Source organism: Schistocerca nitens, chromosome 2, assembly GCF_023898315.1.
Source record: "Schistocerca nitens isolate TAMUIC-IGC-003100 chromosome 2, iqSchNite1.1, whole genome shotgun sequence".
Lineage (NCBI taxonomy): Eukaryota > Metazoa > Arthropoda > Insecta > Orthoptera > Acrididae > Schistocerca > Schistocerca nitens.
The window spans coordinates 664,147,861-664,436,218 of record NC_064615.1 but is presented as its reverse complement, the minus strand read 5'-3'; the positions used below and the strand labels follow the sequence as shown (position 1 = coordinate 664,436,218).

The 288,358-nt window shown below is 42.5% G+C and overlaps 1 protein-coding gene and 1 pseudogene across 2 annotated transcripts; both read left to right on the top strand.

Annotated features, from left to right (window-relative positions):
- Positions 1-80,232: 80,232 nt before the first annotated feature.
- LOC126234544 (uncharacterized) lies at positions 80,233-267,714 on the top strand. Of its 2 annotated transcripts, XM_049943240.1 has the most exons (6): positions 80,233-80,349; positions 144,656-144,814; positions 180,488-180,646; positions 205,918-206,086; positions 248,137-248,228; positions 267,572-267,714. In XM_049943240.1, the coding sequence occupies exons 1-5, from the start codon at positions 80,272-80,274 to the stop codon at positions 248,163-248,165; spliced, it is 594 nt and encodes a 197-aa protein (XP_049799197.1). In that variant the 5' UTR covers positions 80,233-80,271; the 3' UTR covers positions 248,166-248,228; positions 267,572-267,714. The 2 variants fall into 2 exon arrangements, with proteins under 2 accessions (XP_049799197.1, XP_049799198.1); XM_049943241.1 differs by lacking the exon at positions 248,137-248,228.
- Positions 181,420-181,537, top strand: LOC126238610 (5S ribosomal RNA; annotated as a pseudogene).
- Positions 267,715-288,358: the final 20,644 nt, after the last annotated feature.

The following is a 288,358-nucleotide window of genomic DNA, read 5'->3' as shown; positions in this document are numbered from 1 at the left end:
GTCCTGTAATGGCAAGAGGTGCACAAAAAGAGAAAGCCAAGCAACTGATATACCACACAGGACTGTGCATTATGTTGACTAAATATTACATGCCAAAAGGGAAACGAAGAAGTTTGTTATATGGTGCCAAGGGCTTTATTAAGTGATCGAAATGACATCTCCAGTTAATCCGTTTAACATGAAGCTGCAACTCCCAACTCAAACCATGGTTGTACATGCAGCGCCACTTTGTCCATTTAAGGGCATGCCTGAAACAATTCCATCGTTGCCAGCTGCTCTTTTTTGAAGGGGGGAGGGAAGTGGTCAAGACGAAATCTACAATCAGGTGAGAAGAACAAGATTCTTTGTGTTAATATGACATACCTTTATGCCCTAAGATCACAAAGTGGCTTTATGAGCTAACTGTGGATTACATTTATTTTTAGATTCAACAGATATCTGAATTTAATGTGTTTTCTTTCTTTTTATTTACTAGGAATGGGTATATTTGAAAATTGGTGTAATTTATTTAGTCTGTTAGGGAAACATCGATGTTATGTAGTAAACTGTACTGAGTGTGTATGGGAAGTGTGTTGTTTATTTAGAAGTACTGATCCGTTCATTACAGACTGATAATAGAATATCATTGAGTACATGTGTCTGTATAGTCTTGGGTATTAAGATTCAGCTTTAGAGTCGTTTTCTGAAGTGTGTTGTTTGTTGAGTCAATCTGCTCATTTAAGATAATGGGGAACATCTGAGGAACTTCGTGCGACTGAGAATTCACAATATCCTACTGGTAGTACCAACCAGGAAGCCCCAAGTACTGCCTACTACCTCAGAGTTGCTGCAGCGTTGAGTCGAGAGAATTATCGTCTGCCCCATATGACTAATTCATGTGATACCGGGATCACGTGAGCTCAACCAGTTCCACACTGAGAAATCTGAGTTTGTGTGTTCTACGGAAGTAATTGCAGATAAAAATCAGTTCTTCCAAAAAGTTGGTTCACATTGGCTCCTTTCAGTAGCAGATCCTGGAAGTATCATCTGTACCTGCTACAACCGAGTACTCCTGAGTAGCACAAAATACTTAGAACTACAAGGGCAAGGTTGCCGATTAATGGCAATTATCTTGTTTCTGGCCTCACCTTCCAGTTACCCACCATCATCAATGGAACCAAAACACTGAACACCTCTTACTCACTACTATACTTGCTGGACTTTCCATTTCAATTTTGGTCTAAGTAAAACCTAACCTATCTGAATGTCACCATACGCCAGATACTTATAGCTTTCCTGGAGCCAAGAGACGAATATAGTAAGCAGGTGCAAAGGATATAGGATGCAGTAGTTATTCAGAGATGAAGATGGGTGGGTGGGTTTAAAGTTTAAAGGGACCAAACTGCATGGTCATCGGTCCCTTGTTCCATTGCACCAAGTCCATGGGTTAAAATGGAAAACATACAAGAGACACCACAGGAGTAACACACAAAGCTGAGCACACCAGGGAGAACAGAAGACAAGAAGAGCACAGACATACAAGAAGCAGGCAGAAGAGCTTAAAACAATAGAGCAGATGACCCGGGCTGGCTGATCACGAGGATGAAAAAGGATGAGGCAGCCACACATTAAAATCTCTAACCTAAAAGGACTACGATAGAAAGCACGGGGAGACAAAAGCAGGAAATAAAACTCAAACCGAAGAATAAAAATCAGCGTCACATATAAAATGTAAAACCAAGTTAGCTGTGGAGGCATCGTCTCCTAAAATAGAAGGAAGGGAGTCAGGGATATTAAAATTCCGTCTTAGAGCGGCGAGATGTGGACAGTCTACGAAAAGGAGGGCCACTGTCGAATGTAGGCCGCAGCGACAACATGGTGGGGCGTCACTCCAGAGAAGATAGCCATGCGTCACCCAAGTGTGGCCGCTGCGAAAGCGGCAGAGGGCAACAGAGTCCCTGCGAGAAGCCCGCAGAGAAGACTTCCACTCATTTGTGCTCTCCTTGATGGCGCGGAGTTTATTGGGCGTAACTAAGCTGCGCCATTCAGCATGCCAAATCCCGAGAACTTTGCGGTGTAACACCGATCGTAGGTCAGGTACGGGTATGCCAATCTCCAGAAGCGGCTTACCAGTGGCCTGTTTGACCAGGCTGTCAACAAGCTCATTTCCTGGGATTCCAATATGCACCAGGGTCCATACAAAGACTACTGATCGACCAGATTGTTCGAGGGCATAAATTGAATCCTGGATGGAAACTACCAAAGGATGGCGTGGGTATCACTGATCGATGGTCTGTAAAACACTCAGAGAATCACTGCATACCATGAAGGACACACCGGGGCAGGAACGAATAGGCTCAAGGGCATGAGAGATGGCCACCAGCACAGCAGTGAAGACACTGCAGCCATCCAGCAAGGAGCGCTGTTCGACATGGGCCGAGTGAGCATACGCAAAGCCAATGCGACCATCAACCAGTGAGCTGTCAGTATAGAAGACTTCAGAACCCTGGATAAGAAGTGACTGCGGAGTGCCTCAGGAGGAACAGAGTCCTTACGAAAGCGCCATAGGTCCAGCCGTAGTTTCAGCCGAGGCATACACCATGGAGGCATTTGTGTATGGACCCGCCCGAGACGCTGGAAAGATAAGGACTCGAGTTCCAACAGTAGGGAACGAAGAAGTACAGCGATCGTTATCCCTGACTGGGGCCGCTGTTCCGGGAGATGAACCACAGCTCGGGAACAAAAGACGGTAATTCGGATGCTAAGGAGCGCCATGGACGTGCGCTGCATAGTGGACGAGCAGTTGGCGACGCCTGATGTGCAATGGAGGGACTCCAGCCTGAACTAGGAGACTGGCCACTGGACTCGTTCGAAAAGCGCCTGTCGCTAGACGAACCCCGCAGTGGTGCACAGGATCAAGTAGTTTTAACGCCGAGGGCGCTGACCAATCATACACTACACTCCCATAGTCGAGTCGTGACTGAACTAGGGCTTTGTAGAGCTGTAGCACTGTAGAGCGATCTGCCCCCCAAGTGGTGTTGCTCAGGCAGCAGAGGGCGTTAAGATGCCGCCAGCACTTTCGCTTAAGCTGACGAATGTGGGGGAGCCATGTTAGTCAGGCGTCGAAAACCAGTCCTAAAGCCGATACGTTTCGAGTACCCATAGTAGATGGCCATCAAGAAAAACGGCAGGGTCGCCGACAGAAGTGCAAAACGCAGGTCTTGTCGGCAGAGAAGTGAAACCCATGATCGAGAGCCCATGACTGCGCTTTCTGAATGGCTCTCTGTAGTCGGCGTTCAGTAACACCAATGGTTGAGGAACTGAAATAAAGGCAGAAATCGTCAGCGTATGAGGGCGACACTGACGGCCCTATAGCTGCTGCTAGGCCATTTATAGCGAACAAAAACAGTGGAATGCTCAATACAGAGCCCTTGGATATGGGAGCAGCTAAAGGAGCCTCCTACTTGGACACGGAAGGTACGGAGGGAGAGAAAGTTCCGTATAAAAATCGGAAGCGAGCCACGGAGGCCCCACTCATGCAGCGTGGCAAGGATGTGGTGGCGCCAAGTCGTGTCGTAGGCCTTCCGTAAATCAAAAAAGATGGCGACCAGATGTTGGCGCCGTGCAGACGGCAGACTCAAGGCACACCAAATTATCTGTCGTTGAGCGGCCTCGGCGGAAACCACTCTGGGATGGAGCCAGAAGGCCCCGAGACTCCAGGAACCAACACAACCTCTGTCTCAGCATTCGTTCAAGTAGTTTGCAGAGAACGTTGGTGAAGCTAATGGGGCGGTAACTGTCCAGCTCCAGTGGGTTTTTCTCAGGTTTCAAAACAGGTATTACGATGCTTGCCCGCCGTTGCGGCGGGAACTCACCCTCAACACGGATATGGTTGTAAAGGTCTAGGAGGCGTCGCTGGCAGTCCACTGAGAGGTGTTTGAGCATCTGACAGTGGATGCGGTCGGGCCCAGGAGCTGTATCAGGGCAAGCAGCTAGAGCACTTTGGAATTCCCAGTCACTGAACGGAACATTGTACAATTCAGGGTGGTGCGTGTGAAATGAAAGGCTCCGACGTTCCAACCGCCGTTCAGGGAGCAGAAGGCCAGTGGGTAATTCGCAGAAGCGGAACTCTGAGCAAAATACTCTGCTAAGCGGTTTGCCATTGTGTCAGAGTCAGTACAGACTGCTCCATTCAGTAAAAAAGCAGGTATGCTGACAGGGTCCGATAGCCATAGAGGCGCCTAATCTTGGCCCAAACCTACGATGGAGAGGTACGGAGGCCAATGGTGGAGACATATCTTTCCCAGCACTCCTGCTTGTGTTGCCGAATGATGCAGCGGGCCCACACACGGAGCCGTTTAAAGGTGATGAGGTGTTTCAGTGAGGGATGCCGCTTGTGACGCTGGAGCGCCCGCCTGCAATCTTTAGTCGCCTCAGCGATCTCAGGAGACCACCAAGGCATGGTCCTCCACCGAGGGGACCCTGAAGAACAGGGAATGGCAGATTCTGCGGCAGTAACGATGCTGGTGGTGACCGAGTGAACCATCGCATCAATGATGTCATTAGAAAGTTGCTCAATAGTGGCAATGGAGGATAACAAATCTCAGTCAGCCTTATTCATAGACCATCTGCAGGGGCGCCCAGAAGAGTGACACTGTGGCAGTGACAGAAAGATCAGAAAGTGGTCACTACCACACAAGTCGTCATGCACACTCCATTGGACAAACGGTAAGCGGCTAGGGCTGCAGATCTAAAGGTCGATGGCTGAGTACGTGCCATGCGCCACACTGAAATGTGTGAAGACACCATCGTTTAAAAGGGAAAGGTCGAGCTGTGCCAATACTTGCTCAACGATGTTGCCTCGGCCCATTGTCACTGATCCACCCCACAGAGGGTTATGGGCGTTGAAGTCGCCCAGTAACAGAAAAGGTGGCGGCAATTGGGCTGTCAGTGCAGCCAGGACATGCTGTGGGATATCACCATTCGGTGGACGATACAGGCTGCAGACAGTAACAGCCTGAGGTGTCCACACCCGAACAGCGACAGCCTCTAGAGGTGTTTGTAGAGGGACAGACTCGCTATGAGGGGAGTGATGGACGTAGATGCAGACACCACCAGATACCCTTTCAAAAGCAGCCAAGTTCCTATAATAACCCTGATAGCCACAGAGAGCAGGGGCTCGCATTGCTGGAAACCAAGTTTCCTGAAGAGCGATGCACAGGAAAGGGTGAAGGCTAAGAAGTTGTCGTAGCTCAGCAAGATGGTGGAAGAAACCGCGGCAGTTCCACTGGAGGATGACATTGTCCTTGGCCGAGAAAGGCATGAAGGGACCGGGGAGGCAGATTACGCCGCTGGGTCACCTGCTGCCACCGATTGAGTACCTGTGCAAGTGCTATCCATTATGTATGAGGGACTGGCGAGATCTAGGTCCTCAGCAGACGCCAGAATCTCCACCTCATCCTCAGATACATAGCTTGAAGGTTGCGGTGGGATGGGTGCCACTGCAAGTTCCTTGGCCTTCCTCTTGGACTCCTCTTGCTGCTCCTTGGGTTTCACTGAGTGGGAGGGCTTCACTGGTTCAGTCTCCGGGACAGAGGAGGATTGCGAAGCTCTAAGACCAGCTGATCGTGGACACTTATGCCACTATCAGGCGTCATCCTTCCTGCTTGTGGAAACCTGGGAAGGGAGGGACCCAAGGGACCCATTGCGAGCGAGTAGAGCCAAAGTAGTTGGACGCTTCTCTGGCTTAGAAGCGGGGACTGACGTTCGCGATGGGTGGGGGGTGTTGCTCCCGAGATAGGTGGCGCAGGAGCAACAGGGTGGATAGTGCCCCCATGGCCAAGGGGCATGTGGAGTTGTACGGCTCGGCGAACTGGCTGGAATTCGCTGAACTGGTGGGGCTAGCATGGTTGTTGTAGCGATGGCATATGAAGAAGTCATTCGCACAGGATGTAGTCGGTCATATTTCCTCTTAGCCTCAGTATAGGTCAGTCAGTCCAGGGTCTTATATTCCATGATTTTTCGCTCTTTCTGTAAGATCCTGCAGTCTTGCAAGAAAGGTGAATGATGCTCTTCGCAGTTGACACAGACAGGAGGCGGAGCACATGGAGTACTGGGATGTGATGGGCGTCCACAATCTCGACATGTGAGGCTGGAAGTACAGCAGGAAGACATATGGCCAAACTTCCAGCACTTAAAGCACCGCATCGGGGAGGGATATAGGGCTTGACATCACAGTGGTAGACTATCACCTTGATCTTCACCGGTAATGTATCACCCTCGAAGGCCAAGATGAAGTCATCGGTAGTAATCTGATTATCCTTCGGACCCCGATGAACGCGCCGGACGAAATGAACACCTCGGCGCTCTAAACTGGCGCGCACCTCGTCATCAGACTGCAAAAGAAGGTCCCTATGGAAAATAATACCCTGGACCATATTTAAACTCTTATGGGATGTGATGGTAACGGAAACATCCCCCAACTTGTCACAAGCAAGTAACCTTCCTGATTGGGCAGAGGATGCCGTTTTTATCAATACTGACCTGGAGCGCATTTTGGACAAGCCCTCCACCTCCCCAAACTTGTCCTCTAAATGCTCTATGAAGAACTGAGGCTTTGTGGACATGAAAGACTCCCCATCAGCTCTCGTACAAACTAGGAACCGGGGCGAATAACTGTCACTGCCATCCTGAGACTTACGCTCCTCCCACAGTGTGGCCAGGGAGGGGAACGTTTTGAGATAGTATTTCTGAGCGTTAAATTGGGCCCGAGAACGCTTAGAGACTGCTGGTGGCTGGCTACCAGCGAGAAATGATGTACCACACTTCATTGCGGGTCATCCGCAATGATGCCACCCACTCCAACCAAGAGCCCTCCCCACAGGCGCCACCCAGCCTCAGCAAGGGCCAACTGGCAGGATGGCCATTGCCGGGAGTCCCGATGCCCCTGGGAGATAGGCATCTACCCCTTGACATATGTGGGGAGTTAACGGCGCATGCATCACTAGAGTGATCCCTGTGTTGTCAGGGGGCTACAACCAACAGGGTACATGGAGGCCCCACCACAAGGGACTGGCTACAGTGCTCGATATTAAGTGCAAGGAAATCATGGTCGTCGTCTCTGCGAAAAGCAACACTGCACAGTGCATTGTGGAAATCGCACACAGGAAGGTATCCCCGCCCAAGAGATGGATAATGAGCGGGACAGTGATGCGACAACGAGAAAGCTGGCGAAAGGCCTCAATACACGATGGACACAATGCACCACGTAATGCGCCCTTCCCCAGTTGGCTCGCTCTTCGGAATAATTTGGATAGGGGACCGTCACATATAGGCCGAAGCGTTTGAGCGCCTTTTAGTCGCCTCTTAAGACAGGTAGGAATACCGTGGGCCTATTCTAACCACCGAACCCACAGGGGGGAGAGATGAAGTATAGAGTAGCGGAGAGAGCTGTATCACACCAGTTTTCGAACTCAAGACCACAAAAACAACAAGAAGTTAAGTTATCTAACTGATTCGCATATTGCTAAATTAGAGATTATATTATGTCGCATAGAACGTTGGCATGCAACATATAACAGCGTGCCAATAGGAATACCTACCGCTGGTAGACAACAACACACAGATTTTTACACAGACTGTATGCGGATTAAAACACTTCTCAAAATTACAGAAGTATTTCAGTTGTTCTCCTTCTCAAGAAAGCAGTTAGGCTACACCTAAAACACCAACGACCTTCTCCTCTGAAATGTATACACTATTCACTAAAATTATAAGTAACTGCATAAAAATTATGTAATTTAATCGGGGAAAGGAACAAACTGATTTTAGTAGTGAAGAAGGCACAATGCTCCATTTGAAACTCAAACTGAAATACGGAATGGAATAGTGAGTATGAATTTCCACGTTACCTGGAGCACTGTGAAGATGATATGTCAATTTATGTTACTATACTAACGGATACATATGCCAATACTTTTATAGTACTTTCATTAGCATTAATTAAAATTGTACGTAATTCAGAATTGGAAGCAGGGTCGGCAAGAAGGCTCCAGTGCTTTTGAGGTTGCTTTTAAAAAATGTAATTGAAAAGGCATATAAAGACATGGCTTAATGCAATATGTTTGAAATATCTTCGTTTATTTTTATGACATTGTATGTGTATTTCTTTTCCAATTAGGTTTCATTTGAGTTCAGTAGTTCAAGTGTTGGAAGTATATGCTTGTACCTTAAAACATTCAGTAAGTAGGGGAAAACTTTAACAGTGGAAATTTAAAAGCAATCATGAAACTCGATTATATTTAGCCTTGGACAATATATAATCAATATATTGATGGAAAGTAAGTAGGTGTACAATACTGGTCAGTTTCAAATAAGTCCCACTGCTCGTAATTATGAATATACGATCGAAACCTGGAAAGTAGCATCACTTATTGAACTGTATGCGAATAAGCAGTCGACAGAGCTAGTTACAAGTTTCGGCTTGAGTAGAATCACTTCATTTTTTGTTGCTGCTTTTGTGTGCTACGTTTTCCAGCTTCAGAGAGTGTGACTTTTTTCAAATATTAGGAGTGCGTTTTAAGTAATCTACTATGGATTTATATGCCTGGAGAGCTAGTTCATACACATTTAAAAATGTTTAATTAAATCTGTGAAATTATTAGTGGTGTGAAAGTAGTCAATAACTTAACAAGAGAAAGTGGGAGGTCTCTAATAAGGAACATGTTGGCCTTGTTTAACATACTTGTTGCAATAATAAGACTGTCTTGTTTTTATTAATGCCTTCTGCTGTAACTGATTGTGGTTTATATGAGAAAACTCTTCTGACATGGAGATTATTGAGAGCACTAGAGATGACAATTTCTGTTCATAAAACAAAGAAGCCTCAATTAATGAACACTTTACAACGCCTCAACTCTAACAGCCATCCCTCAGCGGCTGGGGGTAACAGCCATGCAGTACATTTGAGCCACATTCACAGCATCAGGCATACAGCACACAGTTCTAAAGCTCACCTGATGCTTCTAAAGTATGTCCCTCTCGCTGCAAAAGGTGAGGCTAAGTCGTGGCTCTGGTTATGAAGGGGTGCTGCAATTGTTATGATTATAGGAAAATGAGGTACAGTCTTTCAGAATAGAGTTCTTCAATTTGAATTAATACATGCCATGTTTTATTCAGTGCTGTAAATACTGCCACAGTGCCATTAATTAACACACAAATTATTAAACAACATGTCACTCATGAAAATCATTACCTGGCTCTCGTGAATAATAATGTTGATCATAGTTTATAATAACTTAATTAACACCAGTGTACAACATAACTGTTCGTGACATTTAACATGAAACCTCAGAAAGATATGCACACTATTACACTCTTACTAATCATGACTTCACGTATGTGCCACTGCGCTTGGCAACTACAGCGATCCGTCTCCTCCAGCTGAGACGAGAGAGCTTCTGCCTCAAGGGTTCCAGCCACTCACAGTCCAGAAAAATCCTTCCTATCTTGTATCGTCATGCTTAGCTTAGTGAATAAAATGTGGGGACACTGTTTTCAAACCGAGCGAGGGGGCACAGTGGTTAGCACGCTGGACTTTAATTCAGGAGGACGACAGTTTAAATCCGCCTCTGGCCATCGAGATACAGGTTTTCTGTCATTTCCCTAAATAGCTCCAGGTAACAAAGAAGTCTTATACATATTCCACATAAACACTCTTCCTTGGAAACGCATGCCCAATTTCCTTCCATATCCTCGACACAGTCCGAGCTTGTGCTCTGTCTCTAATGAGCTCCATGATGCCAGGTCGTTAAACCCAAACATCCTTCCTTCCTTATGACACTGTTTTCAAGTGACTTGCGTCCAAGATGCCATTAAAACTTTCTACCCATGCAGTAGGTCTTTTAACATGTCGCACAATATTACGGTTTATTAAGTACCATTTGCTAGAAATCTTACGATTTCTCCCCTTAATATTTTTTCAACATTTGAAATAGAAGAAAAATGAATTCAGCCATAAACTCCCTTGGCAAATCTCCTTCGTTCAAGGTTTAGCTTTATAAAATGATGTAAACTTTGACCATTAACTTGATTTAGACTATGACTGCTTAAATACTCCCTTGTACTTCTTTGAACAATTTACCTCTTCCCCAAAAATGGCCTAAAAGATTTAATACATTTTCCTTGTATTTTCCACATGATTCTGCTAGTAACATTAATCATGCAGTTCACTACTTACTGTAACACATGTTTTCTTAATTCTTAGAAGAATCACATTTACATATAATGCTAATATCTTTTTCCAGTACTGTTCCATCCAAGTTGTCACTACCTACTAAGACTTCTCTCTCTTTACTCTGCACTTTGTTGCCCTGTTAAGACAAATTTCATTGATCAATTAAATGAACAATAGGTTTATATCTGCTTCTATATTTCGGTGTTTTGGCGCCTTTAAACAAAAAAGAAGTCCTATACATATTCCACATAAACAATCTTTTCCATGGGAGTTACCTAATTTCTACTTCCAGCTGAAGTTGTCTTGCTCCTGGTATGACATACCTCATAGAGACTGGCTCATTCCAGTGGTTCAGCTTTCTGTCGCCTATCTCTCTTCTCCACCAGGTAAACCATTCAGGATTTTTACATGTAACAAAGACACATGTAATCGTACTATAATTCTGTAAAACAAATATAGATTCATCAGATGTTCACATCTCAGGTTGCTACCATTCACGAAGTTCTTAGATAGTGTTAAACGCTGGGCATTATATCACTATCCTATTTGGAAATTAGCTGTGTCCATTGACCCATATATTTTTGTGAGTCTTAGGTCAGCTTACATCCAAGCGAGTCCATTTAGCTGAGGGTTGAAACCCTGCTGGCCTCCAGTTTTCCTTTCCTTTCAACTGCTGTGTATCAACACAGCTCGTAGACATGCTAACCCCTTTAGCATCCCATCATCTCGTCTCTGATTAAAATTTAACATTCTTATTCCTTTCTGCAATCGCTGTTACGAAATGCATAAGATGTTATAATATGTAATTTTTTAGGACTTGTGTTCCTGTTGACTGCAAGCGTCCTATATCCAACCTAATGATGCAGTATAAGCATTGTTGATTCGGTAGCCAGAGGATATCCTTTTTTACTGTGAGGTATTTGACTCTTTCTTAACTTGTCTTTAAACTCAAATCGACATGCTATATGCGTCCATTTCAGTCTATTGTTTCTCAACTCAAAGGTGACAGACTGTTCTTGTGCTACGTTGGATGGTCTCTGCATATCAAGTACTTACCTTATAATGTAAATTACCATATGTTCCTCTCTTAATGCCATTGGTATTACGTTAATAGTTTATAGGTTTTTCCCACATTTTACCTTCTTGAGTTTTTGTCTGATTTTAAAGTAAAAAAATCCTTTAGTACATTCCCAACTCAAAACTTATCTATTTACTTATTGCTCAATGCATTACTTCTTCTTGTAATTCATACTGAAACCATTTGTCACCTATTCAGTACTTTCTTACTAAATGGAGGTGCGGCGTTTGTTGCCTACTGAGTAAAATCTTTGCAGTAATTTCAATACAGCACATTGCCTGATGCTTACATTACTCAATTTTCTTTTACATTCTTACATCTAAATGGCATCCTACAATAATCTGAGATGTCTGCTTCAGCTGGTTTCCTATTATATACCTTACTCTAAATGACTTCTGATATATTATACCTTCTCCACATTTTTAATGCAGGTTTCAATATCTATTCACTCATAGTGTTAGCCACTTACCTTTTGTTGTTCTTTCATAACCTTCAATTATCTGCTTTCCATATTATTTATTTGTGAGTTCATACCACTTTGGTGTATATCATATACGCAGAACACAGTAACGTAAACAATTTTTAGTTGCTGTCTTGCTGACAATATGGTATGAACATGTTTTATCATTTGTAGCATAAATATTATTTTTGAATATATTCTTTATTATCTTCATGTCTTGTTACAGCTCTGGTTTGCTTTAGAAATATAGAGAGAAAATTTAGCTTTATACTTCAAAATAATGATAAGATAGCTGGAGAATGATGGGTAACACATGAAACGACATGGAAATAACATTACCAGCAACTGAGGCCCTCTTATTCATCAAGTATATAGTTTGCTTAATAGTAAACTCCCTGGGTTCTTATTGCTGAAAACTGCAGTACCTTCTTTTAGTGTACAATATTGTACACCCACTGGTTCAGTTTGTCTTAGTGGCTGCAATTTCTCTTGAATTAGGGTGAGAAAAGTGAATTACCATGTATGTCACATAACTTTTTGATCTCTGCATCGATCTTAGAACATCTGTGTCTAGTCTTAATTAGCACTAACTCACCTACATTGAAAGTTACCTGTTTGGTCTTTTTATGTTCCCTCAGGTTTGTTTCTCCTGCCTCATTATTTATTCTTAGGCAATGGCAGATTCCTTTCCTCGTTGACAATGTGATCCTGAGTTGGGGGAAGGATAGCGATTCTGTAGTTAAGTTAGCTGGTTTCTTACCCATTAATACTTCAACAGGAGACATTTCTATAGTTGAGTGGGGTAACTTCTTGTTCACATCATCAAATTCTGTGATATAACCATACCAGCTGCAATGCTTTTTGGAGCAATAGGTCCTGAATATCCCATTCAGTTCTTTCATGTCTTTAATGGAGGGATTTTGATAGAGATGATACTTGAAAATACAAATGGATATTATCCACATTTGTGCCCAGATTTCTTTCAAAATTTTGGAATGGAACTGAGGTCCATTATCTTTATGGCATGTACATAATTTTTGTCTTATTATCTAATGATCTCCATGAGCTATTCTTAAGGGACACAGTTTCACAGCTTGAAATAAAAGTTTAAATCTATAAATAGAAACAGAAAGCCCCTTTGTGATTTCGGCAGCGAGTCATATAAGTCAACTGCTACTTTGTCCTACACTTATTACACTCCTCGAAATGGAAAAAAGAACACATTGACACCGGTGTGTCAGACCCACCATACTTGCTCCGGACACTGCGAGAGGGCTGTACAAGCAATGATCACACGCACGGCACAGCGGACACACCAGGAACCGCGGTGTTGGCCGTCGAATGGCGCTAGCTGCGCAGCATTTGTGCACCGCCGCCGTCAGTGTCAGCCAGTTTGCCGTGGCATACGGAGCTCCATCACAGTTTTTAACACTGGTAGCATGCCGCGACAGCGTGGACGTGAACCGTATGTGCAGTTGACGGACTTTGAGCGAGGGCGTATAGTGGGCATGCGGGAGGCCGGGTGGACGTACCGCCGAATTGCTCAACACGTGGGGCGTGAGGTCTCCACAGTACATCGATGTTGTCGCCAGTGGTCGGCGGAAGGTGCACGTGCCCGTCGACCTGGGACCGGACCGCAGCGCCGCGCGGATGCACGCCAAGACCGTAGGATCCTACGCAGTGCCGTAGGGGACCGCACCGCCACTTCCCAGCAAATTAGGGACACTGTTGCTCCTGGGGTATCGGCGAGGACCATTCGCAACCGTCTCCATGAAGCTGGGCTACGGTCCCGCACACCGTTAGGCCGTCTTCCGCTCACGCCCCAACATCGTGCAGCCCGCCTCCAGTGGTGTCGCGACAGGCGTGAATGGAGGGACGAATGGAGACTTGTCGTCTTCAGCGATGAGAGTCGCTTCTGCCTTGGTGCCAATGATGGTCGTATGCGTGTTTGGCGCCGTGCAGGTGAGCGCCACAATCAGGACTGCATACGACCGAGGCACTCAGGGCCAACACCCGGCATCATGGTGTGGGGAGCGATCTCCTACACTGGCCGTACACCACTGGTGATCGTCGAGGGGACACTGAATAGTGCACGGTACATCCAAACCGTCATCGAACCCATCGTTCTACCATTCCTAGACCGGCAAGGGAACTTGCTGTTCCAACAGGACAATGCACGCCCGCATGTATCCCGTGCCACCCAACGTGCTCTAGAAGGTGTAAGTCAACTACCCTGGCCAGCAAGATCTCCGGATCTGTCCCCCATTGAGCATGTTTGGGACTGGATGAAGCGTCGTCTCACGCGGTCTGCACGTCCAGCACGAACGCTGGTCCAACTGAGGCGCCAGGTGGAAATGGCATGGCAAGCCGTTCCACAGGACTACATCCAGCATCTCTACGATCGTCCATGGGAGAATAGCAGCCTGCATTGCTGCGAAAGGTGGATATACACTGTACTAGTGCCGACATTGTGCATGCTCTGTTGCCTGTGTCTATGTGCCTGTGGTTCTGTCAGTGTGATCATGTGATGTATCTGACCCCAGGAATGTGTCAATAAAGTTTCCCCTTCCTGGGACAATGAATTCACGGTGTTCTTATTTCAATTTCCAGGAGTGTATTTCTTTTCAATATAAATTTCATACCTTGTTTGTCTGACACTTATCACATGTTTCCAACCATTTTTAACATTTTCTCTCTATTGTCATAGATACAAGTTTCCCTGAGTTTCTCAGTGCATTTCTTTACTTCAAAATGTCCATATTTGAGATGTCTATGTATATTTAATTTATCTACCTTATGGTCTGCCCAGCTTACCTTTCAATCACTGCTGTGTACTAATTAATATTTCCTCAGTTTTGCCTCATTTTAGTCTTCTGGTCATCACTTATCATTTTTAACAGTCTCACAGGAAGGTTAATGTCCTGTGATCTGCATATACGTAAGTTTTTCTCTGCAAATTATAGCATCTAATTTTTGGAAAGCTAATACTATGACCAAAGCGCCTTCTTCTGTCACAGACTAATTGCGTTCCGATTTATTTAAGATTGAGCCAGTAAAATTCATTGATCTATTTTACCCCAATGATCTGAATCAATGTTGAACCAATCTCGTATCTGGATGCATCTGTCGCTACACAAAATCTCTTTGATAGATCAGGTTATTACAACATGATTCTTCTGCATAAATCTTCCTTACTTTCCTCAAATTCTTTACTGTGTTCTTTGGTTCACACTCGAACTGCATTCGTTTCAGCTAAGTATTACAACACTTTTTCATGAAGTACCTTATTTGCCCCAAATTTGCTATAAAATCTTCAGAGGACAAGAAATTCTTTTATTTGGATCCAGGAAAGCTCCTAATAGCCTCAGTTTTCTCAGAGTTCGATCTTATTCCAGAAACTGAAGTAATATATCCTAAAAATTTAATTTCCTTAAACCGAGCGAGGTGGCGCAGTGGTTAGCACACTGGACTCGCATTCGGGAGGACGACGGTTCAATCCCGTCTCCGGCCATCCTGATTTAGGTTTTCCGTGATTTCCCTAAAATCGCTTCAGGCAAATGCCGGGATGGTTCCTTTGGAAGGGCACGGCCGCTTTTCCTTCCCAATCCTTCCCTCACCCGAGCTTGCGCTCCGTCTCTAATGACCTCGTTGTCGACGGGACGTTAAACACTAATCTCCTCCTCCAATTTCCTTAAGATTCACTCTAATGCCCTTCACTGCAAATGCTGGTAAGTTTTCTTTCAGTATTTAGTTGTGTTTGTGCCAATTTTTATTGACATTAATAGACAGTCACCTTAGCTTTTAAATCTTCACCTAAGAGTGGTTCTAGCAAGTACATGGAGACTTCAAAAGATATTTTCAGCTCAAACGTTAATACTACTAATTGAAACATTGATCACCCTAGATATTTCCCGTGTATTTCCTGCACTCATCATTTAGGATCACTTCCCAAAAGCTATTTGTTAAATCTAGGTTTCGCATTACCCTAATATCATTAGTTTTCTAAACATGTTCTTCTATGGTATCTACTTGTGGCACTATGATCTTGTTAATACCCTTGAATGTGCTGTATTTCACACCGATCTGTCTTTTTTTTTTTGAACCAATTATAATTTCACTGAAATAGTTCTTTTGGCATGCTTTTACTATCATTGTCAACTGTCTCTCTTTTTGAGACTTGGTTAGGAAACAGTCACGCTCTAAATGTTTTGATAAATCGAGGTTCTGGTGAAAATACATCTGTATTTATTCAAAATGTCCTTTAACTCCTTTGTTTCTGTAACACTCAACATTTCTGTTTTTGCAACTCTTTGATGTATCTTATGGTTAGCTCAGTATATATCTCATTACCTGCATGTTGATCCTAAGTGACTGATATGAATCGTTTTTATTGTGTATTCCATAACACACATATCTGTGTAATTTTTATTTTTAACTCTGCGTTCTTTTTTCCGTAGGGATTTCATACCCTTTCAATGTATCAGTTATTTTTTTCCATTTACACAGAGTTTACCAATGACAAATTCTATCTTAACTTGACTATTTATTAAACAGTCTGTACCTAGTATTATCCTTACACATAATTCTGGCACCATAATTGCATTAACTGTGTGGTTTATTTCGTTTATCCTGGAGTTTTATAGAACCTGTCTTCTTATTAGCTTACTTTTAGATCCAAATGTGGTGACTGTTCTTACCCCTTGTGTTGGTAACTCTGGGAACTAATTACCTATTTTAATCCTATCAAACAGGTTTTCTGCTCTTGCAGTCATCTCAGATACAGAATAGACTACTGCTATCACATTTAAGTGTTACATCTGTATCTCAATTCTAAGCTGGAATACTTTAGAAAAGTCTCACTCATCCTCCTCCATCCCGATCTCTTTAATATATTCCCTGGTATTATAACCCAAAACTTGTATCTTTATTCGGCTTCTGTGATAGCAGTTTACGATCTGACCTCATAATGTCCTATGAACTCCATCAAGAGTTTTCGTTATAATGATTTTGGTAAACTCTAGATTCTCCATGAAAATTACCTTTTCCTCTCCCTCTAATACACCTGAGAAGACTGTAATAGTATTTATGTGAATCGTATTTATTCCCATTCCCATTTTGCTATTGTTTCTTGGGGTTTGATTTGTTTCTGGGCCAAACATCCAAATTCTTGTTGTCACCTGACACTTTCCTGATGTCTACTTTAGGAATTACAATTAACTTTTCTTGCAATGAAACTGGTAACTTAATCTATATGACAAATTAGATCAGACTCTTTCAGTGGACTATCCAAATACAGAATATCTGAAAGAACTCTTCATAACTTTAACACAGTTACTGGTGAGTTTTTCGGAAACAGTCTCACCACATATGCAAATCAGTAATAAAACTTCCAGTTAGTTGGAATACTTAATTTACGTTCGTAAAATTGATATACCACAGTATTAGCGATTGTCAGTAGACAACTGGTGCGGTCTTGCTGTTCTCTTACTTTCAATACATATTTGCATATGATGTAGTAGTGAAAATGTTGGAGGCACCAAGAGGTTATCAACAGGGATGTGAAATGCCCAAAGCCATAAGAGAGTCACACCCCTGGGACAAGTTCTTGGAAAGACCACGAGGTGTGGTCTGAGGGATCAGTGGCCATTGTACAGAGGTTGTTACCACACAGAGGTGCTGCAGGAAGTTGGGCCATTGTACAGAAATGCAGATAGTATCTCCTGTACAGAAACGTCTGGTGAAAACGTTGTACAACCAGGATATGGAATTAGAGCTCGTTCTCTTTAACTGGAATGCACCTTTGTTTGTGAGATGTCGAAAACTGGCCGTTTCCCCAGAAAAGCACAGGAAACTATAGGTAAACACAACAGTGACGGACAGGAGATGCTCGGTACTGGGCCTTTGAAATTGTTGGAGAGTACTGAATGCTCTAACTTTGCAGAAAAATAATCTTTATTTGATATGGAACCTGTCACTATTGGCTAACATAAACAAACTTTAAGTTAAAAGAGACATTAGATGGTGACTAGGCAGAGCACCTGATTGGCTGAAGAAAAAGACAAGAGTGAGAGTGACCTGAGTTTTTCTGGTACAGTATGGTAGGACACAAGCCAATGATTGACCAGTCAGGGGAAGGAGAAAGGTTTTTGTAATTGACAATTTGATCGGTCAGCGCTTTGAATATTCGGAGCTGAGCCAATCAAATACTGTGAAGGTCAGAAAATACAATATGGGGTTTTCTCCTACTTCACAGTCGACGGAAAATCAGATGGGAAAGTAGAGTTTTGAGTTCAAATTAAAGACCCAGAGCCTCAATCGCCCGACTTTGACACTGAGAGCCACCATGGAGCCTCCTGAGATGCATTGGGGACGAGAAACATATTGGGCTAATTTGGAGATGGGCAATAGTGAGGGTCGTTGGATCCATGAACGATCGATTATACAGCCTCTTGAACCATCACCTGCAATACTATGGTAAAATCGTGCCACAGCTACAAGATCAAGCGTAGGGAGGTTAGAGTCAATTTTTCGTAATCCGATTATTTCAAACATCACTCTCAAACCTCGCACTGTCAGTAATGCACAGTTTGCTTTCGACGTCACCTACGTGTGTGGTAGTTCTCCTTTCTGTAGTACGAGTTACTTACATTAACCTTACAACAATCACTAGTGACTCCACGATTATTAGTATATTTCTTGCGACATTATTAGCTTTTCCCTCAGATCTCTATGTCAGATAGACCAAGGATATTAAAGTTACCACAGGTTGCCATTCAACTGGTTGTTTGTCTATGAGTTTATCTTGTCAATGTTGCCATAGGTTGTCACTGCTTAATGTTCATTTTATTGTGATAAATCAGAGTCATTACAACTCTTGTTTCATTTAATACTCATCAGGTTCTCTGTGACAATTTTGGAGGGTACATTTGCATATGCTTTATCGACTGCTATCAGAATTCAGTTCATTAACCTGGAGCGTAAGACCCTCTTTGCATAGAGAGAAGCATAAAATATAAAATGACCTCGCACAGTACCCACATCTACTGAAATTTCGATCTTGAAGTAGGTCTCTCTTGACGCAATTTTGAGCTCTGGTCAACCAGTGTTAATTCAGAAACGACCTTAAAAATCGATCGTATGTCATCCATAGTGATTCTGTTCTCATTCCCCAGAATAATGCTTCCCGTTCTAGTCTACTAATTATGCAACCAACTGTCTTCTTATCGTCCCTCTGCTCAGGAAATATTCCATCAAATCGTTGTTTCAGTAACAGGATGTATACTTTCTCTGGTAGAGAAACTCTGAAACTTATACACTTACATAATTTATATTCTTATCTTCTCTTATTCTTCTGTTTTCCATTCTCATACCGAGTCTCAAGACTTACTTCTGTTTCAAGCTAAACTTCAATGGCCTACTGAGCCACAGTCTCTAATTCTACCTCGAATGTGTTGTCAATTTCTTTATGATTTCTACCAAATCTGAATGAAGTTCGCCAGAATTCTCTGCACATATCTTCTTGACTACTTCTAATCTGTTATACAAACCAATAAGAACTATTTCTATCTTTAAATTCACATTCTTATGAACTATTTCACAATTCCCTTTAGTTTATCGTTGGTCATTCACTAACATTACAACATTACATTCTATAAAGTGATTCAAGGTTCATGTGCTTCAGTCACTTCCCACTACTAAAGTACTTCTTCTGATAAAGCATCAGTTACTAAGTAGTGTCTGTCTTTCTACTCCTTAAGTAAGAATGAGGTTTCTAAAAGAAACTCATCTTCCAGTTTACTAATTTTTTATGAATTTTTTCTCTGCAAAATTTTAAGTTCTCCTAATTCAGATTAGAGTTGCTTCCTGGATTTTTTAAGATTCTGGATGACAATGGCGAGATTGTTTTGCTTGAATATTCATTTTTGATGTCTTTCCCTGAGGAACCACATTTCGCCAGAATCATAGTAATTTACTGCCAGATTTCTGCCAGATAATTACTCTTTACTGTTAACAGCAATTTTATGAATCACTGATGGAGTGTGACAACTTACATGGGGAACAGTTTCTTCATGTAGTTTTCTGAACTTTATTGTTCTTCAGTATTGATAACATCAAGTCTTATCAGCTGTAACGATTTTTTTCAAAAAAGAATTGTTGACAGAACTACTGCAGTGAAATAAGTAATTATGGTTACGAAATTTCTGGAATAAGGCAAGCTATATTTTAACATCCATAAATGATCAGAGCAGCACATTACAGTACATCGTTAAGATAAGGCTACAAAATATGCAAAACATAGTCAGAAAGGTTTATTACACTGTATGGAGCACACTTGTCGCACACACATAAACATACGAAATATGTTGTTCATAAAATATGTTCCTAAGGCTCCACTCTGAACAGATGTTTCGTATGTCACTTTGACAAGTCAAACGATCTTACGAAATTTCTCCTTGTTCAATGGTCTGGTCAGTAGATCAGCCAAATGTCTTCTGTGCCTAGTATTCTACTTCAGCACGCTCTTGCCATAAATTATCCCTTATAAACTGATGGCTTATATCAGTGTGTTTACTTCTGGCGCTAGTGATGTCATTTTTGCTTAAGTTTATAGCTCCCTTCTTGTCACTAGACTTGTTTGTGGGTTCCATACTGATATTAGGCTCTATCTCAGTTATTGAAATCGATAATTCGTCTTAAATTGTTTGTCACAGAGGCATGTACTCAGTTTCTACATTGCTCAAGCTACCGTTTTTTGTCTTGTATATGACCAGGATAAAAGTCCTTCCATCGATATGAAACAAATTTCACTAATGCAATGTCTATTCTAAAGAAGACTAACATGTTGGTCCATGGCTGTGTAAAAAATACAGATTGACTCTTACATGGGAGATAACAGCAACCAGTCACTTTTTGCAGTGCTATTTGATTGTTTAAATAGCGCCGTTACTGGTTTCCAACTGACAGCTTCCACCTTAGATGGCTAGTTCACGTCAAAATAATTTTATATAAACTTTCACTTTTTGTTTTCACAACTAATGAAATTTCCTTGGGGTGGTGGTGCCCTACAACCAAAAAAAGATGTGACACAATGTCTGTCTAACTTTAATTGTCCTCACAATGATTTCAAGTGATGTAAACAAATCATTAAGGAGAAGATATTTTGATTACTTATGACGAAATATCCACGTCATTATGTTCCGATGCTGATTGCTTGTGATCATGCAGCAGCAAAAACTGAATGATACACTTTTTATGTTTATGTATACACATAATCTGAAGCACAACTCACACACCAAGAAGTTTCACCAAATGGAAGCAAGTATACAAAAATGGCGATATTGCAACCACAACAATGCCAAAGACTTCCACTCTCAGAGACATTTATATACATAAACTTGTATGTGACAGCAGAAGTTCACAGATTACTAATGTTTCATTACTTAGTATATATATCAAAAGGACTGACTAAAATTAAGATAAACAAATAAAGTAGTCAGTTTGTTACAAAGTATTACTGCAGTGACATTACATAAATATTATGATATATATTTGGACCAATGTAAATGATAAGTGCTAGATGTAAATTAATAAATACAACAATTGTCTACATATTATATAAATATTATGCCATACACCAGAAGCAAAGTAAATGATTTGGGATGGATGTACATAAATAAATATTACAATGGTGGACATTTCATTGATTTTTCTAGATATAACTAGTTGAAGGTACTGTATGACAAAGCAAGCTGTTATATATTATTCACTATTTCGTTAGTGTCTGCATGTTGTTACTGTGAAAGGGAGTAGTGTTTAAGTTGGAAAGCAGGTGAATTAAATTTTGAAGGAAGTCTGCATTGATTAACTCGGTCTTTTCATTGAGGAGATTTTCTGTTGATTTGATTTTATGTACATATATTTCAATCTCTTCAAGCAAATTCATAAAGCTACCTTTCTTAGGATGGTGCAATATTTGTACAGGTCTTCAGTGGTCTTTATTTTATGATTGTTAGTAGTTATATGCATGGCAAATGTGGATTTTGAAATGTTGTTCAAATGAATTGCATCTATATGCTCTTTGGACCAAGTCTCAATACTTCTCTCAGTTCATCCTATACAGCAGGTGGGGCAAGTTTTACAGCTGAGTTTTTATATGCCAGATGCTGCAAAATAAAATTCCAGAGAAATCAATTCTTTAGCCTTCAAAGCCAATAAAATAATAACAAGACGTCTCAAATACAACAGTTCACACAGAAACAGTGTTCTAAACTTTCTAACTGTTATTGACTCCAAACTTTCTAACAATAATGCTTTAATAGCTAAAGCTGATAAAAGTAGTTGTGCAGTCATAATGTACGAAAGTGACCATGTTGACAAAACCATGGAATTCTTCAGTAGAAACAATATAACTGAATTAGATTTTGATCTTACACTAAAGTTTCAGGCCAAAATTAAGAAAACACTTAAGAACTGTAATTTCCTCCTAATTGGAAAGCGCATGACTACATTTCCATGAACTTCACTGCACATTGGCTCCAGTCACAGCCTAAGACCCATAATGAAAACTGTGCTATCAGACGAATTTGAACTCTAAGAACGGCCATTCATATAGGTTAAATAACAAACAGCTTGCTGTGCTTAATACCTACTATACTTTTGAAAACAAATTCTCCATCAAGAACACATAATAACTCATTGACAGAATTAAACATGTTTGCATTCCATTGACAGACAGATTTGCATCACTTGAAATAGCAAACCCTTATAGTAACATCCCTACAGAGAACTCCACAAACACAGTCAGAGACAATCTACTCAAACTAAAGTAACTAGGCATGGGAGAGTTCTGTGACTTCATTGAGTTATTCAACTTGGTACTATCATACAGCTACTTTAGTTGTAATAACAAAATATACCAACATAAAGATGGATTGGCAATGGGTAGCAGACTAGCTGGGATGTCAGCAGGTATTTACATAAATCCCTTAGAGCAGATATTTTTTGAAGCTATGAGCCCCATGAACCATGGACCTTGCCGTTGTTGAGGAGGCTTGCGTGCCTCAGCGATACAGATCGCCGTCCCATAGGTGCAACCACAACAGAGGGGTATCTGTTGGGAGGCCAGACAAACGTGTGGTTCCTGAAGAGGGACAGCAGCCTTTTCAGTAGTTGCAGGGGCAACAGTCTGGATGATTCACTGATCTGGCCTTGTAACGTTAACCAAAACGGCCTTGCTGTGCTGGTACTGCGAACGGCTGAAAGCAAGGGGAAACTACAGCCGTAATTTTCCCGAGGGCATGCAGCTTTACTGTATGATTGAATGATGATGGCGTCCTCTTGGGTAAAATATTCCGGAGGTAAAATAGTCCCCCATTCAGATCTCCGGGCGGAGCCTACTCAAGAGGACGTCGTTATCAGGAGAAAGAAAACTGGCGTTCTGCAGATCAGAGTGTGGAATGTCAGATCCCTTAATCGGGCAGGTAGGTTAGAAAACTTAAAAAGGGAAATGGATAGCTTAAAGTTAGATGTATTGGGAATTAGTGAAGTTCGGTCGCAGGAGGAACAAGACTTTTGGTCAGGTGAATACAGGGTTATAAATACAAAATAAAATAGGGGTAATGCAGGAGTAGGTTTAATAATGAATAGGAAAATCGGAGTGCGGGTAAGCTACTACAAACAGCATAGTGAACGCATTATTGTGGCCAAGAGAAGCACGAAGCCCATGCCTACTACAATAGTATAAGTTTATATGCCAACTAGCTCTGCAGATGATGAAGAAAATGATGAAATGTATGATGAGATAAAAGAAATTATTCAGGTAGTGAAGGGAGACGAAAATTTAATAGTCCTGGGTGACTGGAATTCAAGAGTAGGAAAAGGGAGAGAAGGAAACATAGTAGGTGGATATGGATTGGGCGAAAGAAATGAAAGAGGAAGCCGTCTGGTAGAATTTTGCACAGAGCATAATTTAATCATAGCTAACACTTGGTTCAAGAATCATGAAAGAAGGTTGTATACATGGAAAAATCCTGGAGATACTAGAAGGTATCAGATAGATTATATACTGGTAAAAGAGAGATTTAGGAACCAAGTTTTAAATTGTAAGACATTTCTAGGGGCAGATGTGGACTCTGACCACAATCTATTGGTTATGAGCTGTAGATTAAAACTGAAGAAACTGCAAAAGAGTGGGAATTTAAGGAGATGGGATCTGGACAAACTGATTAAACCAGAGGTTGTACAGAGTTTCACGGAGAGCATAAGGGAACAATTTTCACAAATGGGGGAAAGAAATACAGTAGAAGAAGAATGGGTAGCTCTGAGGGATGAAGTAGTGAAGGCAGCAGAGGATCAAGTAGGTAAAAAGACGAGGGCTAGTAGAAATCCTTGGGTAACAGAAGAAATATTGAATTTCATTGATGAAAGGAGAAAATATAAAAACGCAGGAAATGAAGCAGGCAAAAAGGAATACAAACGTCTCAAAAATGAGATCGACAGAAAGTGCAAAATGGCTAAGCAGGAATGGCTAGAGGACAAATGTAAGGATGTAGAGGCTTAGCCCACTACGGATAAGATAGATACTGCCTACAGGAAAATTAAAGAGACCTTTGGAGAAAAGAGAACCACTTGTATGAATATCAAGAGCTCAGATGGAAACCCAGTTCTAAGCAAAGAAGGGAAAGCAGAAAGGTGGAAGGAGTATATAGAGGGTCTATACAAGGGCGATGTACTTGAGGACAAAATTATAGAAATGGAAGAGGATGTAGATGAAGATGAAATGGGAGATACGATACTGCGTGAAGAGTTTGACAGAGCACTGAAAGACCTGAGTCGAAACAAGGCCCAGGGAGTAGACAACATTCCATTAGAACTACTGATGGCCTTGGGATAGCCAGTCCTGACAAAACTCTACCATCTGGTGAGCAACATGTATGAGACAGGCGAAATACCCTCAGACGTCAAGAAGAATATAATAATTCCAATCCCAAAGAAAGCAGGTGTTGACAGATGTGAAAATTACCGAACAATCAGTTTAATAAGTCACAGCTGCAAAATACTAACGCGAATTCTTTACAGACGAATAGATAAACTAGTAGAAGCCAACCTTGGGGAAGATCAGTTTGGATGCCGTAGAAATATTGGAACACGTGAGGGAATACTGACCTTACGACTTATCTTAGAAGAAAGATTAAGGAAAGGCAAACCTACGTTTCGAGTATTTGCAGACTTAGAGAAAGCTTTTGACAATGTTGACTGGAATACTCTCTTTCAAATTCTAATGGGCGCAGGGGTAAAATACAGGGTGTGAAAGGCTATTTACAATCTGTACAGAAAGCAGATGGCAGTTATAAGAGTCGAGGGGCATGAAAGGGAAGCAGCGGTTGTGAAGGGAGTGAGACAGGGTTGTAGCCTCTCCCGGATGTTATTGAATCTGTATATTGAGCAAGCAGTAAAGGAAACAAAAGAAAAATTCGGAGTAGGTATTAAAATCCATGGAGAAGAAATAATTGTAATTCTGTCAGAGACAGCAAAGGACTTGGAAGAGCAGTTGAATGGAATGGACAGTGTCTTGAAAGGAGGATATAAGATGAACATCAACAAAAGCAAAACGAGGATAATGGAATGTAGTCTAATTAAGTCTGGTGATGCTGAGGGAATTAGATTTGGAAATGAGACACTTGAAGTAGTAAAGGAGTTTTGCTATTTAGGGAGCAAAATAACTGATGATGGTCGAAGTAGAGAGGATATAAAATGTAGACTGGCAATGGCAAGAAAAGCGTTTCTGAAGAAGAGAAATTTCTTAACATCGAGTATAGATTTAAGTGTCAGGAAGTCGTTTCTGAAAGTATTTGCATGGAGTGTAGCCATGTATGGAAATGAAACATGGACGATAAATTGTTTGGACAAGAAGAGAATAGAAGCTTTCGAAATGTGGTGCTACAGAAGATTGCTGAAGATTAGATGGGTAGATCACATAACTAATGAGGAGGTATTGAATAGAATTGGGGAGAAGAGGAGTTTGTGGCACAACTTGAGAAGAAGAAGGGACAGGTTGGTAGGATGTGTTCTGAGGCATCGAGGGGTCACCAATTTAGTACTGGAGGGCAGCGTGGAGGGTAAAAATCATAGAGGGAGACCAAGACATGAATACACTAAGCAGATTCAGAAGGACGTAGGTTGCAGTAAGTACTGGGAGATGAAGAAGCTTGCACATGATAGAGTGGCATGGAGAGCCGTATCAAACCAGTCTCAGGACTGAAGACCACAACAACAACAACAAACAATGAGCCACATCAACTACAAAAACATCTACTACAAAAGATGTCTTGATGATATAATTATACTTATTCACGGCCCCAGTGGGGAGATAGACACATGAGCAACAAGTCTGAGCAGCATGAACAGAAACATGAACTTCACTGTTGAATCTGAGACCAACAATAGCATCTATTTCTTAGGCATAAAAATCACCAACAAAAACCTTAAACATCATTTTGAGTTTGTAGAAAACCAACATCCACTGATATATGTAACAACAGCTCATCTTGAATCGAAACCACCGTAAGAGGGCATATTTTAGATCCACATGGAATCGCCAACATAAAATTCCACTTGAAAAAAATTCAAATGCATCATTCAATATGCCCTAGAGAAGTATATTCCGAGTAAGGTTTTAAGGGATGGGAAAGATCCACCACAGTTCAGTAGCCGTGTTAGAAAAGCGCTACGTAAACAAAGAGCACTTCATCTCAGATTCAAGACAAATAAAAACCTAGCTGACAAACAAAAGCTGAAGGGAGCGAAAATGAGCGTAAGGAGAGCAATGAGGGAAGAGTTCAATGATTTTGAAAGTAAGACGTCGTCAACCGACCTGAGTAAAATCCCTACAAGATTTTGGTCGTATGTAAAATCAGTGAGTAGGTCAAAATCATATATTCGTTCTCTCAGCGGCCACATCGGCACAGAAACGGAAGATAACAGAGAGAAGGCCGAAATACTGAATTCGGTCTTCTGAAGTTGTTCACCGCGGAAGATCGTAATACTGTCCCTCCTTTCAATCGTAGTGCGAACGTCGAAATGGTAGCTATTGAGATAACCGATGGAGTAACTAAAAAGCAGCTACGATCGCTTAGTGGGGGGAAGGCTTCAGAACCAGATGAGACACCTATAAGACTCTATAAAGATTTTGCGAAAGAACTTGCTCCTCTTCTAGCAGTAATTTATTGTAGATAGTTTGAGCAACGAAAGGTACCTAACGACTGGAAAAAAGCGCAGGGCATTCCCGTTTTTAAGAAAGGCCGTAAGACAGATCCAGACAATTACAGACCTATATCGTAGACCCGAATCCGTTGTAGAATTATGGAACATGTTTTATGCTGAAGAAAAATTAACATCTCCTCTACAAAAATCAACATGGATTCCGCAAACAGAGATCCTGCGAAGCTGACTCAGCTCTCTCTGTTCCTCCATGAGATCCAGAGCGCAATGGACAACGACGTTCAGGATGACGTCGTGTTCCCTGATCTCAGTAAGGCATTTGACACAGTCCAGCATTGCCATTTAATGAAAAAATACGAGCTTAGGAATATCGGAGCAGACCTGCGATTGGATTCAAGACTTTCTTTCAGACATAACTCAGCACGTCGCTCTTAACGGAACTAAATCGACAGATGTAAAGGTAATATCCGGAGTTCCACAGGGAAATGTGATAGGACCTTTGCCGTTCAGAATTAATATAAATGATCTAGTAGAAAGCGTCGGATGCTCTTTAAGGCTATTCGGAGATGATGTAGTTGTTCGTACCATAGTAGCAACGCCAGAAGACAGTAAGAATTTGCAGAACGACCTGCAGACTCTGGCAGTTGACCGTGAACGTAAATAAATGTAATATATTACGCATACACAGGAAAAGAAATCGACTACTGTACAGCTACACTATAGATAACAAACAGCTGGAGACAGCGTCTGTCGTAAAATATTTAGACTTATCCAGAGCGACCTTAAGTGGAATGACCATTTAAAACAGGTAGTGGGAAATGCAGCCACCAGACTCAGATTCATCAGATGAATCTTAAGGAAGTGCAACTCATCCACGAAAGAAGTGGCTTATAAGGCGCTAGTTCGCTCGATTCTTGAGTATTGTTCATCTATCTGGGATCCCTATCAGGTAGGACTGATAGAGGAGGTAGAGAAGATCCAACGAAGAGCGGCGCGTTCCGTCACGGCGTCGTTTAGCTTAGGGGAGGGAGCTTTAAGGCGATGCTAAACAAACGCCATTGGCAGACGTTACAAGAGAGGCGTTGTGCATCACGGAGAGATTTACTAATGAAAATTCAGATAGTAGTACCGAAAGCATCCCCCACCACACACCATTAGGCGACTTGTGGAGTATGATGTAGATGTAGAACCATTTCAACACGAGAAAGAAATATCATGAAAACCATTGCGTCTAACATTGGATACAGCACTCTCATTATAGACGAACTATCATAAAAAATCCAAAAACCATCAGACAACAAAGCTACGCACCAGTCAACCATACAGTAGCACCAGACAGAGCAGAAAACAGCAGAAAATATGTTACACTAACTTTCCTAGGGAGCATATCCTATAAAATAATCAATCTATTTATAAACACAAGCGTTAAGTTTCACAACTTAAAGAATAATAGCTCCCCCCCCCCCCCAGTAAAAATTTGGCATACACAAACTCAGCTGTCAATTTTTTTTTTTTTTTTTTAACAAGAGGTGGAGCCCCTCCACGCCCACACCGGCATGATGGCCAACACAAAAGGTCTAGTTGCCCCCCTACTATATAGGAAAAACTGGGCGAAGCACTGAGACTTGGTTCAAAGACCATGTAGATGCCATACGTTTGAACAACATTTCAAAATCCACATTTATCACGTACATAACTTCTAACAGTCATGGAATAAAGATCCTGAAGAATAAGTACAAGTATTGCGCCATGCTGAGAAAGGAAGCTTTATGAATCTGTTGAAGAGATTAAAATGTATGAAGGTAAAAAAAATCAACACAAAATCTCCTCAATGAACAGACTGGGTTAACCAATGCAGTCTTTCTTCATAATTTAATTCATCTGCTTTCACACTTAAAGTAAACACTACCCCCTTTCATAATAACAATGTGCAGACACTAACCCCATAGTGAATTATGTATAACAGCTTGCTTTGTCATACAGTACCTCCAACTAGCTATATCTAAAAATATCAATAAAACGTCCACTGTTTTAATATTTATCTATGTACATCCATTGTAAATCATTTATTTTGCTTCCAATGGATGCCATAATATTTACTTAATATGTCCGCAATTGTTATATTTTTAATGTACATCTGGCCCTGATCATTTACTTTGGTTCCAATGTATTAAAAGATTAGTTATTTGTAAACTCCTACTGCCGGTTACCTGTATGTATATCGAAATATCTCTGAGAGTGGAAGCCTTTGGTATTGTTGTGGTTGTAATATCGCAGTCTTTGTTCACATACTTCCATGTGGTGGAGCTTCTTAGTGTGTGAGTGACGCTACAGATTATGTGTATACATATACATAAAAATGTGCATCAAATAATTTCGCTGCTGCATCGTCACAAGCTGTCAGCGTTAGAATATAATGGCGCGGATTTGTCATCGTAAGTAACCAAAATATTTTCCCTTTAATATCTTTGTTTACATCGCTTAAAATCGTTTTGGCACAAATAAAGTTAAAAAGACATTGTCCAACATGCTGCTTTGGTTGTAGGGCACTACTACCCCAAGGAAATTTCATCAGTTGGAAAAACAAAAAGTGAAAGCTAATGTAAAATGAGTTTCAACTTGAAGTAGCCGTCTGAAGATGAAGCTGTCGGTTAGAAACCGGTAAAGGCAATACTTAAATAAAAAAATAGCATCGTAAAAAGTGGTGAGTTGATGTTATCTTCTATGTAAGAATCAACCTATGTAATGGAATGTCTGTTCTCTAACCCACTTTCTCAGGCTGCAACACCACAGCCCTCAAGTTTTCTGTTACCTATTTTGCCCTTTCTTAGTTAGAATCCGTTCCTCCCTTTAGAAATCCAAAACTCTTTTAGCATATTTCCACTGTTTCTCTCTTGGGGTTATGGCGAAGGCAATATCAAGCCTTGATGTTTGTGACAAATACAACAAACGATGGCTGCTGCTTATATGTTACATTATCATTGCACTCTACATGTTATTCATTGGCGATTAACTTGGCTTCTTGTTCCATCAGTTACTCCAGATAACTAGTAAACCCTTCTCCCCTCCCCTCCCCCCTGTACCTGCTCAGACCCTGCTGAAGGAGCAGACACCTGTCCATTCACAAGGTGAATGGGCGAAGCCAGCTTCCACACTGGCTCTCCGCCTCAAGCGACGTAAACGCTTTACCACCTGCCCACTCATCCTCCTGTGAGGGCGCATCCATCACGTTGAGTAAACTGGAAGGTGCCTCGATAGCAGAGCACCTCTGCGAAACATAGAGCAGCACATTACAGTGCAACGTTAAGGTAACGCCACAGAGTATAAAAAAACACATTCGTAGAGTTTTATTACACTCTGTGGAGTACGAATACATCTTGCCATACAGATATAAACATATGAAATATATTGTTCATATATCCTTAACTAAATCAATTTGTGGCAAGTCTCCATGTAGTGATGTTTTTTTTTCGGGAGTGAAGGTATTTGGGACAAACTTGGAACTCACTTTCCTCATCTTCAAATTTTTCTGGAGAATGTTTTGAACACTTGATTTAGAGATGTTGTTCCATTGCGATTTGTGACACAACAATGTTGACACACTATTGCCGCAAGTCCACTACTTAACAATTCCTGCTCACAATTCAATGGTGAAGTCCAAGCTATCTTGCAACGAGTATTCCACAGAAGGCGGAAAGTACCACGCTCCTATAAAAAGAGCTGAAATTAACATTCTATATCCGCACATAAGGTACTTTTCAATAAACTTAATTATAGAAACAGCTAATCAGACAAATCAAAATTACTTACCAGCAGCGACGTTTACAATATCGTCAAATCAACAGCCCACTGAAACCAGAACTAAGAAAAAATCCTTGACCCAAAGGGAGCATCATCTGGAGAAACGTAAACAACGATCACCTCACGTCGGCTGCAACATCTAAATGACACGTCATGTCAGCGACAAATTTCAGACCATTTAAAAATTCCGCTAAACACACTTTAGGCCGACCGACGACTGATACACTAATCCACAGATTTATTTGTGAGTATGCAGATAATTTGTGGAAATTCCCCCATCAGAAATTGGCTGTGATCAATGAGACAACCCATGCAGATTTGGATATAATTGACTCAATTCAACTGGAAAGACGAAAATACCCGAATACAAAGAACAACGCTGTAGGCTGGACACTTACACATACTGCAACATATGTGACACACATGCATGACCAAGCAACAACATACTATGACTATTTCTCACACTCGTATATTGGAAACAAACTCTGGCAACATATTAGAAAACCAGGTTAGGCCACAAATACAACAAGAAGAAACAGAAGAAAAAGATCACGATTAAGTTGGTTGTGATGATGCTGTGAAAAAAAATCTTAAGTTTTTTAATGTTCTGAATAACGAAGACTTTTTATGTGCTACTTGATGTGAATATGTCTGCATTAAGTTACATTGTACAGTTAGCATTAGGCTACCCTCAACAACTTACGGGTCAAAATGACCCGAGAGCGACAAAACCATGCATGCCTCTGTGGCAGGTGGTGATAGAGGGTTGTGACCCTGAGCAGTTTTCCATCCAGTCTGCTTGCAGCTGTGCATGCGGCCGGGCCGATGTTAGAGTTGAGCGAGCGTTTGTTATTCATATATAGTGAAAGGAACTGTAAGCCAGGTCAGTATGACCCCACGTTGTATGATATGTTCTACTACTTTCAGTTCAGTGTGAATTTCATTTTCATAAAATTATATGAGTCAATTTGTGGTCTTCCTTTATTCTACATTTTTAGACCCATTCAATTGTTTCAGCCATGATGAACAGCTGACGTTTCCTAACAGGCGAAAAATATCGACGAGAACTCGCAAGATTGAACAACGCCGGTTTTAATGATTAGGAATATTTCTCTGAAGAAGTATTTGAAACTAACGCCGAAAGTGATGTAACATAAAAAAAGGGCAGTGAAGAAGACGTCTTTAAAGTTCTTCCTGAAGACGGCAAGAATATTCAGCCTCAGCATCAGAAGCCGACGGCAAAGCAGAAACTGCATACAGGGGAAATATGAAGAAACTGTCTGGAATGCTGACGCTCTTTTATCGTCCAGAAACGTCAGAGTCCCTTCAATAAACATCATTACTCACTTACTTAAGGCCACAGGAGACGTTCAAAAATTGGTAAACGAGGTAAAATTGTTTTCTTTATTCATAAACCAAGCCATGTTTGACACCATCGTCCAGTTGTGCGTGTGAGTGTGTGTGTGTGTTTGTGTGTGTGTGTGTGTGTTGGGGCTTAAGAGCGCTCAACGTCGAGATCATCAGCGCCCTAACATACATTAAAAGAAGTGAATGTGGATAAACTTAGTAAAATAGAAACATACACCCAAAGAAAGCGGGAAAAGAAGAAAATTGTTGTAAAAGAAAACAAAACGTAAGGAAAACGAGAAAGGAGCGTAAAGGATGCCAGAGGAAATTGCCACTGGCTGGCCACTTACATAAATTATGGGCGAGCCAGTCAACAAATCATGACCCTCTCCCTAAAATCTTGGTAAAAACATTGGACAAGTCACAGAACTTTAAAACTTTAACCACATTCGTTTGAGTATCTCCTAAAAGAGATGGCAGATCTGCCGGCAAGTCAGCCATGGCCCGCTGGTCAGAAAATAAAACGCAGTCCAATAAAACGTGGAGCACAATGACCTGGACGCCACAAGCACCACACATTGGAGGGTCCTCGCGCCAGGGCAGGAAGCCATGCGCCATAGGACTGTGGACTTTCTGAAGCCGAGTGAGGAGAACCTTGTCCCATCTACGAGGCTGGAAGGAAGTACACCACACACGCGTTGTGGGCTTGACTACATGGAGCTTATTGTCAGTCAGTTCCAGCCACTCATCCTCCCACCGACGCATGACTCGTGAGCTCCACAGCGAGGTGAGTGCGTGTGGGGGATGGCACATTGAAAGACTTGTGGATGGAAACATGCCTCCCTGGCTGCAAGATCTGCCCTTTCGTTCCCAGCAATGATGACGTGCCCCGGAACCCAGTAGAAAGCCACCACCTTCCACAGTCGTTTTAGTTGCAGGAGGGCATCCTGGATGGTCTGGACTAGTTTATCTGCGGGATACAAACGTTGCAATGAATGAAGGGCACTTAGTAAGTCGGAACAGACAAGAAATTTAGGACGGGAAGAACGTCTCATCCGCTTCAGTACCCGCAAGATCTCAGACAATTCTGCATCAAACACAGTAAACGCTTGAGGCAGTCGGACCTTGAGGACACGATCCAGAAAAACAAGAGAGCAACCAACGGCATCCCCCTGTTTCGACCCATCCATGAAAACAGCTACATAGTCGTGCTGCCCAGATAAAATGGCAGAAAATATTGCATTAAAAACGATGGCAGGAGTGCTATCTCTCTTGTACCGCACCAAATCTAAAATCACTCTGAACTTCTCCAGTAACCAGGGTGGCAGGCGATTAAAACCCTGGATTTGGGGCTGTGAGGGCTCCACACTGAGGGACTCCAGCACACGTTGCACGTTGAAACGCGTACGTATTCACTGCCAGCGATGGCGAGGCATGACAGAATCTCTGACCAGAGAGTTATTTATCGTTGCTAGTCTGCGCTTGACCGCGCGAGAGTTCAGTTGTGTGTGAAGAGTCGGAAGAGCGAGTAGTCAGTTGCGAGTTGCACTCTGTCGGCAGTAGTTGTAGCGAGTGGACGGTTGTACTGAGCGGGCGTCGGCATGCTCTCCTTCCATCTCTGGTCACGATTCAGGACGAGGTATATTGTTTTAGAAGGTAATGAAGCAGCATTGCGCTCAGCTAATGACATATGTTAATTGTAATTAATTTGTTCAAGAATTGCCCCAATAATAATTTTCTTATAAAGTAACTGTTTTTAAACAAAAAGATTCATTTCAAGTCAAGTAATACTTCCTATGCATTCCCTCCAAGAATTAAAATTAAACATGGGCCAGCATTGCACGGAGCTGTGCCATAAAATAAGAGCAGATATTGATGCAGTTTTACTGAGGTAAGAATTTTGGTTTTTGTGTTCAGGTTTAATTATTGCACAGGGCCGAAGGTCAGCGCAGCTGCCCTTATAAAATTTATCAAGTTCATCTTAACGTTAATTTTCTGGGGACTTAACATTTTTATTATCATTGAGTTTTATTACTGTGGGAAGCTAACATATGGCTCTATTTGCATTTTCATTCAATTCTTTTCATTTAAAATTTTTGCGGGGATGTTACACTTGGCGACATCCGGTCCGGGATCGTATTTCTTTGAGAATCTTCTGAGAAGTAGTTAGATATCTGCTCTTATTTACTTAATATAATTAGCATTTGGCGCAACGCTTTAACTAATTTTGTGACTTTCTTCCACAGATCATCGGCAATTTGTTGCTCTTTGTTGTATTTGTATTTGTTGCATTTTGTATTGTCTTTGTTTCATTATTGAATAATTGTGATTTGCGTAAAAATGCCGCGAAAAACTGTTAATAGTACATCGCGAGGTATAGTGAGTGAAGTAACCGAGTTAAACAACTTGACCGATGTAACTCTTCAGGCTTTCCCGGCGATCTAATGACATCTTGGGTTGTCGGGTGTTCTGCCGGATATCAGCGTCGTACTTGCACGATATTTCGGTCACGTAGCTCGTAACCTTCATCAGATGCGACCTGAGACTGCTCCTCGAGTAAAAAAAAAAAAATAGGATGGGGCCCCTCCACGCCCGCACCAACGTGGTGACCAACACAAAAGTTTTACTGTCACCTCCGTAAGCATGTTAGTTTTGAATCAGGCGTCACAGGATGCAGGCTGTGATGTTATCCATGCGTCTGGGTAAGACTACTCATTAACATGGTCCATCATGAGATAGTAGTGGTCGAAAACGATCGAAGGGTAGCGGTTTTAAGAGCAGAGGAAAAAAAGTGCCAAGGCCAGCGCCAAGGGAAAAAAACCTCTGCGACAGTAGGACGGGTGGTAAGGGCAGTAGCGGCTTGCTAGCTGCGACAGAGCATGCAAGGTGAGGGGGGTTAGCGTGAGGTATCGTGCAACGTTACCTATGTACTGCGTGGTTGTTAGCTGGGGCAGTCCGGTGCTGCGGCTGGGCTCGCTTGTAGTCTCCTGGGCCGGCTGCAGTGGCTTACTCCCTGTAACATAAAAAATTCGGCGCGGCAGGGCGGCGACGCTTCTGCGATGAAGACTGGCCTATTGGCTCCTCGACCCCTTGCGGGGCCCGGTCCCGTAGCAGTCGGCGTCGCCAGCGGCTCCTCTGCGGCGGCGGTTGTCTTCTTCTTCTTTGCGCCTCTCACCCGCACTGCTGCTGGAACAAGAGCTGGGATAGGCGCGCGAACGTCCTTCTGCGAGGTCGCAGGAGTGTTCGCAGGTACAACTGCACTGAGGCCTTGGGCGAAAACTGCTCGCAGTTGCCTCAAGGCCTCTTCCTTCTCTGCAGCCACGGCGGCTGCGAAGGCAGCCCTCTCCGCCGCCATGACGGCTTTGAGGGCTGCCGTGGCCTCCTTCACGGCGGTGCCGAGTTCGAGGTCACATCTCTTCGCAGGAAGGCGAGCTGCGTCCTGGCTGCCTGTTTCCGAGCGGCCGTCCCTGCCCCTGGCAGGTGGATCTGCTGCTGCGCCGTCCCTCAGCTGCGCCGGGCTGTTCTGCGCCCTACGCCGTTTCCGGCGTCGTCTTCTCTTCTGCTGCTGCGTCGGTGTGGCCGCGGCCGCTTCGCCGCCCCCGGCACGGCTGCGGCTTGAGAAAGCCGAACAGCCGCGCCAACTGGCGACGTGCGGGCCGCCACACCGGACACATGTCGGCAGAGCGTTGCTGCCGCGGTCGCAGGCGCGGCTGTCGTGCTCACCTGAGCACTTGACGCACCGCGCCGCGTTGCGGCAATACTTCGCAACATGGCCCTCGCCCTGGCACCTGAAGCACTGGGGCTGAGGATCCATGGCGGTCGGGAGAGCCTCTGTCGTAACCGGGAAGCCCAGCAACTTCCGCAAGTCGAAGATGTCACTCCCGCCGTCGACCGTTTGCACGGTCACGGCATAGAGCGGCGCCCTCTTCCTGTTGGTTCGGTTGTGCAACCTTGCGGCTGCACTACCAAACCCGGCTCGCAGCAGCCCTTCCCGGACCGCTGCCTCATCACAGCACCAAGGCAACCCCCTGAGGAGTGCCTTAGTCGTCTTCATCCTTCCTACGGAAGGTGCCTTCTCACGCGCCGGCGGCGCGTCGACGATGTGGTCGGCCACTGCGACCTTGATCGCCCTGTGGTCGGCCACGTTTGCGGCTCGAACGCAGATCAGCGAGTCTGTATCGACAGACACGTAGACCACCTCGTTCCGAGCGCAGCTCGTCATGGTGTCGAACAGCGCTGTCCACCCGCCTTTGCACTTGACGTACAAAGGGGGGACAGGCCGCGACTCGTCTTCTCGAGAGTTCCTTGCACGGTCGGCAGACTCGGTGAGTTGCACAACCGAAGGACCCTTCGTAGCGGCAGGTTTCCTCTGCGTACGCTTCTTTCCCATGCTGCGAGGCGCGGAACACGACAATTTGCACGCGTTGTCAAAACAACGTACGACAATTTGCTCTCCGCAGCGCCCACAGCACAGAAAAACCTCTTCACGAGCTCTCAACGGCCGAGTAAGCGAAGCGCGCAACACCAGCGATGCGCTCACCTCGCCAGCTCAGGCCGCTCTCGCGCTGCTCCTCGAGTTTAGAGAAAGGATGGGGCCCCTCCACGCCCGCACCAACGTGGTGACCAAACCAAAAGTTCTACTGTCACCTCCGTAAACATGTTAGTTTTTGAATCAGGCGTCACAGGATGCAGGCTGTGATGTTATCCATGCGTCTGGGTAAGACTACTCATTAACATGGTCCATCAGGAGATAGAAGTGGTCGAAAACGATCGAAGGGTAGCGGTTTTAAGAGCAGAGGAAAAAAAGTGCCAAGGCCAGCGCCAAGGGAAAAAAACCTCTGCGACAGTAGGATGGGTAGTAAGGGCAGTAGCGGCTTGCTAGCTGCGACAGAGCATGCAAGGTGAGGGAAGGTTAGCGTGAGGTATCGTGCATCGTTACCTATGTGCTGCGTGGTCGGTAGTGGGGTCAGTCCGGTGCTGCGGCGGGGCTCGCTTGTAGTCTCCTGGGCCGGCCGCAGTGGCTTCCTCCCTGTAACATAAAAGTTCGGCACGGCAACGCATGCGTTGCTGTTAGGCCCTCTGCTGCACCTTGTCGTTAGTGACTTGGTGCAGCTTCATCAGGCCGGTGCAGAACGACGGCGATTGGCTACCGTCCAGCGTCCTCCTCTACTGCACAGCGCAGGACTTCTGCACAGCAGCTTCGAGCAGCTCCGCTTGTTCAGTGAGCTGCGCCGCTTCAGCGTCGGAGAAACGCAGGCCGTTCGCTCTCGCTGTCGCGATGAGGGTCGTCCCCGCGGTCGACGGCGTTGCCACCGGTTCCGCTGGGGCGGCGGTTGTCTTCTTTGCGCCTCTCACCTGCGGTGCTGCTGGAACAAAAGCTGGGATAGGCGCGCGAACGTCCTTCTGCGAGGTCGCAGGAGTGTTCGCAGGTACGACTGCGCTGAGGCCTTGGGCGAAGACTGCACGCAGTTGCCTCAAGGCCTCTTCCTTCTCTGCAGCCACGGCGGCTGCGAAGGCAGCCCTCTCCGCCGCCATGACGGCTTTGAGGGCTGCTGTGGCCTCCTTCACGGCGGTGCCGAGTTCGAGGTCACATCTCTTCGCAGGAAGGCGAGCTGCGTCCTGGCTGCCCGTTTCCGAGCGGCCGTCCCCGCCCCTGGCAGGTGGATCTGCTGCTGCGCCTTCCCTCAGCTGCACCGGGCTGCTCTGCGCCCTACGCCGTTTCCGACGTCGTCTTCTCTTCTGCTGCTGCGTCGGTGCGCCCGCGGCCGCCTCGCCGCCACCGGCACGGCTGCGGCTTGAGAAAGCCGCACAGCCGCGCCAACTGGCGACGTGCGGGCCGCCACACCGGACACAAGTCGGCAGAGCGTTGCTGCCGCGGTCGCAGGCGCGGCTGTCGTGCTCACCTGAGCACTTGACGCACCGCGCCGCGTTGCGGCAATACTTCGCAACATGGCCCTCGCCCTGGCACCTGAAGCACTGGGGCTGAGGATCCATGGCGGTCGGGAGAGCCTCCGTCGTAACCGGGAAGCCCAGCAACTTCCGCAAGTCGAAGATGTCACTCCCGCCGTCGACCGTTTGCACGGTCACGGCATAGAGCGGCGCCCTCTTCTTGTTGGTTCGGTTGTGCAACCTTGCGGCTGCACTACCAAACCCGGCTCGCAGCAGCCCTTCCCGGACCGCTGCCTCGTCACAGCACCAAGGCAACCCCCTGAGGAGTGCCTTAGTCGTCTTCACCCTTCCTACGGAAGGTGCCTTCTCTCGCGCCGGCGGCGCGTCGACGATGTGGTCGGCCACTGCGACCTTGATCGCCCTGTGGTCGGCCACGTTTGCGGCTCGAACGCAGATCAGCGAGTCTGTATCGACAGACTCGTAGACCACCTCGTTCCGAGCGCAGCTCGTCATGGTGTCGAACAGCGCTGTCCACCCACCTTTGCACTTGACGTACAAAGGGGGGACAGGCCGCGACTCGTCTTCTCTGGAGTTCCTTGCACGGTCGGCAGACTCAGTGAGTTGCACAACCGAAGGACCCTTCGTAGCGGCAGCTCCTCGAGTGGACCTGGTCCAGTATTTATGCCTACGGCCTTCCCCCTCTACCAACGGCTGCAGGCGCTTCCTCTGTGGTCCGCGCCCATTCCCTGCGACCTGCTGGAGCGTTGCTGCTTCGTTTTCCGTCCGCTGCGGTTCTAGGTGTTCCCTCTGCGGTCCGCGCCCACCAACCCCGCTCCTGGGGGTTTCATCTACGGTCTGGGGTACCAAGCGTTCCCCCTGCGGTCCGCGCCCGCTCACCACGACCTGTTGGAGCGTTGCCGCTCCGTTTTTCGTCCACTGCGGCTCTGGATGTTCCCTCTGCGGTCCGCGCCCACCAGTCCCACTTCTGGGTGTTCCATCTTCGGTCTGGTGCTCCTGGCAGTCCGTCAGGGGCTCGTTTTCCATCTCCATGTCTCTGGTTCTTCTGTTTGTGCAGTGTTGCAGCTGGCCCCGTTGCTCCTTTAACAATTCCAGAGCCGGATCCCAGGCTCTGCTTAGCTGGTACCCTGTGTCACGGTTCATAAGATCGTCAGCCATTTTGATTTCTATCGATTCTCTTATAACACTGTCCCAAAATCTGGGTGTTTGTGCTAGAATCCTGGTATCCTCATACTTCATGGCATGATCTAGTTCTAGACAGTGTTCAGCAATGGCTGACTTAGTCACCTGTCTTAATCTAGTGTGCCTCTGATGTTCTTTGCACCTGATCTCCACAGTTCTTGTCGTCTGGCCAATGTAGGACCTGCCACATTGACAAGGTATATTGTAAAACCCTGGTTTTCGTAACCCCAGGTCGTCTTTGACACTCCCCAGCAGTCCCCCAATCTTGTTGGATGGACAGAAAACACACTTGATATTGTGTTTACGGAGGATCCTACTGATTCTGGCAGAAATAGAGCCAGCATAGGGCAGATATGCCACCTTCTTTGTTTCATCTTGGTCTTCTTCAGGAACCTGTGGTATGGTGGCTGGTTGGAGTGCCCTCTCAATTTGTCTGTCCATATATCCATTCTTGGAGAAAACTGTTTTGAGACGTTCTATCTCTATAGGTAGATTCTCTTGGTCTGACAGGGCATGTGCTCTGTGGACCAAAGTGTTCAGAACCCCATTCTTCTGTGCAGGGTGGTGGCAGCTGCTGGCCTGCAGCTGGACAAGCTTTGGCAGAAGAAAGGGAAGATGCTGAGTTCTCTCAGTTTTTTGCTGAGGTGTCGAGATGGATAAGTGGTACCAGTATTTGCCAGAATTAAAGATCACATCAACTCCAGAGCGGCGAACAAGATAAAACGCAGAGCCAGCATGGCACTGGTGAGAGAGAGGATTCGAGATATGCGCCACAGGTTAGATGTTGTGGGCAGGGAGCTGTTACACATTCATCTGTACATGGCAGCCTCCTTAACAAGAGAAGATTGGGATTGAGTAGACCGTGCCACCTGGTCTTTAGCTGAGTGTGCTAGAAGGAATGCCTCATCTTGCCAATCTGCAAAGTTTGACCGCATGAGTAAGAAAGCACAACAGATGGAAGAGACACGCACTGTGACGAATCTGAGTGGCATACAGTTTGATGATACAACCTTAAAGGTACTCAGCAAGGGTCTCAACTTTGCTACGACCCCTAGAAATGTACCCATTTCAGGTTTCGTCAGTGCAGTAGAGCAAGTTGCAGCCACACTTCCACCTAATGTGGCAGAGGAAGTCCGCCGAGAGACCTGCAGGGCCCTCACCAAGGCCAGGCCGCCGAAATCGAACATCACAACCGAGGAGAGGCTTGCACTCAAGAAACTCCGGGAAGACAACAGCATTGTGGTACTGCCAGCAGACAAAGGGAACTCCACTGTCATCTTGCAGCGGGTGGATTATGATGAGAAAGTACGCCAACTTCTGGAGGACCCTGCATACAGAATTCTGGAGTGTGACCCCACAGACAAGGTGGCCAAGAAGACTAGTGCTCTCTTGAAGGAAACAGGGATGCCTGATAAGATCATCAGACAACTACGGGAAAAAGCGCCAGGGCCACCTAGACTGCATGGTCTACCTAAAATACACAAGGAGGGCGTGCCTCTACGTCCAATTGTCAGTAATATTGGGGCACCTACGTACACAACAGCCAAGTACTTGAAAGGTCTCCTGTCTCCATATGTGGGCAAATGTATTCACCACATCCGCAACTCAGAAGATTTCCTGCAACGCCTCAAGCAACTGCACATCACAGATTCGGACATCATGGTCAGTTTTGATGTGGTATCGCTGTTCACCAGGGTCCCACTGAAGGACTCACTAGAACTGATTGCAGAGAAATTTGACGGTGCTCTGTTGGACCTGTTCAGTCATACACTGACATCCACGTATTTCCTGTACAGAAACCAATATTACGAGCAAACTGAAGGTGTAGCTATGGGCAGCCCACTGTCCCCTGTGGTTTCCAACATGTTTATGGAGAGTTTTGAGGAGAGGGCATTGGAGACAACCACATTTAAACCCACATGCTTCTTTAGGTATGTGGATGACACCTTCGTGATCTGGCCACATGGGATGGACAGGCTCAATGAGTTTCTTGAACATCTTAACTCATGCCACCCTAATATCAAATTCACCATGGAACTGGAGAAGAATGGCCAGTTGCCATTTCTGGATGTACTAGTCCAGAGGAAAGCAGATGGATCAATTGGCCACAGTGTGTACCGAAAACCAACACACACTGATTTATATCTGCAGGCCAGCAGCTGTCACCACCCTGCACAGAAGAATGGGGTTCTGAACACTTTGGTCCACAGAGCACATGCCCTGTCAGACCAAGAGAATCTACCTATAGAGATAGAACGTCTCAAAACAGTTTTCTCCAAGAATGGATACACGGACAGACAAATTGAGAGGGCACTCCAACCAGCCACCATACCACAGGTTCCTGAAGAAGACCAAGATGAAACAAAGAAGGTGGCATATCTGCCCTATGCTGGCTCTATTTCTACCAGAATCAGTAGGATCCTCCGTAAACACAATATCAAGTGTGTTTTCTGTCCATCCAACAAGATTGGGGGACTGCTGGGGAGTGTCAAAGACGACCTGGGGTTACGAAAACCAGGGTTTTACAATATACCTAGTCAATGTGGCAGGTCCTACATTGGCCAGACGACAAGAACTGTGGAGATCAGGTGCAAAGAACATCAGAGGCACACTAGATTAAGACAGGTGACTAAGTCAGCCATTGCTGAACACTGTCTAGAACTAGATCATGCCATGAAGTATGAGGATACCAGGATTCTAGCACAAACACCCAGATTTTGGGACAGTGTTATAAGAGAATCGATAGAAATCAAAATGGCTGACGATCTTATGAACTGTGACACAGGGTACCAGCTAAGCAGAGCCTGGGATCCGGCTCTGGAATTGTTAAAGGAGCAACGGGGCCAGCTGCAACACTGCACAAACAGAAGAACCAGAGACATGGAGATGGAAAACGAGCCCCTGACGGACTGCCAGGAGCACCAGACCGAAGATGGAACACCCAGAAGTGGGACTGGTGGGCGCGGACCGCAGAGGGAACATCCAGAGCCGCAGTGGACGAAAAACGGAGCGGCATTTTTTTTTCTTTTTTTTTTTTTTTGTGTCACGTGGTGTTATAACAGTTCCTTCGGCTTCGCCGAATCTACGTGTCTTTGTGTGTGGTTTGGTTTGTTATTCTCAGTGATTCATTTTTTATTAACAAAAATAATCGTTGGCTTTGGAGGGCATGGTCGCTAACAATAAGGCCTTGCGGCCCCCGACCATCCTCGATTTATGAGGCGTAGGTTTTGTTGTTTGGTTCTGTGCAGTGGGTGCAGCGGGTACTGCTTCCCACTGCTTTCCTTTTGTAGCGTTGCAGCAGTCGGCCGCTCGGCGAGATGTGGTCGTCGTTCCGTGGCGGACGCTGTGTTCGTTGTTTCCCGCCGCTTGCCCGCTGGGTGCGGGCGTCGTACCTTTGTTGGTCCGCAGCAGGTCTGCGTCTCAGTTTTACATCTATTCTCAAACATCTAGTCTATTGTGGTTTATCTAGATTACTCTATGTATCTAAGGGTGGTCGTGCAGCCGACAGAGAGTGAAAGGGGGGGGGGGGGGGGGAGTGGGCTTAGTCACTACTTCTTAGATTTAGTTGGGGTCCTATGTTATGTTACTTGGGTACAAAACGGTAACCCAAGGGTATCACGATTACACATTCACTAAAATTTTTAACTACTATTTAAGGCACAAACAATTTAAAACATATTTCTGTTCCCTTTTGGTTCCCAACCAGGGAGCAATGGTTTCCAAGGACATTAGCAGGGTATACTATGTTAAGGGCTACTGGACTAAGCTAGAACGAAATCTTATTACACTATTAGGTTTTTAACTATGTCTTACTAGTCTATGGGGTCTTGGATGATTTGTCGTGGCACTCTCTGCCTGTGCCACGTTCGGGGTATCACAGTACCTGTGCCCCTGAGTTGTCTACAGTTTTCTCTGATTTCCTCTAGTTTGTCAAATAGTGTGGTAACTAGTCTTTTTACTGTGTCGTGTATCCTCTCGATTTCCACTGTTTCGTGGAGCTCTCGTACGGGTGTCCACGGTGGGGCGTCCAGAATCCACCTTAGTACTTTGTTTTGCACCCTTTGCAACTTTTTGTGGTTGGTCTGGCACGTGATTCCCCACGCAGAACACCCGTACGTTAGTGCTGGGAGGACTGTTGTTTTGTACAGTGTTCGTTTTGTTTCCATCCACATCTCCCTGCTGAGGAAGAAGGGCAGGAGGGCTTTTGCGAGGTTTATACCTCTCTTCCGCTTTTCCCCGATGTGAAGGTGAAACAACATTTTTTTGTCTAGTGTTACGCCCAGGTATTTCACGGAGTCTCTCCACGGTAATTCCTGGGCGTTTAGGGACATCTGGTTTCTGAGTACCGGCCGCTTTCTTGTGAAATAGACAGCTGTAGTTTTGTCTGCGTTTAATGTCATTTTGTTTCCCCTACACCAGTCTTCTACCATGTCTAGCTGCCTTTGGAGGCGTGCTATGTTTGAATGGTGCTGCCTGCCACTCGTGTAGAAGGCTGTGTCATCCGCGAATTGGGCTATCCTGGCATGCGGTGACAGGGGGATGTCGTTTGCGTATATGTTGAAAAGTGTGGGTGATAGAACCGACCCCTGGGGATGCCGGCCCTCAGGGTCTTTCTTGAGGAGCGTTTTCCGTCTACCTCAACAAGAAACGTCCGGTCTGTCAGAAAGCTGTCTACTACTCTTGTGTACACATCAGGGATCGTCGTATTGTGGTGTATCTTAAAGATCAAGTTATCATGCCATACCTTGTCGTATGCCTTTTCCCAATCAAGGAATACTGCTGCTGTAGAGTTTGTGTAGTTGAAATTGTGTGTGATGTGCTCTGTTAGTCGAAGGACTTGTAGCTCTGCAGAGACCTTTTTCTGGAACCCAAATTGTTCCGGTCTTATGGTTTCATCGTCTATGAGACATTTGTTGATCCTGTCCAAAACTACTCTTTCAAGTGTTTTCCCCATTGTGGAGAGTAAACTGATAGGGCGGTGGTTCGCCGGTAGTTTTGGGTCTTTCCCTGCCTTTGGGATTGTAATAACTTTTGCTGCCTTCCAGGCCGCAGGGAATTTTTGTAGCAGCATGCAGCTATTTATTATGCGTGTTAGCAGGACTAGTGGTTTCCTAGATAGGTTCTTTAGATGTATGTTTGAAATTTTGTCTAGTCCTGGTGCGGATCTGCCCTTTCTGCAGGCTATTATTTTCCTTATTTGTGTCGGTGTTGTGAGTTCTGGTGCTGTTTGTGTCGGTGTGTCTCGGAGATTTTGAACTGTTTGTGTGGTAACGGAGCGGCAACGCTCCAACAGGTCGTGGTGAGCGGGCGCGGACCGCAGGGGGAACGCTTGGTACCCCAGACCGTAGATGAAACCCCCAGGAGCGGGGTTGGTGGGCGCGGACCGCAGAGGGAACACCTAGAACCGCAGCGGACGGAAAACGAAGCAGCAACGCTCCAGCAGGTCGCGGGGAATGGGCGCGGACCACAGAGGAAGCGCCTGCAGCCGTTGGTGGAGGGGGAAGGCCATAGGCATAAATACTGGACCAGGTCCGAGAGAAGACGACGCCGGAAACGGCGTAGGGCGCAGAACAGCCCGGCGCAGCTGAGGGACGGCGCAGCAGCAGATCCACCTGCCAGGGGCAGGGACGGCCGCTCGGAAACGGGCAGCCAGGACGCAGCTCGCCTTCCTGCGAAGAGATGTGGCCTCGAACTCGGCACCGCCGTGAAGGAGGCCACAGCAGCCCTCAAAGCCGTCATGGCGGCGGAGAGGGCTGCCTTCGCAGCCGCCGTGGCTGCAGAGAAGGAAGAGGCCTTGAGGCAACTGCGAGCAGTTTTCGCCCAAGGCCTCAGCGCAGTCGTGCCCGCGAACATTCCTGCGACCTCGCAGAAGGACGTTCGCGCGCCTATCCCAGCTCTTGTTCCAGCAGCAGCGCGGGTGAGAGGCGCAAAGAAGAAGAAGACAACCGCCGCCGCAGAGGAGCCGCTGGCGACGCCGACTGCTACGGGACCGGGCCCCGCAAGGGGTCGAGGAGCCAATAGGCCAGTCTTCATCGCAGAAGCGTCGCCGCCCTGCCGCGCCGAATTTTTTATGTTACAGGGAGTAAGCCACTGCAGCCGGCCCAGGAGACTACAAGCGAGCCCAGCCGCAGCACCGGACTGCCCCAGCTAACAACCACGCAGTACATAGGTAACGTTGCACGATACCTCACGCTAACCCCCCTCACCTTGCATGCTCTGTCGCAGCCAGCAAGCCGCTACTGCCCTTACCACCCGTCCTACTGTCGCAGAGGTTTTTTTCCCTTGGCGCTGGCCTTGGCACTTTTTTTCCTCTGCTCTTAAAACCGCTACCCTTCGATCGTTTTCGACCACTACTATCTCCTGATGGACCATGTTAATGAGTAGTCTTACCCAGACGCATGGATAACATCACAGCCTGCATCCTGTGACGCCTGATTCAAAACTAACATGCTTACGGAGGTGACAGTAAAACTTTTGTGTTGGTCACCACGTTGGTGCGGGCGTGGAGGGGCCCCATCCTATATAAAAAATAAAAAAAAAACTCGAGGAGCAGTCTCAGGTCGCACCTGATGAAGGTTACGAGCTACGTGACCGAAATATCGTGCAAGTACGACGCTGATATCCGGCAGAACACCCGACAACCCAAGATGTCAACTTGACCGATAGTACTTGCGACATGCAGTATAATGATGACAATACTCCGTTTACTGACAATCAGTGTGTACCGACCACTAATGTTGATTTTGATCCTAGTGATGAACAGACGAACTTAATTGCGTCCTCTGTTAATTTGACGACAATTGATGACGCTGGGCGTTCTGTTGCAATGAGCGCTGCCCAGCTTAACACACCCGGTTTGCAGAATTTACGTGACGAACGGACAGATTTTTCTAACGAAAATGAACAGTGTAATCAGAGTACGACAGATTTATTTAATTCCGAGATAGTCACCAACAGTATACATCCGATTAGCAAACATTTTCAAGAATCACAGAATGACCAAATGGTCACACAAAACGTGACAATTGCAGGTACACCAACAAACAGCACACAGAATAGAAATGCTAATTTTGGCTCGGATCAAATGATTGCATTATTGCTACAAATTCTTGAATTAAACAGACAGATTATTGAAAAACAAGACAACCTTATTGAAGATAACAAACGATTTAGGGAAAATTTCAATCAACTTAATGAAAGTTTCAAACTGACGAACGAAAAACACGAGAACCTTAACGAACAGAACAAACACGTTAGTGAACAAATTACAGGTGTTACCGTGCAACGTCACGATACGAAAGAACAGTTACGTGAGGATACTAAGGCTTGTACAATTAGCACGGATACAGCAATTTATTCTTGAATTTTCAGCGCCATTGCCTGTAACGCAAAAGCTAAAGTTTATTTGCAGCGCGTAATTGACCTCAGGGGATTCATTACGCTTTAATGAATATGTGACGTAGCGTGCATAGGGCCCCGAGCTGTAGTAGTGCTGTTTCATCTTTAGTTTTCTGCACTGCTGCCTTTTCTTCTACTATCCCTTATATCTATCAAAACAGCTCTTTAACTATTGCTCTACCTAGAATTAAGAAAAATGAGTAAAGAAAACCCGATAAGACAAGTTATACCGAAAGTGACACTTTTTCATTAGACGCTCCAGAAATGACAACTACGAGAACTTTAATATCAGAGAAAATCTTAATCATCAGTATGTACAAAATTTTCAGTAGTCGCAACCACATTTTAGTAACAATAGACGTTTATCACCGCAACAGCATGAAAGTCAGCCGGTTAGCATACCTAACCAACAATGCAGTCCACAAGGTCAACCAAACTTTAATGTTTCGCCGCGTGCACGTATAGTCCCAGCTACAACAAATAGTAACGCACGGCAGCAAGGAAATAACTACGTACAGAAAACACAATATTTCAATTCCTATGGCAATGCACCATATAGAAATGACTATCATGATAGACGTAAAATTAATGAGCACAATTTCCAGCGTACGTATAATAACAGTCGGTCTCATCAGCAGCAAGAACATCAGCAACAACATATAATCATGAATGAACCAGACAATAGGTATCATCCAGAACGTAATACATTAGGAAGAATTAACAGAACAGTACAAATAGTGGAACTGCCACAGCATCCTCCCGAAAATAATAACACGTCAGATAGAATTTGAGCAGATACAGTACAGATTCCATATTCCAGTAACGTAAGCAATACTTTTGACATGCAGAATCTTGTTCACGAGAATGTTATTTGAAACACGCCTTGTTGAATGCACCACTTTTATCGCACCCAGATCTTACTAAAAAAAATTTCCATTGCCACCGACAGTTCTAACAGCGCTTTAGGCGTACATATTTTTCAGGAAATTGAAGAAGATGGCTCAACAGTAATTAAAAACATCGCATTTGCAAGTCGCATTCTGTCACCTGCTGAACGAAATTATTTTGTTACTGAACTTGAAACATTATGTGTTGTATGGGCTTTTACGAGATTTGGGCATTTTCTTTATGGAAGACACACTATAGTTTACACAGGTCATAGAGCTATACAATTTTTACTTTCCGCTAAATTTACACACGACAGGTTAAGCAGATGGAAACTTTATCTACAGGAATTTAATTTCACAATTGTTCACATTCCCAGCACACAAAATATTGTAGCAGACGCACTATCTCGTTCTCTCGGCAAGAATCAGCAAGACATCGCAACCAACTTCTGCAAAGCAAATTTCAGCGTCATGTACATTCAACAAGTTGCATTTGAAAATTTCATTTCGTCGTCATTACAAGACATAGCACAAGAACAGAGTAAAGACAACGTGTGGAAAGAGATTAAACACCTCTGGCAAGATAGGAATAATGTTACCATTAGAAACCATTACACTGTACGCAATGACATTCTATTTCGCCGCTCTCATCCTGACAGCAACAATTGGTTATTATGCATTCCTGACGAGCTTGTTAACAAATTAATCTGGTATACTCATTTAAGTTACGCACGTTACGTAGCTAGAAAATGTTTTCTTATACTGAGACAGAACTGCTATTTTACCAACATGGAGAATCGTATACGACGAGTTTTAGCGTCATGTAAAATCTGCCAGAAAGCTAAGTCAGACACGACTTCACATATTCCTCCATTACATCCCATTGTACCTGTTAAATTAAGACATATGGCCGCTGTAGACATTTTTGGTCCGATTCCCAGAACTGATAGAGGTTTTTGCTACATCTTTGTCGCTGTTGAACTCTCTTCAAAATTTGTTACCTTCAGTCCGTTATGCAAAGCTACCGCTAAAACTGTTTCGAAAGCATTTGTAAAACATTTTCTATTTCATGTAGGGCATGTGATGAAAGTAATTTCCGACAATGGACCACAATTTCGATCTGCTATATGGACACGTATGTTACGAGCTAGAAACATTTCACCGATCTGTATCTCCAGGTACCATGCTTCTTCGAACCCTTGTGAACGATTAATGAAAGAAATTGGTAAACTGTGTAGAATATACTGCCACAAAAGACATATTGATTGGGACACACACATACTCTCATTCCAAGATGTAATTAATTCCATACCAAATGAATCTACTATGCTAACTCCGTCTGTTATACTGAAAAATGCTGAACCACCTAACAAAATTAAAGAATTAGTAATATTTCCTACATCTCGTCGACTACGACACCATGAAATAATTGACATTGCGCTGAACAACATCAAACGTGCCGCAGAGCGCCGGAGAAGACAACAAAAACAGGTTTGTATACGGCGTGACTTTCACATTGGACAGAAGATATTAGTACGTACACACCATTTATCTAATAAAGGAAAAGGTAGGTGCAGTAAATTTGAACTTCTATACGCAGGACCATATCGAATTCGCAGCATTCCTCACCCTAATTATGTACACGTCGAAACTTTGAGAACCAGAAAATCGAAAGGAAACCACCACTGGTCGAACGTCAAACCTTTTATTGAATGAAGATTCTTTATGATTTAACATGCTATAATGCCATTTGCTAATTTTATGATCACTTATGCAATTATATTCACATGAACACTTACTGATGATCATCGTATTTTTTCTTGGCAAGTGCCCGGCAAGGTAAGGTTTGCAGGTCGCTCTTCTTGTCGTTACACATCAGACCGTGCATATTTTTCCAGATGAATTTACACATTTTATGACCATTTATGCAATTATATTTATGTGATTACTTACTGATGACTGTCGTATTTTTTCTTGGCAAGTGCCCGGCAAGGTAAGGTTAGCAGGCCGCTTTTCTTGTCGTTACATATCAGACTGTGCACATTTTTACAGATAAACTTACGTATCTTATGAATAATTGTGCAATTTTATCTAGTGACATATTAATTTTATTAAATTCTCTCTCCATTAAAGTCTTTAATTACCGCCTCTACTAACTACACAACATACAAGCTGAACACAAAGAAGGTCACATTTCTTGTCATCATTTTTTATGTATGTACGATTGTTTTCATATTTTGTTTGTATGCACTATGAAATAGTTAAGATATGACACACACCAGTTGACTTTGACATTTTTGCCCTATGATATCTCAACATCGTGACTGTTTTACATTTTTTTGCTGCTGCATTGTGATATTTTGTGTACATTTTTGCATTTGAACACTGTCTACTTTTTTCACATATTACGTTTTCTGTCATGTTATACTGTTTGCTTAACTATGTTACCATAAACCAGTCATTATTTAGTGAGTATATGATGTAAATGCAAGACATTAATCTTTGTTCATCAGTTTCAGAAAGAAATTATGCGTGAAAGAAATAAATTAAACAAAAATAGGAATTTCACCTTCGGAATGGTCGAAAGAAGATGCAGACCTTATGAGTAAATGGATCAGAATTAACAAGCATTAACAAGAATATACTATATACATCGTAGAATAGCAGTCTTAACTAATTTTTTCTTTCAGAATACGAGGCGAGTGATGCAGACTGTCAGACAGAACTACACATCTTAGTTTTAGTGATGAAATATGATAGAAATAAGGAATTGTTGTGTAATGAATAATGAAGTTTTTTTTCCGGTGATAATGAATGGTGATGAATAATGATGAAGAATATGCAGCTATGAATAATGAAGTTTTTCTTTACAGGTGATGATGATAATGGAGTTATGATAATATAGATAATGATGTGATGGATAATGAAGTTTTTTCTTTACAGATGAGGATAATGTTGGAGTTATGTATTTATGCTATGTAGTTATTTAAGTATTTGCTGCAGTTCGTTTTGACAGTATGTGTTATATTGCATAGTAGGATGACTGAAAGTTTTGGAAAGGACAGTTATGGAACACATTTTTATACACATTTCACTACCTGTTAATTCGAAGTTCACTACTTTTCAGCATAATATGCGTTTCTTCTTTCAGTTTAATATTCCATTTTTGTATATTTTTTGCAGGAGAAATTATTCATGAAATTAATGTGCTATAAGCAGTTGTTCATTAAGTCTATGTCATTTATGAATGTGATCACATATACTCTATTTGTTTCATAACCTTGCTACAGCTGACTCATGACGAATGACGTTACACATCTTCATTTGCAGCAATAAGTCAAATGCAAATATTATTATGCCCCAGCAATTAGTTATCGATCCCAACGCAATGCATTGCTAGCACAAAAAAGTATTACCAGTCCCAAATAATGCTACCAATTTAAAAGAGTTATGAGTAATACTGAATGATGTTTTCCAACCACAGACTTTGAGTAATAGTTACAGTATAATAATAATGCTTTGTAACTGGGAAATGAATGCTACTGATTACTGTATTGAGATGACCAATGATTAATTATGAACATTATTCTGTAATACTATGTTATTGACTACCTCCTGTTTTATGCTTTGTAACTGGACAATAAATGCTACTGGTTACTGTATTGAGATGACCAATGATTAATTGTGAACATTATTCTGTAACACTATGTTATTGACTACCTCCTGTTTTATGCTTTGAAATGAATGCTAATGATTACTGTATTGAGATGACCAATGATAATTATGAACATTATTCTGTAATACTATGTTATTGACTACCTCCTGTTTTAAGTTATGACTTCTGATGATTTGTAATTAGAAAATGAGTGCCTATGTTCTGTGTAAATGACTTCTGATGATTGTAATTGGGCAATGAATACCAATGTTCCTTGTAAACGACTTTTGATGATTTGTAATTAGTCTATGAATGCTAATGTTCTGTGTAAATGGTTTGTAATTAGGCAATGAATGCCAATGTTCTCTGTAAATGATTTCTGATGGTAATTAGGCAAAGAGTGCCAATGTTCTGTGTAAATGACTTCTGATGATTGTAATTAGGCAATGAATGATTTGTACTCATTATGTCTATTTGTTGTGAAGACTTTGAAGAATTTTTCAGTGCATGTGCACTTATGTCATTTGTTAATATGTTTTGTGCTGGACTTCAGTGAGTGTGCACTTTTGTCATTTCTCAATATGATTTGTACTCGTTGCCTATACATTTGTGATTTCCTGATATGTTCACTACTTCAGTGAGTGTGCATTTTTGTCATTTATCAATATGATTTGTATATACATTTTTTGTGATTTGCTGATATGTTCGGTACTCATTGTATATATATTTTTTGTCATTGTCTGATATGTTGTGTACTCGGTGCATGTACACTATATTTACTTCATGTTCTACACCTATATACTTATATTCTCTGTTTGTAAAGTCAATTAGTCAAGAAAAATTTGTTGCTCATGGCAAGTCCAAATGACTCGCCATCGCTGCCAAATTTTTTGCCCCCCAGTGGAGGGTTATGAAACGCGTACGTATTCATTGCCAGCGATGTCGAGGCATGATACAATCTCTGACCAGAGAGTTATTTATCGTTGCTAGTCTGCGCTTGACCGCGCGAGAGTTCAGTTGTGTGTGAGGAGTCGGAAGAGCGAGTAGTCAGTTGCGAGTTGCACTCTGTCGGCAGTAGTTGTAGCGAGTGGACGGTTGTACTGAGCGGGCGTCGGCATGCGTCGGCGGCGTGCTCTCCTTCCATCTCTGGTCACGATTCAGGACGAGGTATATTGTTTTAGAAGGTAATGAAGCAGCATTGCGCTCAGCTAATGACATATGTTAATTGTAATTAATTTGTTCAAGAATTGCCCCAATAATAATTTTCTTATAAAGTAACTGTTTTTAAACAAAAAGATTCATTTCAAGTCAAGTAATACTTCCTATGCATTCCCTCCAAGAATTAAAATTAAACATGGGCCAGCATTGCACGGAGCTGTGCCATAAAATAAGAGCAGATATTGATGCAGTTTTACTGAGGTAAGAATTTTGGTTTTTGTGTTCAGGTTTAATTATTGCACAGGGCCGAAGGTCAGCGCAGCTGCCCTTATAAAATTTATCAGGTTCATCTTAACGTTAATTTAGTGGGGACTTAACATTTTTGCACATTTTTATTATCATTGACTTTTATTACTGTGGGAAGCTAACATTTGGCTCTATTTGCATTTTCATTCAATTCTTGTCATTATAAAATTTTTGCGGGGAGGTTACAACGTAGATCCGAAACGGCATCATGGCTCGGGGACGGTGGAAAAAAGACGATCCAGAGGCGGTAGAGCAACAATATGGTGAATGATTGAATTTGGAGCTGCGAGAAACTTACATACCTGGCGCACCAGGAGGAGATGCCGCCAGGTGGTAAGTGGTGGTTCCCTGGCCTCAGCACAGAGGCTGGGTATGGGACTGGTCCGATAAGCACCCATGGCCTGTCGAATCCCCACGTGGTGGACAGTGTCAAGGATCCGCAAATAAGAGGGCCTCACTGACCCATACACCATGCACCCATAGTCCAGCCGTGAATGCACAAAAGCCCGATAAAACTGGAGGGGACGCACCCAGTCAGCTCCCCAAGACCTTTGGTTGAGGCACTTGAGGATGTTCGGTGCCTTCAGGGTTCTGTCTTTCAAGTCTCGCAGGTGTGGCACCCACGAAAATCTGGAGTCAAAAATGAGTACCAGAAACCGCATTGTATCTCTAAAAAGTAGGATAGTGTCTCCTATATGCAAGGCAGGCAAATTAAAAGGACGGCGAGAACGATTAAAATGAACACACACACACTTACTGGCAGAGAACTGAAAACCCATCTTTGTAGCCCTTTCCTCTAGCCACCGCACTGTAAGTTGCAGGTGACGGCTCACCGTTGCAACACTGGAGGAGGAACGGAAAAAAGCAAAGTCGTCCACAAATAAGGAGCACTGTACTGGACTCCTTACTGTAGATGATATACTGTTGATGGCTATGGCAAAGAGGGTAATATTTAAAACGATGCCCTGTGGGACACCATTCTCCTGCTCAAATCGATCAGTGTGTGACCAGCTCGGGTCCCAAAAAACTGCTGAGACAGCAAAGACCGAATGAAAATGGGGAGGTGACCACGAAAGCTCCATTGATGCAGTTGTGCGAGAATACAGTGTCTCCAAGTAGTATCATATGCCTCCCAGTGAACTGAGTCGGCGAGGGCTGGAGAGCAGAAAGATAGGTCGATGGCTGAGAATGACCCAGTAGCATCGCAGAAATGAGTCAAAGCACCAGCGTTTAGGAGGCACAGCTCTTGAGATGTCAGAAGGCTTTCCAAAACTCGACCCCGAGGGCAAGCAGACGTTGAGTCCCACAGGACATGGTGGGCATTGAAGTCGCCCAGGAGGAGAAATCGTCTGGGGAGTTGTGCGATAAGATCTGTGAGAGCCTCAGAGTCTAATGCATCCAGTAGAGGTAAATAAAGAGAACCAACTGTAAACCTCTGACGTGCAGAAATTTCAACTGCAACTGCTTGCAGGTCGGTATCCAGGGGAAGAGCAGAGGAGTGGTGCCCATTATTGACAAACGCAGCAACCCCTCTTTCCTTTCACCAGTCAGGTCATCCTTGTGATACAGGGTATAGCCCCATAGTGCAGGGGCATCAGATGCTTTGAAACGTGTTTCCTGTAAACACTAGCACAGAGGGCGTTGCTGCACTAGGAGTTTCAGTTCCTCCATGTGTGTCCTGAATCCATTCATGTTCCACTGTATAATGGGAGCCACCTATCGGGGGGGGGGGGGGGGTAGTACTTTCATCCTGACTTTCTGACGGGGAGGGTAGCCCACAACAGGTGGAGACTAAGTTTTGTAGCGAGATGGTTGCTCCAATCCGACATCAAGCTCCATAGCCCATAGGCTCTAAAGAAGAACCGACAAAGACGTCAGAGAGGGCGATGTCGACATCGTCGGGTTGTTTTCTGCCCGATTCCACCGGTGGTGTACGTTTGGCTTTGGTTTTTTTCCCTGGGTAGACTTTTAAGCCACAATCGTCGTTGCAGGTGTGGCAAAATTGGACAGTGTACCAGACGAAACCTATGGAGAGGCAGGGAGCCCTGCAATGTTAGCAACTACAGCTTTCTCTGAAGGTCTCTGGGGAGGGACAGGCATAGAAACGACTGCAGCAGCACAAGGGCATGGACAAACGCAGGTATTAGAGCCGACACTAGCAGCCTCTGTTTGTGTAGCAGCGTCATCTTTCCGTGTGGGCTGTTTAACAAGTGAAGGAGGTAGCAAAAATAAGGGGCAGCATGGCTTTATAGAGCTATTTTGCCTCAGCATAGGGGATGCGTTTAATAGTTTTAGGCTCCTGTATCTTCTGTTCTTCCAGATACATGCTGCAGTCACGACTCCAGATTGGGTGAGGTCCTGAGAAATTCACACACTTCAATGGAGACAAACAATAGACACTTTCATGGGTAGCCTGACCACACATGACACAAGTAGTTTCTCAACGACACCCAAGAGTAGTATGCCCAAAGTGCTGCATTGGGTTGGGTACATAAGGCCGCACACTTAAGCGAAGGAAAACTGCCTTAATATGCTCAGGGAATTTGGTGCTGTTAAACGTCAGGACAAAGGAGTCGTACTTAACAAGAACCCAATCCACCGTCTTCATGATATTTTGCACATCAGCTATTCCTGCTGGAGCTCATTCATCTTTCAGTTCCTCCTTGGGAATGTCCATCAGATCCCTGCACGTCACAACACCTTTGCTTAATTCAAGGTGGTGCGCAGCTCAGTTTTTTGAGTACAGAAGGCGGAAACTTTCTCGAAAGTGCCCTCTTTCCTTTGAACGATTAAAAACATATTCTGACGGCCAGCATATGTTCTGTTACTAGTCATGATACTCTCTTATTTCGCTCCTGAGTCAGGAAGACTGGCTACACGTGCCCTCTTGTTGGACTGGGTGTTGGAACCTACCAGAAGACCATCCTTCCCGCTGGGAGGAGGCAAAGAAGATTTCAGAGGATCCAGCTTGGTCCCACGAGCAGCTTTGGAACTAGAATACCACCTAGACAGAGCCCTGCGTACCTAGGTAAGCCTTATACAACTGAAGTTCGGCAGGTTCCCCAGAGGTTGCCTGCTATCGACTGTTCCACCTCAACAGCCATGCATCTCATCAGCACATAGCACACCTTGAGATTGAGGGTTTTTTTATAGAGGTTTATTCCATCCTCACAATCCGGACAGTCAAGCTGAGATCCCCATTCCCATACAACGTTCCACCGCCACGCCGCACGATTGTCGCTGAAGCATGCCCAGAGCTTACAGTGACTGGGGACTGGCGGCGCTTACCAGTCCCCGCCTCAGGAAGCCCAGCATCGCCACGCCCATACCCGGAAAATTAATGCCGAGCGCCTGGGGGGCGATTGTCCAGTTCACCAATGAACAAACTGATCGCAGTAAAGCCCAGTACCAGTCTGACCAGCGGTATACTGGACCCATAGATGCCACTGAATTGAAAGCATTGTAACCCTTCTGATTTTAGTGGTCTTATGAGAAATTCAAACCTCAGTATGTCAGTTATGTTTTTCATACATTTGGACCACAGATTTTCGATCAGTAATATCAATAAACAGTTTTATCTTCATACTTGGTTGCCAAAGACCAAGCAAAAGCGACCAAAGAAGAAAGAAAAAGTAATAAATTTGCAGCTCTTTGGGAGTTCTGACAGTTATTCAACCAGAGTTGTTCTGTATATGACACAGCTTCAGAATAAGTGACAGTCAATGAAACAAATTCTCAGTTTCAGGGGTAAATGCCCCTTCGAGATTTACTCACCAGCAAAACTCGACAAATATGGGATGAAGATTGTACAACTCTGTGATGCAAGAAACTTCTTCTTCTTCTGTGGAGGTATCGCTTACACAGAGAAAGGAACATTAACTTAACAAGGTTTCCTATTACTACCCAATGCCCTCTTCTACGAACACAACCTCTCCATCTAATAAAGCGCAATGTCACAAACGATAACGAGTTTTCATCTATAGAACTTTGTGAGGAGGTCTAACGCAAGATCACCATGATTGGCATTCTGCGTAAAAACAAGCGCGAAATTCCTCCAGCTCTCATTGCAGCCAAAGGTCTACCATTAGGAACTTCACATTTCCTTTATAAGCCAGACAAGATGTTAGTTTTGTACCACTGGAAAGAAAATAAGAATGCTGTGGCCAGGACTTGAGCCACCACAGAAACTCTGAAGCACAAACGTGGCTCTCAGCAGTACTTCTGTTGTCAAGGAGTGGAACATGTGGCTCGTCACTGTTCCTTTCCTGAGGCATGCGTCAAGTGCATGGAAGACCTTTCTAGCAAGCACTGCCCACACCCTAAGATGCAGCATCCTCCTACGTGCAAGACCTGCAATGGCAAACGAGTTGTGAGCTGCTGCAGCTGTGAAATGTTTCAAGCAAAGACGACGGTTGGCCACTCTGACCAATGTCTGGTCCCAGGCAGAGAGGCTGGCCAACACTGCCGCTGCTGCACCCGTGCTGACCTCCACCAGGACTAGGGCTGGGAACTACCAACTGGTTAAAACAGATACTGGTATTTTAGTTCCGAATAACCGACATTTTTCATATTTTTGTGTTAGTTGTTATTTATTCATAACCGAACAAAATATCAGGTATATTGATTTGTCACAGCAGCATTGCTAAAATTTTTGGTTTTTAAGTAAAACTGTTTTTAAAAACGAGTGATGTTTATTGGTAAAATCTCCATTGCTTTGAAATATTGGATTTCATGGAAACCAGCACTTTTTTAACAACAACGCTACGGTTGGGAACTAGTAATGAACAGAAGAGATACGAATCAGTACAGCATTGTGGTGTGACGTGTATAGCTGCCTGGTCCAAAAACAAAGAAGCCGGATTTTACGTTATATTTAGCCAGACTTTTTGCTCTAAAGGCCAGACTACAAATTTTGAATTCAGTCATTTATTAATTATCACTTACACTCAGTTGTTTATGACACAGACTATAACGGTGCTTAAATTTTAAAAAAACTATCAATAAAAATGAAACTTCCTGGCAGATTAAAACTGTGTGCCCGACCGAGACTCGAACTCGGGACCTTTGCCTTTCGCGGGCAAGTGCTTCGGTAGCTCAGATGGTAGAGCACTTGCCCGCGAAAGGCAAAGGTCCCGAGTTCGAGTCTCGGTCGGGCACACAGTTTTAATCTGCCAAGAAGTTTCATATCAGCGCACACTCCGCTGCAGAGTGAAAATCTCATTCTGGTATCAATAAAAATCTTTATAATTTGGTAATTATGATAGCAACTAAGTGTTCAGTCTTTTTAATTGCTATCTTTCTCCTAAGATAATATTATGCCAACATAAACTAAAAGCTCTTTAGTAAGCAATGTAAAATAATTGTATGCTATTCTGGGACAGAAAGTGAAAATATATTCAAACATATCTATTTTAGTTAGACTTATAAACAAATAAAAATAATATATAGTTAAATATTAATATTTTTCATTTCAAGCCACTTTATCAAGAACATTATTTTTAATAGAAATAATTTCTTGGAACTTTTGACAGGATAATTTTAAGTTATACAACAATAACATCATTGTTAATTATGTTGGTTTGCCATTTATTGCGGTTCTTTGTCCACTGGGCGTTTATGAAACAGAACAATCGTTTGATGTTGGTATTATTGCCTGGAATTGCAAGGTCATATTCTGCCAGCTCCAGAAATTCCAAATAAAATTATTGCACTTGAGTGTCTCAACATGGGTAGGAGTGACATGCGAGCTTAGCAATGTGGGGCTGGGAGAGTGGGCGTCAGATGATCAACAGGTTCAGTTTTGTTTCAGTCACTCTGCGCCTCGCATGGCTGAGACATTGTATGTTAGGCTCATTCTACAAAGAAAAACATAGGACACAGACATAGGAATAGCACTGGTTGGTATATCTTTGTATCCTTATTGGACATCTCCCTATTCCACCTAATTCTTATTACTCACGCTTTATAATTTCCATGGAACAGGCCATAGTGTGGCGTCTTATACTTCTTCACTAAAAGGCCTAACAAAAGACGTATCTATCAGGTCGGACATGGCCATAAAAATCCGGACATATCTGGCTAAAGCCAGACTCCTGGCAACTCTAGTGGCATGTTCTGATAGTCAATACACGTGTACATGCAGTGTGCTGGACTTGCCCCGACCTGATCTCTACGGTGGTTATCCCCGTCATCCTAGGACATTAGTGGTAATCCAGAATGGTGCCATCTCGGTTTCGTGGTAGTACTTTACAAAGTATGGTAGGGAAGATGTACATCGCTCCACTAGCTTTAAATGATTACAAACGGGAGGAGGCACGACAAAGTTGCAGGATCATATAAAGAGAAAACAGCCACTATGTTCCTTGGAAAAAAGGTAAATTTAATTTCTATACCTATAATTTTATAGATGTGCTATAAAAGTCGGGGTGGTAACTGAATCCTTATTTCTGTGTTGCTTCGTGGTGAAAAATTGATACCATCCAAAAGTGATGCTGCATCGAAGTTATCAACTTGCGACATTGTACCTTCACTGTCACTGCGTCCGTCTCCTTCACCTTCGTAGTCTTTGGTAGAGGCAATGAATTCAACTTCTGCCACAGTCTCAGCGTCAGATCGATCGTGATCTACTCCTTCAACTTCATTAGAAATCCCGCCTTTGTTCGAAGTCTACATTTGTACTGACAATAATAGCAATAAAAAACCGGAAATCAATTATTTCAGGAACCCATTATTATGAAGGTTTTTAGCAGTCAGGTTAAACTGGAGACGGAAAGATTGGTGTAACCGAAAACTGATCGTTTCTGCGATAACCACCATCCCTAATCGAGACTGCAGCCATCCCTGTTCCAGGGCACAATAGAAGACAGGCGCGCACGTGCAAATGCGCCAGAACAGCCACGCCAGAGGGGCAGTTGAATGTTTCCTGCAAGAAGATGTCACCACCGCGATAGGCAACGTTAGCGATGACTCTCCCAATGATATGTTAATCCAAGCTAATGATATGTTAATCCAAGCTACACCAGCCGCTGTCACCGCCAGCCACTTTTCAATGCTGCATCACTGTCTGCACTGCTCAGGCTGTAGCCCAATTCCGTATTGTCTATACCATTCGGTTCCGCAGGTTAGCCTCGGTAGTGATGTCGCTCTCAGTTCGGTGGCCGAAGTTGCTACTCTGTACACTGCTGAGGCCTGTTAACTACTGGTCTGCCTATCAGTTGTTTGTCTACTGTACTGAGAGGTGGTGAGGTGTCAGTAAGGCCGCTCATTTAGTTCGGTGGGTTCGACTGCACAGATAATTTGTAATTTTAGAAGTATTGAGTGATTTTTGTTTTGTATTTAGTCATTAGGTTTTATTGAAGAATCACCGGAACACATCTGAGTAAAAAGTGAGTTCATAAATGTTATTATACATGCATTTCAGCAAACAATCATGGAAATGGTCATGGTGCACGAAGTACTGTTAAGAAGGCAAGAGCAACGATGGTGGACAAGATGGCTCAAGGAAATACTGTTTCATGTGATTTTCCAACATAATCTGTGGGGTCAGACAAGCGCATTTGCAATGCCTGAGAGCAGTTTTGTAGTGAGGTACAGGCTGAGCAAGGGGACAGCCCATAGTTTGGTTGACGAGTTGTTGCCATACATGAGAGCCCATAAAAGAGCTACAGCCATCCCTTTACATCTTAAGGTGCATTTATTTCGCAAGTCCTGAAATGACTAAATCAGTTGTATAATTATTATCAGTCATCAAGTGCAGTGGTTATTTTTTCCTTATATATTTTGACATCTCTTTTCCTGGGGCATTGGTCTGATCAGAGGGCAGTGACTGATGACAGTTCAGCTGCCATGAGTCACCCTGGGTCTCTCAATGTACCTGCACTTTTGAGCAGTTGTGTCTCCTTCCTTGAGACACAAGAAGGTAGGTTTCTTATTTTGTGAAGATACACTACTGGCCATTAAAATTGCTACACCACGAAGAAATGCAGATGATAAAAGGGGATTCATTGGACAAATATACTACACTAGAATTGACATGTGATTACATTTTCACGTAATTTGGATGCATAGATCCTGAGAAATCAGTACCCAGAACAAGCACCTCTGGCCGTAATAACGGCCTTGATACGCCTGGGAATTGAGCCAAACAGAGCTTGGATGGCGTGTACAGATACAGCTGCCCATGCAGCTTCAACACGATACCACAGTTCATGAAGAGTAGTGACTGGCGTATTGTGTCCAGCCAGTTGCTCGGCCACCATTGACCAGACGTTTTCAGTTGGTGAGACATCTGGAGAATGTGCTGGCCAGGGCAGCAGTCGAACATTTTCTGTATCCAGAAAGGCCCGTACAGGACCTCCAACATGCGGTCGTGCATTATCCAGCTGAAATGTAGGGTCGTAACACTTCTGAAATGTAACGTCCAATGTTCAAAGTGCCGTCAATGCGAACAAGAGGTGACCGAGACGTGTAACCAATGGCACCCCATACCAACGCGTTGGTTGATACGCCAGTACGGCGATGACGAATAAACACTTCCAATGTGCGTTCACCGCGATGTCTAAAACACGGAAGCGACCATCATGATGCTGTAAACAGAACCTGGATTCATCCGAAAAAATGACGTTTTGCCATTCTTGCACCCAGGTTCGTCGTTGAGTACACCATCGCAGGCGCTCCTGTCTGTGATGCAGCGTCAAGGGTAACCGCAGCCATGGTCTCCGAGCTGATAGTCCATACTGCTGCAAATGTCGTCGAACTGTTCGTGCAGATGGTTGTTGTCTTGCAAACGTCCCCATCTGTTGACTCAGGGATCGAGACGCCGCTGCACGATCCGTTATCGCCATGCAGATTATTTAAGATGTCTGTCATCTCGACTGCTGGTGATACGAGGCCGTTGGGATCCAGCACGACGTTCCGTATTACCCTCCTGAACCCACCGATTCCATATTCTGCTAACAGTCATTGGATCTCGACCAACGCGAGCAGCAATGTTACGATACGATAAACCGCAATCGCGATAGGCTACAATCCGACCTTTATCAAAGTCGGAAACGTGATGGTACGCATTTCTCCTCTTTACACGAGGCATCACAACAACGTTTCACCAGGCAACGCCAGTCGACTGCTATTTGTGTATGAGAAATCGGGTGGAAACTTTCCTTATATCAGCACGTTGGAGGTGTCGTCACCGGCGCCAACGTTGTGTGAATGCTCTGAAAGGCTAATCATTCGCACGTCACAGCATCTTCTTCCTGTCGGGTAAATTTCGCGTCTGTAGCACGTCATCTTCGTGGTGTCGCAATTTTAATGGCCAGTAGTGTATTATATTGATTATACCTCCTTCATATGATCAACTGTATTCACTGTAAACACACTTTTCGAAAACAATAAAGGGAATAGTGTGTCAGCTAGCCACTTTGGATATGGGCCGCTGTGCATGCTGCAGTGCACCATGTGAACATGCCTGCAGCCGTGGTCAGCTGCCTTCGATTGGCTGGCACAAGGAGAGACGGCAACATGGCATGAGTCCAACTCAGTTCTTTGGGAGCAGGTAGATTCGCTATTGAATGCACAGAGGCTCGGTTGCGGTAAGCCTATTTCTCAGTGCGGTCATTCACCGAACCGATCGCTAGAGTGACTGAACAATACAGAATAAGGCTACGGGGCTCGCGCGTCATCGAGGCGCTGTAGCATTTGGCCGAGACTGTGATGAAGGCTGCCGAAGCAACCACACCGGCTGCACTGCCGGGACGCCGACGTCCGCGCTGGGAGCAGTGAGGGTGGTGGCGGGCGGGGGGGGGGGGGGGGTTGGGGGGGGGTATCTGCCCACTGGCCTACATACGCTGACGGCTTGCTGTCGGCCCCCTGCTGACACCCTGAGTGGGAGATGGGGTAACGAGGCGACAACACGAGAAAGAGATGAGTTTGTTTTCACGTTGCAGACTTTTTTAAGGAACAGCAGCAATGTTTAACCTCCCAACGCACCATGGGAATTACGCCATCCCCTGTGAAGTCCCTGTCTGGTATGGATAATTGGAACCATTTTCCGAATCGCGTCATGTGTAAAATAAAGAATATTCGTGATTGTCAGCAACAATTACGTTTTATAACAAACAAAACCAGAGATTTAATTAATGACGCTGAAACAGGGCGTGGGTACATTTGGCGACAAAGAAAACAAATGAGTGTTTCAAGCATAGGCGCCAATGTTGTTCATATATTTTTTTTGGTAATATGATCTATCCATCTTTTACTAGGTCGTCGACTTGCACTTTTCTTATTTCTTCCTTGTTCTATTCACTATCGGGTCACCTAGTATTATTTCCCTTCCACTACCATTTCATTTTCTTTGCTTTTTGTATTCCAATTTTCCCGTCCCTAACTACTCTTTCTTTAATTGTTTTTATAAATTGTTAGTCTCTTTGGTTCATTTATTTATTTTTTAATTATTATTATTAGTGTAACAACGCATATATGGAAAGAGTGACGAGAAATTCTTTTAACAATGCTGTGCCTTTAATTTCTTTATCATCGTTACCTTCTAGTAAAATAAAATGTATCTATGGAGGTCTTATTGTTCTGGATCTGGCCTACAATTTAAAGAACGATTTTTAGTAACTGCAACTCATGCTAAGGTTCAATATATCTTTCCTACTTCATAGTTATTCAAAGTTGAAATTACTGTTTTATGATCACTGATGTTACAGTTCGTACAATCGTTCAAAAACACAAGTTTGCAGTGGATTTTATTTCTTACTAGAATGCTGTTTCATACCACGACTAGCCCAAGAACATGAGACTCTCATTAAAGAAAATTACGTTATCACTATAAAATTTAGCCAGATCAGAACGGAGCACAGCAAGATTCCTATCAGATTCGGTAAGTACATTAAATTATTTGCACTGTAATTTATATCTTATCAGCAGCCCGCGTCAACCTGCAACACATCATAAAATCTGCTGATCTTCACTGCCAGTCTGGGAGCTAAAAGAAATAATATTATTCTACTATTATTTTACCGCTTCCTTGCGGTATACTCGACGATATTGCAAGTCGTTTAAATACGCCGCGTCAGCGGCTCTTCTTTCTCCACACAGCTCAGCTCCACAGATAATAATTTTTTTTTTATATCTGAAAAATATCTTAACAGGATGGGATAATAGGCAAGCAAGCTTTAACAATTAAATAATACACGTTTTCATTTAAACAACTCTATTGAAACATTTAAATATCTCAACAATTACAGACCTGTGTAAATGCACACGTAATGGCGTACAATTCCCAATCTCGACAAAAGAATGCTACCTTCTCGCTCTCTACGACAACAACAGGAGATCTTTCTCTCACAGCTTCCAGATTAAGAAGACAAAGACTTTACTTTACATCATGCATTATATACTAATTCATTTTGTGATCTCTGTACAACATTTATCTTCTGTGTCGGTCTTATTACTCGCCGACGCAGACGTTCTCAGAAATAAATAATAAAGAAAAAATACATAATTTTACACAATGACACAATATGACACATCTAATATTCTCATTATTACACAATATATTGTCTTTGTTTATTACTAGACGTTACAATGCCCCCTGGCAGCAATTGACTAACGTTGAAAATGTTCGGCAATATGCTGCCACTAACGTCTGTTTAGTTATTGTCTGTTACTTCTGTTGGAACATTCACTTTGCACTACTCAGTTCTTTTACACTGTAGGTTTAATTACATTTTGTATACTGTTCTTACACTTTGCGAGGTGACCGTCAACCTAGTCCCAGGGTCATTACATTTATTTGGCTCCCCCATTCGGGCTACGTGCGATCAGAAAACCTGGGAAAACTGCGCCGGAGCCATGGTCATCTCACCAAAAGTTCAAACTCTATTCAATGTTCACATATAACAAAGGCTATTTGTGATAGTATGCTACACTTTTAGTCTCTTTGTTATCAACATAATACTTGTGTTCTGGATTGTAATGTAAGTCACTTGTTACACATTTTTACAATAGTATAATGAATCTTCCTTGCATTTACTCGCGACAGTTGGTTTAAAATGTCTAGCATTCTTGCGAGTATCCTTCATCAACATGACGAAAACATATTAGATCTATACATCACTAAATCCATGAATATTTTGAGTTTGTGTTGGATAAAAAAAAAATGTTTCTCACGTCTTTTCGTGTCCATTAAACACTTCTCATGTTAGTACATTAAACACATAGTTCATAGTTCATTTAAGTGACAACAATGTGGTATGGAGCTGGCGGCGCGAAGCAATTGTTGAGTAGCGTCGTCTGGAACGCCGCGTACCGACGGTCGCTGGGTTCGACGACCGGCTCTCAATAACATCGACGTCGTGCTGGCGTGGCGCCTGCGCAGTCGCAAACCGCGCTGAACCATTCGCTGGTATCGGCGAGTGGCAGTGGTTTACCGCGACCGGCTGGATGGCGGCACGGCATTCGTCTCTGCTTCTCCGCATGGCTCCCCGTCGTAGCGCATGAAACAAATATTCCACAACAGTGTACTGTCTTTAAGGACACAGATTACTAGCTGTGGAAGAAGAGGCAATTTGTTAAAAGCGTTTATTGTTCAGTAAGCCGTCGCTTCACTGGTATGCACAGGATGTTTTGGCGTGATAACAGGTTTCTTGTGGCATTGTGACACTGATATTCAGAGTTCGTCACACGCACATTGTACTACACGTTTTCATTCACTTCCACGGTTGATGCACTGCCAGAGCGTCTTTCAACACGCGAAAATGGTTCGTTACACTCATATTACATGTCTCCGCCGAGCGATGTTTGTTTAAATCGACTCTGAACGGACCAATAACTACTGTTTTTATACATTGTCTATTGTTCGTTGATCACTGCACTAGGACAGTCTATCACTCAACACTAGACTTATCGACGTATATATTGGTGCAGATACAACAGTCATTTTCTGTCCCTACTACACACAATATTCCGTCCTGTACTTAATTGTTTATGCACACAGTTTATTTTTTAACACCTTTTAACTGTTCTTTGCATAGTCACTCTCATTTACATAGCATTTATTTGTTTTTACCTTATCACAACACACTTTTCATATTGTTACTAGGCGTATACAGCCCTTTTGTAAAATTTTTTAAAGGTGTGTGGATTTTTTGTACATAGTTTTTCTTTCCTCCTTAGTGTAGCTTGCCTGGTTATCACCCATCTATCATACAGATTTTACCATGTGCATGACAGCTTGACTTGGGCATATTGCTCAATAAATACTTCATTCATCACTAACATTATTTTTAATGATTTCTCCTATATGACTACAGTGTAGGTTCTGCATTGTTTGACTTAACTCCCGTATCGCGTAATGAACATTCAGGTGCGTGTACCCAGTACACAGGCTTCAATTGAAGCATTGCTACATACAGAACGGAGTTTCCACGGAACGGGTTGTTTTTAATTAGCTTCTGCTCCAGTGTCGTTCTCAAATCACTACTGGCAGCAAACATCATATCACATAATTGTTGCATATTGCAAAGTCAATGTTTGGCTAGTAAAGACTCTCTCTCTCAGGGTTCCTTATCTTAATACAATTACAGCAATTACCTTACTCTATAAGATTGCCTCATTAATTGCACTTACACACTACACATAGAAAATGGTTCAAGACATTAATTCTTTATAAAATGATTCAAGAAATTAGTCCTCACTTTGTCAACAGGAAGATTGTTCATTGTTTAATAAGCACATAATATCTTAATGACTAATTGTCTGTAAACAAAATCTGTCCTGTGTAAGCTATTGCTCACTTTCTGCTTCCACTTCCTCCCAGCTTCATTACACCCAAATTTCTTTTTAAATACTAACATCCTTATATTCTAAAACACAATTAACATCTTCTCACAACTATTACTCTTTATATGTGATATGTCACTGAATAAATAACTTCACGTCTTTACGTGGATATAATCCTTTGATCTTCCCCGTATGGGGATGTGCTAACAAATAGCTACATTCGTGTGGCACGCTTATTACCTCAAAGGGCCCTGAATATAGCAATTGCCCCTTACTATTCTGTTTTAAGTTAGCTGAAGATTTAGGGTGGTTACGAATGAGTACTAGGTCTCCTACATTATATTTCTGTTCGTTTGTTACTCCTCGGTCGTACTTCCTTTTCCTCTTTGCTGCACAGCTGGTTAGTCTATTCCATATCCTTTTCATCTTTTCTTCCCTTGTTTCTGCCTTAACTGGTAATCTCGGTAAAGGCGTGATCCATTCATTCGGTGTCTCATTAAATCCATTCAATATCTCTACCGGTGGATAGCCTGTGCTTGAATGGGGTGTTAAATTGTGTATTTCTACAAATTTCGTTACTAGCTCTGGCCATTTTGTATGTCGGTTTCCTATATAGATTCTAAGGAACTTATTCAATTCTTTGAATATTCTTTCAACTAGACTTGCTTCTGGATGAAATCGGGATACCAGAATATGCTGTATATTTTGTTCCTGTAGGTAATTTTTCCAAGTTCGACCTGTGAAGTAAGAGGCATTATCAGTCGTTATGGCTTCGGGTTTTCCCACTTTGGGCAAGTATTCTTGACTGATCCGCCTGACCATGGTTTTGGCAGTAGCTGATTTTATGCAATAAATAGCCAAGTATTTAGAAAAAATATCGTACATGGCCAGTATGTGTTTCATACCTCCTCTGGCCATGGGATAGGGACCTGCTACATCCACCGATACTATTTGAAGCGGCCTGAGTGGAACTATTGGATGTAATTCAAACTTAGTGGATCTATTATAATGTTTTGCTTTTTGACATATCACGCTAGTTCTAACTGTTGTCTGAATCTGGTGTTTCATACGGGGAAAGTAACAGTATCTCGCCATGATCTCTGCACACTTTCCAATCCCTGCATGGCCCCATGCCAAATGCGTGTGCCATATCATAACTTTTACTGACTGACTGGGTATACATACTGCCCAGCAGTCCTCTTTCGTGCTAATCTTATGATACAAAATATGATTCACAATTTTAAAACCTTGCTCATCTTTATTGTTAACACCCTCTTCAATATTATTAATGATTTTTCTCCACGTCGGGTCTAATCTTTGTAACTCGAACATGTTTTTACATATATATAAAAAATCCTTCATGTAAGTATTGTCACGCACTAACAGCACTTTATATTCCGCGGATTGCTCTAACATTTCTGCTACTTCCGGTAATCTTGCCGGCAGTCGCGACAGAGCATCCGCTATTACGTTATCTTGGCCCTTTATGTACATGATCTTTATCCTATATTCTTGTAAGACAAGCATCCATCTCCTCAGTCTGGTATGGAACAGTTTGCATGACATTAAAAAACTTAACGCCTGGTGGTCACTATATACTCTAATCTCCTTCCCTTGTAGATAATAATTAAACTTTTTTACAGCCCAGACGACTGCAAGTGCTTCGAGTTCGGTTGCCGAGTAGGCTCTCTCGCAGCTAGTTAAAGTCCTACTGGCGAAGCCGATAATTTTTATTGTTGTTGGGTCGTTTCCTTCCTCCCACTGAAACAAGCACGCGCCCAAGCCATAGGAACATGAATCCGTAGCAAGACAAAAATCTTTGGACAGATCTGGGTGCTGCAAAATATTCGCATTCAGTAGGGCGGTTTTAATCGCTTCGAAAGCTTGTTGACATTTGTCATTCCAAACCCACTGCACATTTTTCCGTAATAGATTTAGTAGTGACGCGTCATTTAACAGCTGATTGGGCACGAACCTCCTGAAAAAAGACGTCAGCCCAAGGAACGCTTTCAATTGTCTCTTAGTGCGGGGGCTTGGAAATTGTCGGATCGCCTCTAATTTTTTGTTGTCTGGACTGATACCTAGTGGTGTAATAAGATGGCCTAAAAATTTAATTTTGTTTCTGCCAAATTTTGACTTTTCGAGGTTTGCCGTCACCCCTGCTTGCCTAAATCTCTCTAGTACTCTGTGCAACAGTTCCATATGTTCATCCCAAGTAGCAGTAGCAATTACCAGATCATCTACATATACAGTAATTTTTTCCAATAAGTCTGGACCCAGTACCGTGTCTAGTGCAGTAATAAACACTCCAGCACTCACATTTAATCCAAAGGGAAGTACCTTGAATTGGTAACTTCGCCCTCCGAATATGAAAGCTGTGTACTTCCGGGATTCCGGTGTAAGGGGAATTTGCCAATATGAACTTTTAAGATCGATCGAGGTCAAGTACTGCACTCCATGAAATTTTTGTATTTGCTCGTCTAAATTCTCTGGACGAGTCCGGACAGGTATAATAATTTTGTTAATATCCCTAGCATCTAACACTAGCCTGATTTTTCCATTGGCTTTCGCCACTGCTACAAGAGGACTACTGTACGGAGAGAAGGAGGGCTCAATGATATCCCACTCTAACATCTTTCGAATCTCTTTGGCTACTAATTCCCTCCTCGACCAAGGGATGGAGTAGGTTGCGCGACAGTATGTTTTATGGGGCATTACCTCTATGTGATAGTGGTACCCTTTGACTATTCCTGGTCGTTCGGTAAATACCGTATTATATTCCGATAGCAGCTGCGTCAACTGTTGCTTTTGTGTATCATTTAAACCTTCAGATTCGTGCACTTTGGTTTTAAATGCCTCAACATTTGTCTCAAAATTTTGGTCCTCTAAATTTGGGTAATAGAGGTCTGTTGCATGTGAAAAATCATCGAGTTGTAGTACCCAAGGGTTCCTACCTTTGATATTGATACGATTACAGCACGGCACAAGTACCTCCTTCGATTTTATCATAGATAACTCAATCCTTCTACCCCTATTAATTATGCTTAATTTCCCTACGGAGAGGTCGATCAATGCGTCCCTCTCTCGGAGAAAATCTACTCCCAGAATGCAGGCCACCTTTAATCCTTTAACCACGAGGAACGAGCTCACTATGGCTTCGCCCTCCTTATGAATCTCCACCTGCACCTGGTACTTAACTGATTGGCTCTGTGCACTAATGGCTCCAGACACCTTACAATTGTTAACCGGGAAGGTCGGAATACTATGTCCCTTTCCCAGTGCTTTAAATAACTCCATACTCATCACACTTACTGAGGCACCTGTGTCGATAATTATGTTCACTGCAACATCATTGATTCTAGCTTCAATAATAGCTTGCACATTTTCGTTATTATCTTTCTTACATTCGTGCGGCTCATTCAGTAGCTCTTTATCCATACTAACACCTTCGTTGTATCGCAGCATGCGTATCCCAGGTATATTACTATTACTCGAGTTGCTCTCACTCCATCCCTCGGCCGTCGATGGAGAGCATATCGAGGCCGATTCTAGTTTGTTGGATTAATTACTTGTGAGGTACTGGGACGGTTATTGTCCGCGACCTCCACTATATGTACATTCTGATTTGTAGGCCGCCACGGCTGCGCAATAGGCGCGTTTTGCGGTGGTGGTCTATTGTTGTCATACCGGTCACTAGCCTGTCGTTCTGGGCTTCTACGCTGATTCTGTTGCCAATTTCGATTACTATCATTATAATTGCTCTGCCACTGACCTCGCGCATTTTTCCAGCGGTTGGTCCCTGACATTCCGGATTCGTACCTGTCGTCAAATCGACGCTTTTTGTTATAAATTGGTTGTCCATACCCGTTCTGGCCTCTACCGTTACTACCATTTTGCGATTGTTCTTGTCGCTTGCTACCACCCCCACCATTTCCATGGTTGTGGTTCTGTGCACTACTATTTCTATCGTGTTTACATCCTGACCCATTATTCCGCGAGTGATCGCACGCTGATTTTGCGTCTTCCTGTATCAAGTCTATGGAATCTAGGACCGACAGGAAGTTTTCCATGTCGCTTTCTGGTACATGTATTAATTTCTCCTTGATATGAATAGGTAAATGTGATTTTAGTAGTCTTACTATGTCTCTTGGTGATATAGGTTCGTCCCAGTAGCGCGTTTTGTTTATATATTTTTCAAAATACCGCCTCAAATTCCCAAGACGGGGTGAGTACGGTTCAGGATTATATACCTCTTTTCTTAGTCGCTCTTGTATACAAGGCGACCAATATTTTGACAAAAATGCCCTTTCAAACTGTTCGTATGTCTTGCAGCTGTCTGCTACTTCTGTAGCCCATAGCGCTGCGTCACCTTGAATGTACGACATTACGTATTGTATTTTCTGTGTTTCGTTCCATACACTGGGTAAGATATTTTTAAAGCTTTTTATGAATACTACTGGGTGTACTGATTTCCTTTCAGTAGTAAATGTTTGAAATTGCCTGTTTTTAATTAAACTTTCTTCCACTAATATTTTTGAACTACATGGGTTTGCTGCTGGGACATATGCTGTGTGCTCCGAACCGGAGCTACAGCTCTTCGCATTATCGACTACAGATTCCCCATTGTTGTATCGCATATAAGTCTGTGCGTTGCCAAAACCATGGGCTTTTGGCGACAGAGGTTCCTGTTCCACATGTTTCCTGCTTTGTGCTAAACCTTTCTCCAGTTCGGATATCCGTTTGTTAACATTCACTTGCCACTGCGGAATATCCTCACTGAGTATTTGTTTAATTGTTTGCACATCATTCTGTACTTGACTATTTACTGCGGTACTGAATGATTCAGAATCTCTATTTGCTATGGCTGCTTCTACTTTAGACTTAATATTCGTGTCAATCTCACTCTCCTTCACTTCTAGCCATGAGTTAAATTCTGTTTCAATTTTATTTGCCTGTTCATTCCACTGCTGCTCTACAAGCTGTGTGGAATCTATTTCGAGCTTTTCTACTCTGTTGGCTAATACACCTATTTCGTCTACCATGTTAGTGTTTGCTACTTGCAGGTTGTTGACCTGTTCAGTCAGCTCCTGCACGGCCCTAGGTATCGACTCATAATTCTTTTTCATATCTGCTATCTCTTTTTTCATACTTTCTATCGATTGCACAAGTTGCTGGTCTCGCTCAGCTTGCTGGCGATCTCGCTCTTCTAGCCTGCGATCTCGCTCAGCTTGCTGGCGATCTCGCTCGGCTTGCTGTTGCGCAAATTCTGCCTGGTAATTTAGCACACGCTCTAATATAGCCTGAATTGAATACCCACCAGGCAGATTACCACTCTCTGGTTCCTGCTTTTCTGGTGGTGGTACAATTTCTTTATCTACCTCGACTTGATGACTAGTGGGCGGAGGCACTACTTCCTGTGCCCCTGCCCCCCCATTTTCGCCTATTATATCCTCAAAGAGAGTACTAGTACTACTTGAGGCACCCGGTTCCACATTTCCTTCACTAGCTACTTGTTGTTCCTCAGATTCCATATTGCTTGGACGTTGACTACGCAACTTAACCATATTCCTAAATTGCTTACTAAAACACAAAATCTAACAGTTTTTCCCCTTGCACACAAAATACATCACTTTATATACACTACACTGCACACTAAAAATTACTATCTACCACCACTTTGTCCTGTCAGAAATACTAACATCAAACTACGTACAATATGCACACCACTAGCGATATGAGATTACTCCACTGGAGCTCAACTTCTACCAACAGGACAACTACACTGTAGTCTTACCTTTAATTTATCTTATCTCGGGGTTCGGCTGCCCCCCGGATTACGTAGTCGTTAGAGCTTCTCAGTACTATCAGGATCGTCTTCTCAGACTCGCTTGCAGTAGTGCGTTTTGTCATGAAAGAGTGTTTGCACATTCATTAATACATAGCATAGATCATGATATACATACATACATTTAACACTAAATACATATATATCTATACATACATAACAATAGACACTGAAAGAAAAATACATAAAATTTTATAATTGTGGCCACTGCAAATTCGGGCCCCGCGTTTTTGGGCGACAGTTTCCCGTCCCTAACTACTCTTTCTTTAATTGTTTTTATAAATTGTTAGTCTCTTTGGTTCATTTATTTATTTTTTAATTATTATTATTAGTGTAACAACGCATATATGGAAAGAGTGACGAGAAATTCTTTTAACAATGCTGTGCCTTTAATTTCTTTATCATCGTTACCTTCTAGTAAAATAAAATGTATCTATGGAGGTCTTATTGTTCTGGATCTGGCCTACAATTTAAAGAACGATTTTTAGTAACTGCAACTCATGCTAAGGTTCAATATATCTTTCCTACTTCATAGTTATTCAAAGTTGAAATTACTGTTTTATGATCACTGATGTTACAGTTCGTACAATCGTTCAAAAACACAAGTTTGCAGTGGATTTTATTTCTTACTAGAATGCTGTTTCATACCACGACTAGCCCAAGAACATGAGACTCTCATTAAAGAAAATTACGTTATCACTATAAAATTTAGCCAGATCAGAACGGAGCACAGCAAGATTCCTATCAGATTCGGTAAGTACATTAAATTATTTGCACTGTAATTTATATCTTATCAGCAGCCCGCGTCAACCTGCAACACATCATAAAATCTGCTGATCTTCACTGCCAGTCTGGGAGCTAAAAGAAATAATATTATTCTACTATTATTTTACCGCTTCCTTGCGGTATACTCGACGATATTGCAAGTCGTTTAAATACGCCGCGTCAGCGGCTCTTCTTTCTCCACACAGCTCAGCTCCACAGATAATAATTTTTTTTTTATATCTGAAAAATATCTTAACAGGATGGGATAATAGGCAAGCAAGCTTTAACAATTAAATAATACACGTTTTCATTTAAACAACTCTATTGAAACATTTAAATATCTCAACAATTACAGACCTGTGTAAATGCACACGTAATGGCGTACAATTCCCAATCTCGACAAAAGAATGCTACCTTCTCGCTCTCTACGACAACAACAGGAGATCTTTCTCTCACAGCTTCCAGATTAAGAAGACAAAGACTTTACTTTACATCATGCATTATATACTAATTCATTTTGTGATCTCTGTACAACATTTATCTTCTGTGTCGGTCTTATTACTCGCCGACGCAGACGTTCTCAGAAATAAATAATAAAGAAAAAATACATAATTTTACACAATGACACAATATGACACATCTAATATTCTCATTATTACACAATATATTGTCTTTGTTTATTACTAGACGTTACACAATCTATTGGCTCTTCATTTCTTTGAGTGTGACTATTATCCCAAATTTAGGTAGGGGGTGGACACGAGATAAGGTAGTGAGCGTATTATAGAACATTATGAGGAAAAGTGTCGACAGCTTGATAAAATAGAGAACAATGCAACTAAATTTAAATTACGTCAGCAAGAAGCTTAAAACTGTAGCAATGGAAACAGTAGAATGTAGAATAAAAAGTTACGCAGAAGAAGAAACGCCACTACGAATAATGAGTCCAGAATATAGTGTTTGTAAAGATAATACTAACCAATAGTCTGCCGAAGAGCAGAGACAATGATTGTCTCTGTTCTCTAATTAATTTCTTTTCTTAAGTCTTTTTGAAGGAAGGCAGTCGAACATCTGGTGACGTGCTCACCTGGTTTGACACCACAGTGACACCTGTAGCAAATTCTTGTGTGGGGGCCACATCTAAGAAAAAAGGAAAATATTACTGGTGACATGACAATCATATCACGCTCAAAGAATAGAAAATTTTGTGGATGTTTGACTTCCAGGGCTCTGGACAAGGTAAAATGGCTTAGTCTCAATGTAACAATGTAGTCTATAGTTGTGGCGAGTAGCCATCTTTGAAGAGTTTATCAGATATCGAGTACAGTTACACTTGATCACAATACCTGTATAAACTGACATTTAGTAGTTAGAGTTAGGTGATGGTCTCTTAGGATAAATTGTTGTAATTATATTCAATAAATATAAAACACGATAATCGTCATTGCGTCATTATTAACAGAACTATAATTTTTTATTATACAATTTGATTTATGCATTGAAAGTCCAAGTTTATTTTGCAGCAGCAACAAGTAAATAAATAGATTCCCTAGCTACCTCTCCAAGAAATACCTCATGCATATCGTTCAGTCTCTAGCTTAGCAAATGTCGATGTTTGTATCGTTTGTACATTACAAGCAAAGTCATGCTTAAAAGTAATCTGAACTGGTAATACACATGATAGTAAATTTTGCGCTTCAGATACGTCTAGAGTTTGGATTAAAACATAGTTCGACATTGTATTGTATTGTGTGGAACAGGGGGCCTAGAAACGACAGAGACTTCGTTCCCGCCGTTACCCTCAGTGGTACACAACCCCACAACAGGCTACAGCAGTCCACTCACCCCACTGCCGCCTCACACCGTACCGAGGGTTACTGTGCGGTTCGGCCCCCAGTGGGCCCCCCGGGAACGTCTCACACCAGACGAGTGTAACCCCCACTGTTTGCATGGTAGAGTAATTATGGTGTACGCGTACGCGTACGTGAAGAAAGTGTTTGCGCAGCAATCGTCGACATAGCACAACTGAGACGGAATAAGGGAACCAGCCCACATTCGCTGAGGCAGATGCAAAACCGCCTTAAAAACCATCCACAGACTGGCCGGCACACCTGACCTCGACACTAATCCTGTCCAGAAACTTGGAATAGAAATAAACATAAACATCATTCCCTCCCTTTTTATTGCTCATAAAAACCAGACCTTGCATGATGTACCACCATACAGCGAGACAATCAGACGTGGTGGTCCAGATTGCTGTACACTTCTAATTCCCAGTAGCACGTCCTCTTGCATTGATGCATGCCTGTATTCATCGTGGCATACTATCGACAAGTTCATCAAGGTACTGTTGGTCCAGATTATCCCACTCCTCAACGGCGATTCTGCGTAGATACCTTAGAGCGGTTGGTGGATCACGTCGTCCATAAACAGCCCTTTTCAATCTATCCCAGGCATGTTCGACAGGATTCATGTCTGGAGAACATGCTGGCCACTCTGGTCGAGCGATGTCGTTATCCTGAAGGAAGTCATTCACAAGATGTGCACGATGGGGGCACGAATTGTCGTCCATGAAGACGAATGCCTCGCCAATATGCTGCCGATATGATTGCACTATCGGTCGGAGGATGGCATTCACGTATAGTACAGCCGTTACAGCTACTTCCATGACCACCAGCGGCGTACGTCGGCCCTACATAATGTCACCCCACAACAACAGGGAACCTTCATCTTGCTGCACTCTCTGGACAGTGTGTCTAAGGCGTTCAGCTTGACCGGGCTGCCTTCAGACACGTTTCCGACGATTGTCTGGTTGAAGGCATATCCGACACTCATCGGTGATGCCCATCCTGAGCTGTCCATTCGGCATGTTGTTGGTCCCATCTGCACCGCGTTGCATGGTGTTGTAGTTGCAAAGATGTACCTCGCCATGGACGTCGGGAGTGCAGTTGTGCATCATGCAGCCAATTGCGCACAATGTGAGTCGTAAGACAACGTCCTGTGGCTGCACCTATTCAACATGGTGGCGTTGCTGTCTGGGTTCCTCCAAGCCATAAACCGTAGGTAGCGGTCATCAACTGCAGTAGTAGCCCTCGGGCGGCCTGAGCGAGGCATGTCATCGACAGTCCCTGTCTCTCTGTATCTCCTCCATGCCCGAACAACATCGCTTTGATTCACTCCCGAGACACCTGGACACTTCCCTAGTTGAGAGCCCTTCCTAACACAGAGTAACAATAAGGACGCGATCGCACCGCGGTACTGACCGTCTAGGCATGGTTGAACTACAGACAACATGATCCGTGTACCTCCTTCCTGGTGGAATGACTGGAACTGATCGGCTGCTGGACCACCTCCGTGTAATAGACACAGCTCATGCATGGTTGTTTACATCTTTGGGCGCGTTTAATGACGTCTCTGAACAGTCAGAGGGACTGTGTCTGTGATACAATATCCACAGTAAACGTCTATCTTCAGGAGTTCTGGGAACCGGGGTGATGCAAAACTTTTTTTGATGTGTGTAATAAAAAGGTTATCAGTAAAGCGGAGGATGTTGTTGTTGTTGTGGTCTTCAGTCCTGAGACTGGTTTGATGCAGCTCTCCATGCTACACTATCCCGTGCAAGCTTCTTCATCTCCCAGTACCTACCGCAACCTACAACCTTCTGAATCTGCTTAGTGTATTCATCTCTTGGTCTCCCTCTACGATTTTTACCCTCCACGCTGCCCTCCAATACTAAATTGGTGATCCCTTGATGCCTCAGAACATGTCCTACCAACCGATCCCTTCTTCTAGTCAAGTTGTGCCACAAACCTCTCTTCTCCCCAATCCTATTCAATACTTCCTCATTAGTTATGTGATCTACCAATCTAATCTTCAGCATTCTTCTGTAGCACCACATTTCGAAAGCTTCTATTCTCTTCTTGTCTAAACTATTTATCGTCCATGTTTCACTTCCATACATGGCTACACTCCACACAAATACTTTCAAAAATGACTTCCTGACACTTAAATCTATACTCGATGTTAACAAATTTCTCTTCTTCAGAAACGCTTTCCTTGCCAGTGCCAGTCTACATTTTATACCCTCTCTACTTCGACCATCATCAGTTATTTTGCCCCCCAAATAGCAAAACTCCTTTACTACTTTAAGTGTCTCATTTCCTAATCTAATTCCCTCAGCATCACCCGACTTAATTCGACTACATTCCATTATCCTCGTTTTGCTATTGTTGATGTTCATCTTATATCCTCCTTTCAAGACACTACCCATTCCGTTCAACTGCTCTTCCAAGTCCTTTGCTGTCTCTGACAGAATTACAAAGTCATCGGCGAACCTCAAAGTTTTTATTTCTTCTCCATGGATTTTAATACCTACTCCGAATTTTTCTTTTGTTTCCTTCACTGCTTGCTCAATATACAGATTGAATAACATCGGGGAGAGACTACAACCCTGTATCACTCCCTTCCCAACCGCTGCTTCCCTTTCATGTCCCTCGACTCTTATAACTGCCATCTGGTTTCTGTACAAATTGTAAATAGCCTTTCGTTCCCTGTATTTTACCCCTTCCACCTTCAGAATTTGAAAGAGAGTATTCCAGTCAACATTGTCAAAAGCTTTCTATAAGTCTACAAATGCTAGAAACGTAGGTTTGCCCTTCCTTAATCTAGCATCTAAGATAAGTCGTAGGGTCAGTATTGCCTCACGTGTTCCAACATTTCTAAGGAACCCAAACTGATCTTCCCCGAGGTCGGCTTCTACTAGTTTTTCCATTCGTCTGTAAAGAATTCGCGTTAGTATTTTGCAGCTGTGACTTATTAAACTGATATGTCGGTAATTTTCACATCTGTCAACACCTCCTTTCTTTGGGATTGGAATTATTATATTCTTCTTGAAGTCTGAGGGTTATTCGCCTGTTTCACACATCTTGCTCACCAGATGGTAGAGTTTTGCCAGGACTGGCTCTCCCAAGGCTATCAATAGTTCTAATGGAATGTTGTCTACTCCGGGGGCCTTGTTTCGACTCAGGTCTTTCAGTGCTCTGTCAAACTCTTCACGCAGTATCGTATCTCTCATTTCATCTTCATCTACATCCTCTTCCATTTCTATAATATTGTCCTCAAGTACATCGCCCTTGTATAGACCCTCTATATACTCCTTCCACCTTTCTGCTTTCCCTTCTTTGCTTAGAACTGGGTTTCCATCTGAGCTCTTGATATTCATACAAGTGGCTCTATTCTCTCCAAAGGTCTCTTTAATTTTCCTGTAGGCAGTATCTATCTTACCCGTAGTGATGCTCGCTTCTACATCCTTACATTTGTCCTCTAGCCATTCCTGCTTAGCCATTTTGCACTTCCTGTCGATCTCATTTTTGAGACGTTTGTATTCCTTTTTGCCTGCTTCATTTACTGCATTTTTATATTTTCTCCTTTCATCAATTAAATTCAATATATCGTCTGTTACCCAAGGATTTCTACTAACCCTCGTCTTTTTACCTACTTGATCCTCTGCTGCCTTCACTACTTCATCCCTCAGAGCTACCCATTCTTCTTCTACTGTATTTCTTTCCCCCATTCCTGTCAATTGTTCCCTTATGTTCTCCCTGAAACTCTGTACAACCTCATGTTTACTCAGTTTATCCAGGTCTCATCTCCTTAAATTCCCACCTTTTTTGCAGTTTCTTCAGTTTTAATCTACAGATCATAACCAATAGATTGTGGTCAGAGTCCACATCTGCTCCTGGAAATGTCTTACAATTTAAAACCTGGTTCCTAAATCTCTGTCTTACCATTATATAATCTATCTGATACCTTTTAGTATCTCCAGGATTCTTCCATGTGTACAACCTTCTTTTATGATTCTTGAACCAAGTGTTAGCTATGATTAACTTATGCTCTGAGCAAAATTCTACCAGGCGGCTTCCTCTTTCCTTTCTTAGCCCCAATCCATATTCACCTACTACATTTCCTTCTCTCTCTTTTCCTACTCTCGAATTCCAGTCACCCATGACTATTAAATTTTCATCACCCTTCACTATCTGAATAATTTCTTTTATTTCATCACACAGTTCTTCAATTTGTTCGTCATCTGCAGAACTAGTTGGCATATAAACTTGTACTACTGTAGTAGGCGTGGGCTTCGTATCTATCTTGACCACAATAATGCGTTCACTATGCTGTTTGTAGTAGCTTACCCGCATTCCCATTTTCCTATTCATTATTAAACCTACTCCTGCATTACCCCTATTTGATTTTGTGTTTATAGCCCTGTATTCACCTGACCAGAAGTCTTGTTCCTCCTGCCACCGAACTTTACTAATTCCCACTATATGTAACTTCAACCTATCCATTTCCCTTTTTAAATTTTCTAACCTACCTGCCCGATTAAGGGAACGCCCGATCCGTAGAACGCCAGTTTTCTTTCTCCTCATAACGACATACTCTTGAGTAGTCCCCGCCCGGAGATCTGAATGGGGGACTATTTTACCTCCGGAATATTTTACCCAAGAGAACGCCATCATCATTTAACCATACAGTAAAGCTGCATGCCCTCGGGAAAAATTACGGCCGTAGTTTCCCCTAGCTTTCAGCCGTTCGCAGTACCAGCACAGCAAGGCCGTTTTGGTTAGTGTTACAAGGCCAGATCAGTCAATTATCCAGACTGTTGCCCCTGATACTACTGAAAAGGCTGCTGCCCCTCTTCAGGAACCACACGTTTGTCTGGCCTCTCAACAGATACCCCTCCGTTGTGGTTGCACCTACGGTACGGCTATCTGTATCGCTGAGGTGTGTGTTATATCCCATTAACATTCATTTCGTCTTTCTTTTCCCAGTTTATGGTTGTTCAGACTTTCTGTATCACTAAAGAGAATGGTCTGTAAAATGAGATCTCCTTCCCTGTTTTCCCTTTCCATCTGCTCTTCTCCTCTTTTATAATTTTATTTTGTCTCTATCTTCTTCGAACGATAGCCCTATGGTTCAAGCGAAGCCTCAGTAAATGTATTTGGTCATTACCTGGGTAGCTGCTTTATGTCCTAAAGCTATGTGTTGAATTAACTCGATGTACAGACCAGGGGCTCAGGACGACTTTTGCGAAACAGAGAGCAGTGTGATTTTATGAGATAGATAGCCTGGACTGTTGCGTGTACAGGAAACAATGCCACGGTTCCGCGTGCCGCTCTCATCAGATACACTGCGCAGCGGATGGGGCGACGGCTAAAAGCTGGGCCGTGGTTTGGGTGACCACACATGGTGCGTCCCTCGCTTCCAGAATGAACAATGCTCACCGCTTCGCCTTGTGGGCGCTCAGCGTGGCCGCCACTGCCATTCTAGCCGACATCGCAAACAGCGTAAGTCTTTGCTCTCCACATGGATGTGCACTAAGCTCTTCTACCCGGTGTAACAAGATGAAAGCTCATGAATAGTGGAATGATCATTTAAAGCAAACAAATCGTTTGTGTTGTTTATTTTCAGTTATTCCCCGGGGGATTTATTGTAACTGATGTTTGCCATTATGAGATGCTTTCGTTTTGTTGTTTATTCTTGCGTCTTATTTGCAACTATTTATTGTCAGTTTCACAATTATGAAATTCGTTTGAGTACATATACACTGAAGACTAAAATACAATGGTACACCTGCCTAATATCGAGTATGGCCCACGCGAGCACGCAGAAGTGCCGCAACACGACGTGGCATGGACTCGACTAATGTCTGAAGTATTGCTGGAGGGAACTGACACCATGTATCCTGCAGGGCTGTCCGCGAATCCGTAAGAGTACCAGGGGATGGAGATATCTTCTGAACAGCACGTTACAATGCATCCCAGATATGCTCAATAAGTTCGTGTCTGGGGAGTCTGGGGACAGCGGCAGTGTTTAAACTCAGAAGAGTGTTCCTGGCGCCACTCTGTAGCAATTCTGCATGTATGGGCAGTCGCATTGTCCTGCTGAAATTGCCCAAGTCCGTCGAAATATACAATCGACATGAATGCATGCAGGTTATCAGACAGGATGCTTACGTACGTGTCACTTGTCAGAGTCGTATCTAGACGTATCAGGGGTCCCATATCACTCCAACTGCACACGCATCACTCCATTACAGAGCCTCCCCCAGCTAGAACAGTCCCCTGCTGACATGTAGGGTCCATGGTTTCATGAGGTTGGCTCCATATCCGTATACTTCCATCCGCTCGATACAATTAGACACAAGACTCGTCCGACCGGGCAACATATTTCCAGCCATCAACAGCCCAATGTCAGTGTTGACGGGCCCAGTCGAGGCGTACAGCTTTGTGTCGTGCAGTTATCAAGCGTACACGAAAGTGCCTTCGGCTCCGAAAGTCCATATCCATGATGTTTCGTTGAATGGTTCGCACGCTCTTGTTGATGGCCCAGCGTTGAAATATGCAGCAATTTGCGGAAGGGATGCACTTCCGTCACGTTGAACGATTCTCTTTGGTCGTCGTTGGTCCCGTTCTTGCAGGATCTTTTTCCGGGCGCCGCGATGTCGGAGATTTGATTTTTTACCGGCTTCCTTATATTCACAATACACCTGTGAATTGGTCGTACACGAAAATCCCCACTTCATCGCTACCTCGGAGATGCTGTGTCCCATTGCTCGTGCGCCGACTATAACACCACTTTCAAACTGATTTAAATATTGATAACCTGCCATTGTAGCAGCAGTAACCAATCTAACAATTGCACGAAACACTTGTTGTCTTATATAGTCGTTGCCGGCCGCAACGCCGAATTTTGTCTGTTTACATATCTCTGTATTTGAATGCCGGCCTGAGTGGCCGTGCGGTTCTAGGCGCTACAGTCTGGAACCGCGTGACCGCTTCGGTCGCAGGTTCGAATCCTGCCTCGGGCATGGATGTGTGTGATGTCCTTAGGTTAGTTAGGTTTACGCAGTTCTAAGTTCTAGGGGACTGATGACCTCAGAAGTTAAGTCCCATAGTGCTCAGAGCCATTTGAACCATCTGTATTTGAATGTGCATGCCTATACAAGTTCCTTTCGCGCTTCAGCGTATGAATGACCCAGTGCCTGATGTCGCAAACTGAGAGCGACTTTTGACAGACGATACTGTTCCAGATACTGAAAATCAGTGGTCGTCAAATTTTTTTAAGCAAGAGCAAATACTGACATTTTGGGGCGGAATCTAGGGTGGCATATGTACTATGTTATTATTAACTTATAACCCACATAAATTTGTACGTTATGAGCTCCCAATAAACTAGCTATACACTGAACTGACAAAAGTCGTGGGATGGCGATTTGCACATATAGGAAGTTTCACAGTTCATGCTACACATTTCTAAATGCTGTAGAGGGGACTTAGCATATCAAGTTTTACTTAGGAACCTATGTCCGGAAACGGTTCGTTTCCATGTTACAAGGAAAACAAGATGTATACCTTTCATTTGCTGTGATATAACAACAGCTGTTCGATATGGCGACCATCTGTTTCGGTGCACACTGTGTATCTGCACAGTATGTTCGCATAAACTCTGTCCAATACACGTGGTGTATGATTAATCGTTTCTGCCGCTGCATGATCCGTGTGCTATCAGACCTTCCTCCGACAGGACAGGGGCCTCGTAAACAACACTTTTCACGTGGCCCCACAAGAAAAAGTCTCAAAGGGTTAAATCTGGCGATCTTGGTGGCCGAGCATGTGGTACACCTCGACCGAGCAACCTGTCCCCGTAGACTCCGTTCAGGTGGTTTCGTACGCGAACTGCAAAATGTACTGCCGCGCCATCATGCTGGAATCACAATTAGTGCCTAATGTCCAATAGCACATCTTCCAAAAGCTCCGCCAGCAGTTGTTGCAGAAATACCAAGTATCTGGCATGCCCCAGTCAACACATCCATCGCAGATGCTTGCCCAGACATTGACGGCGAAGGTATGCTGAAATCATAGTGTACACGTGCCTTTGGGGTTTTCTTGATCCCAAATGTGGTTATCTCTAGCGTTCAAAACATCTTGCCTCTTGAAACGCTCTTCGTCGGTGAACAAAATTCGCGTTGGAAACTGAGGAAAATCCACACAACTGTGTAAAAACCAAGTACAGGAATTGACACGTGGCATAAACTCTGCCGGTAACATGACGTATACCTTCTAAGGGTGCTAGGGGTGGAGTTGCTGTTCATACAGAACACGCCAGACAGACGAGTGAGACACAAGTAAGTCACGTCCAGTGGCTCGAGAACTCGTCGATAGGTTCTCTTCCACTTGATGAAGCATTTCCTTTTCTGGTACAACGGTGCGCCACCTTCTTGGATCACCACAATTTGCTCTATCGCTTGCTATGCATTTTCCTCTTCCTCGCAGCCGTTGTTCTACTCTGGAAAACATGGATGAGATTGAGTCACACGATTTTGAAAGTACTCGTGGTACAGACGTTGAGTTTCTCTTCCATTACGTCGAGCTTCACAGCAAATTAACAACAAACCGATGTACTTTGCGAAAGTGCACTCAGGCATTCTGTTACTGCAGTACTAGTCACTTTAATTTCAATTGACGCATCACCAGAAAGCATGAAAACAACGCAGTTGGAAAGAGAGGTCATCGTACCATTCATTAATATAGGTAGCCTATCATAACAGGTGAACTGCGTAAGAAAAATAGGGCGTGGGGCTGAGTCGCTCTTGTTTTCCTTGCAACAAGGAAACGAACCGTTTACGGACTTGGGGTCCCTACGTAAAACTCATCTACTAAGTCCGCTCCACAACGTGTAGAAATGTGCACCATGACTTGTGAAACACCCTGTATATAGATGGCGGTAGTATCGCGCAGACGTGTAGTGCATTGGCGGAGCTGTCACTCGTACTCAGGTGATTCATGTTAAAAGGTTTCCCACGTGACTTTGGTCACACGATGGAAATTACCAGACTTTGAACGCGGAAAAGTAGTTGAAGCTAGACGCATTGGATATTCCGTTTCGGAAATAGTTTAGGAATTCAATATTCCGAGATGCACAGCGTCAAGAGAGTGCCGAGACTACCACATTTCAGGCAGTACCTCTCACCACGGACAACGCAGTGGTCGACGGCCTTCACTTAGCGACCGAGAGCAACAGTATTTGCGTAGAGTTGTCAGTGCTAACAGACAAGCAACACTACGTGAAATAACCGCAGAAATCAATGTGTGTACGACGAACGTATCCGTTAGGACAGTGAGGTGAAATTTGGCGTTAATGGGCTGTGGCAGCAGCCGAACGACGCGAGTGCCTTTGCTAACAGCACGACATCGCCTGCAGCGCCTCTCCTGGGCTCATGACCATATCGAATGGACGCTAGACGACTGGAAAACCCTGGCCTGATTAGATGAGTTCCGATTTCAGTTGGTAACAGTTCGAGAGTGGCGCAGAAATCTCCCCCCACCCTCCCTCCTCCCAAGTTGTGCGCAAGACACTGAGTAAGCTGATGGTAGCTCCATAATGGTGTGGGCTGTGTTTACATGGAATAGACTCGGTCCTCTGGTCCGAGTGAAAATATAATTGACTGGAAAAGTTTATGTTCAGCTACTTGGAGACCATTTGCAGCTATTCACGAACTTCACGTTCTCAAACAACGCTGGAATTTTCGTAGAGGACAATGTGCCATATCACCGGGCCACAATTCTTCGAGATTGATTGGAAGAAGATTCTGAACAGTTCTAGAGAATGATTTGATCTCGCAGATAGCGCGACATAACTCCCATGGAACATTTATGGGACACAGTCGAGATGTCAGTTCGTGCAGAATATCCTGCACCGGCTACAGTTTCGCAATTATGGACGGTTATAGAGGCAGCATGGCTCAATATTTTTGCAGGGTACTTCCAACGACTTGTTGAGTCCATGCCACGTCGAGTTGCTGCACGCCGCCGGGCAAAAGGAGGTACGACACGATTTTAGGACGTATCCGGTTACCTTTTTCACCTGGCACCAAGTACTGACTATTAAAAATCGGCACCATTCCGAACACCTCATGTCGACTGCTATTTATTTCAGATTGCTGCCACCAACAGTGACCCGAAAGTTGTGACACAATAATTGTCTGGCGGAGTATTTTTGTGTTGTCATTGTGAGCGGATGGTTACCTGATCAGTAACAGTAATTGTTAATACTCGGCAGAAATCCAGCCTGCATTTGGATCGCATTTCCTTAACTCTTGTGCATAAAGGTGTGCAATCTACTGCTGCTTGCATTTTCAATAAGCTACTACAAGAATTCAAAAATATTAGCAGTAATCCACGCGCTTTCAAATCGAAAAAGCAAAGTTTCCTCATGGGTCACTCCTTGTATTCTGATGAGGAGTTCCTTGAAAAATGAAACTGATTCTTATGTTACATTTTGATTGCGTTTACTTAAACTTATGGCTTGACTTTTTGTGGGTTCATAAACATTTTATTTTATCTGTTAATACCTTTATGTTGTAATTTCATGTACTGACACGTTCCATGACCTTGGAGATTTGGCCCTACGAAACTACACGTGTAAATAAAAAATAAAATAAACTGAAATGCACTATGCACTATCAGACACCAGTGGTTTGCACTGTGGAGTCGCATTCGGGAAGACGACGTTTCAAATCCCCATCCGGCCATCCTTATTTTGCTTCCCGCGATTTCCGTAAATCGCTTAAGGCAAGTGCCAGGATGGGACCTTCGAAAGTACACGGCCTATGTCCTTCCACAATCAGAGCTACTGCTCCAACCTTTATGCCGATGGGACATTCAACACTAATCTTCTTTTTTATAATGTAAGACACGATCACAAAGCTTTACTATACGTTTTGAATGCCATTTTTCTTATACTCATTGCGTTTTATTATAAAAGCCTTAATTTAATTTCATATTCATTGGTACAATTACGTAGTACATTTGAAGATAACCGTCTGACGAATCCGTGTTGCTTCCCTGTCAAAATGTATACCATAGTAACTGATCGGTACTAGTTGCGCATGACCGCCACTTGTCAGTACTGGAAGACAAACAACTGAAAATTCCCCCACTCACGCCCTATAGACCAACAGTGGCCAAGCTACTTACCGCTCTGCCCCTAAGGTAAGCGGCCAACTTATCTCGCTTTCGAATTTACCAACGTCAATTAAAATACAGGACATATTACATTTTCACTGTTTCTGTAAGTATTTTGGTTTGTTCCTGAGCAGGAAGCTCTTAAGGTTGGTTGATGTTTCTCAATTCGGCCATTAGTTGTTAGACGCATGTTACTAAAAAAATATGACTGAGAACCGTGAGTCTCACAAATACTCGACTCGGCCTGCGTGTGATCCGCGGGCCGCAGTTTGACGACCGCTGTTGTAAATGTTGAATGAATGGAACGGAATCTAATCAGCTGCCCTGCCTGCCTGCGCTCCCTGTTAGCAGGTAAAGTTGTCCTCATCTGCCAGTCTTCTATCCGCTGATCCCGAAGACATCAGACCTGTTCATTTAACGCGAGTGTTTGATTGCCGGAGTTAATAAGATAAAGATTGAAGGGGACAAGCAGAAAACCACAGACTACAGACCAATAAAAAACAGCAATTTTCAATAAATCAAAGTATGTTGTTTATCTAAACCGATAAATGCGAGGTGTTCCTGTTACGCAATGGGAAGCAAATTTACCCGCCGTTATGGATGACTTGCCATCCAGCTGTCCTGCTGTAGGACAAGAAAATTACGTGGAGGAAAAACTGTAAGAAACAAATGATAAATCGTCCAGTCCCTAGAGAGTGGCATTTCTAGAATGGCAATCTGTTCTTGTTGGTAAATAGCGAGAAAGAAGGTGGTTAGCCATGACGAGTTCCGGATATGAACGCAAAGAAAAGAGCAGCGTGGCACAGCTTACCGTATCACCCTTAATGAAGTGGTAGTACCGGCTGCTGCGGTATGGGCTGCACAATCGCGTAATTAAAATGAACAAAGCAGCCACGAGCACTGTATCGCGAAGCGTACTAACTAAAACTAACTGACTCTGCGCAAGGCTACTTCCAAGGTGATGGATGCCAGCTCAAGTACAATAAAACAACTTCCGTAACAACTCCCGTAGCAGTAGCGAAGTGACACCTTCTAAAATCTGCAATGAACGGGGCTTGGGAAGTATCTCTCCGTGGTTTTGTTAAGCTCGGACGCAGCGCACCAGTGTGACTCTTCGAAGTGAGAAACGTTGCTGTGGCCAACTTTACTGGGGTGTGACAGCGAAGGCAGTTGCTGATGTTTCCAGCTGGTGGGCAGCCAGACCTCTTGGCGTTGGCCGGTTCCCACTAGAGCGCGGCAGCGCGGCGTGCGGCAACGGCAGCGGCAAGCGTTTTCCGCGTTGACGCGGCTGCTCGCGGAATTGGCGTTCCCACCTGGAAGCGGCAGACGCTAGCGGTAGCCAATGACGGACAGCCACTGAGGTACGGGCTGGGACCCACCGAAACGACCGGTGTGTTTGAATAACAATATCTTACACCTACATGAAGGAAAGACGAAGTTGGGTGAAGACATACCAATTTTTCATTTTCTATACAATGTACTCTTTCATATATTTCATTATTCATGTTTTCTCATTTCACCATAAACAAATTTCATGACTAACGTTCATGATTGTTCACTATCTCCTAACACATTGAAACAATGTACAACAAAAGAGATTATTCAGATGGTTAAGCGAGACAAAAATTTAAGATGTGATATGGTAGCATGTACAGGAAAACAGTAAGAACACAAAGGCTTGGGGGAAGGGATGAAAGTGGAAGCCACCTGATAGAATTTCGCACAGAGCATAATGTAATCATCGCCAGCACCTTGCTTAAGAATCATGAAAAAATAATATATTTTTGGAACAAAGTTTTCGAAACCAGATTTTAAATTCTAAGATATTTCCTGGTGCAGACGCAAACCTACAATAATTTATTGGTTACGAGCTATGGTTTACAACTAAAGAGACAGTAAACGATAGCAAATTAAGGAAATGGAACTTGAATAAGTCAAGACCCACAGTTTTTCGATAATCTTAAAGTTACCGTAATGCAACGACTGACAAAAACAGAGGAAGGAATCCGCTAGAATACGAATGGATATCTGAGAGAAGAAGTGGTGAATGCAGCAGAGTACGTGAACGGGAAGAAGGTGCAGTAGAAATCGTTAGATAAAACGTGATATATTAAATTTGACACAAGGGAAAATATAAAAATGTGGCAAAATAGAGTAGGCCATTGGAAACAGAAATGTCTAAACATGACGTTGACAGAAAGTCCAAAATTGCAACATGATTTTGCACTTGGAAAACATAAGGGAATGAAAATGAGAAAGAACAAAGAAAACTTTGCTCAAAGGAGAAGCAACTGTCAATAACTCATTTGGCAAGCCAGAACTAAGCAAATAAGAGAAGGCTAGATAGTGGAAGGAATATGTAGAGAGGAGAGGGGGAGGGGTTGTACAAACTAACATAAGTACAATGTTAGATTCCTGTGAGATGTCTGAACACGCAAGGCAATACTGATCCTACCACTTAACTAAGTAGACACACTGAAGAACAGCGAAACTGTGTTTATAGCATTTGCATGTTTAGAGAAAGGTTTTGACAAACTTAATTAAAACATTCTTTGAAGCTCTGGAGATGTCATCGATAAAACACAGGGACACAAGATTATCTACAACTTGTACAGAAACCAAACTGCATTTTTAAGGCTTCAATGACTTGAAAGGGAAGCAGTAATTGAGAAGGCAGAAGTAGAGAGGATATAACATGAAGACTGTGAATAGCAAGAAAAGGGTTCTGAAAAAGAAAATTTGTTCACATGGAATATAAATTGTAATGATTGGGTACTATTTTACGAAGGTATTTGTGTGGAGCGCGGCCTTGTAAGTGAAACGTGGGCGATGAACAGTTCTGTCGAGAAGACAATGGACGCTTTCAAAACGTGGTGATCAATAAGAATGCTGAAGATTAGACATGAGGATCGTGTAATTAAAGAAGAGGTACGGATTTAAATAGAGTAGGAAGAGGAAATTACGGCACAACTTTGACTACAAGAGGGGTAAGTTGACAGGACATATTATGAGGCGTCAAAGAGTGAGGACAAAGGGGTTGGGTGATAGTATTCTGATAATAATCATTTGTTCAAATGCTATTCTACTATTTTATCTGTTAATGTAACCAGTGAATTTAGTCTTCCATGCACTCCTCCACAAAACATTTAAACCAAAACTGAAATCAGCGGAACACCAAACCTTTCAACCACTGTCTGACAACTACTGCATTCACTTTCAACTTTCTATAACTGTCACTGGCTAGGAGAACAGAAATAAACAAACAATTTCAGCATATAATTCTTTAGGTTGGCAACATGTACATAAACAAACCAAACAGGAAGGGGCATGAGGTGAACACACTGTAGTTACGACTTCAAATCAGTGTTTTCGGTAAAATGTCTACAGCCAGTGACAGAAGAAAAAAAGAGCGAACATGAAAATTGATGTGTCGGCAGCTGGGCCAACACCTTGTAGAATGAAGTGGCTGAAAGTGCACGCTAAACTAACGCAGACGGGCGTGAAGTACTGGAACATGAGACTTATTAATGAATAAGAAGAAAAGTACGTAGCTGGAATAATATACTTAACTTTATTCTCTTGTTGGAATACATCTCTTGAATAGTAGTAAGCTATAAACACTGATACAAATGGCGCCTTGCTAGGTAGTAGCTATGGAATAAGCTGAAGGCTATTCTATCAGTCTCTCGGCAAATGAGAGGAAGACTTGGTAGGTCTGGTCGCAAGCTATGTCGTCCGTACAACTGGGGCGAGGTCTAGTCCGTGTATTGTGACCTGCCATGTGGTGGCGCTAGGATTGCGATTACACAGTGGCGACACGCGGGTCCGACATGTACTACAGGACCGCGGCCGATTTAAGTTACCACCTTGCAAGTGTGGTGTCTAGCGGTGACACCACAAAAATGTGCTTATGTTCCATAATCTAAGTTTGAGTTCAACCTCCAGCATGTGACCAGGTGAGGGGAAACGTATATGTCTGCCAAAAACTCGATTCACTGTAAGTAATCAGTTATGCATTTAAAACAAAACTGAATCATTCTAAATTCCACCGAAAATGCCTTAAAGTAAAAGGCGAAACGCGCCTTGAACCAATAAAGTACACTCGATAAAGAAAAAAAACGTTTGTTACTTACCAAAGGAAGTAATCAATAGCTGTAGATACTTAGCAAATTACATCTTATGACATACCAGCAAATTAGTTTTGGTTTAACTTCTCATTCCACATGCTATTAAATGCTGTTTAAAACAATTCATCTATCCCTTCTGAAAAACTGTAGTTTCTTTCATATCTCGGTAGATAAACAGATTTTGGATATTTATCATGCGACGAAATACATAACTTTTTACAAGTTATCGTTTGCAAAAAAACGCTTTTAGATTTCTTGAACCGTTTACGAAATTTGCAGTTGATACAACCACATGGTTTACGACGAGCAGGACGAAGTATTGGTCGCGTCGCAAGCGATCCGCGCACGGTCACCGCACAGCCCATCCGCCGACATATCATTCAATATCTCGAGAACGGTGATAGCTATCGTTCTGCTCTCAGCTTTAAAAGCAATTTCGATATGTTGACTAAATTTCATACGCAATAATGTATTACCTAAAATGAACTGTCCGCAAAGTCCACGCAATGCGTTTTTACCTCTGCACACTCATTAAAATTTCGTGTAAAGGTTTACGTAAATGCGATACAGCAAGTAACCACGACGAATATCGAAAAGAAATTCGGCCCTTTATCGAGAGAAGATATCAGGCTGTAACATGCCCAAGAATCAAATTTTTCTACCGAATAGTTTCCTTGGAATCGGATGATAAGTATTTCATAGCTGCCGCCGCGTCCGCGCCAGCGGTTCGGCGAAAGTTCTTGTGGCCCGGGGTTGCGTACCTGACGTCACGCTCAGCGCGTTCTGTGATTGGCGGCGCGCACCTGGGGCGCGTCACGCGGCAGCGGAAGCGGTTCGACATGGGCAAACCGCGACGCAGAGCCCGCCGCGCCGTGCCGCTGACGCCGTTTCCATGGCAACCACGCCGCTGACGCGCGGTTTTGACGCGCGGCAGCCCTAGTGGGAACCGGCCTTTAAGCTGGATAACATGTTGCGGTGCCAGGTCAACGAGCACGGCAGGAAGTGTTGTCGATATGCAGCTTCGTGTCTGCATTCGAAATATGAGCGTAATGGCCCCGTACTTTACTGATTTTTCGCCATCTTGTGATTTTTCTAATTTAATTGACCAGTGAATACCGAAAATGATCCGCCTCAACATTCGATGGTGTTCTATTCTGGCAACACATCGGTTGTTTCCGTTGGCTGTGAAAAACTGATGTGAATAAATTGACTGATTAATTTTATCGACTTCTTAATCAATGAAGCAATAGGCCCATGATCAATGACGTTGAAATTTTGATTGCGTATGCAGTATGAGTCAGGGACTGTGATGATTATGATTTAATTGAACTCTTTCTTTGTATGGGACTGGACTTGACAACTGCTGAGGCTTCTTCGTGTGGGTTATACGCCCCAGAAATGTCTCAAGATTAAGCAGGTATCTATAGGAAGGTTACGACGCCAGTAAAGCAGAAACACCTGCACAGGGTGGACGACTGCCACAGCGGTTGACAATTGACCATAAATGGAAATTGGTTCAAATGGCTCTGAGCACTATGGGACTCAACTGCTGTGGTCATAAGTCCCCTAGAACTTAGAACTACTTAAACCTAACTAACCTAAGGACGGCACACAACACCCAGCCATCACGAGGCAGAGAAAATCCCTGACCCCGCCGGGAATCGAACCCGGGAACCCGGGCGTGGGAAGCGAGAACGCTACCGCACGACCACGAGATGCGGGCGAATGGAAATTAATGCCACGTATTGCTAATGAATAAGCGAAGAGATCCCTTACTCTTTGGCTGCAGAACTGACGATAAACCATCAGATGCTGTAACAAGTATAAGATACACAAGGGCAACTATTCCGAGCGAACTAAAATACAGGGTATTTCACAATGTTTCGACTATTTTAAAGTGGAATAACTCACAACCTGGTAGCTAAACAAAGTTGAATACTTTACACGAGGTACAACATTTATTCAAGTTTACTTATGAAATAATACATCGGACAAATGACGACCATTCGCGGCTACACAATATCCGAGGCGTTTGACCCTGTTTTTGAACACAACTTTCGTAACTGTTGGAGTCATTCTGAAAACTCCAGCGAGAAATCGATCTTTTAACTGTAGAAAACTGGAGAAATCTTCAGCGTTGGACACGTTTTCGTAACGAATGATGAGGGCTCATTTGAAAATTGCTATTCACATATTAGATGTTCTCGGGTGTTCGGACGATTTTCCGAGGCCCAATTGACTTTCGGTTCGAAGCAAGTTTCTTACCCGGTTCAATATTGTTCCACGAGCAGGAATTGGATACTGCGGACGAATCTTGAAACGCCTGCGAAAGGGACCTCCCACGCTCACGACAGATTCGCCGTAGCGAAAACAGCTTCGCACCGTGGACGTTCGATGTTATTTTGACGGGTACAACATGACAATTGGCCCAAATTGGGAGGAGACTTGGCACTCCACACGACTAATAGCCGGCGCTGCCGACGTTGTACCTTTCTTTTTTACCGAGCGTTATTCAAATTTGAAATCATCAAAACATTTTGAAACACCTTGTTGTAGTATGACCGCATAATACTAGGCTGAAGCTCACTGAGATAATCACAACGAAATACAATTCACCAACAAAATAAGTCGTAAGTTCCGTAATGAATTTTCACTCTGCAGCGGAGTATGCGCTGATACTAAATTTCCTGTTAGATTAAAACTGTGTGGAACCATGACTCGAACGTGGGTCCGAGCCCTGGTCAAGAACACAGCTTTAATCTCCCAGTAAGTTTAAAGTTGCAGATTATTTCCCATGTTACTTAATGTTACTGCATCGGGTTCTAGAAATTATGTGAAAATTACAAAAAATGCGAGATCTCGCCGCAGTGACGACTGGTGGAGCCCCAGACACTCGCATATGTTACCCTATAAACTTACCCACGTGCTTGTTGCTGCCTGTCGGTGCATGTCAGCGAGGACGGGCCATATAAACTCACGTACCTCACCTGAACTTCGAAGCTCTGACGTTGCGCTCCTGCACTGTATACAACTTTTGAAAGGAATGACTTGTGTGGGGAGAGGTTGGTTGGCCAAAAAGTAAGTACCCAAGGCATCAGGCAAAACCAGACTGTATTGTTTAGGCTCTGTGCCCTCCGTTTAAGTTCGTGTACATCATTATTTATTTCGAATCAAAGATGAATGTGCATCACACCAGAGGTCCAGAAAACTTCACCGAAGTCACTGATTCAAAGCAATCGTCTTCCATTGAATCTCTGACGTACTATCGACCCCAGAGTAACGTCATAGCGCTGCTTATCTGTATCATCCATAGCGCAGTAGCACGATATAAGCTTTGTTCATATGCTGTAACAACGTCTAAACCAGTAGTTATTGTTACAGTTCAAAATATAACTTTTGAGCACAAATCAAAGTTACCTCCTATGCAACTGTACAATGTCTTATTATGTTGATGCAAAGTTCGTACCGTTTTTGTTTTGCAAGTTGGTATTTCAATTGCTAAGGGTTTATTTATCGTTATTAATTTTTGTTTGTAGTTCACTGACTCTATCTGATTTGTCCTTTTGTCATTTGGAGATTGTGAGTGGAGCTGTGGACGGTAGAAAATTGAGTGCCTAGTGGAGAAATCGTGACACTTCCGACTTACTTTCCTGTTTCAGTTAAACAGAGGGGTGATAGCAGCGGAGGCAACCAGAAACATTTGCACCGTGTATGGGGGCTATGCCACTGGACAGAGTACGGCAAGAAAATGGTTTTCTCGTTTTAAGGAGGACCGTTTTGATATTCTTAAGTCTCTACGAGCAGAAAGACCCTCAGGGTTTGATGATGATCGTTTCAATGCATTAATCCACAATGACTCACGTCAGTGTATTTGAGAAATGGTAGATGTGATGAACTGTGATCATTCCATCATCGGGTGACATTTTAATGCAGTGGGAAAGGTCAAAAATCGGGTGTAGGGGTACCACATGCTCTAAGCGAAAATCACAAAAATCTGTGGTCGCATGTGCATGTCTGCTTGCTCATCATCAATTAGCTCGTGAACAACACCGGACTTTCCTCTTCTGTATCATTACTGACGATGAGAAACTGTGTCTTTATGCTAACATAAGGAAAAGAAAAGAATGGTTGAGCCCAAACAAAGCAGCCACTTCCAATACAAAGACCTGCGCGCATCCATAAAATATGATGGTATGCGTCTGGTGGAATAGCGACGGTGTGCTGTACTACGAATTACTTCCCCAAGGTGTAACCATCACTGCTATCATTTATTGTTAACAACTGAGACGTCTTGCAGACGCAAAACGACCAGGAAGACTGCGTGAAGTGATAATGCCCGCCAGCATTCTGCTAGACTGTCAAAAAACGTTATACAGGTGTCGGGTTGGGAAGTCACTCCGCACCCACCTAATTCACTTGATTTTGCACCCTCAGGTTTTTCAATTTTTCCACTCTCTTTCGAACGTCCTTTCTGGATGAAAATGCACTCCGTACATGGCTCAACGAGTTCTTCGCCTCAAAACTACGTGCTTTCTATAGTCATGCAATCGCAAAGTTACCCCAGAATTAGCAGACTGTTGTAAATAGTGTAGGAGAATATTTTATTGATGACTAAAGTTTCTATTATGTGTATCTGTTGTGTTTAAACTTATGGAGAAACACTATGAACTTAAGCACCAACCTAATACTTCGCCGGCCGGAGTGGCCGTGCGGTTCTAGGCGCTACAGTCTGGAGCCGAGCGACCGCTACGGTCGAAGGTTCGAATCCTGCCTCGGGCATGTGAGTGGGATGTCCTTAGGTTAGTTAGGTTTAAGTAGTTCTAAGCCTAGGGGACCGATGACCTCAGATGTTAAGTCCCTTAGTGCTTAGAGGCATTTGATTTAGATGACCCAACGATAGACCGACAGCCGTCGAGTAAAACAGAAGTAATTTCTGGCGTTCCCCAAACTAGCGTTATAGATCCTCTGCTGTTCCTGATGTATATAAACGTTTTAGGAGACAATCTGAGCAGCAGTCTTAGGTTGTTTGCAGATGATGCTGTGGTTTAGCGTCTCGTAAAACTGTGAATGGATCAAACCAAATTGCAAAATGATTTAGAACAGGTATTTGTATGGTGCGAAAATTGCCGATTGACCTCAAATAATGAAAAGTGTGAGATCATCCACATGAATGCTAAAAGAAATCCGTTAAACTTCGGTTTCACGATAAAACAGTCAAATCTAAAGGCCGTAAATTCCACTAAATTCCCAGGGATTAGAATTACGAACAACTTAAACTGAATAGAACACATAAAAATACTGTGGGGAAGGCAAACCAAAAACTGTGTCTTATTGGCAGAACACTTAGAAAATGTAACAGATCTACTAAAGAGACTGCCTACACTATGCTTGTCCGTCCTCTTTTGGAATACTGCTCTCAGTCTCGGATCCTTACCAGACAGAATTAACAGATATATCGAGAAAGCTTAAAGAATAGCAGCACGTTTTGTATCATCGCGAAATAGGGCAGAGAGTGTTACTGATATGATACAGGATTTTTGGTTGACATCATTAAAACAAATGCGTTTTTAGTTGCGGCGGAATCTTCTCACGAAATTTCAATTACCAACTTTCTCCTCCGAATACGAAAATACACTCCTGGAAATGGAAAAAAGAACACATTGACACCGGTGTGTCAGACCCACCATACTTGCTCCGGACACTGCGAGAGGGCTGTACAAGCAATGATCACACGCACGGCACAGCGGACACACCAGGAACCGCGGTGTTGGCCGTCGAATGGCGCTAGCTGCGCAGCATTTGTGCACCGCCGCCGTCAGTGTCAGCCAGTTTGCCGTGGCATACGGAGCTCCATCGCAGTCTTTAACACTGGTAGCATGCCGCGACAGCGTGGACGTGAACCGTATGTGCAGTTGACGGACTTTGAGCGAGGGCGTATAGTGGGCATGCGGGAGGCCGGGTGGACGTACCGCCGAATTGCTCAACACGTGGGGCGTGAGGTCTCCACAGTACATCGATGTTGTCGCCAGTGGTCGGCGGAAGGTGCACGTGCCCGTCGACCTGGGACCGGACTGCAGCGACGCACGGATGCACGCCAAGACCGTAGGATCCAACGCAGTGCCGTAGGGGACCGCACCGCCACTTCCCAGCAAATTAGGGACACTGTTGCTCCTGGGGTATTGCCGAGGACCATTCGCAACCGTCTCCATGAAGCTGGGCTACGGTCCCGCACACCGTTAGGCCGTCTTCCGCTCACGCCCCAACATCGTGCAGCCCGCCTCCAGTGGTGTCGCGACAGGCGTGAATGGAGGGACGAATGGAGACGTGTCGTCTTCAGCGATGAGCGTCGCTTCTGCCTTGGTGCCAATGATGGTCGTATGCGTGTTTGGCGCCGTGCAGGTGAGCGCCACAATCAGGACTGCATACGACCGAGGCACACAGGGCCAACACCCGGCATCATGGTGTGGGGAGCGATCTCCTACACTGGCCGTACACCACTGGTGATCGTCGAGGGGACACTGAATAGTGCACGGTACATCCAAACCGTCATCGAACCCATCGTTCTACCGTTCCTAGACCGGCAAGGGAACTTGCTGTTCCAACAGGACAATGCACGTCCGCATGTACCCCGTGCCACCCAACGTGCTCTAGAAGGCGTAAGTCAACTACCCTGGCCAGCAAGATCTCCGGATCTGTCCCCCATTGAGCATGTTTGGGACTGGATGAAGCGTCGTCTCACGCGGTCTGCACGTCCAGCACGAACGCTGGTCCAACTGAGGCGCCAGGTGGAAATGGCATGGCAAGCCGTTCCACAGGACTACATCCAGCATCTCTACGATCGTCTCCATGGGAGAATAGCAGCCTGCATTGCTGCGAAAGGTGGATATACACTGTACTAGTGCCGACATTGTGCATGCTCTGTTGCCTGTGTCTATGTGCCTGTGGTTCTGTCAGTGTGATCATGTGATGTATCTGACCCCAGGAATGTGTCAATAAAGTTTCCCCTTCCTGGGACAATGAATTCACGGTGTTCTTATTTCAATTTCCAGGAGTGTATTTTGTTGGCGCCGACCTACATAGGGAGAAACAATCATCATAACAAAACAATGGAAATCAGAGCTCGCACGGTTTGATATAGGTGTTTGTTTTATTGTGAAGGTGCTTCCATGAACCCTCTGCCAAGCACTTTAGTTTGATTTGCAGAGTATCCATCTAGACGCAGAGCTTATTGCACTAATTGTAAACTTTCCACACTCTTCAGTAATTAAATGACGCGTGTAATTTATCTTACGTTTTCTTCAGAAATTGTATCTAATCTGAAGAGTTTCGTATCTGCAGAGTGCGAATAAGTGTAGCACTGGAAGTTATTACACCAAAGAAATAAGTTGCGCTCATAACGATCGAAAGTAGAAAATGTCTGAATTTATTAACTGATGCTGAGTAGTTAATGAAAATGTTATAATTTTGAACTGAACTGAAATGTAACAAAACTGATGTTGTTTTGTGAAATTCGCCGACTTGTATCTGAGCAGAAGTTATGAAACTGATTATACTGAGAAAAATATGAATTAACGTAATAACTACCGGTGATTAGCAATGCACAGGAGAGCTTGACTGAAATAGGAAGAATTTATAAAACGCTTGAAAGTTAATTTGCATTGAAATGATAAGTCATTTACTAATTGGGACTCGTAAAGCAACAGTGGAAACCGCTATTTCACTATAATCATTACTATATTCAAGTTTTACCAATCACTTCTTTTCAATAAACTAAATCCACTTCCAGAAACGCAATAACCCAATACATAATAATCAGCTGCAATGGAATCAGGCAACGCCGAAAGTACAAAAGCTAAGACTCACACAACATACGGATGAATACAGATACATAACACTTTTGAAATAAATTACGTACGGTGGTGTTGCCAGAATAACAGACTTTCTGAAGAAAGATAATGAAAGAAGTCAAATTTGCAAAATTAGTCAACACTGTCATTTAAATTGTGAAGTTTCTCTTTTCATTGAGCTAAAAAAATTCAAAGTTTGCTGTTTGGTTTTTTCATGAACTTAAAATGAAATCTTTTCTCTTATGTGACATTCGGTTATTACAATAATAGGAACTGGGTCGAATTGCTGGTAGTGATGACTTGGGATAATTATTGACATTGAATAAATGTGAATTAAACAAAATATCCATAGTGTTCATTTGCTGATTCCAATGCGCAGGCAAATCTTTTATATTTCTGTTTTTCTGAAATGGTAGAGTAGTTTGAACGGTGTGATAATTTGAGGAGGACAACTGCTAGGCAGGTTCTTCATTCAGAGCAGAATTAAATACATTTGGTTGCATGTTACTCTTCTCCATTAATACTCATGAACTCTTCTCAAACAATCATTGCACTGTGGCCCATGCGATTGCTCTTTGCCTTCATACTGCCTAGCCCAACATTTTCCCCCACGAATATTACACACTAAATTCAGCGGGCACTTTCGCATTTATTAATGTCCACTCGCAACTCTCTATGTGCTCCTACATTTTTTTTTTTTTTTGGTCATCAGTCTACTGACTGGTTTGATGCGGCCCGCCACGAATTCCTTTCCTGTGCTAACCCCTTCATCTCAGAGTAGCACTTGCAACCTACGTCCTCAATTATTTGCTTGACGTATTCCAATCTCTGTCTTCGTCTACAGTTTTTGCCCTCTACAGCTCCCTCTAGTACCATGGAAGTCATTCCCTCATGTCTTAGCAGATGTCCTATCATCCTGTCCCCTCTCCTTATCAGTGTTTTCCACATATTCCTTTCCTCTCCGATTCTGCGTAGAACCTCCTCATTCCTTACCTTATCAGTCCACCTAATTTTCAACATTCGTCTATAGCACCACATCTCAAATGCTTCGATTCTCTTCTGTTCCGGTTTTCCCACAGTCCATTTTTCACTACCATACAATGCTGTACTCCAGGCGTACATCCTCAGAAATTTCTTCCTCAAATTAAGGCCGGTATTTGATATTAGTAGACTTCTCTTGGCCAGAAATGCATTTTCTGCCATAGTGAGTCTGCTTTTGATGTCCTCCTTGCTCCGTCCGTCATTGGTTATTTTACTGCCTAGGTAGCAGAATTCCTTAACTTCATTGACTTCGTGACCATCAATCCTGATGTTAAGTTTCTCGCTGTTCTCATTTCTACTACTTCTCATTACCTTCGTCTTTCTCCGATTTACTCTCAAACCATACTGTGTACTCATTAGACTGTTCATTCCGTTCAGCAGATCATTTAATTCTTCTTCACTTTCACTCAGGATAGCAATGTCATTAGCGAATCGTATCATTGATATCCTTTCACCTTGTATTTTAATTCCACTCCTGAACCTTTCTTTTATTTCCATCATTGCTTCCTCGATGTACAGATTGAAGAGTAGGGGCGAAAGGCTACAGCCTTGTCTTACATCCTTCTTAATACGAGCACTTCGTTCTTGATCGTCCACTCTTATTATTCCCTCTTGGTTGTTGTACATATTGTATATGACCCGTCTCTCCCTATAGCTTACCCCTACTTTTTTCAGAATCTCGAACAGCTTGCACCATTTTATATCGAACGCTTTTTCCAGGTCGACAAATCCTATGAAAGTGTCTTGATTTTTCTTTAGCCTTGCTTCCATTATTAGCCGTAACGTCAGAATTGCCTCTCTCGTCCCTTTACTTTTCCTAAAGCCAAACTGATCGTCACCTAGCGCATTCTCAATTTTCTTTTCCATTCTTCTGTATATTATTCTTGTAAGCAGCTTCGATGCATGAGCTGTTAAGCTGATTGTGCGATAATTCTCGCACTTGTCAGCTCTTGCCGTCTTCGGAATTGTGTGGATGATGCTTTTCCGAAAGTCAGATGGTATGTCGCCAGACTCTTATATTCTACACACCAACGTGAATAGTCGTTTCGTTGCCACTTCCCCCAATGATTTTAGAAATTCTGATGGAATGTTATCTATCCCTTCTGCCTTATTTGACCGTAAGTCCTCCAAAGCTCTTTTAAATTCCGATTCTAATACTGGATCCCCTATCTCTTCTAAATCGACTCCTGTTTCTTCTTCTATCACATCAGACAAATCTTCACCCTCATAGAGGCTTTCAATGTATTCTTTCCACATATCTGCTCTCTCCTCTGCATTTAACAGTGGAATTCCCGTTGCACTCTTAATGTTACCACCGTTGCTTTTAATGTCACCAAAGGTTGTTTTGACTTTCCTGTATGCTGAGTCTGTCCTTCCGACAATCATATCTTTTTTGATGTCTTCACATTTTTCCTGCAGCCATTTCGTCTTAGCTTCCCTGCACTTCCTATTTATTTCATTCCTCAGCGACTTATATTTCTGTATTCCTGATTTTCCCGGAACATGTTTGTACTTCCTCCTTTCATCAATCAACTGAAGTATTTCTTCAGAATCTCGAACAGCTTGCACCATTTTATATCGAACGCTTTTTCTTCTGTTACCCATGGTTTCTTCGCAGCTACCTTCTTTGTACCTATGTTTTCCTTCCCAACTTCTGTGATGGCCCTTTTTAGAGATGCCCATTCCTCTTCAACTGTACTGCCTACTGCGCCATTCCTTATTGCTGTATCTATAGCGTTAGAGAACTTCAAACGTATCTCGTCATTCCTTAGTACTTCCGTATCCCACTTCTTTGCGTATTGATTCTTCCTGACTAATGTCTTGAACTTCAGCCTACTCTTCATCACTACTATATTGTGATCTGAGTCTATATCCGCTCCTGGGTACGCCTTACAATCCAGTATCTGATTTCGGAATCTCTGTCTGACCATGATGTAATCTAATTGAAATCTTCCCGTATCTCCCGGCCTTTTCCAAGTATACCTCCTCCTCTTGTGATTCTTGAACAGGGTATTCGCTATTACTAGCTGAAACTTGTTACAGAACTCAATTAGTCTTTCTCCTCTTTCATTCCTTGTCCCAAGCCGATATTCTCCTGTAACCTTTTCTTCTACTCCTTCCCCTACAACTGCATTCCAGTCGCCCATGACTATTAGATTTTCGTCCCCCTTTACATACTGCATTACCCTTTCAATATCCTCATACACTTTATCTATCTGTTCATCTTCAGCTTGCGACGTCGGCATGTATACCTGAACTATCGTTGTCGGTGTTGGTCTGCTGTCGATTCTGATTAGAACAACCCGGTCACTGAACTGTTCACACTAACACACCCTCTGCCCTACCTTCCTTTTCGTAACGAATCCTATACCTGTTATACCATTTCCTGCTGCTGTTGATATTACCCGATACTCATCTGACCAGAAATCCTTGTCTTCTTTCCACTTCACTTCACTGACCCCTACTATATCTAGATTGAGCCTTTGCATTTCCCTTTTCAGATTTTCCAGTTTCCCTACCACGTTCAAGCTTCTGACATTCCACGCCCCGATTCGTAGAACGTTATCCTTTCGTTGATTATTCAATCTTTTTCTCATGGTAACCTTGGCAGTCCCCTCCCGGAGATCCGAATGGGGGACTATTCCGGAATCTTTTGCCAATGGAGAGATCATCATGACACTTCTTCAATTACAGGCCACATGTCCTGTGGATACACGTTACGTGTCTTTAATGCAGTGGTTTCCATTGCCTTCTGCATCCTCATGTCGTTGATCATTGCTGATTCTTCCGCCTTTAGGAGCAATTTCCCACCCCTAGGACGAGAGAGTGCCCTGAACCTCTATCCGCTCCTCCGCCCTTTTTGACAAGGCCGTTGGCAGAATGAGGCTGACTTCTTATGCCAGAAGTCTTCGGCCGCCAATTCTGATTGTTTATCAAAATTTAGGCAGTGGCGGGGATCGAACCCGGGACCGAAGACGTTTTTGATTATGAATCAAAGACGCTACCCCTAGACCACGGGTACGCGCTCCTACATTCTACACGACATTATTTTTTTATTTTTTTTAAAGCTAATGTCTGGCAATTCACTTAAAAAAATAAAAAATAAAAAAAAATCCTACATTCTACACGGCATTATTTTTAAGTGAATTGCCAGACATTAGCTTTACAATATTCCAATTAATGAGTATTGACAATAACATGACAAAATACACACAGTTTTAATCCGAAATTAGTAACAAAATGTGAAGTTCATTAGGTACTATGTTGTGCGTAAGGTTAAGATTGAGCTGCCATCTGCTATATGGTCTGCTCTTAGCCAACACGCAATGCGATCTGCCGAGAACAAGGGGACACAACCCTTATTTGTAACTTTTGCTCTGCCTGTGACGTCAGACTGTTACTTTTCCGATACTCATAACCAAGCTGCTTTCATGAGTCACAACAGTAACACGCATTATACACATTCGAACCCTTCTTGTCATAATTTTAGTACCCTTCTGTCTGATACGGAGCGTGTTTTTCTGTAAGGACTATTTATTTTCTCCCTCCGAGCAGGGTCAGAGACGAGTCTCATCCTACTCTTGTCAAGGGATGTCTTTGCTCTCAAATTGCGTCTTACTTCTTACCGTCGACAGCAGTTATCCTACAATAACAAACGGCTTATTTAAATGTTGTAGCATCAATAAATTGTAAAATTCCAGTGGTGTATTTTGAGATCTGTTCTACGAAAAATTATGCTTTTAATAAGCTTAAGAGATTACGTAACCTTAGATTCGGAATCGAGAGTGTACAGGGAAACAACATGTAACTGCTACGTCTCAAAGTGGCGTACAAAAGACATGTTCGTACGCTCATTGAGTATTGCTCATAAATCGTGAGACCTTTAGCAGGTGGTACTGTAATAAACGAGACTGACGTGATCCGACGAACAGCGGTGCGCTTCGTCAAGGGATCGTTTACGAGAGGCATTCAATAAGTAAAGCAACGCTTTTTTACTCGGCCAGTTTCGGCTGAAGAAAATGAGTAATTTGTTGTGGAACTTCGTGCAATATTCCCGCTTCAGCACCTACAGTTTCATGAAGTCCCATAAGGTGGCGGCGCCACATACAGCCTTCAAAGTGGCGTCTGTAAACGGAGGTGCGTTCCAAGCACAGAGCTGTCAATGAGTTTCTTTTGGCGGAAAACCAGAGCATCGCAGATATCCCTAGCGCTTGCAGACTGTCTACGGAGATCTGACAGTGAACAAAAGAAAGGTAAGTCGTTAGGTGAAGCGTCTGTCATCATCGTAATCTCGCACAAACCTGTTCGATCTCCCGTGTGCCTGGCGGCTGTAGGCAGCTGTGAATTCTGCAATGTTGGAATGTGCGAACATTCTCATTCGAGGTAATCGACTGTTCATAATCAAGCTCCGCGCTGCTCAGATGGATGTCTGTTGGTAGTGCTGAATACTCGTCCACCAGTTGGGGTGCTCAAAGGCTTGTGCCTGCTGGGTTACTCGCCGCCTAACAGAAGACAATTAAGAGCAACGAATTACCATCCGTGCGGAATTTATTGAAAGTTACGAAACTGATCGTAACAGTATTTTGTCGAATATCCTCAAAGGCGATGAGACACGGGTTCATCACTTCTAACTGAAAACAAAACGGCAATCTATGCAGTGGCGGCATACGACCTCTCCTCCGAAGAAAAAGTTCAAAGCCACGTCCTCAGTCGGTAAATCATGGCGACGGTCTTCTGGGACTCTGAAGCTGTTATTCTGTTTGATGTCCTCCTCATGGTGCAACTATCAACTCTGAAGTGTATTGTGGTATCCTCAGGAAATTGAAGAAACGACTTCAGCGCGTTCATTGCCACAAAAATGCAAACGAACTTCTTCTCCATTACCACACAACGCCTCAGACAAGTTTGCGCATCTTAAAGGAGCTCATAAAACTTCGTTGGACTGTTCTTCCTCATCCATCCCACAGCGCGGATCGCGCACCTTCAGACTTCCATCTGTTTGGCCCAATAAAGGGTGCGTGCACTTCGCAGGAAGCAGTATATGGATGATAGGGAGGTTCTTGTGCAGCAAGACGTTGGCTCAGACGTTGACCAGTAGATTGATGCCATTCCGGTATACAGGCCCTCCCAATAAGATGACATAAGGCTGTCGAACTGAACGGAGATTATGTCGAAGAATAGGGATTTGTAGCCAAAAGAGTGGGAATAATATGGTGTACTGGAATCCTAAAGAAAACATCCCGCTTTCAGAAAAATAAGTACTGCATTATTTATTGAACGCCCCTCGTAGTTATAGAGAGATTGTCGAGATGCTCAACAAACTCCCTGAGCAAATACTACTGTTTGCTGCTGATATTCTAAGAGCGTTAGTCTCAGGAAGAGTCGGGCAACAAATAACCTACTCCAGTACACGTTTCTCGATAAGATCATGACGAGAAGTTAGATCTCATAAGAAGGTTCAGCGACATTCGATCTTCCCGCCCTCCCTTCATAACTGGGACAGAGCAGGCGAGAAATAATAGTATCTTCATAGCCTCTTTCCCACACTGTAAAGTGGCTTTCAGAGTGTAGATGTAGGCCGTAGTGTTTGAAATGTTTCCTGTTAATTTTACTCGCTGAAAATGTAATAAGAACTTGTTTGTTGCAATGCGATGTCACATTCAAACTAAACTCGTTCAAAATGGCTCTGAGCACTATGGGACTTAACATCTTAGGTCATCAGTCCCCTAGAACTTAGAACTACTTAAACCTAACTAACCTAAGGACATCACACACATCCATGCCCGAGGCAGGATTCGAACCTGCGACCGTAGCAGTCGCGCGGTTCCGGACTGAGCGCCTAGAACCGCGAGACCACCGCGGCCGGCACTAAACTCGTATTTGTGGTATTGTGTCGTGTATACGTGCGTTAGTAGAGAACTGGAAAGAATTTTGTTAATCGACGACTTGAGTCCGAAATAAACTGACATCTCGAAGATGCAGTTTCGTCGCCAATCCTTTCAGCGTCTCTTCCACGTTGTAGCGACGTACAAATTCTGAAACTAGTTCTTACAATTACAAAAAACTATGAGGAATAATGTTGAACACTGAGTCTCACCTAATATTCTCCTTTGGTAAGCAATATTTTGTTATTCCACTGTGTTATGCAATACTTTTAGTGTCCGAATAGCTATTAAAGCAGAAAAAAAATCTAACCTACTCTAACTGCCGTCTTCACCGTAACACAAAAGTAAAAAATTGAAGCGAGACGCTGCACGTTGTTTTCAAGCCAGATTGGGCGGGGCCTGCCGCCATAAAACATTAGCAGACTACTGTTTACAGTTACTTCTTGTTCATTATTTTTGTCGAGTGTACCCAACAACTGTTTGAAATACTAAAAGTGCTTACATGACAATCAGGAAGGAAATATCGAACTTTTTTTCTGTTCTTAAATGCGTATTTGCACTAGTAACACGACATATTTTGTCTCGTTAACGTAACTTGTTTTTGTTGATATATTTCGAATAACCAAGAAGAGAAGAAAGACATGTGAAAAGAATGCTTTCGTGATCCATTTACTTCCACTTTTACTGTATTTGTATTGACAGCAGAGGACCGCTTCGTTGCTTACTGGTTTTTTTGTTCGTTACATTTTCAGCTTTCAGTTCGCATGCAAAACATTTTTAATGTTCACGTTTGTAAAAAAACCTACTACGTGTTCTTTGCTAGTCAATAAAAGTGTGCAATGAAAAAGGAAGCAAGGCATGCTATCATATGTTGTGCATGTCTACAAATTGATCGATTCTTGAAATGTCAAAGAAACAGGACTGCAGTGGTATACTTTCATACAGAGTTGGTTTTATTAGATTGTCAGTGCTTTACTTACACTGTAGTTTACACATCTTCGTACTTTGAAAGCTTAACTATGATGCATCATTCAGGGTGTAACCAGTAATAGCAATTTCGAGGTAAAACACAATACAACTGCGTAACCTGTGCAACAATACGCCTACCTTTCTAACAATAGCCTATTTTCTTCTTTTCCCGGAATATTTCTTGCTAGTAACTCTGTCAGTTTTTTCAGTAATATCCAAACGTATCACAATTGGAGTTTATGTCTGCTTTGATCACCTGCTTTTACAATTGGAGTTTATGTCTGCTTTGATCACCTGCTTTTTATTTTGAATTTCATTTTGAAATATTCAAAGTATACAAGTCTATACTATGCTTTATGACATTCCAATACCTAGTCAATTAGTTTCTTGTTTCATGTATCATTTGAGCTATAAATCGTAATGATATGGAACAAGTCATATTTATTAATATCAGTTTCTTTTGTAAATATACCTCCATGCTGATCATTTATTACTTTTCTTGGTTTTTAATTAAAGACAGACAAATGTTAGTAATTCCTACAAGTCACCATTTGCACATTACAATAATAGACGTCTTCTGCGTAAAAGGAGGCGCTGTCAAAGAGAAACGTGTTCAGTTCAGGTCCTGTAAGGCATTTTTGGTCACTGGGTAAGTGATCAAAACTTTTCTTGTTGCATTGTGAACCCCTGTTCCTGTTACAGGCAATGAGGCGTAATAAAGTAATTTTTTGTTCTAGTATTGCAATCATGAACATCATTGTTCCTGTTGAAGTTCAATGGATTATTTAGAAAAAACTTCTTGAGGGAATAACTATTCTGTAAATAGGATAGAGTGCTACTCATAGACCCAGCAGCACTGTGTTTATATAGGTTTCCGGCCAAACTCTTCTTCAGAAAGGAAGCAAAGCGCGCCCACTCTCTCTCTCTCTCTCTCTCTCTCTCTCTCTCTCACACACACACACACACACACACACACACACATTCATACAATTATACACACAAAACTCACAAAATGTCCGCTGTCTCAGGCTGTTCTAGCCAGAATTTTTTTTAAAGAGGGAGAAAATGTGGACAATGAATAATTATCAGCAGGAGGAATTTAGGGTATGAGATGCTGCATCAACAATCAGCGCGGTCACGTAGCCGTGTGTTGTGCCGGGACGAGACCGTTGATACAGTGCCAGGTGGGGGGGCAAACGGCCTGCGCAGATCGGCGAATATTTCGTCGTTCTGCGCATGACGTCAGCATAGGAGCACGTTGTGTCGAGACGCCAAAAGAGCTGTTTTACCGGTTTGTTGTTTTGCTTTAGTTTGTGGTGTTGTTGCGGAGATTTGTAAAAGTGTTGCGTTAAAATGCCTGGGTGTGCTGTAACAGGGTGTCTGTCGTACAGCCGAAAGACAAAAGGCACGGATATAATTTGTCATTCGTTCCCAAAAGACGTTAAAGTGCAGAAGGCCTGGATTATGAAGTGCCACCGAAAAGATCCTTCAGTGTTGCGACGTCAACTGTTTGTTCGTTGCGTTTCACATCCGATGATTATCTACGTGACTTGCGAGCAGAACTTCTCAATCTACCGCCGAAGAAAACACTTAAACCAGACGCAGTGCCGAGTGTGAATATACCAGGAAGTGTTCCCACTGTTAGTGGAAATTCAGGCCCTGATGACACAGTTTCTCCGAATAGGGCAGACAAGTTGCAGGCAAGAAAGACAATGAAAAATGCAATTGAGCACCTGGTTAGTGTGTCTCCGAAAAAAAGAAAAATAGACCAGTCAACAGCGACAGATGACTGTGACACTGATAGTAAACAGATCAGCGAACTCTGTAAACGTATAGAAGAATTAGAATACAGGAACCGCAGACTGACAGCTATGTGTGCAAATCTCAGGTGTAGTGAGAAGCATTTGAAACTCAAAGTGAAAGCTTGTGGTGAGAAAATAAAATATTAACAAAAGTGTCAAAAGAAGCAAGTGCAGGAGAAAGTGACTCAAATATTAGGCAAATTGCCCGCATCTCGTGGTCGTGCGGTAGCGTTCTCGCTTCCCACGCCCGGGTTCCCGGGTTCGATTCCCGGCGGGGTCAGGGATTTTCTCTGCCTCGTGATGGCTGGGTGTTGTGTGCTGTCCTTAGGTTAGTTAGGTTTAAGTAGTTCTAAGTTCTAGGGGACTTATGACCACAGCAGTTGAGTCCCATAGTGCTCAGAGCCATTTTTTTATTAGGCAAATTGTTTTCAAAAACACAGATAAACTGCTTGTTGACTGGAAAGAAACGAGCAAAATGGCAAAGGGAAGATATTTGTAAAGCGGTTACACTTCGTGCTGTGTCTAGGAAGTGATATTTGTTTTTAAGAAATAGGGTCGGTTTCCCACTTCCAGGACTGTCAACACTTAAGAGATGCACGTCACGTTCTTTCAGATGCTTTCCTGGTGTGCTGACAGACGTTTTGCAACTAATGAAAGCCCACTCATCTGTATTGACAAAAACTGAACGTGTGTGCGTGTGCTATCATTCGACGAAATGAATGTAGACAGCAATATTATTTATGATCCTGTTGAAGATCGTGTTGTAGGGCCACACAGTAACGTGCTATTTGTTATGGTATGTGGTTTGTTTTCTGGATGGAAGCAACCCATTTTCTATGATTTTGACACGCAAATAACAGCTGATCGGTTAAACAGTATTATCTGCTCTGTTCAAGATGTTGGCTACGATGTTGTTGCGGTAGTGTGCGACCTTGGAACAAAAAATCAATCTGTGTGGAAAGATTTTAATGTGACAGAAACAAATTCCTGCTTTTCCAATCCGCAGTATGAAAATAAACGAATCTGGGTGTTTTCTGATGTTCCGTATTTGTTTAAATTAATGAGGAACCACTTTCTGGATGACGGACTAAAGCTTCCAAGTGGGAAAATTGTTAATAAATCTATTGTAGAAAGACGGCTCGCTTTAGATAGGAGTGAAATGAAGTTGTGTCCTAAACTGTCACAGCTTCATCTCAGTGTCAAGGGGAGAGAGCGTCGAAGGGTTTATTTGGCAATGCAACTTTTTTCGAGTACCACAGCTAAAGCCATAAAGTACCTAATGCCTGAAGAAGAGGAAGCAGCAAATTTTTTTCAGTTAGCAAACGACGCATTTGACATTCTGAATGCTCGGAAGTACAATAAGAATGTGTTATCATGTGGTTATGGGATACATAAGGATGTTCAAGAAAGAATATTGAGAGAACTGTATACCTGTGCCGAAAAAATGCGCGTAGGCAATGCAAATCACTTGCTCCCATTCCAGAAAGGCATTATGACAACTGTTCGGTCATTATTTGGACTGTTTTCAGATCTTCAGCCACTACAAATAACATATATTTTAACTGCAAGATTGAACCAGGATGCACTGGAAAAATTTTTCTCACAGATCAGAGGAATTGGTCATTTCCATTTGAACCCTTCTCCAACAGAAGTAAAATATCGATTACGGCTGTTACTGCTAGGACACAATGCTCATGACATTCCTCTGTCAAGTGACACATCAGTAGAGGCAGATGAGTGTGACGGATTTTTGACGTCACATCTGTTCACAGGAATTTTGCCTGACATGAGCGAAGCATTGCAAATGATAGATGGTGAAAAGAGCTACGAGATATTAACTTTCCTGTTCAACCTGCACCAGAAGAATCTGCTGTCAAAGAGGGATGTGACTGCTCTGCAGAAGGATTCCGTTACCTGGCTGGCTACATTGCATATCGTGCAAAGAACTGTGACAAGACACTGGGAACGCCGTCTGCTGATATTTTAAGTCCTCCAAAAAATGAAAATTATGGTTGGATTGAATTGCTATCTCGCGGTGGGCTTACAGTTTCAACAGATGAGTGGCTACATAAGGTGTCTCAGTTTGAACTAATTTTTAATGAATTTAATGGATTGGATAGTATTTCCAACGAAAAAAATATAGTGAAAACAATATGCACTGCTGTCCAAACTAAATATCCGGAATTTTCGTCACACGTTATAAAACTGTATGTCAGAACACGACTTTTCATTCGTATGCGGTTCCTCAATACGAAGCATAAAATGCAGAAAGCAGCAGCAGCACAGAAGCGGAAATCAAGACTGTGGCACTCTTCTTCTACTGCAAACATCTAAACAGGTAAATCAACTGTTTTAAATAATTTCCTGAGAACTTTATTGGTGTTATAAGTAGTTGCTTGTCCTTAGTAAGAGTCGCTTGCTGCGCTAGCCGCTGCCTCGCTTTGTTCCTACAGTGACGTCACTGCGCCAGCCAATCACAGCCGCTTTAGCTTCGGGCCCAACCTTCCTTTTAAATAACCTTGATACAGTGTAACTCGGATGTCGAAGCGTTTGCGGTTTAGAAGGCAATGAAAAACACAGGAAAGAATAAAAGTAAACAGTGCTAAAATACGAGGGCTATTCCGAAAGTAAGGTCCGATAGGTCGCGAAATGGAAACCACGGTAAAAATCAAAAATGTTTTATTTGCAACAGTTAGATACACCTTGCAGCTACTTATCTCCATAGTCGCCGACCCGACTTAGACGTGTATCGTAGCGTTGTACCAACTTTCCCATACCCTCGCTATAGAAGGCAGCCGCCAGTGCTCTCCGCCAATTCTCTACGCTGGCCTACGGCTCGTTGTCTTGTGCCGAAATGTTGTCTTCATAACCAGCGGTTCATGTGACCTGAGCTGAAACTCAGAGGGAGACAATTACGGGCTGTATTGTGGGTAATCTCACATTTCCATTTGAAAACGATGCAGGAGCATCTTCATTGCCCCTGCAGAATGCGGCTGAGAATTGTCTTGAAGACGAAACAGCACGACAGTTATGTAATGTTAGCTGCATAGCTTCAGGGGAAATTTCTCACCAGGCCCCCGTACTTGGCAGCAGACACTATTTTCTAGACATCTTTACGCACTCACTGCGAGCTCAGAAATGAGAAGAGCGACGTGATGCTAACTGGGGTTATACTAGAGACACTACCCAACACATCTGTGCAAAGCTTTATCGGATTTTCATAGTCGTTTCCATTTCGTGACCGATCGGACCTTACTTTCGGAATAGCCCTCGTAGTTCATGTTTGCAACACAATATATTGTTTGCTACACGTACGAATGAAACTTTAGATTACGATCGGATCGATAAGTACACCAGTAAACGACGCAAGCTGGCATTTTTGATGAAACATATTCGTCCGTTAGAGTAACATCACGGGGAAGTACCACCACAGTGAACCATGGAGATTTAAATGCAGTGAACCTAAGGTTTGGGGCTATGTAACTGGCAGACGTCAGCTTTAAGTTGGTGACTTAATGCTCTTAGCTTTGTGGCTTAGCAATGTCTTTGTTTTATACTCTCGCCACACGGTTCCACATACAAATTCACAAAGGTGATATTACATGTTGACGCTGAATTCTGTAAACTTTCTAAGTGTTGGAAGTTCGCCTGCTTAGTTAAGTGTTTGCCTACCATGCAGCGGGCCGTGGTTCGATTCCCGGCCGGTTGGAGATTTTCTCCTCTTGTGGAGCCGTTGTTGTGTTATCCTTATCATCATTTCATCACCGACGCTCAAGCCAACCAATGTGGTGTCACCTGAGGTAAGACTTGCAACCCGCTTGCCGAACTTCCCCGGATGGGGCCTCCAGGCCAATAATGCTGCATGATCATTTAATTTTTTTGTACATTAGAAGGAATAATGCTTAAATTCTATGAAGGACCGTGTTGCTAGTTGCAATACCACAAACGTCGTAATTACGTCTTTCCCTTTTTACTAGATATTTGGTAAAATACGAATGCTATATTGTAGCGGATTCTTTCTATCATTCAGAAGAGAACTGTACGATTTGTTTAATTTCAATATCTATATGCTTATTTTAATTAAAGAAAATCACATCTGAATCTGTCGGTTACAGGCCTTGCAAGAGATAATATTTCCTCTACTATATTTCGTAATGTTTCTTGAGTGATTATTAATGTAATTTGAGCATTGCTTTTCTTTTCTGTAAACACTGCAAATTAATATTTTTTAGATCTTGAAATACCATCCAACAACTCTGTGGATGGAAAAAAATCCCTGATTGAAAACATTTTCCATCCGCTGATTACTTTTCCTATTCGTGATTTATTTACGTAAATATCTTCAAAAAGACATGCAGTAACTTCATAATGACGTATGGACTCAATACATATTTCATGTGGACTCTTCAAGACTGCGTGCAGAAGTGAACATTCAACTTAGTATCATTTCAATATTATAACGTTCATGGAGGTTCTTAGCAATGCGGTCGATGACTTTTCCCAGTCGCTGGCCATCGGCTGACTCCATGTAGTGACCTAGGGACGGTAAAAGCCGACCTGTTAAAACAGACATTTCTAGGTATTTGTTTTGTCTCAGTTATAACAGGGATTTTTAATTTTATACTAACAACGTAGTAAGAAAATGAAATATCAATTAGCCATAGCCACAGCGCTAAAATATTTTGTTTTTAAATAACCATTTTTTAAAAAGGAAATAATTTTTAATTTTTAGAATTTGCATTGGTTTGAAATATTGCGTTATTATAGACAATAGAAAAAGCTATCAATGCTATTTTAATAACAGTACCGACAGAAACTAGGAAAAAACATACAGTATAAAGAATTGGTACAAGATTGCCGAGACACCAATGTCCCAGTTGCCGTGCTTCAAGGTACTCGTGTACATGCAGTATGCAAGACTTGCCCCACCTGGTCTATATGGTAGTACGATTGATCTGTCCGCCATCTCTGTGAAATAATGACAAAGGGAAGAAATCATGGTATTAGTAATAAATCATAAACATTACAACAATTCATTCATAGTAGACAACAGAAACAGAAAGTAGCAGATTTGCTGACTGCGTCTACAAAATATGCCATAATCTGCTTATAGCCCTCGGAAACTGACAAACTAACACGAAAAACAGAGTTCTTCTACCTCAGTTTTCACGCTTCAGCACTGACTATTCGTAATGTCCAAGTAGTGATATTAAATCCCAATTACAACATGATTTTTCAACCTCTTACTACTTTTCTGAGAAAAGCAGTGAACAGAGGACGGACTAATTCCCTTTCATTTAACATATTAACAGAATCTTCCGTCGGTTCTTGGTGGAACAACATTATAATAATAAATGAAAAGCACCAGTTTGCTTTTGTTCTACAATATTATTTTTATTGCTAACCGGTTTTCGGCTTACAAGGCCATCTTCAGGCATTTACTATTATCACCAAAGAAGTTAAATGTTAGCAGACAACATTGGAAGAGAAGTAACACATCTAGGGTGAAGTAGAAATATACAGTGAGTAACATCTTTGCAATGAAATAGTAAAAACTGAACAGTACATAAATAACCATCGAGTTGACAGGAAAACCTTTAGCACAAAATAAGAATAGCATGCCTACATAACAGTTTCTATTGATAAACAAAACTATTGAAATAAGATAAAATTAGTACTAGGCAAGGCTGCATCAAGAGGTATGAAACATGGAGAGTGATACAGAACCAATTAAAAAAGAAGAGACAGTTGTCAATGTAAATACAGAATACACGAGGAACTTAAGCCATATCAATACGATAAACAGAAATTAATAAATGCAGGAAAATTGAGGTGTTTGAGGGAACCTACAGTTTGAGAGTGTGGTGGTACTTCATTTTAAAATTAACATTATAATCAAAGCAGTGGCTGTATACCAGTTTACATTAAATAAATGAGCAAAGTACAATATGAACAGTATTTGATGAGACAACTACAAGGGGAGTTAAACATGGACAGTAATACAAGTACAAGTTAAAAGCAAACCCTTAACTATTGAAACTACAGCATATGTGGAATACAAAGACAACTGCAACAAATAAAACAACTTAATGACTACAGGAAAATGGAAATATGTAGGAAGAGAGAGTGTGGGAAGTAATGAACAACAAAGATGATTATATGAAGTTTAGGAGAGGGGAAGTGTTGAGTTGTGTCTGGTCATTTAGGATGAGATCTGGACTGTGAGCAAGATGTTTGTTAATTTCCAGGGCTTCCAGCAGGTTGAGTTTATGGCCTTTGTTTGCTAAGTGAAGTACATGGGACACTGGCTGGTAGTTGTGACCCTCACTCAGTACATGCTCAGCAAATGCAGAGTCTGAATTCTGCAACCTCCAGCTGCGTTTATGTTCAGCCAGCCTAGTTGATATGTCTCTGCCTGACTGACCAATGTAAAATTTGTCACAATCAGAACAGGTGATTTTGTATACCCCACTGTTGGCTAATAACTGGATCTTATCTTTGCTATTAAAAACACACTGGGCTGTAGTGTTCCTGACATAGTAGGAAACCCTATACCTGCAGGATTTCAGTGCTTTGGCTATAGTGTGTGATACCTGACCTAGAAATGGTAGAGTACACCATTTCTTGCAGACAGTGGATTGGGAAGCAGGTGGGGCATAGAGGAGGGGTATAATTTTCCGTTTTTGTTTCCTGTGCAAGATGTGGTCAATAAGAACTGGATTGTAGCCATTGGCTGAGGCAATATATTTTATTGTATCTAACTCTGCTTTAAAATCATCTCTGGACATAGGGATGGATATGAGACGGTGTACCATTGAGTGGAAAGCTGCATGTTTGTGAGCTATGGGGTGTTGTGAACAAGAAGGTATTACTGTGTCTGTAGTTGTTGTTTTTCTGTAAATTTTGAAACAATGTGTGTGTGTACTGATGTCAATGGTGAGATCTAAGAAGTTTATGGATTTGTTGCCAATTTCCAAAGTGAACTGTATATTTTTATGTTGACCGTTCAGGTTTTTCAAGAATGTGTTGAGTTGTCTTGTAGTACCAGTCCACATACACAGGACATCATCTACATATCTAAACCAGTATTTGATGTTTGCACTCAAAGGTTCTGTTTTTAGAAAATTTTGTTCAAAATGGTCCATAAATATTTCAGCCAACAGTGGACTAAGAGGGGAACCCATAGCTAAACCATCTAATTGTTTATAAAGAGTGCCTTGGAACTGGAAATAGTTCTGTGCAAGGCAGGTCTGTGTGGCCAGTCTCAAGTCATTCAATTCCACAGGATTGACATTTACCTATTAAATTTGATATTTTGATTCTATGTATCCTGAAACTCAGAGAATTAAAATTTTTCAATCTTTGTAAACTTTCAATGTTTATTTCACGAAGTAATAGGAATAAAAAATCAAAAGAGTGTATTTCAGAAACCAGTTATTTTGAGCGGTTTAAAGAGTAAGATTAAATCGGATGGAAAAACGATGATAAAACCGAAAACCGTTTGTTCCAGCAATAACCGCCATACCTGTAGTGGCTTGGACTGAGCGTCCACAGGTAAAACATTGGACCGAACAGTCACGAACACGTGCGTTCGACTTGTAACAAACAGAATTTCTTTAATACATCGATGAACACTTATCGTTCTATATTCAGATAACTGATTCTTGCCTGCTTGACTTCGCTCAGGCCGAAAAAGACAGCCAAATGTCAATGGATACTTTGAAATACTACAAGGTAATCAACGTTCTTGTCCAATCCTCCGTTTGTTATGACCTTATTATTGTCGAATCATAAGACTCGAATCCTTTTTTTTTTCATCCAACCCATAAACAAACATGAAACGGCCTAAGGCCTGGATAGATCAGGAGCTAGATAATTGCACTACCATGTGCATTCCACCGATTACGGAAAGTGTGGCTAAGATGTTTCCTCATTTCTGTGATAAACTGGGAAGGATTCCATCAAACCAAGAGCAGACTGAATTTTGCATCAGCAACGTTGCGTACGCTATTTTTTCCTGTACCATATTCTCGATGAAATGTAAATAATTTTCTCCTGTCATTCATCCCTCCTATGTAACTGGACTTAACGACAATGTCAGTGATGACGCCCTGCTGCATATTGGTAACAGACGACATCAGAATTTCGTTTTAACTGTATAAGACCATTGATGGCTATGGGCCTAATGTGAAGCGAGGTTCACCGGTAGCTGACATTAACGGTAACATGTCACGACTGGTAACTAAATATTAATAAAATTCATACGGCGCCCCCAACGTGGGAAAATTGCACGGGACTCTAGCTGAAACTGTTGCAGACAAAGTAATGGGTAATAATTTAGCTATGTTTTAGTCAGTGTTTTACTTTAGTTACCATCGTTCCCTTGAAAACGTCTTGACGACAGTGAAACAGACTGTAATAAACAAACATCAAAAAGCCAAACATGACACACAGATTAAATCAACAGCCCTCAGACGCAGAAGTACAGTGGTAGGGTTGCCATCGCTGCAGAATCAGCTAAGCACTGCGTCGTTGTGAGTGCAAGCTTGAGAGGGAAGAGTTAAGTGGGCGTTACTTCTGTCAAACAGCATACACCTTGAGAGAATAAAAAAAAAGTTATTTTCATATGCGACAGACAGTGCACAGCGTCGATATTGGCACTGTTGTGCATATATTTTCTGAGCGAAAGAGAAAAGGAAATGGGGGCAACAAAGCAAACGAACTGCTGTTACTCTGTCATGAACTACCCAAAACCGTCTTATGTACAAGGTATTTTCAGTGGGTGACTTTAAATATTACACGATTTTTCCGTTTACAAACATAGGTTATGGGTTTAAAAGAGTTCATGGAAATTTTTGCAACAAAATGGGAAGGTACTTAAAGACCAACGACTACTTCATTATTTGTAAGCCAAGTAGCTTTCTATCATGTGGAAAATTGTGTGAAAGCTTGTAGTTTTTCTTTTAGTCACTCTGTTTTCGAAACATATAGAAGTAACTGCCAAATTCAAACATAGTTCTTAAACTATCATTTTCTGTGCCTAGAGTATCATTCGTTTTTTTAAGTGTTACCAACTTTCGCAGTATTTGCTTTCAATCATTTCTTCTTCCACTGTACGTGTGCTGGTGTGTGTGTGTGTGTGTGTGTGTGTGTGTGTGTGTGTAATCTTTTTATTTTTACTTTTCTTTCTTCATTTCAATCATTATTTGTATTAATTTTTTGTTATATTCATTTATTTACTTTTCATTTATATTCTTAGGAATGCGATTTGTAATCATGTGTTGGAATTTCTGATTCTTGTATGATCAGTCAGTGTAAACAGTGGGTAATTAGTTATATTCACTTGTCATTTAGTAGAAGCTTCTTTTCACACTTCGTTTTTGCACATGTGATAGTTTTCCTGTAAGGTTAGAAGGCGTCTTTAATTATTTATTCTATTTTCATAGTCGGCTTGTGATTATTTGCTCTTAAGTGTTCTCCAAAGATTGGGTGACTTACCCCATAGTTCCATGTTCTGATAGATACTTTGCACCAGGTATCAAATGTTCTGCTGGTTTATCCTACCTACCTGCCATCACATACGTTTTATTGTAGTTGGCATATTCCTGCTTTTTCTTATTGTTGGAAAGTGCTATTTAATGGAATTGTGCATTTTGGATGTTATTTTTAAGCCTCACCATTTGAAAACCTTTGTTATTTTGTATGTGAGTTCGTGCTTGTATCTCACTGTGTAGCATCTTGAGTCTTCTTTCTTGTTTTCATGTACTATTTGTGTAATTGTTGCCTTATCTTTGTGTACTCATTTTCATAGTGATTGATTGTACAGTTGTTTGTGGTTGTGATGATTAATTTTTTGTTCAATTTTGTAACTAGGTTACTATTGTACCAACTGTTTGTTATTGTTTCTGTGATGATGTGCAGTTGTTTCTAGTAGTTTCTGTGCTGTGTGGTACTGTGTTGAATCTACAAAACAAGTATCTGAGTGCTGCTTTTGCTATAAGTTGGGTGATTTGAAGTCTGATATATGGATGTATCAGTTGCTGTAGGTTTATAATAAATTTCAGAGCTATGCTGACTGTTTTCTTTATTAATGGTTATATATAGTAAGTTTATATGGTTCTCATGTTCTTATTCCCGTTTCAGTCTTATTTTTTGATACATTATGTTTATATATGAATGAAACTGGTCATTTTTTGCTGGTGGTTCATCAATTAAACGGATATACTCCATGTATCTAACTCAACCAAGTATTTTGTAATTTTTTGTGATAAATTTTTGAAAATCATGGTTTATGAAAACATTTATTAGGCCACCTGATTCTGGGGATCCCATCGGTAGCCAGTCTTCTTGCAACTAGTATTCGTTATTAAACTCAAAGTAGTTCTATACAGTTGTCAAGTCTAGCAAGTTGTGTATTTCTTTGGTGCATTCACCTGAAAAATGCGTGTTATTCTTCAAGTTTTGTTCAGTGAAGGTTTTCGTTTTTGCTACTTGTGCATAGAGTATATATTTTCCATGTCAAAAGAGAGAAGGGTCGCTATCTCTGGGATTTTTTATATCTTTTTTGGGTTTTATTAATTGTGAGGTATTCCTCACAGTTCTGCCATCTTCTACGTTATAACTTATGGATAGTAATTTCAACATTTCAGGCCAGGTTGGTAAGTGGGTACGTCCTTGAAGTTAACAATAGGTCAGATCTGAATACTTAGTTTATAGATTTTTAGTTGGCATCAGAGGGTGGTGCAGTGGTATAACTCCATATCAATTTTCCTTGAGCTCCACAATCCAGTTAAGATATTCTTTTTTCTTATCCCAAAATCTGTTTGTTGGAATTGACTTAATTTTTAATACATTATGTTTGTCAATATATTGTTGTCTGTCCATAATAACATCTGTTCTTCTTTTGTCTTCTTTGAAATTAATCATCTTTTTATTCTGGAGTTTCTTTCTCAGGTTTTAGAGTATTATGGATCTTATGATTTTACTGTTTTTGTCATTCTGCATTTTATGTCCATAGTAATTTTATGTATTTCTTTTTCTATCATTTCTGTTGTGAGTCCATCCGAGTGTTCACATTGCTGTTTTCGTTTTTCTGTAGTTTTAGTATAGCTTCTGACTGTATTGTTAGGTTTTCTGCTTATTCTTCATCTACTTAATCATTCATCTTATATTTCAATTCTTCTTTCAGCATCTCTTTTCTTCATTGTTTAGATGTGTACCTGTAATATTTGTCAGTCTTGGGTATAATTGGTGTGTGTGTTTTGATTTTTTATGATTTGTGTTTCTTTACTATGTTCGTTGACCCATGAGCTGTATTATCTGTGGAGTGGCGGAGCAGTTCTAGGCGCTTCAGTCTGGAACTGCGCGACCACTACGGTTGCAGGTTCAAATCCTGCCTCAGGCATGGATGTGTGTGATGTCCTTAGGTTAGTTAGGTTTAAGTAGTTCTAAGTTCTAGGGAACTGATGACCTCAGAAGTTAAGTCCCATAGTGCTCAGAGCCATTTGAACCATTTTGTATTATCTGTTTCATATGTTTTTCTTCAATTTAATTAGTGACTGTATCTGTATAACTTTCAACCTTCTTGACCAGATACGAGGAAACAGCACTTTCGTTAAAGCTATTTTCAAACTGTACATGCGTTTTGTAAGGCTTTCTTTTTTTGAGTACATTGATTTCAAAATGGTTCAAATGGCTCTGAGCACTATGGGACTCAATTGCTGAGGTCATAAGTCCCCTAGAACTTAGAACTACTTAAACCTAACTAACCTAAGGACAACACACACATCCATGCCCGAGGCAGGATTCGAACCTGCGACCGCAGCGGTCGCGCGGTTCCAGACTGTAGCGCCAGAACCGCTCGGCCACTAGCGGCCGGCTTACATTGATTTGATTTCGTATTTTAGCAATACTTTCTATACTGCAATTTTGCTATTTGACCACTAGAAGAACTGTTTCTAATCTTGACCTTGATATAGTTAAGTACAAGGTTATTGGACTAACAAATACTGTTGGAATTTATGCGTTGCATGATTTTATGGATGTTGAAATATAGTTTCCTAAATATTTGGTAGAGGCCAACTGGAAAAGCATGGGAGGACTTATATAACAAATTTCTTGTAGTAGCCATTTGCCATTTTCACAACGATTGTACATAAATTGCAGTAATTTAAAATGAAGACACCAAGTGGGAGCAGTTTTTTTTCATTTACTTAACAAGAAGCCAGAAACCGTTAAAAATACATCAAATGTCCGTGAAATAAAAAATCGGTGCCACAGCTCCAACCAGTATTCATGTATAATGTATTACACCTTTACGTCAACTGACAAACCTCCACATCATTCTGTATGGTACAGTGACTGCCCTGGTCTATAAGGATGACACCCTTGGTATTAGCTTACCTCCTCGACTGTTGAGGATTTGGATTTCATCCCATCAGATGACGTTTCCTTATCCAGCAGCATAATCTCGTGAACGAATACATTTCACCAGCAAGCAAATCGGCTAGTGCACGGTCAGTTCGACTGTTGGACTTGAGCCCTGCAGAGTGTGTATATGACATTTCGTATGTGTGATGCTCTTGATCATAAATGTATATTTTCTACAGATATCTTTAAAACAAACTCAAGGGCACAGAAGTTGGACAGAAATATGGAAACACCGTGGGAAATGAATGTTTGGATTAAATAAAAGTGCTAGCCGAGCCTACAGGTAGCGCTGTTTTATTTGACCATGAACTGTACCTGTGAAATGTCCTCAATTCGTTGCAAATATCAGTCTACGTCAGGACAGTGCTTTTTGGAGTTGTGAGGGAATTATGTTTGAGCTAAGTGAATTCGAATTTGGACAAATTGTTGGTTCTCGCATGGTGGGTGATTCAAGAGGCACCATACCCAAGATTTATAACCCATTCAGGGAAAGTAGGAAAACATTATCAGCTAAAACTCAATGTGGACGAAAGTGTGTGCTGCGTGATTGTGACAGACGGTCGTTGAAGAGGCACGTAAGAGGACGATAGCTGTAAAAAATCACTTCACAACTGAATGTTGCATTTGCATGCTCTGCCAGCACCAAAACAACACGAAGAGCTGGAATTACAGTTCCAATCATCGGTGGTACAAATACCTGTCACAGGTACTGAAGTCATAAAAACTGAGCAATGGAGAATTGGAAGAAAGTCATTTGGTTGGAAGAGTCTTGATGCTCACTGTTTCCACCTGAGCTCATATCCGAAGAGTGAATGATGGCGGGGGATTGGTGACGATTTGGTCTGTCACATCGTAGTATTCCATGGGCCTCATAGTGTCTCTGCAAGTTCACATTACTGCCATTGATTATGTGACCATTTTGCCCGATCAGGTCCATCCAATAAAACAATGTTTCTTCTCTAATGATGGTGCTGTGTTCCAAGGCGACAGGCCCATGTTCGCATCGTCCAGGATTGGTTTTGTGAGCACGAGGATGAATTGTTGCATATTCCCTGCCCACTAAAGTCAACAGATTTCAATATTATTGATTATTAATGCTCTACTTCGGAGAAAGTGGTGCATGATCGCTATCCACCTCCATAATCTGTGTATGAACTTGCTAATATTTTGCTGGAAAAATGGTAAGTATTTCCCTTAAAGCCTCACAGAATCTGTGTTTATCCATTCAGAGACGACTGGAAGCTGTTTTGAATGTCAACGGCTTTCATACACAGTCTTAAGCGTGATAATGTGTGGTGCTTGTAGTGTTTCCATGTTATTGATCATCCCCAGTGTAATATATACTTTTCTCTGAAGTTTCTTATCATACTTCCGTCTCTTTAAACATTGTTATGTATCTGTAATTTTTGTATCTCTTTGGCATTCTTTATCATCTATTAATATCCAAAGTCTTTAAATATTCTTGAATCTTTCGCCACAGCAAACTATATAAAGTGTTGATTTTCATTTATTATAAGAAAAAGAATTTAATTCATGGACATTGACGTATATAATGTTGTCAGAAAAATAAGAGGAAAATGTAACTCCTGAACATTAAATATATTTGTTCAAAGTAACAGAAAATATTAGATTACTTTTACTTGAGCGCTTACGGTACTTACTTGGGCGTGGGAATAGGTATAATGATGTTGCTTTTGCACCATTTTTCAAACTGCAATTATTTCTCGTCAAAAATATCGTTGCTTGTAAGACTTAAGGAAATTTTATAGCAAAATTTGAGATGGGCTATAACTGTATTTGTTCTCGTATTGATTGTCTGTTTATTAGCCATAATAATGAAGGATGGTCGTCTTTAATGGTGTCTACGACCAAGCTTTTGAGATCCTCCCTTGCCAAGTAGCTATCTTTCGCCTGTTTGACTAATGGCAATTGGCCTTCAGCAGACTGAAAACTTTCACAAATTGACAGTATCATTCTTCTGTGTAGGCAGGGCTGTGTAGCGCTTTGCATTGGATCTCTGACTGCGCTTTCTTTGTAAGAGACTGTGGCTGGATGGACTCGTTGTTGGAAGTTAATCGCCAGTAGTATTGGGCAGTTGGAAGTTAGTCGCCAGCAGTAATAGATGTACTGCTGGGCAGCTGGAGGTAAACGGCCAGCAGTGATGGATGTTAGATGTGAGAAGTTAGTATTGATGCTGGGTAGAGGCCTGAAGTGTTAGCGTAGGCTAACGATCTGTACATGTTCGACTTGGAGACTGAATATTATTCATGATTAGATACCTTTTTACTTGATGTCAATGACGATTTACGTTTGTGTCTGAACTGGGTGTCACATTATTAAGGTAAAAAATACATTATTTGGTTTGCAACAAAATCATTCCTGTGCTAACGACATTTCTATTAGTAGTTAATGGCTTTAGTAGTTAGAATCTTTTATTTACTAGCAGTACTGCTGCTCGCTGTATTGCAGTAGTTTGCGTAATAAAGATTTTTGTGAGGTAAGTGCTTAATGTAATATATAGGTTATTGTTATGATTTCTTTTCAGTCAGGGCCATTCTTTTGAATTAATTATTTGAAGTCAGGTTATACTTTTTTTGAGGAGTCAGATTGTGTTGCACTAGAATATTGTGGGTCAGTGTTGACCTGACAAGAATAAGTAAAGAGAAAGTAGGTTCACTTGCATTCAATTTCACTCAGCAGTTTAAGTAAAATATTTAATAAAGAAGTTTCACCTCAAGATTCGGTGCACCTAGCCAATTCCTCTCAAAATCTCCAAAATACCCTGTGTTGTTAATTAGTGACTTTTCCTAATTTCTGAATCCCTCTTCCCGTGTCGCACCGCGAGTGTCCTCTGAAATATGTAATTCTTGTATTACCTATGCCAACTGATCTTATACTTCCCACAATTCTCTTTTGTACTGTGTATTGATTTGATTCTTATTTTGTTATTAATTTCCTAATTTGTTCGTACTCTTCTGTGTCAGTAAAGGCTACTGGTCTTGTATCATTCAGATCGCCATCTACCTTCGTAGATAAATTAGTTAGTTGGTCTGAAAGTTCGATTACTTTTTCCGATAATGTACTGATTTCCTCCGAGTGTTTTTCTGAATCAAGTTTTAAAGTTTCTATTTGTGTCGAAAGCATATCTACTGTGTCCTTTAAATTTTCCTGAGTTTGAACAAGTATCGGTAGACGCAACTGAGTCCATTTTAACCTGCAAGGTGTCGTGATTTTCGTGAACAATAGTCGGCAGTTCTTTCATGGCTGCTTCATGATTCTGTAATGTGTTTTCATGTTGTGAAAAAATAGGCTGAAAATGTTCACAAGTTTGTGCTTTTACGCCTTTATAAACTTTTTGACATTTGGATTCGATTTTAAGTAACTGAGCAGTTAAACCTTCGCGTGTTTGTTCAAGCGTTGTGTCTAACTTTGGAAGATTTTGTTCCATTGTGTCTAGCTTTTGAAGATTTTGTTCCATTGTATCTAACTTTTGTAGCTGTTGCCCCATTTGTTGCATTACTTGTAATAACAATATATTAGTGTCTGGAACATGTTACTTTGTGTGATGGCACACTTGGTCACTCGGTGGACAGAAAGCCTACCCATACAGTCCTGTATCTACAAGCTACTAGTTGCCACCATCCAGCACAAACAATGGGCGTTCTCAAAACCTTGATCCACCGTGCCCATACCATCTCTGACGCTGACAGCCTTCAAGCGGAACTGGAACACCTGCAAAAAGTATTTCTGCAGAATGGCTTTTCACTTAGGCAAGTGAACAGAGTGGTGATGACCTACAAACGACGAAACAAGGAAGAGTAAGAGGTCTTCAGGTCGACTGTTTATCTACCATTTATTGAGAATATTTCGTCACAGATAGGCAGAATATTGAGAAAGTATCAAGTGAGAGTCATCTTTCGCCCTCCTTCCAAAATTTCATCACTGGTGGAATCCGTTAAAGACGACCTGGGCCTGCGTAAATCAGGTGTTCACAAAATACCTTGTGAATGCGGCAAATCATATATAGGGCAAACAACACGAACTGTGTAGGAACGCAGTGTGGAACACCAACGGCATACTCGCCTTCTCCAACCCAGCAAGTCCGCAATCGCCGAACATTGTATTTCCATAGACCATTCCATGAATTACAACGACACAAAAATTTTGGCCCATACATCAAACTTTTGGAGCTAGATTATCAATGAATCTGTGGAAATAAGATTGTCTGACAACGAGACTCTCATCAATCGAGATAGCGGTTATCAGCTAAACTCTGCTTGGAATCCTGTTAATAGAGAAACTTCGTAGTCAACGTAGTTATCTGCATAAAGATGAAAATCGACCTGATATCGATACGCCAAGCTTTCACCGTGGAGGGTGCGAGGCGCAGCGCACGGAGCTGTTATGAACGCGCACGCTGAGCAGCGCATGCGCAGTGTCACCTCAGCGCGTACTCGCCAGTACTACTACAGTGGCGCTCACCTGAAGATGGCCAGAAGAGTCTGCGAAGAAATATCGTGGCAGGACGTTACTGATATCCGGCAGTTCTCCCGTGTTTTTATGGAACATGTTACTTTGTGCTTTTCGGCAGTGCATTTGCACCGGCAACATTTGCATTTTGAAAAGCAGGGAGTGAGTCTTGACTTAATTGAGAAAAGGGTAAGGACGCAAAACCTGGATCTACGGTATTTGCAAGATTTTGTTCTTTCATTTCGCATTCCTGAGACGAGCTGTTGCCGACCGATCGATCGACAATACTTACCTGTTCACTAATTGTTTCACTGTCTACACCATTATTTATTGAGTGGTCCATTTCCCTATGCACAATTACGAAATTATTTTGGACATTTGTCACTTCATTACAAGGTAGTGCTGACGCGCTACACTCATCATCACTATCATTTCTCAATTTACTTTGTAGCCTAGTGTTGCATTTTTCACACGCCATGATTATCACAGAATTTCACATGATAACACAGAAAAACACAATTTGAAAAGAAAAAATAAGAAAACACATTAAAAATAGCAATGAAAATAATATCTAATTAATTTCAAACACGACTGCAAAATACTTGTTGCAGCTCCATATGCATGCCACAATTGCTTTGCTGATTACAATATTGTACAACAATGAAAAACTACAAAGGAAATTCTCTTTCAATTACACGCTAGCAGTAACAATAAATAATTTCTAATCATGCACTAATTATTCAAAATACCAGAAAGATCAGAAGATTCCAGTGTTGTGTTCTCAGATAAGGGTCGACAGATGAAACTTCTTTATTAAATATTTTACTTAAACTGCTGAGTGAAATTGAATGCAAGTGAACCTACTTTCTCTATACTTATTCTGATCATGTCAACACTGACCCACAATATTCTAGTGCAACACAACCTGCCTGCTCAAAAAAAACCTGACTTCAGATAATTAATTCAAAAGAATGGCCCTGACTAAAAATAAATCATAACAATAACATATACATTTCATTAAGCACTTACCTCACAAAAATCTTCATTACGCGAACTACTGCAATACAGCGAGCATCAATACTGCCAGCTAAATAAAAGATTCTAACTACTAAAGCCATTAACTACTAATAGACATGGCGTTAGCCCAGGAATGATTTTGTTGCAAACCAAATAATGTATTTTTTTACCTTAATAATGTGATATCCAGTTCAGACACAAACATAAATCGTCACTGACACCAAGTAAAATGGTATATAATCATGAATAATATTCAGTCTCCAGGTCGAACATGTACAGATCGTTAGCCTACGCTAGCACTTCAAACCTCTACCCTCCATCAATGCTAACTTCTCACATCTAACATCCATCACTGCTGGCGACTAACTTCCAACTGCCCAACACCACTGGCCAGTAACTTCCAACAACGAGTCCATCCAGCCACAGAGTCTCTTACAAAAAAAGCGCAGTCAGAGATCCAATGCAAAGCGCTACACAGCGCTGCCAACACAGAAGCAGCCCACTTACAAAGTATTCTAGTACACATTTGAAAAATTACATTAACTCATATGGAAAATGATGGAGTAGGGAAATCTTGCATGCGCCTGGAGGGGTTTAAGGGAAGCTAAATCTGAATGTCGAAAAGGGGAATTGAAATAAGTGCTCCAGACTGCCAATTCGATGCTTTGCAAGTTGCTCACATCATGTAAAATAGAGTTAACCGTTGGACTAAATTAAAGATCTCGTTACGAGAGTACAGCATTTTGCAGTAACAGTACTTTGATAGCGTCAGCTGATTAACGTGTGTCTCGATCTATGAAAACATTTACCAGTCACTATCTTAAGACGGTCTGCTAACGAATAGTATACGCCAGTACCAAACGCAGTTGTTGAAAATTATGTGGCATGGAATTAATTAAAGTAGTTACAACGATATGCACTTGCGTTGGGATGAAATTAATTTGTGCACCACATACATACTCTACCGTATCTTCCTTCGTCGTCGGCGTTGTCGTTGTTGCCGTGAGACACCGTTATACCAAGAGGAAAGGCGCGTCGATCTTAGAGCATGAGATATGATGACCTTAAGCCATTGACAACACACAACGGTCACGGTAGCACCTGATTCCAGAATAGCTGCAGTAGTTAGTATCTACAAACAGTCCCCTCTTGACCAGGTCCCCAAAATTTAACTCGTAACGAGAGCCCTCCAAAGCAAATTGTCATAACGATCGTCTATAAAGGCTTCGTACAACGAGAAGAAATGTTACAGTTTATGGAATAATAACAGATACGACCAAACTGTCTTGTCTCTTCTGTTTTATTTAACATAACTTCGTTCACAGTTTCATTTCGCATTCACCACTCATTCACCGAAACCCTTTGATGAACAGTTTTGGTTGCTTAACACCAACAGTTAATGATAATGATACAGCTTTTCTCCTTTTTATAAACTGAAGCCCGCTCTCCGCGAAATTAAAAAAAAAAACCGGTCTCAATACCGCGTCCCTCGTGAGATGCGAATAGACTTATCCCGGAATTGATCGCCCTGTAGGTGTACTCAATTTAATGACCACACTTCGCTATCCGCGATTTCGTGTAACTAAACGTCCATTTGTTAGTCTGATTATACACCGTAGCTATTTAAAATTCGCCCCTATATTTTCACAACGCACAATTTGCACTTCTTTACTTGTTTATTTCTAAGAGTAAACGGAAAAAAAGACGCCGTATCATCGGCTTATTCGATATAAAGCAAAACACCTTAATATGCCCAATTTTACCTCTTCTTATAGGATCGGCTACCTTACTCATTAATTTACTACATATTATTTCCAAAAACACTAAACAGGTATCGCGGTTATATTTTAATTGTATTCAAAAGCATGTTACTATTATGACCGACCAAATCGTAACAAATCGCGCGGCGTGCGTTTTTAACGATAACTTTACGCTATTCAAGTTCCTTTACAGCTATCTTGACTCGTAATGTTACAATACATTGAAATCTTGGTTTGTTTTCCCACCTATTTTCAAGCCTTATAGTGGTATGCAAAGGACTATTATCTTGCTGAAAGTTTCTGACAGTCTCCAAGAAAGATCCCCAAGTGTTGGTGAACTCGGTCTTTTACTATGGACTTCCAACCAAATCGGTCTAGAGTAGCTACCTCACTAATTAACGATTATTGAAAATACCGGAAATATATCTTCTGGCCACTGCCCAGTGCGTTTCGTGGATTATAGGGACGTGCTGAAAAGAAATGCCTCCGAATTTCTTATTCTGTTCTCAATATCGGTTGAGGTATTAGATGCCATGCATATTACTCGGTCGGCTTTCCGCTTCGATGACACAAGTGTCAACTTTTATACGTCGTTTGGAGGGACTGCAGTTGAAAGACTCTGATATTTTAGTGAGTTTCGATGTGGTCTCTCTCTTCACTCGCGTTCCTCTGTCTGATTCGTTGCGGTTAATTGAGGCTAGGTTTGGTGCTGAACTAACTAATCTCTTTCGGCATGTGTTGACATTCACTTACTTTTTATTCAATGACCAGTATTACGAGCAGGCAGATGGAGTTGCGATGAGTAGTCCGTTGTCTCCTGTGATCGCAAATTTGTTTATGGAAGACTTCGAGGAACGTGCGTTGGAGTCGGCGCCTTTGAAACCCACCTGTTTCTTTAGATATGTTGACGATACCTTTTTTCTTTGGCCTCATGGTAAGGAAAATTTGAATGCCTTTCTAGAACATCTGAACTCGATCCACCCGAACATTCGTTTTACGATGGAGGTGGAAGAGGATAGTTGCTTTCCCTTCCTCTACGTGTTGGTTAGGAGGAAGGATGATGGATCATTGGGACATGCTGTCTACAGGAAACGTACTCACAGCGACTTGTACTTACAGGCTAATAGTTGTCAAAATCCGGCTCAGCGTGAAGGGGTATTTCGTACCTTGGTACACAGGGCACACGTCGTTTCTGACGCTGAGACTTTACCAGCTGAGCTGTCCCATCTTGAAATTACATTTCGTCAAAATGGTTATAGTGATAGACAGATTGAACGTGCGTTGCGCTATCGACCAACTGTACATCGGGTGATTGATGATAATTCTGAGTCGATACCTAAGTCTACTGCCTTTTTGCCTTACGTAGGAAACACTTCCAACAAGATCGGTCGCATTTTACGGAAATACGATGTGAAATGTGTTTCTCGATCTCCACCTAAGATTAGAGTGCTTTTGAGTTGTGTTAAGGATGATCTTGGTCTGCGTAAGGCGGGTGTATACGTATTCCTTGTAGCTGCGGCATGGCATTTATTGGCCAAACTATCAGGACTGTGGAGGACCGATGTACTGAGCATAAACGGCACACACGATTACAGCAGCCAAGTAGATCTGCTACTGCCGAACATTGCTTGGATACTGGTCACCCCATGTTATATAATAATACCTAGATATTGGCATGCACGTGCAGCTATTGGGACAGTGTTATTAAGGAGGCAGTTGAGATTAAATTAGCGAGAAACCTCGTTAACAGGGATGAAGGTTTTTGTGTAAACTCTGTTTGGAATCCGGCGCTCTCCCTTGTCAAAAAACAGAGGGACAGAGTCAATGCTACCTCACCTGCGAATTCGTAGTCTCACTATCGATAGCTCTGGCTTTGGTCATCTTTGGTGGCACTACTGTTTAGTGTGTGTGTTATCTTTCCTGCTTCAGTCCGAGAACCGAGGTTTTAAATTTGCATGTACGTCGCCTGTCCGTTGCAGTTTGCCTTGAAAATGGCGGGGTGTTCTCTCGCCGAAATATCGGCGGTCGCTGAAAGTGTTACTTGTCTGAATTCCCCGAAGTTATTTGAATGTTTTGCTGTGTTCAATAAGAAAATCCCAGCGGCTAGTGGAAGCAAAAAGAAATGTAAAAATGGTCTCTATTATTCGAAAAGTGCTACACAAGATACATTTTGTGCAAAGGAATATTGGCCAACATGCATTAACTGAATGATCACTGTACTAAAAAAACGGCTTTATTGTTTTTTGCTTTAATAATAGCTTATACTCCTCCACATACGCCGCTCATAACAGCAACATTGTCATAACCTTGGGAACGACACATCGTAATGTCTAAAACGTCATTTTCCAGCTGATTAAGAATTTCGTCGCTTAGATCAGTGGCTTTTTTCCATTTGGAAGAAAAAAATTCAAGGATTACTTCTTTTACTTTCACTTTTCTACTATAAATTTTCATGAAACGAATAATCGCTTCAGACATCTGATCACAATGTCAAATGTTAACTGTGTTATCAAACATAATACCAAAACATTCACACTATTTAATTTCGTTGACAATCTTAGATTTTTTTTTATTCGCTAAAATATTTATAAATGCATTCTGTATATCTTGCATTAGTACTACTGGTGACAGTAGTTATTGAAGATTAAACCATCCAAGACCGCAGAATTTTTTCACCAGTAGGCATCACTTTGTAAAATCATTCCTTTGAAAGATACCTCACATCACTTTTTGTTTTTGATCCATGCCTACATACAGTGCCAAATGCCCCTCCTCTGTTTTGGAAATATTCACTTCATTTTTTTATGCTCGCAATGCGAACGTTATCGCAAACAAGGACGCTACAATGACAGACATCTCTCAAGTCCTGCAGTGTTTCATTTATGTTATCACAGTCTTTGATAGTAACAACATTATCAGTATTATCAAAGTCATTTCCAGCATTTTCTTCTGATTCGTCTTCTTCATGAGTTATCAGCAATCTATTGTCACTGTTGCCTTTGAAGATGAGCTGATCATCTCAATCATTCCTTACTCCAGCGTGAGAATCAGTTTGTTTTGGTGAACTATAGTTATCATCAGTTTTTGTAACATATTTCAAGATGGCGGCAGACATTCTCTGACGTGCATCAGTTTTAGCCTGTTTTGCTATTTTCTGCAGAAATCCACTTTTTCTTTTAGATATATGAACTCGAGGTGTGTTTATTTTATTCGGTCCTTTGAACATTTACCTAAAAAGAAATATTTTCAGTTAGTATAGCTGACCCTATATATTATATTACTTTGTGAAGAAAATGTACTAAAAGGCAGTGACAAACAGATACTACTTAATTTATTTTAATTTCAAGAAAAGTATTAGTGTAGTACTTCATTAAAACTTCCTAACTGGTAGGTAATGGCCTCTCCTAAGAACTACCTGTCTATTGCTGTACAGTATATGTGTCTTCCGTTTGCATGCATTTAAAGGTAACACAAACGTATTAAGAGGTTTCATTTTGACATTAGTCTTACTTGTACATTTACTTTATCGTCTTCCTTCAAAAACGTGTAAACGAGGTTCTACTGTATATGGTTCGATTGTCCGCGTAAGCTAGTTTTCCGAACACCCGTTTCCCCTAATTAATTCGGCTAATCGACCCTCTACTTTACTTGATCAAGCAGAAAGGTGGTCCCCTTAACAGCTTATTTCCGCGGAAATAATCGAAATATTCCGTGCTACACATTTTTGCAAATCAAAAATTTACATACTAAAAACAATATGGTAGTGTTGCTACCAGTTTCTGTTAGCATAAGCCATCCATTCTCAAAAATTAAATAACATGATTTATGACATGCTTGTGCTTGGTAACATAAGTCGCCCACACAAACCTTAACAGAAGCGGTACTGTCAGCACAAACGAGCTGACCATACTGTGGTTAATTGACAAGTGATTATTACCACTTCTGTTATGAGTTATGTATGCGACATGCGGCGCACACACAGACGTACCATTAATATTTGTGATGTAGCTTCAGAAAATAGACAGCCTGAATTATATCACAGTTCCTGAAGTGATGCCAATCTCCTATCCACTTACCTTGGTTTTAGTTTTCTACAAGATATCTTTTCAGGTCTTTTATAACACACTATCAAAATAAAAATGATTCGCTTTTTGTCAATCAGAGTTCACAACACGAAAGAAACGAGAAATGAAACAGCAGATAAGCAACACGAGTTTAAGGGAACCCAAATCGAGCTGCAGAGCTATGAAAATAAAAACAACAGAAAACCGGTCCAAAATAGTCTGTCCAATTCACAGTGAGTTGAAACTCTGAAACTGAGCCCCGCAGAAGCTGCTGTAGTTCGGCCTTCTATCACAGCTGACAAACCTAGACATCTATTGTTTGGAACGAAGCGCGGTTATTGGAATACATTGTAATAGTGGCGGCTGGTGGTGTTTGAAGTAGAGTGTTACACTGAAGTTTCGAGGTTTTTGAGGTGCTTACGTTCTTCGTTCGTGACCAACAAAAATATAAAGTGCAGTTACTCTGATGAGAAGACTTACCTCCGAAATATTACCCACAAAACAAATACGTGAATAAAGCAAAAGTGTTACGATTACTACTCGAATGTATTTGTCATATTCTGGGAGGCATACCCTAGCGGCTAGGATAACAAATTAACATTGTGGGAAAAGAGAATGTTGGGAGAACTGTTCTCCATAGAGTGGTGCTATCTCGCGGAGCATGTGGAGCTGCCTCCAGTCGGCTACAGCACCCAGTAATGTCACCGCAGAGCTACCAGGTGCTACAGAAAGACATGCACTCGACCCTGTTCCAAATTACATGGGCTGCACTGTCCGCCACAGAGATGCCGTAAGACGGCAAGTCCTCTGAGTTTGCTTCTAGCCCAGCTGCGTTTTTGAGTCCGTTATGAAGCAATAGAACATTTGACAACCAAAGGTAACATATTTCATTGTTGGTTGGTTTGTGGGATGGAAGGGACCAGACTGCAAAGGTCATCGGTCCCTTTTTCACGAACTTTAAACACCCACAACAAATAAAAACAAGCAACGGAGATGACAAGGGACGACACAGGACAAGAAAGACACAGACCGAGACCAGACAAAAGAAATTAATATAACACAGAGTGTGACAGTGGTTGGCCGGCCATGAAAACAAAAAGGAAAAGCCAACCACCAATGGACACTAAAAACCACAGTCTAAAACCATACGCCAAAGGCCAGACCCAACACAAAAAATAGGACAAACACTTAGGTAAAGCGATAAAAACCCCCTGCGCGAATGAAACTCAAAACTAAGTCTGCCATTGCAACGTCATCCGATAAAAGTGCAGGAAGCGTATTAGGCAGCGCCAACGTCTGCCTGAGAGGAGTTAAAAGCGGGCAGTCCAACAAAATGTGGACCACCGTCAAAGCCAAACCATAACGACAGAGAGGTGGGTCCTCGCGGCGCAATAAAAACCCGTGTGTCATCCAGGAGTGGCCAATGTGCAGCCGGCAGAATACAACAGAGTCCTTGGGAGAGACTCGCAAGGAGGAGCGCCACCCACCAGTAGTCTCCTTGACAGCCCAAAGTTTGTTGGGCGAAGGCAGGATGTGCCATTCATCACCCCAGGTACCAAGGACCTTCTGTCGCAAAACTGACTAAAGATTGCACTCCAAAAGGCCAATCTCCAGGGCCGGTGCACTGACAGTCTGTTTGGCCAGTGTGTCAACACATTCATTTGTCGGGATGCAGGCATGACCCATGGTCCACACAGAGACCACAGAGCAGCTGCAATGGGCAAGAGTATGGAGGGACTCCTGGATAGCCATCACCAGACGAGAGCGAGGGTAACACTGATCGATAGCTCATAAACCGCTCAGGGAGTCACTATAGATAACAAAGGACTCACCTGAGCAGAAGCGAATATGCTGTAGGGCTCGAGAGATGGCGACAAGCTCTGCAGTGAAAACACTGCAGGCAGCCGGCAATGAGTGTTGTTCATAATGATTCCCCAGAGTAAGAGCATAACCAACGCAACCAGCAACCATCGAACCGTCGGTATAGACCACATCAGAGCCTTGAAACGCGGCAAGGATTGAAAGGAAGTGGCGGTGGAGGGCCTCAAGAGGATTTGAGTCCTTCGGGCCCTGTGCCAGATCGAACCAAAGGCATCGGCAGGACACACACCATGGTGGTATATGTAGAGGGTCCCAGAAAAGAGGCGGAAGAGAGAAAACCTCAAGCCCAGAGAGAAGAGCCCAGACGCGAACTGCAGTTGTACACCCTGACCGGGGTCGCCATTCTGGAAGATGGGCAACCGAGTTGGGGAACAGCAGGTGGTAATTGGGATGCCCAGGCAAGCTACAAACATGTGCAGCATAAGTGGCAAGTAGTTGGTGGCGCCAGATCCGCAGTGGAGGGTCACCAGCCTCCACAAGCATGCTGTTTACAGGGCTTGTCCGGAAAGCGCCAGTGGAGAGTCTAATCCCACTGTGAAGGTGGGGTCAAAAAACTGCAAGATGGAAGCTAATGCCAAACCGTAAACCAGGCTCCCATAATCTAGGTGGGACTGAATTAACGCCTGGTACATTTGTAAAACAGTAGACCGATTGGCACCCCAGTTGGTGTGACTCAAGCAACGAAGAGCGATAAGATGCTGCCAGCACTTTTGTTTAAGCTGTCGAATATGAGGCAGCTAAGTCAATCAAGTATCGAGAACCAACCCCCAAAAGCCGATGTGTCTCCACGACAGCAAGAGGTTCACCATCAAGATAAAGCCTTGGCTCAGGGTGATCACTGTGACGCCGGCAGGAATGCAAAATGCAGGTTTTGGCAGCTGAAAACTGGAAGCCATGCGCTACAGCCCAAGACTGTGCTTTGCGGATAGCGCTCTGCAGCTGCCGTTCAGCATTTGTAATGCCATTGGAGCTACGGTGTAGGCAGAAGTCATCAGCATACAAGGAAGCTAAGACAGACGTTCCCACCGTCGCAGCGAGCCCATTAATTGCAACTAAAAAGAGGCAGACGCTCAAGACAGATCCTTGCTGGACCCCATTCTTCTGAAGTCTAGAGGAACTATGGGAGGCCGCTACTTTCATCCGGAAGGAACGAACCGACAGGAAATTTTGTATGAAAATTGGGAGCGGGCCCCAAAGATCTCACCCATGAAGCGTGGCTAGGATGTGATGTCACCATGTTGTATCATACGCCTTCCACATGTAAAAAAAGAGGGAAACTAAATGTCGAAAGCGGGCAAAGGCCATACGGATGGCAGACTCCAGGCAGACCAGATTATCGGTGGCAGAGCGGCCTTTACGAAACCCACCCTGAGACTGAGTCAGAAGGCCTCAAGACTCAAGTAGCCAACTCAACCTCTGGCTCACCATGCGTTCGAGCAACTTACAAAGAACGTTGGTGAGGCTAATGGAGTGGTAGCTGTCCACCTCCAGTGGGTTGTTGCCCAGTTTAAACATGGGGATTACGATGCTTTCCCGCCATTGCGACGGGAACTCACTCTCAACCCAGATACAGTTGAAAACGTCTAGGAGTAGTCGCTGGCATTCCGCAGAGAGGTGTTTGAGCATCTAACAGTAGATGTGATCTGGTCCAGGAGGCATATCAGGGCAAGCGGCTAGGGCACTTTGGAATTCCCACTCACTGAACAGAGCATTGTATGCTTCAGGGAGATGCGTGTGGAATGAAAGCCTCTGACATTCCAACCGCTCTTTCAGGGTGTGGAAAGCCAGCGCGTAATTTGCAGAAGCAGAACTCTGAGCAAAATTCTCTGCTAAGCAGTTTGCAATCGTGTCGGCGTCAGTACAGACTGCTCCAATCGGTGAACTCCCAGGTCGCGCTGACACGGGTCCGATAGCCATAAATTCGCCTAATCTTGGCCCAAACCTGTGATGAAGAGGTACAGAGGCCAATGGTGGAGACATACCTTTCCCAGCACTCCTGCTTGCATTGGCAAATTAGGCAGTGGGCTTGCGCATGGAACCATTTAAAGGCAGTGAGGTGTTCCAATGATGGATGCAGCTTATGACACTGGAGGACCCGCCTGTGATCTCTAATCTCCTCAGCGATCTCAGGTGACCACCAAGGCACAGTCTGCCTCCAAGGGGACCCGGAAGAACAGGGAACTGCAGATTTTGCAGCAGCAATCATGCCGGTGGTGACTGAGTGAACCACCGCATCAATCGCATCATTGGAAGGAGGCTCGACAATGGCAGTGGAGGTGAACAAGTCCCAGTCAGCCTTATTCATAGCCCATCGGCAGGGGCACCCGGAAGTGTGACGCTGTGGCAGTGACAGAAAGATCGGAAAGTGGTCACTACTGCACAAGTCGTCATGCACACTCCATTGGACAGATGGTAAAAGGCTAGTGATGCAGATCGAAAGATCGATGGCGGAGTACGTGCCATGCCCAACACTGAAGTGTGTGAAGGCACCATTATTTAAGAGAGAAAGGTTGAGCTGTGCCAACACTTGCTCAATGACAGTGCCTCGGCATGTTGCCACTGATCCACCCTACAGAGGGTTATGGGCATTGAAGTCGCCCAGTAACAGAAAAGGTGGTGGCAAGTGGGCTATAAGCACAGCCAAGACATGCTGCAGGACATCACCATCTGGTGGAAGATAGAGACTGCAGAGAGTAATAGCCTGAGGCATCCACACCCGAACAGCGACAGCCTCTAAAGGTGTTTGAAGAAGTACACACTCGCTGTAAAGAGAGTTAAGGACGTAGACGCAGGCCGGCCGTTGTGGCCGAGCGGTTCTAGGCGCTTCAGTCTGGAACCGCGCGACCGCTATGGTAGCAGGTTCGAATCCTGCCTCAGGCATGGATGTGTGTAATGTTCTTAAGTTAGTTAGGTTTAAGTAGTTCTAAGTTCAAGGGACTGATGACCTCAGATGTTAAGTCACATAGTGCTCAGAGCCATTTGAACCATTTGAACGTAGACGCAGCCTCCACTAGATATTCTCTCATAAGCTGCCCAATTCTTATAATAACTCTGGTAGCCAAGGTGGGTTGGGTTCGCATCGCCAGAAATCAAGTTGCCTGGAGAGCAATGCAGAAGAAAGGGTGAAGGCTGATAAGTTGTCAGAGCTCAACAAGGTGGTGGAAGAAACTGCTGCAATTCCACTGGAATTTCCACGGCCGAAAAAAGCGTGAAGGGACCAAGGAGGCAGATTACACCACTGGGCCATCTACCTCCACTGAAGGAGAGCCTGAATCTAGGACCATTGTGTCACAGGAAGAGGCAAGATTGAGGTCGTTGGGGGTCACCAAATTCTGCATATCGTCCTTAGATGCAGAGCTGGTAGTAACAGGTGGCACAGAGGCAACCTGAACCTCATCCTTCTTACCCAGTTTTTTCTTCTCCTTCTTCTTCCTCTCCTCCTCCCGTTGCTCCTTAGGTGCAATATGGGAGGAAGTCGCAGAAGGAGGGCCAGGGACAGACGAGGAGCAGGAAGCTCTCTGATCTGCCGCTCATGGCTCTTTAAGCCACTGACTGGTTTCAGCTGTCACGCTGGAAGGTAGACTTCCAAGGGACCCTTTCTGCGTGAGAGAAGCTGTAGGAGGCTTGTGTACCTCCGGTGGGGAGGCTGGATCCGATATCCCCGTCAATTTGGGGGGGGAGGGGGGGGTTGATCTCCCAAAGGAGGTACTTGGGGAGCAGCAGAAGAAGCAGTGATCCCCATCACGGACACGGGGGAAGAGTCGGGGCGACTCTGAGGGCTCACTGGAGGTTTAACTAATACAGGGACAGCCATTGCCAATGGGGGCAACTAAGTTGCAGTCGCAGCATATGATGTAGTCATTTGAACAAGATGAGGTCGTTCGTAATTCCTCTTTGCATCTTGATAGGTGACCTTGTCCAGGGTTTTTATCTCCATTATTTGCCGCTCCTTATGGACAACAGAGCAGTCAGGTGAGCAAGGGGGTGGTGCTTCCCACAGTTGACACAAGTGGGAGGAGGCACACACAGAGCACCCAGGTGCAGAGAACAAGCACAAACTCTGCATGTGGTGCTGGAGGCACAGTGAGAAGACATGTGGCCAAACTTCCAGCACTTGAAGCACCGCATAGGAGGAGGGATGTATAGTTTCACGTCACAACGGTAAACCATCACCTTGACCTTTACAGGTAATGAGTCACCCTCAAAAGACAAGATGAAGGCACCGGTAGCAATCTTGTTGTCTTTGGGCCCCCTGTGCACACACCAGGCAAAATGGACACCCCGTTGCTCTAAGATGGTGTGTACTCCTCATCCGACTTTAAAAGGAGGTCGTGATGGAAAATAATGCAATGGACTGTGTTAAGGCTTTTATGGCCTGTAATCGAGATAGGGATGTCACCCAGCTTTTCACAAACAAGCAACGCCTGCGACCGGGCTGGGGAGGCAGTTTGGATCAAAGTCGGCCCACTGCGCATTTTGGACAACGCCGCCTGTTCCCCAAACCTATCCTCAAAGTGGTCGACAAAAAACTGGGGCTTTGTTGCCTGAAAGGTCGCTTCATCAGTCCTGCTGCAAACTAGGTACTGAGGCGAATATGGCTCGCGAGACCTGGTCGCCCTGTGGTCCTCCAAAGGTGTGGCCAGGGAGGTGAACGATCGGGAATCATAACTCGCAGCATCAAAATCATTCCTTACTCGCTTTGAGACTGCTGGGGCCGAGCGACCACCAGCTTGAGTCACCTTAACCCGTTTCATTGCGTGTCATCCGCCCTGATGCCACCCACTCCGACCAGGGGCTCTCCCCACAGGTCCCACCCAGCCTCAGCAAGGGCCACCTGGCGGGATGGCCATTGCCGGGAGTCCTGCTGCCCCAGAAAGGATGGGCACCTACTCCTTGGCATACACGGGGAGGTCTCAGCTCTGGCATCAGCAGTGCAATCCCTGTGCTGTCAGGGGGCTATCACGAAGAGGATACATGGCAACCCCACCACGACGGACTGGCTACCGCGCTGGATTTTGGGTGCCGAAATGGTCCAGAATTGTAGTGGGCGCGAAGGATGGGACGGCGCAGGAGATGAGAATTAGGCAACCCATAAGACGGTGGGTGCAAAGCCCGCTACACGACAGTAAGTAGCATGCAAGATCTTTGTGCATGATGGACAAACAAAAAACACCACTTAAGGCGTCCTTCCCAAATTGGCGCGCACTATCAACAGAAATTTGGAAAAGGTGGAGGTCAAACCCGAGAGGAGGCCATCACAGAAAAGTTGAATCGTTGGAGATTCTTTTTAGTCGCCTCTTACGACAGGTAGGAATACAGCTGGTCTATTTTTAGCCCCGGACCTGGAGGGGGGAGCAAAATATGTTCTTAGCATTTTCGAGAAGAGGACATGGATGGCTGGATCATCAGTTTCGTCATTCCGTACTAAGGAAAATGCGCTATTACGAAAGTAGCCTTTTCACATCACATATTTCGCTCCTCGGTTATTCAAAACGTGTAACAAAGGAAAGTTACTTTAACGCGGCCGGATGCGTCGTACTACTGGGTCAAATATGCCCTTAGGACCAGAAAAAAGTATGGAAATGCCTTCCCGACATTGTGTTATTCCAGAAAGTACTGTAAAATTTGCTACTTAAAACAGCTATTGCGTGGAGACAGGGACACGAGAGAAATTAAAAAGAAGAAGCAATTATGAACGATAGTTTCAATTTAAATCGCAATGTCTAAAGATTTCTCTCTGTTGAGAATGACATGCCGTTTTCTTCTTGGGAGGAATTCCTCGATACAGATACCAAAGGTCAGATATTCTCCAATCTCATATTCTCTTCGTTAGGCGGCAGCGTGGAACTGTATGGAACGCCTTCTGAAAGTCAAGGAACACAGTACCAACTTGGCTTCCAGTATGTACTGTCTTGGGGGTTTTCGTGGACTAACAGAGCGAACTGGCTTGTACAAGATCGTTGTTTGGTGAGTCAGTGTTGATTCATACTAACCAGAATTTCGGTCTCCAGAAAAGTCTCGTACTCGAGCTTAAAAAGTGTTCTAAAATTCTACAACTGTCAGATAACGGCGATAAAGGTTTACAATTTTGTGCGCCTGTATAACAACTCATCTTGAAAAAGAATGAAGTGTTCAATTTTTCTATAACTAGAAACGCTCCGCCCCTGCCGCTAGAAGAGGAACAAGTTACTTCGCATATTCTATGGGGAATCGTATTGGTATCACGTCAATGCCAGTGGCCTTTCCTCTGTTGAGTGATTTTAAGTGATTTTTTTTTCAATTCGTCGGTCACTTATTTAGATATGTTTCATTTTAACTTTTATACGGTGACTGAAAGGAGGAATACCAGTACACTCTTCCTCTTTGAAACAATTTTGGAAAAATGAACTTAGTATTGTGGCGTTCTCTATGCATGGTCGTTTGGTGTCATTTTGGTCGCAGAGCGCCTGGACAGATGGCTTTTTCTGTTTCCAGATTTAATATAATATTAAACTTCTTATGGTTTACAATCAAATCGATAGACAGAATTTTAGTTTGCAATTTGTTGAACGATTCGCGGACATCTGTCCTTGGCCACATTCTGACTTCGTCGAGGTTTTACTTCTCTATGAAGATCTGACTACCTTTAAATCTGTGGTGAGCTTATTTGCTCTGGAAAGAGTCTTTTAATGCGGCTCTTGACCCATGGCGGGCCTCTCACATTCCTCGTAACATTGCTCAGCACATTTCTATTATAATTATCCATTGAGAAGATTTTACTGACAATAAGCGACAAAATCTCTAACATGCAACTTTAGTGAATCATCACTGTCTTGCAATATAAAAATTGCCCATTGTGTAGCAGTTGTAAAGGGTGATCAGAAACAATCTGAAGAGCTTGTAAGGATGTTGCAAAGTAGATACCGTTGAGAAATTATTGTAAAGAAAATAATCGATACGTTGTGCCATTTCTGAGTTAATTAGCACTGAAGTTAGACAATCAGGTCGATGCGTGCGCAAATTCAAGCAGCCCGCCAGAGACGGTGTTGCCAAACGCTTTCTTCAAATGTTCAAATGTGGGTGAATTCCTAAGGGACCAAACTGCTACGGTCATCGTTCCCTAGACTTACACACTACGTAAACTAACTTAAACTAACTTAGCGCTAAGAACAACACACACACCCATGCCCGAGGGAGGAATCGAACCTCCGGCTGGAGGGGCCACGCAGTCCGTGAGGACGCATCAAACCGCGCAGCGACTCCGCGCGTCACGCTTTCTTCGTTTGATTTCCTAAAACTGAGCAAGAGAGCAATGCAAACGTTGGACATGGGTCGGTATTAAGGGTCCAACCCGAGCCAAAGGCTGAGCAGTCTCTTTTACTATCATCTACACTATGAGACTGTATACTGTCTTCATTACAAGAATAAACCTGATGTAAACATTACAACATTCCGTGTTTGCTGGAATCTCATAGGATTTCGTTTCACGTGGAGCTGAGGCCAAGTTGTCTCAATTACAGTCAAGGTCAATAATACGTTAGGTTTTATGCTGTGCGTTACGCTCTCGTCGTCTGAGCAATAATGCGGGACAACAGTTTTATCGGCTCGTTTTAACTTGGACGGCACATGCCAGCCGACTGGTCCAACTTGCCTGCAATGACGAGAGCAGTTTCAGGTAAGACGTAAAAAGAGACGAGCAGAGAAACAATACAGCTTCGAAAGCCATTTGATTTTTAACAGACTTGGGCAAAACTCCAGCAATACCACACGCTTCTTTGGAGGCCAGACTGAAACCATAACATGCCCCCTTTCTCAGCCAACATATTATCGTAGTTGAAAACAAGATTGATGCAAATTCCTAACTTAAACACAGCCTGTGCTATGTGTGTCTTAAACTATATCGCAGTGATGTCATTATATAGTTAAATATTGAAGCCACTGAAGGCACTACTTACAGTCATTCGTCTGGTAATCTCTGAACTCTTTCCGTACCAGAATCCGAGAAATACATTTCAGTACTGGAAGTGTCATCGACGACGTTAATTACGAGTCGATCAACAACAGAATGCACGAAGCCATTCAAGCGCCACATTTTGTCCTCGTCTCTTATGACGTGCCGTTCTGTATCCCGCAAGCGTTCGGCAGTGATGTGTGACAACGTTCCGTGCATTATTAATTCCAGTAAGTCTGGCTGCTTAAATGTCTTGTTATTTCTTGCGACAAATACCTTAACGTGGCTCAGATTAGTTCCTACTGTACGGTGGCAACTGTAGAAATGCAGGATTTATATGGTGTGTTCGAAGCCGTGAGAATTGTTTTCCATATTTCTACGACGCTTAACACTCTGGCTCGTGTAACATCACATCTGTGGTATAAAACAATGGACACAGTCCAAATAAAGAGTATTTGATCTTTCACTTTTGTGCGTAAAATTTGTCATGTTCTCTTAATTTAAACAACATTTATCAACAATCTTTTATAAAATATCAATAATTTGCAATGAAAACAGGAATATTGTGTGCAGTAGGTAATTAGAAAGAATCAACGCACATTTTTCATACAAATGGTGAGTAGATGTGTGTTTATTATCGTGTATTTGATGAGTTTTATATTTAAAAGACGTAGGTATTCCAAATTGAACAAAAAAAGCTCAAGGTGAGATTTGAACCAGCGATCCACGGACGTCAACTTCGTACAGTATTCTACAACGCTACCAATTCCGTTGACTAAAATGCCCTTATTTTCCGAACACTTCAAAGGAGATTTTTTTTCTGTAAAATTGTGAAAAACATTAAGAGCAATGTCTTTCTCGCCACTTTTTAACAGTGTTCCGCCCGCGTTTTTCACTGCGACGCAGAAAGCAGCGTCAGCTATTTTTACACTACATATTAACAGTGCTACAATCACAGTATAACCTAGAGAGATGCGACTGTGCACGATTTTTGGAATAAAAACAACATACAAAATGATGACTAACGGAAGCACTGATGGCTGTTAACACATTAAAATATCTTAAAGTTTCATTTACCGTAACACAGTAACAAGATGTCTAATACATGAGTAGGACCTACTTCCAAGAGCGTAACACCACCAGTGTACGTGTGCCATGGCTGCTAACCAATCATCGCGTTTATGTTAGTTTGCATCAGGATTATTTTTATGACGAACAAAGTATAACTATATCTGGTGGGCCACCTGAATTCGCACATGCAACGTCCTGATTGGCTAACTTCAACTCCAATTAACTCAGAAAAGGCGCAAAGTGTCGAAGTTTTTCCTTAACAATTATTTCTCAACACAACCTACCCTGCAGACTGTTTCTGACCACCCTGTATAACAAGTCAATCTCTATGTATCCTTTCGATGCCTCCAGTAGTCCAGAGGCTGTAACTGTCAATGCATTAATGCCCAATAAAGCAGCCCGTGTTTGATTCATGAAACGACTCAAATCTAATTATTTGCTGTTGCATGTTTATAATGACTAAAAACTAATTATTTTTTGTTTCATGTTCATTAAAATATGTTCCTGAATGCAAATATTATCATGACTGACTTTGGAATACACTGAAATAATTTCATTAACATGGTTCTTTATTTCAGATTCATAATTTGAACAATCACAACTAACAGTGGACACATCCCATGACTTCGCAGAACTCACTCATAACTACGATTACTGGCCTTCCATGGTGCCAACAACCTCTAAATTCAATCTTACATCAACGATACATATTTTCTCTACTAGGATGGAAACAAAATGTTCTCTGTGATTTTACGATTTTATCAACAAAATTTTTTTGCTCATATAAAAATGTGTTTCGTTATATTATTTGTATTTAAATTATATGTTACTTCACCCATTTTTATTTAAACTGAATGTAGTAAATGCAAGGATGATTAGGTTCCTTCTTTTGCATAAAAGCATACCGAATATTCTCTATATAGCAGATAATATAAAGAAATAGAAATAACGGATAAATGCAATAGTAAAAGCAATAATAAACTGAGCTCCCCTGCAAAAATAACTTACCGCGCAAATGCGACCAAAAGTGCTATCGGACTATTCATAGAGACCGGCATCCATCGATTCAATTTGGACAAAGAAAATCAGCTTAGGGCTGTCACACTGTTTTGTGTGTTGCGCAGTAGTCTTGAAAGTTAACTTCACGAGCTGGTTCGTTGACTAACTGCCCAAGATAATTTTTGGATAAAGCATTTAGAACTACATCGCATGCACTCATCTCTTGAGTCTCCCAGCCTATAGCTAGTAAGTTGAAATCTCCCGCTAATATTACAACGTGACTAGGAAATGTACATGAGAATTTTTTCAAGTTCTCTCTGAAATGTTCCCCCACCGCAACAGCTGCGGCGTGAAGTTCATAAAAGCAACCGATTAAAGAGTTGATTCACTTTCACCATGTATCTTTACCCATGCTATTTCGCATTCGAAGTCCTTAGTAATCTCAACAGATTTTATGCTATTATTTACCATGAACCTGCCTCCACCACCTTTATGATAATAATATCATTAGAAAATGAGCTTATAACCAACAAAAATGGCTCTGAGCACTATGGGACTTAACTTCTGAGGTCATCAGTCCCCTAGAACTTAGAACTACTTAAACCTAACGAACCTAAGGACATCACAGACATCCATGCCCGAGGCAGGATTCGAACCTGCGACCGTAGCGGTCACGCGGTTCCAGACTGAAGCGCCTAGAACCGCACGGCCATACCGGCCGGCTATAACCAACAAAGTAGGTCGTGTAAAATAAGATGTGAAATATAAGCAAAAGTGCGATGTCTTGTGTGACAGAAATTTTCATTTATGTCACTCCTCGGGCTGAAATTAATTTCTTTGTGGTTTCAACTATATGCTATAGAATTCCCAAAGACTATGAAAGGATATCTAATCAACAAAGGACAGGGAATAGGGAAATTTAACATAAAATCCTAGAATGGAAAATACAACAACAGTTAGCAACTCTTATTTGTTGTCAATGAATGTTGCATATGAACGTTTCAGTTCACAGAGGTAGGCCGGCGTTCCGAACAACCAAGTGAAATACTCCAATGAGAAAATTCGGAGGTTTGAGTAACAGCCGTGCAAAAATTAGAAATTCTTAAAATCAGAAAAGCTCAAAATTGAAAATAACTTTCAAGCGGGTTAAGTCCATAGGCTGAGTTTGGCCTTTTCGGATGTCACCGGAAAGCTTAGAAAGAATCCACCAAAGAAATGTTTGTGTCTCCATTATAATGTACATATGTCTTCTATGTGAGCCATAAATGTTTTACAAATTTATCTGCTGTCACTTGCAGTGAGTGGAACTGACAACTGTTGTCTTCCGTGCTGCAGGGCCCCTACTTCATAGACATGGAGGCTTTCGAGCCGTGCGATGACATCGGAACGCTGGGCATCAACTTCGAAGTCCGCCTCATTGTGGACTCCGACAACAACACCGTCTACGAAGGAGACCTCACTTTTCCGTACGACTTGAGCGATCCAGAGATGACGGCAAGTAACCTGACTCTAAAAAAAAATGGCTCTGAGCACTATGGGACTCAACTGCTGAGGTCATTAGTCCCCTAGAACTTAGAACTAGTTAAACCTAACTAACCTAAGGACATTACAAACATCCATGCCCGAGGCAGGATTCGAACCTGCGACCGTAGCGGTCTTGCGGTTCCAGACTGCAGCGCCTTTAACCGCACGGCCACTTCGGCCGGCACCTGACTCTAAAATTTGTCGCTCTGCTATGTGATGATCTCATGTGCGACGCTACGTTAAGTGCAAATCAGAAACTGAGAAATTTTGAGGAGTGGGTATAACAGACGGAATACTTACTACATACTATTGGCTTAGGAAAGAAAAGGAAAGCACCGCCGATCTGGCCACAGGTGGGAAAATCGAGTCCGACCGACCACTGTTGCATCTTAAGCCAAGAGTGTCATCGAGATATGGTATGGAGGGGCAGGGGGTCAGCCCACCGCTGTCCCGGCCGTTGCAGGGTTAGCACACCTGTTGCTGCTGCTCCTCGGTTAGTAGCACCTAAATTGGCATCGCGAGGCTGACTGCACACCGTTCCAGGCCTCCTTTTTTTTTCTTTTTAAATCATGAGTCTCCTCACTGGTTTGATGCAGCCCGCCACGAACTCCTCATTTGCGCCAACGTCTTCATTTCAGGGTAGTACCAGCACCCTACGTCCTCAACAATTATTTGTTGAGTGGATTCAAATCTCTGTCTTCCAAATCTCTGTCTTTTAGTCGCTACAGCTCCCACTAGTACAATAGTTTCATGAAGTCGTAGGACATATTCTGCCATCCTGTCCTTTCTTGGTGTCAGTGTTTTCCATGTGTTCCTTTCTTCATCGATTCTGTAGACACACTCCTCGTTCTTTTTGTTATCAGTCCACCCAATTTTCAACATTCTTCTGGAGCACCACATCTCAAACGCTTCGATTCTCTTATGTTTCGGTTTTCCCATTGTCCATGATTCACTACCATAGAATGCTGTGCTCCAAACGTACATTTCCAAAGATTTCTTCATCTAGTTAAGGCCAATGATGCCCTCCTTACCTCGGTCGTCTTGGGTTATTTTGTTCCCAGGATAGCAGAATTCCTAAACTTCGGCTACTTCGTTATCACGAGTTTTGATGTTGAGTTTCCCGCTATTCTCATTTCTGCAACATCTCTTTCTCTTTTTCCGGTTTACCCTCAGTCGATATTCTGAATTCATTAGATTAGTCATTTGGTCCAACAGGTCCTGTCGTTCTTCTTCACTTTGACTGAGGGTAGCAATGTCAGCAGGCAGTCGTATCATTGATATCTCGTCACCCTGTATTTTAATCCCATTCATCAACCTTACTTTTATTTCTGTCATTGTTCGTTCGATGTACGGATTGAACAGCAGGGGCGATAGATTGCATCCCTATCTTACATCTTTTTTAATCCGAGCACTTTGTTCGTCTTTCAGTCTTATTACTCCCCTTTCGTTCTTGCACATGTTGTATATTACCCTCCTTTTCATATAGCTTACTCGTATTTTTCATAGAATTTCGAACATCTTGCTCCATTTTACATTGTCGAACGCTTTGTCTAGGTCGACGAGTACTATAAGCGTGTCATGATTTTTCTTCACCTTTTCCTCCATTATCAGGTGCAACGTGAGAACTGCATCTCTGGCGCCTTTAACTTTCCTAAAAGCAAACTCATCGTCATCTAACAAATTCTCAGTTTTCCTTTCCAATCTTTGCATGTTGTTCTAGTCAGAAGCTTGAGCTGAGTGTCTGACAGTTTCTGCAATATCTGCCATTGCTATCGGCGATACTGAGTGAATATTTTTCCGAAAGTTTAATGGTACGTTGTCAGTCTCATAGATCCTACACACGGACTTGAATAATCGTTTGATTGCGACATCCCCCAAATTTCTAAGTTTGGACGGAATGTTATCTATCCCTTTGACTTTATTTGATCTCAAGTCTTCCAGACCTCCTACCAAGGGAAAATCTCTTACGTTTAGTTTTGGGAACAGCTGAATGAAAACAATGGATTCAGTCAGCAGGCGGAGAACAGTCGACTCATTCTGTTCAATGTGTGTGTATCCACTGAGCTCATTCTTTTGAGTGTAGCCAGTCTGTGGGAATAGCTATGAAAACAGTCGACACGGTCCGTTGTTGTTTTCCATACTGACTGAATAACGTATTTTTTTCTTTCCAATAGAAAACATTGTGTTGCTTTTCTGTCGGTTGAACCACTTACCAATTACTTGTTCTTTCAACTGAAACCATTCGTTAGTGTTTTCGTTGTCTGAGCTATCCATTCATTCTCTTGAGTGAAATCAATCCACAGTATTTTTATTATCTGAACTGAAACAGTGATATACAGTATACACATATCCCTGGAGGAGAGCTCTAGCTGGGAGATACTGTTGCGCCAAATTTAAAATAAGCATTATATAATATTCACTTAATTATATATGGAAAAGACTAACTCTTCTCTTCGTGCTTTAAAATTGATTAATATATTGCTGTGGAGTAAGTGGTTACATATGCAGTTGACAAGCGACAAACTAAGTTGATGTATCGTTGGGGTACCAAGTCGAGCGTAAAAGTTCCCTTAGGGGTATGGAGGAGAAATGAACATTGCCAGATTTTAGTGATTGCTTTTCATTTTACTTAAGATGTGTGATGAAATCCATTAATCGAAAAACATTTGAATTTAATCCTTCAATAATTACTCAGTCATTTATGTGTGTGGAAGAAGATTGTGCACAAAACTGCGTTACCAGCTACGTAAGTACGTAGTTTTCGCACCTACTTGCGCTTGCCACCTTCGGTACTGTGTGGATGATATATATGCACACAATCCTCTTAATATGTTACAGCTTCTAAATCGTAGCAGGTACGATATTTCAGTATTCAAATTCATACGTTGGTACTTCATGTTTGGCTATCTCTGGCCATCACTGTAAACAGTCGTTAACACATTCGCATCCCCCTGTGCAGCTGAAAGCGACAACTGGAGTCTTCTGATGTCGGGTGCATTCAGTTGTGAGTGGCAGAATTTACCGTTTTGGCACTGTTAAATAATTGTTCTTGACTAGACTCAGCTATAGCTTGTTGTCATTGTTATTTTCTTTCCGGTGTTAGGTTTTTATTCAGTGCCAATAAGAAACTTTCAGTTCAGTTTTTCGTCCAGTTCAATTTTTAAGTGTAGGTGTTTACTTAATAATGAACTTCGTGTCTGGATCAAAATGCCGAACAATCATTGGTGTGGGAATGGAAGGATTCATGCGGCTGGGTAGAAAGTGTACCTCAAGACAAATTCAATGTGGTATGCTATGAACCACGGGTCCTGCCGTTGGTTAGGTGTCTTGTGTGCCTCAGCGATACAGATACCAGTACTGCAGGCACGGAACAGAGAATATACGGAATGGAAACTTGGCCTCATAGTCAGTCCATGCGCCAAAATTTAGTGCGCATGCGCGAATAGTTCCACACTGAAACCGACTAAACAGTTGTGTTTGAAGCCACAGGCAAACGGATACGTTTTGTTCATTTATTAACTGTACATTTTAGCTGCTGAGCTTACGTATAAGTAAACAGATAATGAGGAGTAGCAAGAGAGTAAGACCATACAGGAAAGTAACGAGCGGTCTCCACAAAGCGGCTGATAGTACATGAGAATAATGAGTGTTTTTGATTTTCTTGCTGTAACCAATAAAAGCTTATTAAACAGTATAAAATACTATACGTAAGTAAAGGTAACCTACAATCAACTTCTGGAGTAAATTTTTCAGTAGAGGTTGTTCTTTTCCTTCAAAAAATTAATGCAACTTGTTTAACAACTGCGAATTTTCTTCACAATTATATACTGCATAAAACATTTCATTCCGAGGAAACTAACTGGAGCACAAAACTGATTTCTTTCATGTTTTTAGTTTAATATCACAGCTCGATGATGAAGTGTGTCTTAATTTGTTATCGGTCATAGTTACTGTGATGCTTAATTTCCCAGCACACCTGCAGCATAAAATTAAGGGTTGCGGTGAAAAACGTGGTTGCTGGGTTCGTTGCATAGTTCGTTATAGGTGATACATTGCTGTGTACTAAATGTAGCTAATACATCGAAATTTTTAAAGTTAGAAGGAAAGCCACGTCTCATTACAGTCTGGAGAAAATAGAAGTTAAATTATTTCACTTGAGTACGCTTTCGTAGATGTGCTGCCTGACGGTGACACGTGCAATTAGCCTGCAACTCAGTCATGAATAGATCGTGCAGATAGGTGCACATTTCTCTAATTAGTGATTCCAATTTATTATTTTACTTGTTAATGGATAAAAATAAGACATTCCACAGCGACACTTACATAATGGAAAAGCTGGAATTCATCTCATTCATGATAAAAGTTCCTTTGTGACACTTATTAGCCATTTATCAAACTACTATGATTCATATTACGTAATGCGTTAGAGTGAACTAAAAGGTCTGGACCTAATTGAAAACATTTGTAGAAATTAGATTTTAATGCAGCCTCCTGTTTTCATTTAGAGCAATACTTATGTTAATTCGAAATCAATTTGCTGACTGAATAACTTGGCACCAGCTGTGTTAGGTGTAGGTGGATACACTAACTGCTGGTGACATGTGAAAATTTGTGCTGGACCAGGGCTCAAACCCGTATTTCCTGCCTATCGCGAGCAGTCGCCCTAACCACTCATTTTTTTTTCTTTTCGTTCCATGTATCTCTTGCTTCGTCAATTTTTCGTTATCTGTTGTCCGCAGATGTCGCATGACACCCCTCATATTCTTTCGGTGAAAACTGCACTCAGTTTTTTCAACTTAGAGGGTTGCCAGGCGTACGACCGAACATGCTAAGCCACCGTGTCGACATTGAATGGTTAGCAGACGGGGCTTCCGTGTTAATCGACAATCGGTGTCAGTCCAAACAATTTAATGTTATTCTCCTGGATAGGAGGATTGTAAATGGTGAGACAAAAGTTGTGCCAACGAACCATTTCGGCTAGCCGTGCACGCCAATTTATTTCGAATTAATTTCAGACGGCTGTCAGTCTCCATTAACGACTACTCATCCAGACATGCAAGTAAATAAGTGTTACCTTCAAGTTGAAGACACGAAAAAAATTCCAGCACTAATACAAACACTGCAACTTTTGCAGGGAATCACGTAACAACTGTTTCCGTTGAAAGTGTACTTGATTTATCGGCTCAAAGACCTAGAAAAAAATTATAAATTAAAATAAAATTGTTGGAAAGAAGAAGCCGATATTTGCAAAACAAAGTAACTTCATTGACATCTGAAGCTAAAAGCGGAGGTAGTTCACAGCTCGCATATGTGAACAGCAATTAATTTAAAAGCCCACGTGATAAGTTGTAACTAAAGGCTTATAAATTCCTCAAGTTTTCATTTAGTTAGTTAAATTGCTTCCGTTTCGTAAGAATGTCCATTTCGAGCCGTAGCAGTAAGCAGCTATCATTTCGCGTTTGCTCGGTTTCAATATGGCGTTGAGCGCAACGCTTGACTTGATATAAATCAAAAGAGCCGCCCCCTGCTTTCCTTTGTTCATACTGTCTATTCCGTACTGTATGTGCAACCACAACCGACGGCTATCTCTTGAGAGCCCAGACAAACGTATGGTTCCTAAAGAGGGGTAGCAACCTTTTCAGCAGTAAAAGAGGCGACAGTCTGGATAATTGAATAATCTGGTCTCGTAACATCAGTCAAAATGGTCTTGCTGTGTTGGTACTGCGGACGGCTGAAAGCAAGGGGAAACTACAGCCGTAATTCTTTTCGGGGGACTCGCAGCTCTACTGTACTGTTAAACGACGATGCCACCCTCTTGAGTAAAATATTTCGGAGGTAATATTCGGATCCAAGGGGCAGGGATTACCCTGGAGGATGTCGTCACCAGGAGAAACAAAACTGGCGTCTACTATTCGGAGTGTGGAATGTTACATTCCTTAGTACGACAAGTAGGTTAGAAAATTTCGAAAGGGAAACGGGTAGACTGAAGTTAGATATTGTTAGATATAGTGGGAATTAGTGAACTTTGGTGGAGAGGAACAGCACTTCTGGTCAAGTGAATACAGGGTCTTAAAGACAAAACCAAAGGCCGCGCGGGATTAGCCGAGCGGTCTTAGGCGCTGCAGTCATAGACTGTGCGGCTGGTCCCGGCGGAGGTTCGAGTGTGTGTGTTTGTCCTTAGGATAATTTAGGTTAAGTAGTGTGTAAGCTTAGGGACTGATGATCTTAGCAGTTAAGTCCCATAAGATTTCACACACATTTGAACAAAATCAAACAGTGGTAATGCAGGAGTATGTTTAATAATGAATAAGAAAATAGGAATGCAGGTAAGTTTCTATGAGCAGTATAGTGAATGCATTATCATAGCGAAGATAGACAATAAGCCGACACTCACCACAGTAGTACAAGTTGACTTGCCAATTACTTCCATAGCTGATAAGGAGATTGGTGAAACGTATGACGAGATAAAAGAAATTATTCAGATAGTTATGAAACACGAAAATTTATTTGTGATAGAATTCGACAGTAGGAAAAGGAAGAGAAGGGAAAATAGTAGACGTATATGGATGGGGAAAAGGGGCGAAATAAGAAGCCACCTGGTAGAATTTTGTACAGAGCGTAATTTAATCATCGCTAACGCTTGGTTTAAGAATCACTAAAAAGCGGTTGTGTACGTGGAAGAGACCTGGAGACGCTGGAAGATTTTGATTTGATTAGATAATGGTAAGACAGATGTTTCACAACCAGATTTTAAACTGTAAGACATTTGCAGGTGTTGACACGAACTCTAACTACAATTTATTGTTTATGAACTATAGATTAAATCTTAAGAAATCTCAAAAAGGTGGGAAATTAAGGAGATTGGACATGGACAATTTGAAAGTACGAGAGGCTAATGAGAGCTTCAGAGGAAGCATCAGGCAACGATTGACTGAACAGGGGAAAGGAATACATAGAAGACAAATGAGTAGCTTTCAGAGATGAAATAGTGAAGGCAGCAAAGGGTCAAATAGGTAAACAGACAAGGCCCAGTAGAAATCTTTGGATATCACAGCAGATATTACGTTAAACTGATGAAAAGATAAAGATAAAAATATAGAAAATGAAGTAGGCTAAAGGGAATAGAAACGTCAAAAAAAAACGAAACTGACAGGAAGTGCAAAATAGGTAAGAAGGAATCGCTATAGAACTAATGTAGGGATTTAGAATTAAAACTCATAGAGGGAGACAAAGAGATGAATAGCGTAAGGATTCAGAAGAATGTTTGTTTGCAGTAATCATTCGGAGATGAGAGGCATCTACAGAATAGAGTAGCATGGAGAGCTGCATTAAACCAGTCTTCGGACTGAAGACCACAACAGCAACAACAGGCAGTATCTGCAATGATTATCCATGTTCTGAAACATATTAACTAAAGAAATTGTAAGAAAATTATCGAACGATGGCAAATATTTCTCGCGAAAGAAGTTCCTACGACAAGTGACAACATATACCTAAAAAGCAAGTGTTAAGTCATTAAACTATCAAAATTTATTATCTTATGTGCTTTCTGTTCCCGTCACCCCCATCTTTTACAGCCAGAGAATTGTCAGTTTTGAGTGCAAATCATTGGGAAAAGAGAGAGCTTCAGTGAACTGAAATAAAAAGTAATTTTTCATTTATTTGAAAATAAATTCATAATGTAGCATCAGTTTAAAAACCAAACAAAACTCCAAGTTAAATACCAGAAGGATGAAAAATTGGTATTTAGGTCAACAGATATATAAATTTATAAAATACTTCATTTTTAGGAACATATTTTTTATTCATCTTCCCTAGAAATAATATACTTTATTGGGCTTGAAAAAGTTGGCAACATTATTCATGTTCCATTTGTAACCAAAATATATATAAGAGAAATAACTGAAAGCTGGAGACTGAGTGAAAACATACATACAAGTCACCAGCGGGATAGTGCTCCTATCGGATCACAAAGAAGTCGAATAAGCTTATCCAAACATGACAGATTTTCAAAAGTGAGACCCCTTTGGAAACTCTTGAATGAGCTTTCAATAACGAAAGATTGCTGTGTGTTGATGAGGCCATGATTCCGTATTATGGTAGACATGGAACAAAGCAACATATGGCAGGTAAACCGATTAGGTTTGCTTATAAAGTCTGGTGTCTTTGCACAAGAGTAGTGTACCTAGTTCAAGCTCAATCATACCAGGTTGCTGCGACAGACCTGAACTTGGTGTAGGTGGTTCAGTTGTGTTAGACTTAGTATCATAACTTCCCTTTGAGAATGAACAGAGATATGATTTCTTTTTTGATAACTTTTTTACTTCATTGCCACTTTTGGATGAACTAAAATGAAAGGGCTGCATTGGAACAGGAACAATTCGCTCAAATAGAATAGAGGTTGCTCCTCTGCAAGACCATAAACTGAAAAAGGTTCCAAGAGGAACATATGACCAAGTAACCAATAATAAATCTGGATTGATTGACTCTCTACCATGACGACAGCATTGTTACCATTACTTCAAACAGAAGTGCAGTTCAACCGGCTGGACAATCCAAACGATACAGTAGGTGTGAGAGAAAGTTTATTGAAACAATTACTCCTGCTGCGTTGTTAGCTAACATCGGAAGATTGGACAGACTAGATGAAAATATTGGAAAATACAGGATTAATTTCAGAACGAAAAAATAGTACTACCAACTTCTTGCTTTTCCACTAAATGCATCAATAAACAATACTTGGTCGCTGTGTGGACAAACAATGCAATATAAGGGCAATCTACAGGATCTTCTTGGCTTCACAAGGTATGTGGTCAACAGTTACTTTCAAAAGTACAGCTCATGACAGTCATCTGCCCATCCAGTGCGAAATCCAAAAGCCTTACATGAAAGGGTGCTCAATGATGTACGCTACGATGGACAAGATCATCTGATTGTATCATTAGGCAAACAACTAAGACGTGGCCAGTGCAAGAAGAACACAACAAAACATTGTAGGAAATGTAAAATTCCTTTGTATGCAAATTGTTATGTGCAGTTTCATACAAACTAAAGTTCAAACTGAACTCATTAAAACACTGTTAATCTTGTTTATTCCTTATTTGGTTATATATTCACATTTTGTGTAATCTATAAATGAGCTGTATGAAATATGTAGTGAGAAAAATAAACACAGACGTGAAAAATTTACATTCGCTTCTCACAGCATTACCCTCTCATTCCCACTGTTCCATTTTTGGAACGTCCATTCTTTGGACTAAATATATTGTTACAATCATGAAAGTGGTATTCTGGTTTATCTACACTTCAAATATAAGATTAAACACGAATCCGTAATAGATTTGAATGGCAAACCTTCTTGGAATCAAACGGGCTAAGTTCGACTGGAACGAAATTCGTCGTGCATTCAGCAGATGACCACAGAGTATTATAAAACTTCTACCCCACTCGACATTCACCTTACTGGTGTGATAGTATCCTGGCCGGCCGAAGTGGCCGCGCGGTTCTGGCGCTGCAGTCTGGAACCGCGAGACCGCTACGGTCGCAGGTTCGAATCCTGCCTCGGGCATGGATGTGTGTGATGTCCTTAGGTTAGTTAGGTTTAACTAGTTCTAAGTTCTAGGGGACTAATGACCTCAGCAGTTGAGTCCCATAGTGCTCAGAGCCATTTGAACCATTTTTTGTGATAGTATCCAATACAACTTACACGATGTGGATACTGCGCTATACCTTGTGCTAGAGAGACTGAAACATTGGCTGCCAAGCATACACTATGCATACCATGATGTTGTAAACTTCCTATGTGTGCATAGTGTACATGTTGATGATTTGGAACAGTACCTTTATTTATGCATGAATGCAGAGCCGAAAGAGAAACATCTTAAGGGTACATGTGAAAAACTGAGTATTGCGAGATACCTACAGGTTTCAAGGAAATACAGACAGAATTTACTAAACATCAAAAAGGTTTATTTGGGAAATATTGTGCAGGTGCAAAGAAGATAAAGAAAGAATCCCAGGACTTTTTTGAAACACTACATCCGATGTATGATATTTAAATAAATAATATTTGTGTGTAATTTCAAAATGTGTTTGTGTTTTATTTCATAGCTCTTTCTCATCATAGTCCAACTATTACACTTAAATGCTGCACCTATACCCATACAGCAGCATGCAGTTGCCTCAGACACTCCCTCATCACCCAAACTGAATGATGAAGTTACTTTTCATGGGTATATACTGGGTGGTCCATTGATAGTGACAGGGCCAACTATCTCACGAAATAAGCATCAAACGAAAAAACTACAAAGAAAGAAACTTGTCCAGCTTGAAGGGGTAAACCAGATGGAGCTATGGTTGGCAAACTTGATGGTGCTGCCATAGGTCAAACGGATATCAACTGCGATTTTTTCAGTAGGAACCCCCATTTTTTATTACATATTCGTGTAGTACGTAAAGAAATATGAATGTTTTAGTTGGACCACTTTTTTCGCTTTGTGATAGATGGCGCTGTAATAGTCACAAACATATGGCTCATAATTTTAGACGAACAGTTGGTAACAGGTAGGTTTTCTAAATTAAAATAGAGAACGTAGATACGTTTGAACATTTTATTTCGGTTGTTCCAATGTGATATATGTACCTTTGTGAACTTATCATTTCTGAGAACGCATGCTGTTACAGCGTGATTTTTCGTTTGCTGCTTATTTCGTGAGATAGTTGGCCCTGTCACTATCAATGGACCACCCAGTATATACCCATGAAAAGTAACTTCATCATTCAGTTTGGGTGATGAGGGAGTGTCTGAGGCAACTGCATGCTGCTGTATGGGTATAGGTGCAGCATTTAAGTGTAATAGTTGGACTATGATGAGAAAGAGCTATGAAATAAAACACAAACACATTTTGAAATGGGGGTTTCTATTTAAAAAAAAACGCAGTTGTTATCCGTTTAACCTATGGCAGCGCCCTCCAGCGAGCCAACCATAGCGCCATCTGGTTTCCCCCTTCAAGCTAGACAAGTTTCGTTCTTTGTAGTTTTTTCGTTTGACGCTTATTTCGTGAGATATTTGCACGGTCACGATCAATGGACCACCCTGTATATATACTGAAGCACCCAAAAAACTGGTATAGGCATGTGTATTAAAATATCTAAATAGGCAGAATACGGCGCTGCGATTCTAAACGACCATACATGATAGCAAGTGTCTGGCGTAGCTGGTAGATCGGTTACAGCTGCTACAATGGCAGGTTAACATCTCCGAGATATCAATGAAGTGGGGATTTTCCCGTACGACCATTTCACAAGTATACCGTGAATATCAGGAATTCGGTAAAACATCAAAAATCCGACATCGCTGTGGCCGAAAAAAGAACATGAAAGAATGGCACCAACGACGACTGAAGAGAGTCGTTCAACGTGACAGAAGTGCAACCCTTTCGGAAATTGCTGCAGCTTTCAATGCTGGGTCAGCAACAAGTGTCAGCGTGAGAAACACTCAATGAAACATAATCGATATGGGCTTTTGGAGCTGAAGACCCACTCGTGTACCCTTGATGACTTACCGACACAAAGCCAGACACATCGCCTGGGTCTGTCAACGCTGACTTTGAACTGTTGATGACTGGAAACATGTTGCCTGGTCGGACGACTCTCATTACAAATTGTATTGAGGGGATAGGCGTGAACGGGTATGGAGACAATCTCATGAACCCAAGGACCAAACGACAATTCGCGCCCCCATTGTGCACATCTTGGGAATGACTTCATTCAGGATAACGACATTGCTCGACTAGAGTGGCTAGCATGTTCTCCCGACATGAGCCCTTGCGAACACGCCTGGGATAGATTGAAAAGGGCTGTTTATGGACGACGTGACCCATCAACCACCCTGAGGGATCTTCGCCAAATCGCAATTGAGGAGTGAAACAATCTGGAGCAAGAGCGCCTTGATGAACTTGTGGATGGTATGCCACGACGAATACAGGCATGCATCATTACACCAGATGCACGCCGCAGTACATCTGGTGTAATGTCGCCGCAGGCTGCCACAATACGTTGTTTCATATCCTCTGTGGTTGTAGGCACATCACGGTACACATTCTCCTTTAACGTACCCACAGAAAGAAGTCCAGAGGTGTAAGATCACGAGAACGGGCTGGCCAATTTATGCGTCCTCCACGTCCTATGAAACGCCCGTCGAACATCCTGTCAAGGGTCAGCCTAGTGTTAATTGCGGAATGTGCAGGTGCACCATCATGCTGATACCACATACGTCGACGCGTTTCCAGTGGGACATTTTCGAGCAACGTTGGCAGATCATTCTGTAGAAACGCGATGTATGTTGCAGCTGTTTGGGCCCCTGCAATGAAGTGAGGACCAATGAGGTGGTCGCCAATGATTCCGCACCATACATTTACAGTCCACAGTCGCTGTCGCTCTACCTGTCTGAGCCAGCGAGGATTGTCCACGTCCCAGTAATGCATGTTCCGTAGATTCACTGCCCCGTGGTTTGTGAAACCCGCTTCATCGGTAAACAGGTAGAGCTGCAACGCATTCTCTGTTAATGCCCATTGACAGAATTGCACTCGGTGATTAAAGTCATCACCATGTAATTGGTGATGTAGCGACACATGAAACGGGTGAAAGCGGTGACGATGCAGTATGCGCATGACACTACTTTGACTCAGTCCACCGGCTCTCGCAATGTCCCGTGTACTCATGTGTGGGTTCATGGCAACAGCAGCTAACACACCAACTGCACCCGCTTCTCCTGTGACGGGCCTGTTAAGGACCCGTTTGCGTGCTACGGCCATACCTGTTGCATACAGTTAGCGGTAGATGTTTTGCAATGTGCAGCACGTTGGATGCTCTCTGTCCGGGCACCGTTCTGCATACACCCTGCAGGCTTCAGCTGCATTTCGTCGACACTCGCCATAGATGAGTATCATCTCCGCCTTTTCAGAGTTCGAATACACCATGGTCATAGTTCCTACAACACTACACTATCACAGACGTCTGGTAACACGGGGTACTACAGTTGGTCTGCTGCGGAGACGAATGCAGAATAACACTAGCAGCAAGCGCTACATGCGGACACTGCGACAGCTAGACCAAACCACAACAGTGCACTACAGCCACACTCGTAAACACGGTCGTCATCGTAAACATGTCCCTGCAGATGCTGCTCGCCGACCGTGGCCCGTGTTTGTTACAACACGCAACTGAACGTCGGAGGTTTCAAGCGTCAACTTTAGGTTACAATATCTCCGGATGTAATTAACATTTTACAATGCAACAAACGGCACTGATCACGTATTTGTTTATATGTTCTTAAAAAAACGTAGGTTTGTGTTAAAAAACATACTTCCGTGCATTCTTGTACGGTTTGTATTAAACAATTACACTAGCCCCTCTCCTCACGTTCGGTCTTTGGAATCGGTTCGTCAGTATTTGATGTGGTTTACGAAATATATCCAGCGGTAACGTTAGGTGACTCACCCTGTATAGCTGAATTTTCTGCGTAGCCAATGTAGCTCAGTTGGTTAAGCGATAGAGCTGTAGTGGCTACACATATGATTACCATCCTTACAAGTGTGTGTGTGTGTGTGTGTTGTAATGATGTAGAACATATCACTTTTCTTTACAATAAATAATTAATAAATTTTTTTTGCAGTTACCACTTCATGTCTAAAAGTTCATCTATTGAGTAAAAGGAGTTGTCATTCAGAAATTCTTTTAATTTGCTTTTAAATGTTGGTTGGCTGTCTGTCAGACTTTTAATGCTATTTGGCAAATGACCAAAGATTCTTGTGGCAGCTTCACCCCTTTCTGTGTCAAAGTGACATTTAATCTGCAATAGTGTAGATCATCCTTTCTTCTAGTGTTGTAGCCATGCATTTCGCTGTTATTTATGAATTGGGATGGGATATTAATAACAAATTTTATAAGTAAATATATATGTGTTGTGAAGGTACTTTGAATATCCCAAGTTCCTTAAATAAATGTCTGCAAGGTGATCTTGGGTGAGCTCCAGCTATTATTCTGATTACACGCTTTTGTGCAATGACTAATGGCCGCAAAATATGCCATATGAAAGCAGTGAATGAAAAAAGTCATAGTGGGCTAATTTACTGATACGTTTATCGCCAAAATTTGCAATAACACTTATAGCATAAGTAGCTGAAGATAACCGTTTCAACACATCATCAATTTGTTTCTTTCATGGCAGTTTCTCATCAATGCACACACCCAGAAATTCTGTGTATTTAGCCTTACCAACAGACTTCTGTTCATAGGCAATATTTACTAATGGTGTTATGCCATTTACTGTTCAGAATTGCATAAACTATGCTTTCTCAAAATTTAATGAGAGTCAATTTGCAGTGAACCACTTAATAATTTTCTGGAACACATTATTTACAGCTTCCTCAGCTGATTCTTGTTTGTTGGGTGTGATTACTGTAGGTGTATCATCAACAAAAAGATCTAGCTTTGCATCTTCATGAATATAGAGTGGCAAGTCATTAACATATATTAAGAACAATAAGAGACCCAATACTGAATCCTGTGGGACACCATTCTTGATAACTTCCCACTTACAGGCCTCTGCTCATTTTTACAGAGTACCTGTACTGTTAATTTCAACCTTCTGCATTCCTCCAATAAAATATGAATAAGTCGTTTGTGCACTGTCGCACTCATACCACAATACATAAGCTTATCTAGAAGAATTTCATGATGCACACAATCAGAAGACTTTGAGAGATACCAAAATATCCCAATGGGTGATGTTCGGTTATTCAAAAGTCCCTGCAGGCGCATTATCGTCTGTGCCCTCGGTGGCTCAGATGGATAGAACGTCTGCCACATAAACAGGAGATCCCGGGTTCGAGTCCCGGTAGGGGCACACATTTTCAACATGTCCCCAATGAAGTACATCAACGTCTGTTTGCTGCTAGGGTGTCCATTTAATTATCATTTCATTTCTAACAAAGCTGCATGGTCATCAACGGTAACTGTTCTTTCTGGAACAGATACTACCGTCATATATAGTTAAAATATGGCTTCCCAGCCATTGACCTTCTTGTGCGAACGCACACGCTATGCCCGAACTCGTACAGGACTTGGTAGATTAATGTGCCACGAGTAATGAGTATGATGGGTAAACATCTATTAGGCGCACTATGAATGTAGTGGTGTGGACATGATGGGAATGTCGGTCTCACGGGGAGCGTGCAAGGGATAAGTCCCTGCAGGCGCACAATCCTCTGTGCCCGCGGTGGCTCAGATGGATAGAACGTCTGCCATGTTAACAGGAGATCCCGGGTTCGAGTCCCGGTTGGGGCACACATTTTCAACATGTCCCCAATGAAGCATATCAACGCCTGTTTGCAGCCAGGGTGTCCATTTAATTATCATTTCATTTCTAACAAAGCTGCATGGTCATCAACGGTAACTGTTCTTTCGGGAACAGATACTACCGTCATATATATTTAAAATATGGCTTCCCGGCCATTGACCTTCTTGTGCGAACGCACACGCTTTGCCTGAACTCGTACGGGACTTGGTAGATTAATGTGCCACGAGTAATGAGTATGATGGGCAAACATCTATTAGGCGCACTATGAATGTAGTGATTTGGACATGTCGGGATGTGGGTCTCACAGGGAGCGTGCAAGGGATAAGTCCCTTCAGGCGCACTATCCTTTGTGCCCTCGGTGGCTCAGATGGATAGTACGTCTGCCATGTAAGCAGGAGATCCCGGGTTTGAGTCCCGGTTGGGGCACACATTTTCAACATGTCCCAAATGAAGTATATCAACTCCTGTTTGCAGCTATGGTGTCCATTTAATTATGCATGGTCATCAACGGTAACTGTTCTTTCGGGAACAGATACTACTGTCATATATAGTCAAAACATTTAATATTTGATCATTTAAATATATATAGCATTTTATGTTGAAAAGTCTTTCTGGAAACCAAATTGACATTTGTTAGTACTTAATTTTTACAAATATGTGATGCTACTCTTGAATACATTACTTTTTCAAAAATATTGGATAAAGCTGTCAGAAATGAGATTGGGCAGAAGTTGTCAGCATCAGAGCTATCCCCTTTTTTATACAATGGTTCAACAATGGCGTATTTCAGTCTACCTGGAAAAATGCTTTGTATCAGTAAGCTACTACATATGTGGCTGAGAATCCTGCTTATATGTTGGGAACAAGTACTCTGTTGGAAATGGCATCAATTCCACGTGAGCTTTTACTTTTGTGTGAATTTATTATTTTCCTAATTTCAGTAGGAGAGGTAGGCTGAATTTCAATTTTATCAATTGCGTAGGTATTGCCTCTTCCATACATTGTGTTGCATTTTCTTATGAATAGCTGGATCCTATTTTCTCTGCAACACTTAAAAAAATTATTAAAAATGTTTCCTACTTCTGACTTCTTGTTAACAAACTTCTCATTACGCTGATAGAAATGCAGTTTTCCTGTGCTCTCAGTTGCCCTGTGACCCTTTTAACGATATTCCAAATTATTTTAATTTCATTATCAGACATGCTAATCTCAGACATGAAGCACATACTTCTGGACTTTTTAATAACTTTTCTTAACACAGCACAGTTGTTTTTACAATGTTTCACTGTTTCAGGATATTACCCCTCCTAGCTATAAGATAGATTTCCCTTTTCTGTTTACAAGATATTTTTATCCCTTAGTAAGCCATGGTATTTTACATGGTTTCTTACGATTATATTTCACTGTTTTCTTAGGGAAACTGTTTTCAAATATACTCACAATGTATCATGATATAGGTCAAATTTTAAATTAGCATCAGGTTCCCTGTACACGCCATCCCAGTCTAATTGTTGCAAACTTTCCCTAAAATTTTCAATCGTTATATCATTAATTCAATGCATTATTTTGGAGGACTGTTATGCATTAATGTATGGAGCTATGTTATATACTGTAACTAGCTGTGCATCATGATCAGACAAACCACTCTTAACAGGAAAAGTTTTTATTTGATTAAATTTGTCTTGATCTATAAACACATTATCTATCAGTGTGCTGCTTTCCTGTACCACCCAAGTAGGAAAATCAATAACTGACGCCAAATTGAAGGAACCATCTAATACTTCAAGGTCAAGCTTACTATCGGACTCTCTCAGAAAATCTACATTGAAATCCTCACACACAATAATTTGCTTCCTTCTGTCTGACAGATAGCACAACAAAGAATCCAAGTTTTTCAAAAATAGCTGAAAATTTCCCAATGGTGACCTATACACAGCTACAGTTATATAAGTGCCATTACTTAGCTAAAGCTCACACGCACTTGCTTCTATATGTTGCTTTAAATACAATTTTTTAATTTCCAGATTTTTCACACTATGACAGATTTTAACATGTATGATAACTCCTCCTCTCTCCCTAGTGTCTCTACTTACATATGCTGAAAGCATATATCCACCTGTATTTCTATATACCCCCACTACATGTTGGTACCTGATGTAGTCAATATCATGGCAGGGTGGATGAAACATCATCATCACAAGGGCTTTCTTGAAGGTGACTGATCCTGTAAAAGAACAACTGAAGAAGAACAAGAATGGAATACTCCTTCCTGATAATATATGAACAATTATTACAGACCCATCCAATTGTGGTAAGAATAATGTTCTCATGACACTGCTATCACATGTAGGTGGAGTTCCGAGTTGAGCATCTTAGTGTATTTTCAAAAAATACTGTTTCAGCTCAAGTATCACCTAATCCAGGAAATATAGCGCGATGTCAAAGGCGTTACATAAACAGCATTCAATGACAGCAGTGGTATCCCCAAACCTAAAAAAGTGAAACCAAACACTATCTTCATATTTTATGATGTTACTGTGAAAATACCAAATTCAAAAATAATTTTGTTTCAATCCTCATATTTGTGCTGATGTATTGTCTCTAAGCCAAACATACTCCAGAGTCTCAAAACAGTTGGTTACGGATAATACAAACCTCATTATAGCCTTCACACAAGACAGTCTGAATTTAAAACACATTTACCAAGCACATGTAGGAACTGAGAAGTCGTTCAATGAGTTTCTAAAGATATGTGCTGACTACTGCAATCATTCACTGTATGTGTTTCTCGTTAAGTTTCTCGTTATTGATGAAACAAGAACATAGAATGATGGTAGGTACACACGATATATATACACTCCTGGAAATGGAAAAAAGAGCACATTGACACCGGTGTGTCAGACCCACCATACTTGCTCCGGACACTGCGAGAGGGCTGTACAAGCAATGATCACACGCACGGCACAGCGGACACACCAGGAACCGCGGTGTTGGCCGTCGAATGGCGCTAGCTGCGCAGCATTTGTGCACCGCCGCCGTCAGTGTCAGCCAGTTTGCCGTGGCATACGGAGCTCCATCGCAGTCTTTAACACTGGTAGCATGCCGCGACAGCGTGGACGTGAACCGTATGTGCAGTTGACGGACTTTGAGCGAGGGCGTATAGTGGGCATGCGGGAGGCTGGGTGGACGTACCACCGAATTGCTCAACACGTGGGGCGTGAGGTCTCCACAGTACATCGATGTTGTCGCCAGTGGTCGGCGGAAGGTGCACGTGCCCGTCGACCTGGGACCGGACCGCAGCGACGCACGGATGCACGCCAAGACCGTAGGATCCTACGCAGTGCCGTAGGGGACCGCACCGCCACTTCCCAGCAAATTAGGGACACTGTTGCTCCTGGGGTATCGGCGAGGACCATTCGCAACCGTCTCCATGAAGCTGGGCTACGGTCCCGCACACCGTTAGGCAGTCTTCCTCTCACGCCCCAACATCGTGCAGCCCGCCTCCAGTGGTGTCGCGACAGGCGTGAATGGAGGGACGAATGGAGACGTGTCGTCTTCAGCGATGAGAGTCGCTTCTGCCTTGGTGCCAATGATGGTCGTATGCGTGTTTGGCGCCGTGCAGGTGAGCGCCACAATCAGGACTGCATACGACCGAGGCACACAGGGCCAACACCCGGCATCATGGTGTGGGGAGCGATCTCCTACACTGGCCGTACACCACTGGTGATCGTCGAGGGGACACTGAATAGTGCACGGTACATCCAAACCGTCATCGAACCCATCGTTCTACCATTCCTAGACCGGCAAGGGAACTTGCTGTTCCAACAGGACAATGCACGTCCGCATGTATCCCGTGCCACCCAACGTGCTCTAGAAGGTGTAAGTCAACTACCCTGGCCAGCAAGATCTCCGGATCTGTCCCCCATTGAGCATGTTTGGGACTGGATGAAGCGTCGTCTCACGCGGTCTGCACGTCCAGCACGAACGCTGGTCCAACTGAGGCGCCAGGTGGAAATGGCATGGCAAGCCGTTCCACAGGACTACATCCAGCATCTCTACGATCGTCTCCATGGGAGAATAGCAGCCTGCATTGCTGCGAAAGGTGGATATACACTGTACTAGTGCCGACATTGTGCATGCTCTGTTGCCTGTGTCTATGTGCCTGTGGTTCTGTCAGTGTGATCATGTGATGTATCTGACCCCAGGAATGTGTCAATAAAGTTTCCCCTTCCTGGGACAATGAATTCACGGTGTTCTTATTTCAATTTCCAGGAGTATATATATATATATATATATATATATATATATATATATATATATATCCCAGTAAGAGAGGTGAGTACATCAGTATACGCTGCACCATGGACGAATTCGCTTGCTTGTCCAGCTCTGAACCTGAGAGAATGGGTGTACATAAACAAAACATTCGCTTGTACATGCATACGAAAATTCAGTCTATCGTGCTATCGTGCATAAATTTGGAGGTATGTGCATGGAGCTAGGGACATATTACCAGATAGTTCTGTAAATGATCAACGCATTAACTGAGGTAGCTACTGAAATCAGTAAGAAAGTAACCGACTTAACTGAAAAGATCGAGGCTATTGAGGAGAAAATAGAATAGAGACCCTTGTTGTTGAGAAGCAGGGGCAGCCACATAATATGAGGAAGAAGAGCCTGAGCAGTGAATATCGGGAATCTGGTAAACCATCAGATCTGCGACATCGCTGTGACAGGAAAATTACATCAACAAGTGTCAGCGTGGGAATTATTCACCGAAACATCATCGATATGGGCCTTTGGAGCCGAAGGCCCACTCGAGTACACTTGATGACTGACCAGCGCAAAGCTTTTGACCTCGCCTGGGCCCATCAACACTGACATTGGACTGTTGATGACAGGAAACATGCTGCCTCGTTGGACAACTCTCATTTCAAATTGTATTGAGCAGATGAACGTATACGGAAATGGAGACAACCTCATGAATCCATGGACCTTGCATGTCAGCAAGGGACTGTTCAAGCTGGTGGAGGCTCTGTAATCGTGTGAGGCGTGTGCAGTTGGAGTGATTGGGACCCCTGATACGTCTAGATACGACTCTGCCAGGTGACATGTACGAAAGCATCATGTCTGATCACCTGCATCCATTTAAGGGCATTGTGCATTGGGCAACTACAACAGGACAATGCGACACCCCAAACTTCCAGAGCTGCTACAGAGTAACTCCAGGAACACTCTTCTTAGTTGAAACGCTTTCTCTGGCCACCAGAGCCACTAGACATGAACATTATTGAGCATATCTGGGATTCCTTGCAACATGCTGTTCAGGAGAGTCCTCCACCCCCTCGTGCTCTTACAGATTTATTGGCAGCCCTACAGGATTTATGGTGGAAATTCCCTCCAGCACAACTCAGACATTAGACGAGTCCATGTCACATCGTTTTGCGACTCTTCTCCGTGCTCACAGGAGCCCTTCACAATGTTAGGCAGATGTACCAGTTTCTTTGGCTCTTTAGTGTATTATCCCCTGTGATACCCATTCTTGTTTGATTTTGGCAACGTCTATGTCCATGATATCACAGCAGGTTACCAAACCTTTGCTGGAGTTAAGGGAGTTACGTAACTCAACAATGATGTCATACTGACCCAAATTTGTGACTTCTTAAGTATTTGCACCTCCTTTGCCCGGTTAGTCTTGACCAGCAAGGAACCTTTTCGCAACTGCTTAATAGAGTTTAGGCTACCAGCAAGCCCTTATGGATATAGAAGGGGACTGTTTATCAAATGCTCTCTCCTTCCTCTTGATCACTACAGAGACGTTCTGATTCATGGCTCCTTGAGCCCCGTTACTGAAATAAAATGTCTTGTGGCTAGGGCCTCCCATTGGATAGACCGATCGCCTGGTGCAAGTCTTATGAGTTGAGGCCATTTCGGCGACTTGCGTGTCGATGGGGATGAGATGATAATGACGAGGACAACAGTCCCAGAGCAGAGAAAATCTCCGACACAGCCGGGAATCGAGCCTGGGCCCCTTTGCACGGCATTCCGTCGCACTGACCACTCAACTATCGGGGCGGACAGCCTTGTTACTGACAGGAAGTTGATTATCAGGAGGACTAGCTCCCTCATTCTTCTGGATGAATGGATGATAGTACTCCCATGCAGTACAACCTTCCCGCTCGGAGGAGAAGAAGGTTTCGAGGGTTCCATCTCGGCCCCATGAGCAGCTAGGGAAATAAGGATCCATTCAGACAGAGCGCCACATGCCTAATAAGCCTTATACAATTGAGGTGAGGTAGGTTTCCCAGAGGTTGCCCACTAACGACTGTTCCACCTCAACAGGCATATATCTCATCAGCGCGCAGCTCTCCTTGAGATTGAGGTTTTTTTTTATAGAGGTTTATTCCATCCTCACGATCTGGGCTGTCAAGCCAAGATCCCCATTCACTCTGATACTCAACGTTTCACCGCCGCGCCGCACAGTGATCGCTGAAGCATGCCCAGAGCGGCGGCTCTTACCAGTCCCCAGCTCAGAATTCCCGAGGACGCCAAGTGCGTACTCCGCAGATAGATGCTGAGCCCCAGATGGCAGGAGTCGTCGAGCGCTGAAGCTTTAGCGACCAGAAGAAAAACAGGAGTAAAATGTATGGAGCTTCCTTCTCCTGCAGCAGGATATGTTGTGAGCGTGTGGGTGCTATTCTGTCATTCTGCGCAACGGATGAATCTGAGATGTACCCTTTACCATGTGGCTCCTGCAAGATGCAATTTCCACCCCAGCACTACTACAGAAGTCAGACAGACGCACCTAACGTTCTAAAGAGAAATGCCTGAAAAACTTTCAGCAATAAATATCATCTGGAGTCGTCCTTTGTAAGGAAGTGACACAAAAATTCACAAAATTTCTTACGTCACTAGTGGGATACTTGGGTACTGGAGTTGTGCTAGTTAGTGTAAGAAAAACACGAAACTAACGAAAATTATTATTTATTTTGCAAAAATTCCGAGAAATAACAATGGCACTTTTAATTATGAACTGAACAAGTTATTTCTGGGTTCTTTTCGGAATGTGAAGTTACCTCTTAAGGATAGGATTCGCTAATGAAATTTCTATACAAAGTTTAAGATTGTTATTGACTTGGCAGAATGGCTGAGAGCTGCACCTACTCAACTTGGTTAATTATCCGTTAGAATGTTGCTAGGTACGGTCGAGTCTATCGCGTGTGAAATGCAGTTAAGTTTACTGATGTGGAGGAAATATAGGGTTCGCAAGAGCTGTAGCGCACAATACCGTTAAGGTGCGATGACTGCTGTCTGTGCTGCTCGCTGCTGACCTTCGCCAATCAAACTCTCCCTATGCCTTGATGAAGTCAAGGACTCCTATTCGCCCCTAGTCTAACTATTGGCGTGGTACACCGGTCAGATAACCAGCCCACTGCGATGCCACTCAAAAATTCGCTTGCAGGCGTTTAACTATAACTCTGTCCGTTCACACTGCACAATAAGTGTGGCAGTCAACACAGTGAACAATGCTTAATCGCAAGGACTCAATATAGAGTTGCACTCTGATTTGCTCTTGATAGAGGTGCTCTCCCAGTGAAGTACTGAGGAGAGACTTGTTCCTCACTCTTTGAGTACACGTACGAGCACACATGCTCTCATTACGTGCTCTTGCTCCAAGAGCGACAACGGAACGGCCCCTCTCCATGCCAGACGTGAAGGGGTATATCTTTTGGTCTCATCCATTACTCCTTCAGCTCAAGGCGTCAGAAATATTGTCTGCCAATCAGCATTGCTCTTCTAAAACGGGAGAATGACATTTCGTTTAAGCCGACCAATCCAGAAATTTGTAGCATCGGCGTTTGGCGTTTGCTGTCTCCCTGTGCAAATCTCTGAACCTGCGTGCTATACTTGTAAAGAATGAGTAGGCTGGGGGCTCCCACACAATGTAGCGGAATTTGTTTTTAAGCCAAACACGGGGTCATTCTTCCTTTCACTCAGGCAAATGCTGTCTGCTCTATGGGCAGTCACTGGCCGACATAGATAGGCTGAGTCGTCCTCTGAAGGGACCGGCCCCCCGGCGTGCGGTTTGCATCTCCTGAACTAAAAGCCCCTGTGACCATCATGACTTGAATGTGTGTGTGTACGCCAGCCTCGAGTATTTCAATCTCTGTGCGCATCTGCAATTTATTAGTTATTTGCATATCGTTTACATGAATTCATACAACATTGACTTTATCTTATCGAGTTTGGGTTCGAATGAAGCGTCTTGATGTGCGGAATATGATTATGAGGGCGGAATATGTAAGCAATGAAGGTCAGGAGACCACGACGTCTTACAATATGTATTCCATTCAACAGTGTACTGAGGCTTGTGGGGAATAAGGGAAAAGATAGAGCAAATATAGAAGTTAAGGAAATGTACATAGATACATAGACATAGTGTCCCCTTTCTCTGCAATCTATTATCTCCATATTGAATCAAAGAGTCATGCTACTGTGGAATGAAAAATGGCTGCTGGCGAGGGGCAATGAACTGTGATCAGAGAAACCTGTTTTTAAGCTGAGGGCCTCAGGAACCACTCCGGTTGGACTAATTAAGTAGTAAGACGACGATTCACGTAAATAGACGACTGAATACTAGAAATAGGAGAGTGCAGCACCATTAAAACCAAGAGCCGTCAACACTCGCCACAGAGAATCGTGACTAACTTGATGAAATTCATGTTTAAAATCAATCAAAATAAAGCTTCCAACACAGGAACTGTGGAAGCAATCGAGATGAGATCACGACATTCAGCATCGAGAGTCAAGAGAAAACGTCCTGTGTAATTACTCTGATAACATGTGACAATGTCAGCAAGCAAAACCGACAGGAGGCTATTTACCGTCCACCCTACAGTTTTACGAGGGTCACTCCAAATAAATGCACACTATTTTTGTAAAAATACAGTTTTCATTCTGCATGTGTGAAAGTATTACAATGTGTAGATACATCCTTCTCGCTTGTTTTCAAACTTAGTTCAACCTCTTCCAGTGAGTGGCGCCATCACAGCATGTCTTCAAGATGGCTGCTACACTTGACGTTCGTCAGAAGCAACGTGCTGTCGTAGAATTCCTGTCCTGTGAAAACGAGACCGTGGGAAACATCCACAAGAGGTTGAAAAAGGTGTATGGAGATGCTGCTGTCGATCGCAGTACAGTTAGTCAGTGGGCAAGCAGGTTACGTGATGAAAGCGGGCACGGCAATATTGAGGATTGTCCTCGCAGCGGCAGGCCTCGTACTGCACACACTCCAGACAATGTGCAGAGAGTTAACAAATTGGTGACTGCTGACAGACGCATCACAGTGAACGAATTGTCACGCTACGTTGGGATAGAGGAAGGAAGTGTTTGCAGAGTACTGAAAGTGTTGGCGTTAAGAAAGGTTTGTGCCAGGTGGGTTCCCAGGATGTTGACAGTGGCTCACAAAGAAACAAGAAAAACTGTATGCAGCGAACGTTTGGAACAGTACGAGAATGGTGGAGATGAATGTAACTATTATCTCTTTGGGAAGCTTAAAGACTCTCTTCGTGGAACAAAGTCAAGATGATGACTCCCTTGTGCAGTGGCTCCAGCAGGTTGGTCCAGATTTTTACCGTGCGGGTATACAGGCGCTGGTTCCAAGATGGCGTAAGGCAGTTGTGAGGGATGGAAATTATGTGGAGAAATGAAAATATTGTTCCTAAAGGATGTATGTACACAATGTAAAACTTTCAAACCTGTGGAATAAAAGATGGATTTAAAAAAAAATAGTGTGCATTTCTTTTGGAGTGACCCTCGTATAATAAGAACTGAGTAGTTTACGCATTGTATCAGGCTATCATGATCACTCACGTCCATCTGCATAACGAATAATGGTAGTGAGACACGTCCCCTGAGATCGCGTTCGAAGCCGAATTAGACGATACAGAGAAGCCAGCTCATCCTGGAGAATCTAACGCGGCTGGGAACGCAAACGAATACCATCTAATTTTAGTCTTTTAGTTACAGGAGTTTTGCCTTCACGTGGTGAACTTCCATAACTCCAAGTGGGACGTCTCGAGCATTATCAAAAGATCACGAAGGACAGCGTAATAAAATTACCGAGTCGTCCTCATTTCTGCCGCTTTAGCAGCAATGAGACGCAAGCGTTCAGTAAAAAGCCGAGGTTTGGCAATCCATGATTCAGTATTTGAGGGATAACGCACTTGGGAACGGCTTGCTCGTCCCCACACGGCAGTGACGATATAAGCCAGAGAGCGGTCCGGCAGATTAAAATATTCAGCTTCTAAACAGAGCGAGGAAGATGTACCCGCTGCGGGACGTGGTTAAAAGTAATTGAAACAGCAGAGTGGTCGGTAAAGCTGGCAATCATTATATCAATTGACAAAAATTGGCTCCACAGGGAAACTGAAAAATGGATACGGCCCAGTCGAATAGTGGAAGTAGCTGTAAAACTCGTAAAAAGTACTAATGTGGGATATCTTAAGACCAATCATCCTCTAGACTCAACGACGCCACTATATCATTGAGTTCATGACAATAATTATAACTGGGAGTCTGATCCACAGGACGTAAAACACAGTTGAAATCCATCCATATCACCATGAAAATTTTTCGCGATTTGATGAAGTAAATAAATTGCATCTTCCTTATAAAAGACCTAGCGCCCATGTGTACGACCGGAAGCAGATGGGACATAAAGAAAAGTTAAGGCGAGATCTTAAAAGTGACACCCCGCACCCCGACTATAGTCCAGCATTTCAAAGTCCATAAACGGAATACCGTCCCTATATAGCACGGTCTTGTCAACTGAACTTTACGGTGCATCATTAAAAAAACATATAATACTGAGGGAGACAAAACACATAAAATAACACTTATTGCAAACACACAACATTAGCTTGAGAATAAACCGTCGTAAGGGGAGGTTACCCTATTAACATTAGTTATGAAATGTAGGGCACGAAAGTGGAACTAGAAAAGAACTTAACGCATCACGTCCCGCTCGCCACAACACCGGCAGACGGCGGAGCGCAAGTACAGGATTTGAGTTCTCTCCATCGGAAGATGCAGGTTTCATATTTTGTTTTCTTTTTTCAACACGACGCTGCACGCTCAGGCTGAAAACGCTGTTTCGCACCACTACGTGACAACATAACTTCTTGACGTGGAACGGAAGGCGAGGAACACAACTAGGAGCGATGAATCTCATCACGAAATAAAGAAGAGACAGACGATGCAGCGTCTGAAGCTGTCTGTTTCATCTGACTACCTGGAAGAGAATCCGCAGTAACCGGTTGCTCCAACGTATCAGACGGAAGAAGGGATGAGATTGGACTAGAACACTGTTAAGGCAGCTCAGCACACGATTTCTCCGTCAAATCATCGGAACAGACGTCCCTACCCATGGAGGAAAGGACGTAGACCCAACATTCATTTCAACATCAGCAGAACTAGCCTCGCCATCCCTGACGAAACAAGAATCGCAATTAACGTCAATGTTTAGAGCATCACCTCTGGAAGAAGCACCCTCCACCACCATCTTCTCGTGAGGCGAGATTGGGGAGGGGTGACTTCGAAATCTTCACCATTGTGAGGCGGCCGGCGTTTAAATTCTGCTACCCGTGACGGCGCACTAACGGCTGCAGGGGCCGCGCCGCGTCTGAAAGTCGCGAGGAGTGGGGGGCAACGTCTCCGAACGTCCTCCACAGCTGCAGGAGTACTGACACCAGTTTGCGAAGAGACTAACTGAGCTAATGTCAAAGAACGACGTTTTTCATAGGACGATTTAAAAACCGTAACATGACGAAGACAATTGGCTCTGAGAGGGCCACTTTCATTACAAAGGAAGTAGGTTCCTTCTAGCCCTGTGCACATAACCACAAACATTCAGATGTAAAGGAAGGTTTTTTGAACACATGTTTCTACTGTTCAGATACCACTGTAACATTGCAAGCGATGTTGAGTAGGCCATCGTTCCCGCCGAATATGCCGCACGAATCCATAAGGAGGAAATGAACCGTTCACTTCGGGAGGAAGATTGTAAACTCGAAGCGGGATATACTCGGTCGCAGCATTTACAGGAAGGACGGGACTAACAGAACCATTACCATGTGTAAATATCACCTGAGAACCAACCCGCGATAGAAGCCGGTCTGCTTGCATAAAAATAAGCAGTATCTAGCTGATCAGGTGTATCTCGAATCGTATCAACCAATCGATCGTGAATTTCTAGCGAGCCCGGTTGAACATGACGCGTACTCTCGTCAAAACTGAAACGAACCTTACCCCGACGACGAGTACTCTTGGGAAACTCGACAGACATCTTGGTGTCGGCAGCAAACGCTGCCTCCAGGGAACAAACGAACAACGGAGTTAGGCTAGAATTATGCGACATCGGGCGACGCACACACAAAACTGAGTACACTCAAGTTCGACAGGCGGAAGTAAGGACAACCTGCTCGCTCGACGCGCGAGGCGGATCTGTCCGTTCGGCTGCGGATTCCGTGAACCCTTGTGGCCGTACACGGCAAAGAGCATAAGCACGCCTGTAATTTTCAAACTCGGTTTTATCTCTACTTACACATGTTGATGTCCTAGTTGTACCCTACACCCCTTTGCAATAGGAACTAAATCAATGAGGGGACGTTCGTGCGGTTCCCCTATCAACTAGTTTCGAGTTTAGCGCGCTCTTAGCCGCGATGACAACACACCAGGTTGGACTTCAAATGTGAAGCGGGCAGCTAAGTCACGGCACAATACTCAACGAAAGATTGGGAGCATGTTTCACGTTTTTTATACAGGGTGTTACAAAAAGCGGTTCTAGGCGCTTCAGTCCGGAACCGCGCGACCGCCACGGTCGCAGGTTCGAATCCTGCCTTCGGCATGGATGTGTGTGTGATGTCCTTAGGTTAGTTAGGTTTAAGTAGTTCTAAGTTCTAGGGGACTGATGACCTCAGATGTTAAGTCGCATAGTGCTCAGAGCCATTTTTTTTTGTTACAAAAAGGTACGGCCAAACTTTCAGGAAACATTCCTCACACACAAAGAAAGAAAATATGTTATGTGGACATGTGTCCGCAAACGCTTACTTTCCATATTAGAGCTCATTTTATTACTTCTCTTGAAATCACATTAATCATGGAATGGAAACACACAGCAACAGAACGTAGCAGCGTGACTTCAAACACTTTGTTACAGGAAATGTTCAAAATGTCCTCCGTTAGCGAGGATACATGCATCCACCCTCCGTCGCATGGAATCCCTGATGCGCTGATGCAGCCCTGGAGAATGGCGTATTGTATCACAGCCGTCTACAATACGAGCACGAAGAGTCTCTACATTTGGTACCGGGGTTGCGTAGACAAGAGCTTTCAAATGCCCCCATAAATGAAAGTCAAGAGGGTTGAGGTCAGGAGAGCGTGGAGGCCATGGAATTGGTCGGCCTCTACCAATCCATCGGTCACCGCATCTGTTGTTGAGAAGCGTACGAACACTTCTACTGAAATGTGCAGGAGATCCATCGTGCATGAACCACATGTTGTGTCGTACTTGTAAAGGCACATGTTCTAGCAGCACAGGTAGAGTACCCCACATGAAATCATGAAAACGTGCTCCACTGAGCGTAGGTGGAAGAACATGGGGCCCAATCAAGACATCACCAACAATGCCTGCCCAAACGTTCACAGAAAATCTGTGTTGACGACGTGATTGCGCAACTCCGTGCGGATTCTCGTCAGCCCACACATGTTGATTGTCAAAATTTACAATTTGATCACGTTGGAATGAAGCCTCATCCTTAAAGAGAACATTTGCACTGAAATGAGGGTTGACACATTGTTGGATGAACCATTCGCAGAAGTGTACCCGTGGAGGCCAATCAGCTGCTGATAGTGCCTGCACACGCTGTACATGGTACGGAAACAACTGGTTCTCCCGTAGTACTCTCCATACAGTGACGTGGTCAACGTTACCTTGTACAGGAGCAACTTCTCTGACGCTGACACTAGGGTTATCGTCAAGTTCACGAAGAATTGCCTCGTCCATTGCAGGTGTCCTCGTCGTTCTAGGTCTTCCCCAGTCGCGAGTCATAGGCTGGAATGTTCCGTGCTCCCTAAGACGCCGATCAATTGCTTCGAACGTCTTCCAGTCAGGACACCTTCGTTCTGGAAATCTGTCTCGATACAAACGTACCGCGCTACGGCTATTGCCCCGTGCTAATCCATACATCAAATGGGCATCTGCCAACTCCGCATTTGTAAACATTGCACTGACTGCAAAACCACGTTCGTGATGAACACTAACCTGTTGATGCTACGTACTGATGTGCTTCATGCTAGTACTGTAGAGCAATGAGTCGCATGTCAACACAAGCACCAAAGTCAACATTACCTTCCTTCAATTGGGCCAACTGGCGGTGAATCGAGGAAGTACAGTACATACTGACGAAACTAAAATGAGCTCTAACATGGAAATTAAGCGTTTCCGGACACATGTCCACATAACATCTTTTCTTTATTTGTATGTGAGGAATGTTTCCTCAAAGTTTGGCCGTACCTTTTTGTAACACCCTGTATATGACTCTCCGCTATGAAATGTGTGATCGAAAGTAATTGACAAGTGTGGTCAGGAAATGCCATACGTTCCGACGTTCTTATTTTCTGCTGTAGAAAGAGAACACACATGTAGTTAAATTAGTCACACACTGACAAGGAACTCATCTATTACTGGTTAAACTTGTTGCAGAATAAGGACACAATTTAAAGCCATAAAGCAGTAAAGCACTGCAACGACAAGTGATTCCTTAGTAATGCAAGCAGGCTCTTTCTTTTTTTGCCGGATGTAGGGATGCCATTTTGGTCTTGTAGTAGAAGAGCACGGTATGTCTTGTGCAAAGGCAGTGCTCTGCTACTGTAAATTTATCTTGTTGGCCCAGATGATCTCATCGGTGTTTCACTTTGTGATGCGTCTGGCCAATGTACGGTATTTCACACTGATGCGGATTCTCATAACGGCTTCATTTCCTAAGGCCGATGGCGACAATGAATTGAGGAAGAACGTTTCACAAACTGACTAAAGAATTCTCTGTATTTGTTTTTATCTGATATGAGTCAAAAAACGTGCTGCTTCTACATAATATAATAGTAATGAAAGCCACTGTGACGGTATGTGGAAACATAAGAACAATGTTTTATTCGTTCTAGATAGACGATAAAATAAATGATCCAGGGGTCCTTATATGGCAGCTCACTTGCAAGCCAACATTCATGTATTTTGATAAAAGCATATAAGCCATCTGACGTTGAATATATACATTCGAAACTGGTGACGGCGCTGTTTTCAATTAACTAAACCAAAATGAAATTGTGTCTGATAGCTGCTGTACACTATCAACATTCTGTATGCTGAACAGCCAGAGCTCTACAATAATGTAAAAAAAAAAAAAAATAGCACAAAAGACACTCTTCGAAAAGAGAGTGGGGGGAAGGAGCAAAGTTCCAAAACCTCTGAGGAAACAATGATTCTTATCATTTACCAGCTTGGAAATCTTGATTCGAAAGTGTGGTATATCTGTTAATCATAATCTTTCTATTTCTTATGGTGTATTCACATAGGGAACATCTCACTATACAGTTCATGCACTAACGGAAATGCGAAAAATTGTAATAGCTGTACAGAAAGGCTGAAACGAATTCATACTCGAAGAAGGGGAAGCAACGTACCACCAGTAAGTGATTAGCACTGAATCTTTGACATAAAACGACCAGCGTGCTCTGTCGTGTGGTCGAATAGGTCAGATTTACTACAAACTCATCCAGTGAAGAGCCGGCTAACGAAGTTAGAACGTCAAATAACTTGTCATTATACGTCTTCGACGTAAGGAGCAAAGCTTCATAGTGTATGAGATCGAACAGGAGAATTTGCTCTGTCTCTAGGAAATATGACTCCCACAACCATGACGTTTCAGCTCGTACAGGGCATGAGAGAGCGCTGCAGTGTACAGGGTGTTTTTAATTAAACTTTCACTACCTGAGCCGGTGTATAGGAAAACTATTTATGGTATGGGCACCCAACTTTATAGGACCGTGCGCTGCAAGATTTTCGTCGTTAGTAGTGCTGATGTTACGACTTGCCTTAGGCGCCGGTACTGGTACGGTGTCGCAGGGCTGAAGCACAAGCACCAGTGCGCTTCACAGCTGCAGACAGTCAACACGGTTCTGGAAACGACGAGGAGGGCTTCAGTCGTAAAACTGTTTTATTAAAACAACACCAACAGTGGTGTTTGCTCTTCGCGAGTATGGACGCATTAAAGGAACAGGAGAAGTCCTCTTTCCGAATATGAGTTGAAGAACATAATTCGGAAGTTCGAATTAACAGGCGATTTGGGAATCGTTCCTGGGAAAGGCTGGCAGCCAACTGCGCCACAACCTGTTGAAGAAGTTACTGTTGCCACGCTTGAGAATGATGCATGCAACTTCGATCTTCAAGCAGCATACGAGCTGCGCCCACCGTTGTTTCGGGCAGCAGTAAAGCAACCTCTAGCGCCGTTCCGGGCTGTCGTGGATTTAGATGGTCGTCTCATCGAGCAACGTTTGTAACCTGGAATGTAAACATGGTACGCAATGATCAGATGTTACTCCCTCAGTTGTTTGTTCGTTATTTCTCTTCTGCATCTCCTTACAAATGTTCCCACAAAATTTCGTTGTCCTACGATCACCCGTCTGTCTTGGGGGTCATCTCAAGTAATGATTGATTATAATTTCCCTGTACAATGCGACCTCATCTCGTGACGACAGCCTTCTTCTTCGCAAGGACGTACTAGAATGTACAGTGTCGTCAGGAACAGTCTGAAAAGCTTGTAAGGGCGTTGCAGGATCTCTTGAGCAGAGAAATAGTTCTTAAGAAAAAAAGGCGGTACATTGGCTCTTTTTCCGAGTTAATTAGCATTGAAGTTTGCCAGTCAGGCTGTTCCGCGCGCGAATTCAAGTGGCCCGCCGAGACGGTGTCGCCAAAGGAGTTCTCAGTTTTATTTCCTGAAACCGAACAAGAGAATGATAATTCTAATTAACTCCGAAACGGTCCAACATATCGAATATGATATTTCTCAGCACGACCTATTCTGCAACACCCGCTTTTCGAACTATTTGTGATCACCCTGTATAGCTTCATCCACGTTGCTGGGCATTGCAAGCCGTGAGGACCCATTTGCTTTGGCATGTCTACCCCATTAACTGGAAGTCGTTTCGTTCACACATATGCCGTTTCGTCGATCCACAGTGTCCAACGCCTGTTGCAATGGACAGCTGTACGCAATTGCTGTCGTACTGAGGGACAAAATATGACGTTTTCGGGAGAGTTCCACATCTAGGCCCTACGGTTAGGGCCATACACATGTTAGATAACCTACATTGTAGCCTATCCACGATTTTATTCAGCGTGGTCACTGAGCAAGCTGTAAAGGAAACGAAGGAAGAATTTGGAAAGGGCGTTAAAGTTCAGGGAGAAGAAATAAAAGTTTTACGATATGTTGATGACATTCCCACTCTGTAGAAGAGGCTAAGGATTTTGAAGAGCAAATATTCGGAATGAATCTCGAGGAAACGTTATAAAATGATCACCAACAAAAGCAAAAGAACGGTAATGGTTCAAATGGCTCTGAGCACTATGCGACTTAACATCTGAGGTCATCAGTCCCCTAGAACTTAGAACTACTTAAACCTAACTAACTTAAGGACATCATTCACATCTATGCCCGAGGCAGGATTCGAACCTGCGACCGTAGCGGTCGCGCGATTCCAGACTGAAGCGCCTAGAACCGCTCGGCCACAGCGGCAGGCCAACAGTAATGGAATTAAGTCGAATTCAACCAGGAGATGCTGAGGGAATTAGGTTAGACACTATAGTATTAGATGAGTTTTTGTCTTGGGATAGTAAAATATTTGATGATGGCTAAACTAGACAGAATATAAAGTCCAGGCTCGCAATAGCAAGAAAAGTATTTCTGGAAATGAGAAATTTTTTAACATCGAATATAAATTTACGTGTTAGCAAGTCTTTTCTCAAAGTAACTATCTGGCTTCTAGCCTTGTACGGAAGTGAAATGTGGACGATGAACCGTTCAGACAAGAAGAGAATAGAAGCTTCTTAAATGCCGAAGATTACACGTTTATTAAGAAAACTGAAAGTGGAGGGAACAGAAAGAAAGAAAAAGTAAAGAAAAATTGACGTCAGTTGCATCAGGACTTCATGCAGAGTCAGCCGCGACAAGTGAAAGGTGTGGCAGGCTGAGTCCCGAGCCCACGATTTCCTGCTTGCTAAGTAGGCCTAGTTGCATTGACCACTGCGCCACCCGGGGACAGTTTTTACCATAAATGTGCGGACTATCTTCCCACTCAGCGCCACCTGTCTGTCCATGTCCCCCATGATCTCTTATTTAGATTCCCACTGGAGGTCGAACGTAAATGTGCATCCACATTGAAGATTGTGGATTTATTGCCCATCTAGGCGACTCAGTGATATGAATGCGTGGTGTCTGTTGTTTTGGACATTTCCAAACACCACGCGGAATCCGCAGCTGTGAAACATATGTAGACTGAAGGTTGAGGAGGCCACCAATCCACCGTCTTCATTACGGATGGATTTTTACGTTCGACCTCCAGTGGGAATCTAAAATTAGCGAGCGTGGGGACATAAAGGGGGACTGTCGATAGGTGGCGCTAGGTGGGAATGTGGGTCGACCAGGGAGTGTGCTGGGACAGTCCGCGCATTTGCGATAAACACTGTGTCCGGGTGGTGCAGCGGCTAGCGTAACTGCTTAGTAAGCAGAAGGTCCCGATCCGGCATACATTTTCACATGATGTCGCTGATTCACCATAAAGTCCCTATACAGCTGATCTCAGTAGTTCTTGTCCTTTCCTTTCTCCCTCCTCCACCTCCCATTTACGTAATATGTATCACAGATGCGGATTTCTAGTGGTGTCTCTTCTTTCTGGCATGTCCGAAAGAACAGACACCGCACATAAATATTATACGTTTAGATTTCATAACCAATGAGGAGATAACAATGTAATTGAGAGAAAAAGAAATTTATAGCACAACTTGACTAAAATAAAAGATCAGTTGATAGAAAACGTCCTGATGCATCAAGGCGTCGTCAGTTTGGTAATGGAGGAAAATTGGGGTGAGAATAAAATTTGTAGAGAGAGGTTAAGGTTTGAATATTAATTGCACGTAGGTTGCAGTAGTTCTACATGACAGATTAGAGTTGAGAGCTGAATCGTTCAAGTCTTCGTACTGAAGACCACAACAAAGTGAACAGTGAATTAGGTATTAATGTCGTGATTGCTTTGTCGAGTGTAGACAGCTTCATTTGACATGGTTTGCAGTGGCACCGAATGCAACATGTTACTTCGACCTCTAAGAACTGAGAGCAGTCTCACGGCTCTGGCTACTTCAGTAGATTCTGGAGATGGAGGTATTGCCACTACTGCGAACAACTGCCCAGCAGAGAAATGAACAGCTACATCTGCTTCCATGTCTTCAAGTCCTACTGCTATGTCACTCGCCGAGCGTATCTGAATGGAAAGCAACTTGTTGGTCACAGTTCTGCAGCAACTATTGTTGATGCTTTGTAAATGGCGTAAGAACTACATGGAGGGATATCTTGCAGGAAAGTATCCAGATCCTCTTTGACTCTGCGCCACGGCATTTAAAATGTTCAAATGTGTGAATTCCTACGGGACCAAACTGCTTAGGTCATCGGTCCCTAGACTTACACAGTGCTTAAACTAACTTATGCTCAGAACAACCCATGCCCAAGGGAGGACTTGAACCTTCGGCAGGAGGGGCCGTGCAGTCGGTTACATGACACCTCAAACCGCACAGCCAGTCCGCTCGGCACACGGCGTTTAAGTGTTTCCAGCTGCAGCAGGTGGAGTATATACCATACTGAATTCTGGATATCAGGTTTTACGTGCAGTTCTGGAATTGTATAATTTTGTTTTACTGTAATATAGCCGACGTGTTATATAAAGTTCAGTTTAGTCACACATATCCTTTCTAATGTTGCAAATTTGTGAAGCGCTTCTTTATATTGCTACTGGAATACATGTTATTACATATTTCGATGTCTGCAAAATTGTTGAACCGTTTGAGGTTCTTTTTAAGCCAGAAACTACTTTTCGTAATTCTCATCGCATATCTTAACAATACTTGTTTCCCGTACGAAAGAATAGCCTTTCTGAACTTGGTTTTTGTGTTTCAGACCAGCGTGTTAATCGACCGATGGGGCAGCACTGGTGGCTGGAGCCGCATCTACAACCTAACGGAGAAAGATATGTTCACGTACATGAAGCTCAACTTTCCTAACATCTTCGAAGCTTATTACGGCTCCTTTGGTGTCACGGGCCCTCCAGCACCAGCCGTACGTATCTGGAATGCACTCACTTTAAATATGCGTGCGCGCGTGTGTGTGTGTGTGTATATGTGTGTGTGTTTGTGTGTGTGCGCGTGTGTCCGTGCATGCATGTGTCCATGTATGTGTGTGTGCGTGGGGGACGGGAGTGGTTAAGGAATGAGAGGAGAGAGAAGGAAGAAACTTGATTACTAAGTGAAGAGCAAGGATAAAGGAAATATGATACACACTGCAAAGGGATGAAACATATACTTGTAAGCTACAGGAAACATACCCCAAATCAATTTAGATTCAAATCAAATTTTATTTCTAACTCGAATGCACTGTTTAGCTGTGCATAAAATATTTATTCTTCAGCCCGTATTCATAAACGAGCCCATCGCCAAAGAAATAACAAAGGTATTAATCACATCCAGGTCGCCACTATGTATACAGCTTAGTTAACTGTCATGTTTGTGCCGGCCGGGGTGGCCGTGTAGTTCTAGGCGCTACAGTCTGGAACCGCGCGACCGCTACGGTCGCAGGTTCGAATCCTGCCTCGGGCATGGATGTGTGTGCTGTCCTTAGGTTAGTTAGGTTTAAGTAGTTCTAAGTTGTAGGGGACTGATGACCTTATAAGTTAAGTCCCATAGTGCTCAGAGCCATTTGAACCATTTTTGTCATGTTTGTTGGAGGGTACTCGTACCTTGTGGAAAAAAGACAAGCGGAGAAGTGCATTGGCTTTGTTGCCGCCATCAAGTAGCAAACGAGCGCCTCAGGTACCCACCTGCTAATGCCATGGGGGCAACGGCCTTGCCGCAGTGGATACACCGGTTCCCGTGAGATCACCGAAGTTAAGCGCTGTCGGGCGTGGTCGGCACTTGGGTGGGTGACCATCTGGGCCATCATGCGCTTTTGCCATTTTTCGGGGTGCACTCAGCCTCGTGTTGCCAATTGAGGAGCTACTCGACCGAATAGTAGCGGCTTCGGTCAAGAATACCATCATAACGACCAGGAGAGTGGTGTGCTGACCACACGCTCCTCCTATCCCAATCCTGCAATGAGGATGACACGGCGGTCGGATGGTCCCGGTAGACCACTCGTGGCCTGAAGATGGAGTGCTTAATGCCATGGGCGTAGACTAAATGTTTTATGAAGTGAAATAGTAAGTTCCTATTCCATACAATCGTCCCAAACTACACTACCGGAAACAAAAATTAGTACATCCTCTTCAAAGGTTCCAGTTTACTCAAGATTTGTTTTTGCAACAGTGCATATGGACTACATGAAATTATTACTTTACAGATCAATAGCGCAAATGATTCTGAGGTACCAGGTATCGACCCATACTGAAACATCCATATTAGTATGTAGTGTAGCCTCCACGGCGGCAATGCAGGCACTGACTCTGCATTCCAGTCCGGTGTACAGATGCCGAATACTGTCGTGGGTTACGTCATGCCACACATGCTCGACCTGTTCACGTAATTCTGTAAGAGCTGTTGGTTAAAGAATCGCATGAGTCACTTCTCGCTCTAACATATACAACATGTATTCGATTGGAGACATGTCTAGGGATCGTGCTGGCTGGAGAAGTTTCTGCAAGTCTTGAAGAGCACGTTGAGTTTCACGGCCAGCGTGTAGGCGAGCATTATCATAATGCAACAACACATCACCTTCCTGTTGCAATAATGGCAAAAAAACGGCTCTAAAACATTTTGCATGTACTGAGCGTTGGTCAGCGTCCCCTACAGAAACATCAAAAGTGAACGAGAGTTGTAGCTTATGGTACCACAGACCGTTAGGCATGGGGTGGAACCAGTGTGGTTGGTTGGTTGGTATAAAACAGGGAGGAAGGGACCAAACTACGAGGTTATCTGTCCCTTGTTACTATTAAAACAACGCCGCAAGCGTGAGAATAAAACAGGTAAGACATATAACATAAAACGGAAAGAAAGGAAAAACCACAAGAACAAAGGAAATTCAACGAACACAAAAAGGAACGTAAGAGGACAAGGAAACAACAGAGAGACCCAAGAAACAATTAGAGAAGAGTAACACAAGAAAGCAGATGACTGTGGCTGGCTGACCATGGGCATAAAAAGGAGAAGCTCGACACTCTGCAACACATTAAAACGTCCACCCTAAAAGCACTAGGGTGAAGGACACAGAGCGACAAAGGACAATCACGAAAACTCAGATCAAATTATAAAACCCATCCTCACAAATAAAACGAAAAACTGAAGCTGCTGTTGAAGCATTGTCGCCCAACACCGAAGTTAGGGTGCTGGGAAAGTTAAAAGTCCGCCGAAGAGCAGCTAAAAGTGGGCAGTCCAGCAAGAGGTGGACGACTGTCATTTGGGAGCCACAGCGACACAGAAATGGGTGCTCGTGACGGAGTAGGTAACCATGCATTAGCCACGTATGGCCAATGCAGAGCCGGCAGAGAACAACTGATTCCCTGCTAGAGGATCACATGGAAGACTTCCACATAGTGGTAGTCTCCTTAATGATACGCAGTTTGTTGTGCGTACTGTTATGCCATTCCATCTCCCAAAGCCAGAAAACCCTGCGGTGTAAGACAGAACGCAGGTCAGCTTCGGAGATGCCCATCTCCAGAAGCTGTTTCCGCGTCGCCTGTTGGGCCAGCCTGTCGGCAAGTTCGTCGCCTGGGATTCCGACGTGCCAATGGGATCCACACAAACACCACTGAACGATGGGACTGTTCCAGAGCATAGATGGACTCCTGGATGGGTGCTACAAGAGGATGGCGACGGTAGCACTGGTCGATAGCTTGTAGGCTGCTCAATGAGTCAGTACACTGGAGAAATGACTCACCAGGGCACAAGTGCATGTGCTCAATAGCACGAAAAAATGGCTCTGAGCACTATGGGACTTAACATCTGAGGTCATCAGTCCCCTAGAATTTAGAACTACTTACACCTAACTAACCTAAGGACACCACACACATCCATGCCCAAGGCAGGATTCGAACCGGCGACCGTAGCAGTCGCGCGGTTCCGGACTGGAGCGCCTAGAACCGCTCGGCCACCGCGGACGGCCAAGAGCACAAGACATGGCTGCCAGCTCTGCAGTGAAAACACTGATGCCATCTGGCAAGGAGTGCTGTTCAATACATCTGCCATGAACATACGCAAAGCCTACGTGACCATCAGCCATCGAGTATGTCTTACATAACTATTTGCATCACTATAACTAATGTGGTCATCCAATGAAACATTTTAAACTACTGATCATTTCATTTTGCCAAACATTACTGCCATATGTGAATTGTTATCACTAAACCTTAGATGAGAGGTACAATATTTCCTATTATATTGACATTAATTCAAATCTGCTATATGGATATTTATTATTCATACACAGTGCCAGAATTCTGCTTCTAAAGCTTGACCTAAGTATAACCATAATAGACTCTGATAGCTAATTGGATACATGAATTACTCATTATTCTTGAGTTACACTTTCTGTTTTATCAGCATACCTCAGATCAACAAGTATACCTACAAACAACTTGCAAACAGACATTGCTCATGTGCTAAATGACATACTTCAATACTTCAAACATCTCATACTCAATACACTTCGTTACACATAACTCCCACAATTTAACAGCAACTTCAACTGCAAATAAAAGTATATCTATCTTCAACCTACATCAATCCTCCATATACTTTAATACTTCAAACATCTCATACTCAATACACTTCATTACACATAACTCCCTCAACTTAACAGCAACTACAACTGCAAATAAATATACATCTTCAAACTACATCAACCCTCCATGTTTGCTGCAATAACTACATAAAAATATTACTACAGGCTCCTTGGCATCTCCGTTCATCATATTTCACATAATTTATTCGAACAACTATCTGCTCATGTATTTGTTTCTTTATATGATCATCTACTTACAAGCTGATACATTACTTCAATTCTCTTACAATTGCTTGACTTTTTATGCCTCATAAAACAACTCTGTAAGATTACACAAACTCTTGTTTGACCAATTAGCTTCCCACCACATTTTATAAACATTAAATTTCTGATCTGGTTCTCCCTTTATTACTTCTGGCACTATTAATTTTGTAACGTACTGACACTAAACTGATTTTTAACGTATTGATTCTTTGTCATGTCACGCTCCAAATCAACAGTAACTACTTATCCTTATTTTAAGTCAACTATAAATATGCTAGATGATTCCTGACTGGATGACCACTACCAATCCTAACTACTACACACTAACTTTCTTAACCTAAGGATAGAGAAAGATGATAGAGGAGTGAAACTTGAAATAAGAAATAAAGTCTCACCCAGCTGGGAGTGTACCAGTCGCCACTTGGTATACCAGCAAAACAGTTGCTTGTTCCCTACACCTACCTTTCTTCAATTCGTACCTTATAATCCCTTCGTCTATTTTCTCCCCTCTCAGAATTCCTGTCATTATCATCATCATCTCTCCCATGATTGTGGTGAAACTGTCAACCATTGGCATGGTTCCTATATCCATTACCCCCACCTCTACCTCTGTAATTTGGTGGGCCATTAAAATGACTTTGATGGTATTTATTTCCATCTTGGTTCTGATCACGCATCTGATTGTTTTCCTGTGCACGAATAGTTTCTAATTGCTCCAATACTTCCAGTAAAGTATCTTTATCTTTAATCAGGCTTCCGGATATGTTTTCTTGCATCCTGCGACTTAACCTCCTTTTAATTGCTGATATCATTATGTCGTCATTCAATGGCTGCTCCAATGTTTCATTCAACTCCCATAGATGCTCAGCAAGTTCTCTCAAGGTACCTCTCCAGGTGTTAAGGGACTTGTGATGCAGTAAATCTTCAAGTGTTGCACATTGGTGACTTTTGGACCAGTATTTCTTTAAAAACTCTTCCTCAAATTGACTGTAGCTGGTAACTTCTTCTTTCTTCCTAACGCCCCAGGTGAAAGCTTCGCCTTCTATTCTGTCTATTGCGAACTGAATTTTATCTGCATCTCGTTAAGTGTCCTGGGAAAACTCCTTGTAACCACATAGTAAATATCATTGGATGTAATGCCCCTTTGGGTTTATATTTTTGCCCCATGTTGGTCTGCGTATACCTATTATCAGCATTTACTAGTGTAATGAAGTTGCCCTCACCTAGTGTTAAGGTGACACTATTTATCTTCCTATCAATCTCTTCAGTTTTAGTTTCTAGCTGTTGGACTCCCTCCTGCAGCTGTTTGATCTCACTTGTGGCTATATGTTCCACAGCCTCCTCCAATTTCACTTGCCTATTTCCCAATTTACCAATATTAACCTGGCACAGCTGCTGTACTTGTACCACATCTTTAATCTGCTGGTGTTGTTGTGTTTCTATTTTCTGCAGTCTCCCTTCTAATTCAGTTTTGACACCCTTAACATCTCCCTCAGCTTTTCCAATTATCTCTGTCTTCATATTGTTCATCTCTTCTCGGAGTTGATCTACCTTCACCTGTAGCTTGTCATCTCTCTCCTGAAGAGTTATTATCATCTGTTCCTGGAATTCCTGCAGTCCTTTCCTTAAATTTTCTTGGGATACTTGGGACATCTCTGCTATACTTTTTGCTATACTTTTCTTGATTTCTTTGTTTTCTTTCTTGATTTCGTCATTCCCCCCTTCTATTCGCTTGTTGATTTCTTGGAGCATCTCTCCCATATGCTTGTTGACTTCTTGGAGCACCTTAAGTATTACTGACTGCGATTCTCCATCCTCAAGACTCAGTTCCTTTCTAATTGGTTTTACTGGTGTCTCAGGATAACCGGTTGAATGACCCAATGGGCTGTCCATTGACATTCCACTACTACCAAATCCTGACTCATCCTTGTCCTCCTGAACTATATCCATTTTTCTAACCACCTTCTCCACAACCTTTTCTTTCAATTCTGGATCCATTCTCAACTATTCACTATGTATAGACGAGGAAAAAAAATAAAAATAACCTCCTAGTAACGCAAACACTCACTAATTAGCTAATAACGAAATAATCCTTCACTGTATTTAGTTAACCCAGACTGGCAAAATAGACCTCTCCATTGAACACCATAAATTACAGAATCCTATCCACATCAAACATCAGTGGCTGCATTTATACACAAAATCTCGAAGTAACATACACACAACTTAGAAGACATATAAACATGTAGTTTACAATAAAAAATGCAAATGAGACACTATTCTGTGCTGTACAGCATGAAGACACGAGCATATTAGCATACTATGCTTCAGAGCAAATTCGCAAAGAAATGTTAACAAAATATTGTTTTTATTTTTTCTGCAATTGACAAATTTAATTTGAAGTTCCTTCTGCACTGTGAAGATAGTGCAATATTAATTAGTCTCACGCCAGCAAATCGCCCTCACTCACCCCTCGACGCTCGTCGAAGTCACGATGTCTTGACGTGTGCACTGCTTACGTCAGTGACGACTCGCGCTGACGCAGTCTCGTAGTTCGGTGGTTGGCGACGGGATGGAGCTGCGGTCACGTATTTCGTTGATAGGCGGGTAGATGGCGCAGGCGTCGTATACTTCGGGGGTACGCCACTAGATGTCGAAATCAGCGTCGTCGTTGTTTCTACTTCAGCCACTTGGCTCCGCTGTAGTCACTGGTCAGTGTGGTACATCTCCACTACCCAAATCCTTGCTGTCGCGGCATGTGGAACTTCTTCACTGCTTCAGATGTTTTGGTTAGCCGCTCACAGAGTCTGGGTGACGTCATCCAACAATTTCGCCAGTCAACACTCGCAAATGCGGTAACAGTTTATGGGTCCACATCAAAATGAGCGATTTACACCGTTCAAAACACAATTTCGGATACAAAGTCACTTGAAAACAAGTTCCTGATACTTCCGAAACGGAATTTTGGCTGGTTCACTCGCGATTATGCACAAACGCGCCTTTTCTTAGAATATGAATTCTACAGCAATTCACGCAGGTTCTCGTGTCCATACTTCAATATATTATTTATTAACACTGCTTTTGTCACTTGAACTCATAAAAAGAAATGGTTTACTGTTTCTCAGTCACTTTTGCACTTAATTGTCGCAATAATGTGCTTCTTTCCCGCGATTTCTAATTTCACCATAAATCCATTACATTACAATGTTTCTAGTTGGAATACTGTAATTTTAGTCACGGTAATGACAATACCGGATTGCTCTTGCACTAAAATTGTTCGATAATTGCAAATGTCATTCCACTGAAACGAAAAATTGAGGTCAATAAACCATTGTTCGGATCCGAAGATTGCAACTGTCCTTTTCACGGGAGCCAAGATGAAACACTCCCATTTAATTCCTTAATTGGGATTTTGTGTAATTTATCGAAGCCGCCAAACAGTTAATTATCATGATTATATGACCGTGTGCTTAATGGATGAAAGGCTATCGGTTTTTCTGCTGTGGTTTCGGGGATACTTCAACCGAGTGCGGCTGTTTTGCAACTGAATAGTGGAATGATTGAAAGTTTGTCTATTATTAAGGACCATAAAGGTTGCGATGTACAAACTGATATATATTTCCTACTAACACACAAATACTGAGGCAGTTGCTACCTTTGCCTTACACGTCTAATTAGAGTTATATCCTTTTATTGGTTGCTGATTTTCAGTAATTCGTCACACGCAATGCTGATGGTTAACATTCACAACAATCCTCACTGCAATCCATGGTTGTTGCTGGCCGACGCGGTTGATGCGAAACATGTAATTCGGCACTTGTCACTTTCTGTTTCATATCACTCGCGAATCGGAATTAGTGAGGGTCAACCCCACGACGATTAGGAGGACGTGCTCACTCGTCATACTCCGGTGAATTTTACCGTTTACAACTCACTCGACCACCATTCTTGCCCGTCTCTCCTGCACTACTTCTCACTCGACACTCTCCAGTACTACTCTGCACTCAACACTCGTCTCACTGCCTCCTGCAGTGCTCGACAATCGACTCCTGTCTACTATCGACCTTGGCGTCAGATACTAGCAACTATGCTTGTGGGATCACGGATCCCTTACAGTGTCAACCACATCAGAGCCCCGGAACACGTCAAGAATCACGGATCCCTTACAGTGTCAACCACGTCAGAGCCCCGGAACACGTCAAGAATCGAGAGGAAGTGACAACGGAGAGTGGCGGGGTTAACGGAGTCCTTAGGGCCATGCAAAAGGTCCAGACAAAGCTGCTGCTGGGGCGTACGTGAACGGACCGCAAGTCGAGGTGGTAAAGGGAAGGACTCCAGTTCGGAGAGAAGGCATCGCACGCGAACCGCAATCTTTAGCCCTGACCTGGGCCCGATGCGGGAGATGGACTGCCGCGGGCGGGAGAAGGACACGGTAATTCGGATGCTCAGGAGAACTACGAATGTGTGCAGCGTAACTGGCGAGAATTTGTGCACGTCTGATTTGCAATGGAGGGACCCCAGCTTCCACCAGTACACTGGTCAACGGACTCGTCCTAAAAGCTCCTGTCGCTAGTCGAAACTCGCAGTGGTGCAAAGGGTGGAGTAAATGCAACGCTGATGGCGCTGTCGAACCATAAACCACACTCCCATAGTCAATTCTGGATTGGACAAGGACTGTAGAGTTGCAGCAGCGTAGAGCGATCTGCGCCCCGATTGATGTTGCCCAGGCAATGGAGAGCATTGAGGTGCTGCCAGCACTTCCGCTTAAGCTGACGAAGGTGAGGAAGCCAAGTCAATCGAGCGTCGAAAACCAGTCCTAAGAATCGATATGTCTCCACTACAGTGAATGGATTGTCATGAAGGTGAAGTTCTGGATCCGGATGAACGGTACGACGCCGACAGAAGTGCATGACACACGACTTTGCGGCTGAAAACTGGAAGCCGTGGGCTAGAGCCCATGACTGCGCCTTGTGGATGGCTCCCCGTAGGCGCCGTTCAGCGATGCCAGTACTGGAACAGCAGTACGAAATGCAAAAATCGTCTGCATACAGAAATGGTGAGACTGAAGGCCCTTCAACTGCTGCTAGACCGTTAATGGCCACTAAAAAGAGATAGACACTCAATACAGACCCCTGTGGCACTCCATTCTCCTGGATATGGGGGGAACTACGGGAGACACCAACTTGGACAGGGAAAGCACGAAGCAACAGGGAGTTTTGGATAAAAATCGGGAGTGGGCCACGGAGACCCCACTCATACAACATCTCAAGGATATGATATCGCCAGCTCGTGTCGTACGCTTTACATAAGTCAAAAAAGACGGCAACCAGGTGTTGGCGTCTGGAAAAGGCCGTTCGGTTGGCAGACTCGAGGGATACCAGATTATCAGTGGTAGAGCGACCCTGGCAGAAGCCACCCTGACATCGGGCCAGGAGGCTACGTGACTCCAGGACCCAACTCAATCGCTAGCACACAATACGTTACAGCAGCTTACAAAGAACATTGGTGAGGCTAATGGGCCAATAGCTGTCCACATCCAGCGGATTCTTACCGGGTTAGAGCACCATAATGACGGTGCTCTCACGCCATTGCGATGGTAAGACGCCATCGCAACAGTTCCGGTTGAAGACGACGACGAGATGCCGCTTGTAGTCAGGCGAGAGATGTTAAATCATCTGACGATGGATCCGATCCAGCATAGGAGGTGGGTGGGGGCAACGTGCAAGGGCGCTAAGGAGCTCCCACTCTGTAAATGGGGCGTGGGGCGTTATAGGGTTCACTGTGGAGTGGAGTGGACGAGAGAACCCTCCCTTCCATCTGCTGTTTGAGGATGCGAAAGGCTGGGGGATAATTCTGCGACGCAGAGGCGCGAGCACAGTGCTCAGCGAAGTGCTCGGCAATTGCGTTTGCGTTGGTAGACAACACGCCATTGATGTGAACATCAGGGACACCCATTGGGGTCTAGTACCCGAAAAGACGTCTGATCTTGGTCCAGACCTGGGAAGGTGACGTGTGGCACACTATGGTCGAGACATACCTCTCCCAACACTCCTGTTTTCCTCTTTCTATAAGCTAGCGAACGCGGGAATGGAGCCATTTAAAGGCTATAGGGTGCCCTAGGGAAGGGTGCCGCTTATGTCGCTGTAGAGCTCGCCGACGCTCTTTAATGGCCTCAGCGACTTCCGACGAGCACCACGGGACTGTCTTTCGCCAGGGAACGAGGGATCGCATTTTTCGCCGCAGAAACGACCGTTGTGGTGGCCTGGTCAACCACAACATCGATGGCACCATGTGTGGGAGAGTCAACAGTGACTGCAGAGGTGAAGGCTTCCCAGTCTGCCTTGTCTAAAGCCCATCTGGGTAGGCGTCCGTGGGCATGGTGCGGGGGGAGTGACAGGAAGATGAAGATGGGGAGGTGGTCACTCCCACACAGGTCGTCATGTGCTCTCCAGTGGATAGATGGGCGGAGTCCTGGGCTGCAGATTGATAAATCAATGGTCACGTAACTACCATTAGCCACACTGGAATCTGTGGTGGCCCCACTATTTAAGAGGCAGAGTAAGCATGGAACAGTAAGCATGGTACTACCCCACAAGGGGTTGGGCGTTAAAATCTCCCAGAAGTAGGAAAGGTTTATGGATTCTTGAAGTTTTTCCGGCGGACATAATGTTGCATCATCTTTCGGGCGTGCACTCGGGACAGCGACAATTCTTCTTGCGATATTTCGGCTGGAAACCTCACAGCCATCTTCAAGGCGAGTCGGAGACTGAGTTCATAGCGTTTGCGCGTGCCTATTTATACGGAGAGTCACGTGATACAAAGCTGCTGAGGATTGAAAGCGCACGCGTCAAAGATATCAAAGTCGCCACTACTGCGCTAGTCATAGATAAGATGTATATAGCAAAGATAAACACATAAGCGCAGAGTGCAAACAAAATAGTGCTGCTGCGAATCCACCGTGCTTGTAAATAAATAATTAATCTTTAAAAGTGGTAACATCTGTCGGAAGTGAAGATGCAGAAATTCTTTCCGAACGAAGGTGTGAAATAAGCGGTTTCCAAGCATTATCAAGATGAAATCCTTCGTCACGGTTTAGCAGGTTGTGGGCTAGTTGTATTTCTACAGCTTCCTTAACAACTGAGTCCCAGAAAGATGAAGCAGTAGTTAAAATCTTAACATCTTTATAATACATGGCATGGCCAGTAGAAATGCAATGTTCGGCAACTGCTGATTTGTTGGACTGAAGAAGACGTGTGTACCGCTGGCGTTCGATGCATCGTTCCTGTGCAGTGCACGTGGTTTGCCCTATGTAACTTTTGCCACACTCACAAGGGATTTCATAAACTCCCGCCTTTCGCAAGAGCAGATCATCCTTAACGGATCCCAACAAGGCTGCAGTCTTAGCTGGTGGGCGGAATATCACATCCACTTTATGTTTCTTCAAGATTCTAGCGATTTTAGAAGAAACATCACGCCATTTCTCCTAAAAACTGCCTCCAGGTGTACAAGCTCATCCCGCAGGCTGTCAACATCAGACACTACATGAGCCCTGTGGACCAAAGTTTTCAGAACACTCATAATTTGGGACGGATGGTGGCAGCTAGACGCCTGCAAATACAGGTCTGTGTGTGTGGCTTACGGTATACGCGATGACCTAGGGATCCATCTTCTTTCCGGTGAACCAACACATCCAGAAGCGGTAAACAGCCATTCTTCTCTCGCTCCATAGTGAACTTGATGTTTCCGTGAATGGAACTGAGATGTTCCAAAAACTCTATCAGTTTATCCTCTCCATGGGGCCACACTATGAATCTGCAGTTGCCGAACATTGCATTTCTACTGGCCATGCCATGTATTATAAAGATGTTAAGATTTTAACTACTGCTTCATCTTTCTGGGACTCAGTTGTTAAGGAAGCTGTAGAAATACAACTAGCCCACAACCTGCTAAACCGTGACGAAGGATTTCATCTTGATAATGCTTGGAAACCGCTTATTTCACACCTTCGTTCGGAAAGAATTTCTGCATCTTCACTTCCGACAGATGTTGACACTTTTAAAGATTAATTATTTATTTACAAGCACGGTGGATTCGCAGCAGCACTATTTTGTTTGCACTCTGCGCTTATATGTTTATCTTTGCTATATACATCTTATCTATGACTAGCGCAGTAGTGGCGACTTTGATATCTTTGACGCATGCGCTTTCAATCCTCAGCAGCTTTGTATCACGTGACTCTCCGTATAAATAGGTACGTGCAAACGCTATGAACTCAGTCTCCGACTCGCCTTGAAGATGGCTGTGAGGTTTCCAGCCGAAATATCGCAAGAAGAATTGTCGCTGTTCCGAGTGCACGCCCGAAAGATGATGGAACAAGGTTTATGGAGTTAATCAATCAGGGCAGGCAGGAAGTTCAGGGGCACTGCACCATCTGGAGGAAGACATAAGTTGCAGACAGTTATGCCCTGCGTCGTCCTTATCCTGACGGCCACAGCTTCAAGAGGAGTTTGAAGGAGTACAGGTTCACTACACACCAAGTTCAAGACGTAGACGCAAGCGCCACCTGACACCCTATTATAACCGCTACGGTTCTTGTACTATCCCCTACAGCCGTGGGGGGAGGGGGGGCAGGGGTTCACATTGCTGGGAACCAGGTTTCCTGGAGGGTGTTGCAGAAAGCAGGTGTAAAGTGTAACAATTGCCATAGCTCAGCCAGGTGGTGGAAAATACCGCCGCAATTCCACTGGAGGATGACGTCATTGTTAGGCTGGGAAGGCATGAAGCGCTCATGGAGGCAGGCTACGCCTCAGGGTCAGCTGTTGCCACCGATTCAGTACCTGTGCAATCGACATCCATTGTCACTGAGGGTCCGGCGAGAACTAGGTCCTCACCAGACGCCAGAATCTCCTCCACATCCTCAGATGCAGAGCTTATAGGTAGCAGTGGTATGGGTGCCACCGCAAGGTCTGGATTCTAGGGTGCCTTCTTCTTTTTTGGTTTCTCTCACTGTTCGGTGTTTCTGAATGGGAGGGCTTCACTGGGTCAGTCTCAGGGACTGAGGAGGACCGTGAAGCCCTACAACTAGTTACCTGTGGTTGCTTCAGCCACTGGTGGGTATCCGCTTTTCTACTGGTCGGAAACTGGGAAGGGTGTGACCCAAGGGACCCCTTCCTGGCGAGAGGAGCCAAAGAAGACTTACACTTCTCTGGCTGAGACATGGGGATAGATGTCCCTGATGGCTGGGGGGGGGGGGGGTGGTCCCAAGGTAGGTGGTGCAGGAGCAACAAAGGGGGATGTGCCCCCCACCATCAGGGGGGCAGGTGGAGTCTGACGGCTCTGAGACCCAACTGTACATGGCAAAACGGGAGATGGTAGAACCGTTGTTGTAGCGGTGGCATAGGGTGATGTCATACACACAGGACAGAGCCTCTCATATTTTCGGTTAGCCTCAGTGTAGGTCAGGTGATCCAGGGTCTTGTATTCCATTATCTTCTGTTCTCTCTGAAGAATCCTACAGTCCTTGGCACAGATGGGAGGCGGGGCATATGGAGCATTGGGATGGGAAGGACGCGCACATTCCTGACAGGTGGTGCTGGACATACAGTAGGAAGACATATCACCAAATTTCCAGCACTTAAACCACCGCATCAGGGGAGGGACATATGTCTTGACATCAGAGCAGTAGACCATCACCTTTACCTTCTTGGATAATGTGTCATCCTCGATGGCTAAGATGAAGGCACCGGTGGCAACCTGATTGTCCCTCGGACCCCGATTGATGCGCCAGACGAAGTGAACACCTCGCCACTCTAAATTGGCGCGCCGATGGTCATCAGACTATAAAAGAGGGTCCCTATGGAATATAATACCCTGGACGATATTGATGGTCTTATGGGGCATGATGGAAAGAGAAACATCCCTCAATTTGTCACAGTCGAGTAATGCCCGTGACTGGGCAGAGGATGCTGTTTTTATTAAGACTGACTCAGAGTGCATTTTGGACAAGCCCTCGACCTCCCAAAACTTGTCCTCTAAATGCTCCACAAAAAACTGAGGCTTTATCGACATGAATAGTTCCCCATCAACTCTCGTATAGATGAGGTACCGGGGTGAATAAGCTTCGCTGCCATCCTTAACCATGTGTTCCTCCCATGGTGTGGCCAGGGAGGGAAACGATTTGGGGTCATACTTTTGCACATTGAATTGAGCCCTGTAACGCTTAGAGACTGCTGGTGGGTTGCCACCAGCAAGAGATGACATACCACGCTTCATTGCGCGTCATCCTCCTGATGCCACCCACTCTGACCATGGGCCCTCCTCACAGGTGCCACCCAGCCTCAGCAAGGGCCACCAGGTAGGATGACCGTTTCCAGGAGTCCTGTTGCCCCAGGTAGATATGCATCTACTCCTTGGCATACATTGAGAGTTAACGGCGCAGACATCAGCAGGTCGATCCCTGTGTTGTCAGGGGCTACAACTAACAGGGTACATGGCGACCCCACCACAACAGACTGGCTGCCATGCTGGATATCGGGTGCAAAGACGTCCATGGTCAACGTCGGTGCAGCAAGCGGCACTGCATAGTGCATGGTGGAAAACGCAACCAGGAAGGTGTCCTCACACAAAAGACGGAGAATGAGCGGGACTGCAATGCAACGACGAGAAAGTGGGTGAAAGACCTCAATGCACGATGGACACGATGCACCATGTAACGCGCCCATCCCCAATTGGCTCGCTCTTCAGAACAATTTTGAAGAATCTTACCCCGGACCCGCAGGCGGGGGGGGGGGGGGGGGGGGGGGGGACACACAGTGTGTCTTGGACGAATGCACTCTACGAGATAGCCTCACCAGGTCTACGTGCTACAAACAGACAACCATCACTTGCGGTTAGGCAGTATTCGCATTCATCGTTGAAGACCACGGCGGGCCGTTCCATCTCGTAAGTGATCCTCTGATAGCACAAGTCGAGTCGTGCGCGTCGATGTTGTGGCGTTTTGGAAGACGATCTAGATGTGTGCGTGCTCCTACTCCTACTGCTAATAACTGGTTCGCAAAAGTTCTTTTCGACACGTCTGGGCTCACAAGCCGTCTCATCTGTGCTGTGGCAGCTGTACGATCTGCCACTGCTGCCATTAGGACGATCCCGGCGGTTGTCTGTGTTGCCTCGACGTCCAGAGCCATCCCGCCACTCGTAAGGTCACATTTTGACCCCCTTCAAACTCGCTATAAACTTGGCTATAGGAAGCATGAGTGCGTGTCCGTGGCATGGTTTTCTGCTTGCTTCACGCGTTTGCACCACACTGAGCGTTCCGGCTATGAGCACCCCATATTAAATAGATGATGTTTTGGTAGCTATGCCACTACGCTACCTGTTGGCGGACAACTTTGAAACCATTATCAATGCTTCTACTGCCGTCGTCTTACCAGGTGTACTATTTTTTTTCCGCCAGAGTAGTTTAGTTGATGATCAGTTAAATTTTATGTCTTTGAAAATGATGGAGCACAGCGAGCAGTCGTCATTTCCTTTCAGGATCTAGATTTCGGCGAATGCCTAGCCATTATCAATGCAATATTTCAGAAATATCAATGGATGTCTAGTGCGTCAGTCCCCTGTTATTTTGGCTTCTGTCACAATTCGTTCAAGACTACTGGACAGTACAGTAGTCTTGAGCGAACTGTGGCACAAGTCCAAACAACAGGGGACTAACACATTAGGACTTGCATTGATACTCTGAAACACAGCACTGATAATGACTAGACATTAGGCGAAATCTAGAGTTGCTTAATAAAACCTGAAAGGAAAGGACGAATAATTGCAGCGCTCCATCATTTGGAAGTCATATCACAGTCATTGTGTGCATCCACATTCCTTACAGAAGGTAACTTGATAAACTGTATGTGTTAATGGATAGTAAAAGCTCTAAGAATAACTCGTTCTCCAAAGGCAACTATGTGGCAACTCCTGCGTTACAGTTTGTTTCTTTTATTTATTTAGCGTCTGCAATAATACACGATATTATTACACAGCTATAAAACAATATTAACAATGAAGAATAGATAAAACATAGAATAACAACATTGTGCTTGTGTCTTATCACTTGTCTCCCAGTCATTTTGCTATGATTACGATGATGATGATGCAGATGTTTGGTTTGTGGGGTGCTCAACTGCGCGGTCATCAGCGCCCGTACACTTTCCCAATCTGAACACAGTCCAATCCCGCCACTTTTCATGAATGATGATGGAATGATGAGGGCAACAAAAATGGTTCAAATGGCTCTGAGCACTATGGGACTCAACTGCTGAGGTCATAAGTCCCCTAGAACTTAGAACTACTTAAACCTAACTAACCTAAGGACAACACACACATCCATGCCCGAGGCAGGATTCGAACCTGCGACCGTAGCGGCCGCGCGGTTCCAGACTGGAGCGCCAGAACCGCTCGGCCACCAGCGGCCGGCGATGAGGGCAACAGAAACACCCAATCTCCGGGCAGAGAAAATCAACAGAAGTTCTTTCCGCGCCAACAAGAGGTTGCTGGTTGTTACCCCCACAGTACTTCTTTCTAGATAGTATCTAACAGGTGTACCAAGTTCGGCTAAAATCGACCCATATGTTTAGCACAATCTTTTTATCTGTGGCTTTGCCGAATATGAACATCATATACATTTCACGTATACTTAACATATTGCACACGTATTCGTACAGGTAGTTCACATAAACTGATCAGCGAGAACATAATGACTACCTTTTGCACGGATAAAAGCGGTGACGCGTCGTGAAATGAAAGCAAGGCCTTGGTAGGTCGCTGAAGGGATTTGCTACTGTACACAAAAGCCCCTAATTCCCGTAAATTTCGGGGAGGAGCCAATGAGCTCAGACGCCACGTTCAATCGCATCCCAGAGGTGATCGATAGGGTTCAGATTTGGCGAGCTGGGGAGAGAGGCGAGGCACCACATCAACTGAAACTCACCACTGTGTTGCTCGAACCACTCCGTCACACACCTGGCCTTGTGACATGGCGCATTTATTTTCTTGTTCCTTTCCTCTCCGATTCTGCTCAGAACCTCCCCATTCCTCACCTTATCAGTCCATCTAATTGTTTCAGGTCATTCTTTTGTATAAAGTGTTAATGATTTCTCTTTCAAGTATTAGTGCAGTGAAAGAAATAAGTGGTGTCTCAGTGCAAAAACCTTCATTATGAATTTTTATCTGGCAGTAAATGAAACTTTCTCCAAGTTAGCTGCATACATTAAAGTGTCATCGTTAAATGTTTATTATGAAAGTAGAATGCCAACTGTAATAAAGAGAGAGAGTGATATTTGGAGTCAAAGATATTGTGCCACGTACTGTGTGTTAAACTGTGCAGTGTACAGAGTGAAGAGTTGTACTTAGCAGATTGAAATTGAACTCAGAATGGTTTCTAACATTAACAGTTGACAAACGTATCGTGAGTCATCAGACCATGCAACGCTCTGTCAATGCGGCAACATTCAGTGCCGACGGTCACGTGCCCATTTCAGCTGTAGTTGCCGATGTCATGGTGTGGTGGTACATGCATGGGTCGTCGGCTGCGAAGGCCCATTATTAGGAGTGTTCGGTGGACTGTGTGTTCAGACACAAATGTACTCTACCCAGCACTAAAGCCTGATGTCAGATCCGCTATAGACAGCCGCCTGTCCTGCTTTACCAGTGTGCCCGGTCTACGACGTCCAGCATTTTTAGTGAGGGGTGGCCACCAAATCCCACGACGTCTGAATGTGATTTCACCTTGATTTCACTACGATTGAAGACACTGACGATGACGTTCCTCGAACAACCGACAAGTCGGGCAGTTTCCGAAATGCCCGTTCCGACCCTCCGGGCCATCACAATCTACCATCGGTCATACTCAGACAGATAGTGCACCTTCCCCTTTCTACACACGCTCAGCACGCTCACTGATATTACGTACACCGTGCGTGTGTCTGACTAGCAGCCATTCCTCACCAGGGGACGCTGGTACCGCCTGGACGGGTTTATACCGATAGAAGGGCGGTGGTAATAAGGTTCTAGTTGATCAGCGTATATCTCTAGTGAACTCGCCCTGCAGTTTTGTTTTCATGGAAGTTAATATATCTGACGGCATATCTCCTGAAGTGTGTGTTGTAGAATGATATAATTTTGCATTTGCATCTAGTGGTATATGTGGATATTATATGGGAAACGTGTTGAGAATAGAGTTAGTAGTAACGAAGTAAAAATCTAAATCGTTGTGCATGATGCCGTCAGTATTTCACGCATCCCCGTGTACATGGCGTCATATCTCCTGAACTATGTATCGTCCAGTGATATATTTTTGAAAGTACATTAAGCGGTATGTGTTGATACTGTCTGCCAGATGTACTGCAAATAGAGTAAGTAGTAATTGTGGGGGGATTATCAGCGAAAAAAGGCTCGTAAGGATTTGATATTACGTGTACGTTCCTTGCAAGTTACTACGAGCTCTCATTCTCAGATACTGTTTGATATTAGTCAGGCTATTTACAGGTTGTAAGCTACGCGCCTTTTTCACTCCCACATCTACCCCTTTACCCACACAAATAGTAATATGTGTACCAAGTTTGGTTGAAATCGGTCCAGGGGTTTAGGAGGAGATGAGGGCTATATATACGTACATACACCGAAGTGACAAAACTCAATGGAACAGGGATATGCACATATACAAAAGGTAAGTAACGCGCCCACAAAATATAAAAGGGCTGTGCATTGGCGGAGCTTTCATTTGTATACAGGTGATTCATGTGAAAACGTTTCCGACGGGAATTAACAGACTTTGAACGCGGAGTGGTAGATGTAGCCAGACGCGTGGATCATTCCATTACCAAAATCGTTAGGAAATTCAGCATTCCGAGATCCAGCGTGTCATGAGTGTTCCGAGAATATCAAACTTCAGCATTCAGGTACCACGGACAACGCAGTGCCCGACGGCCTTCAGTTATCGACCAACAGAAACGGCGTTTGCGTAGAGTTATCAGTGCTAAGAGACAAGCAACACTGCGTGAAATAAGCGCAGAAATCAACGTTCGCCGTACAACGGACATATCCGTTAGGACAGTGCGGCGAAATTTGTCGTTAATGGGCTGTGGCAGCACACGACCGACTCGAGTACCTTTGCTAAAAGTAGGACGTCGCCTGTAACACCTCTACTGGGCTCGCGATCTCATCGGTTGGAAGACCGTGTTCTGGTCAGATGAACACCGATTGCAGTTGGTAAGAGCTTATGGGAAGTTCGAGTGTAGTGGAGAACATCCCTCTCCCCCTCCCCCCGCCACCCAGTTGTCAATAAGGCACTGTGCAAGCTGGTGCTGACTCCATAATGGTATGGGCTGCGTTTACACTGTATGGACTGCGTCCTATAGTCCAATTGAACCGGTCATTGACTGGAAATGGTTATGTTCGGCTACTTGGAGACAATTTGCCGCCATTCATAGACTTCATGTTCCCAAACAACGATGTCATGTCACCGTGCCACAATTGTTCACTACTGGTTTGAAGAACGTTCTGGACAATTCGAGCGAATGATTAGGCCACCCAGATCACACGACATGAATTCCGTCGAACATTTAAGGAGCATAATCGAGAGGTCAGTTCGTGCGCATCGTCTTGCACCAATAACAATTCCATAATTATTGACGGCTAGAGAGGCAGCATTGTTCAACATTTCTGCAGAGGGTTTCCAGCGACTTGTTGAGTCCATACCGCGTCGAGTTGCTGTGCTGTGCCAGGCAAAATGACATCCGACACGACATCAGGAGGTATTCCGTGACTTTTGTCGCCTCATTGCACATCCCCTTTAATAATATACATGTTGTTGTTGTTGTTGTTGTTGTTGTGGTCTTCAGTCCTGAGACTGGTTTGATGCTTCTCTCCATCCTACTCTATCCTGTGCAAGCTTCCTCATCTCCCAGTACCTACTGCAGCCTACACCCTTCTGAATCTGCTTAGTGTATTCATCTCTTAGTCGCCCTCTACGATTTTTACCCTCCACGCTGCCCTCCAGTACTAAATTCGTGACCCCTCGATGCCTCAGAACACGTCCTACCAACCTATCCCTTCTTCTAGTCAAGTTGTGCCACAAACTCCTTTTCTCCCCAATTCTATTCAATACCTCCTCATTAGTTATGTGATCTACCCATCTAATCTTCAGCATTCTTCTGTAGCACCACATTTCCAAAGCTTCTATTCTCTTCTTGTCTAAACTATTTATCGTCCATGTTTCACTTCCATACATGGCTTCACTCCATACAAATACTTTTAGAAACGATTTCCTGACACTTAAATCTATACTCGATGTTAACGACAAATTCAGAAACGCTTTCCTTGCCATTGCCAGTCTACATTTTGTATCCTCTTTACTTCGACCATCATCAGTTATTTTCACTACTTTAAGTGTCTCATTTCCTAATCTAATTCCCTCAGCATCACCCGACTTAATTCGACTACATTCAATTATCCATTCCAGAGTCCACATCTGCCCCTGGAAATGTCTTACAATTTAAAACCTGGTTCCTAAATCTCTCTCTTACCATTATATAATCTATCTGAAACCTTCTAGTATCTCCAGGGTTCTTCCATGTGTACAACCTTCTTTCATGATTCTTGAACCAAGTGTTAGCTATGATTAAGTTATGCTCTGTGCAAAATTCTACCAGTACTACTGTAGTAGGCGTGGGCTTCGTGTCTATCTTGGCCACAATAGTGCGTTCACTATGCTGTTTGTAGTAGCTTACCAGCACTCCTATTTTTTTATTCATTATTAAACCTACTCCTGCATTACCCCTATTTGAATTTTGTATTTATAACCCTGTATTCACCTGACCAAAAGTCTTGTTCCTCCTGCCACCGAACTTCACTAATACCCACTATATCTAACTTTAAACTATCCATTTCCCTTTTTAAATTTTCTAACCTACCTGCCCGATTAAGGGATCTGACATTCCACGCTCCGATCCGTAGAACGCCAGTTTTATTTCTCCTGATAACGACGTCCTCTTGAGTAGTCCCCGCCCGGAGATCCGAATGGGGGACTATTTTACCTCCGGAATATTTTACCCAAGAGGATGCCATCATCATTTAATCATACAGTAAAGCCGCATGCCCTCGGGAAAAATCACAGCTGTAGTTTCCCCTTGCTTTCAGCCGTTCGCAGTACCACAACAGCAAGGCCGTTTTGGTTAGTGTTACAAGGCCAGATCAGTCAATCATCCAGACTAATGCCCCTGCAACTGCTGAAAAGGCTGCTGCCTCTCTTCAGGAACCACACGTTTGTCTGGCCTCTCAACAGATACCCCTCCGTTGTGGTTGCACCTACGGTACGGCTATCTGTATCGCTGAGGCACGCAGGCCTCCCCACCAACGGCAAGGTCCATGGTTCATACATGTATTCTCACAATACATGATGAGATAAACGAAATTATTCACATAGTTAAGGCAGTAAAAAATTAAATTGTGATTGGAGGCTGGAATTCGATAGTAGGAAAAGGAAGAAAAGGAAAAATAGTAGGCTAAGAAAGAGTGGTTAGAGGACGAGTGTAAGGATGTAGAAGATAGATATCGCCTATAGGAAAATTAAAGAGATCCTTGGAGAAAAGAGAAGTAGCTGTATGAATATAAAGAGCTGAGATGGAAAACCGGTACTACGCAAAGAAGGGAAAGCTGAAAGGTGGAAGGAGTATATAGAGGGGATAGGTAACGCAAGAGAAATGAACTTCATGGAAATATTACAGAAAGTAATGAGGATATACATGAAGATGAGGTGAGAGATATGATAGTGCAATAAAAAACTGACAGAGCAGTGAAAGACTTAAGTCGAAACAAGGTCCCAGGAGTAGATGATATTCCGTCAGAGCTACTGATATCCTTGACCAGCAAGGTCGCCCGTGCTAACCATAATTGAGAATGTTTTGAGGATTGTAGCGAGGACCATTAAACGAGCTCAGAATTCTGACGATCTGACGCGCTAATCGGACAGAACTTTTCACGATGTCCCTCAGAAGGACTTCCAGCAACTCTATCAATCAGTGCCAAAGCGAATAACTGCTTGGGTAAGGGCCAGTGGTGGACCGATTTGTGAAGCTCTTTCTCTTAAATGAATCATCCAATTTTTCTGAAATTGTAATTATTTGTGTGTCTATATATGTACATCACAGCTACCGACTTCGGTCCCATTCGGATAATTCGCTCTGGTAGTTGTTTTTTTTTCCCTCTCTCTTGGATGTATATCAAGAACTTTTCATGGCCATGTCAAGGTAACTGTAAGGAAATATGTGACTCATAGGATAGATATCTTACCTTTTCGGCAACACATTCAGGATAAAGAAAAATACATGAATTGTATTCGCAATTGCAAGTATGGCAATCGTCAGCTGTATAATGGTTTATAAGTGCGATGCAATAACATTCCATTCGACCATCAAGGCACTGCAATATCGTAACGGAAAGATGTTCTCTCTGCATTTGATAAACAGTGGATGTCAAAATCATACGTAGATAAAATCTCTCTCGCCGTCCGAACATGACTCGGAAGGCCTAACAGTGCCGACCGACCGCCGTGTCATCCTCGCTGTTAGACGTCACTGGATGCTGATATGGAGGGGCATGTGGTCAGCACACCGCTCTCCCGACCATTGTCAGTTTTCGTGACCGGAGCCGCCATTTCTCAGTCAGGTAGCTTCTCAACTGCCAACGACCATGCCGCCCGCAGTGGTAATACCGGTTCCCGTCAGACCACCGAAATTAAGCGTCGTTGGTTTGGCTGGCAGTTGGATCGATGACTGGCAGGGCCTGCCGAGCGCTTTTGACAAGCTTGGTGCACTCAGCATGCATAAATATCTGCCGTCGATTGAGACTCAATATCTCTTATTTTTGCTAGTTTAGTGCAATTTATTTTTTCCATTTTCAGACATTTCACTTCGGCTGAATATTTGTGACTGGTGTCACGTGTATCTGCGTAGGGATACCCAAAGGAAATATAGAAGCTCGTATTAAATACGTCTCTACGTGTTTCATAAGACGCCTTAATTATTGGGTGATGCCTCTACGATTAAACTGAACATTTTACTTATATCCAGTTCCTCAGAGAGGTATACTATAGTTGTATCTTTTCTTACATATTGACAGTTTCTAACTAGGAAGGAGGTAATGTGGTGCTTAATGGTCTTAATTGTTTCATCTCTCAATTTCCGGGGACTCTCCCCATATTTCCCTCTCTTATCGATAGGGGCGTTCCTGGTAGTTCGAAGACTAGATACTAAATACTGAATCTTAAGTTCTGATATGCCATGCGTCACCATAAATACCATACGACAAATTAAAATTTCTTTCACTCCATCTCCCATTTGGCCTCGAGCTCAGTAATAGTCGTCTGCGCTGTTAAATCTTGAATCACATCCATCTTTCACTGCCCTCCTTCTTAAAATGTCTTGTATTTTCAGGCACGTTGCTAAAACAGTATAGCCTAGAATAGCAGTTTTCTGCCATGTTATGAGACATTAAGTCATTTTAGTTTACCTGATATAAACGGTCATGCGTGTCTTCCTTCCGTAGTTCCACTACAGACATCAATCAGTCTGTCGCTCACCTTGCCTACCATAATTTTCACAATTTTTTTAAAAAATTAGTAAACTATGTAAAGAACTGCACACATAAGCTTAACGTGCCACCTAGGCACAGAATGCCAACAACGTTTGACAACAACTCTTTGGCAGGGCTGGATCCTATATCATTATTTACTTCAAATACCAGCAGTTAATGGGCTAAACCTTTCTTTCCCTGTTTCATATGGACTGAGCTCTTTCTTTACTCATACAATTGTTTTACAAAACTGCGCTGATTTTTTCGCACTTACTGTAGGAGGAAATACTGGGTCTCTTCCATGCTTTCATATACTGGTGGAAACTTAGTTATGAGTTGTGAACGTTTATCGCCAACGTTTGTTGCGACTGTGTCTCTGGCTCCCACTAGTTCCCCTCAGTACGAAGGATGTCATAAATTTTTAATCATCACCTCGAAAACAACTTGCTGTGACCATGAAACATCGCGACAGTGTCGGTTCTTCTCTTGCGTGCTGACCGCTCAGGAGCGCAACAATTTAACTGTCACAACCTCTTTAAAGCTGGGCCCCGTCCCTTTATGTGTATCTTCTAATCCCAAATGCATGTTTCTACTCATTACTTACGTGGGTGTAGCCCTGTGCACTCTCGTTGCACACAATATCATCACTGTCTGGCGCATATGCCCTTGTCATCTTTCATCGACCCTCGCAGCATGGTAAACGGGCGTCTAGCATCAGCTCGTACCAAGCTAGTTACGAGCTGCTGGAAAGCATGAATATGTCTATAACCAATGACAAGATGTCGAAAACAAGAAGTTTTTGGCATAACTTGGCTAAAGGAGACCTGACTTAAGAGAACAAATTTTGAGACATCAAGGGATGACTAACTTAGTACTAGAGGGAAGTGTGATGGGTAAAATTGTAGAAGGAGACAAATAGATAAATGCTGAAGATTATATGGGTAGATCAAATAGTAAATGAGGAGGCAGTGAATAGAATTGGTGAGCAAAATTTATGGTCCACCTTGACTACAATAAGGAATCGTTTGATAGGAAACATTCCGAGACCTCAAGGAGTCGTCAATTTAGTATTGGAAGAAAGAGAGAGAGAGAGAGGGGGGGGTGGGGGAGAGGGAGGGGGGAGGGAATAAAAATTGTAGAGGGAGAGCAAAAGACGAGTCTAGTATGCAGTTTCGGATATGGGTTACAGTAGTTATTTGGAGGTGAAGAGGCTTTGTTGCGAAGGAGGTATTGTGCATGGGATGAAATGAGGCCCCTGATTTTATGCAACCTCTCATCGGGCAACGATACAGAAACCTAAGGTCCATTCATGTGCTTCCATTTGTTCGCGTAGAATATTCCACAGCCAAGCCCTACATTCAGTAACAAAATAACTGACCCATCGCTCTCGAGTCGTGTCGATATGGTTTGAAGGACAGTCCACGGACATGAGGGTGATTGTGCGCAAGCCCCATCTCCCTCTTAACGCTCACACTTCCCTTCGGTTCACATGACTTCAAGTGTGTCCGTTTCACTTGGCTTGTTCTGTGCACGGTGGACTCTGTATAGACCGACTTCCGTGAAATGTCAATATCAGTTGAACAGTCTACGATTAAGGTGGTTTTCAAACTTTTTCGGTGTCTTTTGCTGGCCGCGCCAATACGCGTTACTGCTGTAATCTGAACGGAAGCGGGTGATAAACGCTACTCTGATTCAACTGCTCGTTTGACTACATAAGGCACTGATGTCTTTGTTCACAGGGCAAGTACAACATTAAGCACTTCTTTCCACTGAACTTAAAGTTGCAGAGGATGGCCTCGCTAATATATGGACGCTTCAAGTTGAATTATCTGCAGTTCAAGGATGGTGAAGCCCTGGGTTGCCTCCAGTCCATCTTCAGAGTCAATGAGGAGGCCGTAGACGCAGCAGGTACGAGTATGTTTTTACCTTCAGAGAACACACAGCTGTAAAGTGGGAGGTGCTCTTCTCTCAGAGCTATCACTTCTCGCTTCAAAGTCTTTACAATAACAATCGTACTGCAGAGTTTCCCCACCTTATGAAAAACTCAGTTTATTTTCTCTTTCTATTATACTTGGCCACACATTTTTCAGCATTTTATGTGCTACGTTCAGTGTTTATGGTTTAAGTAGCTGCTCACGCATTGCTGTGGCACGGTCTGGTTAAATGGAAAAGAGAGAACATACTTTTCTAGTATGTATGGGAATTAGATATACACTGATCAGCCAGAACATTACTACCGCCTACCTAATAGCCGGCATGCCCACATTTCACACTGATAACAGCAGTGACGCGTCGTAACACGGAAGCAATGAAGGCTTGGTAGGTCGGCAGGACGGAGATGCCACCACATTTGCACATACAAGTCACCTAATTCTCGTAAATTCCGGGGAGGGGTCGATGAGATCTGATGCCACGTTCAATTACATCCCGGACGTTATTGATCGGATCTGGAGAGGTGGTGATTCAGAACATCGATTTAGGGGTTTGGTGCAAGAATGAGGCAGCTGCACCCGCTGGTTCCAGACAAATCCAACAGACGGAGCTGCCTGTGATCCGAATTTGCGCGAAAACGGGAGGTGCCTCGTTCTTCCCCCAAACGATAGCAGGAAGGAGATAATGTTACGTAGGGTCAGCAGACCGGTGTAAAAACTGCGCGTTTTCTGTGAGGAATATTTTTTATCAGGTTTAAGATCTGTTTTGTGACTTCATCGTCTTTTGATTTCACGGTTTCTGTCAATATGAGTGAATCAGAAGAGGAAGGACTGTTTAATTGTGACTCTTCAGAAAACTACGAGCCAGGTGAAGATGAGACGTCTACTGATTCAGAAGAAGTTTCAAGAAGCAGAGACGGAGTTGTTGAACCATTGAAGAGGAAAAAAATGATCGCACAAGGAACGATGGGAGCGGAACATAAGAAAACAGCGGAGGGTTGACGGAAAGAAGTACAAGAGCACGAGTAGAAAAAACATGCCTCGTCGGACTACAGGTAATGATTGCAGTTGCAAATACAAGTGCTTTACTGAATTCGACGTTGAAGCAAGGCATCGTATTATTAATGCTTTTAATGGCCTAACGACTAAGCTTGCCCAAAATATGTATTTGGCTGGTTGCATTAAAGGTTTACCTGTTACAAGAAATAGGCCAAAAGTGGAACAGGAAAGCCCATGGCGTTTTCAAATGTTTGTACTGTTCGAGTCAGTGAAAGTTGGCGTCACTGCATGGAGTGTCCAGAAAGCGAGTGGAAAACATCGCAAATCAACTTTCTTTTGACGGAGCTATCACACCAAAACCAGATGGTAGGTGAAAGCATAATACAAGACGCAACAAAACTCCAGATGAAACTGTGCAAAAGATTCATTGTTACATTGACAGTTTTCCTAGGGGAGAATCGCATTATAGTCGTCGAGACAATGGCAATAGACAATACTTGTCTGCCGATCTCACTATCAAAGAAATGCATTGTTTGTACATGGAGAAGCGCTTTGAATCTCCAGTAGAATATGATTTTTACTTTCGGTTCTTCAAGACACATTTCAACATCAGGTTCGGGCACCCAAGACACTTGTCAGAATTGTGACAGCGTACAAAAGGAACTCAGTGCCCCTTCTATCTCAGATGAGAGACGTAAGGAGCTCCAGGATGCCAAGATACTTCATCAAAGTCGAGCGGATTGACTTTATCAAGATATTAAATGAAGACCAGATGGCACTTGCACAACGTAGTAATGACACCGAGATGTTGTGCTTCGACTACCAACAAAATATGCCCCTCCCCAAAGTTCCTTCTGGGGATGCATTTTATAAACGCCTGTTTTATACATCACTACATCAACCACGTTCTAACAGATGATATCAAAATGCTTTACCTATTTTCCGATAACTCCGTCTCACAAAATAAAAATCATTCGTTAATGCAGTACCTGTTTTACCTCGTGCGAAGATGCTGCTTTACGAAGACCGTTCAGCGATTCCCAGAAAGGGGCCACAACTTTATCCCACGCCACAGAGCGTTGGGTAATATAAAAACTTTTTTGACAAGCTGAAGAACTTTTGTTTAAAGAACTCTTACATATCAATATCGAACAAGAAAAGAGGAAAATATTTAATCACTAAGTACAAGATATTCCTCTATGAACAGCCATACATCGGTAAAGGGACCATGCAGTGCGACTGTAGGGATGACTGTCTTCGATAATGCGCAAATTTGCAACCAAGGACCTACGAGTCTCTTAACAATGAACCACCTTCATCAAGCTTATGATTGTCTCCTCCCGCTTAAAGACTGAAAGTTCAAAGATGTCACAGAGCTCGTCAGAAAGTATTTTGGGCAAAACAAAATGTAGTTTTACTACCAGCTGACGTCAGATGCTTCAAACGATCCTCAGGAGACTGAGGGGGAGCTAGAAAACTGAAGAAGAACTGTACATATTGATATATTATGCCAATAATGTTGTACTTTCTTTATTAATGAATGTTTTCTTAAATTGAAATATGGTTAATTACGGAGAAAATGGTCCTACAAAGAGTTTTTCATTCACTTTGGAGCAAAAAGGAGGCAGCTCCAAAATTCAAAACTCCACTGCACGTGCCTGAGAGCATGCATTTGTGTGTATTCAGGTCAGTAGTATTGGATACACTGTAACCTAACACAAGGCTGACTTTTTTTTATTTTCGGTGAAAAAGTGGAGCTGCCTCCTTCTTGCACCAAACCCTTCTATTGGAACTCACAACTGTGTTCCTCGAACCACTCCATCACACTCCTGGCCTTGTGACATGGCGCATTATCTTATTGAAAAATGCCACTACAGTCGAGGAACATGATCGTCGTGAAGGGGTGTGGTGGTCTTCAAGCAGTGTATAATACTCCTCGGCCATCATGATGCCTTGCACAAGCTCCACTGGTCCCATGGACACCCACATGAATGTCCCCCAGAGTATAATGGAGCCGCCGTCGGCTTGTCTCGGTTCTCCAATGTATGAGTCAAGAAGCTGTTGCCCTGGAAGACTACGGATTTGCACCCACCCACTATCATGATGAAAAGGTGTTGGGAATCATCAGACCATGCAACGCTTTGCCACAGCGACACCGTCCATTGCCAATGGTCACATGCCCATTTCAATCGTAGTTGCCGATGTCAGGGTGTTAACATTGGCACATGCATGGGTCGTCAGCTGCTGAGGCCTATCGTTAGGAGCGTATGGTGCACTGTATGTTCAGACACATTCGTACGCTGCACAGTATTAGAATCGGATGTTAGTTCCACAACAGTTCGCCACCTGTTCTGTTTTGTCAGTCTGCTCAGCTTGCGACGTACGACATTGTAATAAAGGGTGGTCACCCAACCCCACGACGTCTTGATTTCGTCACGTGTTGAAGACACCTACCACAGCAATCCTCGAACATCCGACAAGTCGTGCAGTTTCCTAAATGCTCGGCCGAGACTCTGGGCCATCTCAATCTGCCCTCCATCACACTCAGATAGGTCGCACACCTTCCCCATTTTACACAAGACAGCGTGCTCACTGATACCACATGTACCAAGCCTGTGTCTGACCAGCTTCATTCCTCGCCAGGTGACGCAGCTATCACTTGGACGGGTTTATATCGATAATAGGTCGATGGCAGTAGTGTTCTTGCTGATCAGTGTACTTCCCAATCAGCTTCTTCCTCTAGAATCTGTCCATTTCCACCTTCCCCTCTCTTTGCCCATCTGCTCCTTCTTTCCCATCTCTCTGTCCATCTTCTCCCCCCTCTTTCTCCGTGTCCTACTGCCCCCTCCCTCTGTTTTCCTCATTTCCGCCCTCTGTGTCCATTTGCTCCCTCTCCTCTGGTCATTTAATCCTCCCCCTCCCCCCCAATGACCTTAACCTTGTTTGTTGTTATTACAAAATCAGAGTCTGTAGTAGTATTCTATGATAACTTAGAAATACAACTTTCCTGTTTTCTGTAAAAGCGGCGATGAGGAAGAAATATACCACCTCAGTCGTGTAAGCAATTTATGTCTAAAAATATAATATTAATGGGTAAGAATTTATAAGTGAGAAACAATTTGTCTAATTTCTTACATCATAGTTAAAACTGATTGCGACAAAGAAAACAAAACTGTACGACTTTTACAGCGTAGCCCAGCTGAGAATTTTCTAGCTTGGAGTGGTTGTAACAGAAAATCTGTTCATTATTGTTTAAGATATGTATACTTAGTCTCTGCGTGACTGAATATTTAATAGAACTTTATTTTAGATCTTAAGTAAATCGATCAAGAACTTGTCGAGAGTTTTGCTAAATCTGTTTCACTATTTTTATTATATATATACACTCCTGGAAATGGAAAAAAGAACACATTGACACCGGTGTGTCAGACCCACCATACTTGCTCCGGACACTGCGAGAGGGCTGTACAAGCAATGATCACACGCACGGCACAGCGGACACACCAGGAACCGCGGTGTTGGCCGTCGAATGGCGCTAGCTGCGCAGCATTTGTGCACCGCCGCCGTCAGTGTCAGCCAGTTTGCCGTGGCATACGGAGCTCCATCGCAGTCTTTAACACTGGTAGCATGCCGCGACAGCGTGGACGTGAACCGTATGTGCAGTTGACGGACTTTTGAGCGAGGGCGTATAGTGGGCATGCGGGAGGCCGGGTGGACGTACCGCCGAACTGCTCAACACGTGGAGCGTGAGGTCTCCACAGTACATCGATGTTGTCGCCAGTGGTCGGCGGAAGGTGCACGTGCCCGTCGACCTGGGACCGGACCGCAGCGACGCACGGATGCACGCCAAGACCGTAGGATCCTACGCAGTGCCGTAGGGGACCGCACCGCCACTTCCCAGCAAATTAGGGACACTGTTGCTCCTGGGGTATCGGCGAGGACCATTCGCAACCGTCTCCATGAAGCTGGGCTACGGTCCCGCACACCGTTAGGCCGTCTTCCGCTCACGCCCCAACATCGTGCAGCCCGCCTCCAGTGGTGTCGCGACAGGCTTGAATGGAGGGACGAATGGAGACGTGTCGTCTTCAGCGATGAGAGTCGCTTCTGCCTTGGTGCCAATGATGGTCGTATGCGTGTTTGGCGCCGTGCAGGTGAGCGCCACAATCAGGACTGCATACGACCGAGGCACACAGGGCCAACACCCGGCATCATGGTGTGGGGAGCGATCTCCTACACTGGCCGTACACCACTGGTGATCGTCGAGGGGACACTGAATAGTGCACGGTACATCCAAACCGTCATCGAACCCATCGTTCTACCATTCCTAGACCGGCAAGGGAACTTGCTGTTCCAACAGGACAATGCACGTCCGCATGTATCCCGTGCCACCCAACGTGCTCTAGAAGGTGTAAGTCAACTACCCTGGCCAGCAAGATCTCCGAATCTGTCCCCCATTGAGCATGTTTGGGACTGGATGAAGCGTCGTCTCACGCGGTCTGCACGTCCAGCACGAACGCTGGTCCAACTGAGGCGCCAGGTGGAAATGGCATGGCAAGCCGTTCCACAGGACTACATCCAGCATCTCTACGATCGTCTCCATGGGAGAATAGCAGCCTGTATTGCTGCGAAAGGTGGATATACACTGTACTAGTGCCGACATTGTGCATGCTCTGTTGCCTGTGTCTATGTGCCTGTGGTTCTGTCAGTGTGATCATGTGATGTATCTGACCCCAGGAATGTGTCAATAAAGTTTCCCCTTCCTGGGACAATGAATTCACGGTGTTCTTATTTCAATTTCCAGGAGTGTATATAATTATAATTCAATTTCAATACATGTATTCAAAATGCACAATAAAATAAAAAATCATTCTTTCTATCATTCCTAATTAAACAATGTAACTCGTTTAATATTCAAACGACACATCCCCAATTATTTCTTCTGCGGCAGCTATATATTAGTCCAAACATTTATTACAGTAACTTGTAAAAATTGGAAGTAGAAAAATGAAGTGCTTTTTGAGATTTTTGATAACACTGTTTCACCTATGTCAGTTCGAATGTTCATTATTGTACTGTGTAAAGATCTGAAGTAAATTGGTCACGAATTTTTCGAGATTTTTGGGAACAACATGTCTTCTCTATATACTACATATTAATCACCGGTATATGTTATACAAATTTAAAAAAATATATATAAATACGCACTTATTCGCACGCAACATATTTGCTAACAACTTCTCATATATATACTAGCTGGTCCCCAGCTCGCTGCTGCCGCAGAAAAAATAATTGGGGAAGTATCGTTTGAATATTAAACGAGTTATATTGTTTAATTAGGAATGATAGAAAGAATGATTTTTTTATTTTATTGTGCATTTTGAATACGTGTATTCAAATTGAATGATATATATAAAGGAGAGATATAAATGAGATTCATTTTATTTTGTTGATTTTTTATTCAAGTGCTTCAGGGTAGACAATTTTTTTCCGACGTCAGGAAAATCAAATAAATTTCTTGGCTCTCCTACTCGTAAGCATACAACATACAACTGGCCATGTGACAAACATGGATTTTCTAGTTTCTATCCGCACACTTGAAGTGCCTGATCTTGTGCCTTGTTTGTGATCATTGAGAATGAAAGTCGAATGGGGAACTGCCTTCGTTTTAAATTAAATAGCATGTCGGTGGGAATGATGGGAATGCGTGGAATGAGCACATCTTCTTCCTTCGACTTTCCATTAAGAATGACATCCCGCATCAGTTTCTTCACAGTGAGTCTTGCTCAATTACTCAATCGATATGGAGTAATGTTCCGCAAGAGGATACTTGGCATGCCGACTTTGAGTGACAACTTGTGCGGTGACACGCCAGGAAGATCCAATGAATTTAAATACTCGACTGAATAATTAACAGTTTCGTCCGCATTTATGACGCTGTGGCTCGATTTGTAGGTAACATAATCGCCCGCAATTTGTTCGCGAATCGCAAGTTTGATTGCATTGACGTCGGTGTTTTTTGCTGTCAGAGCCATTTGTGATTTTTATTATTGGTGACAGTCTGCGGAAAAACTTTCTGAGAGAGTTGTAGGTCATTGTGCTATCCATCGAACAAGTTAAATGGAAATTAAATACATTTTTGGTAGCATCAGCTGGTACTTTTCCTCCACCAATGTTCAACAGCTCTTTTGAAAATGTAGCTGGTAACGTATTGCGGTGCAAATGTACGTGCATACTGGTCTTCAATGTGAACTTTCACACATATCTTCAAAGATGCTTTGCTTTGAGGCAAGCATGGAGCTCATCAGCTGCTGTTGACGTGGGTTTCACTGGAAGAGTTTATCTAAAGACCCCAGAAAATAAAATGAGAGCGCCACCGAACGGTTGTGCATTTTATCGTACCCTTAATATCTCGATCAAGCGAGCGCTCAAAGCGGTTTTTATGAGCCATGGTGTATCCGACGCAGACAGTGACCTTGCAAAGTTTCATAACTTCCGACACAGAAAATCCTTTTGAAATGTTGCATATCCAGTGTTAATTTGAGTGCCGAACGCGCTGTTCGTCCACCATCTAATAACGTAGCCGCAATACCTGATGAAGCAAGAGCCAAAGGAATTCCATTTTGAGGTCGGATGTGAGCCAATAGCAAATTGAGGAGAAAGGTTTTCCCACTGCCACCAGGCGAATCAACGAAGAACAGACCTCATAATTTTTAAGTTTTATGCAGCGTCAGCAACTGATATTATTTATATAAGAATATACAGCTTACAGTTGCAGGTTAACTTTATCGTTTACCTAGGTTTCAACGTTAGTAATAACGTCTTCTTCAGAACATAAAATATTATTTAAATGTTTGCCTAAAACAGGCCATGTCCTAAGTCAACTTTATAAAACTTGATGCATAACCATAAGCTTGTTTAATAGAAGTGACAAAACCTTATGGTTATGCACCAAGTTTTATAAAGTTGACTTAGGACATTGCCTGTTTTAGGCAAACATTTAAATAATATTTTATGTTCTGAAGAAGACGTTATTACTAACGTTGAAACCTAGATAAACGATAAAGTTAACCTGCAACTGTAGGCTGTATATTCTTATATGAAGAACAGACCACCTCTGCCATTTGAGGCGGAATTTGTAATTTTATCGTAGGGAAGTTTTTGTTCCACAAGAAAGGTTGTTCATTTGCTTCAATAAATGCACGCAAATCGTTACTATTATTTGGCTGTTTCTCACTAAATAGCGATCATAAAGGTCAAGTGCAGAACGCTCTGGCGCAGTCATGCCGAGATAATGAGTTCTTTTGTTGCTGGTTAAGCACATGTGCTGGATTTCTATCAGAGCTTGACTGAAATTGTCCTAGAAACAGATCGAATTGTTATTCCTAATGGTATGAACACGGTGTAAAAGTCTTCGCTCAGAGCCTCTCTGAATTTTTACCACAAATCTTTCGGGTTGTACGGCGAACATGTGGTCAAATTGATGGCGAATAATGTTCCAGTTTGTCGCGAATGATAGCTGGCTCATGCATCCATCATTGTTTTTTCCCAGTGATGCTCATTCTCGAACAAATGAAGATTTTGACAAGCTTCTCTGTACGTCTGGCACTCTGCGCCATCAACCTTCTCAAACTTCCAAATGATGTAGGACCTTTGACATTAACCGACACAATATTGAACAGCAGTGGATGGTCTTCAGGATTAGGAATTTCTGCATAAATGGCATCATCAGTCTGAGCAGCATGTATTTTCGGTTTGAACCATATGAGAATATGAGCATGTGGAAGTCTTCTCTTCTTCCATCCAGCAGCGAGTTTCACGATAAATGTGATGCTTCACTATTAAGTCCATCAATTTAGTGAGTTTTTGCCTGAATATTCGTGCAGCTACATCGGATGGTCGCTGATCAGGCCATAGAAGCTATTTTATCTGTTTCCATGCTGAATTGTGTGTAAATGTGATGAAAAAGTAGGGGCGGTCATGCGAACGAATATATGTCATGGCATCTTGTGCATAATCATATGCCGTGGGCTACCATGGTATGTTACTGTAAGTAAGACCATTTTGCCAATGTTTTCAAATTGTGACTCGTAAATGATCGTATTCTTCCGAACGCAACGGATTTTGATTTGAGAGAATAAATAGCAGACATTCGGATTCAGTTTTGGCACATGTGTCTACTTCGTATTGATGAAATAGTTGATGGCATTAAAGAACATGATTTGTTCCATTCCGAAGTATGATTATGCGGTAGGAATAGTAATTTATCGTTGACTTCTTTTATTGAGTTGTTCGCCTTAAAAATAAAGAAAAGGTAAGAGAAGAAAAATGTAAATTGTATTATACTTACGAATGTTTTAATATTCAGGAGAAAATTATATTTTCATTTGATAAAATGAAAAAAAAAAAGATATTTATATTTACCTGTAATTGGATTAGTTTGCATACTGGAGTGATATCCGTCCTGCCCCTCCCAAAACATTATGGGACAGTGCTGCACATCGTATGATCGACGTGTTTCAGCAACACATTGAATTGTATTAGTCCGTCGCTGAAACAGTACATCACGCGTATCTCGTTAATCGCCAATCGTGACAGTCACAGCTTCATTTACGGTAGGTGCGTTGTAGGGTCCAGTATGCGATCCGATGGGTGTTTTGTCAGTTCGTATTTGAACTGCGTGATGATCCGCCACCAATCTGTCAATTGAAGTTTCGAATAATTTTATCAGTGAATTGTTTTGGTTGGAAAATGTTTTGCAAATAGGATATAATGTGGCGTTTAGTAGCTGGGACTGCATCGCACCATTGATCAGCTTGTGCATCACCGTCACCCATAAAGTATATTTGTAGAAATTTATGTTCAGCGTCGGAAACGGGTAGAAATGAACCAGTACGGTGATATATTTGTCCTCGAACTTTGAAATTAAGCATGTACCCATCCCATAAAACTTTGTCGGCTCCTAAAGAAGTCATTTAAAACGCTGCATTATATTTCCAAATGTCTGCAAAAAGTGTTTGGAATCAGGTGAGTCGCCCGGAAACAATGACAACACTGGATCAACTGATGGATGCAATGTCGGCAAGTTAACTTCGCCATTCGCGCAGCATATTCCTGGTGATTCATTGTTGAACTTAAGAGAACTGCAATACTCACACACCTTATATATTTTGCCAATATTTACAGCGGACTGCAAACTGTAATTGCTGTTGTTGTTGTTGTGGTCTTCAGTCCTGAGACTTGCTTGATGCAGCTCTCCATGCTACCCTATCCTGTGCAAGCTTCTTCATCCCCCAGTACTTACTGCAACCTACATCCTTCTGAATCTGCTTAGTATATTCATCCCTTGGTCTCCCTCTACGATTTTTACCCTCCACGCTGCCCTCCAATGCTAAATTTGTGATCCCTTTATGCCTCAGAACATGTCCTACCAACCGGTCCCTTCTTCTTGTCAAGTTGTGCCACAAACTCCTCTTCTCCCCAATTCTATTCAATGCCTCCTCATTAGTTATGTGATCTACCCATCTAATCTTCAGCATTCTTCTGTAGCACCACATTTCCAAAGCTTCTATTCTCTTCTTGCCCAAACTATTTATCGTCCATGTTTCACTTCCATACATGACTACATTCCATACAAATACTTTCAGAAACGACTTCCTGACACTTCAATCTATACTCGATGTTAACAAATTTCTCTTCTTCAGAAACGCTTTCCTTGCCATTGCCAGTCTACATTTTGTATCCTCTTTACTTCGACCATCATCAGTTATTTTCACTACTTCAAGTGTCTCATTTCCTAATCTAATTCCCTCAGCATCACCCGACTTAATTCGACTACATTCCATTATCCTCGTTTTGATTTTGTTGATGTTCATCTTATATCCTCCTTTCAACACAGTGTCCATTCCGTTCAACTGCTCTTCCAAGTCCTTTGCTGTCTCTGACAGAATTACAAAGTTCTCGGCAAACCTCAAAGTTTTTATTTCTTCTCCATGGATTTTAATACCTACTCCGAATGTTTCTTCTGTTTCCTTTACTGCTTGCTCAATATACAGATTGAATAATATCAGGGAGAGGCTACAACCCTGTCTCACTCCCTTCCAAACCACTGATTCCCTTTCATGCCCCTCGACTCTTATAACTGCCATCTGGTTTCTGTACAAATTGTAAATAGCCTTGCGCTCCCTGTATTTTACCCCTGCCACCTTCAGAATTTGAAAGAGAGTATTTCAGTCAACATTGTCAAAAGCTTTCTCTAAGTCTACAAATACTAGAAACGTAGGTTTGCCTTTCCTTACTCTTTCTTCTAAGATAAGTCGTAGGATCAGTATTGCCTCACGTGTTCCAATATTTCTACGGAATCCAAACTGATCTTCCCCAAGGTTGACTTCTACTAGTTTTTCCATTCGTCTGTAAAGAATTCGAGTTAGTATTTTGCAGCTGTGACTTATTAAACTGATTGTTCGGTAATTTTCACATCTGTCAACACCTGCTTTCTTTGGGATTGGAATTATTATATTCTTCTTGAAGTCTGAGGGTATTTCGCCTGTCTCAGACATCTTGCTCACCAGATGGTAGAGTTTTGTCAGGACTGGCTCTCCCAAGGCCGTCAGTAGTTCTAATGGAATGTTGTCTACTCCCGGGGCCTTGTTTCGACTCAGGTCTTTCAGTGCTCTGTCAAACTCTTCACGCAGTATCCTATCTCCCATTTCATCTTCATCTACATCCTCCTCCATTTCCATAATATTGTCCTCAATTACATCGCCCTTGTATAGACCCTCTATATACTCCTTCCACCTTTCTGCTTTCCCTTCTTTGCTTAGAACTGGGTTTCCATCTCAGCTCTTGGTATTCATACAAGTGGTTTTCTTCTCTCCAAAGGTCTGTTTAATTTTCCTGTAGGCAGTATCTATCTTACCCCTAGTGAGATAAGACTCTACATCCTTACATTTGTCCTCTAGCCGTCCCTGCTTAGCCATTTTGCACTTCCTGTCGATCTCAATTTTGCCTGCTGCATTTACTGCATTTTTATATTTTCTCCTTTCATCAATTAAATTCAATATTTCTTCAGTTACCCAAGGATTTCTACTATTCCCGATCTTTTGACCTACTTGATCCTCTGCTGCCTTCACTACTTCATCCGTCAGAGCTACCCAGTATTCTTCTACTGTACTTCTTTCCCACATTCCTGTCAATTGTTCCCTTACGCTCTCCCTGAAACTCTGTACAACCTCTGGTTTAGTCAGTTTATACAGGTCCCACCTCCTTAAATTCCCACCTTTTTGCAGTTTCTTCAGTTTTAGTCTACAGCTCATAACCAATAGATTGTGGTCAGAGTCCACATCTGCCCCTGGAAATGTCTTACAATTTAAAACCTGGTTCCTAAATCTCTGTCTTACCATTATAAAATCTATCTGATACCTTCTAGTATCTCCAGGATTCTTCCATATATACAACCTTCTTTTATGTTTCTTGAACCAAATGTTAGCTCTGTGCAAAATTCTACCAGGCGGCTTCCTCTTTCATTTCTTACCTCCAATCCATATTCACCCACTATGTTTCCTTCTCTCCCTTTTCCTACTCTCGAATTCCAGTCACCCATGACTATTAAATTTTCGTCTCCCTTCACTACCTGAATAATTTCTTTTATCTCATCATAGATTTCATCAATTTCTTCATCATCTGCAGAGCTAGTTGGCATATAAACTTGTACTACTGTAGTAGGCGTGGGCTTCGTGTCTATCTTGACCACAATAATGCGTCCACTATGCTGTTTGTAGTACCTTACCCGCACTCCTATTTTTTTTATTCATTATTAAACCTACTCCTGCATTACACCTATTTGATTTTGTATTTATAACCCTGTATTCAACTGACCAAAAGTCTTGTTCCTCCTGCCACCGAACTTTACTAATTCCCACTATAACCATAAACTATCCATTTCCCTTTTTAAATTTTCTAACCTACCTGCCCGATTAAGGGATCTGACATTCCACGCTCTGATCCGTAGAACGCCAGTTTTATTTCTCCTGATAACGACGTCCTCCTGAGTAGTCCCCGCCGGGGACTATTTTACCTCCGGAATATTTTACCCAAGAGGATGCCATCATCATTTAACCATACAGTAAAGCTGCATGCCCTCGGGAAAAATTACGGCTGTAGTTTCCCCTTGCTTTCAGCCGTTCGCGGTACCAGCACAGCAAGGCCGTTTTGGTTAGTGTTACAAGGCCAGATCAGTCAATCATCCAGACTGATGACCCTGCAACTACCGAAGAGGCTGCTGTCCCTCTTCAGGAAGCACACGTTTGTCTGGCCTCTCAACAGATACCCCTCCGTTGTGGTTTGACCTACGGTACGGCCATCTGTATCGCTGAGGCACGCAAGCCTCCCCACCAACAGCAAGGTCCATGGTTCATGGGGGGACTGTAACTGCAGGTAATTGCATTTCAATTTGATGTTACTGTAATTGCAGGTAACATCAAATTGAAATGCAGCAAGATTCAAATCAACATGTACTTTTCGTCGAGATCGGACGGCACGTGAATGTTCTCTTTCAGTTCTCGCTGCAAGTTGGTTTTCAGATTCTTATGCACGCTATGGGGTAGCACGTGAACGCTCTCTTTCGATTGTTGCAGCATGTCGATCTTCTGATTGTAATGCACGCGAATAAACGATTCGTTAAGGAGCAGCTTCATTATTTGCTGCATGTTGGTCTTGTGATCTTGATGCGCGTGAATGGGTAGCACATAAACGTTCTGTTTCGATTCTTGCTGCATGTTGATCTTGAGATTCTGATGCATGTGAATGTGCAATTCATAAACGTTCTGCTTCATTGCTCCCTGTCGTTCCTCGTCTGTTTGAAAAGCTCGAATTCGCTATGTCTACGTGCTGCGCTCGTGAATTTAGTAAGTGAGGAACGTTTGAGAGGTACATTTTTCGGCGAAGCAATCACACGATATATGCTTGTATAACTAAAATATCGTTCGTCGATTCACTGAAAAAATACAAAAATTACTGATGTTACTTTTCTGGCCTTCACGGCGGACTTGCAAATACGCTTCTCGGGTTTGGGCCGTCGGACCGTATTATGCAAATCGCATAATATTTCATCGAAGCAACTGCTCGACATCTTCAGGTGGTGGTAGTTGCTGCTGTCACTGCTGCAAAGCACGACTGATGATAATCGCGCTGCAGCGTCGAAATTTATCAGGCCGGGAACAAGCGATACGCGTGCGCGGAAGACGCTCACAGTTGGAAGAAAGCGACGCTCTGGTGCCCCCTGCTGGGAGCCCCAGAAAGCCATCCGCGCTCCTGTGGTTAAAGGCTGAATTAAATCTCAGTAATGCGTTGCGCCGCGTGATGGAAGTTCTGATTTTCCCTGTTTTGATTTAACAGCAGCCAGTGCTGGATTCCAAGCAGTGCTTAATTGAAAACCTGCATCCCTGTTGATACAATTATGCGCCGTATGGATATCTACGGCCTCCTTAACAACACAGTCCGAGAAAGATGACGCTGGGGATAAAATTACAGTCTTTTCGTGTTCAGGCAATGCTCCGCTACCGCTAACTTATCAGGTCGCCTCAGGCGTGTATGACGATGGTGTTCAACGCCAACGTTCTTGCACGGTTCGGCACGTCTGCCCAGTGTTAAGACTATCCACATTGGCATGGGATCTTATACACGTCACATTTCCTAAGGCGAAGTTCGTCTTTGACGGAGCTCAATAAATATCTCAATTTTGCTGCTTGATGTCGTACCTTTTGAGGGTTCTTTCTATTCTTGAAAACATGCTGTCAAAATAGGACAAGAACGCCGTTGCAATGGGTGGCTCCGCATCTCCATTTTCATGCCTGCTTTGAATTTGCTTGGAACAGAATGCACGGCTTATCCCTCTATCGGAATAACCACGCTGTTGGAATACCGTTCTCAGGTGTTGCAGCTCACCAGGTGGACTGTCGGCATCTGAGACCACGTGTGTTCTGTGTACCAAACAGCTACCGCGTTGTGCACGGTGATGACAACTTGTGGCCTGAAAATATTGCACCGTGTGAGTTGATTTGCGATAGACACCATGTCCCAGTGTACCATCGGCTTTTCTTTTGACCATAACATCCAGGAACGCTTTTATATTACAAAACAAACAAATGAAAATCATTAAGCTCTGACGAAGAATCATCGTTTTTCTCTGAAAACGTCTGTCACATTTGCAATAAATCCTTTGCGGAAGATGATATAAAGAAGCACTGGGATCATTGTCATTTCACGGGTGCACAACAAGCTGCAGCACAGCCCAGCTGCAATCATGCAGTGCCCATTGTGTTTCTCAGTCTGAGTCATTACTATGTGCACTTCTTGATCATGAACGTATGCGTACAAAAATCAAAAGATGGCCACAAAGAAATTACATTAAAGCCAGACTGTGTGTCTATTATACTAACGAATACGGAAAAATATAAATCTTACACAAAAGTGTTTCCAGTAATGCCTCAGGAGAAGAGAACCAAAATAAATTCCTGATTTACTGATTCACAAAATTTTCTGACATATTCCATTGAAAAATGTGCATCATAACTGAACCCAGAAGAACTCGAGATAATGAGGGAATATTTTCCTGACGATCATCTGTTCAGTTTAGTTAATCATAAGGAAATTACCAATATTCGTTTGAATGTGTAAGCAATGAATCGCTTCTTCTGGAAGATCACCTGCACTCATTAAAAAGTTTAAAAGTCTATTAACAGGGGAAATGGTAGCAGAAGCTGAGTTACAAAGTGTATGCCGAGTATGGAACACATTCAATCGCAAAAGACTGTAGAATACTCTGATATTATGTTTAAAAATTTGACAACGATGATAATGCCTACAAAGTTCAGGTGGTCCTCTTCTACTGCTTCTCCTCCTGTTGCTGTTGCTACTCGGTCAGGAGGAGGAGAATGGTAATAGACCACAGATTCTGTATCACTGAAACAGAAAACATGTGTGAGTAATCAGTAATACTGTTAATAGCGAAATATATTTTAAATAAAAAATAAAACCAGAGACGAGTAATGAGGATGTTAATATTTTTGGATTCTTTTGGTTTCGCAGGAGCTAAAACAATGATGACAGCTACGATGGTGGTTGTGGTGGTGATGACATCAGTGATCATCTGAATGCTTCCTAGAGAGTTTTTTTTTTCAGCTTTTATAGCACACCTCACTGCTGTGAAAGCAGAAATTTCTCATATTATGTACTAAATGTGGAATTGTGCAGTAACATTCCCAGATGTGACTGTTGCCCACAACACCATGCACGCGGAAACGGATAAACCTAAGCAAACTGATGGACTCGTTTTTTCTGTGAGAGACAAGAAAAAAGGCATGTTGAAACTTGCAAAGGCTTATCGCACTCAGCTTCTTCTTCCAACTGCAAGGCTCTAGAGAAGCTTAGGAGTCGTTCTGCATTTAAAACAACCGCGAGGAGCCACGTGAATGTTTACCCCACACAATGATTCAGTGCAGGTACTCACGTATTGGCAATAACAGTAGCCATGGTGGTGTCCTTGCAAGAAGTAAGATTATGTGCATTTGTTAACTTGTGGAATTGCGTATAGTGTGCAGTTGTTTGTTTACATTGATCCACGCTCAGTATTACTGGCTCTAATATTTTTAAGTCTTCTGTGAAAGCCTGTAAACCAGTGCATGCTGTTCAACCCAAGAATCAATGATTACTTGAACTGTTTCCGATTCTAATCTTTCACTCTAGTATTTTCGTAAGACACCGTAAAATTCCAGGTAATAATCAATGTCTTACTAATTTGTCTTCAGGAGATACTATTTCATTACTATGTCAGTTATTGTTCTCTGCTTTTAAAGCTAGCAAGCATAATACACTACTGGTCATTAAAATTGCTCCACCAAGAAGAAATGCAGATGATAAATGGGTATTCATTGGACAAATGTATCACACTAGAACTGACATGTGATTACATTTTCACGCAATTTGGGTGCAGAGATCCTGAGAAATCAGTACGCAGAACAACCATTTCTAGCCGTAATAACGGCCTTGATACGCCTGGGCATTGAGTCAAACAGAGCTTGTATGGCATGAACAGGTACAGCTGCCCCTGTAGCTTCAACACGATACCACAGTTCATCAAGAGTAGTGACTGGCCTATTGTGACGAGCTAGTTGCTCGGCCACCATTGACCAGACGTTTTCAGCTGGTGAGACATCTGGAGAATGTGATGGCCAGGGCAGCAGTCGAGAATTTTCTGTATCCAGAAAGGCCCGCACAGGACCTGCAACGTGCGGTCGTGCATTATCCTGCTGAATTGTAGGGTTTCACACGGATCGAATGAAGGGTAGAGCCACGGGTTGTAACACATCTGAAATGTAACGTCCACTGTTCAAAGTGCCGTCAATACGAACAAGAAGTGACCGAGACGTGTAACCAACGGCACCCCATACCAACAAGCCAGGTGATACGCCAGTATGGCGATGACGAGTACACGCTTCCAATGTGCGTTCACCGCGATGTCGCCAAACACGGATGCGACCATCATGATGCTGTAAACAGAACCTGGATTCATCCGAAAAAATGAAGTTTTGCCATTCGTGCACCCAGGTTCATCGTTGAGTACACCATCGCAGGCACTCCTGTCTGTGATGCAGCGTCAAGGGTGACCGCAGCCATGGTCTCCGAGCTGATAGTCCATGCTGCTGCAAACGTCGTCGAACTGTTCGTGCAGATGGTTGTTGTCTTGCAAACGTCCCCATCTGTTGACTCAGGGATCGAGACGCGGCTGCACGATCCGTTATCGCCATGCAGATTATTTAAGATGTCTGTCATCTCGACTGCTGGTGATACGAGGCCGTTGGGATCCAGCACGGCGTTCCGTATTACCCTCCTGAACCCACCGATTCCATATTCTGCTAACAGTCATTGGCTCTCGACCAACGCAAGCAGCAATGTCGCGATACGATAGACCGCAATCGCAATAGGCTACAATCCGATCTTTATGAAAGTCGGAAACGTGATGGTACGCATTTCTCCTCCTTACACGAGGCATCAAAAAACGTTTCATCAGGCAACGCCCGTCAACTGTTGTTGGTGTAAAAAGAAATCGGTTAGAAACTTTCCTCTTGTCAGCACGTTGTAGATGTCGCCACCGGCGCCAACGTTGTGTGAATGCTCTGAAAAGCTAATCATTTGCATATCACAGCATCTTCTTCTTGTCGGTTAAATTTCGCGTCAATAGCACGTCATCTTCCTGGTGTAGCAATTTTCATGGCTAGTAGTGTAATTGAGCCACCATTTCATTTGGATTATTCCAATGAACAAAATCGATATGTGCAAACGATTTGGTGAAGACTGTCTTCCAATTGGGTATTTAAGTTGCATTTTCGTTCTTTCACCTACCAATACACTGCTCAGGCAAAAAATTATGACCACTGCTCACCGCGAGTTTAAATGCCCTCTGCTGGTGCTATAGGCACTTGACGCGATAAGAAAAGATTCAAGTAAGTGGAAGAGAAATGAATGGGCAGTCATTATAGCGAAGACATGGGACGCAAGTGCGGAAATCCACTGATATAAGCGGTTTTGACAAAGGGCACATTGATGTGGCGCTGCAGCTGGAAATGAGAATCTCTGTAAGGGAATAATTGGGCACCTGTTGGTGTACTGCTGTCGTGAGCACCTACGGAATATGTTTGAAGGGCAGTGAAACATGAGCAGGCCGTATGGTATTGGACGACCACGTGCCATCACAAAACGTAGAGGTCGGAGGATCCCCCTGTGTAATCCTGGATATGCAGTGATCTGTAGTAGATCTGAAGACAGAGTACAATACTGGAGCAAGTGTTTCGGAGCACACCGTTCAAAGGCCATTGTTCAACATGGAACTCCACATCACACAATTCCTAGGTGTTCCTGTGCTGATCCAATGACAGCGTCATTTATGATTGCAGTGGGCACAGCATCGCTAAGTTTTCATCGTTGATCAATAGAAACGTGTCGCCTATCGAATGACTCGCATTTCTTGTTACACTTGGTCGATGTTTGGGTCCTTACACGCTGTCATCCAGGAGAATGGCTGCATATAACATGCATTGCACCAGAGATGCAGGCCGGCGGGGACAGAATTATGCTATGGGGTGCATTGAGTTGGGCCTCCATGGAATCTGTGCTGGTAATCCAAGGCATCACGACATTATTGCAGACCACCTGCATAGCTTCATGCTATAGCGATGACAGGATGACTGACTGTGTTGCAACGTCAGAATCGTACAACAGTGGTTTGAGGGGCAGTATAGTGAACTCACATTGATGTCTTGGCCAGAAAATGTGCCTGATCTGTACCCGTTGAAACATCTTTCGGGTGCCAGCCGTGTGCCGTAATTTGCGGGAATTACTTGACCTGTGCATAGACGTCTGGTGCCACATAATTGTGGAATCCTGTCAAGGACTTGAAGAATCTCTGTTGTACTGTGTTTGAAAAGGGGACCAACACACTATTAAACGGGTCATCATATAGTTTTGGCTCATCGGTGTAAGTATGTCGTCATCATCTCTATTGACCTACCAGTTTTGTTTAATGCACACTTAACGATCTGAGTATATTTATAACTTTGTTTTAAATTTAGTGGTTTATGGAAAAGCTAGCTCGCTACCGGGCAGTACCTTGAGAATTTTTAAGATCTCGTGCTGTATAGTCCGTTTCAGAAGATTGAGTTTTATATAATAGATTCTATAACTATCCCATTCCGAGGATCTTACATTGTAAATGATTAAATCAACTCCTTCTACATCTAATGGTGAATCAGCATTCATCCACACTTTGGCGCCGGTTCAGTTCTAATGCCGTATATAGTATCAAACGTTTGGTCAACTGGTTTAGTAAAAAACTATGTCGATAGTTTATGCCAAGTTTCTGACATTACGTTCCCTCATGGCTCTACTGCATCTCCAACACCATCTTCTACATCATACTCATTATCTTCTTCTACTTTCATAAATAACTTAGGCCCATCTCTTTCGTCTGGATATGTCTTGCTCTCCTGTTGGAACAGCTCTCCAACCCATCTGGTGGTTGAGAAACAAGTCTAAATGGTCTTTCTAGTACAGAGGTAGCTTCACCTTACCTTTTTCTGCAGGGCCAGTTTTCCGCGAATATTTCGTCGAGATTTCAACACTGCATCCTTAGTGTTCAGTCGAATCGAGAGACGTGTTGACATCAGTAGAGCTCAACCACAAATTACAAGGAAATAATGAGATCTTCAGATTGAGGTTACGTTATTTTCTCCACCATATCTAACACCATTTTTAATACTGCTCACCGATTGGCCCCAATCTTGGATGTTTAATACTGCACTATCATTGGCTGGAGGTGTTATATGAACTGCAAATAACAATCACTGACAGGTTTAGAAGAGAAAAGGGATCACGAGAATACTAATCTACCTCGAACTTCATCTCCAATTGGATATCCTGTAATGCCTCACCCAGCCTTACCAATACGACAACGAAACCAAAACACCTCAATTTATATAAAGGAGACTCAAATGGATTTGGAAGTATCTGTAAGTTATTAAAAGCAAAATGTATGCAATTTCGTGGCACAGATATTTACAGATTGGAAATGATGTAAAAATTACAAATAAAGGTGACCCTTGTAACCCTTATGGAATGAGGCATCAATATTGTGACTAGTATGAGTATTACATATCTCCACTTAATTTCAAGAAAAACGACAAATATTAAGTATTCAACAGTAATGTGTGCACCTCAAAAGTTCGTTTCACAAGTCAGTGCCAAAACAAAATTACAATCATCCACTTTTGTAGATAAAACAAGTAGTACAAAACATTTACCATCATCACTTCAAGCCTTTCCAATTTATAGGCCCATTGACATCATAGCCAAGTAACACATTTGCGAAAAAGCAAAGCAACTTGGCTAATTATCGAAAATGTTAAATGATTCATTTATCTTATTAAAAATAGACTCATTAACTGTTCCCTTTAAACCATTTCCAAGTTCACTCTGTAACTGTATCACAATAAGAATTAGTAATGCTTCATAGCCAGAACAGCAAGTAATAACAGTGTGTGCTGTATTCAGTAGCCCTGTTACCACGGCAATTAACAAAAATTAAATTTTAAAGTTCGTCTCCTGTTACCGTTAGAAACCATTCTGAGTTTAATTTCAGTGTGCTAGGTTCAGCTCTTTACTCTGCACACTGCACAGTTTAACACGCAGTATGTGGCACAATATCTTTCACTCCACATATCATTCTCTCTCTTTATTACAGTTGGCAATCTGCTTTCATAATTAACATTCAATGATGACACTTTAATGTATGCAGTTAACCTGGAGAAAGTTTCATTTACTGCCATATAAAAATTCATAATGAAGGTTTTTGCACTGAGACACCACTTATTTCTTTCACTGCACTAATACTTGAAAGAGAAATCATTAACACTTTATACAAAAGAATAAACTGAAACAAGGTCTTTCTGAAAAATCAACCCATTACAGAAAAGTTCGTCCGCTGGTAACACCGAGTGGTTGTAATTAAACTGACGGTGTTCCAAGTGCTTCAGTGCGGGATGTATAATCGCAGGATGCTCAAACATCGTAGACATGTTCATTAGTCAGTGTGCTCGTGGAGTACGCTGAAAAAAGCTTTAGTTCCAGTTTCTGCCACAAAGTGATTACATGGCTCTGTAAGCAGTCAGAATGTGGTTTGAGTGCAATAAAAGGGGAAGAACTATCAAACACAGTGGTTCTGGTGCGTTTATTAGGACAGGATCACAAGTTACAACATGTTTTCAATACCGTCTTCTGAATCAGCAAAATGTTGCGTCCATAACACTGCGTGGTCAGCGGGTTCTCGCAGAATATCCGATGGAATCAGTACGATATGTCATCATATGCTATCCTTCAGATCATGGAGAGTCCAGATACATCCCTGATGGACACGATTTTTCAGATATCTCCAGAACCACATGGGTTTATGTTGGGGTTTCTGGGAGGTTACACATCTTGAAATTGCCTGGAAATGATGTGGTCGTTACAGAAAGTTTCTCAGAGAAAATCTTTGACTGGTAAGAGACATTGTAGTCACTTCATCATGCATGAAAATAGTGGTGTGGACACAGTGACATTCTGGCAAAGGCGGAATCACGTTTTGGGTAAGGAGGTCCTTATAACGCGCAGATGTTAATGTACACCTAACAACCCCGCGAGGTGTCATCTCCTCGAAGAAAAACGGACCGAGAATAAAGGAGCTTGGGAAACCATACTACACAGTCACATAATCTGAGTGCAGTGGATATTCCTGCTCAGCATGTGCTAGAGTAGAGCACCACATGCGACGGTTCTGTACATTCGGGTGCACAGTAAAAGGTGCCTCGTCCATCCAAAGAATATTCCCCAGCCACATGTCATCCACGCTTGTCAAAAAACAAAGGATAAAATCACGGTGTTGTAGTCTGTGATGGGACTTCATTTGGTGCACATTCTGAATTTTGTAGGGATGCCAGTGTAAAATGCACCACAAAATCGTTTCACCTGTTCGTCAGCGAAGAGACAATCCCCGTAACGTAGCTCGAGCATTCGCTGCAGGATTTGAGGCATGTGCTGCATAGTCGGCTATAGATACGTCTACTTCATGGAAATAGGCCGCTTCCCTCTCTCTGCTGCACTACCTAATTGACCTATTTCTTCAAATTTCTTAGTCATATTTCTTAGCTCATTTATTGACATGGGGCCGGCCGGTGTGGCCGAGCGGTTCTAGGCGCTACAGTCTGGAACCGCGTTACCGCTACGGTCGCAGGTTCGAATCCTGCCTCGGGCATGGATATGTGTGATGTCCTTAGGTTGGTTAGGTTTAAGTAGTTCTAAGTTCTAAGGGACTGATGACCTCAGAAGTTGAGTCCCATAGTGCTCAGAGCCATTTGAACCATATTGACATGGGGCTCTTGGTATCTGTTTCTGTTGGCGATATTCCCGCAATCCTGTGCTACTACTGCTGCCATTCTGTCAAAACAACTTCAGCAGCTGTGGACGGGCTTTCTTCTCAATAGTCATAGTTGTCTTGTGACAGCCAGAGCGAGAGCACCAGCAGCAGCGAGTACTGTTTGTATAAAGCGTTTATTTTGCATTTTGTTTACGACCTTCCACTAAGGAAGGGATTCTATTTGTGTTTATCTGCTCTGCATAGAAACTAACAGTTCTTGATCGTTAGGAGAGAAATTTATTTTGTACTTATTTGCTGCGCTTAGCTTTTAAATAGTTTTTCTGGGAAAACCTAGCGTAGTTTTCGCGTCTCGTATTTCAGTGAGTGTTTCTTGATTATCAGAGTAGCTCATCAGAAGATTATCTTGGGAATTTGTCACCGTATAGAGTAGGGTAAACATAGTCATGTGTAGGGACTGTGGTTGTTGTGAGCGGACGCAAGGAGAATTGGCCACTCTTCGGGGGCAGGTGGAGGCTTTGTCTGTTAGGCTCATCGAGCTCGAGGCGCAGGCGTCGGCTCGTAGTGGCGTTGGGGCAACTGTGGTGAGACCTATGCCTACTTCGGTGGCCTTGGAATCACATGGAACCCCTGATGTCGCTGCGTCTTCCGGCAGTGAGCATCTTACCGGTCAGCCATCACTCCAGGGTGAATGGCGGACAGTGGTGGGCTCGCGCGTGCCTGGCCGAAAGGCGAAGGTGGGATCTGGCCGCGTGGCAGCTGCCTTACCCCTTTCCAACAGGTACGGGCTGCTTCCTAGTGGTGATGACATCGTTTCCGAGCCACCACAGGATGCCTCGCCTGTTGGGCCAGTGGCCGATTCTCCGGCAAGGTCCCGACAGTCACAGAGGGCGGGCCTATTAGTTATAGGGAGCTCCAACGTTAGGCGGGTTATGGAGCCCCTCAGGAAAATAGCGGGTAGGTCGGGGAAGAATGCCAGTGTGCACTCGGTGTGCTTGCCGGGGGGTCTCGTCCGTAATGTGGAGGAGGCCCTTCCGGCAGCTATTGAACGCACTGGGTGTGACCGGCTGCAGATAGTAGCACATGTCGGAACGAATGACGCCTGCCGCTTGGGTTCTGAGGCCATCCTTGGTTCCTTCCGGCGGCTGGCTGATTTGGTGAAGACAACCAGCATCGCACGCGGAGTGCAAGCTGAGCTTAATATCTGCAGCATAGTGCCCAGAGTCGATCGCGGTCCTCTGGTTTGGAGCCGTGTGGAGGGTCTAAACCAGAGGCTCAGACGACTCTGCGACTATAATGGTTGCAAATTCATCGACCTCCGTTATTGGGTGGAGAACTGTAGGGCCCCCCTAGACAGGTCAGGCGTGCACTACACACCGGAAGCAGCTACTAGGGTAGCAGAGTACGTGTGGCGTGCACACAGGGTTTTTTTAGGTTAGAGGGACCCCCCCTTGGGCGAAACGATAAAATACCTGACGGCTTACCAGAGAGAACATCATCATCGTTGATAAAGAACGTCCGTCCTCAGAGACCAAAAACAGGAAAAGTTAACGTAATATTGGTAAACTGCAGGAGTATCCAGGGCAAGGTTCCTGAATTAGTATCGCTTATTGAAGGAAATAGTGCGCATATAGTATTAGGAACGGAAAGTTGGTTAAAACCGGAAGTGAACAGTAACGAAATCCTAGACACAGAATGGAATATATACCGCAAGGATAGGATAAACGCCAATGGTGGAGGAGTATTTATAGCAGTAAAGAATTCAATAATATCCAGTGAAGTTATTAGCGAATGCGAATGTGAAATAATCTGGGTTAAGTTAAGTATCAAAGGTGGTCAGATATGATAGTCGGATGCTTCTATAGACCACCTGCATCAGCAACCGTAGTAGTTGAGCGCCTCAGAGAGAACCTGCAGAACGTCGTGAAGAAGTTTCGTGATCATACTATTGTAATAGGGGGAGACTTCAATCTACCAGGTATAGAATGGGATAGTCACACAATCAGAACTGGAGCCAGGGACAGAGACTCTTGTGACATTATCCTGACTGCCTTGTCCGAGAATTACTTCGAGCAGATAGTTAGAGAACCAACTCGTGAAGCTAACGTTTTAGACCTCATAGCAACAAATAGACCGGAACTTTTCGACTCCGTGAATGTAGAAGAGGGTATCAGTGATCATAAGTCAGTGGTTGCAACAATGACTACAAGTGTAATAAGAAATGCCAAGAAAGGAAGGAAAATATATTTGCTTAACAAGAGTGATAGGGCACAAATCGCAGAATATCTGAGTGACCACCATCAAACGTTCATTTCTGAGGAAGAGGATGTGGAACAAAAATGGAAAAAATTCAGAAACATCGTCCAGTACGCCTTAGATAAGTTCGTACCGACTAAGGTCCAAAGCGAGGGGAAAGATCCACCGTGGTATAACAATCATGTACGAAAGGTACTACGGAAACAAAGAAAGCTTCATCATAGGTTTAAGAGTAGTCGAATCATAGCTGATAAGGAAAAGCTGAACGAAGCGAAAAAGAGCGTAAAGAGAGCAATGAGAGAAGCATTCAACGAATTCGAACATAAAACATTGGCAAACAATCTAAACAAGAACCCTAAAAAGTTTTGGTCATATGTAAAATCGGTAAGCGGATCTAAATCCCCTATTCAGTCACTCGTTGACCACGATGGCACCGAAACAGAGGACGACCGAAGAAAGGCAGAAATACTGAATTCAGTGTTCCGAAACTGTTTCACTGCGGAAAATCGTAACACGGTCCCTGACTTCAGCCGTCGCACGGACGCCAAAATGGAAAATATTGAAATAAACGATATCGGAATTGAAAAACAACTGCTATCACTTAGTAGCGGAAAAGCATCCGGAGCAGACGAGGTACCCGTAAGATTCTACAGTGATTATGCTAAAGAACTTGCCCCCTTTCTATCAGCAATTTATCGTAGATCTCTGGAAGAACGTAAAGTACCTAGCGACTGGAAGAAAGCGCAGATCGTTCCCATTTTCAAGAAGGGTCATAAATCAGATGCGAATAATTATAGGCCTATTTCGCTTACGTCAATCTGTTGTAGAATAATGGAACATGTTTTATGTTCTCGTATTATGACGTTCTTAGATAATACAAATCTCCTTCATCATAACCAACATGGATTCCGCAAACAGAGATCATGTGAAACTCAGCTCGCCCTATTTGTCCAAGAAATTCACAGTGCCGTAGACACTGGCGAGCAGATTGATGCCATATTCCTGGACTTCAGGAAGGCATTTGATACGGTTCCGCACTTACGTTTAGTGAAAAAAATACGAGCTTACGGAATATCGGACCAGGTTTGTGATTGGATTCAGGATTTCCTAGAAGAAAGAACACAACATGTCATTCTTAACGGTTCAAAATCTGCAGATGTAGAGGTAATTTCGGGAGTACCGCAAGGAAGCGTGATAGGACCTTTATTGTTTACAATATACATAAATGACTTAGTTGACAACATCGGTAGCTCCGTGAGGCTATTTGCAGATGACACGGTTGTCTACAAGAAAGTAGCAACATCAGAAGACTCGTACGTACTCCAGGAAGACCTGCAGAGGATTAATGAATGGTGCGACAGCTGGCAGCTTTCCCTAAACGTAGATAAATGTAACATAATGCGCATACATAGGGGCAGAAATCCATTCCAGTACGATTATGCCATAGGTGGTAAATCATTGGAAGCGGTAACGACCGTAAAATACTTAGGAGTTACTATCCGGAGCGATCTGAAATGGAATGATCACATAAAACAAATAGTGGGAAAAGCAGGCGCCAGGTTGAGATTCATAGGAAGAATTCTAAGAAAATGTGACTCATCGACGAAAGAAGTAGCTTACAAAACGCTTGTTCGTCCGATTCTTGAGTATTGCTCATCAGTATGGGACCCTTACCAGGTTGGATTAATAGAAGAGATAGACATGATCCAGCGAAAAGCAGCGCGATTCGTCATGGGGACATTTAGTCAGCGCGAGAGCGTTACGGAGATGCTGAACAAGCTCCAGTGGCGGACACTTCAAGAAAGGCGTTACGCAATACGGAGAGGTTTATTATCGAAATTACGAGAGAGCACATTCCGGGAAGAGATGGGCAACATATTACTACCGCCCACATATATCTCGCGTAATGATCACAACGAAAAGATCCGAGAAATTAGAGCAAATACGGAGACTTACAAGCAGTCGTTCTTCCCACGCACAATTCGTGAATGGAACAGGGAAGGGGGGATCAGATAGTGGTACAATAAGTACCCTCCGCCACACACCGTAAGGTGGCTCGCGGAGTATAGATGTAGATGTAGATGTAGATGTAGATAGTGTTTCATATGAAAAACTTCAACTTTCTTCACCCTATACATCAACATTCACTTCACAAAAGAAACCAAAGCAGGAGGCCAAGCGATGAAGAATGCACCGACGTCAAAACAGGAAACATTTCACATTCTTATTGATTGCACCGCCATATTTTTACCTCGTGGCAGAAAGTGGAACTATTATGTTTTTTGCAAAATCCTTGAAAAAACTTACAATGTTTCAGCGTCCTGCGATGTATACAGCCCACATTGTAGCATTCGGAACACCCTCAGCTTAAACCCGGTATATGACACAACACTTACCTGAAGGACAGACTTTACCACGGGAATCTTCACACATGTGCTGATCTGAAGCGCAGCATATCAAGAAATGTAGCCAGCATACCTATGGAAATGGTTCATTCTGCTGTGCAAAATGTAGTCCTGCGCTTTCAGACTCTTCTGGACTCTGATGGGCGCCACATTGAGCTCCTTTTGGAGCAGTAATGGTACCGGTATGTAATGGTATGATGTACCTTACTTCCATTGCCTCCTCCACATCATTTTGCCAATTGCATCGCTGGGATGGTATCCATAGTATGCTATTTGGTATCCTTCCTACAGTCATCCTACTCATATGGACAAACAACACCAACTGTTTTTGTTGGATGTCGTCACTGATATCCCTTTCACTAACGTCCCAGGATTCTCTACTTTGTTGTTCTTCTCATATTTTTGTTCCATAGAACGGTGTTCATTGAGGTTGTTACAGCTCATCCTTTATTAATCCTACTAGGGATTTCATCACTGTTTGTGCTTTGTTTATTAATTAATACCACAAGATATTTTGCCGTTTTTTACTCTACAAACACTTTTGCATCTGCCTCCAAATTATTTACTTTTTCCGTTCCAACTGACAAGTACTCGCACCTCTTCATCTTCAGACCAGCCCTTTTGTATTCCTCTTTAAGCTTTCGTATCATGTAGTTCGGATTATCATCGTCTTCTACTAGTACAGTCTGGTCATCTGCAAAATACAGGCTACATATCTTGCTGTTCCCTACTGTCACTCCCATAATCTGGCATTTTCTTTGGCAAGTCTGCACTATCGCTCTTAGATACAGTTTAAAGAGGATCTGTGACAGCCGGCCGGAGTGGCCGTACGGTTCTAGGCGCTACAGTCTGGAGCCGAGCGACCGCTCCGGTCGCAGGTTCGAATCCTGCCTCGGGCATGGATGTGTGTGATGTCTTTAGGTTAGTTAGGTTTAATTAGTTCTAAGTTCTAGGCGACTGATGACCTCAGAAGTTAAGTCGCATAGTGCTCAGAGCCATTTGAACCATTTGAGGATCCGTGACAGTTCTCATCCCTACCCCAGACCCTTATTCACCTCGAATTTTTCTGTCCAACTGTTCCTGGTCCTTAATCTTTTTGTGTTATTTTCACAGTAGTCTCTGATCCAACTCTATCTCTTTCAACTTTTCCCACAGTTTGTAAGTGGGCACGTTATCGTATGCTTTAACTAGGTCAATCAAAGCAACATGTGTGTCCAGTCCAGCCATTGTGCCTTTTTTCATATTTAGTTTCATTGTGACGATGTTATCCATTACTGATCTTCCTGCTCGGTGTCCTGCTTGCTCTTCTTGCTACTTGCGACTTTTTTTCTTTTTCTATCAGATTTTTCAGTACCTTCGAGCATTCATACTACGAAAGGGATCACTGCCAGTCCCCTATAATTATTTTAGGCCATTACGTAACATTTTTTATGGGCCAGTCTTATGTAACATGTTTTCCATTCCGATGGAACATCTTCTCCATTTAATACTTTTTCAGACATCCTCCTTAGCATTTCCAACAATTTTGGTGGACCAAACTTCACCAGCTCGGGATATATTGATCCACATCCTGCAGCCTTCTTCATCTTACAGCTCCTCACAGCCAGTTGAAGAACTTTTACATCTAAACGCCATAACTCCTGTTGCATCCTCACCTCACATCTATGTAAAAATGCAGGCAAATTTTACTTGAACAAATTTTTAAAATACGTTGTTCATCGACCTTGACTAATATTATTATGAGGTAACTTGTCAACAGTTGACACTCGTATTGGCTTAATCATTCTCCATGCCTCAGCACTACGAGCCCCGCCAATTATCCCTTCTACATATTCGCATCTTTCTTGCCATGCCTTATTTTTGCTTTTTAACACTTCTCTTTTTAATCCTCTATTTAGTGCCCTATATATTTCTCTACTTCGTCTGTCATTCACATTTAGGAATGTCAAATAAGCATCTTTTCTCCTTTCGATCATCTCTGCTAGTTCCTTATTACCCCAAAGAGGTTTCATCTTCTCATATTCTCCAAGTGCTTCCTTCCCTGATTCTTACATGGCCGTCTTTGTATACTCATATTCCTCTTCTACTGTTCTTTCTGCACTCTAAAATTTGTTTGCCAGTCGCTGTTGGTGTAAGTACCTAGTACTCTCTTCCCTTAAACCGTCCACGTCATACCTTATGATCTCAGACTGGTCATCTTGTTGTGAACTCTTCTGTTCGCTACTATTCCGGAAAGTATGGAGAATATAAATTTTTCATTCCACGATATTATGATCATTTCAACAGACCCTCTTTTAACATTGACATCATAAATTTTATATTGGATTTTTGTCTCATGATTATAAAATCAGTAATTGTTTTCAGCCCTCTTGTATTGTTACACAGTGTAAATTTGTGTATATCCTTGTGAGCAAAGAATGTATTTTCTACTCGTAATTCAGATTGCTCCGATAAGTCCAACATCCTTTTCCCATTTTCATTCCTAACATCCTCCCCATACATCCCAACAGCATTACTATTTCTCTCTTCCCCCATTCTTCCTTTAAAATCTGCTGACAGTATTAATTCGTGCCCACTTGGAACGACTTCTATAGTCTCTATGAGTATCTTTTCAAGATCTTCTTTTACCCTCGGAGTCTTTCGCGGTGGCATGACTGGATAAAATCTTTTCGGTTCTCAAGCCGCGTCAATTGCAATAAAATTCTCGAGCTTTTGATGGCCAGCTTCGCCATCGTCGTCAGAAGTATTTCACTCCTGACGACGATGGTGGAGCTAGCCATCGAAAACTCGGCTTGAAAACCGAGAAGATTTATCCATCTTTTTTTACCTTCAATGGCGAGTCTCCAGTAGAGGTTACTCTCCCACAATCACTATATTCACGGCTCTAGCTCTCAGACTGAGCTTTATTAGCCTTTCATTAACTGCTTCCATGAGGTTACATATTTTGACCACCGTTTGCTTGGAACGATGGATACACCTGCTCTTGCCGCACTGTTTTTGCCCACTCCGCTAAAATAACGCACGAACTCCACAGTCAGTACCTTTCCTTTTTATTTTGGAAAGTACAGCTCCATCAGTGTCGTGCTTTCTTATACCCATCAGAATTTCTTTTCCGTTGCCAAATTACATTATAACCATACAAAAATAAAGGCTATTACTGAGTGTTTTAGCTGGCTGTCTTTTTATGTAGATGGAGAGCTGACCCATCGCACAGCCATCAACCTGATGTACCAGGATTTGTCATCAGGATTTTCTTCCGCTAGGAATATTGGCTTCATCAAGCCTGATTTCTTCCTACCTTTGATGAAGAAGATGGGAAAAGAATAACAAAGGATACCAAAGAAACTCTGAATTACTTAATTCACCCATTGGCTCTTGCAGTTAATGAAAAGAAGGAGAATGACAGGTCGTTGTAGTACAAATGGTTCAAATGGCTCTGAGCACTATGGGACTCAACTGCTGAGGTCATTAGTCCCCTAGAACTTAGAACTAGTTAAACCTAACTAACCTAAGGACACCACACACATCCATGCCCGAGGCAGGATTCGAACCTGCGACCGTAGCGGTCTCGCGGTTCCAGACTGCAGCGCCAGAACCGCGCGGCCACTTCGGCCGGCCCGTTGTAGTACACACTTCGTTAAATTTACAAGTATTACAAATACATCCAGGCAAATTTTACATTTGTCATTTGGTAAATGTCAGACAACAGTAAAGCTTGCTTACGGAGCTACCTATCAGATGCTAGCGCCACTCGTGCAGGAAGTTACACCATTGCCTCCTATGTAGATGACTTCTGTGTGTCAGTTCCGATATTCATATTTCAAACAACGTTCACTCAGGAAACGATCATTAAACGCTTTTAATCCTAAGTTTTTGTACACTAGCCGATTTTCTGGACTGAGTTATTTTGGGACTGTTTGTGAAAGAAAATAAGCTGTTTGCTTTGCTATTTTCTCAAAAACTTATTTTATTGTGTTTAATTACTTGCCAAATATTGCATGGAAGCGTAATTTGTGTTGTTGTGCTAAGGTTTCAACTGAGTAGTCACAACAGCGCCAGAAACACCAATCACAAGTATCTCAAATTTCTGTTCCCCTTTCTGCATACGCTAAAATGTCTAAAATAAATTTAGTTTCAACAACGGACAATGTAAACAGTTTTCTTCCATGTATATGCCTTTTGCTTGGTGTGTACTGTTTGAAAAGAGGTTTACCTTTCCACTGCCTTAGATACTCGTCAGTGCACAAATCCCTAAATGGATTTAGAATTGACTTCAAATTCACTGTCAAAAAATTCGCAATATTCTTTATTTTATAAACCTATTCACCCTTTCAGCTTTTCCCAAAAAGCCTGCGTCACTAAAATGTAGCATTCCAAGAACTGTCAGAAATCTGTCCCTGGGCATTACTTTTCTAAAGAAAGGTCTTTCAGTCAATGGATATGTAGACCAATAGTCCTTCATTCAATTTCTTTTTAAAGCATGCAGACTGCTAGAAATTGATATATCTTACCTGCACTTGTATCTGCCCTCTGTATTTCCCTGAAAGATCTTTAACATCGTTGGTTCACTACTTTGTAAAATCTATTAGTTTCACTGTTATTTCAGTCCATCAATTGCCTGTCAAATATAAGCTCAAAACATTCACTTTCACTAGCTTCCTCGCTTAGTTCACAATGAGGGCGTACTCTAGAATCATCATTAGAAAAAGCACAATTATAAGGTATAAACACGCCATGTGTCAGCCATCTATATTAATTATTTCTGACTTTTTCCTTCTTTCTCGCCTGTGATGGGCCCAGTTCGTGAATAATTTCAATGTCACTTGATGAATCTTATCTTTCTCATGATAATACCTTGCAGTCTCCACTTCTTCGAAATCACCAGCAGACTCCGCAGCCCAGTCTTCATTTAGCAGTATTTCTCTAATTACATCGTTGCTCAAACCTTTCGAATTCGTTATTATCAGCACACATGAAAACGCAAATGCAAGTAACGAATTTAGTGCCCATAGGATGCATGTATACTAGGCCTCCTGAAAATGCTAGTAAATCCAGATTGTTCGCAGCAGATTTCAGCACCATTCAGTCACAGAAGGGAGCAATCTTACCGAGACGACGGCCTATACACATGAAAGAAATGCGAAAAAGTACCTGTACGGTCGTTGGCTGGCGTGACGATATGGTCTCTGCCGTATAGGTACGGTTACTGTCTGCAAAGGGTTAGTGTTCATAATGCCATTGTATATGCTGTCTGCCTTTCCATTAAGCATGTGATATGACTGTATAATTTTCTGTTGGAAAATTTCTAAATTACCATGACTGTCTATTTTCTGGCTTTCGTGCGGTACATGTAGGATATTTGTCATTTTCATCACTGTTAACAGTGTGTTCAGTTTCAAGCAGATGGACTGTCCTTGCTATGCTAATTTATTCCAGTATGTGGCGAAATCTAAAGACTAAATAATCACAATAAATCGCTCAAATTTTAACGGTATATTCTCTAGGCATATTTCTAGAAAAGATATCTACCTGTTTTCAAAAATCTTTATGTACACTTTGTTGAAGACAAGCCATCACATGTGTTAGTACCACTATAGAATTCAGTGTATTCTTCATTTATGCCAATTATTACTGTGCAAAGTAAACTATTCCAATCCTCCCCTTTTTTACATGTTTAAAAAAACTGTAGCCAGATACCCTTATAATACAATTTCTTGAGTCTAAACTCTATGCTGAGAGGAGCATTTTCCAGGGCATGTTTTAGGATACATATTTGCATGTAATCATAATTTAAACAACAAGGAAGAACTTACGCTGTGTTATTTGATTTATTTAGCATCTATAGTGATAGTTAATTATATGAGCAAAAACTAATGTTTACATCGACCTGTTCGAAAATATTAACTACCTGTGAATGAGAGATTGGCAATAAATTTTGGACTATGGTCTATGTCTTTTTGTTGCAGACAGTGGTGCAAAGAAGTTGTTAGTATTATCAATACATTCCACAATTGTATGATAACAGAAGTATATTTCGTATCGTGTGTAATTTGATTCATAGCAGTTATTTTATTTGTAAATCTGCTGAAGGTAATAGTAATTATTCTTCTGAAATCTTTAAAAGAATCATAAGTTTATAAAGTTATTTGGTGGTTCAAGATTTCATAATTAATATGAAAGTTGATTATTTTTTTCGATTATTTTGAAAACAACGAAAATAAAGTAAGGCATATCAAATTCTGTAGATATATAATAATTAATAATATCTAATTCAAAATTTCTTTTTCCCATGAATCTGCAAATTCATTTGTTTGAAGTCTGAAGAGAGAAATAGGAATTTTTAAGTCTCTCTTGTTCTAATTTAAATAAAATAAATGTAAATGTCATGTGACTAGGGCCTCCCACTGGGTAGAACGTTGGCTGGGTGCAAGTCTTTCGATTTGACGCCACTTTAGCGACTTGCGCGCCGATGGGGATGAAATGATGATGATAATGATGATTAGCACAACACAAAACCCAGACCCTGAGCAGAGAAAATCTCTGCCCAGCCGGGAATCAAACCCAGGCCCTTATGATTGACATTCTGTCACGCTGACCACTCAGATACCAGGGCAGACTAATTCAAGTGAATGTTTGGGTTCATACTTAACAGCAGGAACACGAATTTCCATACTTTACCTTCTTTTGGAAGTACATAATTATCATTTTCTGTTGTTCACTGAAGAACTGAATCTTCTTGTTCTTTTCTCAAACACCAAGTAAAAATTGTAATTTCATCACCTTCAAGCATAATTTCTTTAGTTCTTTAAATAATCCACCAAATAATTCTAATGGGTAAGCAACTTCATTTTGTTTAGTTTAAATTTTTCCATTGCTAACAATATGTCCTTCCATACTTCATTCATTCGAAAGAGAACATGGTAATTGAATAAGAGTTGAAGAACAAATAAAGGGATGTTTGATTCTAGATAAAATCTTAATTCCTTTCTTAAATGTAATAACTTTCAACAATTTTGTAACATATTTGTCAATTAGTTTAATATGTGATTTACATGATAGGCAGAAAAATCAGTTCAATCTGTATGAATAACATCAAAAGTCATATAAAATTGTGAAAAATTAGTATGAATCCAAACATCACGTATATTACTATTTATTTCTGTTTGCTTGTTAGGAAGATTTAAATATTTTTTGGCAGGAAAGGAGAAAAATTGATAACTTCCGATTTGATTTAGGAGTTTTAAGGAAAAAAAATATTAATTCATTACTAGACCAACTGTTACATAAGCATAATTAAAGTCATTTAAGATCTCATATTTTTTGCTTATTTCTAAATTTTGAATAGTATCAGAAATTAAAATTTTTTTAGGATGACTTGGTTCATAAATTATTGGAGCACCAAATTCAATATTTGGTTGAAATGAAAGAATAATATTAATTTCCCTATGGAAATGATTATGTTTAACAAACATTTCACCAGCCAAATTGAAAATTTACATTAATTAATTTAAATGTTATGATTTTTAGAACTACATTAGCAACAGTTTTTTTATTAGGTTCAATAGTTTGAATATTAAATCCTAAAATACTTGGAATATTATTTTCTTTTATATCTCTGTATAATATTTAACTCTTTCGATAACAATTCTATTTAAAATTTTATTTTCTCTAATATGAATATTTGGATGTTTCGAATGAATAAATTTTTCTAAATTTTTTAAACTACATTGACCAACATGAATTTCTATTGTTTATCTATCTCACTAAAGATTATTATTTTTGATGTAATATTTGGAGTTAAAAAAGTTAAATAAAAAGCAACTAGAGAAACATTTTTATAAGTCGCTCTTATTGGGATAATTACTCTTTTTCACAATAGAAGAATTATCGCTCAGTTGAAATAATCTACTCATTTATATTAGTAAAAACTTATGTAAATAAATGACAGATTGAGAACCAAGAATAAGAATTCCAGAAAATAAATTAAAAACAAACATGGTACACTTTTACCAAATTCTATTCGATTTGCAATCATACAACCAAAGATTGCTTTTTCCCCAATGATTACAAAAACTTGTTTGTTATTAAAGATAAATTCATTGTTTTCACATCCACAAGCGACTTCATTAACATATAAAAATTATTATATTTTTAATTCTAATAAATATCTTCCCTTTAAATGGAAAGAGAAAATAAAATGAATTTGCAATCAAGAAAAAGAAATTCATACAGAAATTAAAATAACAAAACATATTTGGCCTGTTAAATCATGTTGTAAAGTTTGTAAAACAAAGAGACAATGAGAACTTCTTCATAACTGGCATATTAATACATTTATTTGTGAAAAATTTCGAAAGTAAGTTAAAAATTCAGTTAAATGTATTCACGACTGTTATCACTCAAAAGATGACATTTTTCTACATCGTTTTCTATTGTCAGTTAAACATTTTTATAATCATCGCCAGTAATTTCATTTTTCACAACTAATTTCTTAATTCCTTTAGATTTTTCCCCTTTTTTCACCAACTTTATATGCATACATTTCGGATCTTAAAATAATGAGTTCTAACATATTTTTTCCACAATTTTCAACTTTCACTTTTCCTAAGACTTTCTTATTTACTTGTGGCAGTACATAAATATTATATTTAGGATAATCACCTGTATTAAATTCGTAAATTATTGATTTTATATCTTTGCAAAAATCTTCACTTCTTATATCAAAAATGAAAGAATTACTATCTATATAACATGAATCAATATTTTCACAATACTTTGCTTTCATAACATTATAATTAAAATAACGAATTTTTATTTTCGAAATAACTAAAATACTCACTCCAATAGAAATTGGTTTATTGAATACTATTATAATTTTCTTCATAGGACTAACACAACATTTCTTGAAAATACAGTGGAATGTTCATAGTTTTTGAAATATAATTTATATATATTCTTAGATTTGTTACAATTTTAATACTTTGTGTAGTTCTAATATTTTCCATTGTTTTCCCATCGCTGAATAACTCATTAACTTGTAGGAATTTTTTCAAATTCGTTAGCTACATTTTTCTCATTTCTGTATTAAAATCAATGTATTTCTTCTACCAATCTCATTGTTCAGGTTATAAGATTCTACTTTCTTTAATTTTTCTTTAATTTTAGTCCTAGACATTGTTTAAGATTTCTATAATATAAAACATATTTTTCTTTATTATTTAAAGTTGTTAATAATTTATTTCCTCCTTCTGGTGCTCAAGGTAAATCTATATGTAAATTATGTAAATTCTTTGGATTTTGTCAATCAACTTGTAGAAAAAACATATTTATAATCATCTAACATTTTAAATATTTTTTCAGCAATAATACATTTTTGGTTCATCCCAACTGAAATTTTTAAATGGTAAAAATTGAGACACTGCCCAACCATATCAATTACTTCCATTTAAATAAGTTATATAATTTGATTGTTATTGGGTTAAAATTTTTCATACCATTATTATTCATTTTTGCAAATATATTAATACTTTGAGAAATTCACATGGAATTCGCAAGAAATGAAACCATGCAATAATCATGTTGTAAATATAATTCAATTTTTGTCATTTTTTACATCGAATATAGGTGATACTGGAATTTTAAAATACAGACAAGGATCACATGTATCTCTAAAATTTTCGAAAAATCTGCTAAAATTCAAACATTAGATTTATCATATAATTTTGTGTGGTCATCTAAATTTTTTAAAACTGAATTTTTTCCAAACTGTTTCTGCTCTTTCACATTCTACATCAGAAGTATCATCTTTATTAAGTTTTGAATAAAAATATTCTTTTTTTAGAGAATTTAGTTTCTTGTAATTTTTCTCCAGGATCCATATACTTGTAGGGATAAATGCCTGTTTTTATTATGAAATCTAATTGTTCACCTTCAAAATATTTTGCTGTTTCTCTAAATTGTTCTATTGCAGGATTAGAAGATAATTTATCAGTACCTGAAGCCATAAATTTAAACGTATCGACAAATCTTAAAGTTATCCATCTTCAAAATGTTTACTAAAAGAAATATATCCTTGTTTATTATGGGGAACTGTACCAGTATCTTTATTATCTATTGTTAATTCATTGACAAACATATGAACATTGTAATTTGTTAAATTATGAATATAATCTGGTATAATTCAGTATTTTGGTGATTAAGATTGCAATCTTCAAGTGCAACTCCTCGATATTTTCCTGTGGAATAGCAATGATCTCTTATTTTCTTTTCACCTAAAGTAAGTTCTTCTTCATAAAGATGTCAAGTCTCTGCTTTTTATAGTCGATTATATCTTCTTTAGTCAATTTCATTAAAATATTTCATTCATTTATTCTAGCAATTTCTCTTGATTCTTCTTTTAACATTTAAACCACTTTTTTGCTGCATCAGGGTGTATACATGGACAAGGAAAAAAAAATTCCGGGATTTTTCCCGGATTTACCAGTTAAAAATACAGTTTTTCCCAGGTGAAAATACACTTTTTCCGTGTTAAGTGACAGTATACTCTTATTCAGCACTGCAAAACGCATCAATCCTTTGAATGGTAATGGTTTTATATACCAGAGTAGAATGTCCCGGCACTTTACAAAACGTAACTCAGGGGGGGAAAACACGTTTTGAAAGACCTTTGATGTGCAGCAACGTGTACGCTGCATATTTTCGTATTACGAATGTATAAATTCGAATTCCACCAAACACTGTATGTCACTTTCCAAAGCATTGAAATCGAGATTGTGATGCGCTTTTGTAAGCCAGTCATAGCTCATGTCACGTGATCTCGCCAGCTGATGACAGCATAGGACACGTGATGTACTCATCGAATAGCAAGATAACTCTTAAGTAGCGTGAATACACAAATAAGAAAAGTTAATAGTTTACATTAATATACATAGCACTCACCTATAGTATTGGTCTCGAAGATTAATAAGCTGGAAGAGAAGCTAAGCTTCCACATATAATGTTGATCTTTCTTGTGCTTGTTACACTTTAAGATACATCATACAAATGTGCACGGAAAATTTTTAATAACGACGCAAATGTATGATATTCTGGGCTGGAAGTTCTTCTAAATGGTCGTCCTCAAAGAGTTGATTTTTAAAACAGAGTCAAACGCTTTGTGATTTAAGAAATTCATCGTACATTCTCGCATATAGCTCATCTTACGTAAAAGGAAATCTCCTTTGAATGTAACGGTTTTCAAACCACCATTCGCAATATTTTCCCGTGACCCGTTAGAAATAGGTTCGTTTCAGTAGTTTCCAGAGAGTGCCAGATAACAGGCGTCACCACGCTTGCGCAGCTACGATGATGCAGGAGACCCATGTGCTCGTGTGTGTAAAACATTAAAAGATCTTACATTATGTCATAAAACAAACATGACATCAGAGGATACTCCAAGAACATCGTTATTTCGCGAACCATACTAAAACGAATAATTCGGCTTAAAATGCACATTCGTATACAAATTTTCTTGGTGTACCAGTACTGTATTATCTCATGTTTGATTCTTTATTATGACATAATGCCATATGTGCACTTGAAATGCAGCGAACAGTTGAAACTAGCCAATAGTGTGAAATTAAATACTTCGTTTCAAATAAATTGACTACCTCAACAGAAGAGATTAACAAAAGGCAAATCTCTTTAGCAAACCAGCCAAAATAACTTCATTGTTCTGTAAGGCGATGAATGTTTGACTGTCAGAAAGGTGGAAATAAAGTCTAAAACTAATAACATATTTTAGCCTTCTGTAATTACGCGAACGTATTTCAATTCATTTGATAGCTCCTGGCCACAAAAATCCGTTTTGTTAACATTTCATGTGAGAGCAATAAACGAAGAGGAAACAACAAAACGACTAAACGTAAACACAGGTGACGTGGAGACGACACACCTCCCCACCACAACTCAGACTGCTCTGTGCATCAGCCCCGGATTTACTGTATTTCCGAACCAGGGCAATATTAAGTAGAGGCGCCCAGTCACACTTCTGTAACCAGAAGCGGGAGAAGGTACTACTCATACGCGACTCAACTGCGCATGTGCAAGAGCCCGGCCGCAACTGCTCAAACGAATCTAATTTAAACAGTTGCCACGTCATGCTCATCGGAGGCAATTTGTTGTTACAAAGCATTGGATAGTCTTCCTAAAGCCTTTGACACACTTTGCTGTTGGCAGACGCTTGTATGAGCACTGTTTTGTTGTTGTATAGGGCGCATTTCCTTTGCAAATTAAGTTGTATTTTCTTTCTTTTTTTTCTCCTGTTAATGTTTTGTTGCTGCAGTATTAATCTGCAGTAGCAGGATACAGTAATATCCTTTGTTAGAGTATTGTTTCTTACCAGTCAAAATCACAAAAATTTAATTGAAAACTAAAACAATGAAAAACTCCCGGAATTCTAAACAATTCCCGGGTTTTTCACAGTTTTCTCCCGGATGAAAAAATTCCCAGGTTTTTCCCGGATCTCCCGGTTGTCCCGGGTCATATACACCCTGTGCATCTATACCTGTGTAAGTAACAGGATTTTTATAATTTCAATTAGAATATTTAACATAATAACTGAATTAAATTGCTGAATGTTTTTGATATTTGTTAATATCAGATTTTTCAGGATTTGGTTAACAAGTTTGAATATCTTTTAATAAACATTTTAAATGTACATAAATCACAAAACGAACGAATTTAAAGATTTTTTACTGATGTCCTTAGTGTTATTAATTGTCTTTTTCTAAGTTTAGAATAATTTTGTATTTTTTTCGTTTTACAGTTTTGATGTGGTTCTTTTAAAGATTTTTTTATTCAATTCATCATCTTTATCATTGTTGTTAATATTGTCAAAGGATTTACGGTAAGATCGATTAATTTTTGTTTATTAAGTTTCGAATAACTATTCAAATTACCTGTTTTAGCAATTGGTCAAAGTTCTTTTAAAGTTTTATATTTTAGTTCCTTCTTCTTCATTTCTTTATTCATTTCTTTCGTATTAAAACAATCAATACATTCCCAAAGATCTCCTCTAGCTACATTTGAATAACCATTTCCTTTATAATAATTTTCTAAATATCTATAACGCAATCCATTGTGTATCGCATATTGTGTATTGAACCAGTTACCTAGAAACGACAGAGAGGCTTTGTCCCACTGTAGCCCTCAGTGGTTCACAATTCCACAACAAGCCACAGCAGTCCACCCACCCTACCACCGCCCCACACCAAACCCAGGATTATTGTGCAGTTTGGCCCCCAGTGGACCCCCTCCCATCCCTGGGAACGTCTCATACCAGATGAGTGTAAGCCCTAATGTTTGCATGGTAGAGTAATTATGGTGTGTGTATACATGGAGACAGTGTTTGTACAGAAAACGCCGACATAGTGTAACTAAGGTGGTATAAGGAGAACCAGCCCGCATTCGCTGAGGCACATGGAAAACCATGTTAATGACAATCCACAGGCTGACCGGCACACCAGACTTCGACACTAATCCACTGGGCAGATCCATGCTGGGTACCAGCATGCCTTCCTGCTTGGAAAACAGTGCATTAGACTGCGCAGCTAGCCAGGCGGGCATATCTCTATCCATTCTGTCCTTTACTATAATTTTTAAATTCTTAGACAATTCAACTTTGTTTGGAATTTTTTTCTGTTTTATTTATGTAGAATGAATTTTGATTTTGATTTTTATTTAAACGTTTTCAGTTAAAATGTACCTTCGAGATTTTTGGTTTGATGGTTCTTATTTATGAAGAATAAAGTTTATTAGATTTGAAAATTTTTAAAAGAGAAAAGAGAAATTGCTTTTTTCAATATAGGCAAATGAGATTTTTTTGGTTGGGGAAATTAGACATATACAGAATACATAAATCTTGTCCAATGTCAGGATGCAGTCTTCTCACAGGTTGTCCACTGAGCAACAGAGACTTGTAAGATGAGCATTACTAAGACAAGCAGGAAAATAAATAACGCAGATAAACAATTTGAATGGAAGACGTGATTATGACTGCAATGCAAAATGAAATGGAAATGGGCATGAAATGTAGCCAGGAGAAAAGATGATAGAGGGACCAAATAAATTACTTGCTGGATTCCAAGAGATAATGTTATAAGCAAGGGGCTCATGAATTTTTTGAAAGGTTAGAAGAGATGGCAACCTCTTTATAGGGAGCCGTCTGCCGTAGAGACGTATTACTTTTCACTGTTACCTTTTGCCTCGCTCCACACAGCAGTAAGCTCGGTTAGGTGGTTCTGAAAATTACTGATTGAGAACTTAGATATGAAGCTCTTTTAAACTCTGCACAAACAGATATGTGCTGATATTATCTTTATTAATCATAAGATCAGGAAATATGACTGTGTGAACGTAAACATGTTGCAGGTGATGCAGCCAAAAGACATTTCGGCTAGTGAAACATCATTCAAGGACTTCTTGCTTCAAAACGACCCACCGGGCAGAGTCTGTAACAGAAGGTGTGTGTGTTTCTATCACATTTCTCAACCATGATCGACAGTAGACGAATTTCTCAAAACGGCATGTGCAAACGAATTTCCCCTTGCATAGACATCAGGCAGCTGGGAAATTTATAGCCGGTTCAGAGCTTTTATAATTCACGACACACAGGGTTTAATGCCTTTAATATCGAAACTATGTCTAGTGGAGCGAAGCCTGCGATAAGTAAATGAGCACATCAGCCTTTTATGAGTTATAAGATATAATCCGAACTCTGCAGCCACTGTGGGAGGTTAACAACACTGTCACAAACTGCTGACCATTGTATCTAAAGTGGATGTGGGAGAAGGAACCATTGTACTTGTAGATGTAATTTGACATACTGTGTGAGTTCATTAAGAAATTAAACTAATAGTGAAATATTTAGAACATGTCTCGGAGAACACGAACTTGTGTATTCGGCGTTAACACAACTGTCGCTAACTCGTAGATATGTATTTCTCGTAACTGTAGCGTTACACTCCAAGAGCAATGTTTTTATTACTTTAGTTGTTACTGCAATTATCCAACATAAAATAATATTAAATACATATAATTTTTCCAGCCTAAAAACAGTAAAGACACACCAACAGTGGATGGTGGAGGATTGGAGACTCATACAGAGGGAAGACAAAAATGCGACCATAAACACTACATATTATCATGCCTAATACGGTTTAGGAAATCCGTCGGCATTCAAAACAGCTTATAGTCGTCTGAAAATGGACTAATATACTGTAGCTTCTGTAAAGGTTTTCATGGGACTGCAGAATAGTGGCAACTTCAGGTAACGATGATGGAGGTGGATGGTGATCAAGCAACCACGTCTCCGAAATAGACGACAAAGTCTCAATAATACTGAGATCTAGCGATTATAGTGCCATGCAGATTCTACAATTCATCCTTGTGAAAACAGAACCATTCCTGGACAGTGCGAGTTGTGTGAACATTGGCCCTGTCGTCATGAAACAATGCATCATTATTGTTTAAAAAACATTTTACCTCGGAATGGACGTGATCAGTTAAAATGGCCGCATAATATTCGTCAGTAATGCGTCCTTGCGGAGTAACCATGGGGTCCATGGATTACCACTATATGGCTGCCCAAATCATCACCGAACCCCCATCATGTATCACTTTTGGAACGTAGAGTGATCGTGACCAACTGTTGTTGAAGTGGAGAGTATAGAAAGTGTGTAGGTGAACATGGAAAACAGCGCAGTCGTTGTCGTAATGCGGAAATGGAGCGATTTATCTGCCTTCCAAAACGGCATGCCCACTTGCTTTCTGGACATGGGTGGAAGCTTTCCCGAAACGGCTACCTATGTGAACTGTTCACATGCAGTCATGGTTTAAGTATGTTGTGCATGGTAAATGGTGTTATGCAAAACCCGACGCCGGGGCAACTCTGGTGCACCATGAGCCATAGATGACTGCTGCAGCGATGCATACGGGCGAATAGATAGGCAACTGTTGAGGAACTGACCGCCCAGATGAACAAATGAGCTACCGTCCAGCAAACGTTGCTGCGTATGGCACTCCACAGCAAGCGCCTGATTCTTGCACCACGCTAACTGCTGGTTCAAATGGCTCTGAGCACTATGGGACTCAACTGCTGAGGTCATTAGTCCCCTAGAACTTAGAACTAGTTAAACCTAACTAACCTAAGACATCACAAACATCCATGCCCGAGGCAGGATTCGAACCTGCGACCGTAGCGGTCTTGCGGTTCCAGACTGCAGCGCCTTTAACCGCACGGCTACTTCGGCCGGCTCGCTAACTGCTGCTCACCGGCAATGAAGGCAGGAATTTGTACGCCAGTACCTGAACTGGACGTCCACTGAGAGGTTACAGGTGGCCTTTTAAGATGAATCACGTTTTATTCTGCATCAAACAGGTGGCTGTTGGCGTATATTGCGTGAAACGTCTGAAAGCAAACACACTGCAGAAGTCGTCGGAAGCGAAAATGAGCGCAAGGAGAGCAATGAAAGAAGCGTTCAATGATTTTGAAAGTAAGACGTTGCAACCGACTTGAGTAAAAACCCTAAGAGATTTTGGTCGTATGTAAAATAAGTAAGTGTGTCAAAATCATCTATTCATTCTCTCAGCCACCACACCGGCACCGGAATGGAAGATAACAGACAGAAGGCCGAAATACTGAATTCGGTCTTCCGAAGTTGTTTCACCGCGGAAGATCGCAACACTGTCCCTCCTTTCAATCGTCTTACGAACGTCGAAATGGCAGATATTGAGATAACCTATCGCCGAATTGGAAAACAGCTACAATCGCTTAGTAGCGGAAAGGCGTTAGGACCAGATGAGGTACCTATAAGATTCTATAGAGATTTATGCGAAAGAACTTGCTCCCCTTCTAGCAGTAATTTATCGTAGATCACTTGAGCAACGAAAGGTACCTAGTTATTCCCGTTTCTAAGAAAGACCGTAAGACAGATCCACACAATTATGGACCTATATCGCTGACGTCAATCTGTTGTAGGATTATGGTGCATGTTTTATGCTCTAGAATTACCACGTTCTTGAAAATGAACATCTCCTCTACAAAAATCAACATGGATTCCGCAAACAGACATCCTGCGAAACTCACCTCGCTCTGTTCGTCCATGAGATCCACAGCGCAGTGGACAACAGCGGCCGTGTTCCTTGATTTCAGTAAGGCATTTGACACCATCCCACATTGCTGGTAAATGAAAAAAGTACGAGCTTACAGAGTATCGGACCAGACTTGGGATCGGATTCAAGAGATTCTTGCAGATAGCAGTTAACATGTTCTTAACAAAACAAAATCTACAGATGTAAAGGTAATATCTGGATTACCACGGGAACTGTGATAGGACCGTTGCTGTTTAAAATATATATTAATGATCTAGTAGAATGCGCCGGATGCTCTTAAAGGCTATTCGCAGATAATGCAGTTGTCCATACCAAAGTAGCAACGCCAGAAGATAATAAGAATTTGCAGAACGACCTGCAGAGAATTGGGGAATGGTGCAGGCTATGGCAGTTGACCCGGGATGTAAATAAATGTAACATATTGTGCATACATAGGAAAAGAAATCCACTACTGTACAGCAACACCACTGATGACAAACACCTGTAGATAGCATCTGTCGTAATATACCTAATCATAACTATCCAGAGCGACCTTAAGTTCAAATGGCTCTGAGCACTATGGGACTCAACTGCTGTGGTCATCAGTCCCCTAGAACTTAGAACTACTTAAACCTAACTAACCTAAGGACATCACACACATCCATGCCCGAGGCAGGATTCGAATCTGCGACCGTAGCAGTCGCACGGTTCCGGACCGCGCGCCTAGAACCGCGAGACCACCGCGGCCGGCCCGACCTTAAGTGGTTGGTTGGTTGGTTGGTTGGTTGGTTGGTTGGTTGGTGGGGTTGAAGGAACCAGACTACAAAGGTCATGAACACCCACAAGGAACAAAAACAAGCAACAGAGATGACAAGGGATGACACAGAACAAGAAAGACATAAACAATGACCAGAAAGGAGGAATTAAAAACACACAGTTACAGTGGTTGGCCAACCATGGAAACCAAAAAAGGAAAAGCCAACTACCAAGAGACACACTAAAAACCCCAATCTAAAACTGTAGGCCAAAGGTCAGGCTCAACACAAAAAAGGGGAACAAACCCTCAGATCGAGTGATAAAAGCTCCCTGGCCGAATAAAACTCAAAACGAAGCCTGCCATTGCAGCGTCATCTGCATAAAGTGCAGGGAGTGTATTAGGCACCGCAGTCGTCCGCTTGAGCGCAGTTAAAAGCGGACAGTCCAACAAAATGTGGGCCACTATCAACGCTGATCCACAGTGACAGAGAGGTGGGTCCTCGTGGCGCAGTAAATAACCGTGCGTCAGCCAGGTGAGGCCAATGCGCAGCCGGCAGAGTACAATGCAGTCCTTGCGAGAGGCCCGCAAGGAGGAGTGCCACACACCGTCTCATTGATGACTCGAAGTTTGTTGGGTGAAGGCAGAGTGCGCCATTCATCACTCCAGGTACCAAGTACCTTCTGCCACAAAACTGACTGGAGATCACACTCCAAAAGGCCAATCTCCAGGTCTGATGCACAGACAGCCTGTTTGGCCAGGGTGTCAACACGTTCATTACCCAGGATGCTGACATGACCCGGGGTCCACGTAAAAACCACAGAGTGGCAGCAACGGGCAAGAGTAAGGATGGACTCCTGGATAGCCATCACCAGACGAGAGCGAGGAAAATAATGGTCGATAGCTCGTAAACTGCTCAGGGAGTCACTACAGATACCGAAGGACTCACCTGAGCAGGAGCAGATACGCTCTAGGGCGCGAGAGATGGCTACCAGCTCGGCAGTGAAAACACTGTACCCATCCAGCAATGAACATTGTTCAGAGTGATCTCCAAGAGTAATACCATAACCAACTCGACAGCCTCATCGAACTGTCTATGTAGACCACGTTAGAGCCGTGAAATGCGGCAAACATAGAAAGAAAGTGGCGGCGGAGGGCCTCAGGAGCCACTGAGTCCTTCGGGCCCTGTGCCTAATCCAGCTGAAGGCATGGTCGGGGCACATACCATGGGGGTAGACGTATATGGGCCGAGAAAAGAGGTGAGAGCGGGAAAAACTCAAGCCCAGAGAGAAGAGCCCGGATGTGAGCCACGATCATACACCAAGACAGGGCCACCGTTCTGGAAGATGGACGACTGAGTTGGGGAACAGGAGATGGTATTTTGGATGCCTGGGCAAGCTACAGACATATGCAGCATAAGAGGTCTGTAGTCGTTGGCACCGGATCCACAATGGGGGGACACCAGCCTCCAAAAGTATGCTGTTTACAGGGCTTGTGAAGAAAGCTCCTGTTGCGAGTCGGATCCCGCAGTGAAGTATAGGGTCACAGAACAGAAGGCGATGCCAAACCATAAGCCAGGCTCCTATAATCGATATGGGATTGAATCAATGCCTGATACAGTCGGAGCAGGGTAAACCAATCGGCATCCCAGCTGGTGTGACTCAAGCAATGAAGAGCATTAAGATGGCGCCAACACGTTTGTTTAAGCTGCCAATATGAGACAGCCAAGTCAACCAGGCATTAAAAAACAAGCCCAAAAACCTATGTCTCTCCACCACGGAAAGAGGTTCTCAGTCAAGAGAAAGCCGTGGCTCAGGGTGAACATTGTGATGCCAGCAGAAATGTATGATGCAGGTCTTGGCGGCCGAAAACTGGAAGCTGTGCATGACGGCCCAAGACTGCACCCTGCGGATACTGCCCTCTAAACGCCATTCAGCAACCGAAATGTCAGGGGAGTTATAGTACAGGCAAAAGTAATCAACAAACAAAGATGCCGATACAGACGTTCCCACAGCTGCAGCTATCCCATTGATAGCAACTAAAGAGAGGCAGACACTCAAGACAGAGCCTTGCAGGAACCCATTCTCCTGGACTCGGGAGGAATTATGGGAGGAACTGACTTGCACGCGGAAGGAACGAAGCGACAGAAAATTCTGCTAATAATCTAGAGCGGGGTCCTAAGACCCCACCCATAAAGCGTGGTGAGGATGTGATGTCGCCACATTGTACCATACACCATCCACATGTCAAAATGCTGATGGTGGGCAAATGCCATGCGGATGGCAGACTCCAGGCAGACCAGATTATTGGTGGCAGAGCGGCCCTTACAGAATCCACCCTGGGACGGAGACAGAAGGCCCCAAGGCTCAAATAGTCAACTCAATCTCTGGCTCACCATGCGTTCGAGCAACTTGCATGGAACGTTGGTGAGGCTAATGGGGCGGTAGCTGACCACCTCGAGTGGTTTCTTGCCAGGTTTCAAAACAAGGATGACGATGCTTTCCCGCCAGAGTGATAGGAACGTACCCTCAACGCAGATACAGTTGAAAAGGTAGAGGAGGTGTCACTGGCAGTCCACCGAGAGGTGTTTGAGCATCTGATAGTGGATGCGATCCGGCCTGAGAACTGTATCAGGGCAAGTGGCTAGGACACTTACTGACTGGAGCATTGTACGATTCGGGGTGGCACATATGTAATGAAAGGCCCTGACATTTCAACTGAAGGCCCTGACATTTCAACTGCTTTTCCAGGGAGCAGAAGGCCAGTGGGTAATTCGTAGAAGCGGAACTCTGAGCATAATGCTCTGCTAAGAGTTCTGCAATCATGTCTGATTCAGCACAGACTGCTCCATTCAGGGAAAGCCCAGGTATGCTGTCGGGTGTCTGATACACATAGAGTCGCATAATCTTGCTCCAAACCTGCAATGGAGAGGTATGGATGCCAATGGTGGAGACGTACCGTTCCCAGCACTCCTACTTCAGTCGGCAAATAAGGTGTCAGGCTGGGGCACGGAGCCGCTGAAAGATAATGAGGTGTTCCAAGGATGGGTGCCGCTGATGACGTTGGAGGGCCCACATGACAGAAAGATCGGAAAGTGGTCAATACTGCAGTAGTCGTCATGCACCCTCCATTGGACAGATGGTATAAGGCTAGGGCTGCAGACCGAAAGGTTGATCTTTGGACAACATGGTTGTGGAGAGAAGCAGCGATTAGTAAGATTAATCAATAATTCGAGAACAGTCTTAATCGCATTTATTATTGTTATAATGGCGGTATTATAACAATAATAAATGCGATTAAGACTGTTCTTGAATTATCGAAAGGTCGATGGCTGTGTATGTGCCATGTGCCACACTGAAATGTGTGGTGGCACCATTATTTTAGAGGGAAAGGTCGATCTGTGCCAACACTTGCTTAATGACAGTGCCTTGGCCTGTTGCCACCAATCCACCCCACAAAGGGTTATGGGCGTTAAAGTCGCCCAGTAACAGAAATGGGGGCGGCAGTTGGGCTATCAGCACATCTGGTGGAAGATAGATACCGTAGACAGTAACACCCTGAGGCGTCCACACCCGAACAGCGACAGCCTCTAAAGGTGTTTGAAGAGGTATACACTCGCTGCAAAGAGAGTTCAGGAGGTAGATGCAGACTCCACCGGATATCCTCACATAAGCTGCCCAATTCTTATAATAACTCCAATACCCATGGAGGGCGGGGGTTTGCATCGCCGGAAACAAAGTTTCCTGGAGAGCAATAGAGAAGAAAGGGTGAGGGCTGATAAGATGGGGAGCTCAACAAGGTGGTGGAAAAAATCGCTGCAATTCCACTGGAGAATGACATTGTCCGCAGCCAAAAAAGGGATGAAGGGACCGAGGAGACAGATTATGCTGCTGGGTCACCTGCTGCCACTGATTAAGTACCTGTGGGAGCGACATCCATCGTGTGTGAGGGTCCTCAGCAGATGCCAGGATCTCTACCTCATCCTCAGATGCAGAGCTTGTAGGTAGCAGTGGTGTGGTTGCCACCACAATTGCCTTGTTCTTAGGGGTCTTCAGTTTCGATTTCTCTTGCTGTTCCTTGGGTTGCTCTAGCTGGGAGGACTTCTTTGATTCAGTCTCCGGGACTGACGAGGACCGCAAAGCCCTACAACCAGCTACTTCTCGCTTCTTCAGCCACTGTCAGGTATCTGCTTTGCCACTGGTAGGAACCTGGGAAGGGAGCGACCCAAGAGACCCCTTCCTAGTGATGGAAGCCAAAGACTTACGCTTCTCCGGCTTATAATTGGGGACTGATGTCCCCAATAGTTGCTGGGGGGGGGGGGAGTTGCTGCTCAAGGGGGCAGGTGTGCTCTTATGGTTCTGAGAGCTGACTGGAGCTGGTGCAACGGATCAGGCTGTAATAGTAGTGATAGCAGTGGCGTAAGATGTTTCCATGCACATGCAATGGATCCTTTCAAATTTCCTTTTAGCCTCAGTGTAGTCAGTCAATCCATGGTCTTGTAGTCCATTATTTTCCTTTCCTCCTGTAGAATCCTACAGTCCAGCGAGCAAGGGGAATGGTGGTCTCCACAGTTGACAAAAATGGGAGGCAGGGCACATGGAGTATTGGTATGGGATGGACAACCACAATCTCAACATATAAGGCTGGTATCACAACGGACAGACATATGTCTGAACTTCCAACACTTGAAGCAATCGTCAGGGGAGAGATATATGGCTTGACATCCCAGGGGTAGACCATCACCTTCACCTTCTCGGGTAATGTGTCACCCTCAAAGGCCAAGATGAAGGCACCAGTGGCAACCTGATTATCCCTTGATCCCCGATGGATGCTCCAGACGAAATGGACACCTCATCACTCTTAAGTTGGTGCGCAGCTCGTCATTGGACCGTAAAAGCAGATCCCTGTGGAAGATAATACCCTGGACCACATTTAAGCTTGTATGGGGTGTGATAGTAATGGAGACATCCCCCAGCTTATTACAAGCGAGTAATGCCTGTGACTGAGCAGAGGATTCCGATTTTATCAAGACTGACCCAGACCGCATTTTAGACAAACCTTCCACCTCCCCAAACTTGCCCTCTAAATGCTCTACAAGAACTGTGGCTTCATGGATGCAAAGGATTCCCCATCAGCTATCGTACATACTAGGTACTGGGCCGAATAATCTTCACTGCCATTCTTAGCCTTTCGTTCCCCCCATGGTGTGGCCAGGGACAGAAACATTTTGGGGTCATACGTATTTGCATTAAATTGAGCCCTGGAACGCTTAGAGACTGCTGGTGGCTGGCCACCAGCAAAAGAAGATGTGCCATGCTTCATTGCATGTCATCTGCCCTGATGCCACCCACTCTGACCAAGGGCCCTCCCCATGGGCACCACCCAGCCACAGCAAGGGCCACCTGGCAGGATGGCCATTTCCTCGAGTCCCGATGCCCCAGGGATATAGGCATCTATGCCTATGTGGGGAGTTAACGGCGCAGGCAACAGCAGAGCGATTCCTGTGTTGTCAGGGGGCTACAACCAACAGGGTACATGGCGGCCCCACCACAGCTACCGTACTGGATATCAGGTGCAAAGAAGTCCATGGTCGTCGTCGGCGCAGAAAGAGACACAGCATATTGGATGGCAGAAACTGCACCCAGGAATGTATCCTCGCCCAAGAGATGGAGAGTGAGCGGGACTGCAATGCGACGACGAGAAGGCGGGCTAAAGATCTCAATGCACGATGGACATGATGCACCATGTAAGGCGCCCTTCCCCACTTGGCTCGCTCTTCGGAAAAATTTGGAAGTATGAAGGTCAAACCCTACAAGGGACCATCACATAAAGGCCGAAATGTGTGAAACTCCTTTTAGTCGCCTCTTACGACAGGCAGGAATACCGTGGGCCAATTCTAACCCTCAAAACCGCAGGGCGGCGACCTTAAGTGGAATGACCATATAAAACAGATAGTGGGAAAAGCAGACACCAGACTCAGATTCATCCGAAGAATCTTAAAGAAACGTAGCTCATCCACGAAAGAAGTGTCTTATGAGGCGCTTGTTCTTTCGATTCTTTGTTGGAAGGATCAGATAGTGGTACCGAAACTACCCCCCCGCCACACACCATTAGGTGGCTTGCGGAGTGTGATGTAGATGTACATGTACATGTAGATGAAGGGGCAGGCCGGCGGGGGCAAAGTTAAGGCCTTCATTCTGGAAGGCACAATGGGTCATAAATGCATCTATCCTTCAGCAACATGTTCACACCTACATGCAATTTGTTTTTCCTCGGCACGATGGCATCTACAGCTGGTAATGTGCGTGCGTGCTTCGAAGAGCACCAAGTTGAGCTTATTGTACTCCCATGGCCACCAGACTGTCCGGATATAAACCAGCCGAAAATCTATGGGAGCATCTCGATCGGGCTGTCTGCGCCCTGTATCCTCAACCGAGAAACCTAGCGCCACTGGCCATAGCACTGGAGTCTGCGTGGTTACACATCTCTGTCGGTCCTTCCTAGAGCCTCATTGGCTCTCATCTGGCACGTCTCGCAGCGGTGCGCTATGCAAAAGGTTGTTTTCGTGTCTGTGGCGGTCACATGTCAAACTGATGTTACTGATGTATATCACTTCCACATGGAATGAAAGTTCAATCGTTCATGCCTGTTATGTGATGAAAAACTCTACCAAGTTTGATAAAGAATGGATTAGTGCTTCATAGTCTAACACTTTACCATTCTGTCAGCGTACCGGAGAATAGGTCCTGTTATAACAACAGCTTCGTTATACGCCGCTCTTCCCTAACAACCTAATCCTAAGTCCTGTCACGGGAAAAGCCACGTATAACACTAACCTGCCGTGACACAAACTAATGTCACCCTCTGAGAGGATCTAGAAATTTTGATCGCGTGTGTGTCTAACAATAAAGGTATCGTACTGTAATTTTGAATATACTGCAGTTAACAGAAAAACTAAACAGGGTCTAACTTTGGGGTTTAATGTAAGTAGGAAAATGCATATGCGAATGAAAAAACGAACGGTCGCCAGCCTAACTAGGCACATTAATTTAGAAATATAAGTTTAAGAAAATTGAATATCTGTTATTGAAGTTACTTTCATTAATATTCCCTTCGAAAAGCACACAGGGTACAAATGGACACAGGGCACTCTGAGCTGTGGGTAGCGGTAGTCACCAATAAAGCACATACTAGTAATCATAGAAAGCAAACTCGTACCAAACTCACGCTAGTAAGAGCTACACTCAAATGTTGTTACTTGGATCAGTACTGAAATGTTCCTGCCAGAAGTGCAGAACTAAAATTGGCCAGCAGGGGCTTCTGACTTATCTGAAGTATAAATATCACAATCACACTGTTTATACTCCCATTTATAGAAATATATCAGATTTACTTAGCAGTAATAATAGTCCATTTATCTTTTTAATATGTGAAGAATATGATGGGGATCCATAAACTAGTATGGTGTCACTAGTCAAGCCCTAATATAACTTCAGTAGCAAAGACTAATTCAAAGAAAATTAACTGTTAACTTCACTTGGAATAGTTTATATTTTTACTTTTCAAGTCAAATCATTCAACACTGAGTTCAATTAACTTCAAAAAAATCGTTCATGATAGTGATCAAGGCTAAATTACGTTTCAAATAAGTTTAGCTTATGTACCGTTTTCATCATCTGTAAAGTAGGTATTTTGACAGTAACATTTACAGTCTGGCACTGCATTTATGCAAAACGATACTACGCAACAAACTGAGAGTACTTTAGCAAAATTCTAAGCAACTTCAACTTTTGCTAATCCTTGCATATTTGACAAACATGAATAAATCACTAGTTCATTTGAAACATGATACTCGGTTTTATAAATACTTAGGAAAGGACCCTGCATAGGTTCAAGATCAGGATAGAAGACATGATTGTAAACACAGTGTTTATAGCACTTGGATTATTATTAAAATCACTCACGCAAATTATCTGGTCCATGCTCTGATACATGATATGCATGAAGTTGGTGTAGCAGTGGCAAAGTGGTGGTGGCAAGTGACATGGCGGCTAACTGTACTCACGGCTCTTAATGTTTGAATGCTCTATATAATTTCTTCTTGGCGACGAATTTTTAACGTGTTAGAGCCATTCCTTATTGCCGAGAGCACCATGCAACAGTCAAATCCACATGCGAGGCGAAATTCTTTGCAAAGCGGCTTCCAATTGCCTCCCTTGGCACCGGCGATGTGTACCGTGCAACGGCTAACCATTGACCGCGTATCGTTCAAACCAAGGAGCCGCCCAGTTCGACCGCCAAAAGCACCTTTTACATCGCGCCAAGCCACTTCCGCTGCGAAGGGACTTCGCTACATCTTTTACATTTTACATTATAAGCTCCCAAAGCATGAAGCAGTTTCCAATAACATTGTTTTTCTTTTAAGTATACACATATAAAATGTCATTATTTTAAATATCATTTAGCTTTTTCCACGTATACATTACAGAACTCTAAATTTCCTGTCACAAATCAATGCCTTAACTAACAAAGGACACACACTTCATAATGTCATTTACACAGTTACATAATATAAACCTACTTTTAATCGATATAAGTGTTACTCTGTGAATGAGATGACATATATCCTAATTCTGAATGGCCACATTGTACGGTCGTCCGACATCCCGTACAAAATGAGCTAAAACTAAGACTTCATGGCGGACACGCAGAAACAATTGCACATGTAGACTGTCCCACAAATATGCCGATTTGAACCGCAGTGAAAATCTTTGTGGTGCTGGAACAATGCATTATCTGTCAGCTACAGTACCATTGCAATCCAAGCGACCTGGGTGCGTTCGTATCGCAGGAATGGATCGATATTGTGTCCTATATTTTGTCGTGAATACGACGAACAAGAAGAGCGTTTCTGAATAAGAAAAATTTACTGCTTCAAATCTAAATTTAAGTATTAGGAAGCATTTTTAGAAGATCTTTGTCTAGAGTATAGCATCGTATGAAACTGAGACTTGGACGATAAGCAGTTCTCACAAGAAGAGAATAGAAGCTTTCGAAATGTGGTACTATAGAAGAAGTGCTGAAGATTAGATAGATCGCATAACTAACGAGGAAGTACTGAATAGAATCGGGGAGAGGCTGGAGGGGAATTTATGGCACAGCTTGACTAAAAGAAGAGTTCAGTTAATAGGTTACAGTATGAGACATCGGGGAATCACCAGTTTAGTATTGAATAGATGTATGGGAGTTAAACATTGTAGAGGGAGACCAAGAGATGAACACAGTAAGCAGGTTGAAATGGATGTAGGGTGTATCAGCTATTGGGAAATGAAGAGATCTACACAGCGTAGAGTAGCATCAAGAACTGCATCGAACCAATCTTCATATCTGAGTGCACAACAACAAACCACACCGCAGTCGTTTTCAGTTCCTTTACTTGTTACCCATTTCTAGGAGGAAGGACACTATTTTTAGTCAAGTGAGTTTACTGTCAGTATGATTGCATGTGATATGCTGAAACTATGTAATGGACCAAGAATCGAACCCGAATCCCTAGATTCCCCCCCCCCCCCCCCCATTGTGCATTATGTATTACGTCGTCTGAGCAAGCCTCGTGGACCAACTGAAATCTTTAACTTGTCGCAAGCCCCTTACCTGACTATGCGCAAGAAGCTGGGATCCCGTTTTGAGGACGTATATGTAACAAATTTTTTACTTGTCATACGCAATCATTACAGCAAATGTTTCACCATCAAACACTGACGAAGATGTAGCCCTCCTCTCTGTCTTTCTTTATCTTCCTATTGGTTGTAGATCCTACAGCTCATTCTACTGATCACACCTTCTGATGCCTGATTTCTTTTTGCAGGGCATTTCCTTCTAAGAAGTATTTGATGTGGCTGATATGCCAAATTAGCTGTCCATTTAATTTAATCAATATCTTTGTCCCTTTAATTGCTTTTAGAAACTTTTTATCACATTTTTCTTTCCATCCAAATCTCTATTGCTCCTTTTTACCTGATTCCTTTTAATTCATCTGAAACGTCCCCTTTGAACAATTATACAAGACTGTGCTTAAACTGACACACAATATTTTTAGCGCAACGCAATCTGACTCTCAATAATCCCTACAAAAGAATGGCCCCGACTAACATTAACATATACCTTTCACAAATCACTTACCTCACAAAAATCTTCGTTACTCGAACTACTGCAATACAGCGAGCGCCACTACTGCCAGCTAAATAAAACATTCAAACTACGGAAGGCACTAACTACTGATAGGCATAGTTAGCAAATGAAAGATTTTAATAGAGAACAAACAATGTATTTACCTTAATAGTGTTGAAAAATCATAATATACATAGCTGTTCATGACATCCAGTCTTACAAATTTCAAAACTCCGCCATCTCTCTCCCCACTGCTGGCGGCTCACCTCCAACTGCGCAACGCTACACGCTGTTCGCATCCAGCTGCCCAACACTACAATGGCAGACAACAATGCTAACTAGCCACAGACTGCACACAGCACAGCCAGTGATTTTCATACAGAGCGCTACGTAACGTTGCCAATAAGAAAACATAAACAGCCTACTTACACATCCTTCACAATTATAGCTGAAAAAACTCGAAATAAATATCTATAGCAATCTATTTCTTGTGTTTATATTAAAACGGCTGTTTGTTAATAAACTGCTTTCGTATCTGAAGACTTGTTTGATCTTTGGAATTCTACTTTTAATATCCATTCTATCGGAGCCGAGTTGGGTGCTTGTATACGCAGTATTTTTCTGGTAGTCATCTATAAGGTCGGAAAACTTTGCCCGTTCATTTTACTATAAGAGACCACGTTTTCTTCCATTTCACAAGTGGTTCAAATGGCTCTAAGCACTATGGGACTGAGGTCATCAGTCTCCTAGACTTAGAACTACTTAAACCTAACTAACCTAAGGACAACACACACATCCATGCCCGGGGCAAGATTCGAACCTGCGACCACAGCAGCTGCATGGTTCCAGACTGAAGTGCCTAGAACCGCTCGGCCAACATGCCGGCTCCATTTTACAGTTTTGGTTTAAATACCTCAGACAGCTGCCCACAAAGCAAACTTCTTTCTGCTGGTAGTGGAATTTGATGGAAGAATCGTCTGTTTGTGGCTCGTATATGTCACTTCCACCATAAAGCTTTTTACCTGATTGGAAAATTACAAAAGTTTTTGAGTATATCATTTATAAAATCAGCGCCAGTTTCAAATGTATTGCGAATGTGAAAGTGTCATTGGAAACAAAACCCTATGTTTTGTACTCGAAGATATCTAAATCGCTTCACGGAATTTTAAGGCTCGGTCTAGGTCGCTCCTATTTCGACCAGGTGGTCTGATAAGGTATTCCTGTATATTCTGCAGTCACTTTCAGTGAAGATAAAAAGTGGAAAATTTAATTAAAATGTAAAGTACCCTATGTACTACCCTGGAACCGAACTACCGTCCCTGCTCTCCATTAATATACCGCAGCTCCCAACAGCGGTGAGTGCCACCGCCAGCCCGTAGCGCACAGCTTCGTCCGCCTCGTGAGGTCACGTCACGGGCTCACTTCATTCGAAACTGTCGTAGCTCAGTGTGGGGCAGAGCGGCACTGGCCGGCGGGCTGTGACGCTGTGCACGGCTCTGCAGCCTGCCACCCCTCTGACGTATTAACAGGTGAAGAACTGCTCATTTACAACGGAAAACATCATCTCGGCGAAAATTCTAACTGCAGAATTTGTTTCACTTAAGACCAGAAAAAATACCTCTACACTAGGACATCATAAGTGTCTCTGGGATAACTCGTCCACCCTCACATAAAATTTCAAATCAAAGCAAGTCAAAATTAATTATTGCATACAGAACTTCCATCGCTTTCTCAAAGGTATAATAATCTCAAATTAATCTATTCTCATGTAGCGATTATAATTTGCAACCTTTGGGTACTGTGGCATTACATTCACTCTACCAGGAGTCTTCTCTAGGTAAATGATAGCAGCATACTTTCCTGTTAATCTGAATACTAGTTTCTCAAGTCATTTCTAATGCCATTAGCACTACCGCGATTTCTTCTCCTTTCATAAATAAAAATTGTTTTTTTTCCTAAATGTGGGTTGATCTAAGCTTTTAGTCTTTCTTTAACAATATCGAACAGAATTTTTGATGTATGTCCTACACTCTTTAATGTGAACAACCATTCGCATTTCCCTTCTTGGGCATGGTAATCGTTTCCTTTTTGTTAATTCCATTGGTAGTGTTTAATTCTTGTAACACATACACATACAGAAAAGAATTATTTTTTGCAATGACCATAAAGCCGTCGGTATACGAACCGTGCATCCGAACGTTGAGCGTTGAGCGTGCGGAGTTTCTGATGTCACAGTGTGGAATACCACGTTGGGAAGGCAATACCTAGCATGTCAAATATTATGAAAGCGTGGTTAATCGTTGACTAATCAAATGGCTGAACGCCACCTACGTCATGTGCACGCCATCTCCCTTTCGTGCAGAGTTGTGAGGTGCCATATTGGCTTCCATTTGAAGCCCGTCTGTATATAAGCCATTTGTGAACACCAGAAAACTGGGGAGCTCTCAAAAACATTCCGTTAATTGTATGATTCGTTGTAATAAAATGACAAGAACGTACACTCCTGGAAATGGAAAAAAGAACACATTGACACCGGTGTGTCAGACCCACCATACTTGCTCCGGACACTGCGAGAGGGCTGTACAAGCAATGATCACACGCACGGCACAGCGGACACACCAGGAACCGCGGTGTTGGCCGTCGAATGGCGCTAGCTGCGCAGCATTTGTGCACCGCCTCCGTCAGTGTCAGCCAGTTTGCCGTGGCATACGGAGCTCCATTGCAGTCTTTAACACTGGTAGCATGCCGCGACAGCGTGGACGTGAACCGTATGTGCAGTTGACGGACTTTGAGCGAGGGCGTATAGTGGGCATGCGGGAGGCCGGGTGGACGTACCGCCGAATTGCTCAACACGTGGGGCGTGAGGTCTCCACAGTACATCGATGTTGTCGCCAGTGGTCGGCGGAAGGTGCACGTGCCCGTCGACCTGGGACCGGACCGCAGCGACGCACGGATGCACGCCAAGACCGTAGGATCCTACGCAGCGCCGTAGGGGACCGCACCGCCACTTCCCAGCAAATTAGGGACACTGTTGCTCCTGGGGTATCGGCGAGGACCATTCGCAACCGTCTCCATGAAGCTGGGCTACGGTCCCGCACACCGTTAGGCCGTCTTTCGCTCACGCCCCAACATCGTGCAGCCCGCCTCCAGTGGTGTCGCGACAGGCGTGAATGGAGGGACGAATGGAGACGTGTCGTCTTCAGCGATGAGAGTCGCTTCTGCCTTGGTGCCAATGATGGTCGTATGCATGTTTGGCGCCGTGCAGGTGAGCGCCACAATCAGGGCTGCATACGACCGAGGCACACAGGGCCAACACCCGGCATCATGGTGTGGGGAGCGATCTCCTACACTGGCCGTACACCACTGGTGATCGTCGAGGGGACACTGAATAGTGCACGGTACATCCAAACCGTCATCGAACCCATCGTTCTACCATTCCTAGACCGGCAAGGGAACTTGCTGTTCCAACAGGACAATGCACGTCCGCATGTATCCCGTGCCACCCAACGTGCTCTAGAAGGTGTAAGTCAACTACCCTGGCCAGCAAGATCTCCGGATCTGTCCCCCATTGAGCATGTTTGGGACTGGATGAAGCGTCGTCTCACGCGGTCTGCACGTCCAGCACGAACGCTGCTCCAACTGAGGCGCCAGGTGGAAATGGCATGGCAAGCCGTTCCACAGGACTACATCCAGCATCTCTACGATCGTCTCCATAGGAGAATAGCAGCCTGCATTGCTGCGAAAGGTGGATATACACTGTACTAGTGCCGACATGTGCATGCTCTGTTGCCTGTGTCTATGTGCCTGTGGTTCTGTCAGTGTGATCATGTGATGTATCTGACCCCAGGAATGTGTCAATAAAGTTTCCCCTTCCTGGGACAATGAATTCACGGTGTTCTTATTTCAATTTCCAGGAGTGTATATTCGTGGGAAAAGTATTATTGTAACTTCCATATTATGACATTAGGTCACTTGACATCAACAGCATGTTGAGGATCTATTAAAAATGCATTTTTCTTGATACAGTTTGTTATAATTAAATTTCAATTACCAATATAGTTAAAATTAAAACTGCCAGAGTATAGTAATAAGCTGCATATGATCTGTAAACGGTCGCGGTCACACTAGCGCCATGACTAGCATCGTAGTTTGAGGGCGGACATTTTGATTGAAGTGTTGATGGTTCGCATCCCACGACGTCTATATACATTTTTTCTTCTGACCTTCGTTTTTTTAATAGTTTCTGATACTTTCTTATTAGCTTAATATAAGTATATACTATAAAATTCTATGTTGTGTAAACATAACGGTGCTCTTTTTGAGGGATGAATTTGTTCGATTGGCTTAATCCGTAGGGCGTCTTGCACTACTTGTAGTGAGATATTTTGCCCTTTTTTCTGTTAAGTTTTGTAATTCACATGTAAAGATTCTGCTGCTGAGCAGAGACAGTGATCAAGCAAGAATGACCTTAAGGTTGTACTAAAAAGTGAGAATGATGAAATAATTTTTATCTTATGTGGAGAACTACTGTAAATTTGTATCGCACTATTTGTAACGGAACTTTTATAAGCTGATGTTCTTACTGACTGGACACGTTACTTTCATTTTTCCATTATTTTCACGGATATTGAAGGTTTTATTTATGTTTACTACAGACAGAACAGCCTGACTAGCATATGGACAAGGGGGAAAAGTACGTTTTAGTAGAGCTAATATGGGAATTTTAGGCCCGTCCATTTCATAGACAATGTGATTTACGAGTCTGATACAGCCAACTACCACTGGAGCGCGTTGCGATCTCATATACCACGTTGTCGCCCACGTACCGTATGCACAAGTCGCATCGTTTTTGAACGTTCAGCAGCACGTTGAACTCGGCACGCTCAGCGTTGACGTTTAACAGCACGGTCCGTGTACCGAAGGCTTAAGGCTGAAGATAAGCCCAGCTCCCTGCTGTATCCCTCCCCTCAGAGGAGTTTGTCTCACAGCATCGTGGAAGAGCCTCTGCAGAGGAGGGAAGGAATGGGGCAGTCGGGGAGGCGTGCTTAAACTTAGATTATTTCTAAAGAAGCAAAAATTCTGTCTTTACTAACATGCCGATTTTTTCTATTATTAAGAAGAAAGAACACGAATTCAGGTAACTTTTACCTTTCTAAACGCGTTGTGACCTTGATGTTACATAGGGTATAGAATTTGTAGTTTTGGTTTCATTTCACTTTATTTGAACAGATAACCAATTCGGCCTTACAGCCATCATCAAAGCTTGAAAAAAGCAGTGACACAAAGACACCTAATGCCTACATGTCCTCTAAGTAGCTGCTTTTCTAAGATCTATGATGGGTGTGAAGGCGACACTAGTCATCTCTTCAAATAAAATTAAATATAACCAAGGCCGCTTAGTCAACAGACAATTAGTAACCGAGACTAGGTCAGAAAGATGAAACCTCATCTGCTTTTCATATAGTAGAAAGAATGTAAATTAAAAAGTGATAGTTTTTTAGAAACATATTCTGAAGATATTAATTGGCAGGGAAGTCCAGTACAAGAGGGATAAAGCTTATGAGCCGAAGGAAAGGATGAATTAAAATACATTGTAGCAACAGTTACGTTTACAATAAAAAAGGTATTCTCTACACATTCCATGAGTTAAATATGCACATGTGGTTGTCAGATGTGCCATTTGAGTTACATTACACAAAATTTTAAAAAAAAGTAAAATTGATGTTGTGCACTGTTGATTGTTAGTGAGTCATAGCTATGTCATTAACCAGGTTTATCTTTTGTTTGCAGGGTAACAACGTGGAACACTCGCAGCAAGCCACATGGATCGATCATAAATCTGTCAAATATTTACAAACGTTGCAATACATTTCATACTCTACATGGAAACCCCACCATAAATATAATGATGTACCTGAGTCAGACAACATTCAGTGATTGCGGTTCATGCCTTTTTTGTTGCATATTATATCCTTCCTATCCCTGTATTTTTTAGTCATACTTCATTTCAACAGGTCAATTTGCGTCGATCGGGAACTGGTAAGGGATGGTTAACAGGAAGAAAAGATGTCGTTGCAAAATCCGACCGTGCTACCGAAACAAAAAAGTGACTATTCACTTTATGAATATTAAAGAATTTCGAATATAGGAGGGAAAATGTTTCTTTCAAACGATAACAGTACATATCATTTACATCGTTTATTGATATGTAAGTAATACATTTCGTGTTCGTATTGACAGCTAAATTTATTCCAGTTTCTTACTGAAGTTTGCCATTCTTGTATTGGTTTCCCGAGTTAATCTTTCACGCTATGACAGATCACGGTGCCATTTGTAACTGTTAAAATAGCAATGTGTATCAACGACTGATGCAATAGACTAAGAGTGACGCTACTGACATGTCCACTGACCACCCGCGCGAATAAACTTATAATTACTCACTGTTACTTCACCAATCAACAGAAGCCTTCCAGACTCACACTTAATCACACCAGCTAACTGTTCAAAAACTTTTCTTGTGACTAAGCTGCACACAATCGTTCCACGCAAAATCCAAACGAAAACTCCATCCAGTGTTTCCACTTAGGATTTTGGTTTTACCCTAGTTTCTTTCGGAATTATACCTGAAGTACATTAAAAATCTTAAAAGTCCCTAAATTTAACATATAATAAAGAGCAACATACTATTTTACATACTTATTAACATGAAATACCTATAGTACACTACACAAAAAATTCACAGAGCCACAGGATGAGAAGCAGCAGCACTACGTTTACACCTTCATAGTGTGCATGGCACTGTTGAGCTTTAAAATTGAGCAATTTTGAATGAAGGAGCCCATTAAGGGTTTCGTTGTTAAATCTATTTCTTTTCTCTGTTTCAACATTTTTAGGGACACTGAATACTCTTCCAACCTCAGTATTTGAAGATACAACTGTTAGTAAAAGTGAAAGGACCACTTCGAAATTTTCGTAAATAATAGTGACATGATAATCTTTCAAGCTTAGTTCCTTATGCCAGTAAATTTCAGTTGGGATTTTTTTTTACTTCTTCCAAAATGCTTGAATGTGGTGAGAGCTTGATGTCTCCATTTATTGTCTGCTTTTTGCATGTTGCTTTTTGTCACCAAAAAATTAAAATGGCTAAACACATCTTTCACAGGCGGTTCCTCGATATTTCGTGCCACTTTTGGATCTACATACTCGTATTTCAATAAATCGGAAGGTTTCTCGTCCAAGTCGAACCGCTGTTATACCTAAAATATTATTTCCACTTTAAATTCCTGGTAAACTGCATACAATTTGTTCAGTTATTCTGTTGTGTATTAGAGCAGCATTACTTTAATTTCATTTTCCTTCCTGGAAATAAGCGCCACGTACGAAGATGAGAGTCTGTACAATCCGCGTTCGCAAATCCATGTCACTAGCTGTGTTATTGTTGCCATGGATAAGAGGCGCACGCGGCCAAACGTTGTCAGACTGGAACACAAACACGAAAACAGTTTCCCTCTTCGCGTCCCGAAACGACGCAGTGGCATAATACCTGATTTTCCTCTATACTTCGCACAGCCCGGTGTAATCGATCAACTTTCCGTGCGGTAATTGTAGGTATAATACGACCAAGTTCCGATGCCGCCCTTAACAGAGGTAATAGTACAGTTAACATTGTAAGCTAAATTAGATGGATTACATTCAATGAGAGTTTGAGGGAATCTCCCTTAACAAATCGGTGCAGCCATAGAGCAAATTAATACATTTAGTTGTGTCTACTACAAATAATAGGATTACCACTGTAAGTTCAATTTTACTGTAAGTTTCCCTTGTCTGCTCGTGTTGCTACTAAATCCTTTTCAATATAAAATAGCCCTAACTCACATGTATTATGAGCCACTTCGTCCTACAAAAGGGCGAAACCCAAAAAAGTGGAAACACTGCTCGCACCTCGCATTCTGGCGTGTGACCGGTGGCACTTGGACATTGTTGAAAATTACAGAAATACAATGCCCTTGCTGGAAAAATAGCGCTCAGCTCTAAAAGCTCCAAAGAACCACACACGTGTAAGGGATACTATCTACTACTTCATGCTACTATCGATGGCAGTACTTTTTACATCCCCCACTCTCTTTAGAATTCTTTCAAAAAATGCCAAAAATGTTTTTTGAAAATCCAAGAAGAAACTAGAAAATCTATTCCAAAAATTTAAAACACAACAAGATTTACAAAAAATATAAGATTATAATACTATAGCAACTAAGGGAAGTCATCGACCTAAAAATAAATTGATTATCAACTATAAATGTAGGCTTCCGCGGCCATTGTCACATTCAATAAAATTTTTCTAGGTTTGTGACAGCATTGTCAATATATATAAAACTACCGACGCTTCGGTCCCTGTTGCAAGCGACTTTCTTCAGGGTGTTTTTGTTTACTGCTGAATGAGAAAACTTTGTTTCTTATATACCTGCAGACATGGCTATTATCTAATTCTGATAAGCTGTTTAGGATGAAGGGGAGGGATGTTAGAAGCCTTTATTGGTGCTTTTAGTATTTCTTTTCATTGGCTGAAACCCAAGACGAAACATAATACCAGCAATGAGGAACGTCATGCTGAAGAACAGCTCTCATTTAGTAGTAACACGAGCAGACAAGGGAAATGCGTCCGTTGTATTGGACACGGAAGATTATAACAAAGAAATGGAGGATCTTCTGAGTGAACCCATTTATAAGAAACTTAAGGGAGATCCGACGGCCAAGATAATCAAATCGATGCAAGCACTGCTAAAGCAAACCAGAATGAATTTCGACGTGGCCAGAAGACTCATCTCACAAGTTCCACAGGCACCAAGAATATATGGTGTACAGAAGGTCCATAAAGAGGCATTTCCTTTACGACCGATCGTGAGTACCATTAACTCACCGACGTTCAGTCTACCAAAGGAACTGGCTCCAAAGCTCCGACATTTGGTGGACCACACAAATTCTTACGTGAAGGACTCCACCCATTTTGTGCAACTTTTAAAAGAAAAGTGTTTCTCGGTTACAGACATGATGGTTAGCTTCGATGTGAAGTCTTTATTCACAGATGTACCGGTACAAGACATCTTGAACATCTTAGAGGAACGCATGATCTGGGATCAACTGCGCCAGTGTTTAACGACCACCTATTTAAGGTGAAAAAGGGGAATTTTATGAAGAGACTGATGGTGTAGCTATGGGCTCCCCTCTCTCACCTATTGCAGCAGACATCCTTATGGAAGCTTTTGAAGAAACAGCGCTTCAGTCCGCACCATTACGCCCGGAATGTTGGCTCCGGTACGTTGACGATACTTTTGTTATCTGGCCACAGGGAGAGGAAGAGTTACGAAATTTCCACCAACACCTCAACCAGCAGCACAGCAGAATCCAATTCACTATGGAAATGGAAAAGAACAGGGTGCTGCCCTTCCTCGACGTGGAAGTTTAAAGAAAACCTTATGGTAAACTGGGCCTAAGAGTATATAGGAAGCCAACCAGTACTGACAGGTACCTGCATGCCTCCTCGCGTCATCACCCTACGCAGAAGAAATCCGCCCTGCACACTTTAACCAGGAAGGCTCACAGGATCAGCGATGAGGAACATCTAAAGAGTGAAGTAAAAAACCTAAAGTCCATTTTTTGTGTTAATGGTTATGGAATGAAAGTAACAGATGAAACTATTGCGACGAAGAATGAAAGCAGTAGAGGAGAGCAAAAGGAAATACAAAACATGTTACCATATGTTCACGGTGTCATTGAACAGGTGGCCAAAATTCTCCGCCGAGCAGGCATCAAACCGATTTTCCGAAGCACCAACAGAATAAAAGATGTTATTCGCACAACGAAAGATACAGTTGACAAACTACATGCTGCTGGAGTTTACGAATGCGGATTAGTGTACGTAGGCGAGACGCGACCAATCAGCACACGCATACCTGAACACATAACATATATCCGACAGCACACCAAGTCAGCGGTGGGGCAACACCAGAGTGATAACAGCCATGTTTGCAGGTATATAAGAAACAAAGTTTTCTTATTCAGAAGTAAACAAAAACACCCTGAAGACGGTCGCTCGCAACAGGGAAAGAAACGTCGGTCGTTTTATATATATTGCAAATACGATCACAAACACAGAAAAATTTTATTGAATAATTATGAACTGTTCATCTAACGTAGACCCTTCAGACTTTAAATGAAATAGAGCATTCTTTTTTCAAAATAAAAATGAAGTCACTTTACTAAAATCGTGTCAGTAAGATAAAGGAGAAAACGAGGCACAAGAAACATTAATTACCACTTTATCTCTGTACCACTGCTCAAAGAAACGAAAAATGTTAGTCTGTTGCCACATCTAATGGCACATAAGCACAAAGAAAAAAGAAAAATACACCCTTCTAAGATAAACAGGATAGCATGGTCGCGTGTATGAAGTGGTCAGAGTGAAGTTTCACTGGCTAGAATAACACCATGAAATCGATAAGTGTTTATTTTCGTGTATGTGTTGTCAGACGGAAAGAAAAATGCTGAATTTATAGTTAATAAACATTCTACGGTAAAGTAATGCAGATCGTAATTAACGTACTGACAAACCAATGTGCTAACATAAACGTTTTTTTTTCTTTTCTTTTTTCCAACGCAACACAACTACATGCACGTGCGATAACAGATACGTGTAACAATGATTTTGACATTGGCTACATGCAGATATTTTGCACACCTACGTGGGCACTTCAGTGTGGTACATCAAGTGCCCGCCTTGGAGCAGCTGGTGCTACTTTCGCGGTCAGCTGTGTAGGCGATGTCTTCACTAGTATCCTCAAAAGTGTTGTACTGCCAAATATGAAGATAAGACTTCCACATTTAACGAAAGCGACAGTCTACTTTGTTGGTATTAATACACATACAACACATTTAGACAGGCAGTTGAAGCACTGTATTAACCACTGTACACAGAATTGCACACTTCTTTTCTTTCGAGGGCAGCTCGCAGTCCTCTGGTTGCCCTACGCTCTATCCCATCACCTGATGATTGATGGCCTTGCTGTCATTTTCCTCCTCAAATTTCACTGTGTAAACCGATATGGCAAAATATCCTTTGGTCAACAGTTAAGGTGTGGTCCGCTAGTCAGCAGTGACAGAAATTAGAAACTGCAAGCCAACGGAAATAATTTGTGTGAGAAGAAAATTAAAATGATATTAAATTTTTTTTTAATATAGAAAGAATAAGAATCAGCTCAAATGTGATATCAGCCATTATGGCGTCATTTTAAAAAAAATATCCAAATGTTATGAAATTTGTCCCTGTTCAAAAGTACCTGAAAGATAAAAAATATCTGCACGATGTTCAGAAGTATCAAAATGATCTCAGTTTTGCAACATGTTTTAAAGTTTTTAAATGATCTGAATTTTGTACCATATTCAAAGACATCCGAATGGCCTAAATTATTAATCAAAAAATTATGCAGAGGGTGTAAGTTGTAGTATTTCTATACCTAAGATATGTGAGGTTTGTCATCAGCATTCTCTCTCTCTCTCTCTCTCTCACACACACACACACACACACACACACACACACACACACTCACACACGATGCCCATGCCATGAACTTATAGTTAAGCAGTAGTTGAGAGCATCAGTAGTTCTATCTCTCTACCACAGTTGGTATAATGCACAATGGACCTTCAAATTAACTATTTCCGCATTCAAATTCTTCTACAAAACACATGACACTTGTCAAGTCTCTTAATATTACTTCACCAACTCAAATATCCGCAATAATAAGTCAGCAACAAAAAATGCAATGTTTATATCAATTGTCTCAATGTTGTTTCTATACACCCATACATCCCTCAAAGTTGACAACTAAAACATGAATGTGGACTCTTAAATTAAGTGTTGTCATATTTCTTTCACATCTAAATTATTACAAAACACATGTGGTTCAAAGGAACATCCTAAGACTGTAACTGACATTTCATTTGTAGGCCTAACAGTGCCAATGTACGAAAACGGATCTGACCAAGCCCATGACTGTACAAAACAAATGTTGGCTAAAATTCTGTGCTAAGCGGGCAAGCCCACAAACAAACAGGCAGACCAATATACTGTCAGCTACTGGAAAAATACACTAATGTGATCCTAGGCACAAATGAGAGTATGAACAAAAACAAAAGTGACCATGTACCATTTAAAGGGAGAAATAGACAACAAAACACACAATGTTTATGCAAAATGTAACAGTGTTATTTCACCTTTAAAGTGCAGTGTATATAAAGGATGTGACTTGCAGAATGTCTGTCTATAAAACGTATGTCTAAAAGTTGCAGAAGTTTTTCAGTAATGTCTCACTTCACCAAGCATCACTTTAGAAGCGAAGAAAGTATTGTTTATTGTTCGGCACTATAAAAATATAGCCAATGATATTGGCTGGCTTATTTATTACCTTTCATCTAGGCGTGCTTGAGGTTATGTACAAGAACAAACTCTCAAGGGCTGCTGCAACATCTGCACACCGAATTTATGCTTCCGAAGCTCTCTATGACATTTACGAGGTGCATTCAAGTTCTAAGGCCTCCGATTTTTTTTCTAATTAACTACTCACCCGAAATCGATGAAACTGGCGTTACTTCTCGACGTAATCGCCCTGCAGACGTACACATTTTTCACAACGCTGACGCCATGATTCCATGGCAGCGGCGAAGGCCTTTTTAGAAGTCTGTTTTGACCACTGGAAAATCGCTGAGGCAATAGCAGCACGGCTGGTGAATGTGCGGCCACGGAGAGTGTCTTTCATTGTTGGAAAAAGCCAAAAGTCACTAGGAGCCAGGTCAGGTGAGTAGGGAGCATGAGGAATCACTTCAAAGTTGTTATCACGAAGAAACTGTTGCGTAACGTTAGCTCGATGTGCGGGTGCGTTGTCTTGGTGAAACAGCACACCCGCAGCCCTTCCCGGACGTTTTTGTTGCAGTGCAGGAAGGAATTTGTTCTTCAAAACATTTTTGATTGAAAAATGGCATCCACGTCTCATCCATTGTCACAACCGACGAAAAGAAAGTCCCATTCATGCTGTCGCTGCGCCTCAACATTGCTTGGCAACGTGCCACACAGGCAGCCATGTGGTCGTCCGTCAGCATTTGTGGCACCCACCTGGATGACACTTTTCGCATTTTCAGGTCGTCATGCAGGATTGTGTGCACAGAACCCACAGAAATGCCAATTCTGGAGGCGATCTGTTCAACAGTAATTCGGCGATCCCTCAAAACAATTCTCTCCACTTTCTCGATCGTGTCGTCAGACCGGCTTGTGCGAGCCCGAGGTTGTTTCGGTTTGTTGTCACACAATGTTCTGCCTTCATTAAACCGTCGCACCCACGAACGCACTTTCGACACATCCATAAGTCCATCACCACCTGTCTCCTTCAACTGTCGATGAATTTCAATTGGTTTCACACCACGCAAATTCAGAAAACGAATGATTGCACGCTGTTCAAGTAAGGAAAACGTCGCCATTTTAAGTATTTAAAACAGTTCTCATTCTCACCGCTGGCGGTAAAATTCCATCTGCCATACGGTGCTGCCATCTCTGGGACATATTGACAATGAACGTGGCCTCATTTTAAAACAATGCGCATGTTTCTATCTCTTTCCAGTCCGGAGAAAAAAAATCGGAGGCCTTAGAACATGAATGCACCTCGTACAAACTGTATTTCCATAATAAACTTCTAAAAAATACCGACCATCTAGTCATAATGCTCCAAAATAATTGTTATAAAACACACACCATAGCCATAGACAAACAAACTGGCCAAGCACCATTTTAACGAGGTAAGAATCCGTTTGCACAGCATCACTACATACTGTATGTGTGTACAATGCTCCAAGTACAAAATGTAAACATGACCAAAGAAATTGGTGGAACGAGACAAAATTGAAATTTCGATATCACTTTGTACCACAGATCTTTATAATGAGGGAAAGTTCGATCTTAGCACAAAAGTAGAATAATTGATCAAAAGAACCAAAATTTCGATTAAAAATGCGCACACATGCACATATCCACCCACCCACCCACACACACACACACACGCACACAGGCACGCGCGTTCATGTGCATGCACACATCTTCTTGAAATACCCAAGTACAGATACAGATTTAAGATCGCAAACGACAATTCGAACTTTGCACGAAAACAAAATTATATTATTCTTCGAGGTACATAAGATTTTGAGTACAAAACACAAATGGCATCACTGTTGTATTGAAACATTTAAAAGAAATGCCTCACATATAGGAGCTAATGACAACAGTTACAGATTAGTCGACGAGCTTAATTAGATCTTAGTACCAAACATTAAATTTATCAAAATAAATGAAAAATTGTTCTTTTACATTATAAGAAGCACATTGGCGCTAATGTTGATCCTACTTACCGTTTATAGTGCACATGTCGATGAGTTTTACAGAAGTAATCAGTAATAACACTGGCATTCACAACATCTTACACTCACAGTAAGCATTTTCAGCTTGTTCACTACTCATCCATACATCTCCCCTTCCTTGGAACGCATTTAGCATAGTAACATGATGAGAATGCCTATCATAAGCAAATGCCTTTTGCTCATATGTAAAGGTCCAGTAGTCTTTACTAATAACAATTCACTTGGCAGTTATGGTTGTTAGTGTATGATTGCAAAAAATACATGTTTCCCAATATCATCATCTTACCCAGTCTTGATTCAGTTGCCAACTTAGTAAGGATACAGGCGCCATGAGGGAAGTCCATCACTCCATCATTTGTTACCTGAGCAGTTCATTTCTCTAGGTAAGACATCAGCTTCAAGTATAGCATCAACAGCTGGCTGAACTGTCTTGCTCAAAAATTTCTATTGCCCCTAAATGCAGTACTTTTATTGACAAAAAATATCTCAGTTCAGCTAAAACCGATATCTAAATCCTCCAGAGAGTATAATGACCTCATGTTAAGGTATTAACTTTATTTTCCGGCAAAAAACGTTTGTCATCTTCTGCTATCACACAGTGGAGAGTGCATGATATTTCACCCCATTTATCGCCATATTACAACAAAACTGTCACTAATTGTTCCATAATTCAACGAAAAAGTACGAAAATGCCTCATAAATCACCATATTTCATGAAAATTGTAACAGTCTGCCCAATGCTACAGCAAAATTGTAAGAAATGGCTCTATCCAACCTGTGTGGGACACACTTGCTGATAGATGACGCGCTAAACGGAAGGGGCTGCTCACTAAAATCCGAAATCCGATCTTCGCCGAGGATGTAGAGCATATATTATTACCACCAACTTTCAAATCACGCAATGATCACCATTCAAAGCTAAGGGAAATTAGAGCTCGTACTGAGGCGTTCAGACAGTCGTTCTTCCCGCGCGAGCCGCGAGTGGAACAGAGTGGCACGGGGAGGGGGGGGGGGAATATAACTTTGGCGCGAATTGTGCCCTCCGACACACATTGCTTGGTGGCTAGCAGAGTATATGTGTAGATGTAATTGTAGATGTTGATGATATAGTAAAACTATAACCTGTACATCAAGATATTGGCACCAAAATTTGACAAGTTTCCCAAGTTACAGCAAAAAAGGTAACAAAATGGCTCCATACTAACTGCAAAATTGTATCAATTGTCCACTGATACAGCAAAACGTAAACAAATTTCCAAATTTTATACCAAAAATGTACCAAACTTCTCCTGTAACAGTAAAAATGTAATATCTCCTCCGTACATCAACATATTACAGCAAAGCTGTAATAAATTGACTATGTTATTGCATAAATGTCATTAACTGACCTTTACATTACATCAAAAATATTACAAAAAACTACGTATAATGGGAAAAATGCATCAAATCTCCCATAAATCGACATTTCTTAGCAAAACTATAACAAATTACCCACTTCCAGCAAAAATGAACAAATTGCCCTGTTACAGTAAAAATGTTACAATTACTCCTTACATTGATATGTTAAAGCAGAATTGTACCAAACTGCCACTATGTTACGTCAATTATTTGACAACATTATCTATAGTACAACGAAATTTTAACAAATCAATCATTCATTTACATATTACACCAAAATCATATAACATTTTCCTACACACATGTTACAGCAAAATTGGAATGAATTGCCACATAAATCATCAGTTTATAGGAAAAGGCAGTAATACTCAGTTTACAGAACAGGGCAATGATTGCCAATTTGCAGGGTGGGACAATGATGGTCAGTTTACATGGTGGGGCAACGATGAGCTTAGAACTGTATTGTAACACCAGGAGCTGACAGTTTGTATACGCAGTTTGTGACAGCCACCATATCTTAAAGCATTACTCTTGCATCTGTGGCTGACAGTTCGTATGTGCAGTTTGTGACTGTGGTGTCATTCACTGGGAATGGCAGCTACTGTGGTTGTCAACTATGGGGAATGGAGGATTGTCAGCTATGTATTTGGTTAAAGGTAGACATCAAATGAAATTGTAGAAGTTGCCCCATATATCATCATGTTACTGCAAGATTCTGATAAACTGCCCGATACATCATTGTGTTCAGCGAAATTTATAACAAATGCATCCACATGTCACAGCAAAATTGTAAAGAACTGTCACTGTTACAGCAAAATTGTAACAATTTGCCCCTTACATACCTATGGTCATGAAACAGTAACAAATTGCCTCAGTTATAGTAATACTTGTAAAAAATTATCGCTCTATATCACTACGTTACAGTAAAAACTACCCCATATATAGTCATAATTACTCAAAAGTACCAGATTGCCCGATACATCACCAACTATGCAAGTTAATACCTATTCCATAAAGTCATGACTTGTTCCAACAAAGGTTGTATGTATAAGAGCAATTTACAGTTTCAGTTTGAAACGTCCCCTTAGAAAAATTTATACATGACTGTGCTTAAACTGACACACAATATTTTTAGCGCAACGCAATCTGACTTTCAATAATCCCTACAAAAGAATGGCCCTGACTAACATTAACCTATACCTTTCACAAATCACTTACCTCACAAAAATCTTCGTTACTCGAACTACTGCAATACAGCGAGCGCCACTACTGCCAGCCAAATAAAAGATTCAAACTACGGAAGGCACTAACTACTGATAGGCATAGTTAGCAAATGAAAGATTTTAATAGAGAACAAACAATGTATTTACCTTAATAGTCATAATATATATAGCAGTTCATGACATCCAGTCTTACAAATTTCCAAACTCCGCCATTTCTCTCCCCACATCCACCACTGCTGGCGGCTCACCTCCAACTGCACAACGCTACACGCTGTTCGCATCCAGTTGCCCAACACTACAATGGCGGACAACAATGCAAACTAGCCACAGACTGCACACAGCACGGCCAGTGATTTTCATACAGAGCGCTACGTAACGTTGCCAATAAGAAAGCATAAACAGCCTACTTACATAGGCACACAGCACAGCCAGTGATTTTCATACAGAGCGCTACGTAACGTTGCCAATAAGAAAACATAAACAGCCTACTTACATAGCCCCCATGCTCCCCACAAAAAATTTTACAAATTGTTTTGGGCAGTGGCCAATAATGATTTGATAAAATTTTTCATAATTACAATAACAAAGATATCAAATGCACACACTTATTGATACAATGTTGGTCAAAAGCTAAAATTTTCTCACAGTCCATAAAGACAGTCCTGATCATTCATCAAAGTAAAATTACAGTTTTTGTTTTTTTTTTTCAAAGTCTGAGCAGTAAAAGAAAATGTACACAGAAGTAGTGGATTTCCATGCAGTCTTGAAGAAGTAGTGTTGTCCTTCCAACGGAAAGACAGTGCTGGCTCTTGACATGCTGACAGGTAATGGGCCACAACAGAGCAAACCCACAGCAGAGTCATTCGACGTTTTGAAGAATATTGGTAGGTAGGTCATCACAGACTACGGTAGAGACTACGGTATTGGTGGGCCACCAGAGGTGCAGACCCACTGCAGTCCTTGTAGAAATAATGGTATTGGTGGGCCATCAAAGATGCAGACCCACTGTAGTCTTTGTAGAGACGGCCAGCAGCCGTCCGTTGCGACTGTGCAGGTTCACAATCACCATCGAAGAGTCTTGCGCATAATGTAGCAAGTCCATAACCACCACTTGCGCACTCACAAAGTTTATGGAATTGTCCTCAGAACCAGCAATGCTGTTATCCAGTCCCTTGCTGAATTATTAACACACATGCAAGCACTAACAGTCCCAACTTCTCACATACTGTGCATATATTATGACCAACAGAAACATGTGCAGTGAAATGTTACTTAATTTGAAGAACTGGTAACAATTACAATTTGATAACATAAGAATACAATTACAAAGGTACAAAATACATCATTAAAGAACATAACAATACAGATAAAATTTGTAGTAACACAAACTTTACAAAAGAATAGAAATAAACATATACATCAGTGTTACAGGAATTATGAAATAAGTAAATACATAAAATATCAGAATAACTTTTGAAACATCAACTTCACACATGAGCATTAAAACAAAACAGAATAAATAATGTCTAAACATCTTTACAAAGTAAATAAGATATTATTAGAAAAATTCTACAACATAACTCTTATTAGCTAAACACATAAAGACAGGAAAAACGCAAATATACAAGAGTACACAAACACATAGGGGGATAACACAATGGAAAGGACAGGGTTCGTTCTCAGTGTAACATTTGGTACTGCAGTCCAACCCAAAATTTCATACCATAGATCTTTCGTCTTATTTCAACATTTGTTTTCACCAAAACATCCTATCCAACCATGCTTTCTGTATTTATACGTTCACATATTTCTTACCTCATTATTTATTTTCCATTACCTTAGATCATTCATTTCCAAGAAAATCCTACCTAAACTTGTTGTCTCTAAACCCTACTTTTTTGTTCATATCCTCTTGCAAAATACTTTTTTCGGCCAAACCATATTCTTATAGCTTCTCAATGCATTTCTTCCAATTCATCACAACTCGTTCTCTTATATGGCCTACCCCATTTTAAGCTAACTTAAATCTACTGAGCTCAGATATATATACTAAGGAACGAGGCAATGCAGCAGCACAAAACAATTAACACAAACAGCAACGATAAAAAATACAAAAGGCAAAGCAAGCAGCATAAATTAGCAAAGCAAATGCAATATTACAACTAATATAAGGCAATGCGCAGCAAACAAGAAAAATAAATTCGTAGTAAAACTGGCTTAACAGAGTAATGTAAAGTGAAATTTAGTAGCACTATGCCTGGCAAACAGCAGCAGAAAATGTAATAACTTATATGTAAACATGACATAGCTCAAGCAGAAAAATATTACACTAAAGACAACAATGCAGATAAGGGAAATGTCTATTCACATCTTAATGTCTATGTAATTAAAGTGGTGCACCACTAAAACTAATTCTACAAAAAATTACCAAGTACTTGAAAAGAAAATTATATATGCATTTACTGTTATTAGTCCCTTCTTATTGTTCTTTCCATTCTAAGAGCTCCTTTTTCGAAGAATGTGGATCATAAAGTAATTATTTAATAGATCTGTTGACAGAAAGTGTTCACATTAGTAAATGCATTTAATTTTATTTTATGAAACCATTGCTGCAAGACAGCTGGAAACCAGATATCAAATGAAATAAGCAACTATGTACAAAGTAAAGCATAAAATAATCATTCAGTAGTCATGAGGCATTTCGTAAGTTAGTAGAAATTCTCTCAATTCTCGTAGATAGACACTTGTCCTAATCAGGTGTGCAGATGTAAGAATGTTTCCAAGTTATGAGCGTGTCGTATTTGCGGTGCTTTCTACAAAGGAATGTCAATAGCGAGGTTAATGGCCTCCTTTTTTCTCCACCTGTGCCTCTGAAAGGCACACACTAATGGCTTTTTTTCCAGGCAACTGTCGCGCGGCTGGGTGCTTACAGTGATCTACCTTCCTTACCGAAATATTTATGACATCAGTTCCCGCTACAGTGACAGTTTGATAGAAATAAGATTTCACAGGTCGAAATATTTGCATTCCAAATCTGTAGAAACAAAATCCTATAAATATGACAGTGTCCAAAAAATTTTCGATGGCATTGTGATACATTCACGCATTTACACGCATTTCATAACTCTTAAAGTACGATTCTTGGTTTCCAACATCCTTTTTCACAAGTCAGAGCCCCTAACCACTACTCATTATTCCTTACCTCATTACACATATACATATTCATCAACACGTCTTCAATATTTCATCATAATAAATACATAGCATAATCAGATTCCTCATATAGCATCATCTCATTGATAATAAACATACCTCAACAAAATAATACACATCGTCGTCGTAATAATAACATCATAAAACCTCAGTCAAATCTCAAAAAAGTCGTAGCTTTCTGCAATAATTTCAAAACCTAAAAAATATTCTCTACTCATTTAAATAGTGTCATCCACCTCAAACGTACTTTAAATATCGTGACCCATACCAAATACATCATTCAAAGCTCTCATAGTATCACAATGATTCTGAAAAAATATGAAGAGTTCACAAAGTACATACAAAATACAATTTCATAAATGTGAAGTTACCCAACTGTGTAATTGCGTAAACATGTGTCACTGATGCAGTAAAAAAAAGTTTATCTCTCAGTTTAATGATCAGATAGCTGTGTAATTTGTGTGTTAGAGAAATATGGTACCAATGTGTAAAGTTGTATAAGCAAATACCATATTAGCTAGGGATCCTTGTGCTTGCCAAACACATGGTACACAAAGGAAGCGTGTACCCCCCTGAGGATTAATGTAATTATACCCTCAGGTGTTACAGATTACAGCAATGGAATGAAATGTATTACGGAAAACTTTCTTTGTAATTCAAAAATCTTTAAAAATAAATGTTTTAAGTACAAAATTAATCACTGAAATGTGTGTCCTGTAGCGCTAAATGTGCGTCTTGCTGTAAGATAATTCTGTTGAAGTCAATGTACTCCCTCATCATAAACAAAAGTGAGATGCTTTGCATATAGATATCGTAGTTATTATGCTTATTGCCGTGATGAAGAAAGTACTATAATGTAACGTATTGTTGTGCTACGGAAAAGGCTGTCTCATTGTAGATATACCACAAAAGTTACTACTAAAACATGTTTTACTTCCCAGAATAATACAGAAAAACTGTTCAGATATAAAACAGAAACACTGAAAAAGCAACATTGTAAATTGTCACTCATTAGTAGCGTCGTGATAAAATCGTGTAGCTGTCACATAAACATCTGGTATCTCACAGAAAGTACTTTAAATCCAGAATGTATTTTCAAGTTAACCAAAATGTTGCATTAAAATCTCATTAGCAGTACTGGTAAATGTTCTAAGTATGTGAGCCTTATAGACGTTACGTAATCATGCAACTAACAAGCAAGAATGTACACACACAATAACACTGTGACGTCTGTTCGCTATAACAATGCATTCGTAATTTCTGTTTAAATAAGTTCTCTTGGTTCTTGACTGGATATTTAATTTCAAACAACATTGCATGTTAACAGATTCTAAGTCTGACAAAGCATACTAGTAATGTAAAGTGAAAAGTTATATGGCAAAGACAAAGTTAAAAGCAGATTATCTTTCAATAAGCGGTTTTACATGTGAAATATGGTGTAAACCTTTACTCTTCCTAGTATGCAGTTTCAACTTCAACGCAATTATGATGAGGTATATGGTACATCGGTAAAGAATGCTCAAATTTTTCTCAAGGTTAGCATCAATGTTATTTTTCTCTGAGCCAGCCGGCGCACGTGGCTGCCTGCGGTACGAGTCATTGTCTGCTATCTCTTTGTTGGCGTGCGTCGTTATTGGGATTACGAGACCTAACTTCTACAAATTCACCTTGCCGAGAGGGCCCAGCTCTGTTTGAATCCCGCCAGTTCTGGTGAAATTCAGGTCTGTCGTAATGATAATATCGTCTGTCGTCATGTCGGTAGTTCCTGTAGTTTCTTTCTTGTCGGTTAAGTGGTGGAGAATTTCTCCCTGAATTATCACTGCACGGTGGACCGTTGCGTCTGAAGTTATTCTGTCTCCCGTGATAATAATTGTTTTTGTTCCTATACTGTCTGTTTCTATGGTAATCTCTCTCATATTCATTACTACAGAAATGCGATCTTTCTCTGTAACTATTATTACTCTGCCAGTGGTTGTCATATGGGTGGTGTCTGTTTTGGTCACGATTTGCGTTGTAAGAATAGACTTGTCGTGTCCAGTTATTGTTTCTGTCGTCACAGAATTGTGACGGATGTGACCTGTAGTGATTGTTTTCCTGTTTTCGCATCCCGCGACTATCTGTGTCAATTTCTAATTCTTGTAACAGTCCCTGAAAAGCTTCAATGTCGTCTTTGCAACGTCCTGCTAAAATAATATGTCGTATACGTTCAGGCAATTTGATTAAGCAAATGCGGATGAGTTCTGAGGGGCTGTATGGGTTTGAAAGATACTGATTCTTATGCAACATGTCTTCAAAATATTTCATAAGACTGGAAAATTCAGATCGTTCGAAACGTTTCATCATTATGATGCTATGTTTTACTCGGTCTTGTGTAGCTTGAGACCAATACGCTGAGAGGAAGGCATGATAAAATTCTCCTTCACTGTGACAATCGTGAATCACCGATCGCATTCTTACAGCTGGTTCATTCTCTAAGTAGCCACACATAAATATTAATCTGTGCTCTAATGACCAGCTGGGAGGAAAACAATGAGAGAATTGATGGAGCCACGCTTGTGGGTGAATGTCGTTGCCAGAATTCTTAAATGTTTTGAATTTACGTGTAGTAATGAACAGCTTATAGTCAAAACCATCATGTCGGCGAGTCGCATATCGGTCATTGTTACGTCGTTTCGGCGGTTCCATTTCAAAATTCGGTGCACCTTGCCAATTTCTTCCAAAATTTCCGAAATGCGCTGTGTTATTATTTTGTGGCTGTTCCGTATTTCTATGTCCCTCTTCCCGTACTGGAACGCGAGTGTCCTCTGAAATACGTAATTCTTGTATTACCTGTGTCAGCTGGTCTTGTACTTCCCGGATTTCTCTTTGGTGTTGCGTATTAATTTGATTTTGATTTTGTTTGAATTTCCTAATTTGTTCGCACTCTTCTGTGTCATTAAAGACTACCGGTTTTGTGTCATTCAGATTATCATCTACCATCATCATCATCATCATTTAAGACTGATTGTGCCTTTCAGCGTTCAGTCTGGAGCATAGCCCCCCTTATAAAATTCCTCCATGATCCCCTATTCAGTGCTAACATTCCCTGGTTTGTCAGTTAGAGGTGGGACTCCGTCACCTCCAAAGGTCCGAGGCATTTTGCTCTGATTGTTGCCAGCATCATATTTAAAGTACCAGGGAAGCAGGTTGCTAGCCTTACTTGCCCCGAGTCCCATTGGGTTTTACCCCTAACGGCTGAGGGACTAACCGGTGGATTTGGTAGTCTTTGCCGTATGAGCACAAAGGTGACCACGACTCAGAATATGTCCGAGATGCCCAGCCTTATTCCAAAGTAACTGGTATCCCGACTGTCGGGACCACTTACTTGGCCACTCATACGTTGCCCGTGGTTCATGAACTAGGACATGACTACAGGAACCCACACCATTGGTATCTACCTTCATAGATAAATGATTTAGCTGATCCGAAAGTTCAACTACTTTCTCTGATAATGAACTAATTTCCTCCATGTGTCTTTCTGAACCAATTTTCAGAGTATCTACTGTGTCCTTTAAGTTTACCTGAGTTTTTGCAAGTTGCGTAACCGAATCGGTAGATGCAACTGAGTCAATTTTAGCTTGCAAGGTGTCGTGATTTTCATGAACTACAGTTTGCAGTTCCTTTATGGCTGCTTCGTGATTCTGTAATGCATTTTCATGACGCAAAAAAATAGGTTGGAAATGCTCACAAATTTGTGTTTTTACGTCATTACAGACTTTTTGACATTTCGATTCGATTTTATGTAACTCAGTAGTTAAATCTTCACGTGTTTGTTCAAGTGTGGTGTCTAACTTTTGAAGATTTTGTTCCATTGTGTCTAACTTTTGAAGATTTTGTTCCATTTGTTTCTGATTTTGTTCAAGCGTTGTGTCTAACTTTTGAAGATTTTGTTCCATTGTGTCTAACTTTTGAAGATTTTGTTCCATTGTGTCTAACTTTTGAAGATTTTGTTCCATTGTGTCTAACTTTTGAAGATTTTGTTCCATTGTGTCTAACTTTTGCAGCCTTTGTCCCATGTGTTGCATTAACCGTAATAACAATGCACTGGTGTCTGAAACATGTTCCTCAGTGCTTTTCGGCAGTGAAGTTGCACCGGCAACATTCACATTTTGACAAGCAGAAAATGTGTCTTGACTTATTTGAGAAAACGGTGAGGACCCAAAAACTGAATCTGCAGTAGTTGCAAAATTGTGTCCTGTCATTCCCGATTCCTGAGGCGGGCTGTTGCCGACCGATCGATCGATAATGCTTCCCTGTTCACTAATTGTTTCACTGTCTACACCATTGCTTGCCGCCCGCTCCATTTCCCTATGCACAATTACCAAATTACTACTTTGAACATTAGTTAATTCATTACACGGTGGCGCCAACACACAGCTTTCGTCTTCACTGTCATTTCTCAGTTTACTTTGGAGCCTAGTGTTAGGTTTTTCACACGCCATTATTGTCACAATATTTCACACGACAACACAGAAAAGCACAATTTGAAGAGCACAATAAGAGAACACATTAACATAGCATTGAAAATGATATCTCGTTAATTGCAAGCGCAGCTGCGAAATACTTGGTGCAAATTTACATGCATGCCACAACTGTTTTACTGTACAACAATGAAAGACTGCAACTACAAAGGAGATTCTCTCTACAATTACGCGCTAGCAATAAACTAAAGCTACACTAATTACACAAACTACAAGAAAAAATCAGAAGATTCCAGTGAGGTATCTTCGGCTAAGGGTCGACATATGAAACGTCCCCTTAGAAAAATTTATACATGACTGTGCTTAAACTGACACACAATATTTTTAGGCAACGCAATCTGACTTTCAATAATCCCTACAAAAGAATGGCCCTGACTAACATTAACCTATACCTTTCACAAATCACTTACCTCACAAAAATCTTCGTTACTCGAACTACTGCAATACAGCGAGCGCCACTACTGCCAGCTAAATAAAAGATTCAAACTAAGGAAGGCACTAACTACTGATAGGCATAGTTAGCAAATGAAAGATTTTAATAGAGAACAAACAATGTATTTACCTTAATAGTCATAATATATATAGCAGTTCATGACATCCAGTCTTACAAATTTCCAAACTCCGCCATTTCTCTCCCCACATCCACCACTGCTGGAGGCTCACCTCCAACTGCGCAACGCTACACGCTGTTCGCATCCAGCTGCCCAACACTACAATGGCAGACAACAATGCAAACTAGCCACAGACTGCACACAGCACAGCCAGTGATTTTCATACAGAGCGCTACGTAACGTTGCCAATAAGAAAACATAAACTGCCTACTTACATAGGCACACAGCACAGCCAGTGATTTTCATACAGAGCACTACGTAACGTTGCCAATAAGAAAACATAAACAGCCTACTTACAAGTTCACATAATTTGCTTTCAGTCATACTGATTGGTTTTAAAACAGGTTTAAAAACTGAAAAAAAACTATATTCTCTTTTCTTGATGACGCTTTGAATGCATTAAACAAAAAGTTGCGAGCACTGGACAAAGTCTCTGATTTAACTAAGTCGTTTGATTCTGTTGATCACAAATAATACTGTCGACATTGTATCATTTTGGAAAAAGAAGAGTAGCTCATAACTGGTTGCTCTCAGACTTTAAGAAGTAAAAAGTCATTTGCCACGGTCATGGAACCGGTATGAGGTTACATCTGATTGTAGCACATTTAAGTGGTGGTGGTGGTGGTGGAGGGGGATGGAGGGGGAGCCTCAGGAGTCATTGTTGGGATCACTACTTTTTCTTATTATATAGTTTATGAAATGCCTTCTAATGTGAAAAGTGATTCTAAAATATTCCTGCCTGCTGATGACACTAGTTTGATAGAGAAGGATATTGAATAAAACATAGGCAGTGTATCAAATAGTGTAATTCACGACATAAGTTTAACACTCGCACAACAGAAATTGATGTTAATCCATAGTAACACTCAGTTTTTACAGTTTCTAAACCACAGTTCAACTAAAATCGGTATTTTCATTACACAGAATGAGTATATAATTGGTGAATCTGAACAATTCAAATTTCTAGGTGTTCTGATAGATAGTAAGCTGTTAGAGAAATCCTATGTTCATGATCTTGTTCCAAAACTGAACACTGCTATATTTACCATCAAAAGAGTATCTGCAATAAGTGCCAGGTAAACACGAAAATTAGTCTACTTTGCTAACATTCATACGCTTAAGACATATAGCATTATATTCTGGTGTAACTCTTCC

Coding starts and splice junctions, on each gene's coding strand:
- LOC126234544 (XM_049943240.1), top strand. CDS start 80,272: ATGAACAATGCTCACCGCTTCGCCTTGTGGGCGCTCAGCGTGGCCGCC. Junction 144,815..180,487: donor TGAGCGATCCAGAGATGACG/GCAAGTAACCTG, acceptor TTTGTGTTTCAG/ACCAGCGTGTTAATCGACCG. Junction 180,647..205,917: donor CGGGCCCTCCAGCACCAGCC/GTACGTATCTGG, acceptor CTTTGTTCACAG/GGCAAGTACAACATTAAGCA.